Genomic DNA, 270,685 nt, shown 5'->3' with positions numbered 1-270,685 from the left:
AGTCCCCCAGCACCCAAGGTGGCTGATGGCTGTGGCTGGGCGGGTGGGAGCCTGGGCCGGGAGCCCCCACACCACTCACAGAGCCTCCTGCACAAGCAAAGGACCAGTCCGAGAGACAAGGGAAAGCAGAGAAATCGTATTTTTAAAGAAATCAATGATGGGAGCAGAGGAAGGAGAGGACCAAGCTTCTAAGGAGCGGAGCATATTTCATCTCTGCTCCCCGTCCCAGTCCCTGCAGGACCCACACCGGCTGCGGCTTCCGACAAACCGGCGGTTTCAATCGCAGCCGCGCCGCCTCTGCCGGCACCGCGTTTGAAGATGTCATGGGAGAATGGGGCTCTCTGTGAAGCCCGAGTTTCAAGAAAATAGGCTGTTCCCTGCCCCCGTTCAGAGACGAGCTCTTTAAAGCCTTCAGCAACTCCACCAACACGACATCGCTCCCCTCCCCGAGAGCGCCGCCGTCCCGCTGCACCATGGCTGCTCTCACCTGCCTGGTTCTGTGCTTCAGCAGAGGAAGAGGACGGTTGTAGGGAGGCTCAAGAGCCTGTAGGAGCACTTAAATAAACCTTTCCCTGCTTTCTTCCTATTTAAACGAATAAGAAGGAAACAAAATATAACTTCTTCCTTTCTCTCTGACAACCTATTTAAAGCAATCGCACTGTTTTCTGAAAAGCGGAAGCTCCAGCCTCCCCCAGGGTTCTTTCCTGCCCACTGAGGCAATCCCTGGGAAAGTCCACACTGGGCTGTACAGGGGTTTTCCCACATGGCGATCAGGGAGGTTGGGCAGGAGAAACCCTCGCAGGAGCTTCCCCAACTCACGGCCAGCTTCCCCAACTCACGGCCAGCGCTGGTGAGGGGCATCTCCCGCAGCCCCCGCTCCGCCCCGCACCGCAGGGGATTGGGCACCACTTCTCCAGTTTCATCCCTGTCTCCTACCAGCACTGAACCTCATTTGATTTTTTTATGTATCTTTTAAAAAGAACAGTAAAAGAAGTTATTTACGAAGCCCATTAGGATGAAATTTTAAGTAGGTGTTCGCTGTCGGAGTCGCCTTCAGGGAGATCACACGAGTCTCTGAGTGTCGGCGGCGCCTGGTGTGAAACCGCTCATCCACACACCCCACGTTTCGTGGTTTGTCTCCTTCCTAATGACTCTGAAATATCCAACGCTTTCCTATGCAGAAAGCTTTTGTCACGCTAAGGAACCTTTAATGAGAGGGAGGCAGCGGATGGGGAGGCAGTGGCAGCTCTGTCCCGCGGCTGTGGGCGCAGGCTGGGTGCCGGGAGCTGCCCCGGGAGATGCTCCAGTCTTACTTTGGCTCAATTATTTATAATGGGAAAAAGAGGGAGTTTTACTGAACCCAAACGAAGGAGACTTTTTGTCAAAATTGCTCAAGAAAGTGAATGCAAGTTTTGCTAGAAAATTTGCTATTCGTTAATATTTTTTTGCTATGCCTTGATTTTTGCGTGCATGCATGTATGACATCGGGAGTAAAGGGAGTTCAATATCATTTAATGAAGTTGTACAAGAGACAGTAATCACCCCGAGTTCTTGAGAAGATGACAGCGGTGCCAGGGTTCCCGGGCTCTGTTTTCCCATAAGGACAAGCAGAGCTGCCACCAACGGGGACAAGGGCAAAGGTGCCACATCCTTCAACCTCCTTTATTTTCCCCACTCCATGTCAGTCCCGTGCCCAGAGCCCTGAGTTTTTATGCAAATGTCTCAGCAGTGGAAAAAACTTTAGCAAAGGGCGATGGTTAAATGCTGCTGAAGCTTGACAGAAATAATCCCCTGTCCTCGGCAGCCCAGGGAGGCTCTGCGGTGATGGAATGAAGAAAGAGAGCAGGGAAGCTCCTTCCCGAATACCGGGGATGTCCCATAACTGAAGTGGGGTCTGTATTCACTGTATATCCACAGACAATATTCACCATGGGTTCAATATTCACTAGTATTGAACCTCGCTCCACTGCGGCTGCACTGTGGAGATTTGAAACAGGGTAAGAAAACAGTGTGAAAAATACCTGGTAGTGTGAGAGACTGATCAGCATTGCTGGGCAGAGAAAAAAAAAACCACTAAAAAACTGATCCAAAACATAGGGGGTTGGCAGAACTGACGGTTTTGTTCTGTTGGCACAGACTGGTTTCGGGAGTTTATGCTTTTCTTTTTATTTTCTTTGCTTTTAATCAAGTCGTCGTAACTTGTGGTTTTCCCCTCCAGGCTGGCAGCTCTTGCTGGGGATTGCAGCATCCCCTGCCTCCCGCGGCTGGTGTCACCCCAAACTCACAGGTTTAGGACGCTGGAGCCGGGCTCGGAGCCGGTATTTGGAGCTGCTTAGTATTCAGTGGCACGGCTTACCTAATGCAAGTGGATTTAACTCATTTCTGATTGATCCTATAATTACAAAATTTGTTTAAAGCTGTTATATTATCTCCTTATTTGACACAATATGGCACAGTTTTGTTATAGTATTGAAAACCAAATAAGACAACTGCAGTTGGTAGCATTTCAAAGAAATATTCCCTTTAAGATGAAATCAATCCTGTTTCAAGTTTATTCCCTTGCTTTATGATTGAGGCTCTAGGGGTGTATTTTGCTGAAAAATGTCTTTTTGATTTTTCAGAAATTCTTTAGATTAATATGCAGCTGTCATTGCAAGGCAAATCCAGACCCGCTTTCATGTGCCTCCTCTCTCCCCAGGCTGCGGCGAGTGCCTATCCCTGCCGGGCAAGCGGCCGCCACGCTGGCGGCAGCACTGGGCACGGCTGCCCCGGCCCCTGCTGGCCCCTCGCCCTCCATGCCCGCCTCTCCCCCGGTTCACCCTCGCCACCCGTTTTTAAAGCAAGCTTAAAGTACGACCCCCATGACAATATAAAGAGAGTTTTGGTCCTTTGTGTTTCCCTTGGTGCGCCTTTTGAAAAGTTGTTTGACTTGCAGATCATGTTGAATAAACTTTCTAAGGGGATATTTTCGAGTAAATAGATGCTGAAGGCCGTAAGTGAAGTTTAAATATTTATATCAATATTTAACCACTTATTCTTTCGGCGGCATCAATCAGTGTGGCTGGTTGGACACGTCCGCCTCCCCATTTATTTAGGCTTGATCCACGCACGGAGCAGCAGTGACGGCAGGGATGACGAGCAAGCGTAGCTCTGAGGTGGGGCTGGGGGCTCTGCTCCAGCCGCTTCCCCCAGCACCAGCAGCTCTTCTCCAGCTGCCTGTTAGCAGGATGTCCACCAGCGCCCACAGGCAGGACATGTTGCAGCATCTATTGCCTGTCACCGGTGAGCGGGGAAGGGTTCGTGCAGCCAAACTAGGTTTTGGCTGCTGGAAATGGGAATGCCGATCCAACACGGCGGCGTGGTGATGGCACTTGTTTGCTCAGGGTGCTACTACTCTTGTTAGTAAGGTCAAAGGATGAAGATTGCCCAGAGAAATTGTGGAAGTCCCATCCCTGGAGGGGTTCAAGGCCAGGCTGGATGATGCTTTGAGCAACCTGGTCTGGTGGAAGGCGTCCCTTCCCATGGCAGGGGGTTGGAACTGGATGATCTTTAAGATCCCTTCCAACCCAAATCATTCTATCATTCTATGATTACTTTATGGTTAAAGGATGGATTTGTAGTCCTTTAGTCATGTTAAATGGAAAGTCACTTCCCGGATAGCTCCATTAAAGCAAATTATCAACCAAAACCCAACAGGGAGGGCAAACCCAGCTGGGAGGCAGGACAGTTGCAGCAAGCAGGAGCAATTTCACCAGAGATTCATAAAAACTATTATTTGGAAGGGCTTTTGCATATTTTATTTTCTTATGTAAACTGGAGCATTCCAAATCAGGCGTTCCTACTATTTCAAAGAATGAGAAACACTGTGAGGGAGTAATACATTAATAGCTGAAATGCTACACACGCTTGCTTTACTAAGGCTTTTTCTGCACTAGTTGAATAATTCGGTTGATTCCTCCACTTTAACATAAAATTTGTATTTGAACTGCTTTCTCGGAAGCCTTCTGCCACAGCTGGAGTTATAGGATGAGTCAAATTGAGAATATATGAACGGCGAGAGCACAGGAGTGGGAGCGTTGTGTGCAGAAGTGCTCATCTCGCCCTAAAATTTAACTCTTCTTTTCTTTGTACTCTGTTTGGTTTTCCTTTTTCCATATATCCTTGATATTTCCATTTTCCTTCAGGGCAACTGCAAAGAGCTTGGCTGGGACTGGGTTTGTACCAAGTACCAGGAGCCCAAGTTTAGCACAGCTGGAAAAAACACAGCAACCGTTTTCTCTTTCTGAGGGCAAACATCAGCAGTCTGCGTAACCGAGGGCTGAGAAATTTTGCAAAAAGCCTTATCAACAAAATTCCTTGACACGTCTGAAACCCAGATGCTCAAAAACATTTATCTCGTGGCTGCTTCTAATCTGACAGAGATGGGGTGAAAGGACAGACGCCATCTCGGACTGACCTTCCCCACAGCTCCGCATTTGGGCAGATTTCTGGGTTGATATTACCCTCAACAGCCCGACAGAGCAGGGATTATGCACCAGCGCAAGCGCTGCAACCCTGGCCATGGGTACTTTACCCCTTTGTCTCCTGTATGAAGACACTATATTATATCCCAGATGGATTTACAGCGGCGCCCAGAGCCCACAGCACTGCATTCCTAAGGAGTGGCGAAAATAAAGGTAAATCCTCCCCTAAATGCACTTTTAAGAGGGGTCTTTGGAAGCCAAATAAATGAATTTGCTTATTCCTTGAGTAAGTGGCTTATTGGAGCTACTGCAGTCGCAGCGGGATGGTCATGGCCAGCCAATGTGCGGTTTTGCTGTCCCACTCCATTGCCAGTGTTTTACAGCTTTTGCTCATCAAATCAAAGAACAATGAAAGGTCTCGGGCAATCAATTGCTAAAAATTGAAGGTACTGTACAGCAAGAACTGTGCCTGCATCCCGAGCAAAACCTGAACCCCAAGCTCCAGTTGCAGATGTGGAGGGTCCGAGGGAGCGCCGTACCCCAACAGCACGATAAGAAGCAATGATTCTCAGAGGTGCTGGAAATGTAACGTATTCCAGACTCCAAAATTTCCATATTTTTTTTTTTAAAAAGCAATGTATAATAATAAGAAACTTTCTTAGTGGCAGATACTGCCCGCCACACGCACAAGGAGTATGTGCGTACATTCACGCAGCCTATAATTTTTCCTGCCTGGTCTGAGGTGTTTTACATAAGCAAACATTCAGAAGGGGAAAGAGTGAGAGGAGCTTTGGGATGCCCACTGGTGGTAACTGAGCACCGATTAACTGAAATTGAATACAAAGACATGAAAATGGCTGTTTTCCCTGCTGGTACGGCATGTTGCACGTCAGACCCAGAGGAGCCCTGGTCCGTGCCCCGGGGGCCGCATCCTGTGTGGGGCTGGGCAGCGGGGTCCCGGGCACACGGCTGGGCACTGTCCCCCCCCTCGCCCCCGGAGCCCCTCTGAACAGTGCTCTAAACATCTTGGAGGATGTTTCTGAGAGGCAGCGGAGCTTACCCGCCAGCGAGGAAGCCTTAGCGAACCAGACTGGGTTTACACTGAACTAATTTGGGGTATGGGTATCGATGGCGACCTGATTGCGTAATTGTTTAAGGCAGATTGAAAACACAAGCAGCGTTTTCAGCATCCATGTGCTGATCGTCTGACTTTCCACCGGCACGGGCACAGCTTTTGTTTGCTGCTGGGGGCGCGGGAATGCTGGTGATTTACACATGTTTCGGATGAAGGATAGTCACGTGCATCTGGTGCTTACAACGTTTTACATTACTCTAGATTATACATCTGTCATGTTAGTTATTAAGTCGCTGCGGATTACATTGCATTACCGCTTAACAAGGAGATGTATTGCAGAGCCGGGGAATGCCGTGCCTCTTCCAGCAAAGGACATTGTTTTCCCATATTTCTCTAGAAAGATCACACATTATAATCACGGCATACAGTATACCATGTAAAACGATCCCCATTTATTTCATACAATAGATACTGTGTCATTTAATTAATTTAGACTAAAGAGGAATGCTCAGCATTCACTAACAACTTTTCCTTTGGGACTGTAAATGAAAAACCCTCATTCTGCACAGCAACCAGAGCCAGGAGAGCGCTCCTGGAGAGAAGGTTTGCATAGAGAGGAAAACTGCCCCCGTACCCTGTTTTTCCCCCCAGGTACATATTGAATTCATAAAATTGATCTAAAGCATCTAGTGGCCGTGAAAGCTACAGCACCGGGCAGTACGTAAGACTGACCCATGTAAGAAACGCCAACAATTTAAGGAAACCACACACAACCACAGCCACGGACTCGAGGAAACCAGCCTAACCGATGGCAGAACCGGCACCAGCGGTACTGCTTTCTTTTCCTGGTACTTGTATTTTTTAGCGCTTTTTTTTGTTCTTAAGCGAAGCGTAGTAGGGAAGTATAATGGTACACCTCTAATGATGATGTTTATGGTGCATGGAGCACCACAGCAGTGATCGCCTGAAGTGGTGGCGCTGCCTTTTAGCATTCCTGTCCCTGCAGAATCCATTTCTGTATTATGGAGATTTCTGCAGACCTTAGGCCATGCGTATTGAACAGTCCTCACCTCTCTCAGCTTCTCATTGACCCAGAGTACAATACAGGCTTTTTTGAACATAAAAGCATCATTGACAACCCTTATATTACTCCAAGAGATTGTTTACCCATGTGCTAGAGGGGACTTTTAAACTTGCTGCTAATTAGAGGTACGTTACTGAGGCCAAGCCTTCAGTTAGAGCTATCACAGGTCCTGGCGCGTCGCTTCCTTTGTAGACGATCTCTTAATCGTGATTTCAGTGGGTCTGATGAGCGCTGAGGTAGCACCCTGTGTTTTGCTTGCTGTTTATTTGCCCGGGGCGCATCCCCTGCCCCGCGCGAAGGGGTTGTCACCCACCACCCACGGACCCTGACTGCAAACCTTCAGCGCATCTTATACCTCGCTCTTAGTTTTTCCTCTCACATTTATAGCCCCATGCGCTTACTACAATCACTATTTTCAGCATACATAAAGCAAACCATTTTAATCACGGGGAGCAGAACTCCTCACTCCAAAACATTTTTAATTCTTGGGAGAGACGATGTGTGCTGGAGGCGCGGGTTAGCCTCCGCGGTGCTCCTCGGTAAATTAGCTGTGGAAAAAGTCTTTCATTGCAGCCTTTAGCAGTCGGAGTATTTAAATATAACCACACAGCTTTCATTGGACGCAATAAAAGATTCTCGTCTGTATTACTGGGTTCGATATAAGTGGTTTGCCTCTCAAATGTATTAGAGTTCATTTCATGTTTAGTGATACAGTAATAGCTTAAATTGTGCATTGAGGTCAAGGACAGACATTGATCTGTTTAAGCAAATACTGCTATTAATTAGAGGTGGGCTTGCACTGAAATAGCTGGCCTGCGTGGGACACTTCAGGCACCCCTGAAGAACTGGCATTGGCAGTGACTGTCCTGATGACCGTGTTGATCACTGGAAGGTAAAATTGGGTACCTTGATTGCAGGATGAGGAAGGATGGGGGGTACCTCCCTGCTGGTCTCCCCCCAGATGAGTTCCGGCCTGCCACGGTCACCACTGCCTTTCTTACCCTGATGGAGGGCACCAGGTAGCAGCAGTTACCCGGAAATTAATTTTTTTTTTTTAAATTTGCTACCATTTTGTTATTAATGCTAAGTTCTGCTAAGGGAAGCCCTGTTGTCTCCGCAGGTGACAAGTAAGAATGTGTCACCCTGCAAGTGCGGGCAGCAGGAGACAGCTCATGGTAATGAGCCACAACAACATTAATTACCGCATCTGTATCAGAGGATGCTCAAACTCTTTGGTCTGAACCACAGCTCATGCGTGTCCTTGCTGGCATTGTCCAACCACACTGCCATTGCCCATAGGGATGGGGCTGGGGCTGTCCTGTGCTGGGGGCGAGGGATGGCTCCTGCCCCAGACCCCCAAATGGACCAACGTTAACAACCTCAAGGACAACCTCAGGGACAACACCTTCTGTCTCAGCACCTTCACTCTACTCCCCATCAGTCCTCTTCCCACATCTTTTTCTTCTTCCCTTTCTAAAGCTGTTGCCTAGCCAATTCCTTGTAAGCGAAGAAGATTTCACAAAGTCTCATGGGCCATTTCTCATGTCTATAAACATTTTATTACTTCAGCAATATGGCCAACGCACTCACTTGTCTCCTCTCCAAGACCTCAAACACAACAAAACAACTCCCCTAAATCCTCGCTCCCGAGTGAACACTCAGTTCCTTGCTACTACCAGATCACCTTAATGAAGCCAATGAGTTTGTGCGAGTACAACTAAGCTGTCAAGAAAAGTCTTTCTATATTAGAGCACTCATTTTATTGAGACATTTCAAGCAAAAACAAACAAAGAGCTTAAACAGATTTGAGGAAAAAAAAGTTATGGAGAGGAGATGGCCCCATGCCTGGAGGTGTTCAAGGCCAGGCTGGATGGGGCTTGGAGCAACCTGAGCTGGTGGGAGGTGTCCCTGCCCAGGGCAGGGGGGTTGGAACTGGATGGTCTTTAAGTTCCCTTCCAACCCACACCATTCTGTGATTCTATGGTGGAAAGCCCTGCAGTATCAGAGACAGCCACTCCAAAGACCAGGGGTGCAAGGGACACCTTGGTGAGGTCTGCTCTTCCCCTAAAGGTGTGTACCTATGAGCAATGGGCTCCTGACAGGTTTTGCTCCTCCCGGCACCATTTGCAGACAGTTTGCTCTGACGCGCACATGGAGTTTTTGAGGAATAACTCCTACGCCGCCAGCTCCCAGCCTTCTTTTACCTTAATACACCTGCGAGAGCAAAACCTTGTCTAGCTGGGGTGTCTTGGTGCTTTCCCGTGCGGTTACAGAGGTGATGCCTGGGGGCTTTGGGGCTGGGAGGAAATAATTTGGAAAGCTCACACAGCAGGCGCTGCCCACCCTGCCCACCCTGCCTGCGCTGCCTACCCTGCCCCCGGCGGGGAGGAGGGAGGCAGGCAGCGAGTGTACAAAGGCTGAGCGTAGCCCCAAGTGAAAAACCTGCCACAAACACAAAGCAGAAGCAGGATAAACCAAACCCGCTGCTGAGAAGTTGCAGAGGTTATCCATCATTGTCAAGGCTCCCTTTGCAGTATAAGCCATCAGAGCAATTCAGAATACAGGCAGCTATAGCTGTTCCTATATCTTAAGGATATCCTTTTCAGAAGACATCAGTAACAAAAACAACGACAAAAAAAAAAAATCCGTCTTTTTAAGGGTCTCATCACACTGAAAACTTGCTTGGGTTTGTGGCAGCACTTTTGCATAAAGATGAAAGAATTCAGAGTTTCCCCGTGATGTGGTACCAAAAATCACATTAGCAGAGAGTTGAGCAAAAAGATCAACATTTAATATGAACCCATCATATTCCCATTTTTAAGAATAAAATGAAATACTGAATAAAGAGGGATTAAAATAAAACCTGTCTCCAGCTCTGTGCTTGGGGCATCTTCACGCAGTGGTGGTAGCCTCCAGGATTGCGTTATATTTGTTTTCGGGCTCCAAAGCACAACTAAAACAATTTATCTATTGTAGTTTGGGAGATTGAACTGATACATGTTGGCACGGGGAAGATTACGAGAAAAGGCATGCTCTACAGCTTAATGCATCTGGAATACATATTATAATCTATTCTAAACTAAACGCTGTGTGTGCAGCAATTGGAATTGGCACCATAGACCTGGAGACCTTGGTGCGGTGCAGACCCCCTTCCTGGCCCCGTTAGCTCGGACCATTTTTAAATTGAGCCAGACATGGTGTCCCATATGGAGCAGGGGCGCACATCAGCGATCTGGGCTCAATGCGGTGCGACTTGCATCAAAAAAAAAAATCTCACTTTCTTTCGGTAGGATGTGAGTTTTACCCAGGGCACGGATGAGCTGCACCATCCTTGGGCACCGGCAGAGCAGGGTCTCGGCTCGCCCCAAGATGCTCTGCCAAATGGAAAGCCGGCCGGCCGGGAGGGCGGCAGATGAAAGCACTCTTGCTGCAGGTTGTTGGTGTCCTGAGCAGCAAGATTTGTATTTTAGCAGCACCTTGATCTGTATTTTGGTGCCTGTGCAGCATGGTAGGAACCTGAGAGTGCCTGTGCCTGCCCGCCCTGCCTGCTGGGTCGCTCCCACGGCAGCACCAGGAAAAGGCAGGCAATAGGCATGGGAGAGTTACACCCACAAGAAACGAGTGGGTTTCGAGGCCAATGGCATCCTTTGTGGGGGTCTTTTGTGGCAGTAGCAGCAGCAGCTCGATGTCCAAGCATTTAATTGCAAGTGTTTTGCTGAGACACGTCTCCCAGGACATGCCATGGCTCCTGTCCCACTGCCGGCCAGCCCGGCTGCTCCGAGACCATGCTTTGCAGAAGTTACAGCAGTTTTATAGGCACAAATAGGTGAAAGATGTTGATTTCCTTCGGAGAGACTTTGCCACAACCCATCCTTACAGCCCCCGGGCAGGAGCGCTGCCACCATCCTGCCGCAGGTCCCCAAAGCCCCACCAGGAAAAGCACAAAGGACGTTATCCACCAGGAGAGAGGGTGAAGCATCCGCATCTGTGCAGGGAGAGAATGCAATAAATAACAAATGAGATTTGATTATACAACATAATATTACTTTCAATGTAAAAATGAATCATGCTGCATACAATAATAAATCATAACTACATTTCACCAGCACAGAGCCAGTTCTGAACTGCAACATCTGGAGCTCAGACTGAGCCTTCCAGCTTTTGGGGATACTTTGACCCCAAGCTTCATCTCCCGCAGATGAGATGAAAAACTTGAGCCCGATTATCATGAAAGTACCTGTACGCAGGGAGAAGGCATCGCCAGTCCATGGCAATATGCAACCCTTGCAAGAAGGCCAGGTGGGTTGGGAAGAATTTTTTTAAAGCAATAGCAAAGCAAAGTCAAGAAGCCCTAAGCTTGGTAATTTGAACAGGTTTCCTACTCCCATTGCGGCGGCAGCACATGAAGGTACCGGTCAGTGATATGTGTGGGGCCAATGCCATGGGTTGTCCTCCTAGGGAGCAGCATCTCTCTGCAGCCAGGGCTGGGGGAAAACTCCCTGCTTTCCTTCACAGGGCAGGTGTCAGATCCACGGGGAGCAAGGGTGTGGGTCGGGATTCAGGGCAAAGTGAAGATTAGATGGGAAAACTCAGCTCTGGTTTTTTTCCAGGCTCTCGCACAGCCCCAGTGCATGACCAGGCTCTGGCTGAGCACACCGGAGCAGAGGAGTGTGGCACAGCACCGTGGGCATCCCACTGCGGGGGGTACCGCTCGCCCCGGCAGCTCCCCTCTCCCGTACGGAGGCTGTCTCCTCGGGAAAATTTAGGTAAGGAGGGCTTAAAAACCCTGCTGCAGTTTGGCATCATTCCTTGCATGCGCTTAGCAAAACAGCAGTCATTTTGCAAATGTACCGTCACCACAGGCCCTCCGAGGCAGTGGCCGGTTACTCGGCCCATCGCCAGGCTGCCTCTCTGTACCGTGTGCTGCGGCACCGGGCTACACACCCACCGGGTCACGTATGGCCCCACGCGGGTGCATTTTCCCCACGCCAGATCTGTGCACCTTGGTCAGGAGGGTGACTGCTGCACGGGCAGCACGCCACCGGCTCCCACCTGGGACAGGCACACTCGGATCCACAGCTAGGTCATATTTAATTTAATGTGTTGCATGGTTTTTAAGCACCTGTTTGGCATTTTGGCCAAACCAGGTGAAAAGAGGCAGTTTGTTAAAACGCACCGGTCGCCTGTACCTGGCGCGCCCTGCAACGTTAGAAAAAACACGGACAGAGGCTTAGAAACATTTGAAAAGTGAGAAGCTGCCAAAAAGCAAAGCAAAGGATCAAATCAGAGGCAGTGCTTTGGCTCGGCTCTCAAGGCTCTGTGGCTTTTATTCCAGATTTACATCCTGAGAGCAAAGTCGAGATGAGTTGGGGCACTTGCAGGGTAATGTGTGGGGGTCCCTCCTCAGGGCCGGGACATGCAGCCCTTCGCGGCTCAGCAGCACTGGAACGGCAACTGCTCCATCTGGTGGGAACGGCTCCGTCTGGGTTGGGACGTGGGCTTGCAGCTCCATCCTACGGGGCAAGTGGTGATGCCCTGGCCAGCCCAGCATGCCGCGGGGCTCCCAGCCCTCTGCCACCTCACAGCTCCCAGCCCCCGCTGGAGGCACCAGGTCCCCTGGCGTGATGCAGCAAGGGTGGACAAGGGATGTGGACTTGTTGATAAAGGACACGTAAAAAAGCACTGAGGATCGACCGAAGATGAAGCATTCGCCCTGCAGTTGTGCTCACACACTACAAAGGGGAAATGAAAGGGGACGTGCTGGAGCGCAGTGTCCCTTCTGCTGACGGCCCCGGTGTTGGAGGGGGTTTGAAGAACGAGGCCAGCATGCAACCAGCATACAACCAGCACACAACAAGCACAACCAGCACAAGCAGCACCAGCAGCACACAACCAGCACACAACCAGCACAACCAGCACACAACCAGCACGACCAGCACGACCAGCACAACCAGCACACAACCAGCACAACCAGCACAAGCACACAACCAGCACACAACCAGCACAACCAGCACAACCAGCACACAACCAGCACAAACACGCAACCAGCACACAACCAGCACAACCAGCACAACCAGCACACAACCAGCACACAACCACACAGCCAGCACAACCAGCACACAACCAGCACACAACCAGCACAACCAGCACAACCAGCACACAACCAGCACACAACCAGCACAACCAGCACACAACCAGCACACAACCAGCACACAACCAGCACAACCAGCACCGCCCCGGCAGCCAGCCAGGCCAGCCCCGTGAAACGCGCGTGCGGCTTCAGCGACCAAACCTCCACCACGAGGGAGAGTCACTGTGGACATGTATCCTTAAAAATACACCCGGGGACGGCTTCTTTCTGGTTTTAAGCATATGACATCACAACGGTTTAAAAGGAGGCGTCACGGGAGCGCGGCTCGGCCCGGCATCGCAGCACCAGGCAGGGACGGGAAGGCACAGCCCATGCCGGCTGCATTTGCAGGCAGGTGGGATGCTGGGTAGTTGACCAATCTTCGTATGTAGGAAAAAAAACGAGTATAGATAAAAGTGGAAGGAACTGCTGTCCTGGCTTGAGCGACACAGGATTAATTTCTCTTTCAGTAATTTCGCTTTTCAGTAAGTTCTCCTACAATGCTTGTGAAAACAGCACTTTTAGAAGACTCTGGTGTCTGAATTTGTGAAAATATTCACTTTACAGCCAGCTATGGTGTGCGGGTTTCAAGGTTTCAGTGTTTTTGAGCTTGCCAGGCACAGGGATGAGGAGGAGCGAGATCCGGGCGCTTGATCCAAGCTGCCAACAGGATTGTTTCATACCATGAACGTCACATTCGATGTAAATGCGAAAGCTTGCTGATGGGTGTGATGCTGGGAACTCCTTGCCCCGGTGCTGGAGCCCTGAGCCCTTCCCTTCCTCCCAAAGCCACAGCGCTGACAGTGTCCCACGTTTGCTGTCCCTGCTGGGAGCACACAGCTTCTGATGATGGAACGGGCTGAGTATGATCCTTGTGTATTTTATATTGGTATTGGGATCAATACTGGTTCTTTAGTATTATTAATTTTAATTATTTAGTCTTATTCTATTAAATCTGTCTATATTTCAACCCTTGGGTTTCCTTGTCTTTTCCCGATTCCCCTTCCCGGGTGGGCAGGGGTCATCGGGTGATAGAAGAATTGTCTAAATGACAATAAATTGTTGTGGGTTCCTCAAACCATAACAACTGCTTTCACTACAGCTTGGGTTCAACCAAACAAACCCGTTGTGAAGCGGTGGTGTGGTCGGGCTGAGCGGGGCGAGGTCCTTCCCACAGCTCTGCCCCTGCAGCGGCAGGGATTCAACAGCCCGTTACCATTTCATCCGACATCAAACATCTCTTGCTTCTTCACTACAAACAGATGAACAAGAGAGGACTGCAGCACCCTAGGACTTGTAGAAAGCTTCCAGCTTTTGTACTTAAAAAAACCCAGACACAGAACTGCAGGAAAAGAAAATAAATCTATGTTCAGCACTTAAACTTCCCTTCCACGTGAGTTTTCACTCGCAACCCAGGGAGAGCACTAAGAGACGAGGCTGTGCTGCAGGACTCATCTCCAAATTAATGATCACAGACGTGCTTAGACATCGTGGACTCTGTACATTTGTCCGGGGCCAACTCAAGTGACCTCATGCTACAAAAGGGATCAAAACGCCCAGGTGTAAGTCCTTAGATGTGCGACAGGAGAGGTGCCCCAAGCCCAGCCCTGCTGGCCCCGTGGCGAGGGGCTCGCAGCCGGTTTCTGTGCTATCCAACACGCCTGATGTGCTGCGTGGAGCCACGCAAACAGGCAGAGATGCTGGAAGACAAGGGGAAGAAATACTTGCTTGCTTTCTAAGCGTGGCACTTCCGTATCTCAGCGAATTGGCGTAGCTACAGACGGCAGTCCTTATTTTAAAATATGGGCATTTCTCTGCTGGAAATGCTGTCCTCCACTATTTCCTTGATCTGAAAGCTGCAAGTGTCAATACATCAGCACTGATGTCTGCTGAGTTCCTAGAAATAAGGCGATATCGTTTCCAAAAGTAAGTGACCACCAGGCTGCCGTTAGCTCTGCCAGCGCAGAGGGAGAGATGGCTTTTTGCAACTTTGATTTACTGGCAATTGTTGGAAAAGAAGCAAGCAAGAAATGAAAACCCAATATTTCCATTACGGTTTACTTAATAAAAAAATATTGTAGGAAAGTCAGACATCATAAAATGCCCATCTTCTCTCTATATTTACAGGATCATACAATAACTTGAGCCAGGCCCGTAATCAATTTAAAAAAGCCCTTTGCAATTGAAGGCACAGAGAACTGAGTGTTCAATATCCCCACAGCAAACCAGCAGCCACACTTCACCCGGGCGCCCCGAATACGGCCAGACTGCATTATAGCAATGGGCGGAGGGTAAAGTACCGACTAAAAGGCTGCTCGCAGAGAGTTCTGGAGCAGGACTCTGTATTTCCAAGAAGCCGTTTTGAACACTGAGCAATTTCTCCTCCAACCTGCCCAAGAACTCTTCTGCGTCATCCATTCTCCCCACCTGCAAAACAACCTTCTCTTGTTGATAAGGAGGATATTTTTAACATCAAGCTCCCACGTTATGGCCAATCCATCAGGCAGCAAGTGTTGCTTATGGTAAAAAAAGATCAATTCTGACTAGGTGGTTTCTCCTCCCCTTCACACACACCTCCCTCTCCTCTCCCCCAGCATTACACCCCCTTCCTTGCTTTCTTCTCCTCCTTCCCATTATCTTCATTTACCACTGGTCCTGGAGAAGTCTGGTTTTGCTGTAGATACCATGACCTCAGTGCTAGGGGACAGTCCCGGAGGAGGGGGGCTGTGGAGGACCATGTCACCCTGCCCAACCACCCTGCTCCACCGTTCCCCTCCATACCATCCACACCGGGTGCTCTGCCCCATGGGCTGTGGTGCCTGGGGGAGTCCCCAGCCCGAACCAGCACCAGTTTCAGCTCGGTGTCCTACCTCCTGCTGAGCCAATGTCCCCTAAGGAGACAGTGTTAGTTTGTGTGAGACACCTGGCTCATGGGCTGTGAGTTTAAGGCAACCTCAGGTCCATCTCCCCTCCACCTCAGACGCTAAAGCTTTGCTCCTGCTGTGGTTCCAGTAAATATCTTACGCAGCTCCATCTGTCCAGCCTCATCAGAAGAACTGGGTCATTTCATGTACAAGTCACTCTGGGCTGTATCGACAAGAGCTTCTTTTAAGAGGAGAAAGTTCAGGCTGCTGCTGAAGGCAATGCAAAGTGAGTCGTTGAGGTTGTGCTGAGAAATAAAGGCTCGTTTCCAAGTGAGGGCCATTCCCTCTGGGTGTGTTAAGACCCTGGAAGATGTCCTTCAGCAATGGCTTGGGCTCCAAGCAGGAGCGGGTACAAGCCTGTGGCCCACTAGCAAGCCAGACAAAATGATGCAATGCTGCTTTCTTCCTGAAGTCTGCAATGTGTCCTCCAAGGACATTTAAAGATAAAACGTGCTGTTAGAATAGGTGCTAATTTTGAGGCACGCGGTGCTCATGAAGAACAGTAACCGGTACCCGCCTGAACCTCCACGTAGCAGCGGGAAGTTCCAGGGAGCAGGAGGGGCACTGCTGTAAAGTCAAACCAGCACTTGTGCTAGAGTCAACCAGCATTTCTTATTTCTCAGTCGATAGTTTAATCTATTTTAATGATTATCAATACTGATGTTGAGCATAATCACCTTGTCTGATACAATTGCTAGAATCTAAAAGTCAACTTGATTTTAATGGTTTATCACTAGGAGTATTATTTAGTCAGATTAAACTGGTCTTAATTCCTCCTCAGTCATTATTTAAAAGCTGTTTGGAGCACATTACGGTGGCCCCCCTCATCATGATATGAATCAATGCTCTGTCTCCACACCATACATTTTCAGCAGCATCTAGCAAAGCATCCACATGGATGGACACCAAAGTACTACAAGCTATGAATGTTCATGAATCATCCCTACCACCATTAAAAATTCCTTAAAATGCACCACAGCAGTGGTTGGATTTACCTCTCCTGGTGGTGATGGGGCCCATTGACCCCCAACTGTTGGGAGAATGGCTAGGAAATGCTCAACGAGCCGGGATTTGGAGGAGAAGCTGGAGCAGCCCTTGCTGCAGTACTGAGCTTTCAGGGGACGGATCCGGACCTGCGGGAGGAAGCGCTGTGCTGCCAAGGCACCTCTGGGTGCATCCCCATGGCTTGCCATTGTGCCCATGGTGGCACTGCCCCGTGGCAGCCATCGTTCATCCAAGCACGGGGCGCGGGAGCTGGGCTCCGCTTCTGGCTAGATGAACCAACTCTCTTTCCTCTAGACCATTAACACGTGTTTTGTCAGTGAGAATATAAGCACAAATTTAGAAAAAACTTAAATCCAAAGAGACAGTCAGAAGTAGCGAACCACGTACATATTTTTCTTATTGAAACAAGTGATCACACCCGACGTGTAATGGCCAGGAGTAACTCCATTCCTGGAAGAATCTCCTGTGGAAGACGGAGAACTATGTTACCTAAATTATTTGATTAATTTGTTTAAAAATAAAGCCCTGAAGACGTTAGATGTTTCCTTTAGTTAATGAGATTTCCATGATAGTTAAAAAAATAAAATTGGAAAACAATGCTGTTAATCTTGGATTACATGCAGCACGAGGGAAGAATTAGCATAAAGCGAGAAGATTAAGACACTTTTTGCTTCTCAAAAAGCTGTGATAGAAGCTACATGCCCTGTTTTCCTGTCTGAGATTAACAAGGAGGTGATCAGGATCTGCCCTTTAGTCTCTAACCAGGTACATCTGGGCACGGCTCTACCTTCTTCTGACACGGCAGGGTCTGGTTCTGAGGAAATAATTATGGGCTGAGCAAAGGGGCAGCAGAGACCTTACATCCTAATAGGCAATAGGGAACAGCAAGGACAACAATCTATTTGATCAGCTCTTGCAGTCAAATAGCTCACTGGAAATAACATTTCCTCAAGTGTAAGTATTCATTTAACCCATATACTAAATATTACACGTATGTGAACTCTCAATAAATAACTACCATTGCTTCACATTAAAAAGCTAAATTATTTTCCATGAAAAGCCTCAAATTAAATCACAGTAACTTTATCCACCCCATATTTGGCTATTCTAATAAACAGCGGTATGAAACAGGGATAAAAAGATATCCCAAAATAGGATTACATATAGCAATAAAAGGGGAAATAATCTTAGAAGAAATGAGGCAAGAACAAATTCTAACTGCATTAAAAAGTAACAAGTCATGGTTTCAATCACCAGCCAAGCAAGAGTTTGATAATCTCGCGTGTACAGCATATAAATCTGCAAGTACGACAAATTGCATTTTAATTTATGTACTCAAAAGGTTAACTTCTAGTACCCTCTACTCGCTACAGAAATCAGGGAAAACATGCTTGCCCTAAGTACACACCGAGACTAATAAAGTAACCGTCTTGCACGAACCCTCAGCCTCTCGCAGAGCTGTGAAACGTTTCGGAAGTTCTTGGCTGTTCAAAACACGACTTCGCAAATCCCTTTTCCTCAGCTGTTGTGGCACTGCCTAAACCACCACCACCGAGGCGGGGATTGCCACGCCGTATTCCCGAGCCGCCGGGATGGGTTTATCCTGCCAGGGCACATCGTGCCATTGACAAGGAATCCACCGTCGCGCAGTCATCGCTTGATGGGAACCAGCTCATTTCTAGCAAGAACACAAAATTCGGTTATTCGTGTAAGTTACTGCTGCAAGAGAAGCTGAAACTCAATTTCCACATAGAGCAGCAGGGACGAGGCTGCCCCCCCCGCTCCAAAACCACCCCTCTGGGCTTTTGTCAGTGGTGCGTGAAGGCCTATAAAAGCCCGTAGAGAAAAATGCTTCATTTGTAGCGTGCGCTTTTGGCAGCAACTTAGATGCGATCAATTGCACTCCTTAGTTTCTTTTATTGTTTAAAAATAAATTTATTTTTTATTAGTTTTTATTATTTAAAAACCACATCTAAATCGTGTCCCTTTAATAGTCTGAAACCAAAGGGAAGGAGCTCCATGATGAGCTCACCAATGTATAAAATCCTCATAATGACCTTTTTTAAAAACCAACTCTTTTGTTCACAAACTTATTTATTGACGAGTGAATCATTATACACATATTCAATGAAATATTAACAAGAAGTTTATTCTTTGAGCTAATTTCATGGAAGTTTTCTTCAAACACAACAGAGTTTTGCAAAAAATCCACAACTGCAAGGTACGGTCTCCTTAGCTTCTAATTTTTTTTCTCTGTGGTACTTATCTAAACCAGAAGCTCGCTAAGAAAATGCACGTTGTACAAAAATATTATATGGGGTATATGATGACATACAGTAATTACACAGGTATTGATGTATAAATGCTTTAACTCTTAAGAATAAAATGCATAGTAGCACTCTGCAATGAGCTGTACATGAGGCTCCCACCAACATACACCAGGATTCTGCTTTTGTATCAATAACGGGTCCTCTGCGCTGAATTTGCTTAATTAGAGGATGCTTTTTCCTTCTGATTGAGTATGAATAAAAAGGCCAAATCTTACCATACAACGCACCTGGACGGAGCAGCCCATAACTCCAGGCTGGGTTCAGGCACGGGGATAATCTCATCCATTGTTTTTAAACCAGCCACGCTACTGTTAACTAGAGGTACACGCTCATCTAAAAATAAATAGTCATCCCACGATACGCATTGCATCATGATGTCAAATAAATATTTCTACAGCAGCTGTTGCTGTGACTCCATATCACGCTTTGGGGAGAAACAGCTACAATCGGCTGGGGGGCGGGGGGGCAGAAATCAAGAAAAAAAAATTGTATCTATCCTGAAACAACACAGTAAATATTAAATATCTTATTATTGACATGTCATTTGCAAGTAAGTAATGACAAATGAATGACAAAATAAATACTAAAAAAGAAGTAATAAATTTGGTCCCTAAGCAGCTGTTTGTCAAAGTCATCCAAGAGCAAAATCCAACGAAGCCAGGAGCCGAATCCAGCCCGACGCTACGCGGTCTCCTCGTTCACCAGCAATGGTTCCACCTCCAGCGCTACCACACCAGATTGTCTTGCCTCGTGCTGACGATACAGGATGAATTGCGCAGTCACCTGTTATTTTTGGGTAAGGAAGTAATTAACTAGGATACAGAGGCAGCATTTGCAGTACTTGCTTTCAATTAAAACCAAAATAAGCTGTACAGAATAAAAGCAGCCATCCATTTAGTTCTGGCACAGACTCTGAATACCACAGTCCGCAGAGGAAAGCTTAAAACTTGCTGTGTCTAATTCATGCACTGTAGTGTAAGTATTATCCATTTATTTAATCCCGACTGTGGAATTTTCTACATTAGCATATAACCTTTTCCAAATCCTACTTAACGCTCATTTTCAGTACTTGTTTATGGCAAAAAGTTTAATCATATTTTACTTGGAACACTAGAAAAGGGAACATACAGAAATTCTAACTCAAAACTTCAGATCCCCTTGGTTATATGGCTCAAATACACATGAAAATATCGTTTACTACTTCATCTTCATGCTTGCAAGGGTCCCAAGGGTGAAATTCATCAGAAGCAGAATAAGAACAAGGCTCATCTAGGAACAACGTGGAATCAAACATATTGCCCTGTACTACTCCAGCCTCAGCGGTCTAACTACCGCGGGCTGGGCTGAGGGTGGATGCTGGTAAGGAGGGGAAGTCATTAAAAACCTTCCTTTGCAATAGATCAGCTGGGCCCAAACAGAAAACAAAATTCTCATTTCCTGCAAAATTCTAGGCGGTTTGATATTTACAGGCACTGACATGCAGACAACACTATGACTCAATATTTAATGTTGTCTTCAACACAGAATTGTGCAACTAGACATAACTATTTATTTCTATTGTAAAACACACCATTGGAAATACTGCTAATTAAAAATAATTAACAAGTATGTACTTGTCCTTTTTCTTGATGGTTCCAGTTCTCAAACAAAATTATTGACTTTAAGCATAGATAGCCTTTAAATAAAAAAATCAGGGGTGGGCATCTAGAACGGACGAGAGAGATTTCTTACTCTAGAATTTTTGCTAGAGTAGTTTTATGGTAGAGGAGTTTTATGCTTGAATACTGAACTTGATAAAAACCACTCGGTTTTCTGACAGAGATACCATTGTAAGATATAAAGGTATCATACAAACCTATCCAGCTATGCCCTTCCTGTATGTATTCCATTCTATTCTAAGAAATATGCATCGCATCTTACACAATAAAGACTTCTGAGTCGCAGTAAATCGATCTGGAAATGAGGTGAAACACAAAGCAGCAGGTACCAGAAGACTCCCATTTACCAAGGCAAACCACCACCAGCCACCAAACTGGCAACACCCTCTGTATGGCAGGGTTTAGGGCTCTGACTTTTTTTGCTCACTTTGGACACTTTTTTTTTTTCCTTTTTCTAAAAGACTGAGCGATTTGAGCAGCAGATTATGGTAAACCCAGCATGGCTTGCTATCCAACTCTGATGAAGAAAGTTTTGAGAAGGACACGAGATGGGTGGAAGCAGGTATAGTAGATGAGGTCAAGTAGGAAGCCTCCAACATAAGGATCTGCATGAAAGCACGTTTAAAGGTAGGTGGTGTAGAAACAAGTGGCCACCCGTATACCCACGTACCTTCTACAAAGTCCAACGTATGCTCATATATGTTCAGCTTTCCCAGACCCTGGATCACCACTACTGTTATATGTAAAATCCCATTTAAAAAATGAAAGTTTCTCTGGGAGGAAATTTGATATATAGACTTCTACGAGAAACAATTTAGATCAGTTGAAATAACTTGGCTGGTAGACAAGGGTTCTGAGAAGTTTGAGGCTAATGTATGTAATTATTTAGAAAAATAAGGAGAGAAAAAAATAAGCTTTCTGGGAGGCCTGGATGAATGGAGAGGAAATTCTCTGCTTCCTAGGCGGAGCCCCAAGAATTATCCCACCTTCCCAAACTTTCCAGCATCCCACCTCTGAGGCCCCCCAACTAAAGCCTAGACAGGATTTCCTTCAGAGACAGCAGGTCAGCACTCCTTTTTCAGCCTTTCTGTAGTATTATGTGGGGAATGCTTTCTTCTTAGAGCTTAGCAAATTAGTTTTATAGCATATAAAGCTACCACTTAAATTTCCTGCCTTTTTCTTTTTTTTTTTTATAGGCCTTACTGTACTAGCAGCTGAGCAGCTTCCCCAATCTTAATAGTTGCACTGGTGGAAAAAGACACTGTGAATTTGGAATCAAATTTGCTGAAATCATACTGTGGGCTTGGGACAAGCCTGGGCTGCAGCACTGTGCGTTATCTGTTAGCCACCAAGCTGGCAACAGCAACACAGCTTTTCAGGAGAAATAAATTATAAACACAAGTTCCGTGGAGCTTATCAAACAGTCTTTCCAGAAGATGTTTTTGTAGCATATGTACTCAGCTGCTCATGTTTTTTAAATAAATACTGAACTGCCAAGACTACTTTATATAGAAACTAACTTGCTGCTCGAGTCTGACTTTCTGGGGGAAACTTTAAGACCTAAGGATGGAGACAGCCCAAAGTGGAGAAGACAACCAAACGAACTTCTTAGAGTAAAGTTAATGACAGCCACTTAGCTAGTGTATCAAATTTGTTTCATTAAATTAAACAATTTAATGACAATTCAAAAAACAAACCAGTTTTAAGACAAAAATGGCTATTTACAGGAGTGCAGAGAAGTTGGATGTTTGGCTGGGAAACTCTCCTGTCCGAATTGTCAGGCCAGACTTATATTCTTTGCAGAATGTAATTAAATTACAAAGTGTGATGTTTTGTAGGAGCATATAATGGATTCCAAGTGGTTGCCCTGCAAATCACAAAAGGTGCAAGAGAAGAGTCTGCGTACAACAGCTTGGCTCTTGCTGAATATACTTTTGGCTATCTAGTAACAACCTGGCTACCCTTAATGAAAAGAAGTACACGCAGAGGATCTGAACACAGTTCTCTGACAATAGGGTGATGTCAAATAAAAAAAGAAGGCAAAAATCTTGGTAAAGGGCTTTGTCTGAACTAAATACAAAGCAGAGTTGTTTGGTTTTGGTGGGAGCAGGGGAGGAAGGACGCAGGGTGAAAGCGGGTAGCAGACTTACAAAAAAGGACAAAGTTTTCTGGAAGAACTTGCACTAGATTCAGTCTCTTAGAAACTTAGCGATGGCTGCTGCTAAAAGTCTAAGGCCAGAACTGGCCATCAACTGATTTTAAAATATGTAGTATTGCATCCTTGTGTTCAAGTGAAACATTAAGTAATCATGCACATAAAATGAAGCTCTAAAAAGGTTCACCATGGATCCCTACAGTAGGCAAATCCAGACTTAGCATCTCTGACGGACAAGGCACCCTATCAGGCCCATTCAAAGCCTGGGCTTTGTGGTTTCTTGAGAAACTCCAACCACCTGCAAAGCAGCAGTTGGAAGGAAACATTTACTGTAAAAGAAAATCATGCCCAATTTATAATTCAGATGTGTAACGCCATGAAAGTCCTCTTAAAATGAAAAGGAGGACAATTCATACTTTACAAACAATTGGACACTTCTATTATTTATCAAAAATAAAAGGCTTATTGCGCAATCAAATAACTTTAACTGTAGACACCAAGGAAACGGGATGACCACGTTATACTGTTAAACTGAGCTGAAACAACTCCAGTGTAATCCTGCACTAAGTAATGCTGGAGCTGCTGTTCCAGCTATGATCAGGAGTCCATTTGTTTCTAAAAATAGTCAATGCCAGCCATGTCAGATGGAAGCAAAAGAGTACTGCAGCAGACACAGAGTAAGTGAACTCTTAATCCTTGCTTGGACCTTGAGAAATGAGAGTTTATTTTCCGCCTAATGAAACGCTGGACCCTATCAGGAATAAGGTCTACTAGAATTAGGAAATTTCTGCAACTACTCCTCAAAACAGAGACTGTTACACAAACGATCAATTATGAAACATCTCTGTCTGAAATTATGACTTTTTGGTTTCTGTTTTCCAAAACCCAGGTGATCCTGCTCTTCATTTTCTGGTCTAACATAACATATCAGTTTGTTAGATATTTTACTTTCTTGCTTGGCAAGAGACAGTAATGAAGCTCTCTAAAAGCATTGACTTCCATACCTTCAGGGCTTCTCAAAGCAGGAGGTCTGCTTTTGTTTTCTCTTGATTACAAATACTTCATACATTTTCAGCTAATGCTATATACTTGACTAGATTCCTATAAGCTCCTCAACCTGATTTGGAAGCATCTGTTTTCAATATAATTTGAACTGGAGGACTATTAGCAAGATTGGATTCAGGCTCCAATCAAGACAGAACCCAGAAATGAATGTCATGTGCACACTGGCACCGCGATCCTGGGGCAGGGCTCAGAGAGGGGGGGAGGTTTGTGGCCAATATAAAAGTTCCTTTTCAGAGTACATCATAGAAAGGCAACTGCAAATACGCACAGAATGTACTGTAAGGGTCATCAAGATCAAATTCGGGGGGGGGGGCGGGGGTTGGGTAAATAAATACTGGGTGGTTTATATTTCCAGCTGGGGGTGGAAGAAAGAGTCACTACTTCATTCACGGAACAAAAAGCCCAAGCGCTCAAACCAGCCATATGGGCTAGCAACCCTGAACCCTACAGTCTGCTCGTGCACAGGAAACTGCATTGTCTCATAAAAGATAGAACTACAACGTATTTCGAAACGGGCCACGAACCACAGTTCAGTCTCACCACTGCAGTGGTGTATTGTGTTCCCAGGATGCAGAATGTTTTACTAAACTGCCCACTTAAATCGCCATGGCTGGAGATGCAAAAAACACAGATGGCTATTCTGAATGAGAGTATAATTTAACTGTCCATCCAAAGGCCAGGGTCAGCTGTGCCATCGCCAGTCTAATTGGAGTGGATTATGAAATTACTTTAATCAGAAAGACAAGACTGATGCCTGGGAATCATAACTTCTGGAACTGTTCCAGGTAAATCTGGTAAAGAACTTCCTTTTAATATGGAACGGATTAACACAATATGCTTCAGCATGGTCCTGATATCACTCTTCATTTTATCCTGTTTTACAGTTTGAGTTCATGGGGCTAAGTAGCAAGATGTTTTGAGACACAAACCTAAAATTCTTACTTCAGCGAAAATCAGAAAGTCTCCTCTTTTATACTCTTATAAATGAAAATATATAATGAATAAATAAATAAATAAATAAATAGCTATAGTAACAAGACAGGTGACTGTAAACCTATAGCAAACAGTAAGACCAAGTACCACCATGTCACTGTTCACTAGGCTTCTAAAGCAAAAGTATGTTACTCCAAACATTTTGCTTTTAATTTCTCAATCACAAAATGCTAATGCTCAGTCTAGAAAGAACACGACTAACAATAACCAATACACTGCGGGCATCTTATGTATGTCCCCTGAATATAAGAATAAAAAAATTATAGTGGTACAAGTTTGCTCAGGACTTCCAAGAAACTGGCATACTAATCTAGATAACTGTGTAGTTGGTTAGCCCTTCGCATGACTCAACGAGCACAGCTGCTGGTTTTCAGAAGGCACTCAGGGTCTGATTTTTGCCCCGAATGATGTAGTTAAGGGTAGCTGCAGCATTTCTTTGTTAAACACTATTTTCTGAAACTAAATTTGCCAAAACCTCATGGTTTGTCTCTGACGTTAATGCAATCTTGCAATAACACTTACAATTTAACCAAATTCTCAAAGCTATAATTCTATATTTGCATTTAAAAACAAGCAGGTTTGGGGTTTGTTTTGGTTTGTTTGTTTGTTTGGGATTTTTGGAGGTTTCTTACATTTATCAGACAGCAAATGTAAGAAAAACAGCACAATGTGCACACACATCCCCAGCTTTTAGTATACTACATATTGGCTACAAGATATAAATTAGCCTGTGCAATGTAGCTTTAATATAGATATTTTCTATAAACTTGTTATTCTTATGAAGAAATATTATTATAAAAAACATACAAGTTATTGTTCAGAAAGAAGATTTTACGATCAGGTTAGAATCACAGAAAAAAAATATCTGATTTTTTAAAAAAATCCACAATTTCTAATCTACTTATTAAAAAGCCTATCCTGAGAAACTGTAGCTAAAATAGGAAAAGGATACAAAAATGTCTAGAAACAAAACTCCAAAGCTCCCAATGAGCCATGGAAGATGGTGTAAAAAGTACAGGGTCCGGAAGGATGCGGTAGCTGGCATCTTTAAAACAAGGCTCAGTCCATATGTACAGTTTCCCATCATGGCTAATGCAAACAGCAGGTAAGAGGTGCCTTCTGTTGATCTTCTTCGGAACTAAACACAAAGAAGTTTTTACGAATACAAAGAAATGTGAAAACATGTATGACAGTAGCTAGTTATAGATAATTTTTGGCATTTTGTACTATAACATATCCATAGATTTTCAGTCATTCTTGTCCATCTCTTCCTGGGCTCTGAATCCTCCGAGCTTAGTGCTTTCAGCACTTATCACTGAAAACTGCAGAAATTGTAACAGTTCTTAGAAGCCGCTCTGGTTAATGTAATTTTTATGTAAGTGCAAAGCAGGAAGGATAATCTGCTTCTAAATGATATTTAGTTCTTAAGAAATCTGTTGCTCTACCAGCCTGTTTAGCAGACCTTTTTGGAAACACTGCGGTATTCCAGCTGTGAAGGAAAAGGTAGAGGGGGGATACGAATAGGCTTGGAAATGAACTAATCATTTCCATAATCAATTAAAATGCCTGTATACAATTGACAATGTAAAACCTTCAGGTCGTTTGTTGTGTTGACTTTCTATTTTAATATACTGATAGTGAAGAGGCGGGGAGGGGGAGTCAGTAATGGCATCTTTGTGAAAAGGGGATAAAATTCTAAACTAATTTTCCTCTAATTCTAACTTCTGATCCCATGGTTGGTTACTCAATGTAGAACAGTTTGGAGAAAGAAAAGGGGAGATACCACTTGCTCATGAAAACAATCACATAAGGCATGTCTCTGCTTACAGCTGATAAATCCAACTGTAAACACTTCCAATCAATCCTCTATCATCAGACCATTGTTTTCTAAAATTCTCACCATCCTCCTCTGAATGGGGAAAAAAAAGCCCGACGTTTTTTTTCTTTACACTTTAGAAAGTCACAAAAGCAAAGTAGGCTTTCAAGTTCAAGAGGGTTCACTGTTAGGGAGAATCCAACATTTTAAGCAACGGAGAGTATTTTATACAAGTATACTTAGCCAAAAACCTACTTACATTTTTATAAAGCTGAGGAAATCTACTTCCCAAGTAAAACACACAGGATATATAGCCACAAATGAAGCCTGACATTTCAATCATATCAAGAGAGTTCTGAAAAAGAAAGGTACATACATTTTGGCAAGAATGTTTTCAGGCATTTCAGGGGATTAAACTGAGAGTCCAGTGGCTGATTTTCTGGACAGAATTCTTTTCAAAGCAGTTCAGTGCTGCTTTTCAAATGACCAAAGAGGGCTAAAAAGGGTTTAATCTTTATCTCACAACAATGCACTCTGCTGCGTCATGGCCATGACTGAGATCAAAACTAGTGCTGGGCTTTAGGATACGACACTAAGCCAGTCCTCCTGCTAAAAAAGCCTGGGCACACTAATTCAAACCAAAACTAAGAAATGTAGCTAGGGCCACTAAAAAAATGAATCATCCTGTCTGGAGAAAGCAAAATACTCATTTTTCACAGTTTAAGAGTTGTTAGTTTTCTCACTCTAGCTGTGTTTTGAAAATAAGCTGCTTCCCTGCTGGGCAATGTTGCTGGATTACAATTATTTTACTGGCATTAGTATGAAGGCCATAAAATTGCTGGAATAGCCTGCGAATGTTCCCGCTGAAATGACAGCAGCAGCAGGTACAATTGTAATTTTCCACCTTTATTGATTTCACCTGTGACTGTGTAGTCTCTACATGGATGCCTACAGTACTTAACGCAAGCAGAAACACAACATGTACACATGTTATTTCACAGGGCAGCACATCCTAATGACCCAAGGGGCAGAATAAGCCCAAAACACAGGAAGCTGCTCAAAGAAGTAATTTTATAACTTCTTTATTTCAGGATGTATGGTCCATAGTTAAAATATCCACATAGTGCGACATTTCTGATTTCTAAATCATTGTTAAAAACGTCATCCAAATTTCTTTAAAGCTCAGAGTACACAAACTTTTCAAGACACTCTTGGGTGAGATTTTTTTGGAAAGGAAGCAGGTAAGAACTTACATTACTCCTTTCGATTACTGTACTCTGGTCTTGGTTTCTTAGTAACAGCTGACAGGGTAAAATAACACCCAGCGCTGTACACACAATGATCCAGGTTACACAGAAATTCTTCAGGCTTTTGCTGCCTAGAATGACACACAAACAAATTAGCTGAAAAATAACATCTGCTGTTGATTTAAGGTTACTTTTTGTTTGCAATATAGATATGTAAATTTGAAGGTACAATTTCATGTATCATTTTCTTGGCAGCAATGCAAGTCCACCTTTTTCTTCTGGGCTTCGTGCCCACCCCTGTTCACTATGACAGTGAGCAGGGGTGGGCATGGAGCCCACCTGGTGGTGTGTCAACAAGTGAGGGCAGCAGTGCAGGAACAGGAGGGGAACTCCTTAAATGGGCATTGCTACTAAGAAAAGAAAATTTTCATACTCAACTTATCTCTTATATTAACTCCTAATAGTTCACTATTAAATAACAGCTGATAAACAGGAAACTGCTCAGTAGAATAGAATGTAACAGCCTCTTTCAGCACATCTTGAGTAAAAGCTGCAAAAGCAAGGATATTTGACATTTAAATTAACAAAAATATCTTTAAGATAAATATGTTATCTAAGTGCTCTGCTGGACCAGTCTCCATGGCCATGGTTGGCTAAATATCGAGCCTTACTGAGACTGACATATTCAAAGACTCCATCTAGCAAGTCTCCATAGACACCTACAAGACAACTTGAAAATGGCAGACAGTCCTACAGAACCCTGGAGCTGCACTACCTTCTGTATCTAGAAGATGCTGGCAAAGTCCTGCAGTCTTTGTTACCAGTGGAACAAACTGCTCTACAGCATTAGCAAGCCTGTTCTAAAGACCTATAGTCTAAAGAAGACAGACTTAGTAGTGATGTTCCACAGGCCGCACTTTGAGATGTAACACTGACCAACTTGTCTATGGTAACTGCTCCAGACCTGGGTATTGAAAAGCCCTCTTTTAACAGCTTTATTCGCAGTGCCATGCCTCCCTCTGCAGCTATGCAAACCACTGAGCTGGAACAGGCACTGGCAGCTAAAATGTACAAAAGCCTGTGTTTGTTTTCAAGAGTAGGCTGCAGGAAGGAAGTATCTTCAGTATTGACCTATCTCCAGGTTTATTATCAGTTCCATATTGAATGAATCTGCTTTATCCCTATTTAGTTTGCTGGGCAGGCATCTGTTTTACTTCAGCTTTTTGCTACCTCTGCTGTACCATGGATTTTCTTTGATACTTTCTTTTTTTTTTTTTTTTTTTTTTTTTTTTTAAGATTGATGAGTTAATGTTTTTGATTTGATACGATGTGAACAGAGCTTTCTGTCTTCCATTTCAGTCAAAACAGTAGTCCCTTGGTAGGCTGAATACTACAACTACTGCCAGGATTTTATGAAGCACAACTCAAGTAATTTCATTCCCTTTTAATATGTTTTTTAACTATATGTATTGAAACGGAAGACATGAAGTTGTCAAGATATTTTATGCTATAAGCAAATAAAGTCCCGTTTCAATCAACATGGAGGAAACTTACTGAACCACACAAAGAAATAATGCTTGCTTTCAACTTATACATATATTTAGATAGCTGTAAGTAGACAGTAAAACCATGGAGTAAGTTAAAACATGGAACCAGTTTCCACAAAACTACTGTATTTTTTATGTCTATATAAACAGAAAGTACTGCTTGGAAAATATTTACAGATATTGTGTGGGTAAGAAAAGAGAAAAGCAGAAAGGGTGAGGAGAGAGGGGAAAGGAGGGGAGAGGATTTTCACAAAAGCCCGAGAAAAGAAAGTAATAGGCCTAACAACTTCAAACAGAATTTGTGCACTCTATTTTTTAATCCCTCTGAAAAAACTTTACTTAAACACTGTAGAAAACATCAAGGTAAAGTGTGTGCTACATTACGGAGAACATTTTAATTTTTGAAACACCTTACGTTTTGTCATCTGCTTCTTGAGCTTATAGTAGACAAATTGTGAAATCATAATTATATCCATGTTAACATAAAAAATGGCAGTGACAATCTGAAAGAGAAGATACATTTGCTTGTTCAGTATACACATAATTCAAAATACCTTAACTGCATGGAAATTTTCCTTCATAGTCATAATGTGAATGACAAATACCAAAGCACTGCCAAAAAAAAAAAAAAAAGGCATTTCCAGCACAAAACAAGTTCGGCTGCTGCAGATGAATGCAGTGTAAACCTTATGCAACAGGGACTTGCTGACACAATCGCAATAGCTGGTCATTTTCCAGGATGCACAGCAAAAATTCCTACCTGGGCAGACTGATAAGTCCTTCTTGCCCAGAAGCTTAAGTCTGCTCCATCCACCTAGTTTTCCAGCACTTCGGAAGCTACTGATCTAACTCAGTGCTTCTTCCTTCAATAAGACAAAAATGTCATTCTTTCTTCCCCTTTTCATAATGGGGAGATGAAATGGTTAGTGCCACACTTTAAGTTGTAAAAGAGAAGAGAACTCTGTCCACCCTTGGGGTCCATCTCCAGCTTGTGAAGACTTCTGCAGGTGGCTGTCACATACCTCTTTCTCTTTTAATTAAGAATAAAAAATAAACACAGCAGGTAAGAAAGTTTCAGACACAATTAATCGCTGACAGCTACTGTTTCTTTCAAAGAAACCCTTGCCTTAACAAAGAAAATACATTTTTCAAATTAGTCAGATTAACAACTTTGAACTAGTATTTCTTTGCTAATAAACAGTTTTCCTAAAAAAAAAAAAAAAAAAAGAAAAAGCAAGTTTCGAGAGTAGGAACCCCAAAACTTCTTGATTTATTACAAGCTAAACAACACAACTTCCTTCCAGCCCTATTTGTTCTGCAAGCTTACTTTGAAGCTGAAGCTTAACTGAAAATTCCTCACTTCATTCATCATTGAGTAACACCCAGTAAGTCTTTCCAAATGTTAATTACAAGTGTGAAATGGTTTCTATAACACATAACAGCATCAATGTATGTATTTGGGAAATTATGACTTACTTTATGGATTGTAGATCAGTGAACAGAATACAAAAACATTTCCTTTCCCAGTACATACTTGACTGTGCAATATTAAGTTATCCTACAGTTTAAAGAGACTGTTTGAAAAGAATAAATCAAGAAGTAGGAGTATTGACAGATTACCTGAATTGGCAGTTGATTTGTTAAATAGCAGCCTATGAAATTTGTAAGATCTCCAGCTATCCAACACAGCAGAAAGCCCAAAGACAGTGCTTGATCCACTCTTCCATTCTGACAGGCAATGTAAATTTGACTGGCACAAATTCCAGAAGTAATTGTAAAATAGTGTAAGCAAAAACATTTAATAAGTTCAAAAGTACATTTTTCAAAATCTGAATAAAGAAAGATTAAAACTCTAACCACAAGAGACCTATCGCAGCAATACTCCACTTACCTTTTGAAGAAGAACTCAGTATCACTATAGCTCGCCATGTCTTACTCTAGCATAACAAAAGGCTCAAATCACAACCTCATTACTGCTTGCATGTGCTCCTTTTTTGTGGCCTGCACTGAAATAACCATTTTCTGGACACCAGAACTATGCCATAAGCGTTTTATATTCATCTGCTGTAAATACCAGCTTTTAAAATACTGAAATAAGAAAAACACTGTTACTTAACATAGAAGGGCTAAGATGGAACAAAGCTTCTAAAAGAGTTGACAACTACACTTATGCCTCTAAATTGGAGAATTTTTATTCAGATTCACAATAGGGACTACGAAGCAATCCCAAACGTGAGTCCATTGGACATATCTTGATGAATTCCATGCTCACTAACATGACAGTTTTAATGTAAAGCCCCCTTTCAACTAATATTTCAACTAATATTTCTGAAGCTCAACAGCTTACTAAGGGTGGTTTTATTTTGCTTGATTTCCATAGCCCTTTTACTAGTTCAGTAAATTATATCCCCTTATGGGGACAGGCTTTGGAGTCAATCCCATTTTGTTTCAAGCATTTTCACCTGCTGGGAGCATTTCTACTTTTCCTTTGTCATCTCCTACCTACATATTTGAAACTTGAACCCAGTGCCAGCGACCAAACAGCAACTGATTTAGCACTAGCGAAGTGCTAACTCATGTGCTGCTTCTGACCTTTTCTCAATCCAAATTTCATTGGCAGGAGCCAGCACAACAGTACTGGCGACAAAGCATGTGGTTTAAATAAACACCGAGCCAGCTTCTGCTGCAAGTGTGCCTGCGCGTGCACACACATCTCAGGGTGGAGAAGATAAGAGAGAAGAGGTGATTTATTCTCATTTGCTCTAAGTGGCAGAGATTAGTGTCAAGTCAGTACAACAGAACAGTACATCAAGCTCATTTGTCAACCACTAAATATTGTTGCAAACATGAACAACATGCTTCTCTGGCATATTATATCTGTATTATGCAGATAGAGAAACATATCCAAGATAAAATAAAAAAAAAAGGCAGCTTTTGAAAAAGGCTTCAGGCAAGATTACTCATGTTTCAATCTGAGGACTGCTTAAGACTTTAAACTTACGGTAGTGCAGCAAACAGAAAACAGACAATGGAAATCAGTCCTATGACAACGCTCCAATACTCCCACGCATTCTCGACACATTCTTCTAGGAGATGCCAAATCCATGGTGTTCCATTTATGCACAATCTCCTATTCTCTATTGGGGAGATATTGAAAGCATGTGTATACAGCCGAGAAGTCATCATTCCTGGACCAAGATTCGATTTCAGAAGTTTATTTCTGCCTCCATTTTTACCCCATGCAAATCCACAAATCCGTTTACCAATGCTGAATATCCTCTGTGAAAAGACCTCTGCATCCAGACGGATGCTTGATATCACAGTTATTTCCAATCTCATAAACGAACCTGCCAAATTCAAAGAAAGAAATATAGCCAGTGTGAATAAGACATTAAATGTACAATGCTTGCTTATATTTATTGCTTGCAGAAGAGAAGTTGGACTTCCAAGAAAGAAAAATACTTTGTGCTCCACCGCATTCATTAGCTCTTGACAAATATACAACACTCTAGATTTATATCACTTTAGCATTTTAATCTGAGGTTGTGTTAGACACAGACTGCCAGTTACACTGAGGTGCCAGCAATCTGCCACAGGGTAAAGTAAACCAAATAATTTGCACTTAAGACCAAAACCCTGATTTTCATGTTCAACATTATGCCAATAAAGTCACAGTACTTTCTTTAATAGTACTAGCCTGGATGCTGAACACTCTACTCACACTGTCAAAACATAAACATTATGTTGCTTTCTATACAACTAATATCAGGACAATGTTATGAAAAAGAAGTCACTTATGACTCAGATCCCCAAACAGCTGTAAGGTCTACTTGATCTAGATAGCTCATCAGGCTAATGAGTGATTCAACGTAGTGTGAAACAGTTTGCGTTACTTAACACTCCAGAGCAAAGATGGACAGCATAAGAAACTTGCAGAAAGTTTCTTATGTAGGATACGCCTGCCCCCAAAATCCCCAGAATGAAACACAATAGTACAATATAGCTTAAATTTTGAAGCAAGGGAGAGTTATGTTTGAGCTTTAAAAATATTTTCTTGTAGCCAATTATTAAAATTCTGGATATTTTTTGTTTCTGCTGATATATCCATCCTATTTGAAATTTTAATATTTACTTAGAAGGGTAACCATTACAAAATTGAAGAAAAAACAAAAATGCAGAATTATCTATTTCTATTCCTTGAAACTTCCTGCTGACAAAAACGAGCTGATTTCCCACTCATTCGGATGATAACTTAAGTCCCCTGAAGACTAATAATTCCTTGTACAGAGTTTTAAATCAACAAGCTATTAAGGAAAAAAGCCAGAGCAAATACACTGTTTAAAAAAAAAAACAAACAACCAAAAAGTAAGTACTATACTTGTAGGTTCACCCGTTTAGTATTTAAAGCCAGAATGTAGAACCAGTAACAGAAAAGATGGTGAAAATTTCTAAGACCATTTGGAACATCTCAGATGCACAGCAAATTCAGAAAACTGGAAGAAGTGATAGTGAGGTGTAACAGCATCCCTCTAGAAGTGAATAAAGTTATTTACTATCTCACAGGCCCAAAGGCCTGATGTTTGTGGCTGGCATTTTTGATGTTCTTCAAGACACACACATGGGGACAGGGCTCGGAACGGCTGGCAGCATATCCTTCCAACTGGTTGGAGCAACCTTCATTATACATCAAACTACTTTTGAATCTTGATGAAGTTTGACAAGGTGGGTTTTCACAGAGCATCATTCACTATAAAGTTAGGACTCACTTTGCTAGTCATCGAGAAACCTGCTTTTTCTTTTCATGAGACTTCAGGTATCTGTGGTGTTAAATGATGGACCAAGTTTTCTGTAGAAACCGGCTGCCTCTGAAGAGAACTGTCATCATTGGACCTAAACCAATTAAACAATAAAAAAAGAACATGTATTCATACACTGTGAATTGACCTTAGCCTATTAGATCTATTCAGCTTATACTAGTGAAGTTATTAGAATTCATACCCATCTTTGAAAATAATTTTTAAAGTTAAAAAAAAAGTTGTGAGTAATGTTTCAAGTAAGCTTTCCCATTCTGGTACTCTGCAGCTGAATAGGGTTTTACCACCCACTAAAAAGGGAGAAACATCAAAGCACACATACTACTTAGGTAGCTTTTAGGCATTAACTTTCAGGCATTCGTAAACATTGTAACAAAAACCTTATACATTTTATTAAGCTTCATCCCAAAATAAGCAAAATATGTCAGCTGTAAAAAAAGAAAAAAAAAATTGAACATGGTATTTTAAAACCACGTCTGAAAAATTAAGTTTAACATGGTATTTAAAACCATGTATGAATATCATAACTGCAGTTGGACTCACACATGCAAAAGTTCTCTTATAAGATCAAGGACTATGTGGTAGCAAGTCTAAACAAGGCAAGTCAGCCTCAGCCACCTGATCTTATATTGTACCCTGCTCCAAAACCCTGCAGCTATTACAGAAAACCAAACAGCTTAAAAAGTGGTAGGAATTAGACAGGCCACTTACACTTCCCAGATGACTGAAGACTTGAGCTTTGGCCTCCTGCCACGCAACACGCTTAACACATTTAAAGCATGTGGATATTCTTGGGTTGTTATTACTTAACATTTATGCAGCAAAATAACGCTCGTGTTGCCAGTATTTGTGACCGTATTTTTAATCTTACAATAATTGCTATTTTTCTTGAATCCCCACCAAAATACTCCACCCCAGTAATAGCCCGATCACAAAAAACAGCAACCCCACCAGCAGCTAGAACAACTGGATGCCATGAACTAAATGTATCGGACACAAAACCCAAACTCCTCCTGCCATTGCTGGGAAAGCAAAAGGCAATGGTGTCAGTGATCTTCAGTTATTTTCACACCTGGACTGGCTGCACCATATTAACATATACCTTGCACCAAATAAGCTATGTCTTCTTACACCGAAGTATTTCATAACTACATTTTCAGCTCAAAAGTTTGAGCTAGATCAATACAGATGATTCCCTCACCCAATATATATAGTCTTGCAAAGAGAATTGAATTGTTCCTCAACATTTTAAAAAAACCTTTTCTTTTGTTGCATTAAATGCTTTGCACCTGAAAACAGGATAAGGAGACTGCCACGACGTTTCTTTTCTTCCTGCAGTATTTAAGTTGCCAATCAGGACAAAAGAAAATAATATTAAAAGGTGATTTATGTTCCTATAACAATTCCTTGCCTGTAACCTCATATTCTTTCTTAGATTACTGCCCAAACACTAGTTACTACCATTTGGGAAAGTTACAGTAAAGGTATTATTTTCACAGAACAGTTAACTTGGAACCTTGTCATTGTACCTTTCTGCAAAGGTTTAGTGTTGGACTAGTAAAACTATTATAGTGTAAGATATTTAGTAATAAGGAAGCAGTAGCTTGAGACTCCTGTTCGGAAACTCTTTTTTCTTATTTTAATCCCTTATTCTGGAGAAAAGACGTGCAAATAGAAATAGTCAATGGTTTGAAAGTGAAATCTACTCCATTAAGGATAGCTCCACAGCACAGACGAGGAAAAGCAAGCTTTCCCCGGAACTTGGGAGACTCATCACAGATTCTCTGCCTCCCCAAGTGCCACGCTGCTGTGCACTTCCATGTGTTCTGGCTGCTGCGTGTTCCTGGATGTCAAATAACGAGACACTGCTAGTAATGTGTAAAGATGTCAGATATGTGTGTTTGGCAGATTTGCAAGTTCTCTAAAGAGCAGCTAATAGCAGCTTGAAATCCAAAAGGATGTTCGGTTGTATGGTATTCATAATTTAATTACTCCTGGGGAAAAGGAAAAAAGGACCTAAACTAAGGAGCGATTCAGGGCTTCTTCAAACACTGACTGGGTTAATACTGGGAATTGTATTTTGTCTACAGCTATTCTGTAAACACATTTTTTACACGATCCTGATGGCGAATGCTGCCTCTTCAGAGCTGATGATAAAGCATGAAACCCCTAGAAACCAACCCCAGTTCTCACAGACCGCTTCCAACTCAGCTTATTTAAGAAACCCCATCAGGAAGCGCCTTTTCCTCAGGAGTCCCGCGGGCACCACAGCGCCGAAGCCGGGAATGGGGGGTCCGGGAGGCGGCAGCAGCTCACGGCCTTCAGCAGGCCCCGGCGGGGCTGTGCCCCCGCACCCCGGCTGGGTCACCGGAGGAGGAGGCAACATTAAAGGAATCATAATGAAGAACGGTTTTCAGAAAGGGCAGTGGCTGCGGTTCCGTGCTGGACACGGAGGGGGCTGGGGCTCGGCCCCGGCAGACCATGGCGGGCCTGTCCGGGGAGGCGCAGGCACCGACCTGGCGAGAGCTGCTGCTGCTCCGGGGGTCCGGCCGGGCCCGCCGCCGCACGCCGCTCCCCGCGCCGCCGCCGGAGGAAGACCCTGAGGAGAGGGAGGGGGTTACGCTCCAGCAGCTGACCGGCCGGCGGCGGGGAGATGGCAGGCAGAGGGCCGGGAAGCACCGCCGCTCCTCCCCTTCCCCCGGCGCCGCCATGAGCCGCTCCAGCGGCGGGGCCCGGGCGCCCTCTGCGGGCGCGCGGGCGGCGGTGCAGGCCCTCAGGCCGGGCGGGCCGCGTTGCGGAGCCGCCTCCCGCCGCCCCGCCGGGGAAGAGGGATCAGGGGTCGGGTTGGTGTGAGGAAGGTGAGTCTGGAGGAGGCAGCGGTGCTCCGAGTCCAAGGGAGCAAAGGCCCGCGGGCCGGCTGTGGCTGCAGAGCGCGGCGATGTTCGTTGTGCCTGGCGGGGGGGCGGCTAGCACAGCCCCCTGCAGGCAAGGGTGCTGGAGCGGCGCTTATGCTGACAGGGTGCAAACAAACATGTTTTTTTTGAGACCTAGGCAGTTATATCAGTGGTGCTACCTCTCTTTTATCATCGAATCACAGAACGGTTTGGGTTGGAAGGGACCTTAAAGAGCATCCAGTTCCACCCCCCTGCCCTGGGCAGGGACACCTCCCACCAGACCAGGTTGCTCCAAGCCCCATCCAGCCTGGCCTTGAACCCCTCCAGGGATGGGGCAGCCACAGCTTCTCTGGGCAACCTGGGCCAGGGGCTCACCACCCTCACAGTCAAGAATTTCTTCCAAATATCTAAATCTCCGCTCTTTCAGTTTGAAACCTTTCCCCCTTGTCCTATGGCTCCCCTCCCTGATCCAGAGTCCCTCCCCAGCTTTCCTGGAGCCCCTTTAGGGACTGGAAGGGGCTCTAAGGTCTCCCCGGAGCCTTCTCTTCTCCAGGCTGAACAACCCCAACTCTCTCAGCCTGTCCTCACAGCAGAGGGGCTCCAGCCTCAGACTGTTTTACACAAAAACATCGCTTTCAGGCCCGTGCAGTGCATGCACAGAGAGCAGCCATTTGGAGGCATAGAGAAGCAAGGTTTTGTGTGATAAGGCCCCTGGCTATTCGATTAGCACAGGGGTGAAGCCAATGGACCCTTTGCAAACCCAACCTTGGCTCCGGACACCCAATAAACACCATGTTTGTGCCCACTGGAGTTTCCGAGCCTTGGCAGCTCTTAAATGCTACCTTTTAATTTGATCAGTAGCGGCAGTGATACATGATACAAAGCAGTCTAATGAACAGTCCCAGGATCTTTGTAGGATGTGTTCTTTTGGACATGAATATTTTAAAATATTTTGATAGGAAAGAGTGTTGTATAATTTACTGAATTTTTAATACAATTTTACTTTTTATTCTCATACAGACTCATCATTTCTGCGGTTACTGCAGCCTAGCTAATTAACACAGGGTTGGGAGAATGATTAAAGGAAGGCTCGGGTATCTGCATTGTTCTAGTTTAATTGCTGCTCGAGGAATGATTCAGTGTTGGTTTTGGCAGTTGAGCAGCATTTGCCTGGCACTGTGAAATTCCCTGTTTATGTCCATGAGACTCATCTGTTGTTGATGGGCAAAAGCATGTGGATCGGTAAAATTTTTAGTATCATACAGACTTGTGGAAGAAATAGGTTTTGTTACCTGCCTGATGTTTTGGCCAAGATGCTCGTGTGGTGCCTGCTGTTACAGAGCCTGCTTGCTGGAGTCCCCTCGCCTGTGGAGGCAAAACTGGGTCTCATGGCTGGTGCAGGGTGGGAGAAGAGGGGAGCAGGCTGCAGCCAGTTTCTCCTGGAGAAACTGGCTGCCCATGGCTTGGATGGGAGTACTCTTTGCTGGGTAAAATCTGGCTGGCTGGCCGGGCCCAAAGAGTTGCAGTGAATGGAGTTAAATTCCGTTGGCGGCTGGTGACAAGTGGTGTTCCCCAGGGCTCAGTGTTGGTGATGGTTCTCTTTAATATCTTCATCAGTGATCTGGACAAGGGGATCGAGTGCACCCTCAGTAAGTTCACTGACAACACCAAGTTGGGTGGGAGTGTTGATCTGCTGGAGGACAGGATGGCTCCGCAGGGGGATCTGGACAGGCTGGACCGATGGGCCGAGGCCAATGGTGTGAAGTTCAATGAGGCCAAGCGCCGTGTCCGGCGCCCCCCCAGGCTTGGGGAGGAGTGTCTGGAGAGCTGCCTGGCAGAAAAGGACCTGGGGGGGTGTTGGTTGACAGCCAGCTGAATAGGAGCCAGCAGTGTGCCCAGGTGGCCAAGGCGGCCAACAGCATCCTGGCCTTTATCAGGAACAGTGTGGTCAGCAGGACTAGGGCAGTGATCATCCCCCTGTACTCAGCACCGGTGAGGCCCCACCTCGAGTGCTGTGTCCAGTTTTGGGTCTCTCACCACAGAAAAGACATTGAGGTGCTGGAGCGTGTCCAGAGAAGGGCAACGAAGCTGGTGAGGGGTCTGGAGCACAAGTCCTGTGAGGAGCAGCTGAGGGAGCTGGGGGTGTTCAGCCTGGAGAAAAGGAGGCTGAGGGGAGACCTTCTTGCTATCTACAACTACCCAAAAGGAGGGGGTAGAGCGGTGGTGGTCAGTCTCTTCTCCCAAGTACGAAGTGGTAGGACGAGAAGAAACGTCCTCAGGTTGTGCCAGGGGAGATTTTGGATGGATATTGGAAAAAATTTCTTCACTGAAAGGGTTGTCAGGCATTGGAACAGGCTGCCCAGGGAAGTGGTGGAGTTGCCAGCCCTGGAGGTATTTAAAAGACGTGTAGATGTGGTGTTTAGGGACATGGTTTAGTGGTGAACTCAGCCAAGTTAGGGTAATGGTTGGACTCAATGATCTTAAAGGTCCCTTCCAACCTAGATGATTCTAAACCAGAACTGGATGTGTACGTGAAGCATTGAAGAGATCGTGCAGGCAACTGGAGAGGATAAAATGCAAATGCTCCTTCTAATAATTTATGAAGGCAAACAAAATTTGAGCAAATGGGTGATGGGACCTCAAAAGTGTTTGTGCTCTGAGGGCACTGATAGGACTTGATGTCCTTGACCAGCCTCACCTGGGGCATGGGTCACCTGGGGCCCTCTTTGATGTATCTGGGACTTGTTTGACCAATTGACTCTCCTGGGACCGATAGTGGCCGGTGTTGCCTGCACCCAGCTCTGCTGGCCATGTTCAGACCCTGCGAGTCTAAGCCTTACTGGTGAGGGCACTGCCGGTGCCAAGACGTCTCTCTGCTCGTGGCTCGCCTTGCTTTAGGATACTGAGTAAGGAGGTTTGAATACTTTTTATTATTTAAGTCAAAACCCCACATATCATTACATACATGAACTGTATTTAAATATGGTGATGATTAGATACAACTTGTTGACCTCAAATGAGTTAATACATTTAAAAACACATAACACTAACTGTAAGGGAAAAAGAGTAAAGTGGCAATTTATATGTGGAAAAAAGCTGTAAAGATACCTCCAAAATCCTTCAAGAGACTAGAAAACATTTTCAGAAACAGAGGTTGAAATTTATAGGTTTATCCAGGCTAGTTGCTGTCTCTGTTCCTGGAATGAACAGAGTCCTTCTATGTCACGAACTGCGTTTTATGACATCCGCTCAAAAAAAAAGTGAATAAAAAGAGGACAATGTGGTGAAAGACAGCCAATTATTTCATAAATGTAAACTACATTAAAAAGTGGTGTACAACATTATATATTTATGGATACAATTTTGTTCTACTGTCACATAACAAAATGAATAATACATTAGTCCAAGAACTTGTCATTAAGTGAATCTCTTTGTTGCCTTGCCATTAAAATAAAAAAGTCCTTGGTCTGTATATATGCATGATATTAACCCTTTTCTGGGAGCATAATGTAGGGTGAGTGAAGGTACTATTAGACTGCAAATTTGAAGTAGATTTTGTAATTTTTAAGGTGAAATAATGCTAATGAAATTTGTCAGAGATTTAAAGACATTTAGGAAGGCTTTACAGGTTTTTTTTCTGTTAATGAGATGTGATAAATGGAAGTGATATTGGATGTTATTTAGACAAGAAAATACTGGTTTTTACCCTCTGTTGTCAGAATATTAGTGCGGTAACCGGGAGGAAAGGATTTCTTTGCAAGAATTAACGAGAACATGGAATTGGACAAGATTTTTTTAAGCATCAGAAAACTTCCAGGTAAGGCTGACAGTTCTGTTTGATCAGTTTTAACTCTAGAATACCAATCCATTTTTCTCTTGTAAATCTCTGTGTATTACAATACCAGTATCACACTTACGTCTTACTTGTAATGGGGTTGAGTCCGGTTTTGACAGCCATGCTTTTCCTCTGTAGTGCCTCCTTATGTTGTTCTAAAGCCTGATTCTCAAAAGTAGTGAATGAAAACATTTGAAAACAGCGTGTGGGAAGCTGAACCAGTGTCTACAGAAGTTTATGGATGCAGAGGACTTCGATGGCCTGTGAGCCGGCAATGTACCCTTGCAGCAGAGGCGGACAACAGCCCACTGGATTGCCTTAGGCAGAGCATTGCCTGTCGCTGGAGGTAGGTGATCCTTCCGCTCTGCTCAGCACTGGTGAGACACATCTGGAGTGCTGGGTCCAGCGCTGGGCTCCTCAGTGCAAGAAAGACGGGGGCATATTGAAGCGAATCCAGTGAAGAGCCATGAAGATGATTGGGGGTGGGAGCATCTGAGATAGAGGGAGAGGCTGAGGGAGCTGAGACTGCTTAGCCTGGGGACGAGAAGGCTCGGGGAGAACTTATCAATGTATATTAATACCTCATGGGGAGGAGTGAAGCAAGACTCCTCTCAGCAGCATCCAGTAACAGGACAGGAGGCAGTGGGCACAAGTACAAATACAGGCAAATCCAGTTAAATGTGAGGAAAAACTTTTTTACTGTGAGGCAGGTAAAACTCCGGAAGAGGTTGGCCAGAGGGGCTGTGCACTCCCCATCCTTGGAGGTTTTCAAAGTCCAACTGGAAGTGGCCCTGAGCAATCTCCTCTGTCTCACCTCGCTTTAAGCAGGGAGTTGGACTAGGTGATCACTAGAAGTGTCTTCCAATTTCAACCATGCTGTGATTCTCTGACTCTGAAATGGGGCAAGGAATAGCTAAAAAGAATCAGACTGTTACTCATATGGTTGAAGTTAAGTTCAAGAATCTGTTGACTTAAGATCTGGTACCTCCTAACGACATCTAAGTTCATGGTATCTACCTCTAGTCTGTATGGGTTTCAATCTTTTCCTGTGTCTTTTCTTTCTTTAATTCTTGTCCTCCCAAGAAGAGAGAGGAACATCTATTTACAGTCTGATGAGGAAGACTAAAGGAGCAATCTAACTTGACTATTAGGAGAAAATTACCTTTATGGTTATAGTCAGTTAGACTGGATATGGGAATTTCAGGCCCCAGCCTAAATTCTTGTCTCGTCTATGAGTCCTGCTGAGGAAAAACGAGAAGACCTTAATACAGTTAGATGATGGTGTAACTGTTTTGGTGTTGAGCCTTCTGGGTGTTCTGCAGAGTTCTCCATGTAGATGTGTGTGATGAGTTTGCAGCTTTCAAAAGTAAGATTAAAACTTACCTGAAATACCATTTATCTCAGAATGCACTAATCTAATTTTTTTCCTACTTTCTCCATTTTCTCCCTAACGTAATTGACAGCAAAATCGAATCGGTTTACTACTGAGTTGGACTTGAAAGGTGAACACTTAATTTTCTATTACTTGATTTTAATGTAATGTGTACACCTCACTATTTGATAAATTCAGACCTGCTAGGGGAAAACTGAGAATGACATTTTGGACACAAAGAATCAGATGTTGACATATGTTGCAGAGACTATTGTTTTAAATTTTTAGTTTATGAGAGAAAAAGGGTTTCTTTGCGATATGTTTTGAAAATTCAGGCAGTTGGTTTTGTACTGGAGTTCCTGCTTTGGTTGTTTGCCACGTCTGTGGAGCAGGAGGTTCTCAGGCTAGGGGCAATGCCTAAGAAAAAAGACAACAAGTATAGCGGTACCACCCCCAAAAAAAAACCCCCAACACCACAAACAAACCCAAACTAACAAAAAAAAAAACCCGCAAAAAAATTGAGGTCAAGGAAATTTTGGGAGTTAAATTTTGCTCGGGCCCTGCCCTGAGGTTAAGCCAAGCGGACAGGAGATGGAAAAGCACTGGGCACAACGTGTGAAATTGCCAGATGTGACAGATAATGGTGTGAGAGCTGACAAAAGTTACAGGCACAGGGGACGGTTGGATTGCACAGCTGGTTAAGAGGGGCCGTTAGGGAAATGATCAAACCTCACAGATAATTTAGGGGGAGTACTGGGGACCTTCTGGGGAGTGGACTCTTGCAAGGCCAGCTATAGCTAAAGAACTGTATCTGTAATACTAGATAAAACTCAGTTTACCTGGATAATGCTAATGGAAATACTAGTTTTGTGTATGGAGAGGCATACACAAGGCAGAGGAGGGGATGTGAAGAGGATGGCCAAGAAACAGGACAGGGGGCTGATAAAGTGTGCTGGCTGGGGCTACTGTGGGCAACCTTGTGCTTGATCGCTGCAGCTGGCACAGGATAATAAACCAAACTGGTTGTTCTGACCATGCCATAAGAGTCAAAGCTGCTTTTGTGGGCAGGAGCTGAGGCAGGTGTGCCACCTCCCTGGGCTGAGACACTGACGGTCAGAGCATCCTGGTACCCTGTTGGTGCCCTATCCAGGCCTGCAGGCATCAGCAGTTACCTGCTGCTCCCTGATGGCACAAGTGCCCTATGGAAACGGGCTGAGAAATTCCAGAAAAGAGAGTCCACAGGAGATTCAACAAGAAGGAAAAAAAAAAAGGCAAGAAAATATGACAGCAGTGAGAAGCTGCAAGAGATGTTTGCTCTGTGAGGGGATGGTTGAGAGAGCAAAGAATCACAGAGTCAAATACTGCAGCAAAACAGTGATCTGTTGTCCCCTGTTTCTAACGGAGTAGGAAGAAGTCTTTGGCTATTGGGTAAATTCCTAATTATGAAGTGCTGAAAAGCTTTGCTTAGGGAAGCAAGATCGGAACAAACATCAGGTGTGCCTAGACCTGACAGCTCTTGCCTCAACATAAGGAGGTAGGTTAGGAAATCTCTTGAGGATTTTCCAATACTGTATTTCCATGGTTTCATGCTCACTTATTTATATAGAGGCTTTCTTCTACAAATCTAGCAAACAAACATGTGTCCTGGAAAGGCATTTATGTAGCCATATTAGTGCTGGTATAAATTAATTTAAATGACTTGTCCCATGAGGTGCTGTCTCTCTTTTTTTCTTTTTTTTTTTTTTTTTCCTGCTGACTGGTTTCCTGAAGCCTCAAAATAACTGCCACTACTTAGCTCTGATGCCATTATTGAAATTAGAGTTGCCGGTGGAAGAACAATTCCTCTTGTTTGTCTTTCAAAGCATTGTGCTCATCTGTGAGGTATAGTGTTAATGATGGTAAGCTTATTAAGCATCTGAACAGATGTTTTAGTGTTTTTTAAACACTGGCTCTTACGGTGGCATCTATCCATAGCCAAGAGGAGAACTTGTGCACGAGCACATTGTATCGTGTGTACTGCTTCTCTTTCTTGTAAGTTAGCATAAATGCTTGTATTAATTTTAAATGTGGCTCTATGGTACGGATTATCTGGTTTCATTAGTAGCTTCAGAGGGTAGGTGTTTAATATTAATAATCACTGTTGCCTATAGACTTAATTAGGATGAGAAACAGCTGGATGCTGTGCGGAACCAGTCTTGGCTCCAGACGCTGTGTCTGATTGCTGAGCTCTTAACTCGTGGCAGCTGAGAACAGCATGTCCTCGTGGTTACTTATCAATACTGCTTTTCCTTCCTGCTTCTGGGACCCTTTTAAAGGCTTCTGGCCCTTAACCAGAAACCAGGAGCGTGAGCACCTATTGGAACAGTCCCTTGTGGTCAGGCAGTTTTTCTTCTCTGTGGGAGTAGCTGCCTTTGCTCTTCTAGGGTAAGTTTTCTTGACTTCTGCCCTCAAGACCAGAATACAAGGGTTACTTGGGCTGTCATCAACAGTTTAATTCATTTGTCCTGGCTATCCTTAAAAAAACTTTTGCTTAAGCCAAATGCAGATTTCAACCCACTCAGGTATTACAAAGTAGGAAAAACAGAAATCGAAGAAATGAAAAATAGAGCAGAACTGTTAAAGTGCTCCTTAACTTGCAGGGCTTGTAACTCCAGTGGCACAAATCCAGCACTCGATATGCTGCTTGGTACAGTATGTGAGAACTCAGCAGTGGAGTTATGCAGTCAATTAGCACAGTTCATAAACTATGCAGCTCAATTAAGAAAGCCCTGTACGTGGGAAACAAAGTGAATAGAAATAGATGCCTGAAGTAATAAAATATGCAGTTCAATAAGAAAATGATGCGAGTGGTAAAGGAAAATGTTATCTGATATGCAAAATGTGAGAGAGTGTGTGTATGTATGTGTATATGTAAAAAAGAGACTGGATGTGTCTGCAGTTTGCCCATCATAGCAAGGGAGGCTGCAGAGCATCTGAAGTACTGTCAGATGGACCCACAGTGACATTTGTTTGTTGCCTGTGAGTATTTTGGAACTGTCTCCAAACCAGCAGTGGCTATAAAGAAATGAGCGTGCAAACTTTTTCTATTTCTGTTATACTTTATCAACGAGATGGCACCTAGATGCACAGCAGATGTTGTCTTTTGTGATGCAGATGAGCCTTTTGGAGCAGTGCAGCTGATAATGAGCTCTGTGTATTGTTACAAGATAGGGCTGCCAGGCAATAGCCACCTACGAACCTGACTAACAAACAGCTACAGTGCTGAGGCAGGGTCTAAGCTCCTCTGAGACAATGGGTCAAATCCTATAGTTTTTAGACTTCATTCAGGGAAAACCTCTTTTAATTTCAACAGGAGCTTTGACTTTGTCTAGTACACAGGGTTTGGCCTTTAGAAATAAACAGCTATTCTAAAAGTATCTGACAAGATTGCTGGGCTTTGCCAGTAATTGGAGTATAAGAAATACCTAGTATGGAAAAAAAATTTAGAATAGTTACAAAATAGCTTTAGTAATTAGTGTGAAATTTGATAGAAATATTAGGTTGACATCTAACATCTTTTTATTTGGCAGGACAGTTTACAATCCTGAATAATCCATTTAGTGTATGAAACTATGCAAGTACACTAAATATTGAGCTACTGCTGCTCAAATGCATGGTCCAGAGACGATTCTTGTTACGTGGTCTGTATAGAAACCAAAGGTTACTTCACAAATGTCTATGTCATTGTCTGTTTCTTTGTTTGGGACAGAAAATGGGCATAAGGTAACTTCAGGAAATACCTACTGGGAGAATAAAAGACTGTAGATCCCTGTAATGACAATAAGAGTCTCTCCATTAACTTCAGTGGGCTTTTGAGAAGCCCTGTTATTTCTGGAGTGAAACATTTCGTTCTCACAGGAATGGAAACATCAGTGTATCTTATCCGGAGGGAAAGTGAAATCAAATTGGATATCTTCTGTTGTGGTAGAGGAAACATTGCATCAGTTCTACAATTCTTGGACAAAATTCCGAATACGTATGTAAAAGATGTAGCTGTGAATTAGGGAACTATGACATGTGATAGATAAACTTGCTTATGCAGGAAACATTTTCATGGTCCTCAAGGTATTTGTATCCTTGCTGATTCCATCAGAATCAGAGGAATGTTGCCAGATTTTAAAAATACAAGGGGATTAGGGGAACATTCATCCTGTGCTGAATCTGTCCTCTGACAATGCCACCACCCGTGACTGACCACCAGGTCCTACAACGCTGAACAGAATTTTGCTATGTGAACTTGTTTATCACCACACAGACTTCAACTTCAAAATCGGATAATTATTAGTCAAACACGTAAACCATTTGGAGGTATGATCTGTGATTTCTATACTATTCTCTCTGGTTTTCCATGGCTGACTCTTGGCATACAACAGATTTTTGGCATCGAGACAGGCTGCAGGGACGTAAACCTGTTTTTTCCATTAGCCTTTTATGTTAGTAGGTTGGGAGGGGGTTGGATTTTTATGAATACCCTAAATTAAAGAGACTCCAGCCTGACTGTGGAATTAATAGAGCTATCAAAAAACCCACTGTCATTATACAACAATTGTTAATTATTTACAAGCAAACTTCTGCAAGAACAGTATTGTAGCTGTCAGCATTGTCGTTATTAAAATTAAAATGCTTTGTCTGGGTAGAAGATAACATGACTCATTTAGGCTAAATGCGATGAATGTGGAATATTCTGTTTCTCTTCACCAATTAGTCGGAGAGAGAACAATAGGATGTCTCTTTCCTAACAAGATGTTTATTTTTTAAAAGTCTAACAAAATAAGTATTTTCAGTGCTTTGTTTAAAAAGGACATAAATTCATTGTAGCTATTATAATAAAAGTTAAAACGATTTTTTTTTCTAGGATGGGAAAAACTACTTTCATAAAATAAATTCTCCCTTTTCAGATAGTGATATGTAGGTGAAAATCTTTTTGCCTTATGATCACAGTATCTTGTTTTGCCTTATTATTACAACATATTGTTTACTATGCGCGTTATATGCTTTAGAGTTGTGAGTTGCTCAAGTGCTCTTTGCTGCCTCTGATTTCATTTGTCTTTCCGAGCATATCCTGGTCCAGTGGTAACTTCTTGGTTCTTGGTGAAGGTGATTACAATTTTTATAAAGAGCAAGAAGAAAGCCAGAGAACTTTTAAGACAACTGCACTGGGTGGCTTGAGTCAGTCTTCCTGCTATATTCTTTCACATGTCATCTTGCATTATCTAAGATTTCATTGTCTTAACGACAGTAATGGTTTACAGCAATGAATCCATCGATGAAAAAGCCGAAGCAAAAGAATTATGGTATGACTGTCAGGGTTGTAAAGGGTGATGCTAGCATGGCAAACCTCTGCAGGGAGTCTACAGAGGGGAAGGGATCGAAGCGCCTAGCTTGGAAAGGGCCACATCACTGTCTTTCTCCGTGGTGATGCCATCAGTCTTCTTTTCAAGGCTTGTTTGGGTCTTTCTCACTGATCCTTACTTTGCTGCCTTATATTCCCCAGCCTGCTGTCTGTCTTGGTTTTCTTACTTGTTGTATAGATGATTCTGGGAGCAGAGCACATTTGCCTCAGAGTGGGAGGCACCCCTTTCTGCTGTCCACCTTGTGATGTGAGGAGAGCAGGTTGTCTGAGAAGACAGTCAACACTGATCTTACCCTTTCAACATAGTTATCAGAAAAGTTTTTCCATGTAAATCTTCTGAGGACTATCATTAGCTACAATTGTAGTTCTGTTTGAGTAACTACAAAACCAGCTTGTGGTTCTACTTTTCCTTCCACGTGAAAAATTAAAGGATTGTGAGACACTGGGGGAAATGTTGCTTTGGTTGCTATTAGAAGTCAAAAGTAGGCTCACAGTGAGTGAAGGAATTGACCTCTTGATTCTGACTATACAATTACTTAAGTAGTTATCAGATGCAGAAGTAAAATCCAAGGCCCTCGTTTATGCTCTCACAGTTAGACCATGCTGCCTTTTGAAACTTTGTTTTTTAGTATCTTGTTTAGAAAATTATTTTTATAATGTGAATATTTATGTTCTGCTATCAGCTTGCAAGTTTTTTACAGTCTCATAGAGGTAGGAGAAAAGCAAGCTGTGTTCTTCATATACATACTAAGTTTAAAGGAAGATGTAGAAAACACAGAATTGTATTTTATTTAAAAAACAGCAACTTAACATCATTAAAAGTATGTGTTCACCCACCATTAATTTTGTATTTAGTTGTAGAGGCCATAGTGGAATGAATAGGAGCAAAAAAAAAAAGCTATTTGGGGGATTTGGCATCAAAATTGAGGACTTGTATGACTGAATGCATATTCTATGGAGCAGATTTTTTTAAACTACAGAATTTATAAATCCTTTCTGTATTACAAAAGGCCTAACAAGAATGGTACAAACGTGCCTTCTCATTATCTTTGGGCAAGCAGTCTTTTCTTCAATCAGCTGGCTAAAAGTGCTTGACCTTCCACTTTGCTGTTCCGAGAGTTGGTTCATTTGATATTACTTTGGCCATTATTTGAAAAACGTCAGTGCTGGGATACTCCTAGTGTGGGTTTGCCCCTGTGCTCTCCCGTGAGAGGAGGACATGGCCAGTATCAGTTCCATCAAGAACCTTGGGATCTGTGTGTCAGGTAGGCTTTATTTACGGTTCATTTGTTAGTAATCTGGAATTTATTTATCAAAGGAAAGTAAAGGGGAAAAGTATACAGACGAGCTTAATGTGGAAGGAAAGCATGTTCAGCTTGTGTGCAGAATGCCTCTGGAATGATTTTGAAATAATTTCTTTGCTATGGCTGCCAAGCTTTGGAGGTGTTCAGGTAGGTCCTGGGCACTGGTTCCACCTGGGTGGTTAAGCTTTCGAAGGGCTGGCTGAAGCTCTACGATTTGGTGAGATGCAACGGGTATCAACTGAAAAGATGTGTTTCCTCCAGGGTCCTACTCTTTCCTGATTTTTCTTTTGGCTAATGTTCCTCCAAAGACACTGAAAGGGTCCAGCCTCGCCAGCTTCTGAGAAGAGGCCCCATAAGTAATATTAACTTCTGCAATTTCCTCGTTACTCTTAAGCAAGTTATTAATTAACTGAATGTAACCACTGGCTGTTGATAAATCCTTTTAACTAATTCAAATTCCATATCAAGCTCGGAGCATTTTCACTCAAGCAGCTGCTGAAGTTAAGCTTTGTGAAGAATTAGTTCTGATCTGTTTTTGAGTGCCGGAGTTGAGGAAAATGGAGAGAAGATATTTGTTTGCTTGATTCCACATGACAACTCCAGGGTAACTGAATAGACTGTACGGTTGGTTTGACAAGGCTGTGCACCGAGCCAGCAGCCGCGCATACCAGAGTCAGGGGGATGGAAGGGGGACTGACAACTGTAATGGATTTTATCAGAATTTCTCTAAAGAGCGACAATTTGCCTTCAATTATTAATGTTTTTCAGAGCTTTCTCTTCTGAGAGGTATGAATAACTAACTTAAATATGCATTCATGTAACATTTTCAATAATGAATAAATTACTGCATGGAAAGAAGTTGAGTAGCAGATCCAAATATTAAATAATGGAAGAGGTTTTTGAGAGTGTAGGAAATGTAGTCTTTAATAGTGCAACAGTTACTGTTTTTTCTCTGAATGCAGGAACTGTAGTTATTATATGTATAAATGTATTATAATGATTATGAAAAATGCTGTACATTAGCTTGAAGTGCCACAGAAAAGAAAAAGCAGTGCCTGCGTATTGTGGTGTGTGACAGCGTGTACGTTAATCCTGCAGTGCTCTTAACGCATCCTGAGGCTCAGATGGGTTTCACTTTCCTCCCCGTGCTCAGGAGGCGATCTGTGCCCTGTGCTGCAGAATGATTGCCTTACCTTAGGGGAACTTTGAAAATGCAGGCTAGGGAAGCTGTTGGCCCTATTAAAACATGGGCTAAAGAGAAACTGGAGTGGATTGCCAGGTACCTGGGAGGAACCTCAGGATGTTCAATGATTGTTTGGTGAGCTGCTATTTCAGGAGACTCTGAGAGACAGTGACTTTGAATTTATTTATTGCTCTTGTCCAATTTTCACTTCCAGAGTGGCATTCTTAGACACCCTGTCCTGTAGTCCCTCATGCTCTGTTCCATTTAGTCTTTCATTCTCTTTAGACAGAAATACGTACTTGTACTTCTTGCAAAATTTTATAATGAGTCCTTTTTCTGTAACATCGCTATAGTCTTGAAAATTCATCACAGATATGAAAGCTCGTTAAGCAACACTTGAAAATGATCGGCTTTTGACAGCATCACCATGACAATGAGTGTATTGGTATTTGTTATATGAAGCAATTTATTTCATATTAGCAGTGTGTTGTTTATTTTAGCATAACATTTTAGTATCATGAAGATATTTAGAAACGGAATTCTTACAAATCTGTCTTACTGACCTTAAAAAATGCTAAGTCTTAGGAATTGTTATATATAGCATTGGTGTGTTCTGAAACAGCCGTCAAATATAAACCTTTGTGATCCCTTATATACTGAAAATTGTAGAAAACTGCCTGGATGGCACGTAGGTTATCAAGTAGATATATATTTTTAAAAAAACCCCAACCAAACACAAAAACTTGTTCACACTATAAATGGTTTGCAAAAGTAGCACTTAGCAAGTTTATAGGTATAGTCTTACCACTCTGCATCAGTTGAGTTCTGCATGCGTTGTGCAGCCAAAATTGCCTCGGAGATCTGTGAAATCTGGTTCACTTAAAGCAGCATCTGACCTATAAAACCTACTGATTAAGCCAGTTTATCGCAGGGGAGACTATTTGCACACTGGCTTACATTTCTAGGAAGAACACTGAACTTACTTCAAACTGAGGAAGTAGTATAGCCCTGTGATTCTGGTCAAGAGATGTATCTAAAAGAGGCTGTATAATTCTTCTGATGATTGCGCAGTTGCCTCCAATAAGAATATTGCTTCCTTGTGTATAAGAACTGGATGTTGAAAACAAGTCAGTTCACAGCTCCCAGGACTGCAGCAAGGTGTTTCATTAGCAAAAAAAAAAAAAAAAACCAACAAAAAAAAACCCCACACCAAAAAAACCCCACAACCGAAATAATTTAACCCTAGCCTAATTAGTAGACCTCATAATTTATTGTTTCATCATCTGGTCCAGCTCAGCATCCATGGGATTTCTAGGCGACATGAAGTGTGGAAACCTGTCATGACAGAAAAAAAAAAAACCAGAGAGGCTTGTAGGAAACAATGGTTGTCTTGTGGGAAGAGTTTAAATATATGCAGCTGATCCCATGGGAACTGCTGTAGTCTATTCACCCTCTGTGAAAATGATGCTCTTTCAATATAATCTTTAATCCTTTTCTTTCACTGAAAAATGTGGGAACTTTATTTAAAAGTTTTGAAAGACTGCTCTGTTTTAGTGAGTAAATGCTTTTCAAACATAAAAATAAATCAAATTATTAGTATAACACAGAGGGGAAAAGTTATTTGACATATCTTCCAATATTCTGTCCATAAATTGCGTACGTGAATGTTCTTGTGAAACTTTCAGGCTGAAAATAACCAGGAAATGTATCCGGGCTTTTTTTTTTTTCCTGGCTGGGTGCATGTGGGGAAGGAAGTATCCAGCAGTCTTGGAGATATTACAAACTTCTGTAACTGTTGGAGACATGCTTTTTCTAATTCCACAAAACAGATTTTTCCTGTGAGATGGGGGGAGAAGGATTTCAAGAGAAGTGAATCCTATCATATGCACAGAAAAAAAGTTTGCTTTGAAGATGATTCTAATCTTCCTATTCACAGAAAGTAAAATAAAACTAAATACACAGTTGTTGAAAACATTTGTCCCCACCCCCAGAGAGAATGGCAATCTAAACCTCGCTGTGTTCCATCCATGCATGTGTGAATAACATCACAAACTCCCACAGGGTTTAGTAGAGCTGCTGTCCTGTTTGGGTTTTATGGGACCATGTCCTAAATATTAAACCCTGTTTGGTGAAATATACGGTTGTATTCCTGGAGGTATCATGCGGCGTGTATTTTATAGTCTGCACACAGAGTGCTGAAAAGGCAGAGAGTTACTAATACTATTTTGCTTTTGCTTTCCTATAGCGTCTTTCATCAAAGGCATCCAAAGCACTTCATACAATCCAGTGTATTACGTATGGCAACATGTCTGCGAGGTAAGGAAATTGATTTTTTTTTCTTCTGTTTTCTTTATAGATAGAGTAGTCAAAGCATTGAGCTGTGATTTTCCCAAGATTGCCATGGTAAAGCAAGACCTCTGGCCTCCCAGTCCTTTAGCAGAAGTCTCTCCGTTTAAGGGGAATTCTCAGATCACCTTCCTCTCCTGTGTGATTTACCTGACATTTAAATATACGTTACTTTTTTGAACTGGGTGCTCAGTTTATACCTCTTAGATTTCTTTCTTTAATATTTCAGAAAATGAATGTTACCTTTTGTTTATCAAAGAGCTTTGGTGCCTGTGGTAACTTGGTCCTTCGGTACAGAACAAGAAACACCAGCTGGAAGTGCTCCAGCTGGGAGCTGTGCTGCAGCATTTGAGGAGAACCACGCATGGCGCTGGCGGCAAACGGAGTGTTACAGAGGAAAATGGGGTTTGGGAAGTGCTGAATGAATCTGGATTCTGTGCAGTGGGTTTGAAGTATCATCTGTCCTCAGTGTGGCTCCAGCAAGGGGATGGTTTGTACTCGCAGCCTGTTGTCTCTTGATGGGTTCAACTGCAACTGGCCAGTGGCTTTGAGAGCCTTTAGGGACTATCCCCAATGGCGGTGCATTATGAATTTTGCTGCGGGGGTGAGTTAGCTCAGGACTTAGTACTGTGGATGCTTAACCTCCTCCTGAAATGCAATATTATGTAAGCTCACATACAGGAGTGGTTCAACAGTATAGTAAGGTTTTGATTGCTTCTTGCTTTGCAGTGAGCAAACTAGAAGATACTATAAGGTTCGCTTAACACGGTGAACTAGGTGGCCTGCGTTTCCTAAAATTCCTTAAATATAGTGAGGGTTTTCTTGATTTATGTTGCTTAGTGTGGAACTAGATTAAGAATATCATTGCACAGTTCTTTTGAAGGTTACACTTTTGTTTTCAGTGGGATAGCACCATCTGGTAAAATCAAGCAGCCATACTTACATTTCAAATCTTTTGGAAGTTAAGGAAATTATTTTAATTTCTTGTAGAACTTCCTTCACTGTAAACTTAAAAATTTTTATCCTCTCACCTTCCTCTTTGATTGAAGAGATTTTTTTCTTTTTTTTTTTCTTCTTTTTTTTGTCCTTCTAACGTCATTCTGCAGAATCTGAGTTCCTGGTAAAACTGTAAGACTCAATCTTTTAGCTCAAAGTTCAATTGGCTTTTGGATGCCCTTAGGTCCAACTGCCCTTTTACATGGAATTTTTATTGTTAATCTTCTATTATTGGGGGAATTATTTTGCAAACAGGCCAATTCAATTGCTTCAAGCTCTGAAACCTGTCAGGCTAGCTTTTATTCTGATTGCTTCTGATAAGGAGCTTTGGTAAGAATGCTGTGCTTCCAGCAAGTTGAGAGACTCACCTTGGAGGGGAACAGCTTCAAGGTCCCAGGGAAAGTATGGCGCTCTCAGCCGTCATGAAAAGGGAAACTAGGTGTTGAATATCAGAATCAAAACTTTGAATTAGATGTGGGACTGCACCGCAAACCAGTGGAAATGTCCTGTGTTATAAGCTGAGTTTCTTTTTCCCTGCATAATGGTGACTTGAAGTTTGTTACAAGAGATGGAGTCACTGCTTTGTTCCCCACGTTTTGACCATAGGAAGGTATGGATCCCTGCTGCAAACCCCCACGGACACTGTGCCCATGGGGACGCATGAGGGTGTACCAACTTTGGCAAGACTTTGCCTCTTTTCCATTGCTTGTGTACATGGGACGCAAATACACGTCTGATCTGTCTCAGACGCTGATCTGGCAGGTAGAGTAATCTCTGTCCTGTCTGAATGAGAAGAAACTGATAGGTGATGTGGAGTCAAGGTGATGAGACATCTCAGGAACCATACTCTGAAGCAATTTCATTATCCAACCTGACCTTTTTTTAAAAAAAAATTTTAAAAAGATGACATTTTAGAAGACACATATACTATGTTTTCCCTTTTCCTCAGTGCCAGCTGCCTATTATTAGGAAACGGTACAATCTTGTAGTGGGCAGGGAGATGCTCAAGTGACAATTCTCTCCTTTTAAAACCTGTGCAAGAAAAGTATTTTCATCACTGTTACGTAATGTAAGTATTAAGAAGATTTGCTATAATTCCATTTCAAAGAGCTTATAGTAAGTAAATGTTTTTCTGTATTGTCCTTAGTGTTGTCTATCAACTTATATAAAAAGTGTCAGTTCATCAGGTAGAAAACAGGGCCTTTCTGAGAAACTCTGCTTCTGCAGAAGCACATCGAGTAGAATATCATTCGCAAAAGGCCAAGAAGGGGCTGCTGTGTTTCAGTGCAGCTGATCAAAGGGAGGGTTCACATGGATCTTCCTTCCTAGAGCATTTTTCTAAATGCTGCGTGCAGATTTTGTTGTGTTACTTACGAGAGTAATGTTAAAAGCCAAGCAAACTTCAGACCCTCTTTTGTGTTCATGTAAAGTGTTACAGAATGATAGCATTTATTCCTTTGGACAGAAAATCTCTTCTGTAGCAAGTTTGTTCACTTGTTCTTTTTCTTTCAAACACTGTGAGCTTACTGAGGGGTTTTTTTACCTCCTTCCCAGGGAAGGATAGCTTTCCACTAACACAGAGAGTTCTGTTTTCTCTATTAAAAACAACTGCCCTCAAGTGGAGTGGGCTTTGTATTTTGTCCCAGAAACAGAGTGGTTCATTCAGAGATAAGGCCTCTCTGCATTTAGGTTCCTTTAGTCACCTGACGGAGCCATTGGTAACTTTTAGGCTGCTTTAGTCTGCATTCCTGAGATGCCTTCCTCCTGGCACTGCAATTAACAGCTTCAGGTTCACTGCTTGCCACCCACTTCCCCAGCTTTCCACTTGCTGTGCCCTCGGCTGCTGCCTGGGGTGGCAGGAGGGCAAAGCAAATGGTCAGGCTTTGTTTCCAAGAACACGAGCTTTGCACCTGTAACCGCCGTTGAGGACGATGTTGTGGAATCGTGAACAGGTAAAAAAAAAAAAAAAAAAAAAATCAGTTTGTGTCTGCACCTTTTTGCACTTTTCTTTTAGAATTTGAGAGTTGCTGAGTATGAGTACGATGAGCCCAATCTGCTCTGTACTTACACCATCCCCTTCAGTTCAGTGACTGGTGATTTATGCCATAGTGATTGTCAGGAGGATCTAGCCTGTTCTTCGGGGTTTGCAATTTTACCAGCTCTTTTCTACTCTTGTCTTGTTGCAAATAATCAAACTAAAAGTCCTATGTAATGATATTGATAGGTTTGGGAAAATTAAAAAATACTTACAATTGGGCTTATGGCAGGTCAGGTGCAAGGTGCTGTCTATGCTATTAAAATAGGGATTGTTTAATTGAGTTATTTTCAGAAGGTTCTCAGTGTTTTGCATTGGTTTTGCCCCTTATTTAACATTTTAGTTTTGGTTTTTTTCCTGAAAAATAGCATAGAATAGAGCAACAGTGATTAAGGATACACTGTATCTCAAATAATTATTGTAAGCAATCTAGTTTTCAACAACGTAGAACTTTGTTCATCAACTCAAGAAAAGAACCTGAAGGAGTTGGCTGTGAATCCACGTGGGCCATCTGGAAGATGTGCTTGGTAGATCTCTTCCTAGCCTCAAAATCAGTAAATATTCTGTATTAGATGAAAAAGTGAAGACAGAAGGAAAGTTTTTGTTTGTGACGTAATGTTTGTATTTTAATACATCTTCTCTTGTCAAGCTATGCCTGAGCTAGATACAGATCTGCACAGAGCTTCCTGCAGGCCACCATGTGCTCCAGCGTGCAGGAGCCCTGCCTGCCACACTTGGCACAGGCCATTGGGGTGAGTGTGGCCTTACACTGCTATACCAGGTTCATCTAATGCAAGCCTGCATGGAAAATGTGGTGATGTTTGAGTCTTTAATTTGTCACACTTATCCAGCCTCTTTGTCATTCTCTCCAGATTATGAATAGCCTATTTTTTCCTAAGATTCCCTTTTTTCCTTCTTTCTACTTCAGTTAATATATGTCAAATCTCAGACGTTTCTCTTTCCTCTATATAAAGCTACAGAGCAGCTTTGGAACCAGACTAGGTCAATTAAGCGATGTGCACAACCAAAGGCAGACTAATCCAATTCTAGCAACTGTATAACTTTTGAAGCTAACTCAAACTCTTGAATTAATGAGTATCATATTTAGTGTATGGCTACTTTAATGTCATCATTTTGTCAGCTAGATAGTCATGAACCTGTTGTATTCCTGCAAAGACAGCCACTAGTGGCTAAGACGAAACTTTGTTTAGATGGTTGCATACCTAAACATAAAGGACGTACATACATACAGGTATAATATATGTACATCCATTACACTTAGATATGTTTACTTCAATTCAGCAAGACATTTTGATTCACAAAACAGCAGCTAACAATAGGTTACTTCACAGTTTATCTCCGCTCACTTCATTATGGAGAAAATATTGATGATGTGGAAGATGTTGGTGTTGAAGGAGTGAGAATCATCACTTGTGTACCAAAAGATGGCCAACACAGATGCAGTTGAAGCTAAAGGGAGCTTAAAGTGACTGTCGAGCAGAGCTCGTTTGGGATGAGCTTGTTGAGCTGTGCAGCAGCTTCCCCAGGGAACAGAGGCATTCATTCCCATTTGTAACCTCTCCTTTCATGTTTATCTGAGCTTACTGAGGGCCATGGCGCTATGTGTCTTTGTGTCCCTCTTGGCTGGCAGAAGCTCAGTGTGCTTCTGGCCAGTGTGGCTCCTGTGAGTGCCAGCGAATGTCCCCTGTGTGGTCCCTTTCACAATAGGGTCTCAAACAGAAGGTGCTTCCACCACCCCCCTTCCTGCACAGCTCTGCCTGAAGTGCTGGCAGCCTGTTGGAGGGCTCTACACATAGAGGTGCTCTTTGGGGCTGAGAAATGGTGGCTTGCTGGCTTTCTTTGTCATCGTGAATAGTGTTGGTGGAAAAGGATGGAAGAAGTGCAGTACAACTGGGAGCCGAGGGAAGAGGGACTGGTTTTGTCCTGTTCCTGCTGGTAAGGCCATCATGGAGGCCCTCGGAAGATTCAACAACAGGCCTTTTCTGCCTGCGTGGACTTGTACCTGCCTTGGTGAGATCCAAGGAGGGTGCCCAAGCCCCATGGGATGTTCTGGGTTTGAAGGACCCTGCTGTTGGTACCTTTCTCATATTCACTGAGGTTGGCCATGAAGATCCTTGCTTCAAAGGTGTATGAACAGAGGGGACCCATCAGCACAAGGCAAGTCCTGGCAGGCTTGGAATAACAAATAGCACTTCTGAAATGTGGAAAAACCAAACTTCTGCTATAATTAAGGCAAATGTCTCCTCTGCAGATGTTTTAAATGCAAGAGTTTTGGGGCACAAGTGCAGGACTGTCCTCTTTCATGAGCACATGGTGCCGAGCCCGGCCCCACTTGGCTCGGCTTCTGTTAAATTCCCCAGCCAAGGAGAAGTGCATAGTTTCAGCTCAGCCAAGTGTTTGTTTTACATGAGTTGAAAAGACTGCAGGGATCATTTTGGCAACAAAACTGACTGTTTTTCTAAACAAAAATCATTATCTTCTCAATCTTGCTAATAGTGTATCTCTGGAGTCAAGACACAACAACCCGGAAAACAAACGAAGCGGCTTCACCCACCCCCTCTAGCTCGGTTCCGCTACTGACTACAGAAGGTGGTTTGTAATCCTTATCAGTTGGTCCAGTCACCATCCTGCTCAGGTGATATGCATTGAAATGGAAAAAAAACCTTGGTTTTATTTATTGAAAGCTGTATATTGGTTAGCTAATTTTAAGCTATGTAATGTTTGAGGGCAAAAGGGCCTACAACATGCGGTTCGTGTTATGTGCTTTACGGACATCCCTGGATCGGGGCATCCTCTACGCTGCTTGCATACACCATTTAAAAACCTTTGCTAAACATTTGCTAATTTTTCCCTTTTTTTTTTCCTTTTTTTCTTTTTTTTTTTTTTTTTTTTTTCCTTTAGACTGGGGCCAAGAAAGTTTTGAAATGTGCCCCAGATTTATTCTTCATGTTAAGTTGAGCACAGTTCCCCAGGATTGTTTGCGTTCCGTCCTCATCTGAGTCGTTCATGCCCATGGTGCATGCGGAGGTCTGGCTGAGTGGCAGCGAATGCAGCCATGCATCATCTCTTTGGGCTGGTTTTGGCACAGAAGGACCTTTCACGCGCAGGGGATCTCTTCTCCTTAGAGGATGCTGAAATTGAAGGAAGCCTCTCAGAAGCTCTTGAACAAATAAGAATAATTAGTTCATCTGCGGTAAGTGAAACACTGTCCTTAATAATTTTTCAAGAGATTAAACGTATAAATAAAATATTAAAGACAGGGACATAGAAAATTTAAGTTTCTAAAAAAACCTCAAGACTGCCGAGCAAAATTTAAGATTTAAAAAGGTGGTAACCAAATCCAGTTCCCACTAGCTGGATTTCCTTTAAGATACTTCAAGTTCACCTTTATCATAATTTTTATTAAATAGTTATTTAAGGCATATTAAAGATAAACAGGAGGTTAAAGGTACACTGTATGTATAGTGTATATTCTGTTTGCAGCAGAAAGTGTTCTGAATGATGGTAGGCTCATGTATTTCGGTAAAGTCTGTAAAAGTGCTGTCCAAAAAAAAAATAAAAGCTTCCAGTCTGCTGAAGGGAAGGGAAAATCTTTTCTGAGCCTTAAGATATGCAATTAGCAACACGTACGTGTTCACACAACTGCACTTTTCTGGCTCTTCATATAGCATGTGATTTTAGGGATCAGTTTTGGCAACGTGCAAACCTCTGACTCTCAGAACATTGATCACAGCGTTGCCAGTTGTAACAAGAACTGACTCATGCATCAGGACAGCCACTGTGCACTGGCTCTTCTCCTTGGTCATTTCTTTGACAGCAATTACATCTGCGCAGTCTTTCAGATCATTAATCAAGTTATTTTGGCCATTGCCTCCGTTGTTTGTGATGTACTTCGACTCCTCTAACTGGAGATTATCAGGAATTTTACACAAATTCCTCCTAATATACTTTTTGAGAGAACATGCCTGAATTTGCTACAAAATGATTTTACAAACGCACCAGTCTGCGTTAAGCAGTTAAAGCATCTGCAGAGCTTCACCATCCCCTTCCTCCGAGCTGCTGAGAGGCGATTCCCACCAGAGGGCTCCGGAGATCGGGGAGCTGCTCCAGCGCTCCCTGAGCAGGCTGGATTTGGCAGAGGGGTGCAAATGTTTTTTTTTTTCCCCCAAACGTGAGGAGTTTCACAGCAATGCGGACAGAACTGCTCTGCTCTCCGTGTCCACACACAGCCAGCGACCGTGACGCTCACCAGGGCTTTACTTTGTGCCGTCCCAGCCAGTGGCTGTTAACTTGTTCACCTCTTTATCAATAGGTAATCTTAGACAAAAGAAAAAGGCTGTTTTCTTTTTTTAATAAATGCATGGATTTCTCTGTCACACCAGGCAAAGCTTGTAGAGGGCAGAGAACTGCTATGAGTCTGACCCAGCGTCATGCCACGCTGTAGCGCAGAGCCCCCAGAGCTGACCCCAGCGCTGCACTTCTGCAAGCTAGCGCTGAACTTGTCCCCAGCCTTTTAAAAATGACAGTCCTTTATCTAGCAAAAACAATTACTTTGATTAATACTTCATCCTGTCTTTTATCTTCGTTACTTTTTAGGGTGTAATAACGTAAGTTAGACCAAGGGACAGTGATTGTATGTTCTGGGTCTTTTAAGTTGTGGCGAAGCGCTGGCGTTTCATATCCACACGGCATCTGTGTCAGTGGTTACGGGGGATTACAGGATTTTGTGATAAGGCCTATTTAATTAACTTTTATGCATGTTACACTGTTACTAATTGAAATCAGGGACCTGACATGACGTGAAATATTTGGACCGCTGCATTTGGCTCTATATATTGTGGATATAACAATTCCAGTTTCGGTTTTAGGACATTTATAGGAGAAGAGACCTGTGCGAGTGGTTCTAAGGTGTGCAGCTGCAATCCCTGGTCAAAAAGGCCATGCTTCAGAACAGACTACTAAACATCATTTGATAACAGAACCCGTACCTTTACAATAACAAGAATTAAGACCTAAAACAGTGAATTGTATATGGCATCACTAATTTCTGTGATTAATCACACTACGTGTTCATTGTAATGGTTGAAATGAGAAAATGGACACTGAACAGTTACAAGAACTTCATGTCTTCAGGCTAATTTTGTGGGGTCCTTCAAAAGGATGGGCATTCATTGGGAAATGTCTTTTCGTTTGAACCAGGACTATCAGACCAATGACAATGACCAGGCTGTGGTGGAAATCTGCGTCACTCGCATCACCACTGCCATCAGGGAGACGGCATCCATAGAGAAGCACGGGAAAGCCCTGGTGGCACTCTGGGAGTCGTGTCTAGAGCACAACCTGAAGCCATCCGGAAAAGACGAGGACACACCACATGCAAAAATTGCATCGGATATCATGAGCTGTATCTTGCAGGTAAGACTCAGCTGAAAGGAAGGGAGTGTAATGCATTCATTGGCTATTTGGTTTTATCTTTTAAAATGCAGTTGTTCTTCATGTTTTCTGAAGGTGTGTGGGAGTGGTTGCTTTTGTTTGAAACCAAGAATATGACCCCAAATGTTAATGTGTATTATTACATGTATATGGCATGTATTGCAGTGAATCAAAAGTTTTGGCAGCTTCCTTGTCTTTAGAAGTGTCTTGACTGTTTAGTGCCAGATTTCATTAGTTCTCCATCAATTCTAAGTATTTGTCTTTTATGTAAGGATTTAAGTGGGAGACATAGGACTATAATTTTCTGTGCTTAGAGAAAGATTTGAAACCAAGATCGAAAAGGTATTCGGTCCCAAAAAACATTTTCTAGAAGAACACCTGAAATTGGGTCCTATTTGAACTCAGTAGTTTATGGACTATCGCTACCTGTGAATGCAAGACTAAAAAGAAGACATCTTGGTACACAGCAGCCTTTTGGGGATAGGAATGGGCTATTCCAAGGCTTTCTAAGTAAGCGAGCTGAGGGTGAAAAGCCAGTTAAAGGGGGGAGGAGGGGGAATCTGGTATTAAATCAGGGTGAGTTTGTGTGTGTTTTCGGGTTTGTTTGGTTGGGTTTTTTTAGTCAGGACTGCAGGCTATATCATTCCTTGTTGGAAAAGCAGTGTAATACACTGGAGAGACCCATAGAGAAATCTATGTGCACAGTTATCTAACTGGAAGCAGAAATCAAGGGTTTTTCCAGAGGTTCAGCCATGGGTACCATACATAGGGACCATACATAGGACTGACACATAGGTCTGTGTCAGATGGAGAAACAGTTGCTATGCAGTGCCTTTCTAGACAGCCTACCCTGGAGTGATGTTTGCAGTGCATCTGCTGTTTCATAGTTGCTTTCTTTACCTCTGCTTCTTAAATCAGATGAGGAGGTGTCTTTTTTGGTTCTTTCATTATAAAAATTCAAGTGATGGTGGCACAAGTATGTCACTGTCCCATGAAAGGTACTGTTTAGCCCCTTGTACAATATATTGTTCCATAGACTTGTTGAGATTCCTATCTAGTTTGGCTGAAAGTGTTCAAAGTCCAAAAGAAACAGAGTTTCAAAACAAAAAAAACCCAAAACCCACCACAAAACCAAAATACATCAATGCTAATTTGCTTCAATTAAATTTTACTTTACAGTGGTCAGTTCTGTTTACCCCTGGTCTGTCTGTGCGTCTGAAGATGCACAAAAAAGGGAAAAATCTCCTTTTCTGAAGCTCAGGTTCTTGTTGATTTTTGGTTTGGGTAGCATAGAAGTTCAGTCTAACCAGACATTTGGTCAAGACTGTGAATGAGGCTTAGGAAGATGACTTCTGCACTGCGCTGGCATCCCTGAGCCGTGATCCATAAGCTGCACCCCAACGCAGGGCACAGCAATGCATCTGATGAAGGTCAGTGGTGTATCAGGGGGTTGTGTCCCCTCTGCCCTTCTCTGTGAATGACTGGCTTTGGCAGGCACCACGGTCTCTGATGGGCAATGCGTTCCTGGAGGTGTTGCCTAATCTCCCTTTCTGTCTTGTGTCCCTGGAGGTGACACAGTAACTGGATTTGGATACCAGTAGGAGCACAGCTTAAACTTTCCAGATGAGATACTGTACGTTGTAAAATCATATTTTGTCTTTACAGTACTTTAGAAATCGTATTTCATGAGAATACTAAAGAATGCAATGGCTTGCCTGAACTTTCAGTTTGTGCTGTTGGCAACTGTGTGCCTATATCAAGCTAATCCATATCCAAATGTTTTAGGGATTGCACTGTGTTGTAGACTCCTTCAAGACAGGAGTTCATTGAAATGAAATGAGAAAGTTATAAAAGTACATTTACTGCTCCCTGAAACAGCACTATTATCACCAAGTTCCTTTGCATAAAAAAAAAAAAAAAAAAAGCATAAAATGAGGTTTTGTACAATACGTGAGGGATAGTTGAGTAGTAATGAATATCTGACAGCTGGGTTGAATCTCACAGCATGTTTCTGTTGATATTAGCAGCAGGGAGGTCCCCTAGGTTTGCAAACATCACTCTATCATATAATTGAAATCTGTTTTTCATTGTCACCTTCACATTTTCATAAGTGTGCGTTCATGCCCTGATATTTATAATGGAACAAATGAAAACTTTCTCCTTCCATCTGAATTCAAACCTTTTCTTAACTAAGTATTTTATCTTTATTGTAGGAAAAAAAATAAAGTCGTTCTTTGGAATTTTCTTAGATCTTTTAAAGCACGGTCAGAGGGCCAAACCTTATCTTCCTGTTCTTTCTGCGGGGAGTTCTCAGAGTATAACTTGGAGGCAGAATTTGGCTCCTACTCAGTAGTGCCTCTCGGCCAAATATAATGAGGCATTATGATGATTTAAACGTGCTGCTGCATAAAACTCTCTTCATTTTAAGGGCTTTTCTCATTAAAGACGCAGTTTTTGGTCATATGGCAGTTGCCGTGATGAGAGCTATCTTGACACCTTCTTCCTTAAGGGCTGGCAGAAAGGCACTGTCCCAGAGCGGCTGCAGAACTCCACTGCTTGGCAGGTCTCTGTTGCAAGGAAAAGTCCTCATAGACGGTCAAACTTGGCTCCTGTGCATTGGTTGAGTAGCACAATGCAGCCGTAATTAGGGTCAGTCCTGCTCTCTGTGAGGCTAATGGCAAAGGCAGTTACTGCTGACGGAGGCAGAGCTGGCCTAGGAGGCAACCTAGCAGGGTATATGGAACAACAGATTTGAGTTTTTTTCAGGTCTCAATTTATTTTTTTTTTTTTCCAGTGCTGCTCCAGAATGACCATGTGTTAAGTCTGGTCTGCCTTTCTTTGCACAGTTTTGTTGCTTTCCGAAACATCTGGGTTCCAGTGGTTGCCTGTGATTTCAGATGCTAATTAAATATAGTCATATTGCAGGATGATTTTCAAAAACAGTGATGTACTCTAGTTTCAGAGATGTTCAAAACTGAGTGAAGATGAGAGAAAAGAACTGATTAAGGAGGCTTCAGCAAGAATGTAGTTCTTCAGTTACACATAAACATATCCTACTAGTTTCAAGCGCAGTTATGTATGGGAACTTAACGGACAATATATGTGTGTAGTCTGTCCACACAATTCCAGGTATACAAATAGTTGCAGAAAACCTTTTCTGACCTTAATGTCAAAACTTAACTGTATGTGCAGATACCCCTGGGATCACTGAAGCTTGGTGCCATTTTGAGGACAGAAGTTAGCTGTCTTGACAAATTTCAGTTGACCCCCAATGTTCAGAGAAATTGACTGGAGTCTAAGAATCCTAAAATAGTTTGGATTGTAAGGGACCTTTAAAGGTCATCTAGTCCAACCTCCCTGCAACGAGCAGGGGCATAAGGAAAGGAAATCTAAATTCCTATTAGAGGAAAACTGATGTTCAATACTAAAGCTGTTACCCTGTAAGCAAGTCTCCCAGAACTCGTGCGTACTCTTTTCCTCGTTTGACCAGTTTGCCTTTGATTTAGTCCCAATGGCTTAGCATGAGATCCTGTTCTGGGAACAGAGGAGTTCTTTCTTCACGTGGTCTCTGCCAGCATAAAGATAGGCCAAAACACTTCGGTTTAGATGAGGGAAGCTGTAATTTGTGCTGGGGAAGACTTACTCATGCTTGAAATTCAGCTTCCCTGAGCCTTGACTCTGCACCTGCACGTTGGGCTGCCTGCCTGGGGCTGGACATTGGAGTGGGGCAGGTCGCTGGGATGCAGGACCGAGCAGCAGCAACGTGTGTCTGACTGCAGGGAGCAATACTTACCAGTCAACAGCATGAGCCGCTGCTCTGAGGTGTTTCCTACACTTTGGGATGAAAATTACCTATTCTGTGTGGATGATGGATACAGCTTCTTCTCTGAGAGCACCAAACACAAAATGTCTTGTTAGAGATGTTACAGCAATTAACATTTAACTAGTCCACTTAATATGTTTTTTTTTCCTCTTGCATTAGACAAAAATAGGTGTGTTATCAGCATGTCCTCGTGCAGTACTTTTAAATTTCCTTACTTGCTCTTTCTTTGAAGTCTGCCTTCAGTGGTGTTACCAAAACATAACCTTTCTTGATGTGTGTTTTGCTTTTTTCCCCTGTTGTTTTGATTTTTGTTTTTCTACTCTGATCAGCATGAGACTTTATTTTAATCATTTTTTTCAGCTGCTTATTTTTCAGTGGTTTTTAATGTTTTTACAGAATTACAATCGACCTCCAGTAATGGCCTTAGCTGTCCCAGTGGCGGTGAAATTTCTTCAGAGGGGCAATAAGGAACTGTGCAGAAATATGTCAAGTTATCTGTCCTTGGCTGCAATCGCTAAAGCGGATCTGCTGGCTGATCACACAGACACCATTGTCAAAAGTGTCCTTCAAGGTACGAACCCACTGAGGTTTTGGATTTAGTCCTGCATTGTGCCCACCGTTAGATTAGTTGGGCTGTATTAGACATATATACAAACAATCACATTATATGTAAAAACAAGTATGATGCATCTATGTATAAAGCATACATGTGGACGTATCTATAAACATGTGATTAAAACATGTTTAACACAATCTAGTAACAGACTACATCAAGACAGACCTTTCAAGAGTATGCGAATTTACTGAACTTTGACTATGGAAGTTTCATTATAGATTGGGTGACCCATAGGGCAGGAAATACGTCTGTACTAGTTAGTATACCATACTGATGGACTTCAAATTCTAAGCCATGACATGAGACACTAGTTACTGGGCTCTTATCCATTCTATTAGTGTCATTGGCAACACCCCAAGATACAAATGGGGATGAAATTAATCCCATTCTGTGTCAAAATAGTCAGATGTAAAATATAAAAGCTTTGTAGTGGTTCTTTAATTTTGCCTGTATTATTAGCTTTACATAGAATATTGTTGCTAAACTGTGTTCGTTTTGCTTTTGTGGTTTAAAAAAGCCAAAATTATTCATATCTCTACAAAAGGAAGTCCAACTTAGTTGAAGTAGTAAAGCTCACAGTACTTGTTGCAATACAGTGCTACTGCAGTAGTACAACCACTATTTTGGTTTTTGGTTTTTTGTTTTTCGTTTTGTTTTTTTTTTTCAAGTACGAGTAATAGCAATAAGTAGCAATAGCTGTATAATTATTCCAAGAACATTGTTATGAAGATGTTAAGGCCACAAATTATACGTGTGCATTCTGTATTTATTAAAAAATATAAGTGGAATGTATTTATTTTTAGGGGGAAGAAGAGCTAAGCTAGAAACTAATTTTGTTGTTAAGATGTTATGGTAAGAGTTTGCATATTACTGTCTGCTTTGTTTAAAGACAAATGTGTGATAAATATCATAAATGATAAATATTTATGAGCTATGTGGTAATACTAATTGAGTAGAGTCCAAGAACAGAACATTGCTAACAACTTACACAGCCACATGGATAATTCTTTTAAGACTTGTGACATTAGTATTTATGAGTTACGGTTGCGCTTTACCACTTGTAATGCGGTGCTATTAATAGAAATAAATGAAGTGAAACAGGTTTTTTGGTATAGTCATAGGGTTAGGAAAAATGGTTAACTCCCACAATTGAAGGTTTCATTGTGACTGTTCCTGCTCGTTTTTGTGTATTTATGTTATTCTACCAGCAGATGTTGCTGTGGACATCAGGTTTGGAAATTCCAGAGTGGAAGAGGGCACTCTGAATAGGCAAAGTGCTTTGTTTTGAGTAGTGGCTTAATTGCACTGTATATAATTTGTATTTCAGGCATGAAAAGGTTGGTTTGCAGCAGGCTAAGAACTGCGCTTAAAGACTGAGTGTTTGCTGAAGGGAGAAGGGAAGCAAGAGGATAAGCTGCTAAGGATGGATTTACAAAGCAGTGCGGAGACAAAGGGCCTTGTTCTGGTGCTGCACAGACAGGGCTCAGCCTCATGGCACCACTGAGACTGATAGTAGACTTTGGCCCGTTGCCTGCCAGTGTTTGAGAGCTAACTGGGTTTTTTGATTACTTGGGGCAACTGTTTGGCTGCATGATCAGTTCCTTATCTTATTAGCTAAAAAAGAGCTCTTTAGAAGGAGTGTTTAACTACTTTGTTCCAGTTAGTATGAACTCAGCTTCTAAACATGCAAATGTCAGCCTGCGTTGCTGACAGGCCCTGTGCTGACACCTTCCATCAGCATAAGGGATCAGGCAGATTTATTCCCATTTCCAGGGGAAAGCAGCAAAACTATCCTGCAGTCGTTGATGGCTGCTCCACCTTCCAGAGATGCTCAGGCAAGGGATGTGTGTCTTCCATTCAGCAAAGACTTGTCAGAGAGCAGAACTGGGCTTGGCAACATACTCCAGGTATGCATGTCTTGCACTTGCTCCTTCATTTCTACATTTGCAGTGCAAGAGCAGTGGCTTTTCCATATTTGGAGGCCAAACTCCCCCAAAATACTATTTACTTGGTGTTTTCCAAACAGGAGAAGTAGCTGTTGACAAAGAAAAATATAGTTATGCTAGGAAGGGAAGAGAGAAGCATGCTGATGGAAGTGACTTGTGATGTTGGGCAGGAGGGGACTAGACTGTGGGAAAGCTTTGCTAGGCCACAGAGGTGATAAAAGAAGAGCAAACCAATTGGAAAGAGTAGAGTTTTCCAGCTGAGTCAGTGAGAATGAAAGGACTGGCTTTGCATTTGGTTATCTGCCAAACCAGAACAGAGATAGGAAAAGGCTATTTCCAAGACAAAGTATTTCAGGTATGAGGTACAGTAAGAACAGCAGCCAGAAAGGACTTGTGGTAATCTTTTTGAGGATTTTTCTTTTTCTGCTGCATTTCACAGACATTTGTTTTCGTTTAATGGAGGGCACTGTATGGAAAGAGGATTTGAGAATGTTTTTGCCCTTGCACAATGTTGGGGCCTCAAGTGTTTTTCTTAACTGAAGGTCTGCTGTTTGGCTGACAGCAGATGAGCAGAGGTAATCTTTCATTGTTCCGTAGTTACGGTTACTTGCACCTATTATTTAGTAAGGGATTTTTGTCATACTTACTACTAAGCATTTATAATTTAGATGCATTTTTATGGCAGGGTAATAGGAAAAATTCTAGCAATTGGAGCAGTTATTTTTACCTTAAATGAACCATGTTGCCTAAACTTTGGAGCAGATCGTATAACTTTAGGTATGAAGCACAACCCCCTTGAATGGCGCAGTAAAGTGGAAATTACCTTGTCATAGCTTTTTCTTACTACTTTGGTATCATGGAAGGAAGGATCTGGTAACTGCATTGTATTCAGGAATACGTATAGCAGCAACATGTCAAGAAACTTTTTGAAGTGCAGTCTTAGGACATCTGTAGAGAATGAGAAAGAGAAGCACGTGAATAGAGCAGAAGGGTGGGCTGCTTCCAGTGGAAATAAGAATTGTTTTAAGTAAGACATTCTCCATGATAACTTGTTCAGAGGCTTCAACAAGTAGTGAATAATCATTCTTGTCATAAATGGTTACATATCCAGAGAATAACTATTCATCATTGTCTACTTCTGCTCTGTTTTCTACACACAAATCACCACCTGTGTCTTGGCTCTCTGCATCTGCTTCTTATGCACTGTGTCCAGCCCTATGAGTTTTTTTGGATTTTGGATAAGCTTGCGAATGTGAGAGAACAAAGCCGCTGCCATCAGTTTTGCCTTGTACGAACCTCCTGTTAGCATCAAACAGTTGGTTACTTTGGATATCTAAATGTATCTTAAAACCAAGTACATCCTTCTCAGGTGGACAGGATTATGCGTGGGGTACTGATTAATTTTTATTTGAGGATATCTCAAAACCAATCCTTCTTTCAGCCTCCATGCTAGCACAGCCTCAGGTCACAACATGTGTGTCAGCACGTCAAAGCATCTCTTCTCTACAGTCAACCATGTTCGTGTGGCAAAACTCCTACATTGGCAGATCCTTGCACATGGCACCAGTCACAAGAGGGATTGGTATCATGACGGGCCTCTAAAGCCATCTCTGGCTAATGCTTGGATTTCAGTCCTCTGAGGGTCTCTGTATGAGATGTTGATATTTATGTTCTTTTCCTATGAGCAGCTAAAATTATGCGGTTTAAAACATGGAAAAATTCCCAATTGGTACGTACTTTCAGAGTTTCATGAGAAGTGTGGAAAGTTTCAGTTTAGTAAAGTATCTTTATTTACAGAACAACTTTACAAAAATAATTTCAATAAAATTAATACAAAGTCAATTTACAATATAATACAGCTGCATCTTCTCCAAATGTAACATCAGATTATGATGGGGAATATTACTTTTATATGTTAGGTCAATCCGTGGCATAAATAAAGTTTAAACAAGGAGCTAGTTTTGTTATAGTCTACAAATTACTAACAATGATTAATAAACAACACATTTCTTGGCTTATGTGGTTCCTCTGTAAAATTCACATCAGCGCTATAAAAACCAATGACTGGAGGAACCGGAAAGATGCGCAGCCTCGTGTCTGTTCTGCAGAGACTGGTCAGCTGGATACCCAATGTGTTTGTTTCAGCAGGGATGCCAGGAGCACCGTTCAGCTCAAAAATGTCCACAGTGGCACTCATACATCAAAAAACACTACGCTAGAGAGACAGCAGTCGCCTGACCTCAGGAACAGCTTTTTCAATGTCATGCCTTGATGTGTGTTTTTTTTCAGTGTTTTGCCAAAACAGCAGGCAGAGATCAAATCCCATTTCCACAGTACCTCATTTTGTAAACTTGCAATGCTAATCTTCCTTGGGATTTCAAGAGACACAGGCTCCTACGGCTCCGTTTACTTGTACGTATTGTCATTCAGCTTTTCATGAAATACGTTCGCTGCTTCAGAAACTGCCTTGCCAGAATTTAAGAAACGTACTGGGCTCCTCCGTATGGCAAAACTTCTGTGACTCCCCACCCAATGATGTTGCCCCTGATGCTGCACGCATCTTCTCCGCTTTGCGCTGCAATCTCTTTGGCGCTGAGCACTCTGTCCCACATGTTAAAGCCAGTTAATTTTCCGGAGAAGGCTAAAGCTTCATCAAATCCACCTCCAATGCAGCAGCCATTCTTTTCTTGACCGATCTGCAAAATCCCTCCGTCTGGAATGGTATGAGCGTTGGCGATGTCCAAGGCAGTGGCTGTGAGCTCTCCCTTCACCCACAGAGATGCGGATCCATTCTCTGAGCTCCAGGCACCGCAGAGATGTATCCACTTCCCAGGAACAACTACATTTTTAGCAGCTAACTTGCGCTGGTCACCGCCAACAACAAGTACTACAGACTCCCGGCTGAGATAAAGCTGGATTTCATATGGATTGAACTTGGTTCCATAGGAGAAGACAATAGTTTTGTCCAAAGCCTCAGTCACCTTGATCCAGATACAAGCAGTAAAGGAGTGAAGGGTCATTCCAGCAGTTGGGTGAACGCTCCCAAATATCTTTTTTGAACGCATAGGGAATAGAATTGCTGTTTCACACCCTGAAAAAGTTAGAAAGATTGTTAGGTAAATAAAAACTGGTCTATTTGTACATTAGGACCAGGTAGGTCCCCTGACATAAGCTCACTACTGGGCTCCTCAACGGGATCTGAGAGCTCAGCTCATCCTGTGGGATGTAGGATGCTTTGAAGAAGCTGTCAAATCTGATGGATGAATTTGCCTAACACTATGGCAATGGGTTTAGGGGCTAATCAGGCTGCAGGCACAAGGTTTGTCTCTTCCCTCGCTGCAAAAGTAGCGTATTGTATAGTCCTGTGCTGTGCAAAGTGACGTTGAGGCTTAATGCTGCCCATCTGCCCTGGTGCTTGCCTTGGGAAGTTGGGCTTCCCCAAGGGTCTATGCGGGGCAGGTGCCTTCTGCTCTGATGTGCCTCCCAGGAGAGCTTTTCTTTTGCTGGGTCACCTAGAGAAATTAGCACTTTACATTAGGTAATTGTGTGGGGTTAGTCCTCTCTGTGTTTCATTGAGGTCTTGTTTTAGCCTCCATGGTTTTTTTTTCAGTATGGGGTGATGCAAACAGCAATGTTATGGTGAGGGGATGGGTTCAGTGATCTATCAAATGGCAGCTTTAGATTCTGTGCCATTCCGGGGGTAGTAGTGTCAGGCTGCCGCTGGGGAAACAGAGCCGCAGGGTAGCTGTGTCATCAGCAGTTACGCAGTGTCCTGCAGTTGTCCCATGGGTAACTGGGCAGTGGAGGAGAAGGGGACAGGGGCTACTGAAAAGCAGGGGCAGGGAGCATTGGCAGAAGCTTGCTGAGATGTGTTTGTTTATTTTAATGACTCCTTTTCCTGACCCTGCCTTTAGGGGTCTTGGTCAGTAACTTCCGTGTGCACTGGTTAAACATGGGAAATGTGTAAGATGAGTGACATTTTAAAAACAGTTCATCTCTCATCTCCAATTAATCAACATGTTGATAATAGAAATCAGTTTAGTTAAAAGCACTAGCAGCAATTTATGAAACTCAGAAAAGTAACTGATGATCACTAAACCCAAGCCATTTTTGGTATTCTATGTGCTGTTCCCTAGGCATATATAACTTAATATTCTAAGCAACATAGAGGAAAAAGCAGCCCCCTTCTACAATTAAGCTGGTTCATTTCCTGTTTAAACAAGCTAGAGGATCTAAAATGTCTAAAACGTGTGCGGAAATTTCTGCTTCAGTGAATGAAGGACTCTTTGTGTCCTCCAGGACTGTGGTGCTGTGTTATTTCACAGGCTGCTTCCTTTCAACTTTGAGCAGATTTTACATTTCTTCATTGGCCCTTTTGAGGAGGGGCAGGAGCAGTGAGCAACTGCTGGGGGTACTCCTTAAAATGCTACTTAGGAACGCTATATTGTGAAAAAGCTTTTAATTAGCAAGCTTTCAGGCTTTATTATCAAGGCCTAAGCAAAATTAAAAACAGCCTCACTGAAGAACAAAAAGTGTGATTAGAAAATCCCTCAAGAGTATGGCTGGCAGTAACTCAAGATGTGAGAAATTAAAGTCTGTTGCTAAAAATTCCCTTGAAAAAAGATTTCCAGAGAGAGACTCTGGAAGTACTTAAAATGTATCTTTTAAATTAAAAAATAAGAACACTTTATATAAAACCATGTGGGAACCTGTGGAAATAATCCGGATTTCCACTGATGAGACTGAGATCATTAATGTTGATCAAGTTTTTTACTCTCACCTAGTGCAGAGGAATGGGCTGAGAGGCTGGCCATGTTACACGAGCAAGATAAAGTATGAGATCATGCTTTCTGGAAGGCAAGGTTCACACGTTCAGGGAAAAAAGGAATATACTGTAAGATCTACTCCCAGTACACAAAGATTACTAAAGTGTTGTGATAAATGAAGGAGTAAAAGCAATTTATTTATAAAGCTGAATCCATGCCCTACGTGAAAGGATAGGGTCATTTTAGATTGTGAAACGCTTTGGTGTAAACTGTTGTTATGCTGTGTTTGTGTCTTAATAGGCTTCGGTAAGTTGTAGCCTTTGCTTTGGCAGTTACAAGAAGCGCTCCCCTTGCTCACTGGTGCAAGGGCTCATGCCAGTGGTGCTGCTAAGGGTCACAGACAAGGCTGGTCTAACCACTTATTTGCGCGCAGCCATGGGATTCTGTGCGTGTAGATTTCTGTTGGGTTTTTAAGCTGCAGTAACTTATATTTGTGGAAAATATGGTCATTAAAGACATGTCAATATTTATAAGACACTCAGTGATAGCTATCTGGTAGGCAGCGTTATGTTCCACATAGCTACGTTGTGCATGTATCAATTTTGCACCCACATTTTAAATAGATGGTGGTCTGTTCTGCAACACCCAAGTTGCTGTAGCTGCTTTTTGGGTGTCACATTATAGTGCACAGAAGAACTGTCATGAAATTTAGAATCATAGAATCGTTTTGGTTGGAAGAGACCTTCAAGATCATCCAGTCCAACCATTAACCTAACACTGCCAAGTCCACCACTAAAGCGTGTCCTGCAGCACCACATCCACACATCTTTTAAATACTTCCAGGGATGACGACTCCACCACTTCCCTGGGCAGCCTGTTCCAATGTTTGATAACCCTTTCGGTAAAGAAATTTTTCCTCATATCCAATCTAAACCCCCCTTGGCAAAACTTGAGGCCATTTCCTCTTATCCTGAAATTTGTTCCTTCTTGCCCTTAAATTTGAGTTATGAGCTCATCTTTCTATGGCCACCTTGCTTGCTGACCAATGCAAACATTTTGGAAAGGAAAATAAAAACCCCAACAATAACACAGAGTTACAAATTTTTCCATGCTTCAGGAAATACTCTGTCCTGACAGTTACACGCAGTGGATGTGCCCTCCCTGCTGCAGGAAGCGTGCTTAGCCCATTGACATCAACGGCGTGTCCTCAGATCTAGCTCTGCTCTTGGGCAGTTGGAGTTGGTGAGAAGACGACAGCACTTGGTTTAGGAAGAGGGAGGAGTGGGTACATGCATGAAGAGAATAGGAGAGCTCAGTGAGTAGTGCATATGTGTAGGAGTAACCAGCTGGGAAGGTAAAAGGTAAGAGAACATAAATTGTATTTTTAAAATATGTTTGCTGCTCTCTGACCGTTTTGATCTGGGAGAGCCTGCAGGAGGTGGGATCCTAGCTGGGTGGCTGCTTTACCCTGTGTAAGGACTTTGATTAAACCCTTCTTTGATCCCACGCTTGAAAAGCTCAGCGCCTATTTTTTTGAGAAGAGTTAATGGGTTTCCTCCCTGTACGTACAGACTGCTCAAAGCTGTTGTGCTGTTCATAAGACTGCTTTGGAGTCATATGCGGAGGAAGGTGCTTAAAAGGATTGTTTTTAGGAAGTCTGTTTGGACAGGCCCTCCAAAGAGAGCTCTCTGATAAAGTATAGCGCATGTGGACTTACCTGCTGGCAGTAGGTGCTGAGCTGCCCATTTCTGTGATGCCTTCAGTTCAGCTCTGGTTTGCTGTAGCTCTTTCCACAGAGAGTTCAAAATGAGATTGTCTCCTCTGGTGGGACTGAATTTATCCTGCTGAAAAGCTGTCTCCTGAGCCTCCGCCTCAGACCTCCTCAGCCAAGCGCTCTCCAGTTGCCCGAGCCTGCTGGACACATTGTGGCTTAGCAGCAGAACGTGCTCAAGAACCTTCCCTTGCTCAGACTCTTGAAGCCTCTTGGCTTCTTCAGCTTGGTCACTGTTCCTCACGAGTGCCTGCTCTACCCGTGACACAATGTGGGAGGTGACTTTCTCAACCATGGTGGTGAAGGTGCCTGCAAGGTTGGTGGTGAGCTGGCTCAGCTCTGCTTTCAGGGTCTGCAGGTCCACCTTCAGCATCTCATCCATCGCCTGCAGCATCATGTTCTCTTTCATCTGCGAGTTCTCAAGCATGATGAAGAGCTTGTCCCACTCAGTGTGCTCTCGCTGGCAGTCGCACGAAATAGCTGGAATGGAAGATACAGATGTTGCTTTGCTATTCCTTTGTACTTACAGTTTCAAACAGAAGGACAAAATCTGGCTCTGTGCAAGGCTTATGTGCTTTAGAATGTTAGTGTGTTTCCCTCTATATGAAAACAGAAAAGTAAAATAGTGTGTATTATAGCAATTCTAAAACTAAGTGTCATCAGCAGTCTTTTGCAGGAAAACTGAAAAATAAAAGAGTATAAAGCAAATTTTGAGGCATGCCATCCAAGTGCTTTAGCATTTGCTGTCCATAATAATCTACTGGTTCAAGCACATGCTTCTTCCTCTGAAAAAAAATAAATTATGTTTGTAATAATAACTGCTACAAGAGCTAGGCAACAGAGAATGCAATTCTGCACTTAACACAAATTTAGTTTAAATCTACTTACTTTCCTCAGTGCCAAGAACTGGACCTTCAATTTCATTATCCAGATTCACATACATGAGATCATAGTCATCATCTTCATCCAGAACAGAAACAGAAGCCCTGAAAACACAGAACAGCGTAAGCAGAGAAAGTATTTCTTGGGGCCGCATTCTCTAGCTGCTTCCTGCAAATAGCTGGGCTGTCTGGAGCTAGAGTCTAAGTCAGACGTCAGCAGAGACAAGACTGCGAGTGAGACGCAGCGAGCCCCTAATAAATGCTCCGAGCGCCTCGGCTTGAATGAATGAGCAATGCTCGTGCCAGTGTTGTAATAAGAGCACTTCTGACTGTTGGTTTTGGCCGGGAGGAGAAGGGGGCGTGCAGCTTGCTCAATTCCAGCCTTCCAGGTTTGCGCTGGGGGGAAGATGTACTGACTCGTGGAGGGGAAGAAACGGGGGAAGCTGCTCTTGCGAGCGGCCGATTCCCCTTCTGAGAGCAGATTGCTGCAACGTGCAGCGATGCGAGGGTGAGAGCGGGGGATGAAATCGCTTGGAGTTTGCTGCCTACAAGCACTGGCTGCGTTGGTTATATTGTTCTGTGCTCTTTGTGGAAAGGAAAGTGTTCTTTGCAAACTCATTTTGTAGTTGGTATGTGCCAGTACTCTGGAGGGGGTTGGTAGAAAAATAAACGTACCTGGAGTTGGTTTGGATACACGTGTATGGTTTAACCTAAATATTGCGACTTTTTTGGTAGTTATGTACAAAAACTTCTATTATATACTAGCAGTTTACTGCTTTAAGCGATGAAGGAGAGCTCATAAAGACAGCTTGTTAGAGTTTTGCTTTTCTAGCCCTAATTATCAATAACAACATCATAATTATATGTGGATAATACGTTATTGCTAGTGTCTTGTTTCGGGAACGTGTAGATTAGTAGCTGCGTGATTAGAGTTGTTTCTGTTAACTTCGAAAAAACAAAGCAAGGCACTCTTGGATTAGACATTAATCTAGTTCTAAGTATTGTTGTTGTTCTTAATCTGTTTTAAATTCTGGGAGGCTCATCAGTTCAATGGGCCATTAATTATTTCAGAGATGCATTGCTTAGGTGAGATTTGGGGTAATATGGTACAAATTATATATCGGCTATGAAATATTCAGAGAATAGCAAAAAACCCCTATATAATTGCACCTAACTTGCAATCTGTGTTCCCTTTCTATTTGAGTCTCTGGTTTAGCCCCTTATTGCTGGGCACTTGGGTCACAACAGCCCCAGGCAGTGCTACAGGCTTGGGGGAGGAGTGTCTGGAGAGCTGCCTGGCAGAAAAGGACCTGGGGGCGTGTTGTTTGACAGCCAGCTGAATAGGAGCCAGCAGTGTGCCCAGGTGGCCAAGGCGGCCAACAGCATCCTGGCCTGTATCAGGAACAGTGTGGCCAGCAGGACTAGGGCAGTGATCATCCCCCTGTACTCAGCACCGGAGAGGCCCCACCTCGAGTGCTGTGTCCAGTTTTGGGTCTCTCACCACAGAAAAGACATTGAGGTGCTGGAGCGTGTCCAGAGAAGGGCAACGAAGCTGGTGAGGGGTCTGGAGCACAAGTCCTGTGAGGAGCAGCTGAGGGAGCTGGGGTTGTTCAGCCTGGAGAAAAGGAGGCTGAGGGGAGACCTTCTTGCTATCTACAACTACCCAAAAGGAGGGGGCAGTGGGGGGGATTCAGCCTCTTTACCCAAGTAACAAGCAATAGGACAAGAAGAAACGTCCTCAGGTTGTGCCAGGGGAGGTTTAGGACGGATATTGGAAAAAACTTCTTCACTGAAAGGGTTGTCAGGCATTGGAACAGGCTGCCCAGGGAAGTGGTGGAGTCGCCAGCCCTGGAGGTATTTAAAAGACGTGTAGATGTGGTGTCTGGGGACGTGGTTTAGTGGTAACTTGGCAGCGTTAGGTTAACAGTTGGACTTGGTAATTTTAAAGGTCTTTTCTAACCAAAAGGATTCTAGAATTCTATTCCTATGCTCCTTGTTTCGCCGTATGTATATATGGGTGTTCCTGCCATCATGGGGCTTCCAGCTGCTCTCCTGCAAACACAAATAATAGATAGTAACATTGAAGCAGTGTACTAGTAAACTCAAAAGTTTGGTAAATTAGAGGTGAACATTTTCAGAGAGGTATGTGCCTAACTCGAGTAATCCTGGGGAAAAAAATTAGTCTTGCTGTATGGGCTTTTATCTTTGAATACTCAATTTGGAGTGAATGTCAAAACACCGCTGTATAGCTTCGAGAGCTCCTTCTGTCCATCTTACATTTGCAGTGTGCCAACAGGGTCTTTTTTTTTTGTTTTTTTTTTCCTTCTTTTTTTCTTCCTCCCAAAGTCTCTGTGCTGCCGGGTTGGGCAGAGCAGAGATCGAGCACAAGGCAACTTTTGCAATTCGTGTGTGCAGGGAGCATGGCCGAAGCGTGCCCGGGGCATCTGGGGCGGGCTGGCACCATCACAGACCATGGCTGGGGTTGCTCCTGCCCTATGTGCCTCCTCCCTGCCTGACTCACAGCCCGCCGTGCAAAGCAAAGAGTGTCCCCAACTGTACGTTAGTCTCTGCCTGAATTGCATAATTCCCAGTGTGTGGTCTGCTTGGAAAGTCTGAGAAAATCTGATCTGGAAAGTACTGGGGGTAAGGTTGGTAGGGGAAGGAAGAGGGAAAGAAGGTAATTAAGGAGTTGTGTATAATGTTTTTCCATTCTCAGTCAACAAACATATTTTTCAGGCACTTTATTTAGACTGAGATAGATCAAGGGAGATTGAAAAAAGTTAATTACTTGGGAAGGGGCACAATATCGCCTCTGACTGCTTGAGCTCCGAGTATTGAAAGGTTAGTGAGCTGCATGTGCGTAAATCCCTTAGAAATTGAAAAGGTGTGGCAAACAAACGGCAAGAGGTACCTAGAGCTAACTCAAAACATGAAGATACAAGAAAATTGCTAATTGGCTTGTGCTTCATGACCTTTCTTGAGTTATATGAAGAACAGACACGACCTGTGGTATCTGCTTGGATTGTTTACAAGTTTGTATACGCAGGTTATTCAATTAAAGCAATTGCATGTCAGTGAGGTCTTTTAAGTATCGCTCGAAAGTGATGGGCTTCCAAATTGCCTTTGTTTTTCATTTATCTTGGTTAGTGACTATAAACCCTGCAATGTTTGCTGTAGGAAACTGCCCAAATTTACGTTTGTACAAAGTATTTTTGTTCAGAGTAGTTTCATGGCTGCAATCCATCATGTTGTGTCATGTCAAATTACATCACTCCTGTAATACAGCTGATACTTAAAATGGTTGTTTTCTCGGATTGAATAATTAGTCTTAGTTTCTGGATACCTTTCTATCTGTGATATCCCAGCTTAGGCAATAGAATGTCTCAGGTCCGTGGCTGTCTTTCCTCATTTAAAGCTGATAGTTTTCATTCGCCTCTGCTGAATTCCTTCCCTTGACACTTTTACAGACAATGAATGTTGCCCGTCCAGGAACATGGGAATTTCCTCTTTTGCGATTGTTACCGTTGCTGAAATTTAACTGGAGTTTCAGGGCTCTGCTCCATATAAGCAGAAAACTCCCAGTGGAAACTAAACGTGTGCAAGTGCAAAGAAAGGACTTATTTTTCTAAGCACTAAGTTATCCAGAGAAGGAAATAATTTTAGGGTATTCAGTTATAAAATTTTTCAATTTCAAACTCAGATGTGAGTCTAGAAAAAGTTCAAGTAAATGCATTCTCTCACCATTTTGGTTCTAATTTTGCGTGAATAAGTGCTTTGCATAAATCCCACGGTACATTAGTGACACTTGTAAAAGGGGTGACAGTTTTTATACAGATTCCCTTGTAACATCAGGAAGAGATTTGCACAAAGAATGTGGCTAGAAAATGGCCAGAACTGAACAGCTTGCTAATGTGTTTGGGGTAATTCATCAGCAAATATCTTTCCTTTGTAACTGGCCTTTGTGCTTTGTACATAGAACAGAACAAGACAGAAATTTGCCATGTCCATGGGACTAGGGGTGGGGTCTGAGCCTTGCCTTTACAGCAAGCGTCTGTATGGAGGAGGAGGAGGAGGATAGCTAATTGTTGGAAGCCAACTATTCTTCAAGCAGAAGAAATGTTTCAGGATAGGATGCAGAAGTGTGGCTGGCTGAACAGCGCGGAGGCACTCCTCCCAACCATAAGGACCGCTTAGGGATCATTACAAGCTGTTCGACTAAAAGTTGTCTGAACCTGCAATGAATTATATGTTAGTTACTTGGCTCAGAGGTGATGTTGCAAGACCTAACAGTGTCTTGGGGTGCATTTTCTGTATCTGGCGAGAGCACGATGTGGTCCAGTCTGACCCATATATCCTTTTTTTTCTACCATCCATGAAGTGACATGCTTATCTTCCAAAATTACAAAGTTCAGATTTAAATGGGAGAAAAAGCAGCAGGCCAGAAAGCTAGTTCCTATTGGAAACCAAATCCAAAGAGACCTTAAGGACTTTCAAGGGTTTACAAAAGGAGCCATACTACATTGCAATAGGCAGATGTTTTCCATATGTTGTTCAAGTGAAACTTAAATATATCGAGGCAGGCATGTACAGCAACGTGAAGTTATATATTTTGGTATGAGCCTGGGCTTCAAATTGAATTATGCACAGACATCTTAAGAAAATGTGTGAGAGAGGGTTTTGCATATCTTTGTCTGCAGTTGACTCTCTCTGTCTCCTTTCTATTCCTGGAAATGGCATCCTTAACTATTTATGTTCAAATTTACTGTCATGCATGTTTAGTTCTCTTAATAACCAGCTATTCTTTCCATATGCTGCTTATTTAATTTGAAAGTCTGAATCTCAACAAAGGAGAAATATAGCTTTTATGTGTTTTCTAGCTTTCTTTTTTTCTTTTTCCTTTTTTTTTTTTTAATTTAAATCACACTTAGTTTGGTCTAGGAGTCAACAGAGTACCATCCAAATCTGAAAGCTCATTAAGCAGCCTTCTCATGATATTGTACTTCAGGATGAAAATTCTAATTAATAGGATTTTCTTTTTTTTTTTTTTTTCTTTTTACACCTACGTTGCTATACCCGCAATGATTTGTTCTACTTAAGTTATTTATTTACCTTCTTGGCCTAGTATATATTTTTCTACAGTGTGTTTTATGCCTCCCTGTATTTGTACTGATGATTCTTGAAAACTGGTGTCTCCAGGGGTGTGCTGATTTTTCTAGAGTTATCTCTTGCTGTGGGATAGGGACATACGTTGAGTCACTGGCCTCTCATTTGCTCCGTTTTAGGGAACTCGATGCTGCTGCGTGTCCTGCCTGCTCTGTATGAGAAGCAACCGCAGCCAATAAACCCCCATCTGAGGGAGCTGGTGGCACTGATGGCTCAGCTGGATCAAGCCGAACAACACCACCTCCTCAGGCTCTTCCAGATTGTGGCTAGGAAGAAAGAACTGGGGGTAAAACCATCTTTGGAAGATCTTACTGCTAAATGCTGCACCTCCTTTTGGAGGAGTTTATTTGTTTCAGATGACTTGGCACAGTCTGTCTGCTAGCTGCTCTCCGAACAGTGAGGAGTCCCATAACATGCATGACAGTGCTTTCCTACGATAATTCCCCATGAATTCTTTAATTTCATTCCAAATTTTCCATCTAATCATAAAGAGAACATAACAATGACTCTGCTGGACCAAAATGTTTGTGTTAAACCAGTTTTCTACTTTTTTGGCTCTTTTTCTGTCAGCTGAGCATGAATTCGCTTAACTACGTTTCCGTCAGAATATATGAAATGTATTAAATTACATGTCAAGGAAAATAAAAATTAGTAAGGAATTGATTGGGAGTGAGATGTATGTTAATTAAGGCAAAATATATCATGATTTGCAAATAGCATGTCATCGACAGCACCCAGTGCACTAGAAAAAGGCACAAAACTACTACCTGCTTTGTGAATTTATGAAATTCATAAAGTCTTTGGAAAAGAAGAGTCAACAGTAGTTAGTATCTTTCCCCGGGTAGCCAAGGAAACTTTGTCATAATACGTAGTCCCAGATGAAATAGAGATCCTTTCAGAAGCAACGACTTGTCAGCTGGAGGAGGCTGGGGTGCACCACTGGCTGTTGTGGGGCTCCGTGCTGGCGTTGCTTTGTGGTATCATTATTACTATCATTATCATTTATTATTACTATAACATTATCATTTACTACTACTACAACAATTTATTCAGCCACCCACCTGCAGTGTTTTGCCAGAGCGATAGGTATCGTCTTGCTAAAACTGATGACCCTCAAAAAAAAAAAACCAAAAACAAACCAAAAAACCAAAAAAACAACCAGAAGAACGAGGCACTTTATACTCCATTTCTGTGTTGAAATGTCTTTTACACAGATGCAACAGTTTCTCTGAATCAGAGGTGTATTAGTGTACATGTGTGTTTATATAAAAAATAATCATGCAGTCAATAGTTGTACACACGGTATCCTGTTTGTAAGATGATTTTAAGGACTGTACCCCTTCAGCCTCTTGAAAATTGTGGTGTTACAAGACATGACAACTTCCCTAAAGCATTTTTTTGTGCAGTGAGGATCTTGCCTCTTATTTTTCCCTCTCTTCCAGCTATTAACATTGTCACATTATTTAGTTTCCGGTAGAACCCAAAAATTTCTACTAGTACTTTAATTTATTGTTGGGGAAGGCTAAGTCCTATGTTGTTTTAATTAAAAAAAAGTATAGGACTGGCCCAGAGCAAAGGAAATATTTTGGTGAGTGTTTTTTTTTTTTTTGTTCTTTTTTAACAATTGGGCATTTCCTTACTTACATATGCATAACTGCAATATTTCAAGGCTACAGCTTACCCTTATTCCATATGTTGAACTGAACTTTGATTGACCTCAGCAATAGCTCTGTGCAAAGGTCAGCAAGGGTGGAAGGCTATTTTACTAAATCAAATTCTAGTGTTTTATTTTTATCACCCCAATGTACAGTACCTCTTTTGGTTATACGTGTTCACAATTAAAAAATATATTCACAGTTTGCTTCTGTCTGATTTTTTTTTATAGGTGCTGAAAGAGTGTATTCCGTTTCTATTTGGACACTTGAGAGACCCTAACCATAGTGACATTATTCTAACCATACTTACAGAAATAGCAGGCTATGAACCAACAGCCTTAGCCACTTTTCTTCCGATGCTGAAAGAAATTGGTGAGAATTTTCCGAGTTTGATTGGGCAAACAGCAAAGATCTTTGGAGCTGTTGGACGTATTGATGAGGTAAGTTTAAAAACAAAAGTAGTTGGTTGGTTGGTTTTGGGGTTGGATTGTTTAGGGTTTTTTCCTAAATCTTGTATAAAGTAATACATCTAAGTATTCCTTTCTTCACAAGTAACAAAACTACCCTACCAAAACGTATTCCTAGTCAGAAGGCCATGGTAGGTCTAGACTGTAAAACCAGTATGGCTATAGGAGAGTAAGTACCACAAAACTCGGATGTGGTATTTTAGTGTCTGCGACTGCCCTTCAGTCTTCTAACCAAGGAACAGTCACGTAGTAACGGGTCTCTGTAGAAATGGCGTGGAGGTTAGCGGGAAAGAAAGAAACTTTCTAAAAGAGCTTAATGAGCATGAAAAAGATGAATATTTAAATTCTCATAACTGTAAAGATAAATATATAAATTATTATTATTTACTGTGTATCTAATCTCTGCACATATATGTTCTGTTTATATGATTTGTCTTTTTATGGAATTGCTAAAACTCCTGTTCGATAAAAACACATAATTGTCATTATTCCAGTGGCTTAGCTAAGTTAGGTTGCAGTGTTACCTATATGTGAAATGAAAGGCAGAGAAAAAGAAAGGCATATTTTGCACGCTCTTTGTATGATATCATATTTTAGATGCATATAGCCTTCAGGAATGTTGTAATCATGCCGTGAAATATGAACTTCCTCATATAGTGCAAGCCAGATATTTTGGCTTTGTAGCCGTAGTTAACTGGATACTTCAGACAAATGTCTTTATAATGAAAAGGGCCAGTGGTGATGCTGGGCTTAAGCCTCATCACAGGAACATCTTGGTCTGGGATCTGACCCAATGGGAACATTATGCCTAAAAGGGATTTACAGCAACAAACTCTTAAAAAAATTATGGGAGCTTCATGGCAGCCTAATGAATTTGCATGGAAGTTTTTGCTTTAGTCATAACTGTGTGGTCTGGATGTGGGAGTGATGTTCACATAACCCAGGTGCCATGACCACACTCAAACACACTGTACAGAGACCCTGAGCAGCTCTCAGGTCCCAGAGCCCCCTGCCCTCCCCAGAATACCAGCTCCAATGAGCAGCCCAAAGGTTCCTCTGTCCCCAGCCGCGAGGGATGCTGCTCATGAAGATCCAGTGTTAGCCCTGTCCCACTGGGACTGGGAAATGCCTTAGACCCCGACGAGACCCATCTTACTCTGCTGCTATCCACTGCTCCTAAAAATACAGCCTGGAGGAGATTACCACCATGAGCTTGTCAACTACCTGTTTGCTCAAGACCTTGGGTGTCGTGAGGACACCAAACTGGTTAAACTTACTTATCACATGTCATGATTTTTGATGAGATTTTATTTTCATTCCGAGGTATGAGCTTATGTGTCTTTCACCACTGTTAATAGGCATTTTCCTTCCACATCAAATCATTGTTCTGTAAAGGCAAAAATAATGTTCTGCTGAATTCAAAGAGTTTCTTGTAAATAATTCAAATTTTTATGTCTGTGGCAAAGCTCAATTATATAGCAGAAAATGAATGATATGTAATACCATTTGCTGAAGTGTGGCACTGTTGCCTGCTGTACAGTAACCTGGATAATTCATTTCAGCAAAGAACTGAATCCTGCAGTTTCTGTGTCCTTTCAGTGATCATTGAGGTAAAACTTGCACTAAGTCAACTGGAGTTTGTCTGTGTCAAGGGCGACAGGTGTCTGATCGCCGTGGGTACAGCATAGGAAGACACTATACTTGCAATTTCTACTGATCTTTAGCTTTATATTAATTTAAAATGCAATTCATCTTGTAAGAATCAAAACCAGATTTGGTTTGGCTTTGTAAATCTTATTTCTGTTGGGGGGAGAAGCCAAAAATCACATTTGAAGACTGTGAGCCAAATTAAGTTTGTTGTTCTCTCCTTGTTTACTTACATCACCCCAGCAAAATTTACCTTTGTAAGAACTGCAGCTGACCATGTTTAATTCTGCGTTTAGGACTTAAGAGTCAACATCTCCTAGAAGCTTTACAGCTTATAACTAGCTAATCCTCAAATGAGCATAGCTGGGATCACAGTTTAAGGATTTAATTTGGATTCTGTATTTTAGCATGTTGACCCAGCTCTTGCCATTTGAGTGTCTCTGAGGCTCCTTTTCTGCTGTGTTCTGCTATTTAGGAGGGACAGAATTTATTTTGCTTTATTTTGTTACTGTTTTATACCAAGAATAAGCAAGCAACCAGTTGGACATGTTGGATTTCATGTATTGTTGGAAATTATAGACTACAGCAAAGTTTACAAAGAAATGATTTACAGAATATTTTCTCCTTATATATTGTAATCCATTGGTTTGTGTGCATGCATGTAGCTACCAAGTGTTACACGCGCAGCTTGGGCAGGCCTGCATTGAAAATTAGTCTCCAGTCTCTCTCTTGTAAGTGTTGAGTAATTGGCATTACATCCCGTGTCGTATGCCTTATTTTTCTCAGGAGCTGTGAGCTGCTGATGGAGCAGCAGACTGCATTCCAGCCCGCTCTGCCTCCACGAATGCCACTTGTTTGCAGAGATGGCTTTTTTTTTTTTGCGTGTTTGCAATGGGCTCTGTTTTAGTGACATCCGGGAGACCTTTCACTAGATACTCAAAAATATTGATAAAAGCAATATGCAAAGGATGCCAGAGATGAACTTTCCCATGTGAGACAAATGGCTCCTCTCCTCTTGTGTTCTAAAAAATATCCAAATAATGGAAGAGCTGCCTTGATTGAAATGTCTAAGTAGTTACCAGTGCTCTGGTGACTTGATTTTGTTTCTGCGGTCACCTTTGAGCTGTAACAGTCGTGAGGCTGCTGAGGGGTCACGCTGGGCTTGATGGTGATTATCCCTGCACTGAGGCTACTAGAGGCTCCTGCCACCAGTGCCAGGCTTGCACAGCACTGTCACCCAAACACAGATTACACATGTTGAAACCTCACCACTGGATCTTCTCTGGAGGTTGTCCCCACTCTGTCCTGTCTCCTCTGTGCTAGGTAGAGGAGCCAGGGTGGCAGAAAGGGGCTCTTAACGCTGTGCCTCAAGCCAGGGAGAACATCTTGGTGAGAAAACAAAGGCAAGGTCTCCAGGTAAGGAGGTGTCCAAACACAATGTCCAGGAGCTTTAGGCTGGCCTGGGGACCAGGTAGATCTCGGGCACTGTCTGCAGAGCCCTGGTGCCCCAGCCCAGTCTGGCAGCTGCCTCTGCCAGCACTGCAGCTCTTTTCTGGGTGCCTCCTGCCTTTCCTTGGTGGGGTGCAGAGTCACTATTGCTCTCAAAGAGCTTGAATGTGTTTCTGGAGGCGCCACGCTGCCAGTTCAGTTATTCCCTCTGCTATGAATTGTGCAGAAAGAGCCTTAAAATGTGCTTGGGTGATGGCTGGGCGTTGCATGCTGGAGCCAAGGCAAGTCACTGTTTTGGGTGCAACTCCTATGGTAGAGTTGCTGAGGTGGGCTTAAAGTTTCCCATTTTCTCCTTGTGGAATATGTTTGTTTCATGATGTGGGATGAGGTCTGCTCCCCTCATCACCTGGACATTTTCACATAGTAAGTTCCCTCTTCCTTCATAGACATTGTAATCGATGGTCTTTCTCTCGCCTTCTACTTGTGAGATTTGTCTCTTTACCCTAAGGATTTTATATTTTATTTCAGGTACCTTGAGTGCTTTGTGGCCTGCAGTTCTGTGGGCGTATGAGGAGATAGTTTGGCGGGAACTTCGTTGGTCCATAATTGCCTGGGGTTGCAGCAGACCAGACATGGTGACTGAAGGGTCTTTGCAGCTCTTGTGTGTTTAGTAACACAGTGGGTCTCTCATGCTCCTCCTTTTCCTTGTAAAGGTTTTGTTTGATTTATTCTGGCAGTTTCTAGTGCAGATTTTGCTCCCACCCTATCATGAACCAAGAGACAGGTCGTGTCTCTGGATGTTCCCATGCAGATCAGGCTTCTTGAAAGGGCAAAAAAAATGCCTTTTTGAACACACCATGGATTTCACTGATGTATGGAGCATCACTCACTGCAATGCAGGCAATCAGCCTGCGATAAAATAACTAGAAACACATCTGGCATCATAAAAGCTGGACAGATCTTAAAGGCTCAGTGTATAACAATGAGTACACCCACAAGAAAGAATTGAAATAGTACTCCGATCTATAAGCATAACTACTAAATTACAAGCATTACTGCGGCCAGTTAATTTATTTAGATGAGGTCCAAATAGAAACATGCAAGCAGCAAAATAGTCCCTGCAGACATATGTGCTGCTGATGGTCTCGTCTTGCAGCCCGCCGTGGCAATGCCTTCCTGGAAACCTCTCTTGTCACTTCTCCCCCTCCTCCTTTTCCTGTAATGGCGCCGTGTTACAGATATGCCGCTGGCTCTTACTTATAGATGTGCATCAGCATCCCCTTCCCTGCCAAGCAAAACAAGTGGGAAACGAAATGACAGTGGTAGTGTTGGAATTTTATTCATTGACATTTTATTTCACTGGGAGGTTTAGTTGGGCAAAAGATGCAGCAAGGATTGAGGCCTGACCCTTTATGGTATAGATTGCAGATATGAACAGAAAATCCTTTCTGCTGGCTTCTAGAAGCAACCTCCTGTGCTTTCACTGAACTGCACTCTCCACCTTGGCAGTTCAGGCAGACCCCTGGAGAGATGAGAGGTTTGGCTGAAAATAGATCCCTTCATTTTAAATGTTGCCCTCTTGTTTATACACGCCACTTCTGCTGATGTCAGGGACAGTCTCATGGGTGAAGTTGAAATCAGAACTTGTGCCTCAACCATAAATTTGTGCAAAGCAAAACACCATCTTGGGGCATAGGTCATTCGAACATTTTAATAACTTTTTTTCCAATAACTGTATGTTTTGAACCAACTGGAAATCAGAGTTACTTCGGAAAGCCTTGTGATCTCTCTTTGTGGTCTCCTGAACCTGATTTTAAAATAAAGTAAAATACTTTGCCATGCCTCATTGCTCATATTTTAGATCTTCACCTACTGGCAGATGTAATGCCATAAAGCGCAAGGGATGCTTATGAAAAAATACATGAATACATAAAATAAGCATTGTTAAAATAACAATGGGTTATGTATATATAAATAGGCTTTCTGAAAATTTTTGGATAAAATTGTGGGAGGAATAATGACTGCTTTCATGTTGAGCTATTTTGCTGTAATTTTGTTTTGTATAACAGTTACATATTATATTACTCAGTAGAGTTTATTGTTCTTTTACCTCACTCCAGGCGAGTAGCAGCATTTCAGCATGGCTGGAGACACTCCAGCTGGACCAAAGTGACATGAAAATGGTCAAAACTTCTCCTCTAGTTACGTCTGCTGCACAGTTTGTTTAGGAAACAAAAATGTGTTTTAAATGTTAATTGAGCCTGTGTTTATCTCTTGGAGGGGGGATTGTCTTCCAAATAAACTAGTGAGTATGTACCAAAAAGTCAACCTCTTTCAAACCGTGGAGAAAAAAAAGCTCATTCTGTCACACCAGCCCAGCCCAGACGAGGATGTAGCTGTAGTTTTTCCCCATATGGCTGAAGGGAAGCAATTTGTCTGATACGCTTTTCTCATTTATCTCTGTCATGACACAGTGTAGCAGATCCTCTTTTGCTTAAAATAAGTTGACTTTGTCTTCAAAAAAATGTCTCGCTTGGGCCATGTTCTTCCGAAGTCCCCCATGTATTTTTATGGCCCAGCTGTACTTGGAATCAAACTTTCAGCAACTTTTTCTCTCCTGTTACACGGTCCCGGAAGAGCCCAGGTAATAATGCCAGTGCCCTGCAGCTTGAGGATGTGTGTGGCACACCACTTCCACTCCTTTTCTGCTAACCCTTGGGAAGAAGAGAATTTTTTATTTTCCTAAAGTGCCTTTGTTTGCATTTCAGCACAGGGTCTAAAAGCACAGTATTTCCTAATTTCTATAACAATCTGCTGAGCACCAAGAGGGTTTCACTGAGCAGAGCCATACCTGGTTACCCTGGTGGAGGATCTGATATGAGCTCCTGAGTTAATTGCTGCTTTCTCTGCTGCTTTTCCCACTTAGATATTTTTAGGACTGTGAGCCGGTAGCGCCGGATTGGGGAACCTAATACACTTAGGACAATTATCATAAAACAGGGGAACCCTAATGCATTTCTTTACCTTTGGGGTTTGTGTTTTAGTATGTGAATTTGTACATATACACACAGAAATAGTTGGAAGTGGAATTGTGTGCCCTTGCCAAGCAGAGATGATAAAGTATCTTTGCTAGAAAATATTCGCATGTTTAATATTATGATCTGAAACAGCCCCTTTAATCCTAATTTGTGGGGGATGTGATCTCGCTGATAAATTGGTGAGATCACATCCCCCTGATAAATTGGCTAGCAAAACTTTGGCTACAGAGGGCGTATCAGACTTCAGTGCGTTGGCAGTGATTGATACAGCTGCCAGGCAGTGCCTTATCGCCTGTGATGAGATCTTAAAATGAAATTTCATTTTAAACTTCTCCTTGTTGCAGCGTTAGTCACAGGTCTAATCTGAGTGTTGCTCCAAAATGAATTGCTATGAAAGGAGAGAACCTCCCCTGTGATTTACAAGGTACTTTAATCTCTCGCCATTAGCGAGAAGAGGTGCTGATATTCCCTCGCTCCTGCCTGCTGCACCTCGCTCCTCTGCCAACGCAGTGCCGGAAGAGTCACACTAAGTCTGGGTAGCACCAGTGACGACAGGCTCTTAGGTGACACTGCTCAATATAGCAAACCAGCAACACCCAATGGGTCCAGAAAGGAAGTCGTGACTGGGAAACATTCTATGGTCTGAAAAATAGATGTTTGCTCCTGGCTAAGTATTTGTAACAGCTAATGGCATACACAGAATTCACTGCAATTGCCTGGTGACACTTGATTATTTGCAGTTATGGAGAGTAACATGGACAAAGAAAAATCTGGAAATTAGCCCATTAATACAGTGAGATTGTAACAAAGACACAAAAACACAGTCAGTCATGGGTCATGCAGTGCCACAAACCACTGCAGACCTGAGCCATGGGGTCTGCTCCGGGCTGAGCTCAGGTCTTCCAGCAGGTTATAATGGGTTTGTGTCTGTGCTAATACCTCCGTGAGCTCCATGTGCAACAGGTCGTGTACAAACATGAGGAAAAAGACCCCGGGGTAGAAGACACTGTGAACTGGAGCAGCGTGTGTCAGCGCTTGGGCCCTTGCGAGAGAGTTTGCCTGCCACAAACAGCACAGAATAAAGCAAAAAACGGGCATGGAAACTGGGTATATGGAGGTGAAGTAGCTTGGCCAGGCTCATAAGGCTGATCAAAGATGAAAGGGGAGCTAGGTCTGCTGCTGGTGCTCTGAGCGATCAGCCAGGCTGATCTACCACCCTAGAGCAATGCAGAACCCTCCAAAGAGGCTTTATGGATTCTGACTCTAGTGTAATGTCGATAGTACACAAAAATAAATTCTGTGCTTGGTGCACTCGCCTTTTTATTAGTTATCGTGGGGTAGCCACTATTCCCCAATGCCAATGATTTAATCAATAGCATGCACACAAACCTCCCTTGCACAAGCAAACAATTAAATAATTTGTTTAAAATTGGTTTTGTCTCCTTGTGTTGTCTAGGAGCAAGCCAGAATATGCCTGATGTATCTGGTGAACCAGCTGGCCAACATGGAGCACTCCTTTCACCATATTCTTTTGCTGGAAATTAAGAGTCTCACTGACACCTTCTCGAGCATCTTGGGCACCCAGAGCAGAGATATCTACCGCATGAGCAACAGTTTCACTGCCATAGCCAAGCTCCTTGTCCGACAGCTAGAGAACGACAACATATCAGGAGCCAGGTAAAACTGGTTTTTGTATGATAAAGCCACAGCCATGTTCATGGCTGCGTGAGGCAGTATAAACTTATTTTAAATATATTCAAGTTGTGATGAATGAACAATCGGCTGAAAGTAAGACGTACTGTAGTTCCTCTAAGTTGCTATATTGACGTTTTCATATTGATCTTGGAAATCTCTCTTGTATCATTCCATATATGCTCATTCAGCTGTTGGATTGTGTTACTTATAGGGTCAGATAAGCGTATAAAATATTTTACAGGCACCTGATGGACAACATCCCTACTTGTGGAAGTATCTTGAGGTATGCATTTCAAATGCAAGCATAAGGATGAGTGACACTAAAGCAGGAATCTGTAATTAAAGGGTGACAGTAAGAGCTGTGGGTGCACTGCAGAGACCACCTCCATGCTATCAGGCAGAATCACCTCTGAACATCATACAACAGAAATTGCGTTATTTGGCACTGAAGAATAAAGAAGCTGTTCAAGTTTTAGCACTTAAAGAATAGGAAGAAAGCCATGTCTCAGATAAGTAGACTAAAGCAATCTAAAAAGCTTCAGCTAAAAATAAACCAGTGAAATCAGGTTACGCAATTATCAAGATAACCACTGAAGCTGATGAGAACAATGACTGGCATAGCTCTCTGATAAAGATTTGCTAAAAGAAAGTCTGAAAAATTTTTCTCAAGCTTGTACAAAAGGATGTTCTGCTCACTCATCTTCTTTTAAATGAGCATCCTAAGGTTAAAGCATTGGGAGTGTTGCTGTATTTGTCACAGTAAGAATGTATTGTTATTTAAATATATGGTAGTAGTCACTTTTAATAGGGGAGAGATTTATAATTAGCATTGTGTATACTGAAATAGGTCAAGAGAGCACAAAGGAATAGTAATTCTGTGATAAAATTTAACACAGCTGTCAGAAAACTCATAACCATGAAGGACAGCCTTGGAGACAGGCTTGCGGAGTTGGAGCCAAAACATTGAGGTCATTCAAGAAACAATTAATTGGTATCCTGGAGAGAGTTAAAACTGAAAAAGGAGAGGAACCTTGATATAGTCCCTCATTTTACAAGGCTGTAAGAAACGTCTGAACTTCACCTGGTGGCACAAACCTCTGCTGAAATCGAGCCCTTGGCATTCGTTTTATGAAAAGTTTCAATGAAGACAGTGAAAAAGCCTAAGTGAAGATAGCACAGTGAGCATGAAATGACATGCGTGTTTCCCAAACTAGTCAAGTTCAACCGTGAAGGAGAGTATGCCAGATGTCACTTAATGAAGGGGACCAGAAGGGTGTCATGTGTTCTGGGAACTGCAATGAAGCAGGACAGGAATGCAGGCTTCAGTAACACAGCATAATAATTATTTACACAGCCCAGTGTGGTGTCTTGATTTATGGTAGAAAAATTGCTTTATTTGCTAAAATGTTGATATTCCTATTCTTTATCATCTTTGCTTAACATTTATCTCTAGAGATGATAAAAACAGTAAAAAAAAAAAGACGTTTTCATTAAAATGTTGTTGCTGTGTTTCCCCATTTCTCTCTAAAATTCCCCTTTGTTAAGGACTTGCTTGCTGAGGAGTAGAAGCTGCTTCATCTCCCTGAGTGTAGTTACAGATGCAAATACTGTTTGGGTGGAGAGGCTAGGGGAAGAGAAGGGAGGAAATGATAATAATTTTTTGTGGATTTTTCAGAAAGCATCCTTATTTTCCTTCAGGAAAAAAACTCTACTGATTATACTGAGCATGAAAGGAAAAAGAGCTTCGGTTGTTTGCTTGTTTAAGTTGTATTTGCTTCCAGGTACCAACACAGCCATTCATGTAGGCAAATGAAAATGTAACTGCTGTCTTTGGAGCATGACCATTGCCATGGGTTCAGGGGACCAGACTCTGGAGGGCAATACGTGCGGGAGACCATGCAAATGCACCCAGCTCATTCCAGGGCTGCAATGGAGCTGCTCAGAGTTTATTCTGGTTTGAGGATGGGCAGAGTTTGGCCTTAAGTCTGCAGCAGAAGCAACTTAAAATAGACTTTTCTCCACACTATTTGTTTTGTTGTTATCAGTTTTTAACCTTTCTGTTGCATAAATTGCTTCTTTTATGAGATGGGATGGTCCCTGTGATACAGCTGTGCTCGCCATGAGGTGGGTGTGAGCATAGCCTGAAGCGATGGGAAGGAAAACCTGTTCCTGGTGCTCCTCAGGGTAAGGAACGGTGTCCTGGGACATGTCTGCCCCGCACGGAGCTGTCTCGGGCCAGTGGCAGGGCCTGGACCCTTTCAAACAAACTTTTCTGAAATTATTTCTTATTCTTCGTCTGCCTCTTGATTTTTTTTATTTATTTTTTTTTTAATTTTATGTGTTCCTGCTTCATCTGCCTAATCCTTTGTGACCCCGGTTCCCTGTACGCTTGCGGCTGCCATCATCTTGTTATCGCAATGTGGCTATCAGATCAGAGCAAGACACTGATTTTTCACAATTACAATTTATAGGTATTCTTTGGGTTTACAATTCAGGCCTGAATCAAACATAGTATCAGCTAAATCAGACAAGAAAAAGTATGGAGCAACACTTAGGGATAAAATGAGAGTTCTCCACTGTTTTAAGCGGTGTTTTTTCTGACTTGTGCATGGGGCTGGTTCAGACATCGATGTGGAAATTCCCTCCTAGCTCCAGAGCTGCTGCAGTTGCTGAACTGTAGGGCTTTTTAAAGAGTAGCAATCCAGAGTATTTATGCTGTGAAAGGAAAACAGGATTTAAAAATGTGTGGCTGGATTATAACCATTCCTTCCAGAATCATGTGTTTACATAAGAAGAAACTGGTTTCTTCAGAGCGATGGCTGGCTTGGAGTTGTTCGACACAGGGAATTTTACATGCAGTTAGTGGAGAGTGTAATTAAAACCATGCGATGCTCTGTTGCCCCTTACTGTCACAAAATTGCAAGTTATTCAGTCTCAGAGGTGCTTTTTAAGAACACATACAGAGATTTAATGGACTGATCCAACCTAGAAGCATAGCATGACCAACTAAAAGAAGGCAAGAAAGGAAAGGAAGGAAAGAAAGGAAGGAAATTTAATGACGCTTTCAAGCCATCATTCTGGGTAGGAACTGAGCATAACAGGCTCTACCAGTGCTACTCATTTTAGTGCAGTGGCTGGATGAAATTATCTCCTCTCCTTAAAGGAGCACATGGCATCATAGAGCATTCTTTTACTATTGTTTTACCTTTCATTTTCCAGAGTATTTGTCCTTCTTCAAATCAACATTTGTAGTGGTAAAGAGAGCTGTAATGGCATCTAAGACTTTCCAGTGTTGGTAAGGGACTATGGTGTGATTTAATTCAGTGTGGACTCCAAGAAGCCAGTCTGCATGAAGCATCTGCTCCCCTTGCCACTCCATGTCCCTTACCAGTGTCCGCCAGCGTCAGCTATGACAATGTTCTGGCCTCCCCCATTAGCACCCTGAGTGCAGAGGCTGCGGGTGAAGAGACAGAGGATGCAGCCTCCAGCTCCCTGTGGTACCTCAGCCTTGAACATTATCTGGCTGATGGTAGTTTCCATGATCATTCCTAGCAATATTTGGAAGCTCTTGATGGGCTTCCCAACTGTGAGCCAGAGGTTTTGAACTCACCATTGCTATCCACCACTTGCCTTCTTCTAACCCGCGCTTCCATCGTATTTGAGGAGGTGATTATGTCTGTACGTTAATGAACCACAAGGACCTGCACTTGATCCATTCGTGTTGCCTCCATCCACACACAGTCAAAGCCCTGGAAGCAATCCCATCTCGAGTGTATTTTTAGCAATTTCTATTTGTGTATGCTCTTTTTCCCATTTGAAGCACCTGACTGGTGGTGTTGATAATGGTGCTGGTGGTCTGGAGAAATGCTCTTCAAATTAATGCATCACTCTTGACTTGCTGACCTGTGTGTTTAGATCTCTTTCTACAGAGAATTTAAAAGCAGCGAAATGGTGATGAGCGTAGCATTATCTTCACAAGCCAGATCCTTATGATTTCTCAATAGGTTTGTGCATCCTTTTCCACTTGAAAACAGTCTGAGCATTGGTGTAAGCTGATCCTGCTCCAGCAACCTCAGCAATGTACCTAATGTCTCTTGCCAAGATTTCAAACAATAGTTTATTTTACTGTTGCTGGAAGGGGAGGCCAGCAGGATGGTCTGCCAGGCGTCCCGTTGGGTGTGGGGTGGAGGCTTCATTGAACATTTCGCTTGGGGTATGTGCTTTTGGCTTCCCAGGAATTGATGCGAGTGCAAAGCGGGTACACGTGAGAGCAAGTGGTCCCCTGGGGTTGAGCACTCTGCCTCTCTCCCGCAGCGATTGCAGTCACTCTGAAATCTTGGGAACACGCAGGGTTTGAGGAGCAGTGGCAGCAATGAGCCCTGTATTTACTGACTTGCTGCTGCTTTACGTATGGCTAATAGGATTCATTAATACATTTCTTTAGCAGAAGCGTTTTCTTCTATTTCCTTTACAAAACCGTCAGAGGAGAATGCTGGGCAAAAGGGTGCTGTTATAAAAGGCTATTTTTATTTCTAAATATCATCGAGGCTTGCTGGTTTGGGTCTGTCATTCATAAACCCCATCAGTCCATCAATCCCCTCTCTGTAGCCAGAGGGCTTTATATGTATATACGTATGTAACAGACATTTTCCTTAATGCTTAGTTCCCACAATGGGAGCAGTGTTGAGAATTATGTTGGAGTGGCAGCCTTCTAATAAATTAAATCTTGTCCCGCATCTCCAGAAAGATTTGGTGGTAAAGGTCATACCGAGGTTCTTTATTACAGAAGAATAATTTTTTTTTCAAAGTGTTCTGCAGTGTTAATGTATTATGAGATCTTGCCTAAATTAAAAACAAAACAAGACAAAACTTGCCAAATCCCCTGAGAAATATCCTGAACTGCCTTTATCAAAACAAATGAAAAAGTGCATTTTGTGATGCAGTATTTGTGGTTGGTTTCTTTAAAACATGCTTTTTTGTTTCCACAATTTGCAGTATTTTGGAGTTTTTAATAGGCTTCCCGACTGTGAGCGTGACTCTGCTGCTTTGGAAGTGCTGTGTTAAAACTCTCACTTGTGGCTTTCCATACCCATATTTTACAGATTTAGTTATTCAGATGTTTGCTCATCGAGGAGAAAAAAAACAAACAAACAAAAAAAAACAACAACAAAGAAATGGTCAGACACAAAACGCGCTTGTTTTAGAGCTATGGGTAGAGTTTAAAAAGTAAATACTATCAAATACCCCTTAATTCTCAAAGAGATTTCTCATTGTCTCTGTATTGCCTTCATGATTTTTTAGTCCAGTTACTCCATAGCTGCAGGAGTAAGATGGGGACATATAAATCCCTAGCAAAAGGCCGAAGAGCCTGAAGAAGAGGGGAAGGATCAACAGTGTTTTTGCCACAGTATGCTCTTGGTCCCCTGGGCAATTCAGTCCTGCTGCTGCATAAAGGCCAAGCAGCATCTTCAAGGGAGGGTGTGGATATCCGAGGTTTAGGTTTCTGGCAAATGGCCCACTGTTCGGAGGAGCTGAGTCTCGCCACAGGCCGCGAGTTGTGTAGGAACCCAGCAAACCGCGTTTCTGGGAGCCCTCTTTTGGGGAATCCAGTGCTCAGACTGAAAACCTTAATCTGAGAAACCTGGTTTTGGGCAGGGAAGCAGCTGCGCTTGGGGCAGGGTGTGACACGGGTCTGCCTCCCCTTGCCCTGGGTTGGGGTGGGGGGTGCTTTATCCCGGGACCCTTCTGTGGATGGTTGCCGCTGGGCCCTCTGGCTTTGGCTGGTAGCGATTACTGCCCCTGCGGCAGCCCTGCTGGGCCTCCGGTGAAGACAGTGTTTTTTCACTGGTCAGAAGATATTTTCATCACTAAAAAGCAAATTTTTACCCGCAGTTTATTGGACAGCAGATTTCTTTTTGTCCTTTAAGATTAAGGACAATTTATTTTAAAGTTATCTTTAAATTTTGCATAAGTTTACATATTCTAAGACTAACATAACAATCAAATTTAAAATAAAACAGCTTGTCCTGCAGTCCTACACGTTCATTTTAACTCTTCATTTTCTCTTTCCCTTTTGCTGAACTTCAGTCACATTGCTTAGAACTTTTCCTGAGCCTGTTTTTGTCCACGTGCTTGAGTTTTAAAAGATGTTTTTCTTACTCAAGAGTACAATAACTCGGTAGGAACTGCATGTACTTTTGTCAAATCCTTAAAACCGCAGACTTCTATAAACTGCAATTAGCTCTACTTTTGGTTTATGAAAATAATATAATAAGTCACTGTTTAGCAAGCTTGAGAAAATGGTTTAAGTTCCGGTGAAAAACTTTGCTATGGGGCTATGAGGGAAAGAGTCGGGGTTTGCTTCTGCAGACATAGCACGTGCAGTTTCTAATCCAGTGCTGTCAGAGATGTTCAGTGTTTCCGACCCATCTGACAGAGACATTGGTCTAGAAGATGTTTTTGAAAATGATTAATCAACCTCTAAGAGAATCTCTGCTGAAATGTAATTATTTTACCAGATATATAATACAGGTCACAGGCAGAAATGCAGCATCAGCATCACTATGAACACAGTGTGCCAGAGTTAAATCTCTGCTTTCTACTTCCTTAGGATGGAAAATGATACTGAAACAGAATCTCCTGTACCACTGGACGATTTAAAATCTGTGATGAATGGGAATGAAGAAGATGAAAAGCTTCAAGTTAAAATACAGGCTTTTGAAGAGAAAATAAATGTCGACAACAGTACTCCTGGCTCAGTGCGGAGATACAGTTTAGGCCAGGTTTCTAAAGAAGAAAGGAAGGATATGAGATTTAACAGGTATGGCTCTGTAAAATGTGTGAGTGGTTTTCATGAATATCAGTTTTGTAATAAAACTTTATCCAAACATTGAGAAATCGGCCCACTTGCATGATACCTATGGTCTAATTTTAACCAAGTCTCACATCCGTTAATTCAAAGGCTGGATAAAATCTTTCTAAATTATTTATTTAATCTCTTCTGTGCCCAAACACAGCACAAGGGATAGGAAAATATTTGCATACAGATATTACTAGAAAGGAAGATAGAGAGACATCTCCTGGGTGTTATTGCTAACAATGTATATCGAATGTTTGAATCCAATTTTGCCTGTGTGCTGTGCGAGATGAGTGTGACTCTCGCGGGACGCTGGGTGCGATAAGGGCTCAGGCAGCAACGTGTACCTGTGGTGGCCTTAGGCTGCCTGTGCACTGCAGCTCCACAGCAGGGGTTTTCTCTTCCTACTCCAGTATTTGCCCTTTCAGTCACTTCACTTCTACCTTTCTTACTCTTACGGAGGCTTAACTTCATCCTCAGCATATGGGTACGGGGCAACAAAGAACTGGAGGCTGAATCTTGGTTCAGTCAAATGGCTGCTGGATGGCATTTTTATGATGTGATCAATAAACATATACTCCAGTCCTGGGGTTATAAGTTTCTTGCACGTAGGTTGACTAGCTCCCTCCATGGCATGCAGATGTTGTGATATATGGATATTATTTAGTTTCATTTGCTTATTAAAGCCGTGGCTTTGAGTTTTGCTTTTGAAATGCATATTTACCAGAAGATACTTGCCGCAGGCTAAGCGAGCCCCATGTTCAGCCGTTCAGCTCTCTGAACCAGCTGCACAGAGGTAACTCAGAAGACCATGTGTTTGGGCGATTTTTGTGTCTTGCCTCTATTTCAAAACATTTTTCCTTTCCTTAATCGCCTTCCAGGTCCAAAAGCCTCGCTTTGCATGCAGTCCGCATGAAGGAGGTAAACTCAGAGAGTGGACAGGATGAGGAGAACGGGGAGATAACTGCTGGCATCTCCTTCACCGAGATCTACATTAGCCAAGAAAATGACAAATTGCCTTTTACTGTTGATAGTGAAGCAATGCAACTGGGAAATTCTTTGGTTTCTCACCAAAGTATCGATTACACAGAATCAGCAACTTTGCCAGAATCTGCTAAAGAAAAGGCCCTCGAGGGAAGCGCAGAGGCAGTGACGAGCCCCATGGAATACCAGGACAAGCTCTACTTGCACTTGAAGGAAAACCTGGGTAAAGTGAAAGCATATGTCATGGAGATGGGGAGGAAAATTCCTGTCCCCGATCAGTGTGTTATTGAAGGTAAGAGGTCTGAGCCTTTCCGATTATGAGAACTTTAACACTACACTGAAAGTCCTCTTGGGATTCAAACAAATGGGTCGCAAAGATCCTCTAGCACAGAGCTCATGGACGGAGAGGAACATTAGTTTTATAAAACAACGTCATTCACAAATTGCAGTGTTTTGAGATCTTCCAGGACTGTTCTTTTTTTCTTCAAGGACATAGTGCAGCCCTCGCCTACCCCAGGCTCCCATGAAGGTTAATGTGAGGGTTGCCTTTTGGCTGTCGTAGGGAACGAACCCTGAGACCTCTGGAAAAGAGCAGACCTGTCACACAGCTGAAGAGCTGTGGGTGCTAGCGAGGGCTGGCAATACCTCTGAGCATGTCTGCAGGGTGGGCAGGCAAGGAGAATGTCACCCAGCTCCAGGCTGTAAGTTGTGGAGCGGTGTTAAGTTGTGGGGAGTTGAGTGCAACAGAGCACACGTGCCATGGGTTGGACTCGGCCATGCAGGCATCTGGGTAGGCATGTGCTAATACTTAAGCCTCCTTCTTGGCCTGCCGGGTTGGGGTAGAGCAAATCTGTGTCTCCTTCCTTATTGTCATATTATTAAATCAGTTGACTCACAAGATACACCAGAAATGGAGCAGGTCAGGACCCTCAGGTCAGCACATTCCAGCCCAGAGGCAAAGCTCCTTGAAGGCGCAACAAAATGAGATCCCCAGTGCTTTGGGTTGGGTTGGATCCTATCTCACCGCTTCCCTGGGGTTGTTTAATGGTTTCTGCTTTCATCAAGGGTGGGTATTTGTTTTCAAGTGCAAGAAAGCTGGGATTGTGAGACTGCGGGGGAGGCAGGCAATACACTTTGAGATGGGTCTTTGATGCTCCTCTTTGAAGTAGGTAGGTTGGGTTGTGGGCCTCTCGCTTACACCGAGCAGCAGCCGCTCCCTTTACCGTGGTTTTGTGTGCACCTACCCACGTGCTGGTGGCCGTGAGCTATTTACAGCCCAACCCTTCAACGGGCCACCGTGATTCCAAAGTGTAGCTGACTTAATAAATTAAATTAATTTGCAGTCACTTAAAACATCATCTTCTAATACGATATAACCTCAGGTGTATTGAATATCAACTTTTGCTGATAAAATATTTGTTTGTTTACTTTTTCAGTGCTCAAGAAGTTGACAAGCAGTTTCCACTTGTAAAAGGGATATAACTATATATATTTTTAAAGCTTATGTTTCTGAAGAATTTCCTAAATATCTTAAATTCCAGGTTTACTATTTGAAATAGTTAGTTGGTAGAATTAATAATAAAACTTTTATTTCATAAAATTACAGTGGAAACATGAGAGTGAACAATCTGGCTTTTGAAGTGCTGAATGCTATGACCTTGCATTAATCAAATACAGTATGTTGAATACTTTTAAACATATTGCTCAGTTTCCTTTCTGAAGTACCTATTATGATATGTTCTAAGCATGTGACTATTTCTAAATTCATTCAACCTATTGTAATTTCCTGAAAATCCTCAACTAGCATTCTTAGGGAAATTCTTTGAGTAGGGACACATGTGCGGAACAGGAGATTTATGTGACTCATTCTAAATATGTTGAAGAAATGCAGTCTGGATCATTATGCAAGGGACAGCTTTGTTAATATTTCAGATATTACATAAACCACTCCATCAAAAACCACAGAAGTTGCGGACTTCTGTGATTCCCAGACACTATAAAGGCCCATTCGAATGTGTCTGTGTTACTTTTCAAATAAGATTTTTGTAAAATAGTAAGAAAATATTAGAAAATATTAATATATATAGTTGGCTAATTTTATGTTGGTTATGTAGGAGTTTGTTGAACTGGAAATGTAATACATAAATCAGGGAAAATATTAAAAGAAAGGCAATTTAGAGCAATTGCCTGTGAAACAGAGTACTTGATGGAAATAGTGGCAAAACATTGCAAGAAAATAGCACTGCAGTGTGCTAATACTGAAGAATGCAAATTTCCCCACATACCCGTTTTTTAGAGCCATGCCATTCCTGGGCTTTCAAGTGGCAGCTCACACACAGCTCAACAGAGGGTTAATGTCAGCTGTAAGAATTTTTAAGTAATAATGGGCCAAAATATGCTCACTTCACTGAAACAGAATTCAAAGCCCTGCTTGCATTTGTAATCAGGGAGATGTCTAACCTTCGGGTAGACTGTCTGTCAACGTGGGGAATTCCTTATTGCTTAAAACTGAGGCTGGGTGGCATCCCCGAAAGGATGCTGTGATGACATACCAGTGAGGACAGAAGCAGCTTGCATGCCTTTGGGGACATCCAGAATCAGCGTGCATGGCCCTTGCCAGGTCTGGGGCACGAATACCAAGAGCAGTAGGAACGAAAGCAGGAGGCTGCCAAGGTTTTCCCAATACAGAGTCACTGCCTTGTAGAATGGCAGAGGACATTCAGTTCAGTGTTCAACAGCTGAGAAAAAAGCAAATGGACAAGAGAAGAACTGGGAGTGGTGGCTCACTGTCTGTCCTGGTACAGGTGCTAGAGAACATGTAATGAAGTTGTCAGGAAGCAAATTCAAAATACACAAAATAGGGACCTCTTAACACATAATTAGATAAACATAATCAAATGCCTGAACTGTTTGCTACAGTACATTATGTATGCTGAAAGGGTACCTGGTCTCAAAAGTGATTGGGTAAATTCATGGATTAGAGCCGTTCAAGGGTTATCAAAATAATACCAGCCCTGACTCTGGAAATGCTGGAGCCACTGATGGAGGTACCAGGAGAGCAGGAGGGAAATTACTGCTGTGTACTTGTTCTGTTCTTGTGCTCCTTACTTACAGCTCTTATTCACCCTTTGTAAGCTAATACCTGGGTAAGGTACTGGTGGGACTTTCCAACTTGAATTAGAATTGCCATTCCAACATCCCTCGAAAGGACAAAAATAAGTAGGAGAAAACTGAAGGAGGACTTGATAACAGTTTTTAGCTACGTGCAAGACAGTTAAGGGAACAGCCCATGCTGGGCAAGGCAAGAAATAATGAGATTAAATAACACCAATGAAAATCATTCGGCTTGAAAGTAGAAAAAGCTCTGTAGCTCTTGCTGGCAGAGGAGGTTGTGGAGGTTAAAAGCAGGTTAAAGAAACCTGAAAGCTGGCTTAAGCAAGGCAGGGCTGTGAGGTTTGACAGATCTGAAGAAGTGTTGGTGGTCCCTAAAACATTTCTATTTTTTCTACGTACATCAGTTGGATTAATATAAGATTTTGTTTCTTCCGAAGCTTGCCTTACACCATCAGCCAGCTGTGCTGCTACAACTCCAACATCATAGGCACTCTTGACTCTGAGTGTGGGCAAGGGGGCAGATCTGGTGACCACTCCAGGTCCAGTGTCTCTGATTGCATCCCCTGCTCTATAACATTGTCCATGATTTGCAAATTTTCTTTTTTGCCATTGATTCAGGTATTTGCTGTGTAGGTATTAGCCCTCACAAAATATTTTTGCTTTACAGGGTGTGGTTTTTTCAGTCTCCTTGTTGAGTTATAACCTCATTTGATTTATACTGTATGTCAAAATTTACGTAATATTAACTCGAGTGACTTTACAGCTGTGAAAGGGATACTGGTTAAGAAATGTAAGGGTGGATCCATGGTCAGTCTGTGACAGTTAATTTGAAGCTGTCTCCTATAAATATTGAAAGCTTGACATGTCCTCAGCTCTGTTACCTCATTTAGTATTTGCTATTTTGGGTTTCATGTGCTTCAGGCAGAGAAGAGCTGTGAATTGGGTGATGATCCTACAGCAGAGGCAGGGTTAAGACTGGGCTGTTGGCCAGAATGTCTTAGTATAAGAAAATGGTCAAGTTGAGGGTGTTTTGAAGAACAGACAAGCTACAACAGCTACCAAATGCATGTGTGTATGTGCATAAGTGAATCTTTTGGAACTAACACTGCCATCAGATAGGGGATTTAAGGTGGGGCAGAAAGAAGGCATACAAAACCACAAAAAATCCATTTATTTTAGCTTGTTTCAGTTTGAGGCTGATGGTTTGGTTCAGTTCCTGATTAGTTTGGATGACTTTACCCAGATTCACATCTCTGCCATACCTTAAGCAATTTGAAGCATTCTTTTATGTCATGTTGATCACTTTAATCCTCTTAATCCTGTGGATCTTTTCCTAAACAAAAAATTAGAATGCTACCCTATTTGTCAGGCGCTTTAGCTTTCATGGAGCTAGGCAAAGTAGTTTCCATCAGCCCATATTTTTCCAGATGGTTTGTCATCTTATATCTTACAGATACATCCAGGATCTTGCAGATGGCAGTGGCCCATACTTGTGCATCTATAATTTCCTGAATGCTCCCGAGTTTCATTATTGCTTTTCAGCGTACACTGGGCAGAATATCTGCTACCTCGGTGTGGCCGCGGTCTCAGTGAGTAAGAAGATTGCCCCATCCCTGCAGGTGTTCAAGGACAGGATGGATGGGGCTTTGAGCAACCTGGTCTAGTGCGAGGTGTCCCTGCCCAGGGCGGGGGAGTGGAACTGGGTGGTCTTTAAGGTCCCTTCCAACCCAAACCATTCTGTGATTCTATGAACAACAAGAGCCTGTGTCTGAGATCCCCACATTGCATTTGCAGTTTCACCACTGGCTGCAGTAGGTGCTCTCTGAAAATTCCTTCAGCCTTTCTGTTTTCCTAGGTCTCGTGTACCCATCAGGGCAGGTAGGGCTGGCAATGGTTTGAGTAGGTTGCTTTGAAAGGCTTAAGTGAAAGGTGACATTCCTGTTTTACCTGGTTTAGCCCCGATTACCCCTGCATGCAGCAGAGGGCTCTTGAGCAGCTGGCAGGCTCCACCTGCTCTAGCCTCGCTGGGTCTCACCTTGAACTCTGCGTGTTGCACGATTATGGACTTACTTTTCTTGTTTCCCAGACTCGTTGGGATGGTGGATCAAATGCATGGCCATGTGCATCCTGCCTCTGAGAGTGGCTGGTGTCAGATGGTTCCCAGACACAAGCCTGTATGACTGCTGGATTTGCTTATAACTTGAGGGCAGGTCCTTGTTTTCCACTCTAGTTCTACTTGCTCTTTAGATAATTGGGATAAAAATGCCACTGTTAATGGCTACAGCTCGGAGCATTGAGTGTCAAGTGAGCTGTTGGAAAGAAGGCATTTGATAATATATGTGTGTAGAGGATACTGAAGGATTTGCACATCTCCAGCCTGCCTAGCCTCCTTTTTAAAAGGATAGAGCCCAGGGAGATCTAGTGCATTGTTCCATCCTTGGTCACTGAAGCCACATTCAAAGTGCAGAGCCATCCAATGAAAAATATTATAACCATTTTATATAGTAGTAAGTCACTCCTGGCTCCTCGGTGCCCTACAGGAGGAAATGCAAACAGCAAACATTCTAAGGGATTAATGACAGAATGCTGAAAAAGGAGGAGGCGGCAGGGGAAACAGGTTGCAGTACACTGGCCCTAAATCTGGTTGTTATTATGTTTTATGCTGTACTGAGAGATAATCGGTACCATATGACGGTGTAGATGGAAAAGCTCATTGCTCCCCTGCAGTGCTCGCCCCTGCACCAGTCTGATAAATTCCAGCATTCCATAAGCCAAACGTTGATTTGGAACAGATGGACCTCTGCTTCTTCGGTGGGACCACAAAGTTGCATAGGTTCAGGCCAGTGTTTCCAGAGATCAGCTCTGCTTCTGCTAGGCCAAAAAAAATATTAGTTGGCATTTTATTCTACAGGACTGGTATTTCAAATGCATCCCAAATGTGAGGGCTGGCAGTGAGAATGGAAGTGCTAACTCACAGGATAGCCATCGCGCTCACCATGATCTGCGTTGTCAGACCACGGAGAAACCCCTGGCCCAACGGGGAGCGTAATAGGAACATGAACACTCTCATAACTTGCTGCCCTCACATACGTGATAATAGCAAATCATGTGTGCTTTACACCTAATCTGGAAGCACCAGGTTAAACAGGCTGGTCTCCAGATGCGCTTTACCTAGTAGTTGGGAGATTCCTGTTGGGGTGGTGTTATCACTTTCCTGGGGGGAAAGCCAAACCAGAGGACTTGGAATGAGTCCAGAGGAGGCCACGAAGATGATCAGAGGGCTGGAGCACCTCTGCTATGAAGACAGTCTGAGAGAGCTGGGGTTGTTCAACCTGGAGAAGAGAAGGCTCCGGGGAGACCTTATAGCAGCTTTCCAGTATCTAAAGGGGGCCTACAAGAAAGCTGGAGAGGTACTTTTTACAAGGGCACGTAGTAATAGGACGAGGGGTAATGGCTTCAAACTGGAAGAGGGTAGATTCAGATTAGATATCAGGAAGAAATTTTTCACTATGGGGGTGGTGAGACCCTGTCCCAGGTTGCCCAGAGAAGCTGTGGCTGCCCCATCCCTGGAGGTGTTCAAGGCCAGGCTGGATGGGGCTTGGAGCAACCTGGTCTGGTGGGAGGTTGTCCCTGCCCAGGGCAGGGGTTGGAACTAGATGGTCTTTAAGGTCCCTTCCAACCTAAATCATTCTATGACTTTGACTTCTGAGCTTCTGTGTTGGGCCAGGACAGGCCTAATACAGGCAGTGGAAAGGTAAATGTGCTTTTGCTTATGAAGATGGGACAATGTGGCAAAAATATTTTGCTGTTTTACCTTCCCAAATGACATAAGCTTTTCCTTGCCCCAATGGTAAAGGGAAGGAAGATAGAGGGGTTTATAAAGCTAAGTTAATCTGTATGTTTTCAAATGTGGCTTTCGCCACTCAGATTTGGACTCCGTGTATTGAGTGCATTGTGGCGGCTGTTCAGACCCCATTGTGGTCATGCCCTCTTCATTAATTTTTGTGTAACTTAGTGGAGGTGAAATCTGTTGGATTGTGTTATGGCATGCATGCAAAGCTAGTAGTGTTAAAAAAAAAATATTTAAAGTGGCATTTCTTGAAGCTGGTTGCTTTAAAAATTACTCTTTTCTCCTATAAACGTATTTGTTGTTTGCATTCTTATTTGTAATCCAGACTGAAGAGATCAGGCAAAGGAAACTGAGGAAGCTGAAAAAGGCTTAAAACTGAAATTTAAAAAGTTGTATCCATTTCTTATTCCCTGGTTTCATGTTTATGGGTGGGTTTGATTCTATTTGGGAAATTTATGAACATACTTTTACTCCTGTTAACAGATTTTATTTAATAGTAAAGGATTACCAATGTAAACCAAATAATGTATTAATTGTTCCCAGAACCAATGACTCCGTACCTACTTGCCTATGGCCCTCCTGGTTTAGCCCAGCATATTAAGCTGGGATAAACAGCAATTAACAACTCTACTGACATTCTTCTGGTTATATTTTGTTCTTTTCCCCCAGGAACAACTACTTAGTAGTGAACTTCAAAATTGCAACATATATTCTCTTATTTCCTTTAGGAAAAACAAGTTGTTGCTTATTCTCTTGCTAGAAGTTTGAGACTTGCCAAGACATGATGAAAAATGTTTCTTGACTGGAGGAGTGTTTCCTTGGGATCTTGATCAGTCTCTGCCATCTGGGGCATTTGGTGATTATGTGGGGTTGTTTTGTGCCTTGCATTGCCTTTCACATACATGGTCTTCATGTTTTAAAATCCTTTCCTTGTGTTACTTGGACTCTCCTTCCAAGCCAAGACAAAGTCAGGCTGAGGAAGGAGAAGAATTCATCCTTCTTCATGGAGAAGATGTGCCCAAGCATTAGCAGCTGCTGCTGCCAGGGGTGCAGGAGAGCAGGATGCAGGCATAGCCGGGTACGATGCCCGGGGGAGGCTGAGATGAGGAGCCGCTTGAGTGGAGCAGTGGACAGAGCTCTAAAATATCTCAGCTTAGGTTTGCTATTAGGCCCTCGTCAATAGGGATAATTCATAGTAACTGGATAAAACAAGGAATTGTTCTGTCTGTTCAGTGTGTCGCCCCAGGTACTCAGCAGCAGTAGGGATATGCTGCTAATGAGATGAAGCAGATCTATGAAACTTTTTCCTTTGCTGAGTTAACCAAGCTGGTGTTTCGCCTAAACAAAACTTTCATCAACATACACACAGACTTCTCACCTAATAAACCTGCTTCGCACCAGAGCGGGCTGGCCTCTCCTGGAGCCGGGGGTAGATCCAGGCTGGCCACCTTTCCACCTGGATGTGGGGGCACAGGCTGACATCCCAAGTGCTGAGAAATTGGTTTCTCTGCCGTTACCAAAGGGTGTGCTGACAAGACGTACAAAATGTGCTGTAATGCTCTCTGAGAAAGTCGGAGCGTGGCTCAGCCGACAGCAGTTCACGTGTCCATGAGAAGCTAATTTTTCATGCAAATAATACAGCAGCAGCACGGCTATGGGGGTGACTGGTGTTCAGACCAGGGCGGTGTGTGCGTTTACCCGTGACTGCCCGTACTAAGCCAACACCACAGTGAAGACATACCTGGTGTCGTATTGTCTTGTCCCTGAACTGTCCCTTTCCTCCTCGTGCAGCGTCTTTTGACATGTTGACATGTACAAGGGATTTTCCTGGTCCAAGCAAAACAATCATATCCATCGTCCAGCTCCAAGAGCTAGCACTCTTAAATAGTTGTAAGCCAAGTCTGTCTCTGGGGTTTTGTTTCTTTTCTTTTAGTTTTTCCAGTCAAAGCCTCTATGAGCTCATGCACTGTAGAAGTGCTATTAGAGTCACAGTTCTAGTGGTTGAAATGGCGTTTCCATAAATCCTAATTTAGGTCAGGTGGGACAGGTTACTCAGTGAAATAGAAGTTGGCACGAACACCCTGCTTCAAATTTGCGTTCTGCATTTAGAAGCGACAGTAGTTTTTAAAGTACAAAACTGGTTCTAGAGTCTATAAATGTGTAGCTTAAATGTGACCAATGTAATAGGCTTAATGTCCTCAGGGAAATTAGTTAATTTTTTCCTTCCTCTCTCCCTTACGTACTTTCTACCAATTATTTTAAAGAGTTGCAGATCCATCTTTGCCATAATTTGGACTTCATTGCTTTAAATCACATTAAAAGGACCTTTAGTCAACACTGGATTACCGGCACTCACCAAGATGTGCCATGTGCTGGGGGAACTGTTGCAGAGCAAGTAGGTTTTGTTGAGAGGAATCTCCTGCGTGTTGTATCTTACTGATATCTGGAAAGTTTCTTGGGGCTAAATTAATCTTTCCTTACCAGGAAAAGTCAGGGTGAGTGGTTACATGTTTCCACACAGGGAATTACACAGAGATTCAGGGAACTAAGTTGTATCCACCTTCATAGGCTGAGACTGGTTTCTTTTCACCTTCAAAGCTTTTTTGTTAACTCAAGCCTGCAAGTGATTTATTTCTATTCTTTATAGCAAAAATGTTTATATGCTCCCCTTTCCCAGCTAAACCTACAGACCTGATCCCTGCTCGCTCATCAGATTCCCCTTTGTCAGCCGCTGTGCATTGCCAAGTGCAAAAGCAGTGACTTGTTTTCCCTAGAAATGACTGCCTTCAAGTCTTGCTGGTGTGAACAGGTCTTACTATGTCGTATTATCTCTGCTTTAACTCCTCTGAAATCTATTGGGATTGCACAAGGTTGATATTTGGTTCGTAGTGTTTTATATAACTTGCAATGATGGACTGGGAAAAGTATGCAACCGAGCTGACCTAAAACTCAGCCAACTGATGTGTTTTAGGAAAGCCAAAAATGTATCTTCATAAGCTACATAACATACTGAGTACTTAAGTATATGCAATTTGTAAATACTACAGTGATTTTTAAAAGCACCTTTTTCATACTCTGTTAGAGCGCGTCTGAGCACAAGTATGAGCACAGACGTGTTACACGCATGCTTTGCTCCTAAATGATCCTGGCACACTTTTAACTACCACAAGGTAGAGCAAAAATGACCTCCTGTGATGGACGTTTTGAGGTTTAAATAATAGTCCTTTGGGATCCTTGAATATAATATTATAGAAGTGCAATACTGTACTAGAAATATAAAAACCCATGGTGAATGATGTTGTTCTGCTACAGTGGGATACTGTGCATAGACCCTGAACCAAAATTGCTACGTGAGAGGGAAAATACTTGTAAAGAGTAATATTGTCACTTCTAGAAACTCTCAGTGCTTTGCTTTGCCTTGTTGAAAATGAAAACGTAGCATACAAAAGTTAGTGCCTAGCAACAGCTGGGTGTTAAGATAACACTTGCCATATAAAATACAGACATTTTTGGGGGATATTTTGAGCACAACAGGCTCTGATAACCTGTTGAATAAAATTTACATCATCTGCCATGTTTTTATATGGGAGGTAGTACAAGAGAACTCTACTGCCATGGTTACATTTGAATAAAAGTTTAAACCTATTTTATTATTCGCGATGCTAGAAAGGGAAAGCTGCAGCGGTTAAAAATCTCTGACAACTTTGGCCAGACACTTGAGCGCTTGGTTGCTTGTGAGCAGAAGGGTACGTTCCTGGGTGGGAAGTGCTGCCGTGGGCAGGGCCGCAGGAAGGCAGGGCTTTCAGTTCTGCTCCTTCACCTTTGGTGGACGCTGTCAAAATTTGGAAAACTAGGACTCAACCTATGTGACTGTTACAATTCAGTTTTTTAGCTAGAGGTCTGTCTCTGTGCGGCAGTTAGTGACACAACGGGCCACTGGTTGTTCTGCAGCGTGTGGTACGTCCAGTGTGCCAATCTCACGTGCTGTGGGTCAGTCTCTGATGCTATTAATTAAAATGAGCAGGATTTTGTTTTTGTTTTTTTTCCATTTTATGAAATGCACAATGTAGATATTTTGCTGGCATGTCATTTTTTTGAAAATCTGCCCAGCTTCATGCACCCAAATGACAAGAAACTCATTTTGCCTTGCCTATCTATTTACAGGTCTCCTGTGACCATAAAAATGAATTCCCGTGGTATTGGCATGATGGTTTGCGCTTGAGCAAAATGCAATGTAACAGTGCTAGAAATGGATCAGGGTCATCTTAGTCCTCATCAGAATAGGTTTATTATTTAAATACCACTTTCCACTGACTTTGGAATAACTGAGATTAGCTGTTACATGTTAAAACTGGTAGTTCGTTGCAAACCATTGAAAAACACATGTAGTAAACGGCCTTGTCAGATATTGCCAAATTCAGAATATCAAATGTAGCAGAAATAGCTATGAGTAATCACTCCTCTCATACCAAAGGTTTGAAGGTTGTCTGAGTAGGAGGCTTTTATCGGTTGATATTAACAAATGAATGCTGCTTTTTTCCAGGAACTAACTTTTTGCTCAGCCAGCATGGACTCCAGCGCTTCAGCTGACATTTATTTTGGCATGTATTATCAGCCTCAGAATTTTTCTCTGTGTCATCCACAATGTCTTGCTAAGCAATTTGTTAGGGTCTTGTGTCTCTCCGTATATCCTATGCAATTTTTTGGTCCGCAGCAACAAACCTCCTTCACAATCCCATCAAACACAATCCCACCTAGCACTGAGCACCCTTTCTTAATTGCTAACCAGGAGCTGGTGTCCTGGAGCTCTGCCACCCCCTGCTCGCAGCCACAATCACTTCTGTGGGAAGCCCAGGTGGGGTTCGATCGGCTTGATGTGGACCTACTGTGGGTGACATGAAAGCTAGCTCTGGACTCTGTTGCCTTGGTTGTTTAATGCACTCCAGTGTTTGCCTGCAGCCTTTAAATGCCTCCCAAGTTTCTTGTCAATTCATACATTTGTAACTGAAAAAATTAACCGCCGTACTCACTGGAGAGGAAGGCATTGACTGCCAGCTCCTTTTTGCAATGGCAGTACATGGTTTATGGTCACTTTTAGCTCAGAGTGATTTCCTATAATGAGGCATTAAACTTTTCACATACATGGACCAAGGCCAAACCTCTACTTCTGGTTGAGTATTTTGTTAGCATCTGTGATGCATGAACCAGGGGTCTTTAGTTTGGACCATGCTGTTGGAAGAGCATTCTGTTCAACAGTCTCCTTGGAGACATCATTTAGTTTTGTGCTGTAATATGTCCCAGTATTTAAGGTCGCTCTAATTAACCCCTTCAGTTTCTCAAGCTCCTCTTTATATTGGATGTGAATACTGGCAGGTTACTGGTTTGGGTAATTAGATTAAACTCAAATTTGCCCCACAGCTACAAATCCAAGAGTAGGGGATTTTATGCCCCATCTTTTTCACACTAAGGTGAGTGTGTTGCTTATGGGCATGATGTACCTGTGATCTGCAGCTAAGTTAGTTTTCTTTTCAGAACTGTTATCTCAGTTTAGCAGCACTTGCATCTTTGTTGGTTTAACTTTAAGCCCTGGCTTTCTCCTGCTGAAAGCTTATGGTCATACATTTCTAATATCGTCCCACTGTAGATCTTAGAGTATGTTCATGCTCAGGCAATAGACATGACCCAAGCAACACTTCCACATTCCACAGGATTTAGTCAGTGTGCACAAATCAGTATTGTCTTCTTCAAAGAGCAGCCTACAAATGCCCAATGCTTGGAACCAAGCCACCACTTCATATGGATTCTTCCCTTCTTCGAGGTAACATTCTCCTGAAATATATATATTTTTTTTCCAGGCCTACACAAGAGGAAAGAGTGCCATATTTCCTAACACCAACAAGTGTGCCTCTTTTTTTGGTATGCTCAGTAAGTCCAAGAGCATTGCCCCCACTTTAGCTTCTCTTTCCATTGCTGTCTCAGAGCAAAGGAAATATCTTCAGAATTGTCCTCTGCTAAATGCACTCCTCGGAGACAAATAGAGACAGGTTTTCTTGTTGGCTCACCCATGGATTAGGAGAGCCAGGGCTGGTCTAGGTCCTTCCTCCTGTCTCTTTGGAGGGGAGTGATCCACATGGGGTCCTGTGCAGCTCAACATCATTTTGGCTTGGTTCATGAACTCCCTGTCTAGGAGGAAAGCTCACTGGCTGGTCTGATCCTCTGACCTCCTGGTGCTTGTGGCTTTTCTTCTGCTTTCAATATTGCTCCTTCTGGCCCCATATTGGTTTATGCACCTGCCTATGATTAAAGATTAATGAACACCCCATTGGTTTCCCGATAATCCAAGCTTCATCTGCTGTAATGTTGCTGATTATACCATGCAAGTGTTCCTGTGAGGAAGGAGTGCTGTTGTCATCCCTTTCTCTACAGTCAGTACAATCTGGTTTGGTTCTTGTGCTCCCTTCCAAACATTATACATTGCCTTGTGTGTGTTTCCCCACAGTATGTGTTGTGACTCTACTGGGTTTTGTGGAGCCTAACTTTAATCTTCCCATGCCTTTACATCTCAGATCTCTTCTCCTGTGCTACAGTGGAGTCTCAGTGAGCTCTGCAGTCCCGACTTGACACTGGTGACTTCCTTTTCTTGGCAAATTCAAGCAGCTTTGTCAAAGAATAATAAAGTGGTTTCCACTTGCCAGCTTCTGAAGTTTTTTCTCCCAGCCTAACAGCCATCTGGCCTCTCTGTAGCATCTTAGGCAGGTTCCAACATCCCAGTTTTGAATTTTCTGCATCTTTAGTGACAACCTGATCCATTGATACTTTTGCTCAAGGGACCCATCCTTTTGTACCTCTGGTAAACTCATTCCTCATATGTGGTGTTTTTATGTGAAATACAGAATTTGTTACATTTCTCTTCTATGCTTTCACATCTTGATTAAACGAAAATTGTTAAAACCAAGTATTTCAAGATGGTCTGTTGTTGGACAGATAGGCTGCCTTCTGAGATCAGTTGTCCGTGTGGCTGGTGCTCATTGGCAGTAGATCTAGATGGCTGTGCTGTTTAAACTGTCTCCCATTAGCCACATTTTCTAGAAAGTTAGGACTCATTTTTCCAGTTAGGGTATTTTCTTACAGCATTTTATTCCTGCACCTTCACTGTTCGGTGACTCACAAGGATAGCATGTGACTCTGAGTAACACTCCCGGCGCAGCTGGGCCGTGTCAGCCCCCTCAACTGCCTGACTCATCTGTGGACGCTGCAGGCGAGACCTGGCTGGCTGACACCGCGGGAGCCTGCGCTGCTCTCTCTTCTCCTCGAAACCACTTTGGCTCTGCCCCTGCAGGTGCTGGCAGGACAGGGCGACAGGAGAGGTGAGCAGCAGTGGCTTTGTGCATGGATCAGTCTACCGGGCTCATCAGCCATGGCCTGCCTGTCTGTCTGTCTGTTATTTCTGCCTTTAGCTCAGAAACAAGTTCGTCAGCGGCAGCTGCTGGTGGGACCGTTTGCTCCCCTCCCCTTCCAAGTTCAAGTCTCCAGCTGGGTGAAGAAGGTGCAGCTCTCTCCTGTTTTTCCATTAAGGTCATTGTTTAAGGATCTTTGTCTCTTGTTTTCCATGCCTTTTTACCTTGGATAGCCGCTTGTCCCTGTTCAAAGGGGCTATAAAATGATATCGCTATTTTAAGTTAATAAAGAAGGCTCGTTAGGTTATGCCTACCATGCTGTTATCATTATGAGTAGTCATCCAGAGACAGAAAATAAGGGTCCAAGGTCAATATTTTGCAAAAGCAGAATCATGCATCTCAAGGGCTTCATTTCCAGTTAAAACCAGCAGAGAGGTTCAGAGTCAGGTAACATTACATAGCATATAGCTTTTGCTCTGAGCGGTTCATCCCAAAGGACACCTTCAGGTTGCATGTAACCATTTTTTTATCAACAGATGACATGATTACAGATGGCATAAATGGTCAGTATTTGACAGAGCAGTGAGAACTGGAGATGCTTTCTCTGTCTGTAGTGCCCCGGAGCTGAGGCTGTGAGTCAAACTGCACTTTTGGAGAAAACCTGTGTGTTAGCGGGTGTCGCTGAGTCACAGCTCTGGACAGACATATCATACCTTTCCCAGCATATAACTGTTCCTTGTCCTTGTTGGACCTGGAGCTCCATTCCTTTTCCTCTCCGTATGGGTTTTTTGCTGCAAGGTCTGCTGCTGGGCTGGCAGTGTGGCCCACGAGCTCTGCCAGCGGCTGCCCTTATGCTGATTTGAGCAAGTCACTGTGTCACATTGTCCCTTGCAGCGTGGCAGCAGCAACGATTCCTGTCCCTTGTGTGTTGTGCCTCTTGGAGAACGGCTGCAAAAGCTGCAGCTCCCTGGCTTGGTGTGTAAAAATCGGGTATGACCAGCAGATTTATGCTTGATAAGAAGCGGGTTTTGTAGGACCTGGAACCCCTAGAAGCCAGGCTGTAGCCAGAGCGCCTCTGCAGGGGCAGGTTCAGGTGGACCTGAGCTTGGACTGGGGCTCCAGGGTGGATGGGGAGAGGGGCTGCTGCTGGGAGCCCCCACAGCCTGGGTCACCCCTGTCCCTGCGGCGACACAGGGCTCAGTGAATGCTCAGTTAATGCTCTTTGAAACTGTGGTATTTCTGGTGATGAATTAATAAGATGGCCCATACAGCAAACATGCTACATGCACAATAGTGTTGTAAATCGATTTATGCATCTTTTGGCTCTGTGAGGATCCACTGCAAAGGGGAAGTACCCCAGGTTTTACCAGGGGCTGAATGAGCCCGATCCTGGCTGGGAGCCGTGCGCTGCGTTCCTCCATCCCTATAGACACCGGCTTTCAGCTGCGCAAAGACTCGGCAGGGATCCCACAGACACCAGGCCCCCATATGGCTGTTTCCTAATATGGGATGGGTTTTTTTTCCAACAAACACTTTAAATAATAAGTGATGCACAGTTTTGACAGGTCTGTCTGGTTTGATAAGCTAAACCACTGAACTGAATGCGTGAGAAAGAACGGAGAGGAGAAACAGCCCAACTGTGCACTGTCTTGCACCTTTTGCATTTGGGAGTAAATGATTACTGCATAAGATTTAAAGCACTGGAGACTAAATTTCTCTGGTACTGTCAGATGGCTAGTGTTTAATTTAAGGGCGTAGGCACAGCAATGCCCTTCTGGACGTTGCAGGAGTTGACCCAGACTGAGATACCCCCACAGTGGAAATGCATGCCCAGGCACTGCTTGATTGCTGATAATGGACAGTGAGGTTTCTGTCTTTTATGTAGTTGATTTTAATATCCTGTATATTTATTTCTAGATACTGTTAGAAGTTGTGTAGCAAAGCTCTTCTTCAGCTGTCCCCTGAAGGGCCATTACTGCTTGTACAGTAAATCCAGCTTTACCCTCATCAGCCAGCAGCCTCCGCTGTGGATCCATATCATGTTCCTCTTTCAGCAGGTGTGTGCAATACAAATTAGTGGCACCTCTTTATTGTTAATGTTGTTTTAATGGTTAATCTCTTTAAATATGTTTCTAATCCACTGTGCTTTGTGACCCCTGTGATTTCTCAGAAAGTCTTTATAGTGGGTTGAAGTGATTTTGCAGTTTGTGTTTCTATTTCTATTAAATACAACAAGTTCAAACTGTCTGGAGAGATTACAAGGTCTGGGGATAAAAAAGTGGGACCAAGCCTTATTGTCCTCGTGCAGGCAAAACTTCCAGTAAGTCCCAGGTGCATTGCAGTGGATTTGCAGGGGAGCAGAATCAACCCCGAGGCTGCAGGTTGGAGGTCAGAGGCACAGCACACACCGGCAGTTTTTACTGCAGGAGTTTTGACTGAACAGGATTTGCAAATCTGAGCAGTGTTGTTCTCCTACCAACCCCAAAGCTATTTTCTCACATTTAATACTGTTTCCAAATACAGCCCAGTATTTGGACATGGGTGGGATTTCCTAATACGTTACAAATAGCATGAAATTGTAAGAGAAGACCCTACATTCACACTTCAAGATGAAACAGATGGTTTTTGTGTTAAAACAGTAAGGTTCAGTTTCTTAACCTATACAGAACTATTCACGCAGTTCATCCCACCCTAACGTTAGATATATAGAGGATTTATCTGAAATTTAAAACATGCGCAGCAAGTCATGCTGTGAATTTAACAGCTCTCAAATCACTCTTCCCTGTGTTTGCTTCTAGAAATAAATACAAAAAATGTTTTTCAAAGCCACAGGTCAGTTGGAGGTGGTCAGGGAAGGAGAGGACAGTAGCAGAGCAAAGGAAGCAAAGAAGTGCAGAGGCAGAAGCAGGAATGAGAAGACACGGTGAAAGGGGAAAATAAAGGAGATTAATTACTCTGTAAATGAAAATCTGAAGAAAGAAGTTGAATTTTAACAGGGCCTAGAGAGAATAAATGAATTATCTTACAAAGGTACCACTTTATTCCTGATGAGAGGAAAACAGATGTTGAAAAATATGGACAAAGGTACTAAAATGCACAAGAATGAGAAAGGAGGAGCAGAAGCAGAGGAGATGGGTGGCAGAGCTGGCACACCTCACTTGCTGCTGCGCAGCCGCCACCGGATTTTAATACACTGACCTCTGCTCTGCCTGTGGTTCATGGTTTGAATCAGTTGCAGTAACATTGCAATCCCCGATCCCACCTTTAATCCCTGGTGCCTCACCTTTTCCCGATACATTTTTCATTGAAAAAACCTCCCCCTTTAACCCCTTCCCAGATTACACTGAATTTGGCCCTGCCAGTTCCATCTTTTGTCGGGAGTATTGAGATCCACACAGTTCCCAGCTCGCAGGGGCAATATTGTTTTCCTTCCCCATCCCTCTGCACACCGGTCCCCATGGCTTTCCCTGCCCTGGGCTGGGTAATTGCATTTATCCCACTGAAGTTACTCTTTCCAAAGCTTTGGTTTTATTCCCTACGGTCTTGCTAGTTCGCTCCGGCTGTGCTAATGCTACCCCTGGCCCCAGCATAATTCCCCCATGCTGCCAGGGCCAGGCTTGAAGCAATGCAGTTTAGTTTGTGTCTTTGCAAATATGCTGTAAACACTGCACTTAATATGCTTTTTTTTATGGGGGGAAAAAAAAAATAAAATTCCTCTTGTGTTGCACCAAGTGTTTGAGCCTGCTGTGCATCACAATGGTGTTTAATGTCAGATAATTTATGTTTTTCTTTTGTTCAAAATCCTAAAGCTTTTAAATACTGGATATATAACTAGCATTAAATTAAATACAGGGTACTAAATTCAGCCCCTGGATAATGTTATTTAAGCCTATGAAATTGTACAAGAGATAAATTTGACATAGAATGTATTTATAGCGTGTTAATAATGAGTTAAATGAAAGGCTAGTGATAAAAACATAGTTTTCAGCAGATCCGTCATAGATTCACAGACAGACAAATAATATATGGCTTCTGAAGATTTCAGTATCAGTTATCGTATTTTTACGCCTTTTTTGCCAATCGCTCCATATTGTGCTTGACATTGCATTCTGCAAAAGTAAAAGCAAGAAGAGAGACTGATCCTTAACTTCATGACCCCGCTTTCCATTTAATTTTAAAAATATTAGGGAGTAGTTATATCATGTTTCTAAACCCTTGGATAGAAGTTGTGAAATGGCAAATTATTAGTGCAGGGCAGTAGGAAGAGAAGCGTATGTCTGTCAGCGGAGATCTGAGAAATTGTCTTACAGTTCAGCAGCTATTAACATAAGGAAAAAAATTAGAATAAAGGGTGAGGTTAGAGAGGTTATTTGATAGACAGGATGCTTCATTTCACAGATTCATGCATTAAAATCATCCTCTAATGGTATATGATTTATGGTTTAATTTCCTTAATCAGGTGGGACAGTGTCACACCGCTGTGGTGGCACCAGGGAGCACGGGGCTTCCTGACAAGTTCCTTTCTAACACCTTCCATAGAGTCGCTCATAAATTTGCCAAACATGAACTAATTGGGCTGCCATTTTCTCATGCCAGTGACTGCCTGGAGCTGACTGGTTCTCCCTTTTAATTTGGACAAAATGATTTGTCTGTTTCTGGCAGCTTAGCTGGAAAAAAGGCATTGCCTCAGCCACGATAAAATTCCTGGTTGAGTCTGACAGAAGCGTGTCTGTGTCAGTTGGATGCCAGACAGTGTGATTAGGATTGTTGGGTTGCCGTTTAGAAAGCGAAGAAGGAACATCCATCCAGGAAACCTACGTTAAAAGGACATTGTTCATATTGCGAAATCAAATACTTGAAATACGGAAAATCAGATTTGCTTGTGCACTCTTAATTTGGCTCCTGCATGCAAATGCATTTTTTAATGTCAAGATCATTTAGCAGATATAGTAGAGGCAGAAATGCTAAGCTCTCTCAGCCGCAGTAGTGATCTTGTAACGTTGACTTTTTGTGCAGTTTAAACAATGAAGAACTTGGTGCTGTTGAAAGACTAGAATAATTCAAGGCAGGGTAAGGTTGTGTCCTTGCTGTCCTTTGAAATAGGGAGCTTTGGAGGTGGGAGCACCTAACACAGGTTTCATCTTGTTTCGTGAATGTTCAGGGGCTGAAAAATTCCTGTACTCTGCCAGCAAAATCTGGGTTGAACTTGTTCTGTGGAGGGTTGGTTTTTTTTCCTGCGTTTCATCCCGCTGTCCATTCAGTGCAGTCACAGACTTTACACTGTTACTGCTCCCCGCACAAAGGCCGGGAGCTGCAGCCAGGTCCAAATAACCGTACACAAACCTGGAGCGGCGCTAAGCATCTCTTCACATTAACTGTACATGACCTGTCTTTTCCGAAAAGATGTGTGTCACCCAGATCCACACCTGGTTCACAGAGACCAGTGCTGCTCACATTGTGATAAACTAGCATTTCAATACAAAAATGACGGGCAAGTTGGTATGCCTGGTGGTAGTTGATAGATAATCTTTGGTGAGCCACAGACCTTTAGGCATGTAATGTACAATAAAAGAAAAAGCCCCAAAGTAAATTAAATATATGAGGATTTCTCTAATTGTGTGCATATTGATCCAACGTAGCTCCTTACAGAGAAATGAACTAATCCCTGGTCATTCGCACGGCTGTCCCACTGTAAAAACAAAATGCTCTTTTTTAATGGCCAAGTAAAAAATTCTTGAAATCCTGTTTTCAACGTTTTCTCCAGAGCTTGTTTGCAGAACCTTTGTCCATACAGAGTAATTCTGTGCAAGTCCTTAAGGCCCTGTGGGAGAAGACACAGCTCAAAGGGACGCACAGTTTTGAAACTGCCATGATCCAGTCTACATTTCCACACCAAAAGGTAAGCTTGGGTTTTTTCACTCAGAAAAAAAAAAAAAGTAGAAGAACTTTGCCCTGACTTTTAGAACAGCTGTACATAGACCTTTACAATAGCTACAGCAAGTCTTTTCCGTGCTCAAATTGTGAAAGACAGAACCCCTTTCCCTGCCCCTTCCCCTTCTTTCCCTTAGCTCTGGTGTCTTCCGAGCATTTGCACTTACTGGCATGCCAAGTCCTCTTCTCCTGGATGGCCATACAGCGATCCATAGTGTGTGCCTGACCTCCCTTTTATATGAAGTCCTCAGCTTGTGAGGTGGCTGGAAAACCTTCACCAGCCGTTATATTTTCAGCCTCCACAGTGGGTCCACAGTGTTGTTTTGTCCTGTGCTTTGAAAGGTCTCCAGGCTTGTTCACCACCCCCTCCTACATGCTTCATATGGATCGTTCCCAACGTGATGAAAACTAGTGATGCTACATATGGATTTTTTCCTGCTCACAGTTTCAAACTCTAGATTCAGATTAGCTGCCACTGTGGACTGCTTGGCAGCCACTTGGAAATTCACCTAGTTAAACACAGACTTGGATTTTATGGAAACGATCATTTGCACATGCACCATTAGTTACCCCCATCAGTTTAAAAGATTACTCTTTCAAAGCTGTTTACTGTCTCTGGGATTTCAGCGAATGCTATTTCAAAGCTATTAATCAGGCTTCTTGGAAAAGGACGCTGTAGGATTGTAAAACAAATATCTGTTTATTCCTGAACATCTCCATCCAGCTCAATTGGATGAAATGAATTGTCAAACATGATTTTAAAATACTCTCTCTCAGAACATTGTACGCATGGAGATGTCTGACTGAACAAGATTAATTTACTGGGGCTGATTTAAAAACAGGAGTTTTGTCAGAAACACCTCCTGAACCCTCAAGATAATGTTGCATTGAAGTGGGAACTCCTGCTGCAGCTTGTAAAAGGAGTAGGGGATCCCCACATCTGAGACTCACCTTATGGGCCAGTTTTACTTAGACACAGCGGAGCTCGCACTAAGTATTTTAGCTGCTATTGAAATCCCAGCCTGACTCATCCGAAGGCATTAGAACTGCTTTTCTGTTCAATACTGGCTTAACTTGAGTCCATGCCAAGATTTACTAGTCAAAAGTCGGAGCTGGTGGAGTGCAAAGGAGTTTGGGGTGAATAAAGAGCTTAGGGAAGAGCATGCCTTCGTGGGTAGGATTAGATGCAGTGCATCGTGCACACACAGTCTACAAAAGATGTCCCGCACCCTAGAAACGTGATTAGTCTCCAGCACATCAGTTGCATAATCCTACTACCGCTCAGATACTAGCGTTTGGCCTATTTTGGGAACTTTCATCACACCGTGACAGTAAGAGTATCTTTGAGTTCCCAAAATAGCAGAGCTGGAAAATGAGATACTGATCTTTGCTGATTTCATGAATTAAGCAGTGAATTGAAGTTTGGAAACTCCAGGAGCTGCAGATTGCCTAACAGCCTTCGGAGGCTGGAGACAGTCGGGCAGATGGAATACATCTGAAATGGTAAGAGACTGTAACGTTCAGTCTTGGTCTCCACAGTATGCTGCTGGATGTACTTTCTCCATTTTGGCTTTTCTTATTAATCCAGAACCTGAGGTTGTTTCTAGTGCAATTTCCGTTCAGTTTACTGAGAAAAGTCCCGTTGAATTTTCTGGGAGCGAGACCTAGGCCTACCATAAGGAAGGTTTCCTTTAGCTTTTACATTCCCAAAAAAATCTCGCCAGAGCATGCCTGGCATGACCTAATCCTTACTTTGCGTGACAGACTAAGCTTCTGCGGTCATCTGAAATTTTCATTTCAGTTCTTCCCATTGCTACTAGAAACTGATATATTGTGAATGATTTGACAAAATTATTGTAGTTGTTAATATTATTCCTGTATATTCCTGTACCAGTAGTGCAGGAAGCGAAATTATTTTGGGGGGTGGTTGTTTCAGTAAGCATAGCACTTTTGATTTAAAATATTTTGAAATCTGTTGATACAAATGCAGTGTGAGCATCTGTATTATATTTTATATTAAGTTTCATGCGTCGTGTGGCAGCAGTGTCTGAATGCTTTATCAGAACTGAGGAATTTCTATTCTGTGAGCATGTGGGGAAGGTCCGACCCCCAGCAGCCAGCAGGAACCACAGCGGAGTCCGTGCTGCAACGCGGCTCTGCAATCGCTCCACTTTTGCCCCGTGACCCTGTGGCTGATCCAGAGTTAAATTGATTTAGATTTTTTTTTTTTCAATATGTATTCTAAAGCATTTTGCAAACCTGGAGAAAAATCTGTTACATCAATGATTTATTCCAGTGTAAATTCTGAGAAATAGTTTGAGATTTACCTCACTGTAAGCGGTTTCTGAATTTGGCCCAGGATGCATGTGCAAGGAATTGCAGCGAATACCTGGCTTACAGAAAGCATGTCGTGTTTCACTGGGCAGCCTGTTCGTGCCACAAAAAATATTTATACAACACGGCTTAAGATGTGCCAGAAATAAAGCATTTCCAGATGTACATCCTTACAGATTTCCGTTTGGTTGCTTCATAGTTCTTTATCGAAGTACACGCAGGCCACATTACAAAAACTAAGCCGGTTTTGAGCTCGTTGCTGAATTCTTTGTGTTGACTCATGCTGTGTCAGAAGAGCGAGATGGTGACTACTTTACGAGCCCCATGTGATGCCTTAAGAGAGTCTTTTGTTGAGCAGCCTTGCAACAGAATAATTAACATTTTTAAGCCATTGTTAGTTCTGTTCTTCCCGTCCCTTTGTTTGCTATCTCAGTTTACGCAGCAGAAAGAAGTGCCACATTTTCACAATAGAGTCACTGAAGTTTTCAAGATGATGGGGCATGAAGATGAGATAAATCTCTCCTCTCCCATTAGGTTTTTTCCCCGTGCTTCCCGTCCTGAAATAAGTGGCTTATTGCAGATTATTTCAAGCGAACTAGAGTACAGAGTGGAAAAGAAAGATTGCTGCATTGATATTTCAGTGATATTTGTTCTCTTTCAGTCTAGAGTTGGCTCGTTGCAGCCACTAAAAGATTTTTCCCAGGAAGGAGAAGCTCCTAGGCTTTTTGTTCAGCGGGATCCACGTGCCCTTATGTCCTGCACAGACCCACTGAGAGCAGTACCATCATTATTTTGCCCTTTTTGTGTCCTCCCAGATGCCACAGCAGCAGGAGGACCAGGACACGTCAGGGCAGGGCACATCGCCGAACGTGCTCTGCTCTGCCATCCCTTGCTCGCAGGGACATCTGCCCCTCCATTGGGAGCCTGCAGCTGGGAGGACACCCCAGGAGGCTGTGGTCTGTCCCTCCTGAGGACTTGGCTCCCCTGCCCAGGGGAGATCTGCTCAGGATTCCACACAGTGCACAAAGTGTCTGAAGGGAGGCAGAGAGCCTCAGACCATCAGATCCACTAGCCACGGGCCGGTGGGAGAAACATGGAGAGAAGCTGCGCAGCGCTTCTGCTACACAGCACAGCAGCCAGCTGAATTCCTCAAATGCATAGAATTCCTCTTTGGAGGAAAATGAGAACTTCAGCAATGTATAAAGAGCTGTTACAGAGCAAAATAACCAAGTTTTACTCATGATCCCCAGTATAAACCAGTTTGAGCGTGCTGCGGCAGGGCAGCCCAGTCGTCAACTGCGCAGAGGTATGGACACGGCCCTGACCCCGGGGAACGGGCACAGGAGGCGTAAGGAATTGCACAGCCAAGCGTTACGAGGGAGCCCACTGAGGCAGGCAGGGGGAGCAGGGACCTCCCAGCTGCAGCCTGGCCGTGTGTCTCCCACGTGAGGAAGGAGGGAAGAGCCGGGCTGTGGGGCTGCTGCCTGCAGCACCCTCTTGCAAGCAAAGCCAATGCGTGTCCAAGAACTTCAGCATTGTCTTCCTGTGTCTCTGTGTGTTCCTGCTGGAAAGGGAAGAAAACCTTTGCTGTTTGGAGCTCCTCAGGTCATGAGTCATGCTCCCCGTTCTGCCTTGCCGTCCTTCTTTCAGACAGCCTAAAATCCATCAGGAGGTGGCCTCCGGCATGGAGAGGGTGGGGGTACCGAGAGCTAGGTTCATAGAATCACAGGATGGTTTGGGTTGGAAGGGACCTTAAAGACCACCCTGTTCCACCCCCCTGCCCTGGGCAGGGACACCTCCCACCAGACCAGGTTGCTCAAAGCCCCATCCAGCCTGGCCTTTAAAACTCTATGTTTGGCTCAGCTGAGCTTGTTATCCAGGGCGATGGCTGGAGGTCTGAAGTGGTCTCAGGTGTTTTCATTCTTGTGAAAACAGCATTTTCCTGGCCTTTTTCTGGGTTGAAAGAGGCTGGGGAGGAGGAATGCTGTGCTGCCGGGTCTCCCTGAGCCAGCCAGCCTCCTGCTCCCTCTCCTTTGCTAAAGCTTGTCTGAAACAGCCTGAATCAGACAACTCCATCCTTTGCATCAGCCCTGTTCAGTGCATTGAACTAATGTCCCTGGCAACGGATGGTATTTTCCCCACTGACTGCATAAATCCGTGTTTTCTTTGGGCTGCTGCACGCAACATTGTAGATCCGTGGAGACCCCACGCAAATAAATAGGAGTGTTTTCTGAGCAGTCCTGGCAATTCCCTTTGTGTTTGCACCAAGTAACTTGGTTGCTGTTATTTTACACCAGTATTTGTTTAATTAGGAGATCACTATTCGTTTTAAAATTAAATAGCAGGGTTTAAAACACGCTGAATTATACAGTATTATTAATTGCCTAAAAAATAGTACCCTCTGGCTTTTCTTGTACTTGAAGCTGCAAGTATACTTTCTGTAGGTTTCTTTGATCGAGTCAGACATTCAGTTTACTTTGCAGGTGCCTAATCCTTACTTCCCTGGCTTGTCACTGGCAGAATAATGTCATGTTTACCTGGGTGTGTTTTGTGTGAGATAAATTATCCCTGTTGTCACTAAGTTTTTGGAAATGTTCATGTTAACTTTCACATTAAACATTTGTGTTTGTTCTTCACGCAGGCAGCTGGGTTCAGAGCCTCTATTCTTTTAAAAAAAAAAAGTAATAAATAAAGTGGTCGCCAGCTACTAGCCCTTGCTCTGATGGGCGGATCTGGGTAGACAGGAGGAAGTCCCCAGCCCTGTTAGCAGAGCCCACTACCTTCTGGATCATTAAAAAAAATTCTGAGAGAGGACTGGAGGTAGTCAAGGTGGTTCAGCTGGTGGGAGAGGTGCTGGGCAGGACTGCTGAGCGCACTGCTGCGGCTGGCAGCAGTGTTGAAGAGGCAAAAAAAAACCCCAAACCAACCCAGACCAATCTTCTGCCTCCTACAGACTTGTTATTTATTTTTTTATATATATATTTATAAAAGCTGCTATCGATGATAGAGGGAGAGATACATCCTGCTTAGCACATTTGCCCTGGTAGGTAGTTTGCCCCCAGGAGACAAATGGAAGAGGACGCTTGTTGGCGCCCATTGCGTATCTCTCTGTGATTTCGGGTTACGAGCTGTTAACCATGCAATGGTTCACCTCGTGAGTGAGTTTGTTTTTTCTCGTTATTGGCCTAGGACCTGGACCATGTGCAGATGCACCTGGAAGAAGTGAGGTTCTTTGATTTATTCGGCTACAGCGAGGAAGCTGGAACTTGGCAGTGCTTCATGTGCAATAACCCTGAAAAGGCAACAGGTAAGTGGCCTGCCTTCATCGCTGGGGCTGTGTGTGCTGGGTGGAGGATGGAGCCAAGCTCACTGTGTCTCTGGTGGTGGTGGCAGAGGTTGAGGAAAAGGGAAAGCAAACCATCCAGCATAGCACAGGCAGTGTCTATTTTAACTGGAATTCTCCATTAAGCTCCTCTCGTCTCAGCATCTCTGGTGAGATGTAGTATCAAGCACAAACCTTATTTGGTGTATGCTTAGATGGATGCAATCCAAAATTAATGCAGACACATAAATCTGCATGACTGCTAAGCCCTGGGGAGTGGGAGGGATCTGCACCCATCCTGCAGTGTCCAGATAAAGGAGTTTCATCTGCTGGACCATGTCCCAGGTCCTCTGGAGACTGCACAGGTGCCACATGTCAGGCAACATTGGCATAGATCCTACACCCGATTAATGTCGTCTTCGTTCTCAGAATTATTTACTTTAATATAATTGAATCCATAGTATGCAACTTCTTAGGAACAAGGCAATGCCTAACAACAGCCATAATACTTCAACTATATTAGAAAATAGGGTGAGTGAAAAATACCCTTTTTCCCATGTAAAAGATCCTGGTGACCATTTTTTTGAAGCTTTCTGATAGTCATGTGTTTTAGATCAGTGCACTGAAATTTAGAGGAATGGCCTTTTTCTTAGATGTTTTTTGCCACTCTGTAAAAGTCTGCACAATTTTGGACAAGAATTTTGAATATTTTGGCCAAGCCTTTGAATAATTGGCTGTTTCTGCTATTTATTTTAACAGCTAGCATCTCTTTATATTTCATCAACCCTGAATTTAGTAAGTTTTGCAAGAGTGGCACAGCCTCTGCTGCAGGCCGTGCTGCCCGTGCTCATTTCATGGGTGTTTAACCATATTTCTCCTCCCCCAACCCTCATGGGACTCAACGACTACAAAAGAAATCACACTTAGACGTGAAATTTCATCTCAGTACCATGAACAACCAGTACCATGGACAAACCATGCTGTGGTTTGTCCATCACATCAGTGATAGACATACGTCAGGCTACAAGGAAAAGGAGTCTGTTTTGCTTAAAATTTCAAAGCTTGATGAAATAGCTTTGTTTTGAATTTTCAAACACATTTAACTAGTCCAAAAAGTGGAGTGATTGTAGCAAGCTATTGATGATGATGTTGTCTTAGAGCCAACAGACCAGATGAAGGTGGAAAGGGCAATCCTTGGGGGTGACATGGGGCACCATTTCCTTGGTGATGCCATGGGTTTTGCTGATGGCACTAGTCTGGAGACATCAAAAGACAGCTGACACCTTGCTTCCCTGTTGCTCTCCTGCCAGAGTGCCATGTCCTCTAAGGAGAGGTCTAGGAAGGGCTGGAAAGCAGGACGTGGTGTGGGGAGGTCCATGTGGCACAGCACCATGGGCTCTGCCGCCAGGTGCGCGGTGTTGGGTCTGGGACCCAGACCCCGCCAGGACTATCACTATAGAGCTGGTGTTTTCAAATGGGTCTGAAAGGAAGGTAAAAGGCAATAAAAGACTGCGACAGCAGGCAGCAGTTCCCCGTGAGCACTTCAGTGCTCTCGGGTTAGTACAGCAAGGGCTTGTGAAAGTGGGGACTGTCTCGGTACCACTGACAAGGGGCTCTTGAGTCTGTTTGCAGAGCACTTGAGCCGACATCTCAAGTAGGGTAAACTGTGTACCCTGCCTGACGCCAACGGTCCTCGGGAAGTGGGAGCAAAACGCCTGCGGGAAGGCCTGCGGTGGGGGCTGGCACACTGCCTCTCGCTCATTCATTGTCGTTTCAGCCTGGTGAAAAATCCTATCGCAGCGTTGTAGGTTGTAGATTTGGTGTCGCAATATCCCACAGAGACGAGGGGGAAGGTCACATCTCTTCTAAGGGTTCACCATTTCCCCCAGCTGCTGTGAAAAGGCTGCAGTGAAATGCACGTGCTGATCCCACTTCCCTGGGTGTCTAAGTGCGGTTCTCCATTTACACACTGGGGTCAGCAGGAGGGATTAATGCATTTGAAGCTCTGCCCTCCAGACTGAAGGGTTTCCACCCGTCAGTGCAGCAGTTCTGTCCTTCCCAAGTAGTGCCAAAATCCGCTCTGCATGGAGCACTTAGCCAGCCGGGTAAGGGGGCGCTGCCCTCATCACCCTTGAACTGCAGAGGGGGGACAGGAGCTTCCCCAGCAGCCCCAGGCACAAATTGGACTTTCATTCCTATATGCTGTTACTTATGAATTATACTGCCTCTTCTAGGGGTGGAAAAACAAAGAATTTGTTTTTAGTTACCTTTTATATAGCTTGTATCTGTATGATGTCAACTAAAGCCCAATGGAAAAAAAATGCAAATATAGCATGAAGGCGCTAAGTGAAATGCTACCTTCTCGGCAGATGCAATAACTAGAGAGCTTGCTTTCTTTTTCTCGAGTACCATGAGTACTTGAGAGCACGGAGGGTGCCTGGATATGACAAGAGGAAATGGCCTCAAGTTGCTTAAGTTTAGATTGGATATAAGGAAAAATTTCTTCACCGAAAGGGTTGTCAAGCATTGGAACAGGCTGCCCAGGGAAGTGGTAGAGTCGCCATCCCTGGAGGTGTTTAAAAGAGGGGTAGATGTGGTGCTGAGGGACATGGTTTAGTGATAACTTAGCAGTGTTAGGTTAATGGTTGGACTTTATGATCTTGAAGGTCTCTTCCAACCAAAATGATTCTATGATCCTACGACATTTGGAAGGAGCACTGCAGGCACTGAGGGTGGTGCCTGGCGTTTGCAGGGTTATCACTGCCCACAGGTCCACCTCCCTCTCCCCCATCCAGCCTGTCCTCCTCCCTGCCCAGCCACCGGGCTGTCTCTGCGGCCATAGCCCAGGAGAGGTGGGAGAAGACTTGATTAAATGTTAGCATCTATGAAATCCCCATTTCCCCTTTGTTTTAGAGCCAGGGCTGAGAGTTCAGGGGTACCTTTGAGGATAGTCAGGAAAAGGAGGAGCAGGGCAAAGAATTTTTTTGTCCTTTCTATGAGCAATTACTCTCTTTGTCTCAGTTTAAAGAAATTTTTGTAAGAAAGGCACATTGTGAATATCATGATTTGCTTCTCAGCTCTAAAAGCCTTTAGAAGATCAAGAAAATAAAGTATTGAATGGGTCATATGAGAACTCAGATGTAGGAAAGGAACGTGGAAGACAGTGCTCAAGGGAACAAAAATCTGCAGGTGAATGACAAATTCACCTTAGTATTGGTGATGTAGAGCTGCGGCAGCTGGGAAAAGTCATACCAGAGTGGGAGACACTCCAAGGTCTTTTGGGTTTATAAGATCTGACACAAGAAAGAGGATTCAGAGGTCTCCTTGAATTGGTAAGAAATGTAAAGGCTGTAAAACGTCTTTTATTTTCATTCCACAGTGGGACAGACCCGTTGGAATCTCAAATACTTTTGAAAGACAAGAAAGTAATTTCTTCCTCTCAGCGATGCTGTTTAGCAACCAAATTCTTCCTAAAGAAGGAATTCAGAGGCAAATTCTTTTTCTATTATTGTCTTTTGGTTTTTGTTAATGTTGGGTTTTGTTGCATTTTTTGGATGTCGTGTTGCAAGATGCCATTTATCCAGACTTAGGAAAGCATTATGCCTTAAAGCCTCGATCTTGCCTTAGGATGCCAAATCAATTATGGGGTTTTTTTCGGATGTAGCTGGGAGGATATTTGGAGCTGGACTGCACTTGAAGGCTGAGTTTGTGAGGAAAGAAGCAATTATGCTTAAGCAATGAGGTGGATCTACCCAAAGTGGCAATTAACCCAGCGAAAGTTTGAATATTTCTCATGCATTCTTCTCATTGCAAAGCACTTCTTATACGACCACACTTTTCCAGAAGCGCTGTTAAATCATCACAAATTGTTTTTTCCTGCCACCCCTGAGCCAAGGGGGAAGAGCATTCCCGCAAATCCTGCTCATCTCCTCAGATACACGTGTGTGCCCTGACTGCGCACCTGGTCTCAGAGCTAGGAAAACCAGGTTACACTGTTATTTTTTCTTAGATGAAAAAGCATTCAAGCACAGACACAAGGCATTTGAAATTTGGGTAAATGCAGTGTGAGCCTCTTGTTAGGAAAAGCTGGCTTTAAAAGGCTCATTTCAACATAACCTCCTGTATTGACAGTTGGCTTCACAAGCTCTTGCACAAAAAAATTCAGTAAAACCACTTGATAGCCGGAGAGGGAATTGCAGTACATTCCCTACTCTGGAAGCTTACAAAGAAATTGCAGTAATCCCTGTGGGCTGCAGAGGAGACATTGTGCCCGTGGGCAATGATTCGGGTAAAACTGAGGGGTTTTTTATGAATTCCTCTTTAAAAAAGCAATTCACTCAGAATAGCCTACACCATATTAACTCCTGAATACATTTATCTTTAGCTAGCAGTGGTGATTATCTAGTGAACTGAAATATCCCAGCTATAATACTTGCTTGAAAATTATAAAAAGTGGCATTCAGTAATGTGTCCTTTCCAGGTTTTCAACAAAACCAAATATGATGATTAATGAGAGAGAGTGAATCCATATCCCCTAAATTGCGTTTATCTTTGTCTGCTTGCCACCCACACATTCCATTCTTTCAAGTTAAGAGGAGTTTATTATCATTGAGATCATTCATGATTGGACTGAATTTTTGTGGATGATTTTATGTTTCATCAAATGCAAGATTTAATGCTTTGGTTTTTATCCGTCTTGAGTTCATCTTGGAAGAGTTTGGAAGATTTTTTTACTTTTTATTCAGTACCCAAGCTACTTAAAGCTTGATGCATTGTAGGTCTGCAAAGAAAGCAAGATACAATTAATAGAAAATAATTCCAAAGGACACTCACATCAACGGGTACTGTTCAGCGTTAAATTGACTTTGGAGTTAGGATCTCTATATTGAGATGGTTTAAGAAGCAATGGGTATTATAGTAAATATTTTTTCATTTTGAGTTTGGACAATATTTGTAGCTTTATTGGTGTTCTGCAGGAAAAAAAAGGAATGACAAATATATAGCAAATATACACTTTTTAATCCCTTAACTCCATTTTTCCGAGTTTAAGATCTTGTCATACATGCCAGCATACCACCACAGTGTGATTTCAAACCCAGAGATTATGTGATCATCTAGTTTCACCTTCTATAAAACAATACTCAAAGAATCTAATCCAGTAATGCTTATATCAAAGAAATGTTTTCTCTTTGATCTGTGTTACTTTTGCATATTTTTCTAAAGATGTCTAAACCTGATTTTTAAAAGGCAAGCGAAGGAGAACCCATGACATGCCTAAATTGTTGCTTAGATAATGTAACTACACTGGTAAAATGGGAGGTTATCTCTAAACACCACATCACATTATGCCCTTCCCTGCTATCCAGAAAATCTCTATTTGTAGACTTTGTAATGTCACATCTTGATTTTTGGTTGGGTGAATTAAAGAGAATGCACTTCATTAGTTTCTTGTCATATGAATAATCATATGAAAGATCAATCTTAACTCATTCTTGTATCACTTTTCTGAGGTTTTTTGATTTGTCCTCATTCATGCAATGTGAAGAAATCAAAATTAGACACAATTTTCCAATAATTAAGATGCATATAAGGAATGTGCACACTCCAGTTGGCAGTTGAATGCATCTTTAAACAACCTAACTGTAGTGCAGATGCTTCTTTCGTTGTTTCCATTGCTCTGCCATGGAAAGAAGCGGGATCACCAGCTACTGCATTTGGTTTTGGGAGGAGTTCAGACAGAAGAGTAAAGCTCTGCGTTTCTGAGGCAGTACGGATTTACTCATGATGTCCCTTGCTAACAGAGCTCCATGCACTTACTCCTGCTCTGCAAGCAGCAGGTATTGAATGGCTACAGTGGTGATCACGTAAAATCCCAATAGGAGTTGGGAGAGGCTCCACCAAGACATCTGGGGGCTGAAGCTCTTGCCCTGTGAGGAGGGATAGGGACAAGGGCTGGTGCAGGCAGAGCTGGAGGGGGACTTCATTGTAGTCTGTCCATTACTACAAGGAGGTCATCAAGAAGATAGAGCCAGGCTCTTTTCTGTGTTGTGTGGTGGGGAGACCAAGAGACAACAGGCATAAATTGCAACAGGAGAGGTTCAGATTGCCTACGAGGGAAAACTTCCCCACCATGAGGACATCAAACATTGGAACAGCTTGTCTAGAGATGTTGTTGAGATTTGCAAGTCCCAGATGGATAAATCTATGAGCAACCTAGTGTGACCCCATAGGTGACCTTGCTTTGAGTGGGAGGTTGGATAAGAGACCCCTTGAGCTCTCTTCCAGCTGAATTATTCTGTGAAGTTAACCGCAATGAAAATAAGCAAAAGGACTTAGAAAAATATTGGAAAAGAGCTTCATTCTTATCTTTCATGGATCTTTTTCTTCTAAGCAGACCCTCAGACATACTGGCATCAGATTCATTACGACAACTTTGGAAGCTGACATCAGAATTCCCCATGGGATTCTTTGTGGACGTACACGAGAAGTGCTCTGTTAGCTTTGCTTCTAGCCACTGGGTAATTAAAGAGATATCAGCATTTCTCTAGTAAATCCAGTTTTTGAAAAATTTTGGCCATAAAAATCCACTTTACGCCAAAATTGCACATTCTTTTCCTATGATGCATTCCTGTCCACCAACCATCTCGGTATCTTCTGGTCTCCGAACGTTTTACACCTCTTTAGTTTGGGTGAAAGCATGTTCCTACTGCGCTGGAATCAGTATCGAAGCCATTCCCATGGGACCAGGAGCCAGGTAGATGCACAAGATCCAACCACTGAGCAATTGTCTTTTCATATCAAGTCCTTCATTTGCTGTATCTAGATGTTTATACAGTTGCCATCGTGCTCTGAAAGTTACTGTGCACATTATTAATTCTTTACAGTTAACACATAGGAGTAAAAAATCTCTTCCTGTCCTATCTTTGTCATTTTTTTATTAAAGTGAAGTTCTCTCCTCTTTTTTTCATGCATGCTCCAGGAAAGCTTGCTACTTGGTGCTGCTGGTTTGTTTCTCAGGCTCACAGCTTTTTGCTGTCTGTCTCTCACTGGGTAGACTTTGTCATAGCAGTTCTGACGTTTTGTCCTGGGAGATGATACAGAGCCAGCCCTGTCATTACCACCCACAGGCTACCAAGATGGTAATTTCCTGACACCAAACTGCATATTCTCACGGTGACAAAACATCCTCCACCAAGAGAGTGCACATGTGAATGGTAAAGGATGAGAATGACAGGGATATTACCCCATACATCATTAAGTTAGAAATTTGGTGAGGCATTTGCACAATAAGCAAAATATCAGCTTAAATGCTGTTTAAAACTAATTATAAAAATTTAAAACTATTTATCTGTATTCACAAATCATACAAATTATAATGCTGATTGTATAAAAGGGGAGCAAAGTCAACAGAAGATGAAGTGGCTGATAGGAGAGCATGAGGACTCATACTCAGCCCTGCTAGACAGCTGCTGGCCTGATGGGTCTGTCCTTTTGCTCAGCTCCCGGAGAGGAATGACCCTTAAGGATGACCATTGTGGGTATCCCAGCAAATCTCAGCTGCAGAAATGCCAGATAGTACCCGATGCAGTCTCAGAAAGCTGTTTAGAAAGAAATACAGCCCTTCTGTTTCCGCTATGTGTTTCCCTCGCAAAGCCACTGTCAGCAGATGGTGTCCCTTCTAAAGGACACCGGTGCAGCTGCAGGCAGAAATGACCACATGGTCCTGCTTGGGTGCAAACGCTATGGCTCACCTCGAGTGTGATGGTCCATGGACCCAGTTTGTTTGCAGAAACAAATTTATCTAAAAAAAAACACAACAACAAACCACCCCAGCTTTTTCCCTGCTCAAAACAGATTATTTTCTCTGGTATTTTTTTGTTCAGTGGCATTTGGTGATACCTTGTCTGCACCTTGTTGCCTGTGTGAGCTGGATGTCGGATGCTTTCTGCTCTGTTTGACCAGGGTTAGTTGTTATTAGGGAGCTTTGCCACAGGATGCTCTTTCTCTTGTTTAGAAAATGGGTAGTGTGCCTATGCAGGACTTTTTTGCCATCGATTCATCAGCAGGTGATGATCAGTAGGTGTTTTATATGAGTGTAAATTCAGCATAGACTGCAAGGCACAGGGCTTCTTCCTAAAGACATCAGTGCTTCAGAAACCCACATCAGGGAGGCAGAGGGATGTGTGGAGTGTGGGCTGTCCCATTTTGGTTTTCCCTGCCATAGAGTTGGGAGATTGCCCAGGGCCTCTTCCATCCCCCTCTGCCCAGCCTGTTCAGCAGAGGGTTTAAAAAGCTCCACCCCAGATGTAACATCCAGCCCCAGATCCCATTCCTGTGCACGTCCCTGACAGCCAGCCGGGCTGTGGAGGCAGGACAGAGCTATCGCGGAAGCACCACGTCACTGCACATCACAACGTCCTCATGGCCAAGGAAAACTTTAAATCCTCTCAGCTTTGCCTTTTCTTGGTCCCATCTCTGGGATTTTCACATAAACTGAATATTTATTTGAAAACAGCCCCCGCCCTGGCCACGCTTCTCTGAAGGGCTGGGGAGAAGAGATTGACAGTTGAGCAAATCTCTAAAACAATGAAAATGTCTATCTGTAGTAGTTCTGGAAACAATATTTAATGCAATTGCAAAGTTTTTATTAAGGGGCATATTGTAAAGTGATGCTCTGTCCTGCTAAAGAGCCTGTTGAGAAATGGGTGCAGGCCCAAACCAGCTTCTCCGTAAATTTGTGCCAATTTGCAGTGACAAAAATTACACAGGGAGAAAGCAAGCCTCTGTTTTACTTTGTGCCGTGTCAGGTTGGGTGGTGTAACGCATCGGTGCTGGCATGCAGACATACAAGGAAGAGCTGCTGCGTGGAGCGAGGGATGCAGCGGGCTGCGAGGAGCAGAGCGCGACCTTGGTTTTACCATGGAAATCACAGCTGCAGCTCGGAGCTGAAACTTGGCCACCCCCCTTTTCATTCAGTCCATCTCCTTCCAAAAACTCCCTATCTACAGAGACAGAAATATTTATCGCCTTTCTTGAGGAAATTGAAATAGTACACATTGAAGACCCCCAAAGCCTGCCTCTCTGCCAATATAAACAACGCTGGGGAAAAAATACATTCTTTGTCTAAATCTGATGCACTGTATTTGCATTGTTTATTTTTCCCCTACCAGACAGGAGGTAGTGAAGAGAGGCATGTGCCCAAAAAGCTATAAAGCCTTTGAAACCCCAGGTGCTACCTTTGGTGGTTGCACTTGGCCGCCCCGCTCACCTCGCATCCTCAGCATCTCACCAACTACTGCGTTTGGGGCTCTGAAAGGCTCAGGCATAGACGACAGCAAACGCTTTCAAGCAAAAGCATTACTGGATAAACTTTCATGCTAAGGTATGCAAGTCTGGCCAGCCAGAGGATAACTGACCATCCGACAGATGCTGGGAAGGGCTCCAAATCAAACATCACATCAACAAACATCCATTCTCAGGCTGCTTACGCCTTGGACTGCTCTTCAGCCTATCTAATCTGTCACGTCCTGTCTATCAGTGTGAAAATAGAAGAGAAAGGAAAAAGAAACCCAGCTGTGGTACTAGAGAATTTTTAAACTGTTTGCTCCTTATGTGAAGGGTAGTGGCTTGGGTTGCTCTGCAGTCATGGGCTAAAGCCCCTGGTGATCCCCTTGGTTGGCGGGCTTTTCTTGTGCTGGAAAATTCCTTTCTGCATGTAAGGTTTGGGAACGCTCTTTCAGCTCCCAAAACCTTGCACCCTTCCAGTGAAAATAAATGCCAGGGAATACTGACCACAGGTGAGCATCAAGGTCACAGGGCTGGCAGTAGAGATGGCCACAACCTTATAACCACGCTGTAAATGGAAGTGCGAGGCTACCCAATATTCATGCGGTGCTTGGAATTCTGCAAGTAATTTTAAATATAGCAATAATTTTGCAATAAGAGACAAAAAGGGTTTATTTCCCTTTCCTAGAGATTTTATTTGGTTTTTATTTTTAAGGGAATTGATTGAGGGAAAATCTATAGTGACAAACATAAGTTATTTTTCTAAGGCAACTTGAAGCCACTTATCAGACCACTGTAGAAGATGAACGGACTGGAAAGTGGCTGAGCTGAAGGTAAAGTAGCTGAGTGCGCCTGTATTTCTGCTTCCGTGCTGATTACGGTCATTACAGTTATTGGACTCGATACTGTACACTATGTATTTTTAATTACATTTTAGATTATTCTTGGGCAACGCACGGTAGTGCAGGTCACTGGGGGGGCAGGCAGAAGCTTTTGTGTCTCTCCTTCTCCTCCTTCCTCATCTTCGGCTTGGGCAGAGTTGCCCATCCTGTATTTAAAGTAGGCTCCATAAGGACAGCGTTTACACACACGCGTGGCAGAAATGCTGTTTTACCTCTTGCCACCCAGGGTACAGGCGAGGCAGTGTTATTGCCCGATGACGCACTAATAGTTTGTAAGTTAATTGTGCCACAAGATGGTAAAAAGAGCAACGTCCCCAATGGGTAACACGGTGAAAATACCCTGACTGTTCCTGAGGGAGCAGGACAGACACTGGGTCCCTGGGGGCTGAGCTGTGAGTTGCTCTGGCCTTTGTCAGTCCAGATGTCAAAATAAGTTGCATTATTTTAGAAATGCAAAACTGATAGAAAACATCACATTCCTAACCGGTCAGTGCTGTGATATTTACAGGACACAAATAACTCTGGGTTTGCTTTAAGGATTATTTTTTATGAAATGGATTGCTGATGTTAAATGACTTTTGAAATATTCCTAAAGAGGGAACTAGAAAAGATAATAAAGATGTAACAGGGAGTGACCTCTACAAAGTGCAGGGCTAGCTTATTTCTGGAGCGCTGGGTAAGGGAGGGCTGATAATAAACACATCCCTTTCCCAAGGGAAGAAGGAGTTGTGCCTTGGGAGGGTGAGGAAAGAAATGGTCATGCCTGGGAGACAAAGCCCTGGGACTCTCCAACCCCTTTCTTAGCAAAAAATCACATTTCTGGGCTGGATTTACCCATGAGAGGTTGGCCATCGTTCCAGTGGGATGGCACATGGTCTCGCAGCCCCACATGGACATCCCACTTCTGGCTCTTGATTCCTTCTCTATAGGGCTGCTGCTGCAATAAAGCAAGCTGTTGCAGTTAGTGGGGAGTGATATCCTCAAAATATGCCTATCCAAAATACAGCACAGCAGGAATATAACTGTACTGAACTCGGTAGTGTGGATTAAAGCCTCAGAGACAACATAAATGCCTGCCTTCAATTGCATGAAATTCTAAGTTGTTATTGCAGGGCTGAGGAACAATTAGGAGGCGTAATGGTGGGGAGAAGTACGTGATGGCTAAGGGAATAGCAAAAGTGATGGACAGGGGAGTCCGAGCTGTCAGCTCCGTCTGCACGGCCTCCCAAGCAAAACACGACTAAGGCCTGAAATGTCTTTCTGAAGCGACAGCTGAATGCCTGAGGTCAGGAGGAATGTGGTCTTGGGGCTGACCCAGCTAAACTGCAAAAAACCTTTTCTGCATCGCAGCAAAAGCCTGGCTTTCGTCTGGGGCAAAGGGAGGACAGAAATAACCCCCTTGTTGTGTGTTCACCTCCCCAGTTGTAAATCAGGACGGCCAACCGCTGATTGAAGGCAAGCTTAAAGAGAAGCAAGTCCGCTGGAAGTTTATCAAAAGGTGGAAAACTCGCTACTTCACTCTGGCTGGCAACCAGCTGCTTTTTCGGAAAGGAAAATCCGTAAGTCAGAAAACCGTCAGTTTGATTTCTCTCTCTCCCTCCTCCCCAACACCATTTCCCAGAGGTTTTTAGAACTCAGCTTTGCCCGTGGTCTCTGTACGCCGCATGGCCAACTTCAGCCATGGGGTTGCTCACTGGCTTTAGTTACATTTTTCTCTCTGGATCAAGAACGTGAGACTTTCGAGAGCATTAGATTGACACTGCTCTTGTTCTGGCAACAAATGCCCAGGGCTCAGCTCTGCGACACCCACGTCTCAGTCATTTATCCCCTACTAGCTGGTGACCTGTGCCCGAGCATCGTCCCCTCTGCCTTGAGGTCACTTCTCCGATATTGCTAAAGCTTCTGGTCCTGAAGGAACTACAGTGGGTTAAAAAACAGTTTCCAGTCTTGATCAGTGATTCTTTATTTCCTTGAATAAATGCAAATTCAATAAGTTCTGCTCAGGTAAATATATTTTTTCCACTTGCAAGGTAAGCAAGGGAAGTAGTCACAGCCAACACGCTACACGTGAGCTGTGGTTTCTGGGTTCCCAATTTTCATGGGACCAGCAGTGTGCGGGGGGGAGATGGTGATGTTCAGCATGTTGGGAAAGTCAGGCCCTCCTGAACACCTCAGGGCAGTCGTCTCCAAAATCAAGCAACTGTTCACCAGTTTTGAAAGTCTTGCCTGCTCTTGTATACTAATAAGTGTTGAGATGACGGCATTATAATTAGTGTTATTTGTGCAGGAAATACAAGTGTGTTTAAAGCAAGGTGATGCTAAAATGCTTTTCTCCCAAAGGAATGGAATTTTTTTGCTTTCACTTCTAAATTCAGAGAAATTCTGCTGAAATCTCTGTGAAATTCTTCGAAATTTGTACCGATAGGCCACAGAGAAAAGTGTGTCCCAGGCACAGCAGGGCAGGTAATTGAATCCAGTCCTCCTTAGTTATTACTTCTCAGGAGAAACTAATTTTCTTCAGCTTTTTGCAATGAGAATTATCAAACATTGTGCAAAATGGCCTATTTATTTTTGTTACAAGAGCTCTCTCTTAGATAATCCAAAAATAGCAGCATCTTCCAACTATAGCCAAACCTTAATATCTCTGGTAAATAATCTTTATTTTTATAGAAACCTAGTAAAGCTCTTTAAGCTTCTTAAATGGCTTCCTGAGCCCCTTCCTATAGGAAATACAACAGGGTGTCCTGCCGAGGAGGAACATGTGCGTTTCATGGGACAATAAAATCCTTCTGAAATGAAAGAGCCTTTTCCTTACTTTCTAGTGACTTTTCCTGGTGTTTTGGTTGAGATTCTGAAGACAGTTGAATCCACAGGTGTACCACAGCTGCAGCTCAGTTCTGGCTGATGTTGCCTTTTGAAAGAGTGTCAGAATAATCGTCATTTTTTAGCAAGTCAATTGGTTTATAGAAATGTATTTAACAGAATGGCTTTAATTAGTTCTCCAAACAAGCCAGGCATAAGGCACATCGGAATACCTTGATTACTCCTGGGATGCGATTAGCGTGCAGAAATCACCTCCATGGATTTGCATTCTCAGTGCTCCCCCTGTTCACGTGGAGAATGTGCAACGCGGGGCAGGCGGGCGACGCTGGCAGATTAGATTGTTGAACCACAGATTTTGTTCAACAGTGTAATTCATCTCGATTAACTTTCCCTTTTTAACTGGCAAACTCAAGGTTTGTTTGCTTTTTTTTTTTTTAAGTTGAACACAAATACCTGGACTGGTTCATCAGTGGAGCAGGCTGGCATCCAGCAGTGGGGTTATTGCACCGGGGTAATCAGTCTTTCAAGCTGGTGCATTATATCCTGTTACTTCTACATTTTTGGCCTGAATTCAAGAGTCAAGTCCTGCCATTAACCGTTGCTTGGAGGCTGGAGCAACCCTGAGCCCACCGGTTTTGGTTGCACACATGCCATGGGTTGACTATTGCAGACACCAAACAGAAAATTTTAAGCCCTTTAGCAAGGCTGGAGATATGAAGCCTCACAGAAGTGGTTTGGGCAATAAAAGAGTGACTTTCAGATCCCACAGGAGGTCCACTTCTGTGTACCTCCAGCATCTGGCAGGAGGACCAACCCCACATCTTGCTGGCCGGGGACCAGTACCAAAAGCATCGTAAGATGCGGGGCCACAGGCTGTGGCCGGCAAAAGCGGTGGTATAGGCTCCTGCCCAGCCACATCTGGTGCTTGTTGCAATCTTCAAGGACAGATGGTGCTCGCCTGGCTGATCATGACAGCTCTGCCCGTCATCTCTGGCGTTGTGGAGCAGGGCTGGGTGCTGCGTGGGTGTTTGGACTTTACACGCTGTTCATTTAAAAATACAAACCTAACACAGAAGAAGTATTGTGAGATGGCCAGCTGGCTGTGCCTGCTTATACTTGGAATCCCACCATGAACCTTCCCTTTGTACGAGTAACCATGTGGACAATATTTGTTCTGTGTAAGCAACTGTATGGCCAGGAGAAAGCCAAAATATAAGAGGTCTGAAAGCGAGCCACATCCTAAACTCATGGAAAATTGTGGTAAACTCCTTCACAGAAATGTGCCTAGGGTACAATCAACTCTCTTTAGCAACTTGAGGGCAAACACTATGTGGTAATGAAGGAAATATATCATTTTTGCTAGATAGGCTTCTAAGTCTAAACGTCTGGCTCATGGGGTGCAAAGTTTTGGTTCTGGAGTCTATCGCTGCTTTGCATTTTCTGGGATAAATCCCAGGTGAGATTTCAGTGCAGAGCCAGCTTAGTGCTGTTGATAAAGTCTCAATCGGTGTTGTGGAAGCAGGGGAGGGGGGCCATTGCTGTGGTGCCATGGTCACGCACGAGGAATCGGTGATGAATCTTTTGTTCCCGTGTGAAGTTGGAGACAAACCTCATTGTTCATGGCAAGTCGTTTGGTCAGAACTGAACATTTTAGTGGGAAATTATCCATTTAAAGAAAACTTCTCAGGTCTGGAATGGGGTCCCTGATAAAAAATGAATGACAGAGACAAATAAATGCCCCATCCCAGAATGCACAGCAGCAATGCCAGGGGATGGAGATGTGCTGGGAAGGAAGATGATGGCTCTGCGCTGTCGCTGACATTTGCAGCCCAAGGACCTCCCATGTTTCGGAGGGGGTCTGTCTGCTCACCCAGCCACTGCCCCTGCCGAGGGGTTCAGGCCAGCCTCTCTTGCTGGAGAGCTGCTCTGCTTCGGGTATGGATTATATTCTGACTTGAGTAAGAAAGGAGGGGATTGCCCAGGGATTATAGCACTTCAGGAATGCAGGAGACCTTGACTGCAAATAGTACGTATGTATGCAACACAGAAGATCTCCAAAAGTTGGAGATCTGGGTATTCATTATGGATGTGAAAAAACAGCAGATCAGTGGTAATGGACTATCAGATCCCATAGAGGAATCACAGCCATTGGGCTTGGCACTTCTTTTGGATGGTCTTTTCAGATGAACTTTTCCTTAGTACAGTAAAATGTTCTTTCCCAGAAGGACTGAGCCATTTTTGCAGGAGAAGTCTCCCTGCCCCATTCTGGTCCTGCGTTTCAGACCTGGCCAGCTGGGAGAGCAGCTCTGGAGACAGCAGTTCCCACACCGAAGCCTCTCCCGAGTCCTGCTCAGCTCCTGCAAGATAATTAACCCCTAATTCTCACTCAGATCAGTCCAGACCTTTCCTGTATGATAGGAACAGAAAGCTTTTGGAAAGTCTGCCTTACTGCTCTTGGTGAAAAGTATAAGCAGCTCAACAGGAGAAACATATTCTTGAGGAATCAGGGCCTTGAGCTTAAACTTCTCACCTGGAGACACAATTTGTACATTTTTTATGATCTCACAAATCTCTTCTCCTGCAGGAAACTTCCATGATTTTGTACAACTCTCTCTTATGCTCCCTGCATCATATTTCTTGCAGTGACACTAAGATTTCCTAGATGTACATACTTTATACATTTTCAAACAAAATTGCAACTGAACTGTCCCGTATTTTCCATTCCCCACTGAGAAATGCCATGATTTTGCTCATATTCCCAGGTCAGACTGAAAGTATCTGTTCTGTTTTCAAAAGGAGTTGCTGCGTCCAATTTTGGGTGGAGACTCTGAGAAGGGGAACAACTTATCACTGCTTAAGCAGAGACAGCTTTCTTCACTCCCCAAGGACTGACTGAGTTTTGTACCTACGAAGCATTTGCCATCGGCACGAGTTGTGCCTGGCACCGTTAACAGACATCACTATTATTAAAGGCCAGAGAAAGAAAACGCCCATGTTAATAGCTGAAGATGGAACTAAAAACTGCAACTACTGAGAGGGAAATGCTCATGATCGTTGGTCTGGACCCTTGGCCGTTGGGTGCAGTAGGCCATGACAGCCCATGAAACCCGATGGTGTTCAGCAGGGGAGCGTGGCACTGCGTGGGAGGGGGGTTTCTAGCTCCCCTAAGGCTCTTTTGGGAAGTCCCCATCAATCTGTTTCCCTGTATGGCCAATGTTTACTAGCCCAGCTCTAGAGACATCGACTGTTTATTAAGACGGTGGAAGCTCTACTGCATGAACATGGTTGTGTCTGTCCTCCCTGTGTTTCAGAAAGATGACCCCGACGACTGCCCCATTGAGCTCAGCAAGGTGCAGAGCGTTAAAGTGGTGGCAAAGAAGCGCAGGGACCGCAGCCTGCCCCGGGCCTTTGAGATCTTCACCGACAGCAAGACCTATGTTTTCAAGGCCAAAGACGAGAAGAACGCTGAGGAGTGGCTTCAATGCATCAACGTCGCTGTTGCGCAGGCTAAAGAGCGGGAGAGCCGCGAGGCCACCACGTACTTGTAGAGCTGCTGACACCTCCGTGGCCATGCCAGCAAACCAAATGTGTCTGGGATCGTTCCGACGCAGAGGTCCATACCGTGGACCTCTTACCTCCAAAATCGGGCCATGGAAAACTGTGGGGGAGACCACCTGTTGGCAGGGGCCAGGGAGAGCTTTGTGCAGCATGAGAGGTCTAAGGCATCAATGACCTACCAGGTGATGGAGCGCCACCATGCAGGGGCGCTCCCTGCACCGGGACGTTTGCTGGTGTAGAAGCAGCTTCCACGTCCACGTGTGAAATGCAGTTTTTTTTCTTCAGCCTAATGGCCTGTAAGCCAGGAGAGGTGCTTAGAAACAAGCCTGGACCCCAGCCCCTCAGCCTTTGCTTCTGGGATGCAGGGGGTCGCGGTGGCTTTAGACACTGCTGAGATCATTTGAGCACATAAGGGCTTTCTGCTTTTCTCAATCACTCTTTGTCTGTAAAAAGATAATTTTCCTACTTATTTAATCTCGGTGTACTTTATCCTTTTACTGTTTATATATGTCTGTGGAAAAAATCAAATTTGGGGTTTAAAATTGAGCAATTGTAAAGATTTAATACTGCTGAAAAATAATTTTAAATATTTAATTGATTTGACTTTCACTCTTTTTTCTGCTTTTTCTCTCCTTCATAACGGAATGTAATTTTAAAAATTTATTTTCCTTTCTTTTTTAAAGTGTCTTCTCTGTTCTTCAACTTTTCAAAATTTCTCCAAAACTCTGAAATTCCCAGTTTGTTTGATTTTCTTTGTCACTCAAAAGATTCCAAAGTGGAGGAAGTACTGTAGAAAAGACTGAAAGCAAAAAAGGAAAAGAGCGGGGGGGGAAATGAATGAGAGAAGTCTGTGGGTGATCTCAGAGATCATTCAAGGCTGAGTAGAAATAAAATTTGACATTTTCCAGCCTAGAAAAATGTATCTTTTGCAAAAAAAACCAAAAAAAAGTTATTGTGAAAAAGGGAGAGTTAAGATGGGGGGGGGGGATTAATTGTAATGCTTTTTACTGTAATATGTGTCTTCCACTCAGTAGCAGAAGGAGCCCACAGCTTTTCTGGAAGTTCCTCACAGAGCATGGCAATACAATCTGCTGTCTGAAGTAGTCTCTTGCCCACTTTCGGTTGTGTTTGCTGGGTGAGTTTGGGCTTTGGCTTTGCGGCCAGGAGGGCAGCAGGGGCTGGTGAGGGCCCCTGTGACGGCGGGGACCTGCCAGGGGTCATCAAAAGCACTGGGGGAACAGGGAGCAAGAGGAATGACCTGGGAAATAAATTCGGGTTCAAGCCTATTGAGTGAAGCTCGTGCTGGTGCTGCCGAATGAAGCCTGTTCTCAGCGGTCACCACGAGCCTTGTGTCCCATACCACTGGGGTGCAGCTTGAATGACGGCATCCCTCTGAATTTACAGCCTGGTTCTTCCACCATCCTAAATGTTCCCAACTCTCTTGATTTCACTGGGGCTGCTGGTCAGCCGCTCTGAAAATGGGTACCAGGCCAGCTCAGAAAGGTTCATCTGCCTGCGTTGAACTTCTCTCGCTTTAGGAAAACCACAACAGCGGCTGGAGCAGGGATGCTCGGCCACCGCCAGGGAGCCCAGCCGTGGGCAGGTGAGCTCCCTTCCCGTGCAGCGTGCACGGGGAGGAGAAGACAGGCATGCAGCTGAGCAAGGGCTGGAAGAGGTATGGAGAGGAGAGGGATATGAGAGATTGAACTCGATGGTTTGGTGCTTGATGGGGGCGTTCAGCCGGGTTTATGGCTCGAAGCTTGGAGTCTTGTAGCATGCCGTGTAAATATTTAGCTTTGGAGTTTGATAAGTTGCGAGCACTGAGTGCTGCTGGTATTTGTCTCTCCAGCCTGCCAGAGCTCTGTAATTTGTTACATTGACAGGTAAGATGCTAACATTTGGTAGTGAGCATTTACTCAAATTAGAACAAGAGAAAATTAGTTTCTGGTACCATAGGAGTGCCTGAGTTCTGCTGCCAGGTCAGCGCTAAGGGCTGCCTGGTCCCTCGCATCTGGTGGCCCCAGAGAGGTATTTCTCAACCTTATCCATCAAAGCACTATCAAACCTTTTGGGAAGAAACGCCACAGACCTCATAGTGATACCAGTGCTATGAATTTACATTTACAGTGAAATGACAATTAGGCTGAACTTTAAAAGGCTGTTTGCTATTTCTGTGTCCCCCTTTTTAGTTACCTGCATTCGTGGGGATGTCTGTGTTTCTTTGCTTGTTTTTCTTCCCTCATTATTTTTAATGCCCTCTGCTCTGCTCTGGTGAGACCCCCCTGCAGTGCTGCGTCCAACTCTGGGGCCCCCAACATAAGGACACGAACCTGTTGGAGCGAGTCCAGAGGAGGCCATGAAGATGGTCAGAGGCTGGAGCCCCTCTGCTGTGAGGACAGGCTGAGAGAGTTGGGAGGGTTCAGCCTGGAAAAGAGAAGGCTCCGGGGAGACCTTAGAGCCCCTTCCGGTATTTAAAGGGGGCTTATAAGAAAGATGGGGACAAACTTTTCGGCAGGGCCTGTTGCAATAGGACAAGGAGTAATAGTTTTAAACTAAAAGAGGGACAACTTAGGCTAGATATAAGGAAGAAATTTTTTACAATCAGTGTGATGAAACCATGGCCCAGGTTGCCCAGAGAGGTGGTAGATGTCCCGTCCCTGGAAACGTTCAAGGTCAGGTTGGATGGGGCTCTGAGCAACCTGATCTAGTTAAAGATGTCCCTGTCCATGGCAGGGGGGTTGGACTAGATGGCCTTTAAAGGTCCCTTCCAACCCAAATGATTCTATGATTCTATGAATCATTTCCCAGACCCGATGATGATGTTTATGGAGGCCCTGGGGGACAGCGGTGCACCAGGGAACTGGCAGAACAACGCTAAGACCTTGTGCGCTGTGGCTCTGCTGTAGCCACGCGTGGGCAGGGTGCAAAGATTGCAGGGTGGGAAACAAAAGCAAAGCTCAACACTGCTTGGGGGCAGGATTAATCTGAGGTGACCAGGCTCTGATGGTGAACTTCTGGTGGAAGGAATGATGTCACCAAGGCAGTGTGCCACCATGCTTCGCACCTGTAGCCCTGATATCACCTTTCCAAACCATCCCTCCAGCCTGGAGACGTCCTTGTCCCTGACCTATGCCGCCCCACTGTCCTCCTCTTCCTCCTCAGCCATTGAGCACCAGCTGGGCTAATCCCAAATCATGTCTTTTCCAAGTCTCCGTGTTTTCCCCAAATCCTCTTTGAGATAGTGAAACAAAACTGGTAATTCCTTCCTTATGCTCTGGCGCTCCTTCCCTGACTCCTGTGGGAGTTCGTGTATGTTTGTTTTGCTTTGCTTTGAGGGTCTCCAGTATTTCCTGAGACCTGGTTCCTCCCAGCGCTGATGGGCTGGAGCCCTCCTCCAGCCCCGGGGACATCCTGCCCTGGGGGCCTCTGCAGCGTGTCTCCGCCAGCGCTCCAGCCAGGGCTCCTAACGCATGTTGAACAACTGACCTGGCACCCGTGCCCTGGGAGGTCAGGAAGCCCTGGTCTGAAAAGACAATATTTTATTTCCAACATTCCCATGCTGACTGGAGAAGGAAGTGCCAATAGATCACACCAATCGGCCAGCAGCTGAGAACAAAGCGGTTGCTGAAGCATTCCTGGATGATGGAAAATCAGGGAGAGCTTTAAAGCTGGCTATAGGTTTGTAGATCTAAAAGATAAATTTGCATTGACGCTAACGATGTCAGAGGGGAAAGAGAAGACCTCTGTCAATGGCCCGTGCAATGCCTTAACCAGCTCCAGACTTCCCAATGCTCTCGGCACTCCAGAGAGGACGCTGAAATGTTAAAATTCCTGAAAATTCTTGTAACAACTAAAATGTGGAGACGAGTGTTGGATCAGAGAATGTAGCAAAGTGATCAGGACAACTTTGTTAAAGCTAAATTTAGATACAGAAAATATGGAAAGGCCATCTGGGACCAGTCTATCCAAGGAAGTCTATGGACACCTGTGTAGGTCACCTGGCTGGGCAGAGTCTGGCTCCCCGGTACCGATCTCTGTCCCGCTCCCTGTCATTTACATGGAATCAGGCAAAGCATGCTTTGTGCCAATAATACAATATTGTAATACTTAGAACGCCTGTTACCCTTCATGCCTCTAAAGCACGTGAAGTCAAATCCAAGCCTGATGCTGAAGACCAAAAGGGTTTTTTTGGGGGGAACATGCACCCTTTTCACCTCTAACTCTTTATTTACTGTTATCTCAGTGATACGGGACAGTTTGTTTGGGGTTGCTGACGCACAGAGTACGAAGCAGGCTTGATGCAGACAGCCCGCTCTCCAGGACATCGTACAGCACGTAGGGAGTGGGGAAGAAGTCTACGGTAAATTGCGTATCATGTCCATACAAATAGTGCAGGTCTGCAGATGGACGGCCGCCACCTCTGCTGCTGCTGGATGGAAGTGAAGCCGTGGAGCCAAACCTCGATTTAAAGGCAGCAGCGCAAGGGTAAGAAAAGATATATGATGGGAAATTTCCACAGCTTCTCTGGCAGACAAGGAAAGGAGATTTCAGTCATTTAATTTTCAATACCTGGACCAATAAATCCTTACTTTACCCACAGGACACACCATTGAGTCTAATGGGAATGAAATTAATTCATAGGTGTGGACTCGTGGATTTATGGTCTTAAGTTCCAGAATTACATCCTTTACTAAACACTGAATTCACCCACCGAGGCACGCTGCTGGAGTTCAGTGATGCAGTAAGTTGGCCATTAAAAACATTTTTTACAGACAAAATAGTCTGTGTTTCTTAACTTGATGCCAAGTCTCAGTCTGCCACCTCTGCATTACACCCTCAATTTACTGCACCTGCTTATCCGTGTCTGCGTTATGTACACACACATTGTCACCTACCTGACAGGGTACGGGGATGTGCAAACCGGGGCTGAGCATCCACTTCGCCGTCAAGTGATTTCCAGGTCTGAGTGGGAAACTCATGTATGGGGCAAACACGGCTCTGCTTCACCTGCTCTCTCAAGGCTTTGTCATCAGCACTTGGCTGTCACCAGGCACTTACGTCCTTCCTTTCAATCTTGGCGTGATTGAAACAATATGGAATGCATAGCTATGTAGTTAGAGAGACCCTGGGTTCTATGCCAAAATATAATTGCATAAAATAAGAAGCTTAGCCACACTTTTCCTGTCTTAAATTAAAACTTGGAATAAAATAAAAGAGAAATTCAGCTGGCAACTTATTCTAGCCATCCTTCTAAAAGGAGAAACACAGAAATCATCAATCTAGTTATGATGAGAGCAGGGAGATTGAAAAAAAAAATTAAAAATCCCACTGTTGCAGATTTTCTTCTTGAGCAAATATATAAGTAGTTTTTATTGATTCTTTTTAAAATAATGTGTATCAAAACACTCTAGATTTAAATGGCTGCTGCACTCTGAACAGGGAACAGGTTGGTAGTTCCTGCTGCGCTGCATTTTCTTGCTTTGGTTGTTGTCCCTTGCAGGAACCACCCCAGCCCCTCGCAAAGGCACTGCGGGAGCTCCCCACGGCCCCGGCGGAGGGTCCCGGGGCAACCGAGTGTGTGTGACGGCGCTTGCGGAAAAGGGGATGCAAACATCCTCCTCGGCTGCAGCGCGGGACTCTGCCGAGCGTCCCCTCCTCTCTGCCAGGGAACAGCCTGCCTCTGTCCTGCACAGCTTTCGGTACGGAAGATGTCGTTGTCCCTCTGTTGGGGGGGTGAGCTCACCTTTGCTGAAGAACCCTGTTATTCGGCCAGTGTTTGGGAGAGGAAAGGAGCCTCACTCCTATGGAGAGGGGGACAAGTCCCAACCCCGGCCGTGTGGGACACTACACCCAGCTGCTGCATCAGGTACTGCGCTCCCTCCTGCTCCCCAGGGGCAGCGAAAGTGCCATTTCCACCCGGTCTGTGAGACCAGGCAAGCTCTGGGGGCGTCCTGGCTGCGATGCTGGGGCTCAGCCAGCCGGTCCCCCCGTTATGGTGAGGCATCGCCTCCCAGAGCCATGGCACAAGGTGGCCCGGAGACAAGGCTGCCAACGGGGAGAGCTCCCAGCCCAAACCAACACCCTCCAGCCCTCTCTGCATCCTGGGGGGACAGACCGAGGTTTAGGACCTAAACTTGAGGCCACAGCTAGAAAACCAGACCAAAATCTGGACCTGAACACTCCTGAATGAGAGCAATTTCCAAATCTAACACAAGTTTTACAGATCAGCATAACTTCTCTAGGAAACATATTTCTTCAAAATATTGGCTCCGGCTTACATGAAGACTTTCAAGTAAGGACAATAATCCCCGTTTTTCCTGGAAGAGTTGATGTCCACCATAATTTCGATGCCACATCACATGTATCTTCCAGGAATCCAAGTCATGGCGAGTGTGTGGCCTCACATTACACTCAAGAACAACTGGTACTTCAGCATCACCACTTCGCCCGTCTGACGACATGACAACAAAGGGGAGCAAGCTGAGGGCTTTGGCAGAGCAGAGCTGGCTCGCACCTCACGGGCCATAGACCAGCCTCGTCACGTAGCACTTCTGCGGAGAGGACGGGACGTGGGCCCCGTCCGGAGGCTAAGGCAAGGTGGGGTGGGGGCTGGCAAAGTTGGAGCCGAGTGGGGTGTCCAGCGGTGGGATGAGCCGCCTTCCAGCTGTGTGCGATGGCAACGGTCTGCAGTTGCTTAAAGCACCAACCGGTGCGACCCATGGGGGACCTACTGGACCGAAGCCCTGATGTAAAGGGAGTTGGAGGGGATGACCTCCCGAGGTCCCTCCCAGCATAAATTATTCTGTGATCTATAGCGGGGCAAGAGGATTGCCAAAAATGTATCAGCAGCTACCATCGCTTCGCCTAAAACAAATTGCAAAGCGCTGCTGCAGCTCTGCGTAGCCCCCGGAGCTGTGCTACGCTGTATGGGTACAGCTGCGTGTGTTTTTCCTCCGGTGATGACTGCTAAGAGAAGAGCAAACAAAGAATAGCCCTCTCTGTAAGCAGCGTGGCCAGCGATGAGCTGCTGTGGAAAACTTCCTCATGGGGAAAATCTCTTCCCCTGTTCTCTCATGACCATCTTTCTTCCTGTGCTTGTTTTGTTTATCATAGAGTCACAGAATGGTTAGAGTTGGAAGGGACCTTAAAGACCATCTGGTTCCAACCCCCCTGCCCTGGGCAGGGACACCTCCCACCAGACCAGGTTGCTCCAAGCCCCGTCCAGCCTGGCCTTGAACACCTCCAGGGATGGGGCAGCCACAGCTTCTCTGGGCAACCTGGGCCAGGGGCTCACCACTCTCACAGTCAGGAATTTCTTCCTAATATCTCATCTAAATCTCCCCTCTTCCAGTTTAAAACCATTCCCCCTCATCCTATCACTCCCCTCCCTGATCCAGAGTCCCTCCCCAGCTCTCCTGTAGCCCCTTTAGGGACTGGAAGGGGCTCTAAGGTCTCACCGGAGCCTTCTGTTCTCCAGGCTGAACAACCCCAACTCTCTCAGCCTGTCCTCACAGCAGAGGGGCTCCAGCCTCTGATCATCTTTGTGGCCTCCTCTGGACCCACTCCAACAGGTCCATGTCCTGCATGGCTGTTTGCATCTCTGTAAGCCTGAGATGAGTTTCTCCTGTGCAGACCCATGCCCCTGTGAGGACTCCGGTCATTGAGAGATCCATTTGATTGCGAGGATTGATCCGAGCCCTGCCTGGGTCGGAGCAGGGACCCACAAGTGTCTGTTTGCCGGCTGCGCACCTGAGATGTGCAAAGTGCGGGATCCCTTCTGCTGCTGGCTCCCTTCTTCTTCTCCTCCTCTCATCTCCAGAATATAGATATTATAGATTCCTTACCTTCTGATTTCCCACTCGTGTCTCGCGTGGTCGGACTGCCTGTGGCTGTAGGGAGAGGCGCAGGGAGGACTGGTTTCTCCATCCAGCCCCGGACAGGGGGAGCGGGCGGCACAGCGGGTAAAGCAAGAGCAGCTGATGCTGGCGCTTACGGCCGCTGCCCAGCCTGGGTTGCATCACGAGTCACACCACCGGTTCCAACAGCTTCAGAACATGAAGAATGAGGTTGTTCCATGGTAAAAGGTTTGTAGGATAAATATGAAGATTAATGATATTTAGCCAGGCAAGTGGTACGTAATCATTGGTTTCTCTAACAAATTTAACTACTTCATCTCCTTCTCCCTTGCTCACAAGCAAATCATTCTTTGTTTCAAATATATTTGTTTTATTATTCCCTCAAAAATTATTGTATTCTTTCTTGTGAAGTTTTTGCAAATGGCTGTTTCTGATCACTTGACACCTATGCCGTGCTGCTCAGTTTTTACTGCCCAAGCGTCTATTCCTGTGCCCAGAGGGCAGGATCGTACCTTCTGGAGTCGGATGACAAACAGCAGCGCTGTCCCACAAACCTCCTTATTAGATTGTTGTTTCCTCCCCAGTGCTAAACTGCCCGTGCTTGAAAATTCAAATTAAAATTTTGAACATTTTTGCTGTGTTTACTAAGTCTCAAATGGATCACATTCGCAAAACCAACTGAGCAACGATTTCCAAGGAAGCGCTGCAGGAGTGTGGCGGTGAGGCTGGCCGGGCCGTAAGCTCTCCCAGCCCTGTGCGCTTCCACGGGGCCATTAGTAGCTCCTCTTGACGGTATTTCCTAGAAACAAGAACCATAGGTTGTACACTGAAACTGCCTTCCCAGGGCTTGTTTATGAGAGCTGAGCCCAGTTCTGGGAAGTTTTCCAAGGAAATTTTACCCTACAATTCCCTCCCGCCTCCCCGAACAAAGCATTCCCCAGCGTGTTTGACAGGAACAGAATAAAACAGGCGATGAATGCTTAGGTATTGCATACAAGCATCACATGCAGCGTGGGTATAAATGGAATAAGCTGGACATCATTTTTCCAGCTTTTCCGATTCCAAGCTCAGCAGCCCACGGGAATAACCTTGCCTGCTTCTTGTTGACAAGTCGTCTAATTCATCTCGATGCTGGTGACTAATACTCCTCGGGTAAAATCCTTGGCCCCACCGAGGTCAACCGCGAAGCTCCTATTAACTCCAATAGGGCCAGGACTTTACTCGGATCATTGCCGGCCGTGGTGGTACCTTTACAGCTTCCTGCAGCCACTGGGCTCGTCCAGCTGCAGAAACACAGACCCTTCCCTCCCCACCCCCATGGACAAACCTCAGCCACCAGGTTTGTGAGCGAGGAGCGTCTTGGTGAGAAAAGCTGCTTCTCTCCCTCCTACCGGCACCGAGCATCACCCACAGCTTCAGCAATGTGCAGCCACCCCGTGGGATGCGGTCACCCCGCGACGTCGCTTCTCGTGCTGCGGGGCAGTGATGGTGCTCCCGACGGCTCTTCCTGCTGAAATGGCAAGGGGAAGCAGGAAATAAACAAATCTTAGGGGTTTCGCTTGGTTTCTTTTCAGAGAAACACGCCTGCACCAGTTAGGAAGTATTTGTATTGCACCTGTGAAGGAACTGGACATTGATTAATTAGATGTCAAATTACAGCAACGTTGAGTTGGCTCAATTATACCATAAATCTCACTGTTGTCTAATTAGGTGAAGAAAGAAGAAAAATCAGACTTGATTCATTTGACTGCTTCACTGAAATGACCTGGCGCTTTCTAAATTTTCCGTGTGGGGGTTGGTGGTGTCAGGACCTGGATGTCCCCGGCCAGCCCCACCTGGGACCCCCACCCGGGACCCCCACCCCTGCCCCTGACCTGTACCCCAGCCCGGGCCGGGGCCTCCGTCCTGCCCCAGCGATGCTGTAGGAGCCCATCCCGGCACCGCCGGGGGATGCCCTGGCCCCAGGGAACCCTGACAGGTTTCACACAACCTCAGGAGACCAAAAGATTTTGATTTATTTGCTTCTATAAATGCGGATACTCTAATATAACTGCCCTGCCCGTCTTCTGTGGATATAAGGCATTTGAAAGGTAATCCTGGCATTTAATTTACTGCAACTTTTAGTACACGCTGAAATCACTTGGCTTTTTTGGGACAGAAGTACCGATTTAACAGACGTTTAAGCAATAGCTGTTGTCTAAGAGCCAAGTTTTGTCCACTGATCTCTGCCCTCCACTCCTGCCCTTCACTTCTTCTGGCTCCTCCTCAACAGGGAAATCAACCTGGACATGTGATTTCTGTCTGTCTTGCGGATAAAAGCACGGGGGAACTGGAATCTGAGGGGTCCTTACAAACCAGGCAATGCTTTTGCTGGCAGTCACCTCAGAGAAGATTGCTCTTTGAGGTCGGTGGCGTCGCAGCCCACCGCGTCCCCCGCCAGGTGCTGCTGAGCGCCTGCCTCTTCCCTCATTCAGCTGTGCAGTGCATGGTTAAACATCATCAAAATAACGTAATCACAGAAGGGGCAGCAACGCCCCCAGGTTAGGAGCAAAAAGTCCTGTTTTCTATTTACTGGCAGTTATTCATGGAAAATATGTGTGTCTGTAACAGGGTCCTTTGTTTTTACTCATTTTTTGTAAAAGATAACTTTGTGTTACCACCTAACACTCTTGTCAATGGCTACAGATCTGCATTCAGTGGGATGACTCTTTATTTAAGAGTAAACAACAGTAGAAGGCCATGTGTCACAAGGTGCAAAACAGATCTGCAACCAGAGGTCCCTGCCTGGTTGTGGTTTGGGGCTTCCAACCCAAGGGAAAACATTCGTGGCCAGTGGTGGTGTTTTTCCTTTGAAGAACGCAAGTGTGAAGGTCCTTTGCTTCAGCGCAGGTGGTGTTTAGGCAACAGCAGAGCATGTTTTTCCAGCTGTCCACGGCTGCGCCTCAGTTCTGACATGCAGAAGCCACTGCCGGGTTTCGGATGGCCCAGCACCACGCCGAGGGCGGCGCTGAATCCCGGCCACGCACTCGCACAGCTGCCGGGCTCCACTCAGTTTCCCCTCTACGTGGTCTCGATTCTGCTCTCTTAGTTAGACCTTAGTGATGTCTCATCCCTGTTGCTGAAACATTCTCAGTTCAGCATTGGGTTGAATGTGTTAAGAGTCCTCCCGGTTTATTTTCCCCGACTCGTTAAGTTTCGTTAAGACCCGCCGTGCTCTCCGAACGTTGGTGCCACTGACGGTCAGTCACTGGGGCAGTGGGGACGGGTGGCGCTGTGTGTGTGCCCCGCTCTCACGCTGCGCCCCAGCAGCCCACCACAGCCGCTCTTCTCTTTTGAAGGGAAGAAGTGAATCTGAAATAGATCAGGAATTCAGAAGGAAACAAAAAAACAGGGTCCCTTTCATTCCGGCCATGCTTTAGCTAGCCTGTCGTTGGCCGCTGGTTCAATGAAGTCCCTCTGCATCCCACTGCCCAGCCAGCGAGGGATCAGGACCAACATCACCGTCAGAGAAATGGGGGAAGCACATTTTCCACCGACACCTACAAGGTACGTCTTTAAAATGTCGACGACAACCCAAACTCCAAAGAATCAAAGGCGCTTGCTAAACGCATGCCATGTGTGTACGGGACTGTGACTGCGACACTGGCTCCCCGCCGGAGGTCGTGCAGTATCGGGTTCACTGTGTTTTTGTCATATGCCTTGCAGATCTGGATCCAGCACGATATGTCTCCAGGATAATTGGGCCCAGCCAGTTTGAGATTTCCATCAGCAGGACAAACAGGACTTCAGAGGAGCTCCACGGTACTCCTGCTCCACGGCTGGGGGGACCAGAGACTAATCCTGGTGGCACTGCACCAGGCAGATGCCGTATGTTAATAAAAGAGGTAAATTACCTGTCTAAAATACCCCAAGACCTCTGACAAACCTAAATTCTATCCCCAGTGAGGATTGCTACGTGGGAGCGGCAAGAAGGGGCCACAGGAGCCGCCTTCATTTCATTGCGTCGGCCAAAGTCACTCGGATGCTACCAGCATCGGTGGGCGGCAGAATTGCTGAGAGCCCAGTGCAGGGCACCTGCAACTACCTTCAGCATGTCTTATAATTTATGGGGACAAATTACATGACACTCTTCACTTTGCCAAATGTACTACCAGCCACTTGCCGTTGCTTCTGCTTCCTGACAGAATGGCTGATGCTGCCGGACAGGGAAATAAAAAAAAAAAAGATAGTACATGTTGGACAGCGAGAAACATTTGTCCTGTGCAAAGTTATTCCAGCCAGAATTCATCACTAGCTTGGTAAATACCTTGCAGCCCTCCAGATACTTGTGCGGATAAACAAAAAGCAGCAAATTGAATAGAAGACAAGTATTCAAAACTCTTTTTTCAAACCGTTTCAGCTCTGTTGAGTGCTTCACATCTGGCTGTATCCCGGTCCATTTAATCACCAAGGGGAAGGCATGTGAAAAGCAGTCGCCCTCTTCAAAAAGCGTATTTCTGCTTTTGGGCTTCCCTCTCTGCTATCTATTAGCTCCCCGTACTTGCAGCAGCTCACTTTCTCACTCGCGGCCTCCTGCTGCTCCGATTGCCTTTGACAAGGGCAATGCAATGGGGGTGGGGAAGGATGATGGAAAACATGACGGTTTTATCAGCAGCCTGTTGTACATACTATTATGAGACGAGAAATAAAACCCATGTGTAAAATACCAGTATTGGTACTAAACTCCAAAGCCCATAAGCCTGTTAACCATAGGGAAGGCTGTGACGGGGTGGATCAATGGTCTCAGACAAAAGCCAGCTGCCCGGCATCTTGCCTCTGACAGCAACCAGTAGCAGATGCTTAAGGAGAACGTAGGAGACAAATATCGAGTGACCCCCTCTCGGCACCATCCTCTTTGCTATCACCAGTAGATGCTTTAAGGACCTCTAAATGCCACATGCTTCTTCCTGGTCACCCCATGTAATAACGGGGTTTTGCCCGATCCTTTTTAAAGCCATCCATACTCTTGGCCTCCACAACATCCCATGGCTGCGGGTCCCACTCTTTAATTATGTGTTACTTGATCGTTTCAACGTCCCCATCTGTAAATCTTCTAATGGCAGCCTGAAGGCACCAGAGAGCACCTAAGTAGTTCAGTTGCCCAGCACTGAGGTTTCCTGCCTCCTTTTCCTTCCACGCGAGCCCGGCGAGCACTGTGAGAGATTTTTGAGCAGTCACAGCAAGCATGGCAGGCAAACGGGAGCTGGTACCTGAGCTCCTAGGCTCACAGCAAGAAGAGTCAAAGGGAAGATGACGCAAGATCATTAGGCTTATCTGAAATCTAAGCATCTAAGCACTTAAATGCAACAGGATCTTCAGGATTTTTCTATTGTTTATTTCTTCTGACCCTCCCAGACAGAAGGAGCAGCACAGTCTCATACCATCCAGTGTAACAGCAAACTAGACCACAAAACCCATTGAAATATGAGCAAAATAGGTCTTTTTTTTCCCCCCAAAGCAGCTAATGGGCCTTCTAAACTTTCACAGCTCCTGAAGAATTCACCATGTACCTCAGTTAAAATATTGTCAGCTGCCAGTTCTGTAAACCTGGCCTTACCCAAAGAGCCTCCACCAGATGGACGGCTGTGAGCAGCGTTTGAGGGCTTTCTGTATTCTATGTTTTGCCTCTTCCTTTCAATCTTCCTTTCTTTAAATCTATGGCTCTAATATCAGTATAGGAAGACCTTTCTTTCCACTTCTGCATCTCTATCAGTCACTTTCTCCAGTCCACTCCTCTCTTCATTTTTCTTTGAAAAAGTTCTTTCCATCTAAAAGATAGGATTGTGATTGATGGAGGCAATGGGAAAGTGAGAACCTGAAGATCTGGGATTAAAGTGCAACGTAGCGGTCACCTATTTGTTTCAGGAAAGATGAGGCTTGCCAGAGCAAAGCTGTTGGCAAAGACGCCTATTTATATGCAGACGTTGTCTGTTTTTTTGGAAGGGAGGACATTTTAGGACAGATGTCAAATAAGGCGCTGCAATGTAGCTTTTCAGAAGGTACCACCAAGCAGGTAGATGACTTGCAAGGGCACAAGCAATAGGTGAAGATCACACTTGTCTGCAGCGTGGCATCTTTGTCAGAAGGTCTCACACGTCGATGGCACTTTGTGTGATCCACCAGCCGGGGAGGAGTTCACGCTACAACAGCGGTTTGAATTCCCCAACTCCTTTCTACCAACTTTACAGTGTCCCCATGGTAAAGGTTCTCTGCTTCTAGGACGTGCCTTATCTCAGCTGTCCCCCAGGACGGCACTGTGACAGGTACGAAGCAGTAGGAGGCAAGCGAGATAAAAGAGAGAGAAAAGAGGGAAGGAAGAAGTTTCATGGACCTTCATGTAATTCTGAATAAGAGAATGATAAGCAAAGCCTCAGCGGGATGTGACTAGATGGAGTGTGTCTCTGTGTACATCATAAATCATCGAGGAGGCACACGCACCACTAAGTTATTTACTGCACACCCAAGGTGCTGGTGTAACAAGATGCCTCCTGCAGAGAGTGTCAACAAACGTTATGGATTCACGGTGTTTCCCACCAGGCATGGTAATTTTAGGAAACGTCTAGATATATGCATATTTTTTCAATAACTACATTTTGGGTTAAAAAATACAGCTTGAGGTGAAGTCCAAAAATGCCAGAAATGCCTTTTGTCCACCAGTGGATTTCAGCAGCTTGTTAAATGTTCACAGATTGTTTGTTCAGGCTAAAATCTGACAGGCCCCGGGATGGCCCATCGGAGACATCCTTCATCCATTTGGCCTGATGCGTGAGCTCACGCAGCACGCTCTCCCTTGATCATAGCTCCATCCCAAAATGCAACTTGGGAAAAAGAGCACTGCAAAGCGGTCAGCTGGATTTTACCAAAACTGTCCGGAAAGTTCCCATTAATGATTAAGCAAAGCAGGTTTTCTCACCTCCTCGGGAGCAACTGAACTTGAGGTGGGGATGTAGAGGTGAGTGCCTGAGCTTACAGAGCTAATAGAGAACCAGCTGCTGGGGTTTAGGTAATAACCTGCAGGTTGCAGAGAGCCATAAAATGTGTGGCTGTGGCAGCTGGGGACATTGAGTTAGTGGGTGCTGGTGCAGGCATGATGTGGGTGATGTGCTGGAGGGTGAAACTTCATGAAGGCTCACAGTCCAGAAAAAGTCCACCCAAAAGTACAAAGTTATGAGCTGTGGTTCACGAAGCTCCTGAATTTGCTGGAAGCAGTGTGATCACCTGAAGAAAGCCACTGTGCATCCTGCTTTGGTCTTGGGCTCTTCAGAAAGAGCCTCTCTGCTGCTGGGAGCAGGATGCTGAGCCGCGGGGATGCTTGGCCTGATCCGGTACAGCCGTTCTGGAGTTAGAGGTGACACCCCAGCTGACCCCACCTCCTCGCAGGGATGCCTTTGCAGATGCTCTAAGCCATGGTAGGTGTTGCTCTGGCTGCACAAGGGAAGCAGGAGAGTGTGCGGCAGCTGGTTTTTAGTCATGCTACGCATTGAGCTTTGAACACGCGGTGGGTTATTTCAAAGCAGCAGAGACATTTAGGGGAGGCCACGTTCCGCTCCAGGGGCGCGAGAGGGAAGGAGCAAATATCTGGGGGAGCACAGCCTGCAGAATACATCTCGTCTGAAATCACGTATTGGTTATCTTGATGTGGTGTGTACTGTCTGGATAAGTGGTTGAGATTCTGATGCTTTTGGCTGATTCAATTATTTAGGTCTTCCATTGAACTCCAGTGCAGTGAAAACTATAATTACTGTAAACTGAATTTTCTTTTGATAATGATGTATGCAAATAGGCTTAAAAGGGCACAGCTGAGTTACGCTGGTCACTTCTATGGGTTACACTGCAACGCCAAAGGAGACGTCTGGCACTTTTCAAGAGAGTGGAGAGTCAGCATGAGCCTTGCTCTGTTGCAAAATAAAGTCAAAATGTCTTTCTTCCAACTCTGATGGTAATACCTGCAGGTGCAAAAGGACCACAAAATCAAAATGAACGCACTTTGAATCTGACATAATCCATTATCAGTACAGTCCTATTTGCAACTAATGCAGGATAACTGTGGAATTTCCCTTCTAAAGATCCCTGAGCTTCTCACCCTCTCCACGTAGCTGGCTCAGCACCTTCTGCCGCCTCCCCTGCTTAGGTGGGGGATTAGGACTGCGGGATCCACTTGTACCTTCTGTATGAACCTCTACCAAAGCTATGGGAGACAGGCATAAGATGATGGGTGCTATTTTGATTTTTTTTTCGGTTCAATTCACTTCAAAAATCTAGTTTTACCTAAGGTCAAACACAAATGTTCCTAAATTTTGGTTGGTTTTGTAGTAAAGTGCTGCCTCCTGCTGGGTAAAAGGCCCTATAATGAAGCCTTTCTTCAGTAATTTACTGTGAAGAATGTCTTTTATCTGAAGCCTAGGAAAGGGTTTTGCAGAGATTGCTCCGTTGGCAAGGGAACAGCATATCCATTTTGCAAACTCTTTAGCACAGAAGGAACAGAACTGCCTGTGGACTCAGGGGCCGCACAAGAAATAGCGTGATATTCGAAGGCAGCGTGTCTATACGGCGGGATGCTGTCAGTGGGACACCTGCACAGGGGCAGAGAGCCAGGCTGCTGCGTTTCTGCCTGACCCTCGTTGTAACAGGCATGGTTCAAGCCAAACCTTTCTGCTCGTGCCCAGTTTGGTGCATGCGGAAAGATGAATTCCTTAGGGAAGGAACGGGGAGTACTCGTTTCTCCTGCTGGAGCTCTCTATGTCAAGCTGCTTCTGAGGTGGCCACTGAAGACCATACGAGATGTGTTTAGGAGCAAATATAGGGTTCTCCCTGCTCCCCCACCCTTCTCTAGCCTTTCTGACCCGGTGGTCCCATATATCTCTGCCCATGTCTGCATTACCAAGCACGTAATGCTCATAATGGGGAGCAGGTGCTGAGAACTGGTGTTCTCAGTACACCTGCTGAAGGGGGTTCTCTGGACCTACTCTAGGGTAGTCCAGTGGGCTGGAAGCCCCCAACATGAGTGGGTTCCTGGAGCACTGCCTCTGGTGCAGCTCCATCTGCGAGGAGCGAAGGTGAAAACGGAGCCTGTCCCGAGCACCTTCTCTAGCGGTGGATCCCGGAGGGGTACCCAAACCTTCTCAGGAGCAGATGAGACCTCTCTTCTTGGATGGAGATGAGACCCTGCTCACTACGGGGAAAGAGGGGACGTGCAGGGCTGTCGGTGGGGCGGGGGGGTCAGGGCTGCGAGATGCAGCTGTGAATGAGTTCCAAAGAGGAAGGGGGGCCTAGGACTTGCCTGTGTGCCATGGGCTTCTTGCTGGGGGTGCCCGATTGTCCCCATCCCCTGCTCTGCACAGGGTGCTCTGGGGGCCGGCGCTGGGCTGCAGTCCCCTTGGGATGAGCCCGTCTCCCCGACCAGCCCCGAGGCCTCTCCGGGCTCTCTCGCACAGCGATCCCTGCGACGCACGCAGGATTCTTGCTGCTGCGTGAAAACATGCCTACATTTTAAAAAGAAGTTTTTAAAAAGGAGGGAGGGATGAAGGCGTTTTACTTGCCTGTATCTGATACCCAAGCATCAAATTACATATACTTGCCAAAACCTGGTTTTTATTAATTTAGGGAAATACTAGCAAATGATATTGTCAGTCTTTTCAGAAACTAGATAAAGCTTAGAGCGTCTTTAAGGATCTCCTAGTTCAGACTGTGATCTGCTCTAAAAATAAGTGACAGAATTATTCAGTTATGTTGACTAAAAGGAGAATTATATTAAACAAAAGCCTTACTCTAACATACGGTACTATACAGTATGGGGGAACTTTGCTTATAATGGTAGAAATGCTGATTTCTGATGTCAACTGTTGAACAAGATGTGCCTACACTCACAAATGACCTGCTAACATGAATTTTCAAGCCTTCCCTTGTTCCTAATTAACTGGTACTGAAAATCTTCTGTATACTCTGTCTACACTCACATGCCAGGTTTCTCTCAGCACTATGGGGCCAGAGCTCATTGATGACAGCTATAACTAATTATTTCAGACTACCAGTTTCTTTTATTTGAAAATGACTTTTAGTCCATTGGTGGCAATATCTGTGTGTGTTTAATATTGCTGTTGGTTCTATCAGTAAGGAAAATCTCGCCCACACATTAGCAGTTTAATTTCCTCTCCATTTGCTAGCAAGGTGCTTGGTATCTCAGCATCCCTCCTCTGCGAGTGAGCAGGGATGATACAAAAATCACCTCCTTAACGCTTTTCTGCAAAATCGCATCAACCCACTAGATGGCAAACAACCACCTACAAAACCCCATAGATGCAGTTGTCATATATAAACAAAGCCACATCAAATTCACTACTGGCAAAGAGCTAAAGGAATTAAATTTCTGCTTATAGTTAACCTCGCAGAGTATAGCGAAGCTTGTCCAATAACGGCTAGCAAGATACATTATTAAAACCTCTTTCACATTCTTGGATCGTGAGCTACGACATGAGCTTTCGTGTAGCTCTGACGTGAGCTCCAATGAACAGGGGCAATATTTAGCATCACCTCCACCTGCCAGGACTCCTAAAGGTGTCTTTCCAATAAGTTTCCACTTTACCAGTGAGTTACTTTCGGCAACGTGATATATAAACTCTAAGAGGCTGTGCTATTTTTCTAAGCTGCCCCACTACGCCCACAAGGACAGAATTTCACGCTTTACTGCAACCAGTGGGAAATTTGCCACTGACTTGGATCTCAGCAGAGATTTCACTTAAATGCTGTAGGAGAAATAATGTCCCTGACAGAGGAGCAGAAGTGAAGAGGCAAGGACCCGATGGACCTGATCTTTCTGCTTTGAATCGTTCTCTGGAGAGGAAAAAACAGAATAAAAGGCCTCTTGAGGTTAATAAGACCCTTGAAAAAGCTCTAAAAGCAGAAAAAGCTTGCAAAACCATGAAGAAATGCTTGAACAGCTCGCAGGCCATTACAGCGATTCCTACAGTGAAAGAAGGCGGCCAGCTGACGTGTTCAACTCGCCCCCAGCACTGCCGCCTCTCTGCTCCATGCCCTCCTCTGTGGCCATAATGACGATTTGTTCAATATTAAAAGCAGCTTTTTATATTATATACATCAAAGGGTGCCTCTTCAAGCTAACGAGCTGTGGAATTCTTGCTGTAAAAAAAAAACAAAAAACCACAAAAAACCACAAACAAAATAAAACAAAACAAGCCCAGCTGGAGAGGGTGCACAGCCCTTTGGGTGACCCTCGCACCCCTTTCAGAGAGGTTTTGAACAGCCCGAGAGCCCTTTCTGGTAACTGCTGCGTGCACCTGAGGCACGGCGTGCGGATAGTACTATCACGACCCGGCCTTACACTCATTCTGCGCTGATCCACAGTTCAGCAAACACAAATACGCAAATGGATGAAGCGGTGAAAGATGTGCTTGCTATTTACGTGAGATGAAGCACTTCTGTACTGCCTGTATCTTTGTCTGTAGGGGAAACACCTGGTGAAACCGCTGGCTGGCTGCAGCTCGATGTTTTCTAGCCTGTGCAGCTGCTCCTGCAGTCTATCAGATAATGTTTTGGGAGACGGTCACCCCCCCCAGCACCGTCACCCACAGCAGGATGTGGTCCTGCGGCCTCGGCACGCTCGCTGCCGTAGCACGGAGCCTCTCTCGGGCTCGCAAACATGCTCCACAACCTCACCGTGCCCCGAGGAGCCCGTCCGGGCTGATGGCAACGCTGCAGTCGGGCTGGGAAAGTCACCTGGGCTTCCTGGGGCAGAGCAAGGTGGCTGTCAGACCGAAGCGTCTCGCTGCGGCTGGACCAGGGCTGCGAATGCAACCTGGATGGGCAGAAAACAAGACAAGGCTCCTGATGCTCTGAGCCTACACAGCACGCCTCCGTTAGGCAGTTCCTGGGTAAAACCATTCAATCTTAACCAGTTTTTACTAGGAAATGCTCGCTTGGGCTCAGTCTGAGAGTCACACTGCTGCTTGCGTGGTCCCGGATGAGGAGAGCACGTGTGATGCTGGGGTTTGCAGGCTACGAGTGTCACTGCCTGTAATGATAAAACCAGACATTGCACTTGCAGCAGCACTGGGTGGCTCGTACGCACGCCTTGGCTTCCCAGGGCTGTGTGTGCATCGCTCTGCTCCACCGCAGCAGGGTCAGCCCTCGCCAGACAAGCCTCCCCTTTCCTTTTCCGTCCTGTAAAGCTGCAGACTCATGATGCAACCCCTAAAAATAATTCAGGCCTCCCCCCACCGTGACAAATATCCTCCTGCACGAACCAGAGCTAAATCCATCTCTGATGTGTGCCTTTCAGGTTACAACCTGTTCTTTTCCATCCCATCGGTGCTGGCTTCTGTTCACGCTGTGTGCCGGTGGCTCTGCTGTGACTTATTCCCGGTTAACACCGTGACCCTGCGCCTCCGTGCTCCACCGCCCGCAGCTACTGGCCCGCTCGGCTGTGGAGTGTCTGTGAGAACCACACCTGCACGCGAAGGACAAACCGGAGCACGTTCCCAGTTCAGACCTGTCACCGTCACGACAACGCAGGGTGCAAGAGCCTCTCGCTGAAGCAAGGGGCTCTGCTGTGAGTCTGGGGAACCCGTCCCGTGCTCAACGTCGTACTTTCCCATTTGCTATTTTCCCTGTTTTCTTGCCTCCAGATGGAAATACTGTCAGACCCACGGTAACTTCCCCGGGATGGATCTGAGGCAGATGTTTGTATAGGCATGCCTGCAGAGCATCTCTTTAAAGTGCTGACCACCTGGTGGGGACAACATCGAGCCTAGTCCTGCATTTTCCCCATTCCCAAAGCTCGGTGGCACTGCTGACCCTCCAGGGACAGGCTGCCCCGAGGGACGGGGACAGTAGAGCTCACTGCCCGCTCCTGCGGCATCACCTCGGCCTGGAGCGGTGGCCTGGTAGCTGCCGTGTACCTCAGGGACATGAAATTGCTTGTTTGTGTAATACCCCTCCATGTTTTTGGGCGTTAGTGATGAGTCAAACGGTGTAGCAGAAACTGCCCGCTTCTCAGAGCCACTTGGCAGAAGAGACGTCATCTTACTGTGGTCACACATTTTGGGTAATTAGCTACACTAGCGCAAAGTAATTGTTATACCCTCCCAGATCTGCCTGCCTGCATTTTACACACAACTCCAGCTGCTCCTGACTGCACGAGGTCCATGCCATAGACAAACACAACCTGTGGAAGACCCAAGCCTACTAAGCTTCTCGCATCCAGCCTCCCGAGATGCTGAAGCACAGGGGTCTAGCCTTAATGGTAGTTATCTTCACGTTTTGGCCAATGGGGCATTTAGAGACACAGACGGGCATGCGTTAAGGCACCACTGTCCAGTCCATCCCCCTGCCAGGGTTTGGCACTCCCGGAGTTGGAGCAGCTGTACCAGCAGTGCATCGCCTCTCCCACCTCGAGGTGCTGCTGAACCGGTGAGGGTTCATCTGCCTCCTGCTTATGGGAACAGCGACCTTGACCCGGAGGAGGAAGGTCTGGGCTGTCCCTGCCATGACAGTATTGCTGGCACCAGCCCTGCCCCTTCTCAGAAGCTGCCGACGACAGTCCAAAGGCCAGTGCGTTAACCTCAAGTGTCGGTTGTAGCTGGACACATTTATCATTTTCTATTTCTCAAACATGTTTATTTAAGACACATAACCTGTGTGCAGATGAAATGGGCTCTCACCGATCTTCTGCATCTGAATATGACTTCTGCTGCCATATCATTGTCTGGCCATGATAAGGTCTGATAAATCAAATTCCACGTGTTTTTTCTTGAATACCGATGTCTCTCGAGGAGGCTTGAATTTTAAACGTGCTGGAAAACAGGTCTGAACTAAAATTACTTTAAACATGTTGTTCAATTTGCAAATGCATCAAACTACTGTTTGCAAATAGGTGAGCTGGTAAGTACCAGTCCATAGGAAAAGCTTACCGATTTTGAAGTACAGTGAGCATTCTTTATTTAGACTTATTTTCCAAATGCCTTGTACTTCTTTTGATGGAACGCTAAGCAATTAGCATGTATTGTGATGCGAAACCTCAAGCCCCGAGTCCATAAACTCAAAGAATGAGTAAAGGACACAGGCTTCAACTATCCAGCATCCAAATGCTTCAGAGCCTGCACTGGAGTCTCCTGAAAAATCTATAAAACACTCTTACAGAAACGCAGATTTACTGAGAAAGCAAAAGGCAACAGATACTGGATCTTGAGTACGAGGTTTGAAGAACACAAATATTCCAGTTCAGCAGCATATTTTTACATTCTAGATGACAGCATCCTTGGAAAAAAAAAAAAAAAAGAAAAAAGGTTTGTTTTCACACAGGAACAATGTTTTAATCTTTTCTTATTAAAGAATTAAAGCCAGCCACCAACTGTAGCTTCAGCAGAGTAAGTGAGAAATGAGTCACGCCAGGAGGAATGCAGAGGAATGGCACTGAAACCAGCCGAGTGAGAGATTTAGGGAGGGGAAGGTAAAGAATCAGTTAACACGAAACAGAGAAACACTTGTATAAAAGGCTGTATTTATAATTACACTTCTGGTTTCATACCAAGTTATTCATGGTAAAAACTACAGGATATAACTCACGCTACTGAATTCCTCTTCTCTTTCAAAACCAGTGAGTAAGAGTTTAAAGAAATCACCCTCTGGGAACGATTTCAAATTATCTTCATTGTTCCTCTGAGCTGTTAATTTAGAGTCCAAAACTGGAGTCTCCATAAATCTTTTATAGAAGTGCCTAACTAATTCCTCTTCAAGTCATAATTTGACAGAGTAAAACACCGTTTCTCCAGCCTGAGTAGATTTCGCTGCCAAGTCTTCTGGTGCCAAACTCGTTTATGTCAATGCAAACTCAGTATTCGCCCTGTACTGGAAGCGTACTTGCAATCAGAAGTCCTATTAGAGCTGATAAAGCATGTTTTTATCACTGACATGGCAGATAATTCTAGATTCTCGGTTAATTTATCAGATTCCGCATGAAGAATTTAAGTGAATCTCCTAAATGATTTGGTATTAAAAAAAAAAAAAAAATCAACTTTCTAAAATCTCCAAAGTGAAAAATTAGTTGAATGCAATGATTGAGTTGCTCTAACAACAGTCTCTCTTCTCTCAGTCTGGTCTACTTGATGTGACAGCAGAAACTTTCAGATACTAGCTCATGTCAAAATACTTTACTGCCTAATTTCCCATCATTTTGTTTTCTTACACACTGACATCTATCCTTGTTTAGGGAAATTAGATTTTTCTGTCATGGCAGCTTCTTATTTTTCCAAACAAATCCTTTCTATTCTGTTAAGGTTATTGCACGTTGCAATTTGCAGTTCTTTGCTAAGAGCCTGTTCTTGTATTATCTTTTGCGAAATATTTGCTGACAAACCTGTAAAATCCTCGGGGGTGGTCTAACTACCCGCTAGGAAAGAGCTGTTAGGATATCCTAAAACTCCCTTCCCACGAGGCTCTCTCGGAAGCTGGCCCTACCTTCTTTTCAGCTCAGCTCTGGAGTCCGTAACTGCAATCGGAAGCCTGGAAGAATGAAGCAGCATTGCCAGGTGGTGTAGAAATGCGCGTATGATTCTGTGATTCTATGAAAAGTACGGACACAGGACACAGGACACAGGACACAGGACAGACACCACAGACTGGGAAGGCGTGATATGCTGCTATATCCCAGTCCCGGGTGCATTCGTCTGCTTGGGAGTCGTTCCTTCCCAAAGGGCCAGCGGTGGGGCTCGTGCTCCGACGGTGCCTCCTGGCAGCCCGGTGTGGGAGCCTCCGCAGCTGCAGGCTGAGGAAGAACAAATATAAAAGGCTGGTGGCAACACAGCACTGACGCCAAATCTACCTGGACACCAACACTGCAAATCTGGTAGGTGATTGTAGGCTGTTATGCGTGTACATACGACACCAAACACACGTATTTTAGTGTCCAGTTTAATGCCAGTAGCTATCTGCGTACAGAGCTTCCATGAACTCTACAGTCCCAGGCCAAAGGGCACAAGAGAATTAGGCTCATTAACGCAATCACATTCATGACTCAACCAGCAATTACTGATTGCCATTGTCTTCCAGCAGTGTACTGTCCTGGCAACAAAGCATGAACTTACCGTGCTGCTTCGTTAACAGGTTTACATTGTCTGCTGTGCACATCTGGGCATGCTTCTACAGCCAGGGGGCCACCCAGGTGGGCACAGCCTGCTGTGGACTGTGTTGCAAAATAAAACATTAATGTAACTCCCTGTTTACCAGTTTGGAGACATCAGGTACCAGATCACCGGCTACCACAGGCTGTTTGCACTCTTTTATTTTTAAACACGCTACAGCAAACCTTTCTGGCATAGCAAAGACTTCCAATTGTGAAACAGCTGAGGGGACAACCCATTGCTCAACTTTATTGAATTAAAAAACATACATACAAAAACATCAAGAACTGGGAAGAATGGTTCAGGCAGGTTGAGCCACCTAAGGAAAGCAAATACACTTCAGGTTTTTAAAACATCAAAGTGTTACCTGCCAAACCGGAGCAAATTAAAACTAATACATGATGGGTGTGTGCATGGAAGGGGAAAAAAAAAAAAAGGAGGGCAAATTCCACTGCAACGAGTGACACCTGCTGCTCGCATGACTTGTTTTTCCTTCTTTTCAGCCCTTTTGGCACACATTGCTAACTGCTATGAAAACGGAAAGAGCCATTTGCCTTCTGCAAATACCAAGGAACCTGGTATTTTCACCTTCAGAATAATTTGAGGGTTAGAGAACCGAGCCAACCATGGAAATTTTTTTCCCAGCTCCCCTTTTTATTACTATTTCTTTAACCTTCAGGGCATTCGATGGACTGTAAATTGCTTTTGCATCGCAGAGATGCTTAGTGCTAGCATTATGGGTTCACTGGACTTTTTTTGGCTGTGTTAATGCAACACAGGAGACTGTTGGAGGTTTTTTAAAGGCCAGTGATGTTCCGGGTTGGTGCTGTGATTTTTTTTAATCTATGTAAAAATTGCTTTTAAAATCTCGGTGACTGTTCAGTACACGGCTAAAGGGAGGGAGCTTGCAAAAGGACCAGGAAAATAGGGTGAGCACACCAACCCTTCCAACTAACTAGAATCCCTGCCGAGTCATGAACCTACAAGTACAGCACCTCCCAATTAAACGCTCTATTTCTATAAAAAGCACTATTTCAGTGATAGTTACAGACTGTCTCTCAAACCCCAAATTATAAACGGAAAGGAAGGGTAAAAAGCAAACATTGTGTACTGCGGACTTGGTGATCTTTCTAAAAGACTTTCCTGTAGAACGAGGAAAGTTTGACTGATCCTTGTAACCGTGACACAGAATCAGGTGCTGCACCCAGCTATTCCGCACCCCAGGCGGGTGGCTCAGATGAAGGGCAGCCCAGGCCGCCTGCACCTCAGCCTCCTTCAGCAAGGCCATTCCTGGGAAAGCTTGGCAGACCAGGCTTCTGCACCAATTTTTCTTCTCCCTGACTACAGATCTTGGCTTTGTATCTCTCTACAAATGCTTTTATCTCAGGCTTTCTTAGCACAGCAAACCCTGGCAGCACTGAACTACTCTGACCCTTTGCTCAATTAATTATTATACTGCAACCTGTCCCCATTCCATGGGGGTTAGGGCAACCTTGCTCTCTGAGCCCTCTGCTCTGACCAGGTTTGCTCATCCTTGACAACCAATGGAAAAAAATAGTACATCTTTCCTGTGCCCTCCCCACAGAGCTCTCAGCTTGTCACACAAGGTCAAAACTGCACTGATGAGCCTGTCTGGCTGACAGGTGTCCTACAGGCATGCACGAAGTTATCACGGGTAGCTAATAGCAAGCACGTCCTCTCTAGCAGATCCTGTGGGCCCTAGACTTTCCTCTTTGATCCATTCCCAGCTGCAGTAGTCATGGTCTCTTTTTTTGGTTTGCAGTCCCATAGCTGTTTGTTGAATTGCTGCTGGATTACGGATCAGCGTGCTGGTTCATGAGAGAGGGGTTGCAACACACGACTGCGAATGTGCAGGGCACTGGGCCCTTCTAGGCTAGGAGAGGACAAGCAGAGACCAGCAGACTGTGCCCAGGCAGAGGAACAGAGATGGTCCCTGCTCCAGGCAAGGCCTGACCCAGCCGGCCGGCCCAGCCTTATCTCCTTCTCCAGACAGGGGCCTTATGGAGGCGGCGACAGCGTCGCGCTACCGGCAGGAAGAGGCGCCGGATCTCCTCAGGAACACCCCCCCTTCCCGCCGGGGCGATACCGGCCGGCTTCACCAGCCCACAGCGCCAGCTCAAACCCGCAGCCGAGGGGAGTGGCTGCCGCCAGGGCCCCGGGCGTGCCAGGCAGCGCTGGGCCCGCCGGGGACACCCGAGGACACGACCGGCTGTGGGGACGGCACCCCCCTCCCCGCTCAACATGGCGGCGGGGGGCAGGGGGGCTCTGCCAATCAGGCCGAGCGAGCCAATCAGATCCCGAAGCTGTCCGCCGGGGCGGGCCTTGCCTTTCCGTTCGCGTGCCGCGGGGGCGTTAGTCCCGGCCTGGGCGCGCGGCCGCGGAGGGATATGGCTGGCGGGGCGCGGTGCGGCCGTTACGAGAAGTGATGCGAGCGGCGGGAATTTCCCGATCGCCGCGTGCCGGGAGGGTCGCGACGGGCCTGGCGACGATCGCGGTGGGGCCTCCGCCGCTGTGGCGGCGTTCGGTTGTGGGAGGCAGCAGCGGGTGTCGCGTCAGCGGCCCTTGCCACCCTGCTCTCCCGGCCTGCACTGAGGTGATGGCGGCCGCCCCACCGGCGACGGGCCGTTGTTCTCCTCAGTGGGGGACGGGTCGGGCACCCTCGGGCTGTGCCTTTCGGCCCGCAGAGGGACCGTCTCCCTCAGGAACAGGGACAGCCAGGGCCCGAGAGGGCGGACAGCCAAGCTGCCCCCGCCACAACAGGGTGCCGGTGGCTTTTCTTCCAAAGAGGAAACGGGGGGTCGGGGAGGGCAGTTGGCCGCCATGAAATCCTGGGGCCGTGTGTATGGACTTTGCAGGATCGTCATTAGACGATCTAGGTTTTGTCAGAATAATCTTTTTTTCAGGCAGCACATAAGATTGTAATGGGAATGTTTATGACAGTAACAAGGTCCTTGCCCACTGAAAGGTGGCCGTTTCCAGCTCTCAAACACTGACTGGAAATAAACGCATCACTTGTGACATGCCTGTTATCAGAAGTTATTGGAGCGACCCTACTGCCTCGCGTGGGGTAACCGAGAAGTGCTGGCTTGTGAAAATAAATTTCTAGGAAGTAAAACCCAGAATAGTGAGTGTAGGTAGTGGCTTGTGTACCCCCAGCTTCTGTGCTTGTGGGGGCGGTTACGCCCCGAGCAGCTAAATTGAGGGAAAAGCCTCCAGAATTGGGTCTGTGACCGGTTTCTGCGGGGCCAAGGACCCAAACCTGGGGTACTGTGGGGTGATGCGATGGGCGGTGGGCAGCTATGGAGTGTGGGAGTCTTTCCCCGACACTTCATGAACATTTATATCTGTACAATGTCTTCCCCTGCAGTAGCCGCTTTAACCTTTTTTTTTTTTTAATCTTCATTAATAAAACCATTTCCGCTTGGTGGAAGGTGAACTTTTTTGCTTCCAGTGTGGCCACGCACAGCCCACCTCCGGCCAGTATTGCACCACAGCCATACTCTTTTATTTTCTTATTCAGTTTTATAGGGTTTTTTCCCTCGGCGTGACGCATTTCAAGCGCCAGGGGCCCCACCGCTGCTCCGTGGAAAAAAAAAAAAAAAAGTGAATAACGCCAGCCGCACCCCACTTCTCCTCCACGCACCGGGGCGGCGTCGCCTGTTCCTCCCCACGGGAGGGCCCACGCGTGTCCCCGTTCCCCTCAGGCGGGGAACAGCTCACCTCAGGCGGACACCCGGCACCGCTCCCGCCTCATCCCCCCGCGGGGGCCCGCAGCGATCGGGACGGGGTGGGTTCGGCCGCCGTTTGAGGGGAGGGAGGTGGCGCCGGCCGCCGCTCCCCGCCGGGCCGGCGGCCATCGTTGGCGGCGGGGCGGGGCGGGGCCGGGCCGGGGGACTATTTTTTTTCCCGGCGTGCCGCGCGCAAGGTCCGCTGTGTGCTGCGTCACAGCTCCGGGCCGCGCTAGTCTGTGCGTGGCCGGCTACGGGTGCGGACAAGCTCCGCCATCATGGCTTCCTCTGCCACACACCCGGCCCCCGCCGTCGCCACCACTGTTGCCGCCCCGCCGGCTCCAGCCGCCCCGGGCATCCTCATCGGCGACCGGCTTTACTCGGAGGTGTCGCTCACCATCGACCACTCGCTGATCCCCGAGGAGCGCCTTTCGCCTACTCCCTCCATGCAGGACGGCCTGGACCTGCAGTGCGAGACCGACCTGCGCATCCTGGGCTGCGAGCTCATCCAGGCGGCCGGCATCCTCCTCCGCTTGCCGCAGGTGGGTCCGCGTCCCGGAGCCTTCCCGGGGCGGCCGGGGTCGGAGGGTGTAAGGAGGAGGCCGGGCGGGCGCCGCCATTGTGGTGCGTCGGGAAGGGCGTGTGAGGCGGCCGCGCGGGGCGGGGGGGGAGGGGGGGCGGCGGCGCCAGCTGGTGCCTGACACAAAATGGCGGCGGCTGGGCCCCGTAACTGATTCCTCGCTCCTTGTCCTTCCTCCTCCCCTCTTTCCGTTCATAGGTGGCGATGGCGACGGGGCAGGTGCTGTTTCATCGGTTCTTCTATTCGAAGTCCTTCGTCAAGCACAGCTTCGAGGTAAGGCCTGGCGGGGAAGCGGGTGGGGGGGGACGGGGAGGGGGAGCACGCCTGACGATATTCTGGGCGACCAGTGAATTTGGCCAGCCACACGCCTAACAGCCTGCTCTCTACGAGCCTTTTGGGCGCGGGATGTTTTTTAGTTGTGTGATTCTAGTCTTACCGGGATTAAAAGTAATTTTCTTATGGAAACGGGGCTTCCTTTCAGATTGTTGCTATGGCCTGCATCAATCTCGCATCCAAAATTGAAGAGGCGCCTCGTCGTATAAGGGATGTGATCAACGTGTTTCATCATTTGCGTCAGTTACGAGCAAAAAGGTAAGATTAGCTTCGTTATGAACATAAGCATCTACTGTCACTAATGTACACTGCAGTTTTCAATTCACAGTATTTTTCCAGGCTAAGTTCAACGACCTAAAATTGAGAAGGGAGTGCTCATTGGCTGCTATGTAGGCAGTACAGTTCAATGCTGACTTCTTCTGCCGTTACTTTTGATGACTTGGTAGATCTTTTCTTATTATTTATATAGCTACAAGTCATGAGTATTTGGTTCTAGTTTTAGGTCCGTGGTTGTAGTTTTAGGTCTGTTGCTAATTGATTTTTGATGTCTCGTGGTTCTTGAAAGGTAGTCTTAGGTATGAGTAGCCAATTAGTGGGTTGCTGTATATTCTCCAGATTTTAAACTATGTTCAGTAGTCTTAATGCTTCTCTCTTGTTAGCACGTAGCCGTCCCAATGTGGTTTTGGTGCCAATAAAGTATCAGTTAACAAAAGATGGAAACTGAACTTTTCACAGTGGCTGGTAGTACTACCTTTTAGAAAAAGCAATTTTAGAAAGCATCTGCAAAAAAGTATGGTTTGGTCTACAGTGTTTGCAGCTTTAATGACACCGCTTCAACAAGGAGTGTGTCTTGGAAGCTGAAGGCATCTTTGATTGCAAAAAGTGAGACTTGTGTTTTTCATGGTACGGTGTGCTTGTGTCGGTGAAGTTGGAGTGCGATCTGTGTGCAGATCTGGATAATTGTCCGCTAAGTTGTAGAGCTGTTCTCAGTTGTGAGTGCCTAATACTGCTTTTTTTTGTGTGTAAAGCAATGTATGTTTCCGTGTGTAAAGCAAATTAACTTGATGTATTGGAAGGAACAAGGAGTGGTTGAAAAGAAGGAGCTTTCTAAGTTGCTATTAAACGCAATTTTTTTTTAAATCTGTCATGCAGCAGTATTGTAGTCTGTGAGATTGGAGACATCAGCTGTGATGAAGTAGCTTTACTTTTAGTGGCCTATTGCTTACAGTGTAAGGTAATCCATAGTTACAAAAGGATTTTCTTTTCGTCTAGATGCTTAAATTCGCACTTTCATTGCTCTGCTTTGTATCACCAGGTTACAGCAGGAGTTTAAACTTGAGTGTTGTGAGGAGTAGAAATGCCTTAGGGAAGCCAGCTGTTTCTTGGTGGCTTTATTCTGGTTATGCTTCTGTTGCATCTAAAACTTGCTTTTACTGCCTTGTGCTTGTGTTTTCATAGTTAGCTTTCCATAAGAATGGTTCAGTGTTCTACTTGGAAACTTAGCTTTGTTCTCTTTTTTCTTTTAACGTTGTTATCCCTCATGGCCCTGAGAGAGTTTTGTGAAGTTATGCCGAATGTGAATTCGGTGGTATTGTTTCTTATCATAGTTGTGATAAGGGAGTTCAGTTACTGGAATTATTGAAGCTGGTTCAGCTGTTCTTAATGTTTTGGCCTTGATCCAGGCAGTGAAGGTTAATTAATCACATGCAGTGCTTTTCTTTGCAGTGAGAATATGAATTAGGTGTTTCTTTGTGTTGTGCAAAGGATCAGAGAAACTGAACTTAACCTGTGAACTTAAATCTTTCCAGCTAGCCTGTTCCAAATCAGAATGTCACTTGTGCATGTTACATGGTGTCTAAAATGCATCATGTCGAGAAATCATGCACTTCTGCCCATTTTTTTTCTGGAGAGATGGGTATTGTTGCTCTGAGATTCTGAGTGAATCTGCATGAAATTAATCTTAAAAATGCTGAAGTCTGACATTCAGGCTTGCTTTTTTTTTTTAACAAGCAGGATGTAAACGTTTTTCTGTACTTTTTACAAGATTACAATTACATAATAATAATCTGTACATGTTATTAACTTCAACTCTTTTTTCCCTTGCAACCGACTATACAGCGACCAGCTACATTTACCAAAGCCTGGGTGATGTGGAGTGGTACATAAAGATGAAGCTGTCGTCATGGCAACAGTGAGTGAAGTATCGAAAATCCCCACGGAGAAGCCAGTGCTCTGAGAATAGGTCACTGGAATCGGGGGACTAACAGGTTGGCCGCTGGTGAACCATTTGGAAGAACTCCTGTATCTTGTTATAAGCTTTTTTCTTTGCTGTCCAGGTTTTTAGAATACTAGCTTAATCTTTTCTTTTTTTTTTTTTAATCTGAAGCTAACACTTAGGCTGTAGTTAGTTTCTCACACACAACCCAGAACTGAAACAATCAGTTAGGCTGCTGTACTTTCTTCTGCCTCTAGTCTAGTATTTCTGTTAACTGAAGCTCTTAACCTGCACATGAAGTTTGAGTAGTTTGAGTAGTCTGTCTGTCTTTCTTAAACAGTTTTGGGTTCTTAGTTCCACTTTCTGGTTCTGTATAATTGCAGTTTGAATTCATAGTAAAATATGCCTTCACAAGGATACAGAAGTCTTGAATTTGTAAAGCTATTTATATAAATCATTATGTAAGCAGTCCCTTATGTGTATGTGTTCGCAGAACTGGGAATTGCATTGGAATTGTCTTTTTGTAAGACTATAGTGCCAGGTGGTATTTCTAATACTGAGAAGTAAGAAGAAGCTAAAGTGTTTTGGGCAAGCATATTTTCTTTTGAATCCTTCACAAGCATATGTCATGTAGTACTGCATGTAAAAATGTTTGTGTGCATGGAGAAAAGCTCGTATTATGAAAATACTGCTTTTTAAAAAATTGTCTGCCGAAACATCTGTGTTCTGAGCAAAGTGCAACTATTGTTTAACATGTAGAATGTAGTTTGAAGTTGATTTTATTTATCTTAAATGTGCCTGAAGGCTGCAGAAGGTCCTCATGGGATTGGAACCAAATGTGACTCCTGTCGTGTAATCTCACAAATGTTGGCTTGAGATGCTCAGTGAGCTGTTCTTCACTTCTGTTGCAGCAAACAGGTTCATGCAGTTGTGTTGGAAGTGGCCTGTGTTATAATACACACTATTTAGTATTCTTCTAACTGTTCTATAAATCTATGATGCTTGTATTTACAATGTTGGAGACAAATATAGAACTTGCTTTCTTCTCTCGTATTGCCTGGCATAAGAGAGATCTGCTCTTTGAAATGAGATGCTGATGTTATGCTGTACTTGTCAGAAGTACTTTTTGCATTATGAACAAAACTACATGCAGGGCACTTTTCCTCCAAAGAATTAGATATGCCAAAGACATCAAATTTTAATATTACATCAAATGAAGCTGTAGTTGTGTCGAGAACTTAGGCTTCCTTTTTGTCAGAGGGATTTTAAAAAAGGATATGTGCAATTTGTTTATTGTTACAAACACATTACAGTGTGTGTTAATCTTTTGGGTTGTTATGCAGTCTCTAAATCCCAATGAAGTTTTGCAACTGTGGGGTTGAATGGGCTCAGAATGGGCACTGTGTGCTCTCTGTTCTTAAGTGTAAAGTCTTGCCTGGAGCTCTAGTGCTGGTCTCTAAGAACAGATTCAAAGTAAGAATTTGTAATACTACTTGGCTATATAGGGCTTGAAGCTTATATTTCATATATAAGCTTATAAACTATTTTTCTCTGGCTTGTTACTTGGACCAAAAATGATTACTTCTTGGACTGAAAACTTAAGTGCAGCACTTGCAGTGGCAATGTTCCTCTTCTTTCTTTTCTCAGTAAGCAAGCTAAGAAGTGTTCCAAAGGGAAACCTCTGAAGTTTCCAACTTCTAAATAATTATGCATACCAACGCTTTGGAGCTTATGGCAAAAATACTAAATTGGTAAACGTAAATACAGTGGGGAACCTGACTTTTGGCAGTAAGAAGGTGCTCTAAAGTCTTCTGCAGATCCTTGTTTTTGCATAAGTGGATAAAAGGCTGCATTTGTCTTTCTATTTCTGGAAATGCTGTCTGGATAAACTGATGGTTTTCATGGCTTCCTTAGATTTGTAGGTTTCTAGAACTTCTGTGTCATAAGTGATTGGAGTAATGTGGGACAACAGAGTAAAGCAGACTTTTGAGTGTCTTAATTTTGAGTTTCCTGTCGCTTTGCTGTTGAACACGTACAACCACAGTGTGAACTGTTTGTGCTGATCCTATGGCCCCGTAGAAGGACAGTGAAAACTTAAAATGCAGTAAGGCTCACAGTCTTTCCTGTTGTACTTCTAGCTACCTTACTGTGTTTTTGCAATACTGACTTTCTAACATAGCTTTCAGAGAACACAAAGACATCTGGAAGATAGTAATCCTGACAGGTTGTTGGATGATCCCATGCAGTCATATTTTCCTGCTGCTGATTTTTCTTTTTTTAGACTGTAAGTCATAGCTGCCCTAACTGTTTCATCCCAGATTTGTCACCTCTGAGAAGTGTTGTGCGAGCAAGATAAGCTGAACTTGGGGGCACCTGAACTCTGACAATGCCTTGCAGATCCTGTCAATGCCAGTGATCTCTAGATAAAACTGTATAAAGCAATATTGGAAGAAATGTTTTTTTTTAAAAAAAAAAAAAAACAACAGTATGGTTAGTTGAAATTGATGGGAAGTGAGTCAGTTTCGCTGGCTGGAAGAACTTCAGCTTGGTTCTTTCAGTCTCCTGCTCCAGAGCAGTGTGTTCAGACAGCCTTTGTAGTGTTTGAGCGTTCAGACAAAATCATACTCTCTCTACTGAAGTAGTTACCTTAAGCTTTAAAAGCTTTTCATTTCTAGTTAAGTTATTAAAAAAAAATAAAAATATTCTGACTGCATTACATTTACAGTAGCTGAAATCACAAACTTTGTAAACTTGCCCTGATGAGTGAGAGTAACCCTTAACTAAAGAAGTTACTTCCACATAACATGGAAAACATGGTATTTTTTTAGGAGACAGAGTAGTAAGGCTTGCACTTGAATTCTGGGTCCTTCCTGGCAACAAGAAGCTGCAGTAGTTCATTTCAAACCACCTCGGAGCTGTTTCTCAGCCCCTTGGGAAGAGCCGGGGGAGCTTACTCTTCTAGTGCATGGTTATACAACTTGATGCTTTTATTAGTGAAGTGTATAGCTTGTTGTATCCTTTGACCAATGGTAATAAGCATCCTTCCAGGTGACTGCAGAAGTCTTAGCATAAATTGTGGATTATTGAAGTTGGGAAGCGCTTCAGCTAGCCTTGTAATTAAACTGACCCTTTCTTCCTGGGGTGGGAACCTGGAGTCTTTGAGTGTTTTTTCTACTCTGTGGATCACTTCTCTTCCCTGATAGGCCACTTGTTGAACTTGCATGGAATCAAAAAAGACAAGTTAGTAGTGAAATACTTTGATAAAATAGAAGCTGTGTTTTGAATCAGCTTTACATTACTTTTTTTTTGAAGGTAACGTAGAATAAATTTGTCACCAGTGCTTGGGGTGTACTAGGTTTATCATGTAAACAGACTGTGGTTTATTAGAGTGTAAGTAGTTGGAAAAAATTCTTCTGCGTTGGAAGGCATGTAGAATATGTGAGGTGTATTACAAACAGGGAAAAAGCTGGTCTGTCTTTAGGAGGAAGTGGATTAAAATACACAAATGTGTAATGTTGAAAGGTCAAGTCTAAGCACAGACGAAGAAAAGAATACCAAATGGAGTGTGACACTTGTGCATAAGGTCTACAGCGAGTTATTTTAGTTAAAACTGAAAAAAATGGTTTGGAGAATTCAGGTGTTGGATTTGTAAGGAATTGGGACTTCATAGTGCTAGGCTTAAGAATCTCTCTTCGTGAAATGAAATCTTATTCTGCAAATAGAAGTGACATGATATCCACTGATTAGTGGGTGTAGCGTTCAGCATCACAGGCAGATCTGTCACAATTTCAGAGGTTAAATTCTTTGCTTTACTAGGCTTTTTGTATATCACAGTAGCAGGGCTGTCTTGTCCTCTGAAGATTGAATAATCGTGTCTTCCACTACATTAGGAACTACAGTTTATAAAGCACCAGCTTGCTACTGTAATATCAGTAAAAAAAAAAAAAAACAACACACAAAACTGTTCTATCTTACTTTTGCTTCATTGTCCTAGCTAGCAAAGGTAGTTGTATCCCACTCCTTTCTCCACCTCTGTTGTGAAGCATAAAGGGTCTTTGAGATCTTCACTGTGAAGTTGTATTTTGTTTCAGCAGCTAGGCTGGTGTTGTTTGCATACACAGAAATAAAAGATTTTTTTTTTTATCTTGGCCATCTAATCTGTAGCTAGTCAAAAGCAGAAACTAAACTAGTTTATCTAAACTTGGACAGCACAAGATTAATGCTTAAACTTGCTTGCAGGAGTTGAAAACAGGTTTCTGTTGCCATTAGTTGGTTGGAAGGGAAAACAGAGATGAAGCTATTTTTGGATATGCAAAACAGTTTTGATTTTATTTCTTGCAAACTATAGGACTCCAAGCCCCCTGATACTTGATCAGAACTACATAAACACCAAAAATCAAGTAATCAAAGCAGAAAGGAGGGTACTGAAGGAGTTGGGATTTTGTGTTCATGTCAAGCATCCACATAAGGTGAGTTATCAAAAATAATGTAACTGCAAATATTATCCTACCTTGATGGCATCTTTGTGAGCTGTGGGATGAGAAACACAGGTGTAAAAGTGACCTGATTTCTTTTCTTTATTCCTTAGTAGTTATCATGAATGCATTTGCCAGAGTGCTTGGGCAAATAGTCATGTTGACTTTGGTACAAATTGCTTCCTTGGGGAATGTTGAAGGTGGCTGTTTTTGAAAATCGTAGAAAAGTAGTAAATAAAGAATTGTCTGAATGTGGTCGGATGACATGTGAGCTTACAGTGTATGATTAGAAAAGGAGGAGACACCATTGTGTTGGAACACTGTTTGATTATGTGTAGTTACTTCATTACTGTTGCTTTATATGTTAAAACTGAGAGTTGTTTTCTTTTCCCCCCCACTTACTCCTCAGATCATTGTTATGTATTTACAAGTCTTAGAATGTGAACGTAATCAGACCCTGGTACAGACAGCCTGGTAAGTTGTTATTTTCCATTCTTTTCCTAGCCAGGAAAATAGTAGCAGAAATAACAAGCCTGATGATCCATATACAAAGCAATGAGATGTAAGTTATTACACAAACACATGCTTCTAAAATATTTTAGTGCTTGTTTCTGCTTACTATTTTCATGGCTTGATTCCAATATAGTAATGGAGAACTCAATTTAACTTTGTTCTTTTTTCTACTCTTTAATTAAAGGGTAGTCCATGATGGTAAGTCATAGAGCTCTGCCCTCTGCACCTCAGCCCATGACCTGGGGATGGCCTGTTTGGCTGCCCTTCTCTCCAGCCAACCCAGTGCAAGCTCATCCGAGATTCACTGAAGTGGTCCATATCCATCGGGCAGCATCTTCTAGTTCTGTCTGGGTGTCAAAAGGATTTGTATATTTGCTTTCAGAAGTAACTGTTAAAAATGTTTCTAAATGTTTTTGTTGCCTAGCTACTGTATACTGTAGTGTATTTAAAGGACACATGGGTAGACTTTCTGCCAACATTTATTTAGTTGATTTAGCATTTGGCTAAATGTGAGTTTTTAAGGGAAAAAAAAAAATGGCAGTGCATGCAGCATGTTCACTTAGAAGCCATATTGGGCACGGTTTCCTGTAGAGTCAATACTTACTGACTGCTGTTCATTTCTTTCCTATAGCTCAGTAACTTAGAAATTGATGGAAGTCTCTGCCGTTTAAATGTATCTATTGGCATGTGTTTCTTGGCAGTGCCACGGTGGTGGAGCTTAATGAAGTGCGAGACCAATTACTAACTTCCAGGTCTTTTTCCAACACTCAGTGAGCAAATTGGATGGTTCTGTCTCTGGATGAAGTTAATGTGACTCGAGGCACACCTAGGATTTAAATACAATGTTTTATGAACTTTGTAGGTTGCATCTGGCCTCTGGAAAATGGTAGGTTAAAAACATGCCATGCTTTCATGCTTGCATTTGAGTTTTAAGCATATTGATTTTTAAATACAGGAGCATTGGTGTTCAAAGCAAACAACTGGACAGATGAAAAGTACTTTTTAGATTAACTCAATGGACACTTCATGGCATAACTTAACGTGCCTACCTAGGAAGTAGCCATTACGTATTACTTGCATTGGGGTTTCAAAACAATGGCAATGGTGCAAACTTTGTTACAAAAGTAACAAATGTAAACATTAAATGCAATAATTTGAAAGAAACAGTTTTTAATATAATAACAGAAAAAATAATAAAGTCAATTGAGTCTCCAGTATTGTTATCCTCTAAATAAAAAGTTGTAAACCTGAGATCCAACCTTTCATAATTATTTTTTTTTAGGAATTACATGAATGACAGCCTTCGAACAAATGTGTTTGTTCGCTTTCAACCAGAGACTATAGCATGTGCTTGCATTTATCTCGCTGCTAGAGCTCTGCAGGTGAGTATTTGTCTGTCTTTAGTTAGCATTCCCTTTTATTGCTAGTAATTTCGGCTTAAGAAAATGAATAAAAAATATTTAAAACAAAAACCTGGTCTGTCATCTGTTATTAAGCTTTTGGTTGTTTTACTTTCAGATTCCACTGCCTACCCGTCCCCACTGGTTCTTGCTCTTTGGCACCACCGAGGAGGAGATTCAGGAGATATGTTTAACAACTCTTAAACTCTATACCAGAAAGAAGGTAACTTTGAGATGTCTGTTTTTCCTATTCCATGTTCAGTGCAGCTTGAGCTTTGTCATGGTTGTCCAAGTGCGTTTGGGAATGCCTGTGTACAGATCTAATTGGAAAGGCTCCACTGTGTGGCTTCTCCTTAAAAGGGAGTGTAAGAACAAATTGCAGCAGTTAGTCACATTATTGGAGAGATGATTAAAAGATAATTGAGTGTTTTTCAGAAACGAGATGAAAATAGGAATTGCATTAGCTCACCTTCTTACTGTATTGTTACTTTAACAGCCCAATTATGAATTCCTGGATAAAGAAGTAGAGAAGAGGAAAATGGCACTACAGGAAGCTAAGCTGAAGGCAAAAGGCTTAAATCCGGATGGAACTCCAGCACTGTCAACACTGGGCGGCTTTTCTCCTGCATCCAAACCATGTAAGCTTGTTTTCTGAATGGAAACTTGCATAATACTACTTGATAAGTCATCTTACTCTGTGTCCCAGGCTGTTAAAAAAAAAAAAAGTTAAATGCAGGTTTGCTTCTTGAGATGTTAGACAATTTAGGCTTTCTCACAGAGCTAAGAAGCAAGCCAAATTTTTTTTTTTAAACACAAATTTTAAGAACAGTTTCAATACCTTGAAATAGTGGATTAGAGACGAACAGGATGCCTTACTCCATACTGCCATAGATGTGAGAGTGATACACTAGTAATACGCACCCTTGAGATAATGTTACAAAAATGCCTAGCCCCAAGAATTTGTACATTACTGGGTTGTGAAGAGAGATCCTGGTTTTTATCTGTTTGGGGGGGGGGGGGGGTCACTAATAGCCTTTGTGGTTCCTTTTGCAACAGATATCTCTGAAAATTGCCTTTTCTGCCTTTTTTTTTTGTTTTTAATGTAGTTGTCAGCTGTTCAAGTGCAGTGAAAGAAGACAGCTTGTGGTCAGGAAATGGAGAAGGGAAGGTCACAGTGCTGTCTTGGCATTAGAGTGAAAAAATTGTTGCAGTGCATGTCCTGAACCAGCCAATAAATCTGTCTGAACTCTAATGATACAAAGAACAGTCAGTTTTGTCTTGGTGCTTTTACCTCTTAATGCTGTTATTGATCTGAAACTATCAACAAAATTTAAGGGCTATCACGAGCATTGGTCCAGTGATGGTGGATAGAGCACAGGCCCTTCTGCCTTTCTGTATTTTTACATTAAACCTCTGATCTCTGAGTGAGGAAGCTGCGGTGTAAGTCGTAGTGCAGGATCTCTGCCGTACTTTCAGCAGGCCAGGTAGAAATGCATCGTTCTTGCATAGTAGCCCTTCTGTGAAAAGCTGAATCCATCCCTGGGCTTTATCAGCTGTCTGTAGAGACAGACTGACTTCTAAACAAAAGCGATGGGGTTTTAGTCATTACATTTGTACTGTTAATATAAAAAACTAAATTGATAATTTTGCTGGTCAGTCTTAGTTCTTTCGGTAGTATTGGAAATTAACTGTTGGGTAACAACTCGAGTCTTTGTGGGCCATAAGGGCAGCTTTTATTTTGTACCACTTGGACCCCAGTGGGTGAAATCTCACAGGAGCCTGGTTGCTTTGCTTGAAGGTCACAGTGTTCATCTCTGCTCCCGCCGGCAGCTGGCCTTTATTTAAACTATGTGTCTCCTCATGAGTATCTCACTCCAGTGCTCTCTTCTAGGAGTGTACTATAAATGGAAAGGTGGAATGAAATTAAGTTCACAATTATATTTTGTGCAAATGCTGGTAAATGTGTGTAAAGGATACAAATGTTTATTACAAAGCCTATGAATAAAATACGTAATTTTAAATTTAAATTTAATTCTTAGCTTCCCCGAGAGAAGTAAAAACTGAAGAGAAGACTCCAGTATCTCTGAATACCAAAACCATTAAGAAAGAGCCAGAAGAGAGGCAGCAAGCTTCAAAGAGCCCTTACAATGGGTAGGTAAAAATCTCTTCCTGATGAAGAGAAGACTTCTGTAAAAGCGGTTTCTTCAGCTGAAGTAGAGTGAACTACTTTTGTGCTACTTCATTGAAGTAATGAGTACCTCAGAAGCGTAACCCTGTTTTATTCCCCACCCCAGCATGAGAAAAGAAAGCAAGAGAAGTAGAAGCAGCAGAAGTGCTAGTCGATCTAGGTCAAGAACAAAGTCAAGGTCTCGATCTCACACGCCTAGAAGGCAGTAAGTAGCAAGTTTTTGTTTGATTGGTGGGGGTTGTGGGGAGGGGGCAGGGGTTTGGGGGGGCGTTGTCTTTTTTTGTTGTCAATAGCTCTCTGGGGTAGTTCAGCGGGGCTTTTAACTTCTAAGAAGTAGGGCCACTTCAAGGAGCTTGTAGGTGCTCAGCACAAGTGTCTAACTGCTGCCCAGCAGAGGTGTGAGACTTGGATCTGGCTTTGGGCTCTCTGCTCTTGATGTGAAGCAGTTCTGTTGGTAACTGCCGTTGATAGTTCAAACTGGAAAAGCTGTGGTGTTATGTGAAAGCTTAACAGTATCCGAACTGTACATAGTGAGTGAGTGCAACGTAGTCTTACCTTGTTTGATGATCTCCGCAAGGAATCCGTTATAAAAGAGCAGTCTTTTGGAACTCGGTCCACTTTGATGTTGTGACAAGTGCCATAGGTGCCAGTTTCATATGTTGCAGCTTTCTTCCAAATGCATGAGAGAATGGTTCTTTTGCCAGTGTTGCATGATGCACTGTCTGGCTCTTGAATACTCTGCCGCTCTTCTGTGACTGGGAAGAGGGGGAGTTGTGCAGGGTGATGTGGTGATAGCTGCTGGCTATTAATATATGTTTTTAAAGAATCTTCAGACTGACGTCTAAGTTGGAAAATGCCAACTTGGATCTCAATGCGCTGTTCCCCTAAGTATTGTTGGCTGTCAGACCATTGAAGGAAAAAAGGCAATAACCAATTTGCAATCTGCTGTTGAGGGGAAGATTCTTGACAAGGTCAAAGAGCTACAACAGGCGCTGCATTCTGGGTGTGGGTTTGTTTTGGGCTTTCTGATTTCAAAGGAACATCACTCAAAGGCACGTTCTGGGACAGTCACTGTCATTCATCAGTTATCCCTGTGGGAGAAATAGTCCCTGGTTTCCGCCAGTAAGGCAGTTCCTAAGCATTGATTTTTCTTTTTTATTATTTTTTTTTCTTCCATGTGGAAGAAATGTTTTAACTTGTAACACTTCTCTGTAAGCTACAACAATAGGCGGAGCCTGTCCGGGACATACAGCTCAAGGTCGAGAAGCCGGTCCCGCAGCCACAGCGGCAGCCCTCGCCGGCACCACAACCACGGCTCCCCGCACCTGAAGACCAAGCATGGCAGGGAAGAGTTGAAGAGTGCAAATAGACATGGGCACAAAAGGAAAAAATCTCGTTCACGTTCGCAGAGCAAATCAAGGGATCATGCTGACGCTGCCAAGAAGCACAGGCACGAGCGGGGACACCACAGGGACAGGCGGGAGAGGTCGCGCTCCTTCGAGCGGTCTCACAAAGGCAAGCACCATGGCAGCGGCCGGTCGGGACACAGCAGGCACAGGCGCTGAGGTTTGCCCCTGCGCCGGGTTCTGGTTAAGCCTGTATATACTACAGTAAATGGACTCTTTATTTGAGAACAATGGAACCGATTAGGATTTGATTAATTTAAACCTGATATCTAATTTTCTAAAATATTGTAGAAGATTTTTTTTTTTCTTTTGGGAAATAAACTGTTACCAACTTTTGCACATAATACCTTAGCAGTATCAAATTGGTGGAAAACAACGATCAGGTTAAATTGTATGTATTAGAGTTGTGTATTGTTTATCGATATGAGAACTGGAGAATGGGTTTCTGTAAAAAAAAAAAAAACAAACAAAATGTACCTTATTTTTATACAAGTCAATTGCAGACACTTATATTTAAGTATAGTTATTTGTTTAAACAATGGTGGATACTTTCTTACACTGGTTTTAGTCTGCATGTGTTAAAAGATTTTTACAAGAAATAAAATATAAAGCTTTTTTTTCTTACTGCCTGTTGGATGTCAAATATATTGAAACTAAAGTTACTCTTCATAAATACTGTCACTTTGACTGTTGAAGATTAATGGGACATGTGGGATATTGATGTGTTTCCATGGCAAATGAAAGGCTGGGAAAGCTTTCGAAGCTGTGTGCTTCCTAGGGGAGGCAGCCGGGAGGCCGGGGCCACCCCAGGCACATGCTACAGTGGGGAGAAACGGGCAGGGACCTCTGATGTTCGGTGGGATGAGCAGCTGATGGGGGGAAGCTGGGACGGAGCGGTGTGTCACAAGCCAGGGAAGGGCTGCTCGTGTCCCAGCTCTCCTGTCGCTGCCCCTGGAGGTGGTGGTCTCTCTTGCTTGTCTCCTGCTGCTGCTTCTGGCAGGAGCCAGCGAGTCGCTGTTGTCTGCTGTTCTCTGGGCTGCTTGTGCTAGGAGTACAGGGCAGGACGAATCATGTGCCTGGAGTGATCAAGTTTGGGGATTTTTATTTCCCTTCTTTCATTGCTGATGGCAGTAGAAGGAAGGATCCTATTGCCAGTTTGAAGCTTGTGAGCTTTTAGCTGAGCTCCCTGGGGGGAGTCTGCCAGCAGAGCCCTTGGGGTGCCTCCTGCGGTGCTGCAGCTGCCTGCAGGGTCGCACTGATGTGGCTCGGGGAAGTTTGCTCAGGTCAGTTTGCTGCTGGCAGCTCACCCCTGTGCTGGTGGGAATTTGTTAGCATCCATCTGCTGGAGCCTGTGCCACAGTACAACCTAAAGCAGAAACTGGCACGGGGCAGCTGTGGGTGGAGTTGCAGGTAGAGGAGAGATGAAACGGGACGAGGAGGAATTGGATTTGATTCTTTCAGTCGCGGCTCAGGTAGTAACCAAATCGTAATCCTAAAAGTGCGAGGTGTTTGCTGTCCTTGCAAGCTCCAGATGCTGCACCTGGAGTCCCCTTGGTTGCAAAGGCTGCTAATGGCAGTGTGAAAAGACCTTGGCTCTCCTAAAATGCTTCTTAGAATTTAACTGCTGTGGCTGAAGGTGACCTGGGTGGGTTTGTTCACTCGCAGCGCGGCAGGGGGCTAAACAAGCTGGTAACGGACTGAAACGGGTCTGGTGACCTGTGCTACTGCAGGAGCGAGTGCCGATCTCTGGCCACAAATTCTGCAGACCTCAAAAGGGAAAGAAAAAAAAAATAAATGTGGTTGAGCAAAAGCTTCACTGGAACTGGTACGTTGTCGTAAGCAGCTACCCAGCATCCTGCCAGGCCCCACCTGCCGCTGTTCTCTAGAAATACAAAGAGTGAATATGTTTTTTTTTTGAAAAGAGGGAAAAGCTACGTGTCTTCCTCTGTTTCTTGGTTACCTCTGTGTTTTTTGCAATCTGCTGTATTTCATGTGTTTGTTGCTTTCAGGAAAAATTACTTGTTGCTATGGAAATTAAAGTAGCTTTTTTCCCTAGATACAAGTATTTAGGTGGGCCAGGGCAGTCATGAAAACCCAGTTTTGAAGAAACGGCACAATTGGCTCAAGCTCTGTTGAACGTCAGCATTTGTGTATCGGAGTGAAACACGAAGAGGGCTCAGCCCCTGTATTTGTGTTTATGCATAAGCGCTAATTACTCTTCTGTGCTTCCAGCGCCCCTCGCTCCAGCGCTGAAGAGAAGTTAACTTCCATGCAAAGCTGGAACATCTGGTGATGTTGAGCGTCTAGACACCATCTGCCGCCGATTGCTCGGGCAGGCAGCTTGCAGTCAGCCAGTGAGAAGGTCAGTGTTTGTTCTTCCATGGGGAAAAAAGATGGCTTCAGCCAGCTTCAGGGGTGGTGGCCTTAACCATGCAATGCCCTGGCCAACGGCAGACTATAGAATAAAGCAGCAGATCTCTCTGGAAGCCCGAGTGTGTCGGGTCAGTGCTGTGAAGAGGAGAAGATGTGCTGGGGGGTCTGAGTGACGAGAAGGACAAACTGGGTGTTGGTATGGTCCGTGGAGCAGTCTGAAAGCAGGTAAAGGTCCTGAATGGCTGCAGCCCCATTAATGTCCCACTGCCTGGAGGACTTGCTTGCCCAGAAGCCACCTTTGTGGCAGCAGTTGAATGCTGAAATACATGGCAGCGCGGTTACAGCTGGCGGCCGGGCTGTACTCAGGGGCCAGCAGGGGCTGCTGAGCCGCCCCAGCTGCGGGGCACAGCTGGAGCATCCAGGGTCTGTCCTGGCTGTGGCTGGGCCACACCTGAGCGAGAGCTGCCCCTCCTTTGCCTTCCCCTACGGCCACGCCATGAATTCCTCTGTCTCTTCGGCTCAGTTAGGCGGGAGGAAAGCAGCTCCCCCAAACTTACCGTGTTGTTGGTTTGGGGGCGGGAGGGGGAGGCAAAAGCAGTGACAAAGTCATGGCAGGTTGCTCGCAGCAGTCACGCGTAGGCGACGCGGGTCGTGCTGGCAGGCGATGTGAGCGGCTGAGGAACCGAGTGACATCCCGGGAGCAGTTTGGCATCGGGGCCTTGCTCTACTGTGTCACACACCAGCGCCAGGTCCTGCGCAGTAACCGCCGACGATACCGTGAAGCATCAGCCAAAGCCTGTTTTAAGCGAGGGGCTGCATTATTTTTACAACTAGATCTCATGTGTCTCTCCCAAGACTTTAAAGTGTCACATAAGGACACAAAGGACATGTTCATTAAACACTAAATGGCAAAAATAAATCATTTGAGAGTACTGTTTGATCTTTAAGCATCTGTACCAACCTCCAGGAGTCACTTGAGGCCATACTGACAAATCTCAGTAGCTGAGAAGTATTTTTCTTTAATGCTTGTTATTTTTAAATTCTTCAGTGTCTTCTGTGTGCCCGAGTCACTTATGGAAACCCTTCATCAGCTGAAACTTATCTCTGAAGGATGTGGTGGCTTTGGTGACCCACCATTGACATCCGAGTGCAGAAGCGCCCAAGGCAGCAGTGCCTCAGCCGGTGGAAAGAGCAAGAGGGAAGGTTTCAGAAGCACCTCGGGGTTGTGAGCGCCCTGCTCTGAAATTTTGTTTCCAACCGAGCCCAGTGTCATCTGTACGGGCTTCATTTTCACAGCGGTACGGGACACGCTTTCGCGCAGTGAGGCCACGTTCAACCATTGACCCTGGGAATGCGTTTATGGTGAAAGGAGACTCCAAGGCCCCACTGCAGCGCTGTTTCCCGCTGACCCCCGTGTGTTGGTGGGGACGCAGTGGCTTTCCCGGCTGGGGCTGTACCCCGGCACAGCACCCCTTGCCCTTTGCCCCATCCCTTTGTGCGTCATTTACCGTGCTTGTTCCCTCACCAGCCCAGGGATGCCAAAGAAGCCAGTGCTGGAGCATGCAGATGGAGGGCAAAAAGAAAGGTATTTCGGTCCTTCCTCTCCATCTTTCCAGTGTTTTCAGCAGGGCGCAGCCTGCTGCCGGCGCGCCGGGCGGGAAGGCTGCTCGGGCTGCGCCGCCCAACCCAGATGGCCACAGGCAAATGTTTGCTTAAGGCCGGCGGAGCGGATGCCGTCCCGGCGAAGTGGCAGATGGCGGCCGGAGCAAAGCGGGGACAGGAGCCACGCACCACCCCGAGCCGCAGCCCCGCCACTTGGACGTGGCCGGGAAAAAACCTGCTATAACAGCAAGCAGCTGTGGAAGGCTCGAGCGGCGGGGTCTGAACTGGCGCGCGAACTGAAGGGAGACCGCGGGAGGCCTGTGGGCAAACAAAGCAGGGTGGTGGGAGGAGGTTGGCAGGTCGGAGCTCGGGGACGGTGACACCTGCCAGTGTCCGGGGCCAGGCACAGCACCTACAGCGCTGCTCCTGCTGCCGCGTGCTGCGGTTTCCTGGGAAATAAGGAGTATTCCCGCATCGCTGGGTGCTGCAGCCGCTGTTAGAAATAACTGCGATGGAAATAAAGTGCTGCCACTGAACTCTGAAGACTTGAGACACCCCAGAGAGACCCACAGGAACCAGCGGGAAATGTTCCAGCCGACCCGTCCTCCTCGGGCGCGGGGGTTTGGCTGGGTTGGTCTTGCCCTCCGAACTGCTTTTCCTCAGGAAAAGGGGATTTTGTTAAAATGTATTTGACTAATTTTTGCAACAAAATGGTGCAAATACTTCGAGTGAGTCAATTCAGACTGTTGTGGCTGTCCTTCACTTTCGGCTTTGTTGCAGATGTTAGAAGGCTGTACATGGACAAAAGGCTTTGGATGGCTCGGGGAGAAAAAAAAATTGGGGAAAATCCAAGAATATTCTGGATAGAAAGTCTCCCAACACGTACTCGTGGCTTTAGCTGCCCCCAAACCCATAGGCTAGTGGCGGCGGGCGCAGCAGAGCGTGCTGCTGTTAATGGCAGCGATAAGGGTCCCTTTTCCAGGAAATCTTTCCCCCATCACTGCTCCTGCCAGGAAATGTCCATGAAATCCGTCATGTCACATCAGCCCCGTCCGTGAGCTGCCAAAGTCTGTGGCTCCTCTGTCCGTGCTCCTTGTTTCTTCCCCCCGCTCCAAAGCACAAGCTCATTGCTTGCAGGCGCTTTAGGGCAGGAACCGACCCCACTGCGGCCGCCCCGTGCCCTGTGCTCCCCTCTGCCCCGGCGCCCGGCTGTTGTGGCAGCGGAGCACCCTCAACTACACCCTGCTTAGGGAAAAAACACTTCTGCAGAGGAAACAGCTTTCCAGCCCCGTCTCCTGCCTGGCCACAGACCAGCAGGGCATTTTGAGGGGAAAAAAAAATAAATTAAAATTAGACAAGCTGTCCAGAAAAAAATAGATCCTTCCAGTAGAAGGAAAAAAAACTGCAGAAATTACCATTTTTGCCCCAGGAAATAGAATCCCTCTTCGCAGTTCTGCTGGAGAGGACAAGGGGCTCACAAGCCCCTCTGCAGAAGTCCTCTGGTTTGCCTCGGTGCCCCAGAGTAGCCCCCCCTGCCCCGGCTGGACCCCCCCCCCACCCCAGGATGCTGAGCACCCATCGGCTCCCAGGGCTGCTGCCGGCTGCGCCCGCTGCCGTTCTGGGTTTTATTCTGTAGGTGGAAGTGTTGCAAAGCGGACACCGGGATCTCCCTGCGTGCACACACTCACACACCCGCACAGCTGGGATGCTGCTGACCCCACCAAAACGAAGCAGAAGAAAAGGAGGGGACGGTGACCCGCCCCAGGGACCCGGGCGTCAGAGCCCTGCGGGCGACGCGGGCAGAGCAGCCCCATCAGTCAGGGGTCGAACGCTGAGAGGAGCACCCAACTCCAGGCTGCCCGGAGCAGCGGAGCTGCTGGTGGGTGGCAGCCTGGAGGGACGCCGTCTACGAGCAGATGTGTGAGACACCCCAGTGTCCACCAGCCTAAAAGCAATGTGACAGCATCCACACACAGCCCTGCAACAGCTTAGGTGGACCGGCTTGAATCAGAATCATAGAATTATAGAATCATAGGGTTGGAAGGGACCCCTGGAGATCATCTAGTCCAACCCCCTGCCAGAGCAGGGTCACCTAGAGCAGGTTGCACAGGAACACATCCAGGCGGGTTTGGAATGTCTCCAGAGCCGGAGACTCCACACCTCTCTGGGCAGCCTGTGCCAGGGCTCTGCCACCCTCAGGGTAAAGAAGTTCCTTCTCATGTTTAGGTGGAACTTCCTATGCTCAGGTTTGTGCCCGTTACCTCTTGTCCTGTTGCCAGGCACCACTGAAAAGAGCCTGGCCCCATCCTCCTGACACCCACCCTTAAAGTATTTATAAGCGTTGATAAGATCCGCCCTCAGCCGTCTTTTTTCCAGACAGAAGAGACCCAAATCCCTCAGCCTTTCTTCATAAGAGAGGTGTTCCAGTCCCCTAGTCATCTTCGTAGCCCTTTGCTGCACCCCCTCCAGCAGTTCCCAATTACCCCTATAAAGCCAATTGTGACCACAGCCACGGAGAGTCAATAGGTCAAAAATGCACTAAAATGAGGCATTACAGACTTTTAAGCCATGACTTCTTAATTTATGTTCCTAAATATTCCCTTATTCCTGGTGAGCAGGCTGCATCTGTAGGAGGAATCAACAGATTTGTTTCTTTAATGCAACTTTTGAAGTTCCCACTTTTTCCTTTTTTTTTTCTTTTCTTAATGGGAGATTTTTCAACGAAAAACTTAACTCCACAGACTACCCCTGATGTCTTTAACAGGCTGAAAATTATGACAATCCACACGTATCCCTTATACGCAAAGTGGAGGCTTTCTCAGAACGGAGAGAGGCAGAGTGAGATGCGGAGCTCCCAAGCTCGTGTCTGTTTGCCTTTCCGCGCCGGTGACCCGTCTGTCTGCAGCAAGCAGCTGGGTTTCCTCTGCTGCACATGGCAGAGTTCACCTTGGAGGCAGCCGATGAAGTCTGATGGGAATTCCAGGTGGGCCATGACGGGAGCATGCACATCCCCCCCGCCTCCAAGGGAAGGGATTTCAGGTTGGCTTTACCAAATCGCACCTTTAGTTTTTCTCCTTCTGGCAAGAAGAGGGCCGAGGCCAAGCGCCCGCTCCCACTCTTCCAGCCACCGCGTGGAGCCTCCCGGAGCCCTCAGAGGGCCCGTGTGTGGCTGCGCTCGCCACGCTCCTGCTGTTCCAACGATAATCAATTTGTCATCGAGTTTCCATTTGAAATCACACCGCAACCATCGCCGCCTCATCCGGGCATCCGCCAAAAATCACATCACAAACGCCGGCACCTTCGCAGCCATCCCTGAGGCTGGTGGCGTCGCTGCAGTCAGGATTAATTTCTGTACAAAGTCAGAGAGAGCGATCCAAGGAGAGGCTGTGCGTGAGATCTGATTAACGTATTAGTACCCAAAATTGGAGGAAAAGATGGGCTGTTGAAGCCAAGACGCCTCCCATCACCGCACTAAGCTCGCCCGCGCCGTGGTGCGGTTGCCCATGCCGGTGCCCGTGGGAGAGACAGGGCTCCAGCCTTCCCCCAGCCCGAGGGTCTGTGCACACAACTCCTGCTCAGGCCAGACAAGACTTTGCCCCACAGACACCCAGGTGAGACCGGAGATCTGCGGCATGGATGGGGACAACACAAGGGCGTGAGCTGAAGGCAATGGAGCACAGAGAGTGATGGCAGAGCACAAGGAGCGAGTCCCTTCACCTTGATGTTAAAAAAAAAAAAAAAAAATTCATATGTACACCCTTTGCTAGGTACTTGCGAAAGCAAAATACATCTGCAGGAGCACAGATAATTGGTGAGCAAGGCAAACGGTCTGAACTTGTCAGCTCATTGGAAGGCCAAATTCATAGACTAGAATCATAGACCCATAGAATGTGTTGGGTTGGAAGGGACATTTAAAGGCCATCTACTCCAACCCCCCTGCAGTAAGCAGGGAAGTCTTCAACTAGATCACATCGCTCAGAGCCTCGTCAAGCCTGGCCTTGAATGTCTCCATTGATACCCACCGTAACTGCGTGCAACCTGTGGGGGCTCTGCCTACTCTGGAGACTGTGCTACTTCAGCTATGCCTGGCTTTAAGCCTACCTTTTTTTAATTTGGCAGGAAAAAAACCATACACAACTGCAATTTCAGCCTTTTTCCCCCAAGGTCAAAATTATTCACTTGGCCGAGTAAGCGCTCTGGCTCGGAGGCAGCCAAACAGCCCCTCCGCTTGCCCGGCAGGAGCGGAGGGTACGGGGCCAGCGGCGCGGCGGGGACGCCGACCTGCGCATCCTTCCTCACACAGCGGCCTGAAACAGCTCCCGACGTGCCGTAAGTGAGCATCGATCCAAGAAATCATATTTACCCACCAACTGTTGCACAGCCACTGTGTAAATATCATAAGGGATTGACTGAGGCAGAATTATTAGACTGGTACCCCTGTTCCCTTCAGAGAGCAGTGAAAAACAATCATGTAAAGAATAATTAAGTTCTCCCGTCTCCTGTGCATTTTTGTGGTCTTACAAACCCTGTTGTTAAAGAGTTTCTCTGCTGCAGCAAAAGGCCACCAAACCGGAGAGCTGGCCCAGCCGAGGCAGGGCAGGTCCTGGGCAGCCGAGTGGCACGTGCCCTGTGCTGATAAGGAATCAAGGGAGGAATTTAATAGCAGAATGATCTTCAACCAAGTGGATCTACTTCAAACATATCCAGTCCATGAAGCGGTGCAGCTTTCTAAAACACCTACGTGCCCTAGGACCCTCAGGTTTGTACTGGTTTGGGTGAGGGGGCTGGACTAGATGATCTCTGAAGGACCCTTCCAACCCCTACAGTTCTGTGGTTCTGTGAGTTAGGTACCTTTTGCCGCCAGTTTTAAGGCTCATTTTAAAGTGGTATAGAGGTTGAGGAGCTGAAGTTCTGTTCAAAGCCTGTAGGCTTTTCTCTGCCACAACACCTCCGAATAAACCCCCCAAAAGCCTGAAGCGTCTTGCTCCAGCTGGCGATGCTTCAGACGTCACCCCCTGCGCTGGGCAGACACCTGGCCTGACAGCACCCGTAAGGCTGGCAGCTGACCGAAGGGCTGGAGGGGAGAGGACTGGAGCTATCGCAGGCTTCCCTTTTAAGAGAATAAAATAGATGTTCTCCGGGCGCAGAGCGTCCTCCTGCCTCCCCCCGCTCCCCGCCTCCCCGGGGGCTCGCAGCCCTGGGCGAGCCCGGCCCCAAGCAAGCACTCTCGGGATTTCATGTTTTCATCCACAGCAATTTTTCTAGAGGAGTCAGACGCTGAAGGATTATAGCACAGTAGTTTGCCATCAAGGAAACCGCAAGCAACAAACAAAGATGTTGTCTCAAACATACGGATCTTATTTGAGGAAATATGTCTGGGTACATGAATTGACACCATGCGGCTTGGGGCTGTTTTTTTGTTTTATAACTACTCGTGGGTTCCCCTAGCAACAGCAAAGCTAATGAGAGGGATGTCAGAGCTGAGAGCACACAGGCAGGGCCGAACACCCTCCCCTCCGCCCCGCGCACGTCCCCCACAGCCAAGTACAAGCGCTGGCCGCGGATGCCGGCAGGCAGTGACCTCGCGGCCGCGCTTTGCCGGCACTCCTCAGGCCAGCGAGCCGTGCCGGGGAACATGAGCCCCAGCCACTCTTTTCAAAAAAACCAAACCACCCCATATGGGAGAGCTTTCATGAAGCTGTTCCCTGGGATTCCTGGGATAACAGCCACCAACATTGTAAGCCCTGCCTGCAGGATGTTGCGCGTCCCCTGGGAGCGGCGCTGGGCATGGGTACAAACTGAGAGCAAGCTCTCGGAGACCGTGTTTCACCCCGGCACACTCCTGTGCAGGCGGCACAGACACATGAGGTCCCATGTTCAAGAGAGTTTAGGAAGCTGCTGGGTTTTTTGAAAGACTGGCAAAAAAAGGGTTGGGTACCAAAAAGCAGAGAGGTGACTGGGGGGAAAGCCAACCGCATCCTGGGCTGCATCCCCAGCAGCGTGGCCAGCAGGGTGAGGGGGGGATTCTGCCCCTCTGCTCCGCTCTGGTGAGACCCCCCTGCAGTGCTGCCTCCAGCTCTGGGGCACCCAACATAAAAAGGACATGGACCTGTTGGAGTGGGTCCAGAGGAGGCCACAGAGATGATCAGAGGCTGGAGCCCCTCTGCTGTGAGGACAGGCTGAGAGAGTTGGGGGTGTTCAGCCTGGAGAAGAGAAGGCTCCGGGGAGACCTTAGAGCCCCTTCCAGTCCCTAAAGGGGCTACAGGAGAGATGGGGAGGGACTCTGGATCAGGGAAGGGAGTGGTGGGACGAGGGGGAATGGTTTTAAGCTGGGAGAGGGGACACTTAGATTAGATATTAGGAAGAAATTCCTGACTGTGAGGGTGGTGAGCCCCTGGCCCAGGTTGCCCAGAGAAGCTGTGGCTGCCCCATCCCTGGAGGTGTTCAAGGCCAGGCTGGACGGGGCTTGGAGCAACCTGGTCTGGTCGGAGGTGTCCCTGCCCATGGCAGGGGGGTTGGAACCAGATGGTCTTTAAGGTCCCTTCCAACCCAAACCGTTCTGTGATTCCATGATTCTATAATTCCAGCTGCCTGGGAGCTGCTCCCAGCCGGACACGAGCTACTCGAGTCCTCCCTGAAGCCAGGCCCTTTCAGCAGCCTCAGCGTGTGTCAGGCTGCAGCTTTAGGTACTTCGTGAGCTTTACAAAATCTGCGGAGCCTCGATAGAGTTGTTTATGGGGCAAAGGGAGAGGGTGTGGAAAAGGAGACATGTCCATTACTAACTGCATTGGTTTAAACCTTGCTTAATTAAGCTTTTGCTGATTACCACAAGGCCAGAAATGAATTTTTACCACCAGGTGTGTTACTTTAAATGAAGTCCCCAAACCAGACACTGAGGTTGTGCCCAGCTAAAGCCAGAGCTTAGGGCGAGATGTGCCCGCCCGCGGTCACTGTGTCCTGCTCACGCTCCCAGGGTTGCGGTGATCACGAGGTGTGAGAATCCAGGAATCTTTTTCCCTGGGTCAGGCTACAAGGGATCACTGGGGACTTTTGCCTTTTGGGATTTGGGCTGTAGTCCGGTTTCTGTTCTCTGCGCATCCCCTTAACGCAGCCTCTTCTGGTTGAGGAGCCTGCCAGGGCTTTTGCTCTCCCCTGTTCTTTATGGCACTGGCTTTGCAGTAGTTTCTGTAGATTTAATGCTTATTACGTAAATGTGAACTGGGGTGTGATCGTGGTGACAGGATGTTCTGCGGACCTTCTGCGTGACCCTACCCACCCGCGGGTTCCCCTGTCTCCATTACTGCAGCTCAGGCACACCCTGGGAGTCGGGCCATGGACCTATGGCTCATCTCCTCCCGTGGAGTCCTTGGGCAAAGGACCTTTCCCTGGAAAGATGGATGCACAGCAGGTTTGCAACATCCTTGCCCAAAGGTAGCCAGAGGAAAGTATTTCTATGAATTTCTGTGCATACCAATTCATAGAAAAGCCTTGTCATTGGAAACAACTTTTTATCCTTTTGTTTTATAGCACAGGAATTAAAAATAAAAATGCTCCCTGTGCATAGTTTTAGCCCATGAATTACTCTCATTCCAGCTCCCGTAACTGCCTCCATCACCCTCGAAGGAGGTGCCATTGTTATTTTTAGAAGGCATGTACAAAACCAAAACCCCCCAAAAGACATCAGCAAATATAATGAAGTTGGCAAGCGCTGCGCTATGAAAGCACTGCGGCACTCTTGCTACTTGGTTACACCCACAGCACCCATAAATCATTCCCCACATCTGACCTCTTTCGGGACACTTTTCAGCTGTTGCTGATGATCCTTTTTCGGGTACTTTTCCCAAAACGCACATGTGGTTCTTTGTTCAGAACTTTACGATGATTAAAATGACCGCTCAGTCCTGGTAACTTAAAACAAATATTGCAGCTAGCACAGTGCTTCCCATAGACAGGAAACAGCTGGATAAGTGGATGCTGAAACGGATTTCCATAAAAGCCAATGATTCATGAAAACTGGTGTTTGGCAAGCAGGGTCAGCTCCGGGTTCCTAGGAGCTTCCTCTGCCAGAGACAGACTCCACCGCCCCGTCCACCTCTCCACGGATCAGTACCCTCCCGCCCACCCCCAGCGTCCCGTGCGATTTTAGCAGAATAGCAGGAATTTGCAAAATACGGCCATGGGGGTATGTTTCAGCTAAGTTTCCCGCTGCCAATTAAACGCTTCTCAGCTGACCTGTCCATGGGAAAAAAAAAGTGCTCTTATAAGTCAAGAGAGGGCAACCCGCGTGTTATTAATGCTTTCGGTTCTTTTATTTCTCAGGGACCTGTAAGCAGTTTCATTGACAAGGGCATCTGGGCAGGACAGAGAGCATGGCCCTCCAACCAACTCCATCAGCAAAGGAAAACCTGCTGCACTTGCGGTGGGTCTTCAGGCTCCTCTCGTCGTGCCTCTGTGACCACCAGATTTCTCCAAGGGCTCAGAGTTCAAAGCAGGTACTCGCCAGCTGGGCATTATTCATTGTAGTAAAGTGGTGGCAAGCCAAAATAAATCACTTTCCATGTCACATAAACTGGGAGACGGAAAATACCATTGAGGTCATACGGTTCATCAGCTCCGGCCAGTGCAGGGCTGCTCCTGACAGAACATTTTCCATAGCTTTTTTCCCTGTCCGCTTTGAATGACTCAAGCACACGGGCAGCTCCGCTCCCCCCGGAGACCTTCCGTGGCTAACCCAACTCCACGTGAGGACATTTTTCCCTCTATATAGCACTGAAACTTTCCTTTGCTAAATGTCATCCTGTCACTGCCATTGTGGACCACCCTGAATTATTCCGCTGATGTTCACCGCCCTCAGTTTTTATTCTGTGCCTGTCACCTTTGTGCCTGGGTACTTCTGATCTGCAGAGACATCCCGCCGTAGATAAAAGGTGGCCGTGGGTGCTTGGTACTGGGAGAGGTGGCCACAAAGACACCTTGGGTGAACCATCTTCAGTCTGTGCCTCAGGCAGACAAATCCAAACAACCTCTAAATTAACAAACTAAAGCGACCAGAGTAGTATGGCCATTGTAGAAGAGTTCAAAAGCTCGATATCCACCTAAATTAAGCAAAAAGAAAATCAGTAGCCTGAACTGCTATAACGGATGAGGAAGCCAAGGGAAAGGTCTTCATCGCACTTAAGAAGCCTGGTGGCACCCGTGGGACATATTTTCTGGTTGTATGTAAATTAAGTGAAGGTGTCACCACACATAAGCTACTCCCAGCTACCTGTCCTAATTAAACTGCGGATACGTGGGCTCCCTATGAAAATCTTAATCTTTGTGAAACAAAGGTGTGGGTTGGGATGCTGTGAAAAGCAGCGGACGCTCACGGAACAGCTGGACGCTCGGCCTGAGTGAACCATTATTTTTACGGGAAAACCATCAGAAACTTGGCCTCACATTCTTTCCTCTGGCATGACGCTGTGCTCTTCTCACAGGAACGGAGCCCTCACGAAAATGCCCGCAGGAGGCCTGGTCCGAAGCACGCTGTGGTTACGGGGTCGAGTGGGGTCCCTACCATGTCTGAAAGCGTGCTGAGAGCAGAACCGCTGGCCTGCGCCATGGGGGGACGATCAGCAGTTGTTCATCTGCACCGTGGGATGAGAGGCAGTTACGGCTCGATGCCGCCTTCCCTGGAGCACAGACAGGCGAGAAGACACAGCTGCAAAAAGCCCCATCACACCCTCTGAACACCTTCCCGCCACCGCCTAAAAGTTAATGAAAGTAATTCCTCTGCAGCCTGCTTAAAAAAAAAAGTTAACAATTCTCTGTAATTTTTTTTGGCAAGAAACACCACCGGTGTTTTTCTGCAACACCGCGACTCCTTGACCGCAGTCAGGGAAAAGCTGTGGGGCTGCACCGTGGCAGGCGGTGTGAGGCCGAGCGAGGATTGCAGAGCCTGAAGGAGCCCGAAAGAGCCACTGGCCTCGCGTATCCCTATAAATTCAGTTTCCCATTAGCCCTCACCAAGCAGTCCCGCAGGACAGAGTGACTCCAGCATTACAAACCTGCCCTGGAGGTCTTGGCAGAAGGGCAGCATGGGGCCAGGGGATGGCCAGCAGCACGGGAATGGCTACCGGATCCTCCGCCCATGAGCCACGTCTCCTGATACTGTGTTGAAATAGTAACTGACTTTTGCGTGAATCTGTGCATCACTCAGTACCCCCAGCCCCGTCCCGGCACTGCCTGCATCCCCCCCAGAGCCCACAGCTCACCCTACGGAGACCCATCCGTGTGTGTGAGCACATCCATGTGGGACGGGACAAACCTGCAGGGAGAGACGGATGACGGGAGGCAGGAGGTGGTGACTCACGGCAGATCGATGGGGAGAGGAGAAGGAAATATCTCCTGTCTGGGCGGCAAAGGGTGGAGAGGTGACCTGTTCGCGTTAATCCTCTACAGCTGCACTGTCTGTGATGCGCTGGAAGAAAAAGGAAAAAAGAGACAATGCTAGCAAAGGACACAAGCTTCCCAATTTCACTCCTTGGCCACAGATAACCTGGAGTCCTTCACCTCGTAGATCTCCTTATCTCACTCTGGGTACACACCCACACGGCCGACTGACCTGTTATGGCAATTTAACCCCTCGGGATTCGTTCTGCTTCACCAGCACCAGAGGTGCCCACGTACACAATATTTACCCGTAGCCATAGCTGCAGAAAGCAACGCAGCCACAACAACCTTTCAGTGTCAGCAGCAGAGCGCTGGTGGAGCCTCCACCCCACCTCACCCCCCGCTCGCTGTCCCCAGGGCTGGGGCGAGGGAACTGGGGAGCAAAGGGGGTGACGGGAGAGCTCAGACCTCCCCAGCTGCCAGTGAAGCCTGACACGAGATGGCAGAGCGAGGTGCCAGCCTCGGCAAACGGCACTCTCCAGCCTAACGGCTCCCTCGCCGAGGGCACACGGGAATGGTGACGTGCATCCAAAGCCTGTCCGTTCACGGCGCCGACCAAGGCGATGGGCAAAACGCAGGGGAGAAGGTTCCTCTCCTTCTGCGAGCTGAGGACACGGCCACCAAGACTGGAGTCGATCAGTGACGCTCGCATTTTTCTTTGTTGCAGGGCCTCTTCAACGCACAGCAGTTGTCGTATGCAGCCCTTCCTTCCCAATTTGCAAGTTTACTTTTTTTGGAAAAAAAACCCCAACAAAGAACAAGCAGGCAGCTGCCGATGTTTTGACAAGGTCCAATGGCAAGGCACACTTGGTTATTTACTGCGTGGAGGACAGGGTCAGACAGAACTGCCAGGGAGACCTTCCCGTTGAGTTGAGGTTCAGAAAGGACCCCCTTGCTTTCTAAATGCTTTCTCAGAGTCTGGGTGTAGCTGGATCCAATCCTAGTCCCGGATTTGGTCAACGGTTTATGCCTAAAGGATTATACATGCACAATCAATCCTTTATATCACTTAGCTAAGAATTTCAAAGTTCACCATGGTATTAGTCACTTACCGAGGACCTGTTGCAGTAAGGAATCTCTCAACCTCGAGGAGTGGCCTTGAGAGGCGTTCCTACCCAAGGGGACATCCTGCCATGCGAGAGAACTCCAAAGGCTCTTGGGCTGTTCACTGTTTATGCGGGTAAGGCGTTTGACTTATAGCCGTATTTGCATATTGACCACGGTACGAGTATTGTGGTTAGATGGGCGAACTGCTCTAATTAGCCCTTGGCTAACATGTTGTTGTCTGTCTCCCCAAAACAAGTTTTAAGCCAGATGCAGCCCTCACGACTAGATGCACCATTATGACCACCACAGGGGGTTATTCCTTGGGTTACGGGAGATAAAGGTCAGTTTGGGAGGAGGGAACACACCGTCACACTCACACCTGGACCAGCCAGGGGCCACCACGAGACTGTGCCCAGTACGGAGCCCCTCTGAGCTTTCATACCCACAGCTGCTGATGAAACCTGACTCACCGCTGAACACGTCCTGCCATAACAATGCGTACAGCCAGGCTTTCCTTACCATGCACACCTGCCAAACCAAACTAAATCTAGCTTTCCCCACCCCCCCACACACACTATTTTTTCTTTATTTTTAACTTCCGTATATCACATGGTGTTAAGACAAAAAGGAAAGGACATTATGGACCCACCTCTTTAGGAGCACGTACACCTGCCAGCCTGGCCCTCCCTTCACCAGCAGCGATCCAGGATGCCCAGAGACGGGGCACTTGCAGTGACCAGGACCGTTAATGTGATGCTGCAGCACACCCAGCTACCAGTAATCACCCAGGAGATGTCCCAGCCGAGGAGAAAACCTGAGAAAGCGCTGGCTAGGGAGAGCCACGCTGGGTATCGAGGTGGGCCAGGCCAGCACGGACTCAGCACCTGGCTGGCATTGCCAAATCAGCAGGATCTCCCTGTTGGCAGCCGAGTCCAGGCAGTTCTGGCACCGGCACCTTCCGTGTTACATACATTTCCCATTGAAACAAGACTTGGTTGCATTTTGTAAGAGCTAACAACTTTTACACGTGTCAAAATATTTCTACTATTGCCCCTTGCTGGCTCTATCTCCCAGACTCTTCTGGGATGACTAATGATGGAGCAAAGAGGTTCTTGGCGTATTCCTCTTTAGTTATAAAAAGCATATCTAAGGTCCTGCTTTCTGCAGTGAGAATCAAAAGTGGTAGGAGCAATTTCTTTGATTCTATTTCCAATCCTTTTCCAGCAACACTCTACCCCAACGGCTCCAACTTTTCCATAAATGACTTCATTATTTCCTAAACTGACCATGAACAAGCAATGCCAGGACTGCTGGAAGCAGGAGAAGGGGCCACCGTGTCCCCATGGTTCTGTTTTCTCTCATCCCTGCCAAGTGCATCTTTCAGAGAGCGGGTGGCCTGGGTCAGCTTATGAAGGAGAAGGACAAATTTAGACATTTTTGTGTGCAAAAATGCAGAACCGAGACTCTGCAGTTTCAGCGCACGCTGCTTGACTGTACAGGCAGCAAATGTGGCAGGTACAGGACAGACACCCAGCTTTTAAAAATCAGGCTCTGAGAAATAATATTTTGCACCTGAAATTCATTGCTAAGGATAATAATTACATAATAATTAATTAAGGCCAATTGCATTGACTTTAGAAATGACTGCTAAGCAAACCACCTAAATCAGGGGTAAGGTCAAACACTACAGTGAACCACAGAAGACAAAGTGAAGAGCACAGGCACCCCCAGCTCACTCGTCTGCTCTATTACAGCCAAAACCACTCACTCAGACACTTCCGTTTATGGAGCAGTGAAGGACTGATGCATTTTTTCTCCCTGCTGAGACTTGCAGAGGATTAATTTCAACAGCAGCCTGCTAATGACTACTCAGGGATGCTGGGATGAAGTGAGCAGGGCTGAAGCCCTTAGAGAAATGCCTTTGAGGTACCAACTGCTGAGCTGGTGGAGCGCAAGGGGCTCATCCCAGTGTTTTGGTGTCCCTGACCCCACACTGGTTCCCGCGGTGGGCTGATGCGGATTCCCACCCAGGCAGGGAAGACTGCATCCCGTCAGCAACCAGACCAGCCTCAGGGTGCTCAGACCCACGGCTCAAGAAGGAAACCTAGAATAAAGTGGCTTCCACAGGCTTTCCTGCTGAGCAAGGTCACCCTGAGCTCTTGGCTGGTTCACCTCTTCAGACTCTTAAAATCCTTGGGCTGAGTTGACAAAATACCGTACCGTTATAATGGAGACGTCATTTCTTGTCAGGCCTCCTCACCCCTGCAGATGTAAGGGGTAAATATGCAGCCTCATAAGCTGCAATTCTGCAGAGCAAAGCTTCATGCTCTGATGAGACCCCACCTGGGGTACTGCGTCCAGCTCTGTAGTCCTCAACACAAGAATGACACGGACCTGTTGCAGCAGGTCCAGCGGAGGGCCACGAAGATGATAGGAGGCTGGAGCCCCTCTGCTGTGAGGACAGGCTGAGAGAGTTGGGGTTGTTCAGCCTGGAGAAGAGAAGGCTCCGGGGAGACCTTAGAGCCCCTTCCAGTCCCTAAAGGGGCTACAGGAGAGATGGGGAGGGACTCTGGATCAGGGAGTGGTATGATGGGACATGGGGTAACGGCCTCAAACCGAAAGAGGGTAGATTTAGATCGGATATCAGGAAGAAATTCTTGACTGTGAGGGTGGTGAGCCCCTGGCCCAGGTTGCCCAGAGCAGCTGTGGCTGCCCCATCCCTGGAGGTGTTCAAGGCCAGGCTGGATGGGGCTTGGAACAACCTGGTCTGGTGGGAGGTGTCCCTGCCCATGGCAGGGGGGTTGGAACTGGATGATCTTTAAGGCCCCTTCCAACCCGAACCATTCTGTGTGCTGAGGTGTCACTTGAAGAGACTGACCTGTTTCTGGGCTAGGATTGCACTTTAAATGATGTTTAAGAACAGCCCTGTCCACGCTGGTCACTAACCTCGAAGTTTGCCGTGAAACCCACAACTCCGGGGAGCACACCTCGCATCACCTGGGCTTTTCACCACACGTACATTTAGACTTGCCAGGGGTGTTAGCATGGCAGCCTGGCTAACTTACAGCCCAAGCAATAATAAGTGCACTAATACCCCATTCATTGCCATTTTTGGTTTGGTTTTGGTTTTATAATGGGTATGAAAAAGGGCTGGACCTCAGGTTGTCTACATGTTTGTGCCTAGAGCAAACTGCTTCCACAACAGACCACGGAGGGACTCTCACAATCGTAATCCTGCCACGCTCTCTGACCTAGCGGCTTAATTATCTTCTTTTGTACTTTGTCCAAAAGTTGTTTGCATCATTAAAGACCTTTTACACGCCGCTGACTGCAGCTGGCTTTCTTCGTGTGCACAGCAACCAACTTCTTATTTATACCAAATTGTTCTTTTAAACTCTTACATCAGGGAATTCAGAAGCTTTGAAGCACTTCCAGCCTCCTCCGATGCACGTGCCCGAAGCCGGCTCCATCTGCCGCTGCCGTCCTCCCCGCGCCGTGCCCTGCGCCTGACGTGACGGCCAGCACGGGGTCCAGCACCGAGTCACGCCAGAGAGCGTTTTCCTGCCCTGGGAGAGTTTCAGATTTCCACAAGTAAGAAAACAAAAAGTGAAACTTTCCAGGGTTGCTGAAATGCAATCCCATATGTTTCAACTTTCGGTTTGAATTCCAGCCTCTTTCATTTTTACCACAATTAAGTCGCTAATTGAATCCTGTATTTTATCCAAAAGGAATCAAATATAAATTTAAAATAAAAAATTAACACTCAGTAGTGTCAAAACAGGGTATTCCATCAACCTGAAAAACATCAAATGTCTTTTTGGAAATAGGCGGCTCCCCAAAATAAACCATTTCCTATAAATTTGTGGGTTTGAGGAACCAGGAAAACCAGGTTTTATAGATTAAAACAGCTCTGTGTCATCTCTCGGGTGCTCCTGACATTTAGAAAGCGATTGATTTTTAGGAGATATAAAAATCCACCCAGCTTTCAGAGCAGCCAGCATCACTCTACATCCTATTAAAAGAACAAGCACGGGTAACAGGAGAGTAAGGGATAGATGGCACCCACAGCGTGATTCAGGACTGCTCTTTTATCCTCTGGTATGTTAGGTTATGACTCACGCAAAAAGATAATAGTTAAATGTGATTTTTGAAGAGGCTGGTGCGGCGCTCAGACCTGAGACAGTGACATTTTCTGGTGCAATCAGACAAGTGTCACGACGAAAAACTGCTGCTGGTTTATTCGCACATCCATTTTGTTCCTAATTTTGTTGAGCGCGTGACAGCAAACAGAGGATAAATTAAAAAAAAAAACCCCGAGTAGAACACCTGTTTATTCATGACCCATGGACACGGGGATGTGCTGGTGTCTCACAAGCAGCCAAACCGCCGCGTAGGGAGGAGACGGAACCGCTCTCGTTCCTCTCCCTGTGCCCAAGTTTGGGGCTGCCCTGCTCACAGCTCAGCACCTCAGTGTCACTTCCAGCCCGCAGCGCAAGGAGCCAGGCGAATACACAGCTGTTCCACCGTGTGACGGGCCAACAGCGTAAAACCTGCAATGTATGGACTAGGCAGAAGGTGGCCATGTACAGTAAAAGGGTAAAGAAGGAAGGCAACGTGCACAGCGCAGTTAGCCCCCTAATAACAGCCAAGCCTGATAATGACATAATTTTGCCAGCCTGCCGGTCTTCTCAGTTTTAATGAGTTCGCATGGAGCGATGTACCCCCAGCCCCGCACGTGGCCGGGGTGGGACGGCGGGCAGGGCTGGTTCCACTGCAGCACGATGCTCCTGCCAAGCTCTGCTCCACCTCTCATGGACACCTGGGCCTTTACTGCAGCTCAGCCTCCACTCCCTGCCTTAGCTCCCACCTGACCCCCCAATTCTGCTTTGATTCTTCAAACCCTTGTTGTGTCAAGCCCCAAGAGGTTTGTTGCTCCAGAGCAACCCCTCACTTCCCTGTAGAGGGATCAAAGGCAACTCACGCTCCCCTGCCACGGAGCCCAGCAGCCAGAAGTCAATTCTTTGAGACAGCAATTTGTACTGAGAAGCTCTTTAAAGCATTCTTCAGAGAGACACGAAACTGCCTTTGTGTCAAATGAATTGCTGAAGTCTACTTCAGCAAAGAACAGGAATCATGGAATCATTGAATGATTGGAGTTGGAAGGGACCTTAAAGAGCATCCAGTTCCATCCCCCTGCCATGGGCAGGGACACCTCCCACCAGACCAGGTTGCTCCAAGCCCCATCCAGCCTGGCCTTGAACCCCTCCAGGGATGGGGCAGCCACAGCTTCTCCGGACAACCTGGGCCAGGGGCTCACCACCCTCACAGTCAAGAATTTCTTCCTGATATCTCATCTAAATGCAGCGATGGAGCACACAAAAAGGGCTTTCTGTCTCATGAAATGTATGGGGATAAGGTATAATATGCATTGTAGGTGCTTTTTGTCTTAATACTTTTTAAAAGCAGAATTTTCAAAAAGTTCTAAATATTCTTTTATGGACTTTTCCAGGGGAAGCACACTGTGAAGGACTGTCCATTTAAACCGGAGTAAAGCAAAACATAACAGGCTGCTGTGATCGACATTCCCCAGTTAACTTCAAGGTAACATGTACTTGCTCTTTCCAGTGAAGCTCGGGTGGAACTGAACTCGTTTTTGCTGCACAGTTATGGGATCCACTCAGCTATAACAGAGGGTGTCACTTTGGTAGGCTGCTCAGTGACCATCCTTTGCTTACTGGGAAGAAATACAGTCACATCCTGGCATTGACCTTAATTCACCACTCATTCAAGGCTCCAGATGGAAAACTGCAAGGAGGGACCGCGTGTCGCGCGGTTGTTTCAGCGGACAGAGGGTATCTCTGGAGAGACAAGCAAAAATAATCTGCAGGAACTGGCCATGCTTGCTTGGAAGAGTGGTTTTTTTTTTCATTATCTGGGAACAGCTCACAGTGCAATGCCAGATGCTCATATTTTCCACCACACAAATTATATTTCCGGTGTTAAAATCTCTTCAACATTAATCTTTTGCAGTGCCCTTTTTATTATCCTATCAAAATTAATTTTGTACTATGCTTTGAGGATGAAGAAAAACCCACATAAGTGCTACGCATATTTGGTTATATTGTTTCACACCATTACAGTTGCATATGGAGTTTATTCTTCCTCCAGTAGAATACACTTAATCACCTATAACAATTAAAGACAGAATCAAACACCAAGTCCCCATTTAAAATAACTAAGAATAAAAGATGCGTGGGTTTTCTCTGAGAAAGGAAATTTCCCCAGACTCATTCTTCTGCTCTTTCTTTTGTATTAAAAATGCACAGTGCTTCTGCAGCACACTGCAGGCTTTAAAGGAAACGAGTCATAAAACACTGGGAGCGAAATCAAGAATTTAAAGCAAAGAATATCTCGCAGCACAACCGTTTCTTTAAATGAAAAGAAAGGCAGTCCATCTTTTTTTTTTTCTGATTAATACATTTTAATGACCTACGGCATTGGGTCTGGCTCCAGTTTCTATTTTCATACACTTCCAATGCTGCTAAGATACTACGATGCTTTTTTCTGAAGTTTAATTTCTTCCTTCATGGAAAAACTCCATATGCAAGCCACAGGCTGGGATCCCAGATCATACACACCAACTCAGTTAAAGATCTATTTATCATTTTTAATACATGAGGCACATCGCTGCTTTATTTTGTAATATCCTATTAGGAATAAAAGTTTGATACATATGGCAAGCACTTATATCTATGACACATGTGGCAAGCACTTTGACACATATGGAAAGCAATAATTTCGTCACCTGTCAAAGGAGCAGCAAGACAGCTCCATGTCACCAGAGATGGATTTGACTCTTTCTGTACTATTGTCTGTGGAGAACACAGAAATTTTGGGGCACCTTTCAGTGAAAAGTGATGACCCATAACAAGGCATAGACTGACTGCTCCAGTGAGTGACCTGGGATAGGGAGTGTGTCTGGGGAAAGCCCAGGCTCTCCTGCCCCAGCTTCCCACGGGCTGGATCCGAGCCATTTCTTGTCCAACAGCCGTCAGTTTGCATTTACAACATGTGCTTGAAATAACGCGCCTGGCTCTTATTGTACATACTGTGGGCTCTGATGCTCATCAACACTTGAGTTAAGTTTGCTTTTTCCAAGGCAGCCCATGGAGCCTACATGGTGGGTGCTTCCAATGCTGCCCAAGAACTCAGCTCCCTGATCTCCCGGGAGTCCAGGCTACATGTAGGTACTTGATCACTCTTTCCTGTTCTTTTCTGCCCCTCTTCCAGAGTGAACAAGCAAGTTCCTTCTGAGATGAAGCCAAGGCACAGCTCTGAGCACAGCTAGCGTCAAGGACTGTCCCCAGAAGAGGCCCTGTCCTACTGTCCTGCAGGACGTCCCCTGTTCAAAGCTTTCCCCCTCCAGACTACATTGGCCATGTCCATCTGCTTTTTACATCCTGGGATGCCAGTCTTTAGCCAGAAGAGGACAACCCCTATACTGCAGTTGTCTAAATATTGCTCACTCGTTCTTCTGCGGCAGCCAAGCATCAGTGCGGATCCACACTGCTTGTGTAAGCCCTGCAAGCCAGAAACTCCAGCTTATCTCATTTGCACCTTCTACAGAGACACTGGCAGAGCAAAGGCCTGGCCTGAGGCTGGGGAGCTCTCCCCACTGAACACAGGATGAGGCAGCAGCTTAAAAGGAGCGTTCAGAAAGCACATGCAGAAGTTTGAGGCATCTTAAAAGGACGTTGCTGTTGCTTTCTATGCCAGAAACACTGTGATGGCTCCACTTGCTCTGTCCCACCTTGGCTTTGGATAGTGCCCTGCATTTCCCCTTCCATCACACAGATACACCTGCTTTCTCCATCCATAATGATGGTTTTGCACTCAAGAGACAGTTAGCCAAACCACAAACGATGCCTCATGCTCACACGAAACCTCCTCTAAAGCATCAGACCAATATTAGTGACTCTTACTTTCATGCCCAGAGGAATAGGGGTAGGCATGGTGGGCAGGCTGGAGAGGGCAAGCGTGGGGCAGTGCTGGCCAGCACAGCCCACAGCGCCCAGTTCAGCCACCCTGGGGGCTGCCAGGGGACGCAACCTCACCACAGGCTCCTTTTCCCATCCACAAACCCACGAGTGTGACAGCAGTCCACTCGCAGCCTGCACCCAGACTCTTCTGCTTCCTCCTAACGATGCTGTGCTCAGCTATCGCGTGTAGACTCTCTCCAGTTAATAGTAACACACTAAATATTTGAAACTTCCCTGGAAGTGAAGGCTACCGGATAAAAATAAATGGATAAATTTGGTAATAACACAGTATGTTAGCGCATTGGATGCAAACTGACAGCCTGCTAGTGGGATTAATAATTTATGGAAAGATTTAGGACTGTACGAGCTACTATTCTTGATCAGGCAACAATATCAGCTCTGTCAAGGAAGAAACAGAAGCCTTTGCATTAGGCAAGAACAAGACAACCCGTTGCCATGGGACGTTTTCTTGTAACCTTGAGAAGTGAAAGGATGGCTTACTGCCTACAGCCAGCGGGTCAGGATCCCACAGAGGCAGATTTGTTTCAAGCTTGGAGGTTTTTTTTTTAGTATTCCCTTGTGCCATGAGTCCTAGAGTGCAAGGTCCAGCATACGAAAAACCTATTCATAAATGACACCGCTTCTACAAGACGCATTGCCTCCAGGAAGTTTTACTTCCTGAAAATGTGGTGATATAATTAGGTGTCTACATTCTCTTTCTGCTGGTGTGTTTCATCCCATTACGAGAAATACTCTGTAAACTTTCCTTGACTACGTGAAATTAATTTAATTGTTTTTAAAAGCTGGTAAAAAAGGTTTCCTGACATTTATATATTTTGCTTATTGCTTAGCAGCAGGAGTTCTGGGTTTCTGGGAGGGAGGGGAAATAAGGGAAATATTCGTTCTTGACTTGGTTTGCAGCCATGATTTATACACTCCCTCATGCTAGAAACATTATTTCTGTGATTGCTCTCATTATTTTACGTGCTATTCCTCCTCTCTTTACAATTTATGACCACGCAGTCATTCTTTACTCCTGCTGCTGCTAGAGGACATAAACACCAAAGCAGTGGACAAGAGCCCAGATTTTGAATCTGACCTGTTTGCACAACCCGAGCCGCACAAGGGGAGGAACGGCTGCTACCACACGGAGTGGGGGAAACACTCTCTTACCGAAGACACAAACTGAAACAGAAGAGGTTGCTTTCCACATCTGTGCTCTGGCTTTGCTTTAAGCACAGAGCCGTTACTGCGCAGCGGTGATCTCCAGCCAGCAGAACCGTCCACAGGTGAAGTCCCACCTGTTCTTCAATATAAACATTCCAGCGTTAAACTCCAGATTACGACATCAGCTACCGCAGGGTTCACCGTGACACCTGTTCCACAGCTACACAAGGGTGTAAAATTATGTAATAGCATTTACTGGATTTACATTCTTTAAAAGTTCTCATAAGACTGTAAATACAACCAAAGTTCATCTAAAAATTTTATGAAAAATCTACCTAATAGAGCTCTGGAGCTCATAATTTTAAGCTCATAATTTTAAGAACTGCCTCAATGAAAACCTATTACTTCAGCACAGAAAGACTGCGGGTGGACAGTGGAATAGCAATTTTCAAGCTTGAAGGAGTCAGGATCTTTTCTAAACACAAGATCAGCATCACCACCGACCAGAGAAGGGGACCATCCCACCATCCTCTAAACAGGCCTTTGGGAGTGCTCCCCATCCCTTCTTTCTACATTCGTGGAATTGCTAAAAAATTAATTTCCCGAGGCTTACATTTCACAGTGGAATTGCCTTCACATCTTTGATATTTCCAATTTTTAACATCCTTAAGAAAAATACAAATATCTGAGCAAAGTCAGCAGGTCCTGTAGACAGTTCCCACTGTTTCCCAGTTATCTTGGTTGCGCTTAAGACTCACTGTCACCATTGCCTAATTAATTTGTCAATTGGTATTGAGCACAATCCCAGTTGAGTAAAACTAGAGGAGAGGCGGATGCAGCCTATCAGCACATGCTTGGGCTGGAAGCTACAGCCGGGGCCTTCTGCATCAGGGAAGGCAAGGTGGCCACCAGGCCTCCTGTTGAGACAAAACTGAGGAAAGCTGAAAGGTGAATCGTCAGACTCAGATCTCCACCAAGCTGAGTCCACACTCTCCTAGGGACAGTATTCGTGTTTGATTCTAACACTCCCCCAATTAGCAAATTTTTGGCAACAGTTTCTTTGGGGTCAGTGCATAAGACGGTCAAGTTCGGGTCCTTTCAATCTGCCAGGCGACTGCAGAGCACCTACACCACCTCTATGCAGCAGCAGCTACCAGAGTAACTTCTGCAATACTGATTTTTTTGTTGCTTTTGGAATTTGTGAATAGAGGATTTTTCAGCTTTTGGATACACTCTGCTACCACTGAAATCAGGTAAGGCTTACTGATGGTTTCAGTGGGAACAAAAGCTAAGACAAAGTGTCCTTTCAAATCTAGACCCAGAGGCTCTATCTACAATGGCCGTTTCTTTCACTGATTGTATTGAATAAAATGCATTCCCTGCCATGACATTGGATTCAACGAAACTTTTCTGATTTTCTCCATCACTGAAGAGAGACTCTCTCATCACTCAGAAATAACAGGAAGGTCAAGGTTCATGGTGCAATTATAAATGTATTTGGGTTTACAAGTAAAGCGTCCTGTGAAGAAGCAACTCCATGACTCCAAGCGAAGAGCAAGCCCAGTCCCAAAACTTAAACAGAAGCAAGCAATTTCAGTCATCATCATCTACCTGTTCGTATCCACCCTCTGAGAGTCTCCAAAATGTTCCCCTCTAACTTACCTCCCACAAAGTTCCAGTCCAAGTCACAGCTGATGGTCTCAGAAGAAGATGAACAGCGATCTTTCAAGAGAAGCGACTCTTGGGGCACTGGGGGCACTGACAGGGCTGAACTGCCCCCATACCTGGGGCTCCCACCTCTGCACTGCTGCCACCAGCCCGGGAGCTCAGCCCCAAGCTCCTGCCCCAGCCCAAGCCCTTGCCCAAGCTGGGTCTACATGGTAGGTCTACCTCTGCCCAGAGGACTTGCCAGGATGACTTGGGCCTGCTTCATCACTTCTCCTTGCCTGATGAGCACTAGACTGTCACCAGTAGTGGTTACTATCACCAAATCGGCCCTGTTTGCGCTTATCTGACCAAAAAAATTGAGTATCTGGTCTCACATTAAGTAAAATCTCAGACTACGTCTGTGCTGCCTGTCGCTGTTGCACGTAGCCCACCCGGTGCTCCGCACTGACAATCTGTCCCAACCGTAGAGCTGCCTTGTTCGAAAAGCAGCTACTTCTGCAGCATCCACACTCTAACAAAGACAACCGAGACTCGTCTGGGCTTTTCATGCTCTGAAACAAACCATGGCTCCGTGTATCAAGCAGTAAAATAAAAATATTGCTCCTCCTGCGTAACAATTTTATAGAGAACTCCAGCCCGTCTCCTTTGAAGCCAAAAATCATGCTTAACATAAAGACACTTTTCTGATGAAATTCAAGAGGCAACCATCTTTTGGACAAAATGTATTAAGTCTTCAACTCCTTGTTAATTAGCACAGCTTGAAGACTTGCACACAGAGGAGGCTATGTCCCTGCTGACGGCTAGTCTACCGAGCACACGGATTTGCCACGTTTTCATGCTGAGCGACGGATACTCCACAACTAGCGAGTCTCACTGACCTAAGCATATTTGCAAGTATAACACTACTCAATTAAATAATGGCAAAAATCTGATTCTAACCTAACAAATCACATTTTTACACAGAAATGAGCAATTAAGTTACACAGGAGAACACACAAAATAGGAAAATTCCAACAAAGTGGTTTGGGAAAACAGTATCTGAAATTGGCAATGATTTTAATTACACCTACTGAAGATGTGCTATTCTTGGAGAGATGATATTTTTTCTTTTTTACTTTTCTCACCTTGAAATGTAGATAGCATGTAATTACATTGTTATGCAATGCATAAAGAAACATTATTGCATAAAAAAATATACGAAACTCTAACTTAAAGTTGCAGAATGCACGAATTGCATTGGCTAAGATTTGACCCCAGGGGTGCACGAGTAAATGGTCATTGGATGCACTGGAATGGTGTCCCATATGCTGTATAGGTAGCTGTCAGAGCTGACTCAGTTGTCTTCTCATAACCGCAGCAATCCTGCTCCTGGGCTCGTTCAGCGAAGCCGCCCTTCCCCTTGGAGGATGCAGTGGGGTTAGGGTGGGCAAGCCCACACTGCTGGTACGCTTACTGGAGGTGGATGCCTTAGCAGCTCTTGAAATACCAAACTGTCCGGAGAGATTGATTTCTTTCCCAGCACCGGGGCTTGTGCGGCTTTTCTGTCCATAATCAGCGAGCAGGGCAGCAGAGGAGGTTAGGCTGCCCTGAGTCAGGGAACACGGCGATAACGGGAAGTTTCCACTCAGCTTTTTTAGTTCCAGTACTTGTTCCCTGGCTTGAGTCAAAGCTGCAGTCAGCTCATAGCGTTCCTCACACTCTCTGCGCACCGTTTCCTGGAGAAGAGTGTTCTGCAAACAGAAACAAACACTGGCTTTACAAAATGCCATCAGTCAAAACCTGCGCCTATTCAGCTCCTCAGGCTTAGGGCAGGGGTGGCTGGAGGGCACTGATGCACACAAACCCTTCAATATTTCTCCATATTTTGGTTTCTCTGAAAGTCGTTCAAAGGACATACATCAGCATTTACACACCCTTCATTCCCTCAGGAGACAGTGGAAAATACGAGGTAAGTTATCAGAAGTTTCTTCTGATCTCCTGCCCATCCTCCAACTAGGAGGGAAACTGGGAATGCTGTTCTCGGAAAGGAAAAAACGACGTACGCAGCTGGAGTATTACCGTACCACTTCATTATGATAAGACATTCAAGAAGTTATCCTCCTCTGCAGTTTAAATAATTATGCACTGATTTTTTGTGCCGGCATTCTTTATTGATTATTATTTCCCAATTAATTGAGATAAATGATTTTCAGTCCAGTGGTTTGCACAAACTTTGCACTGTGATTCCTGATTTTTAAGTGGTCGGTGACTGGTACCGGGCCTTGAGCAGACAACTGAAACTGTCTCAGTATTACAGAAGTCCCCAAGTTGGTATATTATGTGGAACTTATTTATGATGTTAACTTTCCTGGTTTTCAGCTGAAACAAAAAGTAAATAAAACGCAACAGAAGATCACTAAATTGAGTCATAAAAGTCAGAACTACTGAAAGTACTAATACAAGCAGGAAATACCCACTTTTTTTGTTCTTCTGAGCAAGCAATAGTTGCTAACGCCAGGAGGTCCGTGAGAATGGAAGGGGAGCAACCACGAGGGCAGTCTCCAACACAGAGAGCGAGGATCGACTCAAACAGAGAACACTCTCAGTCACGCACAGCCTCATCGCCCGGATGCAAACTTTTCTACGTAAACCTCCTTAGTGCTAAAAGTATGAGCTGTATGCTGGGTCAGACCACTCATCGCCTTCAAGTGAGGGCGAACATTTGTATGTGAAATTCTCCGCGTGATTATGACAGTGGGCGTATACAGGGAAGACAATGTGTAAAAAAGATCCTCTCAATAGCGCTTTTTTGATGTTTTGAAGGGCGAATACTGGTGTCAGTAAAGTCAGAGCACAGAACTGTGTTCCCACTAAAGTGGAAGGTGGCAAGCTCTGCTTAGCCAAGAAGAGGTTACTAAAACTACTAGAGTTTTGCATGCGTGTTCCCATCAAAACTTGAAAAATGATGGAGAAATTAAAAGTCCTTTGTTGATCAATTTTTTTTTTTTTAATTTTAAAATTTTACTTTGGTCAAAGCATCTGTAGCGGATGTAGAGTGGAAACACAGAAGTTCTGCTCAGGCTGTCTAACCTCTGTGCCAACTGCAAGCGAAGCTGTTGGAGAAGGAACATATCTACATGCAGAAGCAGAAGTGGGAGAGATGTAAATATCAAAATAACTTACTCTCTGAATACCTAACTCTGCAGACAACTTTATGAAAGAAAGCTAGATGTTACTTTCCCCGCCACTCATATGGTCACTGACAGTCCATGAAATTATTTGGGAAGTGTTACCTGCAAATATGAGCAATTATCCTGGTGCAAAGTTTATCTTAAAGCCAGTTTGAATTTTCAACCACTCTTATCTGCCCATTTCCTAATACAATTATATCAGAGGAGGAACTCTGTTTCAGAGAGGGGAAAACTAAGAACATAAGCAGAGCTGGTGGAATCTCACGATTGAGGATAACAGTGTGTTGTGTTCCTTACTCTGCTGAAGCTCCTGACCAGCACTTGAGGAAGGTACATCTTTCCAAAGAGCCTTTTCCATAGGCACAGGCCAGAATCACTGCCAGCATCATTCTAATTTCACTAACGCAGTGTTTCTGAACCTTTTTCAAGGAAGAAATGAATATCAACCCAAGCCCTAATTAATTTTGAAGGGTTTATTTTCACTGTTTACCAATTTTTTTCTGCCACTTAATTACTTTGGACATTCCAGTCTGATCTTATCTACAGTCCCTGACTTCACTGTTTTCACATTTCTCATAGAGCAGTACACCTCTTTCTCCTCCCTTCCCATTATATTCCAAACATTCAGCAAATGCCTGTGGTAAGAATGTCCATCAGTCAAATTTCTTTTCACATTTGATTAATTTTTATGCGTTCCTGAGTTACAGAAAGTGGATTTACTGGTGGGAGGTGGGATACATCCCCGTTAGCGTGGCAGGATGTACACACATACCCCCACATTAAAAGATGCAATCTCTGCTCCTGAAGCCATTCAGAAGAGGACTGTGTCTACTCTCATTCCTATTGACAGTATCAAGTTTTTTCTTACAAATTACTTCGAAAATAAGTAAGATTACTGGAAGGATTGTTGCTGTCCCGTTCAAAAAATGAGAAATGTCCATGTCTTCTACTTTAAAAACACAAAGAATGCTTTATTGTTTACTCATGTTTATGTAGTATGATGTGAGACTAGGAAACAAATGCTCTGCAGGACCTGAAAAATATGTATTTTTTAAAAATAAAATACTAGTTTAAGTACTTGCTGAATTAAAAATGTCACATATTTCGTGATACATTTTATTTGTGAAATTATGATGGACTCTTTCAATTTCAATGGGTTTTAAAGCAGTACATAACAGGTTCTGAAATATAGATGCTTTGAATGATTTTAGAAATCACATGTCTCTACGTAAAAATAGCAAGGCATTTCCTCGGTCATGTTCCTACCTCCTCTTGAACTTGACTCAAATTGTGAATCAGTTGTGTCCTCTCCTGGGTTAATTTTTCCAGTTCATCTGACTTGTGTTTAATTTCTTTCCTCATATTATCCAGAAATGATTCATTATTGTTCTTTTCCACCGTCAGTTGAAATTCAAGTTCAGTAATCAGTCTTTTAAGGCTCTGAATTTCTTTTTCCTTATCTTCATCTTTCTCTGCAAGTTTGGTTTGGGCATCTTGTAGCTTCTTTTCAAGAATTTCTGTCTCCATCCTTAAGCTACTAGTAGCACTGGATATTAATCCTGGTATCTGCATTAGATTAGACAAAAATTGCATTAGTCTACATTCAGTGGATATCATTAGATACGTAGAATCAAGCATCAAACAAATGTTGACTTCAGAAAAAAAAAAAATACAAATGCAACCATACATGTCTCAGGGACAAAAAAATAAATGCTTAGAATTTACATAATACCCTCAAAGAATACCAGAGAGCTGTAAATTAATCAAAATTCACTCAGAATGGAGAGGTTAATTTGTATGTCAAGATCAAACAGAAAAATAGAGGTAAAAATGGGAAAATTTAACTTCTTTATTGCAAGCCAGCATTTCTTCAGGGTTTTAAAATCATAGACAATATTTGTAAAGTTAACTAAGCCAAACTGTTATTTTCAGCTTTCAAAACACTGTGTAATGTAATGAATTTTAAATAACAACATAATTTCATCAAATGTATTTTATTTTTCCAGTATTCAAGAAATGTGTCAAATCTTTTGAAAACTAAAGTTATAGGTACCATTTTCAATTTCTAGAGAAAACTTCAAAAACTGTAGGTCTGCGTGGCTGGCCACTGGACCTTACCCCATTGGTGCTGAACTAATTTGAGAAGGAAGAAAACAGTGCAGATGGGTTTTGTGACAACTTGTCATAGCCTGGAACAGTCCAAGGCCTTTAAAAAATTATGTTGTCAGTTTAAAAATAATTAACAACTGCAGTCTGTGGACATAGATGAACTCTGGGTAGAGAAAATGCGAGCAAAGGAAGAACTTCCATACCATTTAACTAACTGGAATAATTACTTATTAACCTGTTCCTTTAAAAAAATATGAATTGAAACATATGTAATCACAGAATCCTTTAGGTTGGAAAAGACCTTTAAGACTGGGAAAAAAATATTGTATCATCTAGATAGAGTACTACACATAAAGAAGGTTTTACTCCTTCACATACTATTTCTGAGAAGTTTATATTATCTGCTGGCACAAAACGTTTCACTTGAGTGTTACACACCTTCTTCTGGAGCTCTTCATGGTCTCTCTGATATTTTGTGATTAGTTCTTGCTGCTTTTGTCTCTCAATGTCTAGTTCCACTCTCGCTTCCTCCTTGACTTTAAGAATTGCTTCTTTGTGTCGTGCTTCACCTCTAGCCAGATCAATCTCCATCTAGGCAACAAGTGCTTTTTAATGACACCTAGCAACTCACCTTAAAATATTTTTTACATTCCACACCGCCACACATGAAGGGACGTGAAATTTGGCAGACTGAGATTTTGGGTGCTGAACAAACACATCCAAATGATTGCAACTGCTGGAGCCTGGAGAGGGAAAGCTCCCGCTTCCCGCTGGCACGGACGGCTCCTGCTGCACAGAGTATCGGCACTGAGTCACAGCCGGCAGCCCCGGGAAGATGTCTCACAAGCCCCATGGTGTCTCTAGTGGTGCTAGATGCCTAAATTTAGCTAGTTGAGCTTCATGCTAAATCACTATGAAAACACTAAACTATAAAGTCCTTAGTTGGTTCTTAAAATAGACGACAACTTTGCTGGAAGGATTTGCTCTGGAGGTAAAACTCAACTCATTATTATTTTCAAATGCAGCAAATTTATACATTTCACAGTAATGACATATACTGTGCTAAGATTAGGCCATAAGCTCAATATTAAAATATAAAGATTTTAACTCCTTCTTATAAAATCACGTTTTATTCCTGCTCTGTCACTCAGCCTTGTCAGGGAATAGCAACTTACCATATGAAATGTTTGTCTGTCTGCTTCCAGGGACCACACTCAGATGACACATACTCCACACGTGCTGTCTTGCAATTTAGAAGCGCAGTGCACGTTAATACCGCCTACTGATTTTATCGAACATCCCCCTTCCCCTAAATCTATTCTAAACCCCAGCAACCCAGGGGAAGGAGTGTATAGAGGAACCTCCACGGAACCTCTCAGCAAGGCATCAGTGGGATGCCTGCCTCTCTAAGCATCCCCCGGTCACGATGGCACGTGGCCACCGCTCTGGCCCCAGTGCCAGCCCAGGTTCCAGGGAGCAGCGAGGAGCAGCTCCAGCTCATTTTGGGGTCCCGACAACACGGCACTGATGGTATGTATGTGGGACAAGCTCTGGACAAAAAAGTGGAGAAATATAAGTGAAAGAGTTGCTAACTCTGAGTAAAATATCCCAGTGCTTAAGGCATCTCACGTATTTAATACTATAAACTCAAATTTTAAAATTCAGCCATAATTTCCTGAAAACCAAAGCCTGGATTCTGGAGGAAATACTGAAGGCTGTATTTTGAAAAATATGTTTCCCAAACCAGTATGCTAATATTATATTTCTGCAGGCTGAATTCTAATGGACTTAACTGTAGCACGCTGAAAGAATATGAAAGGCACATTACACATGCACAACACTAGCCTAATTACTTAAAATCATTAAAAGCAGAAAAGCCCAGAATGAGCTTAATTACAATTATCTAATTTCACACACTAATTGTAAGCAAAAGTATAACAAATGCCCCTAACTCTTTTTGGGGAAAAGATAAACTGGAAATATTTTCATTATTTTGTAAATCATGAATATACCAAATCCTGGGCATGGAACAGGCACAAATCCCCCACTGAGGTTTAGCTTAAAACTGGTATATTTGTAAGATCCTCAAAGTAGATTCTTCTTATTATTATTGTTATAATAGACTTATCTTCTACTTTATTAGATATGGGAGTTAGGATTCTAATTGTAGAAACCCAAGTGTATGAACTCTACATATTATTAGAGAAGCAGATCATATGTTGGAGGCTACTTGATTACAAAGACTAAAAAAAATAAAAGCAGTAAAAAAACCTGAGCTCATTTTGAAGCTTATACAAGCATTTTTCACATTTAACACTTGAAGCTAATACAGCTGATAACCACAAAAGGAAATAAAATGGCAGTTGATCTTCAAATAAAGTGTAATGGCTCCTAATTGCTTTAAAACCACTTACATGCCCCTCATTAATTAGTATTTTAAAAAACCATAAAACAAATGTTTACATCAATCTTAAAATCTTTTGAAAGAGATATTTTTTTTCCTCCATTAAAACTATTTAAGGTTGATCTGTATTTTAAATAGAAAACTGGAACACTTTATACTTATGCGATGGCACACTGACCCAAGAGAAAGACAACTCTGTCACTTTGTCACATTTCTGATTCTTTTGTCTGATGAGAACATTTTTAGAGCACTTGACATTCACTGCATTTTAATGGCTGTGATACCAAAGCTGTAATTGCTCTCTCTTACTAGTAGCAGCCTTTATCTCGTTTTAATGTCAGCTTGAACAATACGTTGTGATTATGCAGACAGTGTGACCTCATTCTAAAATTATATCCTGCAACAGAGAGGTTAAGAAGTTTTAAAAGAAATGTAACCGATCTTAATGGCTAGTAGTCAAAAAATTTTCCTGAGACTAAATAAAGCTTTCAGACACTTATCACATACTCAACCAAAAAAGAAAAAGACAGTAATTTTAGTCATCAATTATGTAGGACTTAAATCAGAACAGCCAGAGTAATCGTTCAACACTGTTTTCAATTTTTTCCTTCACAGATTTTTTTTTTTCCTTCTTATATTCAGTTTGGGGTTTATTTTGTGCTCATGTAAAAAGTGTTGCAGATTAAAAGAGAGTTTACATGCTCAGGGTTGTTTACAGTAAACAGCTTTCCAAATCCCACTGCAAGAGACTGGCAGCTGGACTCTCCAATTCCAGTTAGAGTCTCCAGCTCAGAACTTTACAGCATGACCCAAAACCAGAAGAAAAAGCGATCTGTCCTGCAGAGCCGAGCCAAAGGTCCCGATTCCTGAGATTGCTGTTACGCACAGAGCCTGCTCAAAGCCTGGTAGAAACGAGGAGCTGTAGCATTGCCCCATTCCAACCAGCTGTGCAATTAGCTAAGGAACCTGTTCAATCAGCACACGCAGTGGACGTACACATTTATTTTTTGAATCAGCTGAAAATATTTTTCCAGGGAAGACCCCAAACCCAAGTACCTACTAAAAGATGACTAACAAGTTATAACTTAACTTTGTAGAATGCAATGATACCCATCAATGATGCGGCTAGCGGTGGGAAACCCTTCTAACAAGAAACCCATGTTAACAGGAGTTTAAGCTTGTGGAACAGACCTGTGCAACACGTTCAGCCCCGGCATGGCCGCGGTGAGATGCTTGGAGGGTGTGCTGCCCTGCCTTCAGCTGTCTTCATAACATTGCATCCTACATCCGTGGACCAGGACTAGACCTAATGTCTTTCCCACTCTGCCCCCCAACCAAGCCAGTTACCCCCTGAATTCGGGGTGTACCCCTGGATGTATTTCAACCATCCTTCCCATCTGTAGCCTGTACTTAATTTTATTTTTTTTCTTCTCTCCATTAAATAAAGGAAAAATGCCCACGTATAAAGGAGCATGCATGTATGGAAGGTGTATCTTTCTCCTCCCACCTTCCCCTTCCTCCTCACCATGAAAGGAACCATCATCCAATTACCAAAAGAGCCTAGGTGGGAAGGTGTATAAAAGTGGTTTTGCAGGCTTTTGTAAGAGTCGATGAATAAAATAACAAAGGATGGGTCATTTCACGGAGAAGCCAAGTCGTAGGAGTGTGAAGTCTTTTCAAATAAAATACAGAGGTATTTTCACAGTAAATTTCACTGAAGTCTCTATTTTCATAGTGCTCTGATTTGAAGGGAAAGCAAGTAAAGAAAGAGCAGAGTCATTAGCAGGAGCCTGTTTGTCAGAGATGCAGCTGCCTGAAAGGAACTGGTGATGGCAGAGGTCAGCAGAAGGAGCAGAAGCCTTTCTCACGCTAGAGGTCCGCTCTAGCTCCGGGACTTTCACTGTGCAACTCCTTTAGCTCTTTTTAATTGTGAAGATCCTCAGCTCAAGTGAATGGATGAGCCACATGCCTTATTTCCGCTGCCACGTCTCCCTTCCCAGTTCCCCAGTCTAACCATGCTCCTCCACCTAACTGCCGTGCTCTTTAGAGCCCCACCGCAGCCAACAGCCAGCACTACCTACCTGCTGCCGAGGCTCCCATGCTGTAATCAGCTGTGTGTGTGCTCACTAAGCGATACCCATCTCCCGCTGAGCTGTTTGCTCAGCCTGTGGGCACGCAGAGCCTGCCAAGTGAGGCAGAATGAGGTGCCTCTCTGCTTGGAGGGGTACACATACCCTGAACCCCAGGTTGCACAAGCTCCTCTGCACTTCCAGGCTGAAAGCAACGCTTGTTCCGAGTACTTCAGATCTGAGCTAGATGACACTGCTAATTTGGAGTGTCATTTTCCTCTCCGGACATGTGGGGGACTTGTCCTGACACCAGCAGGAACTATGGGTTCATATCAAAACAACAACAAATTTCGTGTTCACAGAGGACTTGGAAAGGATAAAACTGTCACGTTACTTCTTCATTTGTCTCTTGCCATGAGTGACAAAATCGTCCCAGGGATGACATGAACACATATCCTGTATCCAGAGCTGCCCTGAGTACCAGGCAGGATATCCACATCCCTCTCGCCCTCCTCGTCAGCTGAACAGCTAACATCTCCGCTGCCTTTTGCTATTCGGCAACTCCCGATGGCTCCAGAATCGCTATGCTACAACAGCTTGTTTGTTTAGCTCTGCTTTGGTTTGCAAATACCCGTCTTCTAAGGAAAGGACATTTTTGCTCATCTGCTTATTATTTATTTTCTAGATTTGTTTTACAAATAGCCATCTTCAGTTTCAGTTCACCTGACCTGCACGTAGGAAGGCTTTGTGTTCTCTGCATCTTGTCAACAATGCCCAACCTTGTTTTTACTGGGAAACTACTTCAATATTAAATATATGCTTTCCTATGCTTCTCTGCCAGATCTGTCAGGAAACAAATCCAGGCACCGATGCACTCCCCCATGCAGAATTGTGGTTCGGGGTTCATAACCCGGACTGTTGCACACAGAACAGGGTGGGCTCTGTATGTTCACCTCCTTGGAGCTTGTGTAGAACAATGGCCCGTGAGACTGGGCTTTTCCCGATGCACCCCCTCCCGCAGCACACACGAGGAAAGCATGGAGCTCGCAAGATCAGAGGTCCAGGGGGCTCAGTTCTGCTCCTCACACCTGGGCTTGCAGGGGGCTGCACTCCTAACACAGTCACTTTGCAAATACCCTGAAACCTGGGAAGTCCGGATCAGATCTGAACATCTGCCAAGTCTGTAAACGCTCATACTAAATACCTTCTGCATTCAGTTCCAACCTATGTAGAGAGATCACCCATTAAAACCTCCTGTACAAAGAATACTATTGACATGTTTGCACTTGAGGAGATAAACATCTGGCTCACTGTACTCATTCGTGACAGCTGACTACAACTGAAAAAATAAATAGAGAAATCGAAAGGATGCCAACTGCACATCCACTATTACCTTCTCCCTCCAGTTATCTTCATTCCGCATCTTCTGTCTTAATGTTTCCTGCAGCTGCTCTGTTCTGTTCTGATGAGAAATCAGCATTAACTCCCTAGAAACCACAAAAACTCATATGTAAATAAGTGCTCTGCCCAGATTGGTGGTATGCCATTTTCTTGCAATTAAGTCCTTTGTGGCAAAGGTTCGTCTTTTCCTCTTTGTTTAGTATTCCGTGCAATAAGCCCAGCAATCCTGCCTGGAGCCCAGAGGCACAGAAGTAATCACTACTTAGCATTTGCATAATGCCATCACATGCTTTACGAATTTTATATTTTAAAGACAATACTATAGTTGATCTTTCTTACACACACACACATATTTAAACCTCATATATTTTTAATATTTCTCAAGTGAAATGTTGAGGAACACTGAATAAATCTTACATCGTTCAAACCCGAAATTTTTGTATTTAATGAGCTTGGAATGTTACTATCATTAATTAAAAAATTGTAATAGGTTTTCAATTAAAACAACCAAGTGCTTTCCATTGTTAGAGTTACTTTTTGTTACGTGAGGCTTGTAGAGCAAAAGCCCTGGAGAGTTTCAATTCTTGTAACTTAGATTATTAGCACCTACCACCTGGAACAACTCATGTATCTGGGGTTTAAGTAGAAGGGAAATATTCTTAAATTAAGATGTAATATCTTACTAAAATACAGGGAATATTCAAACCCATTAAATATGAAAATAGCTTAATGCCTCTTGGTGTACATCACTCTTGAAAATGCTTATCTTCTCCAAAAGCCACTTTTCTGAATACATTTTTCATTGTACACAAATCAAACAAATAATGTACTGACATGTCTTAAGTAGGGGACAGCACTTTCCTTTTTGCCAATAAAAGAAAACCTATTTTATCAGTAACTGAAAATTTACTAGTAGGACACTTAAATAGTAAAAACAAGCCTGTGTCTGTTAGGAATAAAAATAGATATGTAGATTACACTCAAAGCAATTTGAAAAATGTGAATTTAGGTTGGTAATTGCAGAATTCTAAAAAATAAAGGCTCTCAAACTAGGTATCATTCCAGAAAATACAATCCTCAGAAGCTCAGTGCTTTATTTTCCACATCTGAAAAGTAAATACAGGGAAAATGGCAGCTTCGTTGATATTTGATAACCTTCAAAATAAGACTAGACTGGTGGGAAGTTGTCCATACCCTTCACCGAATACTACACCACATCCAATAACCTGCCATGCTGTAATATTTATGGCGTTGTTACGGTTTGCAAGTTGCTAATAACGTAAGTTACAAGAATTTAAATTCTCGAGGGCTTTTGCTCTACAAGCCTCACATAACAAATAGCAGCTATAACAATGGCAATAAATGGGAATGGGTGTTTTTATTAAGCTTGAACTGAAGCCCTGGACTGCAAAGTAAGGAATTTTTCCTCCCCCACCTTTTTTTTTAATAGGCCTTTTTCTTTTTTTTTATTATTTTTCATTCAAGTTTTGTCTATACTGTAATAATTTAAAAAATCCATCCAATGAGTTCCGAAATTTCAGGATATGAGCTGAGGGCTGCCAGAGCTTTTAGAGTTTTGCCCTAAAACCCAGAGATGAGAGGGGGCAGCGGCAGGGAAGGACTGTCCTGAGCACACAAGCACTTCAGAACACCCAGCTGGGACCAGCAGGTCTCTCCCAGTCTGCCCAGTGCCATAGCCACACTCCTCATTCTGCTGCCTCTCCTCCCACATCCCGATCGGCACAAACCACCTCTGGTGCTTTACAGAATCTAATCCTTTCGGTAACAGTGAGTGAGGCTGAGGATCTGGCAAAGGAGGAATGTTTTATTTTTAATAGGTTTCCCAGAACGCACAGTCACAGGAGATTACCCATGGTGTCTCAGCTCCCATTACCTTTCTTGTTTCAACATCACCACCTCCTCCTCTGTTTGTCTAAGAAGAGTTTTAAGTGCTTCCAGTTCACTTTCCGATCGACTGGTTCTTCTTTTTAGATCTTCTTCTTTCCTCTCCTTCTCAGCCACCTCTTCCTGTAAATGTTTGCATACTTGCTGGCAAATTAGAAGAGATTCCTCCTTTTCCTTGAGCTCCTTCATAAGTCTACAGAAGAAATTAAAAAGTATCAGCATTGTAGTTACCATATTCATATTTACAGATGTATACTAAATAGACAGAAATCATTTGTACCTGGAAAATAAAATATTAGACTAAAAGCTATATATTCTTTATGAAGTTAAATCTAGTGATGTGAACACAAAAATAGAACTGAAAAACAGAAAAAAAATTACAAAAAAGCTGCATTAAAATAGTAAAGTTTTTGCTCCCACTGCTCAGAAATCTATATGCTATGTTATGACATATAATTTCAGCATTTACCTTGACTCAGAAATTCCATTTTCATATTTCATTTTTTTCAGTTCATTTTGACAGACATCAAGTTCCGTTGATTTCACCCTAAAAAAACATTAAAAAAACACATATCTGTGTATTTGTCTGAGGAAATAACAGCCTTTACTCACGCAGTACATCAAGTTTATTGACATATTATCTAATTTGCATTTTCTATTTCAGTTAAAAGGCAAACAACAGACAGTTCTGTTTATCCGAGCTAACGTTTTAAAGTAACGTGAAATTACACTTCCAATGTCATCTCAGCCTAACCTGGGATCACAACACGCTTAATGTTGGGAGCAGAAAGTGAGATCTTGCAACACGTGAAAGTTTCAAGTGAGATATGAACAAATAACAATTTTGTAGGTAAGAGGGCTGGAAAGTTTGCAGATTTCTTGTCATTATGTCATCATTTCACCGATTAATAGCCATGGTTAAACTTCGTATTTACATTTAAACAGATATAGAATATGTTATTTTATTAAATTGTACCCCAATTACACTCAAATTTTAATATTACATTTGGAAAGCCTTTACTGTTTATTTAACTGTGTTCATGAAACCTTTTTTTCATACTCAATACTTGTATTATTATTAAAATACTTTGTTGCTAAGCATTCCAAATATTTGCAACTTTGTTATGATCAGACCCTCTGAATATAGGAACTGAAAGCAGAAAGTACACATCATAAAAGACTGAATCCTTGTTTAAATTTCAGGAAAACACACAAAAAGACTGATGACAGCTGGTCTTGAGATTGGCAGTACTAGTTCATAACTCTGGAGCTTCATTTTTGAAACAGAAATGTTTATTTTCGTCAGTGAATTATAAAGGTTGATGCCGTTTCTGAATGATTTTCCATGCTCTGTTCATTTAGGTTTTGCATACTCTCACTTGAGAGTATAGGCACAACACAGTAAAATTACAAACCACAATATCACACTGGTGCATGGGGAAAAGTCACAGCAAATTTACATTTGGGGGGGGGGGAGCGGTTAAAAAAAAAAAAATCACAGTCACTGATAACATACTAAAGTTTCTGTTTAGTTTTATTGCACCCTTCCCTCCATCCCAAACCTACAATGCAAAACACCACTTTCCACATACATTTCTGGTCCAGAAGTTATGTGGATTTCACAAAACATATCCTACACCTTGACATGAAGGGTGGGATGGAGCTGACCTAACCCTCCTCTTTGCTGTGTCATTAAACACAGCTGGAGGAAGAAAGCCCTGCTCCCACAGACAGACATGCTCAGTCAGTGGGTAGAAATACAGGCCGTTTAATTTGAAGATAAAATATTTTCTCTGTTGTTCATAACCTCCTCAAATCACCCTGACGAGCAGCACTCTGAGAAAAACAGTGTTCTGTTACAGCTTTATGCAGAGTGGCAAAACAATCACGCAAACAGAAATCTTACATTAACAGCTTTTTGTAGTGGTCCATCTCAGCTGTTACTTTCTGCAGCTTCAGTCCAATTGTCTCTACTTGATTTGTTAAATCTGAAAACAAAAACATGGGTTTCATGTCTGCACTTCTACCAAAATAATTCACTTTTACACATATTGTGTTTTATTTGCATCTCAGACACGTAGCTCCTCACTCCCACCTCAAACAGGCAGCACGTCCCAGCACCGCCTAGCTCTGGACAATGCAAAACTGCCAGCTGGGAAAAGCAGAGTTTTACAATTTGTAATATTTGAATAGATTTCTCACTGCTTACAAACTGTATAAGCCATTCGTTTATATTTTCTTAATAATAAATTACTTTTCTTGAAAAGGTTGGAATGCTGTTGCACTGCTGTACACTTCAGTTTCCAACAACCTTCCAATTTGGGGCCAGGCTCTTTTCAGTGGTGCCCAGCAACAGGACAAGAGGTAACGGGCACAAACCTGAGCATAGGAAGTTCCACCTAAACATGAGAAGGAACTTCTTTACTTTGAGGGTGGCAGAGCCCTGGCACAGGCTGCCCACAGAGGTGTGGAGTCTCCAGCTCTGGAGATATTCCAAACCCGCCTGGATGTGTTCCTGTGCAACCTGCTCTGGGTGACCCTGCTCTGGCAGGGGGTTGGACTGGATTATCTCCAGAGGTCCCTTCCAGCCCTGACCATTCTGTGATTCTCTGATTCTATTTGTACATTAGCAATGACTGGCTTTATATAGCAAGAAACTTTTTTTTTTTTTTAGTCCTACCAGGAAACATCAAATTCAACAAACATAAGTACGAAATGCTTTAAATCATACAATTTGTACATAATGCTGAGAGCAAAAGCATGCAGGAAGGCACACCTGAAAACAACCTGCTAATGCTACTTCATATAAAACAGTCACGCTGACTTAATGGTACTATATATTTTGTCTTAGATCCTCTTAGCTAAATGTTATCTTTCAGAACACATCACCTATCAGTTTCAAGCAGCCATTGCCTTTTTTCCAGTTTATATCCCAGTTCTTTTCATCTGTACAATTAGTTTAATTATCTTTTTTTTTCGCCTGGAAAAAAACCTTCCAAACAAAATACTGAACAAAGATAAAAGAACTGTTAAATATCACTCCTTCCGCACAGCCTCATATAAATGAAAAAGTGACAAATTTAATCCCAGCAGACAATGTAACACTTCTGATGTATTAGCTTTCAATCCCTGAGAAAGCCAGGTCTCTGCAAGCCCGGCTCTGCAGGACAGAGGGCCGTCAGTTTGCCCTTGCAGCACAGGAACCAGGCATTTACAGGCACGTGGTACCCAAAAATACGGGGTGGTGAGAACAGAACAAAACATTCTTACAATTTGCAACTAAATCTGATTGCTTACGCGTGCAAACTGATTTTATTAGACCGTTTTGCCTTAAGTAAAATAATAACCATTCAAACTTCGCAACCTTCTTAAACAGTTATATATCAAAGAAATATCCTCTAGTTTTGTGCGGCATAATATTTTATTTTTTTTTTTTTAAATCCCAAGCATAGTCATAACTTCAAGATTTGAAGCCCTATAAACTGATGTAACAGCATGTACCTTAATCTGATCCTCATCCTAATGAACATATCTAAATATGCTTACGAACAGGGAGAGCTGGCTTTCAAGAAAACCTAAGAATAACCTGAAATCAAAGTTGTCTCTACAAAAAAGCTATCATCATAAACTACATGGAAAAAAAAAATGTACGATAGAACATTGCAACCAATCTAGAAGCAGAACAAAACCCAAGATTTTCCCCTCAAAATGCAACAGCGAACTGGATGAGCTGACTTCCTCTCTGAAGGTGAACAGCTACAAATAGAGCTCAACCTCTCCATCTTCAAACCTCTCTGATATATCCTCCAAGAAGCTGAATCTGTGATTCCTGTTCTTAAACTTATCATTTACGACATCAGAACTCACTGAACTTTTGTAACTTTTCCTACGTGCCTATTTCAGCCATTTCCAGCAACTACCACGATGATGGATAATCCCAGTGTGGGATTTCCTGCTGGTGATCCCCCACGTCACATCTTATCTTGCTAAATCCTACTACATAACAGGTTCCCATTTTTCAATGAAGGGAAAAGGAAAGCTGTTCATTATCTCAGACTACAAAAAAAAAAAAAATTCAGGCAGAGAATTATGAAGGGTGAAGTACACACTTTGTCAGCTACATTCCCAAACTATCAGCACCTATAAAGAGCTTCTTAAAGAGAAAGTTAAAATTTCTTTGGGTTTGACCAAGGCCCTGCAAAAGTCAGTAGAAGTTAATTATAGAAGCACCTTGTTTACCTCTTGCCACTGAGAAGAAAACAGAAGAAAAATATTTTTGTGTAAGATACCATTGCCATTGTCTCTGTACATTTCAGACACAAAAATATTAATGCAGTATGTAGCAGTCCTGCTACATTCATTTTTGCAGTTGTTTAGAGACATTGCCACGTCACTAACCTTTTAACATTGAAACGGCTTCTACTCTGATTCACATCAGTCAGAGTCCACGTAATTAAAAGAGCAATCAGAGGAGTGTGAGTAGATATGCAAGAAAAAAAAGCCTTTTAATAAATGAGAATGGCTTCACACAAAGCGTTGCTCATTAGAAGCCCTGACCAACGAAGTGAACAGACCTGGACACTCCTCCCGGAGTTAATCTGTTCATTTTTTTTAGCACACAGGGGATGCCGAGAGCTGCCTCAGACTGGGGTCATCCACGTTTATTTTTTTGTCTCCTTGAAACAGCTCAACCTACTCCATGGAACAAGAGACATCACAGAAAGCGCAATTTTTGAACAGGTTGAAGAGAACAGTATCGCTGGGAAAATGTAAAAAGCGTGCTTATTCACCATGTATAGTTTGTATCGGTATCACACTGAAAAATAGTCTGTATGCAAGTAATTTACTCATCTGGAAATACAGGTGAAAGCTCTGAGATAAAAACTCTGACTGAAACACTTTCCAATGGGAAAAGCAGCCCCTCTCAGCAGGGCCAGGGTGGTGGTGGGAAGCAGAGCAAACCCTCCCCAGCCTGGGGAGCAGATTTTTTTCTCCCCGCCCCCAGCCCTGGCTCTGCTTCGTCATTTGCATTCTGTACTTTTTTTCCATTTCAGCAACTATTATATCTGAAATAACTATTTTCTCATGTTGCTTTCCAGGTCTCAAATAATACCAACTTTTCATCAACTGAATTATCTGTCTCTTTTACCCCAAACTATAGCAGGTGGTGCTTTATAAATAAGTCACTACTATGGTGAAGGAACACAGCAGTGAATGGAGTAGCCCGATGTACTTGTAAAACCACTTCATTTTGAAAATGTAAACTATAGCAGGTTTTGATCAGTTTATTTGCTTCAGTTGCTTTATTTGCTTCTTCCCCTAATGAAACGGGGACTAAAATCCCATACTAAGAACTTTGCCTATCATTGGGTGACTGATTGTCCTAAAAAAAGTCAGAATCAGGAAGGTACACTATTTAAATAAAAATACATCTTTAATCACTGGCCAGGCAAAACCACAAGCTTACATTTATTTTTGCCAATTTTATGGATGCACCAGTACTCCTGCATTAACTTTCTGCATAAATCACAAGGAGTGAATATAGAAATGACACTAGGATCATTTCTCAGAAGACTCTCTAAAAAAAAGACACTTAGAAAACAAAACTTCCTGTCATAGGAGCACAGTGGTATCATCTCTAAAATGATTTTACAATTCTGTAATTGTACCCATATTTACTGTTACCTATTACTAATAATTGACTGCTATCTATCTTCAGTTAGAGAATACTAACCATTTACATCAGACTTTCAGAAACTTAAAGAATCAAAAGGAGTAATTAGATACAGTTCTACCTGAGAGCACGATATGTTGGCATTTAGACAAAAGAATTCTCAGAAATCCATAAAGACTGCCCCTCTTCATCATAGAGGAAGAAGATACTTCTAGCGTTATGGTGAGGGCTGTTTTCCCATGACTGTATTGAAAAGAAATGGAAGGTGAAAAGGTCTGGCAACAGTTAAATTAAGCCTCAAACATAAATCAAGCTACGGTCTGGCAAAAGTTAAGTTAAACTTCCTTCACACTCCATTCCAAGCGGCATTTATTACCTCCGCACACCAGTCCCTGCCCCATTTCCCCAGAGGCGAAGAGTAGGTTCTGTACAGAGACAGGAGAACAGCAAGGATCTGTGCGGTTCCACTTGTTCGGGCGCACAGTCGGCTGGGGGAGAGCCAAGACCTCTCAAGAAGACTATATCGATGCTGTCAAAACCACTGGTCTTCGCAGCAGCAGACACAGAATATGTTCCCACCATAAAATGCAGCGCAGTGCAGCAGTAGCAGAGCTAGGAGAGGCTTGAGGCAAAGACGAAATGCCTCTAAAGAGGCATTGGCTCCAGACTTCACCTCCCTAACCACGGTGCTCAGCAGCAGTAATCCTGTTTGACAGTACACACAACTTTGCTGTAAACTAGTCAGCTAAAACTTCGTTCGATATTCTTTCATCTGCTCTCTCCATTCCTCCTTAACCCACAATGACTGTATGTTTTCCTGGGCGACAAGTTAAGCAATTAGCAGCTTAGCAGGCATTAGAAAGGAATTATCTTGAAAAAAAAAAATCTAACTGTCAAATTCTACAGTTTCTCAGTATTCCTCATAGTGCCCCTTCTAAGCTGGGTATGACCAAGGACTAGCATTCAGCAGTAAAAAAGGACTGAGGACTGCTGACTTTGACTCCTGGAGGAAAAAAAGAAATGGAAACTGATACCTCCTCTTTTCCTGCTTTGATTAGGGGACATTCCCAGATGATGCATGGCTGCACCCCCATTCTGATGCACTGGATACTGACTACACCTGGAATAATATTTACTAAATAACTGTTAGCTTGCATTTACCCCTATTTGTCCCTGCCGTTCCTGTGATACAAAGTCCTCAGGTGCTTCGGTTTGACTGTGCTCCTCAAATTGACAGAAGGTGCTGTGAAGCTCTTCCACAGAGCTATTTTCAACTGTGCCCAAACTTTGATGGTAGGGCGCATGACCTCAATAAATGGTCAGGCTAGCTTAATTGCTTGTCAATACCACTGGGAACCAGCGGTTTATAACCTTTCAGTACCCTCTTGCTGTTTCAGTTTTGTGCCTGGAAAGCCAACCACGTTTTCCCTCAGTTCCCTGGGAAAGAGCATCCATGCTTGCTGTTGGACAGAACCCATAGAGATAAATCACTGAAACTTACGACTATTTAAAAACCGTGTTTGTGTGACAGTGTTCTTGCCAAAACTTCCTCTCAGTCGCTTTAAAAACTTCTCTGACAAACTCCCATTGTAATCAAAGCCACGCAGTCACTATGTTATCTGTTATCTGCATCAAAAAATTCCACAATAGACACCGGACCAAGCTGCAATGTTTGCTGCTCAGAGTTGGCATCTTCGCCTTCTCTACAAATGGGAAATTGTGGCCAAGTACATGGAGGACAGATTAGGCCACCTGCAGTTACTTTCATTTACTTTAGTTTCTTCAACTGGGCATTCTTCAATAATGTATTGTTCTGTTCACTTTTCCAAAGCTAAATAATTCAACTTTAATTTCCTGTCATTCATCCTGACATTGCCGTATGAAGTAAATGGCTCTGAATGCCTACAGAAAAAGGAGAAACTTTGGCTTCACACACCAAGCAGATGTTAGGCAGAGCACATGGGAACAATCTAACATTGACAACAGCAAGTTCTAGTGCAATACGACTCCTTTGTTAAAATAGATTAAGACCAAATTGCTGTAGATCAACACCACAAAAAGGAGAGCCCTTTGCCTTTCTTGACATGGGGACGGCTGCTACAGAGCAGCTTTTCACAAGCATGCCTTTTTGATAATTTTTAAAGAATTGTTATTTTAGAAGATCTCTGTCAATAGTGTGGTCTTTTTTCCTCTTCCTAGATGTGGGAGTATGGACAGAAGTTCTGGAACAAAGGAAAAGGAGAGGGATAATGCTGATTTTGGTTCTAGTAATTTGGGTGGTCTCTTTCAGCTCTGTTTCTTCTTTTACCCAATTTGTTGTCAGAAGTTTTTGTAATGACTGAGCATTGGACAGGAGTTTTTCATGAGGAAGTAGATGGATTTAATTATGCAGCTGGTTTCTGCAAGTCTTCTCTAGAGAGTGTTCCCACCAAATTCAACAGGAGCTGGTTAGCAGAAAGTCTGAGGGATCAAACCCACGGCCGCAGAGACTAAATAACACAGATTTCAATCAAGTTTGAAAAACATAGTAAAAATGAGGAAACTAATAAGGAGAATGGTAATACAAATCGAAACTTATGCTGAAAACTCGCTGAATAAAGAAAAATATATTCAAATGCTTATGAAAAGTGATCTCCAGTAATGAAAATAAAGCTTATTGCAAAATATGCAAAACCAACAAAAAGCATTCTTGCTTTGCAATACTGATACTCATTTTAAAGCTTTAAGTACCACCACATTTTAAAGAATCTCCAGTCCAAATCCATCTCAATATCGTTCGTGTTTCATTTTACTTATCTTTATGATTCACAATGGATCTTACCATAGTCCTAAGCAGTCAACAGTAACCTTTCAGGCAGCACGTGCGATCAGCCCTGCCTTCAAACAAGGAGAAACGGGGGGCTAAGACAGAGACTGCCTCCCCTACGCCTCTGTTTTAGCAGTAACGTATTCTCCATAAAGTGAGACTCTTGTGATAAGGACAGAGACTGAGGGGGCAGAGCATGGAATATGCGCTAAGAAAAGGCCTGAAGAACCAAAGTTGGCAACTGTTTCTTCTTGTCTGGGCAAATTCCTATAGACGCAGCCCATAGTGTCTGCAAAACACCAAGCATAGAGTCTGCCCAGAAATGGGTTTCGGGAATTTAGCCACCCAGTTTGCATCCTCTCCAGCTGCCTGGCCAACGGCACGGCGCTGAATGAAGCCTCTAGTTCCTGCTTTGTAAATAGCAACAACTGGTAATGCTTTCAGTGAAGGGAAAATAAAAAAAAAAAAAAAAAAAAAAAAAAAAGTACTGTGAACTACATTCACACTGAGTAGGCAGCCACTCTGGAAGCCATCACTTCTGCAGATGATTTGTAACAGATTCACAGTGCTATCAGTTCAGAAGCACGTGTGATAGAACTGTGTAATTTTCTACTTTTCCTGCAAAGCCTACAAAAATCCAAGATACTTTCTGAAAATGTTGGTTTCATCTAAACCAAAGCTCAGTGTTTTATTCAAGTGTAAGAAAAGGAAGACTATTTGCCAGTAGTTAAGAATTTCTAAAGAGGTTAAGATGCACATCTCAAATAGCTATCGCCGCTGAAGACGTGCAGACCCCAGTCATTACTTGAGACCCTTTTGCCTTTGCAGCACCAGCTCAGCTGCTGGCGGACAGAAACTCAACAGCATGGCTCTATTTAGGTCAATGCCAGTCACGGTACGAATCTGTTCCGTATCACTAAGTCTCTGGTCTAAAATGACTGTGCCTACCTAAGAATAAATGCATGTCTACAAAGTTCATCTGCTTCCAATTTCAGAAACACAGTCCACTTCTCACTTACCCGGCTGGGGATTGCGAACAAGTGGATTTGCTACTTCTAACTACATCACTCATAGAAAACAGCACGAGGAGAAAGTAGTTTCATTTTCCCTTTATTTAAGCATGGTTTGGGGAACAACTGGCAGATAGTTTGGTTTAAACAAGCCAAGCTCTGACTCATCATACAGGTCACTGCTGAGAAGGAGCTGCTGGGGCAGTCCCGTTCACGCTCTCACCGAGAAGCAGCAGGGCTGCGTAAGCTGCACGTGCTGCCCTCCAGTCCTGCTGACTCAAAATACCTAGTTATCAGTGCACGTGGGCCAGCAGTAGACAATTACTTGCAGAAGAATCACAGATTAAGATATTTTTTCCTCTTATCAAGCTTTATGAAATTCTCATCATGATTCAGCCAGGTACACATTCGCAGAGAAGGTGGCTGGAAGGGATGTCCGGGGGTTGCATAGTTCAACCTTCTGCCCAGAGCAGCGCTGCCAACCAAAACCAGACTGGGTTATCTGTGGTTTTATTCGGCTGAGTCTTGCAGAGCCCCACGGCTGGAGACTCCCCCAGCCCTCCGGGCAGCCTCTGCCTACACTACACCACCCTCTGCTGAAAAAGATCTTCCTAAGGTCCAGCTTGAACCTCCAAAGCTGTGGCCGGTGTCTCCTGCCTGACCTCCTGCCATCCCTCGGGAGGGTTTGGATCCACCACCTTCCTCCCTCTCCTCCAGTCCCTCCCAGAACACTGCCGGGTCCCCAACATGATACAGTTGCCATGATGGTGTGTCCAATTAATCTCACTTTAGGATCAATGTTTTTCAGACACTTAGTCCATACATACGTGAACACAAGTACCCTATGAGACACTCCCTGGATTACCTCAGATCAAGATAACATTTGTCACGCTGGCGGACTGAACGAAACCTCCCTGAGGCTGGTGGGTGTGAGAAGTGTCCTTCAGTCGGGAAACAGCGAGCAGCAGTTAAGCTCTTTCGGGCACAGGAGGGACTGGCTGGAACAGAAACTCAGATGTAGGAGCTGCAATATTGCTGTAAGGGAACTGAGGCAGAGGGGGAGCGGGGTAAATGCAGCCCAGCAACGTTACAGGGACGGGCAAGAAGAAACAGAGAATCCAAGGGGTCAGGAAAATACTGGGAGACGGGCAGGAGACTGAAGTGGAGAGAGCTGCGCAGATTCCCAGCCAAGACAGACTGGAATCCAGCTCCTGCTGCTTAATTTCTCCAGTATTCTGGGAAACAGGAGGTTGTAGGTATTCTTTAAAACTTACCGAAGAACTACTCCCTGTAGGGTGCAACCTATGAGGCCCTGAATATTGGCTGATGAGCTGGGTCAAAAAGGGTAAAAATATTTACATTTTCTTAGAACCTTAATTCTAGACCGAATTCGGATGTACACTTAACATAGATACTTTTAAGCACATTTATTTAAAAAGCATAGTAGAGAAGCTGTGAGAAATATGAAATACATACATGAAAAATTACTGTCACATTAGAAATACTTTGCCTCATTGTATGTTTCTAAGGAAACCAAAGAAGTGAACTAAATACTCAACGTCTTTGTACACACAGAACTATTTATTTTTATTTATAATATTTCATGTACTATGTTCTGTAAGATAAATTACTTTTTGTATACAAAAGAAAGTATTTCTTTTCATTTGTGACTCACAAGCACAAGCCTGCCTGGAAAGAGCCCAGGGACTGACTCCAGCCCTATAGATTTACATCCTTTCTGGAGACCTGACCAGTGCCACCAGGAAGCCTCTAAATCACTACACGCTGCCAGGAACAGGGAGGATGTGCCAGAAAAAGGAGTGCCTGTTTCTTATCTCCCCCAGCATATGTTGCTGACCACTGCCAGGACTGAGCTTTCTGGACCTCAGGTCTGAACTACTATTTTAGTTCTATCATGTTCGCATATAAAAAAAAAAAAAGCATAGAAAAAGCAAGAGAAGGGACCAGATTCTAAATTTTTTTGAGTGGGACAAATCTAGAACACCCACCTTCAGTGCCCTCAAAGGAATAAGTCAGCAACTGCATACACCGTGCAAACGTGACAGCAATCTTTTCCAAGATCTTACAAAATGCTTAATTAGAGAAGCAACACTATCTCAGCAAACCCTGCTCCCCTCTCTCTCCCCCTACTCCCTGAGTGCACACGTGACATGTTACAAGCACTTCTGCAGTCAGAGAGATTGCTTACATGGTATTTGCTCTGCCATGGCCAGGATTCACACTTCGGCCTCAAAGGATTTGGTCTTTAAGCCTGAATTTTCTGCATATATTCCTGCCTTTTGAATCCAAGTTAATTGGGATGTGTCAGAATCATTCCTACAGGCCTGCTTCCCCTGTGTATTAAAAATGAGTTGAAATACCATCACTTACCTATCGGCTGGGAAAATTGAAGGTGAGAAATATGGAGCTTTTGACCTTAATTTTCCTTGGAGACAGATTTTCTTTTTCCTCAGTGTTTAGGCCAAGCAGATGAAACAAAATACAATAAATATATTTCCTTTAACATGGATTCCTGCTTTTTCTCAAGCAGCAAAGTGGGGCCCTTCTGTAACTAAATCATACTCAAACACAGCATTAGCCCGATACCTAGTTGAAGAAAACTAGGACGCTGTTTTTTCCATCATATTCATCTGTTTCCTCTTCCACTGTAAGAGACTGCTGAAAAGTGCTAATGAGCCATTGCTTCGTCTAACCCATTTGACACATTCTGTTCAAACACCAACACAACGTTCCCCAGCTCTCACCCTTCAAATTCTTAGTACCGCAGCTGGAATTAATAATAAAAAAAAAAATTTCAACAGTACTTGTAGTATGAATAGTGGATATTTGAACTGCAGCCTACCTAAAACTACAGGAAACTATTCTCCCTTTGGATTTGCAAAGCTCTTCAAAGTGGTCTTTAAAGTGTCATTAAAGACACTTCACATAGATGAAAATACTGCTACTTCCCTCCATGAAGAGTGCTAACATTCCCCACTCAAACTACCCAGCTACTCCTACAGCTGCCTGCATTTTTCAATCATCTCTCATTAGTCTTATTATGTCAGCAGACCACTGCTACGTTTATATTTAGTAACTTAAGTAGCCTATGAAGCAGTAGCATCAAAAGATTTAGAAGACGGATTTCATGCGCATAGCCAGCAATTTAAACCCATACAGAAGTAAACCTGTAACTATAAATGGGCTGAAGAAAAACTGCAATGACTTTGTGAAGAAAAATTATTCTATACCTGTGATTAAGTGGAGGAAAGGATTTGGCTGGTAATAAAAATGAAAGCACAGATACCAGCTCCTCTCTTTTAGGTGTACGTGCTATTGGAGCTCTTCACAAGGCATTATCGATTTTTTTTAAATTTTTTTTTTTTTGCAAGTCTATTTGATTAGACAATTATTCACCAGACCTTACCCTGCATTGAGCATTTTTTCAAGACCTGTCATCTCTAGCTAACTGGATGATGAGTCTGAAAAGTGGTATGAAACCAGCAATCAAATTCACCTCTTTGGCAAAACATAACTCACAAAGATAATTTGGGGAAAATCATGAGAAGAAACAACAGTAGAAACCAATGCTTAGTTTCAACACTTGTAAATGACTGATATCTTATGAAATATTCAATAATTTGCAATTCTATGATAAATACACAAAACCAGACTCTTCAAAATAATGAATGCAGAAAGGAAAATCCTTCCAAAACACATAAATCACAAATCCTGGTAGGGTTTTTTTTCTGGACCGTTGAACTATTTCAATACCAAAGAGGGATATTAGCCTCAAAGTAGTTAGTGGAGGGGAAAAAAAAACCAACGCAAACTAAAACAAAAAACCAAATCCCCCCCCAGACCATGGACACTCTAGATCTGGCTGATTTCTTACCCACTGGCTTTATATGGTAAAAATCCACTAATTGGAATTTATTTTTCACTACGATCAAGTGAGGCAATAAAAAAAAAAAAGTGCATTGTTTGTTCCCACTGATTTATTTTAATACAATGGCAACTCATAAAATATTTTATGCTTATTTCACAAAGAAAATAATGTTTTGTATTTCAAAGAGAACATTTTTATCACCGTTGTATTAGCCAGCTTTATTACCGCAATTGAGCAACAAGTTCCATATAAATAGACGTCTTGAAATGCATATGGATTTGTGTTTTACTCATCTATTCAGGAAGGGTAGAATAAAAATTCTTGAGCTAGCAGTCTTTCTGCCTTGAAATCTCCTTCTGGATATCCACATCAAACATTTTATTGCTTCTTAATAACTGATTTATTATTAACTGCTGCTTTTTTATTAGTAAAAATAAATCTTGAAATGCTTCACAAAAGGACCTGCTTAGCTGATATTTTAAACTGTTCATTAAGATTTTGCAGAGTCCTAATATTCTGTATGAATTCCGTATATGTTTTCTTTGTGTTTTCTCCACAAAATGTCTGCTATTTCAAGTTTTTATTATACGCAGTTTAAAAAAGAAACCTGACATGTACAAAATAAGTAAATAGCGAGTCAAACAGCAGAGCACGATGAGCGGCGGTCACAGTGACCCTTCTGCTCAAGTATTACGCCGCTGAGATGCCTGAGAATCCACACAGTCACACTAACCACCAAGATAACTTTCAGTGAACCCATTACATACGCTTTTCTTTTTTTTTTTTTTTTTTTAATGCCTCTTTGGAAACATTTTAAAAGGCCAAGTGAGCAAGAGAGATAATGTGGCAGCGCACTTCATAGACTTCTTGAGAGGAGGAGTGGCTCTGTACAGCACTGTAAATTTTCAAATCTCTTTATATACATAAACAAGCACCTTCCAAAATATTCCTTTGAAATGGATAGAAATAAGGCAAAAACATAGATGGTGGCTCATGCTTAGGTCACCTATCAATGCTAGCAGTGGAAAAAAATTAATAAAGCTGTAAGCATGAAGAAAACTTTTTCAGGATATTCTAACATTTTAGGCTTCTTTCAAGAGCCATGCCTTCACTTTCAGTTATGTCACATCAAAGTGAAAAATGATAATTCAGTTCAATAGATCCCAAGTTTTTTCGCTCATCAAAACCCAAACTCTGTAGTTGCCCATATTAACAGTGAATTCCACGAGCAGCATAACTGGTGAGATCTGACTCACAAACATCCTCCCCAAATTAACTCAGAGAAGGATTCTGGATGAAAGGAGTACTTTTGGAGAGAGCTCACGGACAGCTAATGATAAGTTTACATTCCATCCTTAAGACATGACACTCACCACCTGGGTTGCTGATTAATAGGTCTTTGCAATTTCCTACAGAGGCCAACAAGCTTACTAAGTGATCTGCAAGTCTTGTTAATACCCTTTGGAAGAAGAGTCAGTGAGCACTCTTCACTGCTGGAGGAACCCAGAGGCAGGAGAGGAGAAATACAGGCAAAAGGAGACATATCCACAAATGGGGCACATGGTACCAGTTACAGCCTTGAATGCCCAGCCATCAGAGGGGGATTCAATCCCATCGCTGCTGAAACTCCAATGTACAGCTTTTAAATCATAAATATAGAACAGAAAACATGAAAATGCAGAAACAAAATCCACCACCAGTGACGATACAGCTACAAAACCATGGGATTTATGGGCATGGGGTAGAATTTTCATCAGAAGCAGGTGAAAGGGACATTTTCATCAACTTTTCTCTTCCTAAAAACATCATTATCTCCTGGTGATGGCACAGAGGTGAAAGTGAGCGGCAGTGTGTGCAAAACTGAGATGCCAGGACAGCAGGAAGAGAGGACAGTTTGCAGTCCCACTCCTGTTGACACCTTTGATCTGCTCCAGTGACACACTAGATAACATCGAAAGCACACGCTGTACGCTCCACTCCCTCGATCTACTGGCAACAGCAGAATAGAAACTAGAACTGAAGTGCCCAAGAAGGACATGGGAGTTGTTGCTCAGCTGAGGACACACAACACAGCAAACCATTGCTAATCTTAAGATTCATCTGGAACCAGGCCAGAGGGGAAAAAGGAAAAGCTCTTTTCTTTTTCTTTCTGTACCTGCTGTGCTTAACCATACGTCATTTTGTAGTCATCTTCTCCTTGCACACCGCGAAGTCTGGAGAAACCTGCACTTCCCTGGCTGCAGGAAAGATGAGGACGCTGACTCCAGCCACCCGCTCGTTAGCTTTTCCTCAACACGCGCTGCTGAGAGCACCCTCTTCTCAGCCACCACACAGCACAGCTATCTTACCCAAACTGAGTTATTTCTTTGTAGCATATTGCTCCGCGTTCCTTCTGGGAACGCTATTGCAGAATACTCTGCAATGACCATGGATTTTGGGGATGATTCTACAAGAATGGGAGAGTAGACTTCGGGTCTCAAACCAAAAAGGAAATGGTTCTAGTCGTGCTTCTCACTGAAGAACGATGGTGTGCAGGCTAGGCTGCAGGAGAAGATGCATACAGTGCAACACTCAAAAACTGCACTAGTGATTGTGGTAAGCGCTGCAGTCGAACATATAAAAATATCAGCTGCTTTTTCATGCTGTATTAACTATGCATTACAAAATATTCATTCAGGATATAATCGCACACTGTTTTTGTTCCCCACAGGATTCCTGTGTCTGTCGCCACACGGGAGGAAAGAACTCCAGCTATTCAGGACTGGCATTTCCCTGCTCAGTGCGTGCTTCCCAGCTCATTTACAGAGCAGCCGGCGAGCCAAGTTCCCCGATGTCCCTGTCACGACATCCTAACCTCTGCCCTCCCAGGCTGGACATGGCCCCATCCGTCCAGGCTGCTCCCTTCCCCGTCCATTCCACCTCCTTGTTTGCTGTCCTGTTGCCCAGCGGCACACAACAAGCAAGGCCTGGGAACATGCTGCGCAGCCCTTGAATTCTGGAGCCTCACAAGCCAAAACCACAGAGAACTTAGCCACCACACCAACAAATACCTATTCCGGCTTCAAACGCTTAGAAGTCAGTTTAACTTGGTTCTCTATGTCAAGAACACTGTCAAGCCTCCCATTTCAAAGTACTTTTTCAGAGAACAGAAGGTTCATGGGGTTTTCAACAAACTTTTTGCAGAGTAAGACTTAAACATAAAATCCAATGACTTTGAGCCATCCCACCCTTGTGAAAGCTATGACCATTTTTACTATAATTAATATTCAAAAATCATTGATTAGTTAAGTTCGGTAATATTTTAAGCCACTGGAAACAGTGAGCATCTTAAGCAATCTTAGTTTTCTTATACAGCAATACTTAAAAAAAAAAAAAGGGCAAAATAATCCACAGATTGGAATAGGATTTATAGAATAGGCACTTCTTTGTAAGCTCAGATTTTTTCAGCACAAAAACTAGAGATGCTCTATGTGAGCTAGCGTGAACCTGCTCATGCGGTGGTACTCGTATATATACACTACAGTTATTGCTCTAGGTTATGCATATCAATTAAAGGCAAGAAATTAGAACCTAAGTATAACTAACTGCTTGATTAGATGGACTGATGCAACATGCCAATTTAGGGAAGTAAATTCAGATTTTGAGAAGATGAGCCAGAAAGCCATGCAAGCATCACAGAAATAACACCGAATGATCTTTAAAATAAAAGTTACAGACCACGAGCATCTTTCTCTGGTCTTCTAAAATAAGAACAAGACAATTCTCCATGGAGTTAAAGGTGGGAAAAACTGAAGAAGAAAGTGTATAAGTGTATTTTTACACTGCATGTGAACAAACTATGAACTCATTGTTTATAGGAACCTCTGAAATTAAACAGCTTTACAAAACTGAAAAGGGAAATCTAACTAAGGGTAGATTTCATATCAGCATAAATGCAATGATACAAATACCTTATGTAACAATATTAAACCACACATTTCAAAGCTTAAAAGATTGTCTTATTAGGCTCAATGACCTCTTAGATCAAGACAAGACACGTAAGGAAGACAGATTATCCTCTAATTGCTGTTCTAGAGTTCCTGCTCCTTCCTTTGAACCACACCGTGTTTTTCAGCGGTGAGGACAGGATGCTGAATTAAATGGACTTTAGCCTTTCTGCTGCAGCAGCGAGTGCCAACATTCCAGCTCCCAAGAATGCATGTGAACTACCGCTGAATTCACAGACAGTTTCACATGCCCACATACAGCCACTTCACCAGAAAAATTTAACTCAGTAGTGTGCCAAATTATCCGAGTTATATTGAACATGGCACCTTATAAAAAGTAAAATCTACAGTTGTGGAAATGGTACAAAGGACTGTTCCTGAGGAACTCCAACAGTCTGCACACCAGCACTGAAAACTTAAGTTGTGTCATCCACAAGTTTTTTATTTCATATAAAAAAAAAAAATTAAAACACTTTTCAACACAAATAAAACGTCAAAGTATACTTGAGAAGGAGCTATTTTTGCACTGAGATTATTTTATTTTGACTAATTTTTCCACCTAAAAAAATGCGTGTCAAATTTCATTATATTTTTCTCAAGGCAGGCAGGTGGTAGACCTATTTTGAATATTGCAGAAACTCAGATTTCTAGAGAAAGGTAAATAATAAATGATCTAACCGCTTATGACTTATAAGTACTTGTGTCTATTTATACAGAGATAAGATATTCCTAAAAAGAACGTGGAAACAAGCTTTCCAGTTATATTGAACACAGAAGACAGACAAGTATTAAGGCAAAATGAGTGTTTTATCACCGCTGCCTCTTAAAGAATGTAACAGTGTGACCAAAACATGACACTGCATAAGCATGTGCAAAACATTGGTGAACAGTCACAGTATCTGTGACAGTCACCCTCAAAGTGACATACAAATCATTGCAATTATCAGCATTTCTAGTAGAATATCCAGCCTGCTGTAGGAATTAACTTTTCGACAGTTTGTGTGGCGCAAGACCAAACTAAAGACCAGACAAACTTTCCTTCCCTAAAGTGCTACCCCACTAGCAGAGAAAACAAAGCTTCATCAACACCGATAAATCTCTGCTGTGGGCTTCATCACGGGATCTGTGACACTCATGCTGGTTTTGAGCCAGTCACCTCGGCTATCGTCTTTTGAGAGACACTGTCCGCTTGAGCGATTTCTAGCACAGTAAGAGCCTCTCAGCGCCATCTCTAACGTTACTTCAGCGTAAGTAAAGACAGAAAGTGAACGTTAAGAAACAAAACATACACAATATTCTAAAGTATTTAATTCCAGTTTTTGGACCGTGGCATTGTAATAGTCAAACCTGGCAGTTAGACATATACACACAGTATTTTGATATGAGTCTTTTAATGGAGGAGAAACACATTTGTCTTTTCAGCAAAAATGAATGCATTTTTAGCATCTTTTCTAAACAAGTTTCCAGTAAAACATGAGGAGTCACACGTGACCTCCTGCTCTTGGGACAAGCAACATAATTTAGTCACCCAGTGCAATTAGTTAATTTCTTCAATTTTATCTTCTCTAGTGGTGTTATCTTGAGCTTATTTGGAATTTTGCCTTTTTAATTATTATTTTTTACCCAGGCTCTTTTCTCAAATATATAAGACATATTTAAAAAAAAATAAAAATAATAATAAAAAAATATATAATGTACATGTAATGTTGAGCTTGTTTACTTTTTTGCAAAAAAATAACACAGCAGATACTATTTCTATACTAACAGCATTTTATTTCATGTTTCCTAAAAAAACCTCCTAGTGATTTTACATAGAAGCCAAACAAAAAGGTACAATTTTTCCACACTGTCCAACAGTGTGTTCAAGATTGTCTTGAAAAAGGAAATTTAAATAGAATGGATGCATTTCTTTCTATTTCCTCAGGTCTTCAGAATGAGATACTGTGGCTAATGACTGACAGCTAAACACTCTTAAGGTAACCCTCTCCCCAAATCCTGCCTGCCAGAGTTTACTCTGAACAGAGGACGAAGTTACAAGAGGTAGCTACAATCAAACAATGAGCCTACCAAAAATATCATGGGCAAGGTTTTGAGATACTGGAACACTTAGCAACTCCCCAAGGAAAAAACAAACAAACGGGAAAAAAAAAAAAAAAAAAAAAAAGAGGCAAAAGTGGATGAAGTGGATGCTGTGAATAGCCCACAGAAGAATCTTGTCAGAGCAAAATCTACCTGATTTTGCATTCATTTGAAGTTAGTTTTTTGAATAAATACCACAAAAAGGAAGACATATTGTCTACTTCTTATACTGACACTGACTGGAAAATTCTGTAGAGTTATCTGCTCATGTCTGCCATTCAAACACGTCACTGCTAAAGCTTTCCTAACAGTATTGTTATACAGTGACAAAAATAAAGACTGTCCTCAGCAACACGGGTCGATAACTCATTGGATGGCATCTGGGGCCTTCTACTTTGCAGACTCACATTTGATATTATCACTGGTATTGAAGGATCAGGGAAATTCCTTCATCATGACTAGTACCAAGTGCTACTGCTTTAAATTTGACATTACATACCGTGCATAAGGCAGCATGGTAATTACTGTGCCAATTTGATGACTCAAAACCATGCCTGGAACAGCACCACCTCTATACATTCTGAAGGTCTTAAAACGTCTCTGAGCCAGCACTATGAATGCGATACTGCTTTAAAAAGAAAAAAGATTCAGGAGCTGCTAATATAAATAATCTTTCCGCAGTGCAGCATTGTCTCAACAAAGTTCACGAGATATTATAATTTCAAGTGCTATCACTGCTCTTACAGTTTTCAAAAGGACTCTCTAGACTCTTGAGACAAACTATCAAGGGCAAATCATTAGACAGACTCAAGTTTAATGAATCTAGGAGAAAAGAGACCAGCTTAGCCTGACCTACTTTTTAGTTCTGTTGCTGATAGCCAAAAATCCTGCCTGGCCTTCCACTCAAAATGAGAGCATTTCTTTTAATTTTAATCTCAGAGCCCTCTCCCTGACGTTTTACATAAGATTGACGAGTAACAGCATAATTGTATTACCATCACTTTCATTGTTTTCCTCCCTTCCTTCATTTTTTCTCCCCCTACGCAGCTGACTCATGTTCCCAGCAGGGTTACCAACTCTTCAGAATGACATACGGTCTTTGTGACTGCACAACATCCACATTTTATTTGGGCCTGAGTTGAGCTGTTGAGTGCTTTCACAGTAACAGCCACAACTTAGGCACTTTAGAAAATTTTTTTTTGCATTTCATTTTACTTGGAAGTTTGCTTGAAATGTCAAAATTCTCTTACCTAATGTTTCCTTTTGTAGTTCACGGCACCTACTTTGTAGCTCATTCCCTTGCTGAAGTGAAGTTTGAAGCTGTTGAGTTTTCAGCTCAACTGTGTCGGCCACCAACGTCAGATGTTTTACCTTTTCTTGGAGGCATTCATTCTCTCTCTGGGATTTTGCTAATCTTTGGTTCAATTTGGGTATTTCTGAGGAGGGAAAAAAAATAAAATCATACAGACTGCTGTCAAATTTACCTTCTCCACTAAAAAGTACTACACCTGATTTACAACCTCAGACTTCAGTATTCTGTAACCCTAGTTTGGCTATGGATCGGTGGAAACCACGGGAATTAGCAATACTTCTGCTGAGAATGGAGATGGCCAAAGGAAGTGCTTTGTGCAATACCTCTCTACTCAGATAATTTGTACTTAGCCAAACACATATTATTGACAAATAATACAAATTTTATTCTAAGCAATAATATGTATCTCCTCTAAGATCTCAAAATCCAATTAAAATACACATATATATTCCACATGAAATAACAATAGGTGACAGAAATATTTGAATCCAAGCTTTTTATCTTAAGACACGTACATACAAAAACAATTGCAGACTCATTTTAAAATTAATTTGAGAAGATGTCAAGGGGGTTAACCTCTGCTAAAGCTCAGTTTTGGTCAGAAGATATTTGGGCACGTGTGTTACGTTTTATTTTCTCTCTCCTTAGGTGACTACTGTCGTTAAACTAATCACAAAGTGCATCTTCACTGTATTAAGGACAGACTTTGTCACTCTATCTCTCATCAGCTCTTCAACATGGAAGAGCAGCTGTCTCCAGGAAGCTTTCCAGGTAGCTTTTACTGCAAGGTAAATAAGTAAATCGTGGGTGGGGCATAGGGGGTCTCCTACATTTTCATATTTTTTCCTGAGTTTAGTTAACCTTGATGAGTGCATTTGAACATTTCCAAAAGTGGTTGCAATTCTTTTCTATTCCTTCTCCAACTACAGCCTTAAATGTTCCTTTGTCCAAAGAACTTATATCACTTTTATTTACATTAATAATGACAATGTTCAAGTTAGATGAAGTCTAATTCTTTCGTCAAGTCAGCTATTACATATGTTTTATATGCTGCCCACGTGCAAATTTTAAATTCTTTCTGTGGTGCAAATATTTCCATTATTTACAGTCTTTCCTAACTAATTCACACTTAAATCCATTTATTGTTAGACTAATGATGTAAAAACTGAAAGATTTTAAGTTCTTACACATCTTTCTACTTGCCATTAATTAACCAAGGCAAAATAATGTACATATACAAGGGCTTTTACAAGCTGTTTTCAAACTAACCAAGTGAACTGGTCTAGGCATGAAGAGCTGCACATCACGTAACATTTTTCTTCTCAAACTCTTAATAGAAAAGAAGTTCTTAAAAGCTTGTTGCAAAAACAGTAAGGTAAAATAAACAAAAAAAAATACTAGATGTTAATATGTTACCATATGTTAATAATGAACAACTCATAAAACAGAACATAAAAGCTTTTGAATGGCATTCACAGGGGAAAAAAAAAAAGTGGGGCTAAATTGTTTTGATCAAGAAAGCTAGATTTAAGGATGTATATAATATTCACAGTGTGGCACTATTCTCAGTGGGATACGCTGAATGCAGTCAGGGATACATAGTATGTATCATGGTACATATAATTATTAAAGGAACCTGAAAGGCTGCACTTCTGCTTCCATACAGATATTCTATATATTTGCAGTATTATAACACATAAAACAAGGAATACTCCAGAAAAGAAGCCTCAAAGTGTTATGAATCTCTTTGAACCTCAAGATGTCTGCAGAAACGCGTGTTCATACTCCCTTTATTAGCTAGAAGTAGGCAGAGAATGAGCACAGGAAGAGAGGAATCCTTAGGGGCACACAATACTTTCTCTGCTCAGTCTAATCAGGAGATGAAGTCATGAATCAAAATGCATGATATTGACACTGACATTTAAATTAACTGTTCTTACAAAAACTGAATACTAAAGAGTGATTTTTCCGGTCACGCTCATCTTCAGCAGGCAAGAGCCCTCCTCCCTTCTGGGCTTGCGACACCCCAAACTCTCTGCTCGGACCCAGGCGCTGTCTCAGTGGGATGTGTGCCTACTCGCTCCTGCGGCACAGCTGCCCCACTTATTTCTTCCCAGTCTGAACAAAGCAATCATTGAAAACATTAAAGATTACTTCTAATTCCACAGGAAGCATAGGCTACTGGGGAGCTATTATTTGAAAGGAAGCTACGTATTTTTTCTGAGATACTCCGGGGACACAGGTTTCACTCAAGCTGTGAATCTGCACTGGAGTTCACACGGTTTCACCAGCAGAGTGATTTAGGAGATGTACATCGCCCACCATGCCCTTATGTTCCTTCTCACAAGGACAGAAAGCATGACACCAGCTCACCTACTTCACTGCTACCTTAGAACCCTGTTAAAACTAACCTCCAGAGCAAATAGCAGCTCACTAACTCATACATGCAGACCAAACTGAAAAACTATAAGGAAAAGAATACAAAATCTGAAAAGTATGTCCAGAGACAGTTAAAGGTGCAAAAGTCAACTTGGATGCTCTGGATGGTACAGTCTGTAGTTACACTACTGCACGCTTTTTTCAGCAAAACTAATCTCTTAACTGAGGCAAAGCAAAAATGGTATGCAAGGATAATTCCAAGTTTTCAAGTCTGACCACCAGCCTGAGGGCTGGGCACGACCTTCACGAACAAGCCATCAGTTGTGACTTGCTCCCAGCTTCTCTTTTCCTGAAGGCTACCCTTGTTTGAGCAGGAAGCAGGCTGTGGGCCAAGCGAATTATTCTCAGCCCATGGGCTGCTCCACGCCCCTTTCAATCCCGAAGACCCCTCAGATAAAGACAGCTGTATTTGGGTATGACTTGTTCTTATTCAGGAACGGAAGGAGGAAGTAGTTGCTACATGTTGAGCGCAGGTCTGTCTGTAGGCAGTGGCTTGTACATTCAAGGCAACCCGATGTGCGTACTCAGTGGGTTGCTCAAGGGACAAGGTGCAGCCTGCCCACGCAATGAGGGGGTGGCACTGCAGGACCCCCAGGCAGCTCCACAAAAGGACATTATACCATTGCCGTATAGTATTGTGTGTATATGTGAGCATGTGGGGAAAAACAGACAATAGGTGACACAAGGCAAATGAAAATATCTCCAAGCCTTTGTGTTGCAATCATATCCGTATACTCCTAGTAAGTATATTATTTATGTTTCAATCATGGTAAGCATTTATATTACTTCCATTTCAGTCTGACGGGGCTAACTGAACAGCTAGTCCAGCACACTAATCCAGTAGGAACTGGACTGAGATCAACTTTGTTCACACAGTGCCACAGCAGTAGATAGTGTCTTCTACTACTTTGCATATAGATAAGTTAATGTCAGAGTTAGAAATTATCTGATTAATTTTACCTTCCAGTTTACTGTGTTACACTCAACTACCAAAAAATAGTTTATCTTGCCCAAAATTATTGCAAGATGGTGACTTACCTGTCAAAGCTTCTTTGCTAACAGTTTTTATTTGTAGAAAAATTTCTTCTTTCAGGGCAGCCCAGTTCTCTAGATTACTGGAGATTACTTCTTTAATACTGTCTAGTTCACTTCTAATAAAAGGAAACAGTGAGACAGCCTTGTTCAGAGCTGAGCAATGGTGTTCCAATGTACTTCTGCAAGACACAAAAATAATACCAGACATAGGACAAAATACTATTTGTAAACTTAGTAACTAAACTTGACAACTACTTTTCTGTCCTATAATAATATATAGTATATTGGGTTACAATAATTCAGTGTGTGAAATATGTTGTACTTTCCATATATTTATAAGAAATTTCTCCCCTCCAAATGTTGATTTAGAGCTTATATGTACAAATTAAGAAAACTGTATTGACAACTGTACAACCGCTTTTTACTGAGAAATTGGAGCAATAGTGTTTCAATGACTATGTCCAAGCTTATGCTGACTCTTTATAAACAATGTAAGACATTGTTTATAATGTTTCTTATGGGTTTCTTATGCATTAAAAGTGGCACACACTTACTTTTAAGTGTTAATTAATGTTTTTAAATTTGTAAAGAACTTATCCTGTTGCTAGTAACATCAGCAATGATATTTTCCTGTTACATCTGCTAACACTAAAACATCTCGCTATATTCTGGAAGAAGTAAGAAACACTAGACTGGTTACAAACGCCCTTTTCACTCACAGTATTCCCCCTGCCTGTGCCTGCATCTCCCCTGAATCCTCTCAACTAATTGTACATGTCCACAGGAGGCACGGTATCAGCATTTCTTTCTGGGTTCTTACCTGAGCACTTGTGATTGCTTATAGGCAGCTTCCTTTTCTTCTTGGAAATACTGCAAATCTTCTTTCACATTTTTTAATTCATCTTGTTTGTTTTTAAGTTCCATTGTTAGGTTTTTTATTCTATAGATGTAAATAAAATAATCAGGAAGTATTATTTGCACTACCAACCAACCTCTAACTTCTGTTTCAGCTTTTAATTAAAAACATGCTGAAAGTCTTTTCAAAGATGATAATCACATTTTTCAGATTGCGGTATCAGATCTTCAAACGGAGAGAAAATAATCTTCTGGGCACTGTATGAGCCACTTTAGCAACTCTTTCAAAATAATACTCACAATACATTTGTAAAATAATGCAGAAAGGTACATGTCCAATACCAGTTCATATGCAACGCTATATAAGTATCTTAAGAATCCAGTATTCATTCACAGATGCAACACAGAACTCATTTGTCCTCCAAAAAAACATACGCTGTTATGAAAAATCTCAGTTTAAAGTTCAACTTGGGTACCCAGCGTAGGGGCTGCAATACCTAAAAGGTGGGTTTCTTGTCCCAGCAGGGTGATGCAAGGTACCACAGTGAGCTGCGCAGGTTCGACACACAACTACAAGGATGTGCAGGGAAGGGTAATGGAGAGCTCATCGTAGCTGAAGGGGAAATTGTCTAAAGCCACCCAATAGCAAATACTAAATATTTGGTTACTGTTATTGTAATTTTTTTTTTACATTCAGATTGTTTGTCTATTTCTTATTTTCAGACATTTGCAAAAGGTGAATCCCAATTAGTCACTCTCATTTCCCTTTCCCCTGAATTTCACACTCATGATCACGGAACTGTACTTCTGCGCTGCTGAATTAATTAATGGTGCTTAGCAAATAATAATGAAAAATACACTTGTAAAATGTATTTCTGTCTGCTATTTTTACGCCAACTGGAATTTAAGCCTCTGTTGCTTGACAATGGCATTTTAAAGAGCTGAAGAGAAACTTTTCACAAAAAATGTTTCCACCAGATGTTACTTCTACGTACTCAGGCAATGACATTAGCACCAAAATGATCAAAAATGTCAAGTTATTAAGATTATTTTCCTACGTTTTTCTTAAGGAAGACTTAAGGATAGAGCAGGAAATTCTGGACTAGAGCTAGGTTTCCATATTCCCAGCTTGACCCACAACATGCCAGAAAAAACACACATTTATTTTCCATACTTCCCCCCTTCCTTTCAGCAAAAAAACCACACAACAGATTTTGGGCTCGGAACACTGTTGACCACAAGACAGAATAGGAAGGCCATGGATCTACCTGACAAACTTTGGCTGGGTGTCAGGCTCCTGCCAAAGCCTCAGCTCTCCTTGGGTTCCTATCCCTCTCCTAACGCCCCTCAGGATACCTGCAAGCAATCATCTTACAGAAGAGGATCGAAGGAGACGCTCTCACAACTCCCCTCTGTAAGTATTTGCTTTGAACAGATTGCAAAGTTTTTTCATGCTTTCTCCTCCTTGGTCTTTCAGGGTGCTTCATCACAACATGTAATGCATTTTTAAATTACAGTGTAGGTGAAGACTTTCTGCATTTTACATGAAATCCAACACCAAAAAAAGATCCTACATCTGGGATTGGAGGAAAAAAAAGGAAAAAAAGCTTCCTGTTATCAGGACTCACAAATATACTATGTACCCTCCCTCCCATTAAAAATGCAAATTAGTGTTTGTCACATCTGTGCTTACTTAAATGAGATTATGACCCTGCAGAAGTAGAATATCTGCGCTGGGAGAAAAGTGAACAGAAAGATGTGATACACGCTCATAATTACATACAAGAATATTCAATTCAACACATGTAATAAGTATAAAGTGGGGGAAAAAACCCACCATTCTTTCACCACCACTGTGGACTAACAGCTTGTTTCACAGCTAGCAGGCAACGCTGGTTACCCAGCCCCTGCCTCGGCCACCCACCCGGAGAGAAGGGGCACCCTTTGCTCGGTCTCCACAGCATTGCCCACCCCGAAAAAGGGGGAACAAAACCAGATGCCTCATCAGATGAGGCTGATCTGGCGGGGACTTTTCCTAGTGATGGGATTTCCCACTCACACAGCCAGACTGCCTGCTCCGCAGCCGGCTCAGCCCATTCCCACACCGGGACACGATTCCTGCAGTCACCTGGAAGCATGCAGAGATGCTGCCTGCTCAGAGTGGCTGTTCAGTGCATTTGCTAGCATTTGAACAACCTTGTCATTTTAATTGCTTCAAGTTTCGTACATGTATTTCAGGAAAAAACAAACAAACAAAAAACCAGCCCCATGATAAGACACAGGAGAACTGACCCAGCATTTCCTTTACCACCATCACCTGCGCACAGGGGAGGAAGAGAAGGAGGGTGGCCCCTGGGATTCACAGGGAGCTTTCCATCACCGCACAGCTGCGTACAGCAGCACACATTGGTCTCCTGCCCACTTACGATATGTCACACCTTCGTGCTGGACTCTAAGCCACAGCAAACACAGCCGCCCAGCTCAACAGAGCAGACAGCTGACCAAGTTTTTCATTGCCTCTAAAATTTACCTTTTGAACTTTTTCATTACAGCAGCGGTTCTGACCTGTTTTTTTTTTTTTTGAAGCATAGCTATCACAGTGTAAATAAACATATTCTAAACGCTGTTCTTTCAGCAACTCAAGACTTATTCCCACAACTGTAATGAAATGAATGGAATCGTACGGGAATAACAGACAGTTGAATCCAGTTCCCTTCCTGTTACATGCGCAGAAAGAATACCACACAGTACATCACTACCAGTTTAGAGTACATCTTTTTCTTTTCCAATAGCTGTAGATAACCATTCTAATCCAGTCTTCTATCCCCAAGAGCACAACTACAATAATAAGCAACTGTTAAATACCAGTCCCTTTGTAAGCTTTCAACACTTACTGTTAACCTACCACAAGCAGAGTAAATGATCGATTTGTCTACTGGTGACTCATTGTCACAAGTAAATAAATAATATTTTAATCGACAAATAGTTCGCAAAACCAAAGGATGGGCAGAAGCATTACTTCAGCCTCTGCTTCCATTTTAAAAAGCAAAAGAAAGTGTGAATGATTTATAGTAAAGAAAATACATAAAAAAAATTAAGCCATGATGTTATTGTGCGTTATTTACTGTTATCAGATAGATCATATATAACATTTGCACCAAAATGCAGATTTAAAAAAATATTGGTCCTGATAAAGAAACCTGGATTTGTGGAAACCAAAACTGAACATCTGGTAGTTACAAAGCAAGCTGTTTGGGCCCAACTATGATCACCGCGGGGAAAAAGAAAAAAAAGAAAAAGATAAAATGTATTAAAAAATTGAAGAAGTTTCTGGCATTACCTTGCTAGGAAAATGTACCCATACCTACCTGTAAATTTCTTTAGGGTGAAGGGCAGGAGGGGAGAGAATAAAATCTGTTTGATTGCATTTGAGAACAGAATCAGATTGGTGTCACCGAGTAATGACGAAATCGCCATCCCCTTAACACTTACATAAATTCAAATCTGCCTATGTAGATGATATATTGTGTTAACTATTCCTTGAGGGGAAAAAAAAAAAGAAGCAGTGATTATTGCTGAACAATAGCAAATCAAAACTTTGGGATCCATGGAAAACTGGATGCTCATTTTCTACTCTTACTCATTCCAGAAGGGGCAGTATTTGAAGATGCTTTGGTTTAAAAAAAAAGAAACTTGCAAATAAGTACAGACACATTTTCTTACTCTTTCCAGTCCAGAGATGTGATCTAATGAGGTTAGCACAGAACCACAGCCTCAGAGTGCAAAGGGACATTATCAGTATGTTCTGGTCATTTGCACACAAAAGAACAGGTGGAGAAGGCGAGACAGTTGCACTCTGTCTACTATCATCACCATGAGAAGGAAGAAAAATAAACATGTCATTTTGGTGATATTTAGCACAAAGGGAAAAGTTCAATGAATCATTAAATACTGGCATTACGAGAGAATTGTGAGAACATACTGATCTCGTCCTCTGTCCCATAGTTCACATGGACTGTGAAAATTAACATCCTATCTTTGCAGCCAGCATACTTTCTTGGTGAATACAGCAGGAAGCCTGCCCAGAGTGGGAGTTGAATTATAACATGTTAACTACTGGTGCTGACAATGAAAAGAATAGCAGGAGAAAAATAAAGAAGTAGTTGCAAGGGATTCTTGCCAGCAAACAAATATACTCATTGTCCGAAAAGTAATGACAAGAGCAATTACTGTGATTGTATGAATTTAAGACGTTGTGTTTCACAGAAGTTAGGATCAGAGGAAATAATCCTGTTTTTGCAGACTCCACGGTGCACAGCCCCTGTACGAGCCCCAGCAGGACCCATTCAAACCCGAGCGAGCAATTGCATCCCTAGTTGCCTGGAGTCAGCAGGGACAGTATGCACAGGGGAGGCTGGAACATACTGTCAACGAAAAAAAGCTTCACTACAGTATTTTCAGCTCCATGAAACTCTAGGACCTGCTCAGAGCCAACAGTTGCTCACTTTCATTTCAGCATGTTGCATTCCTTCCAACAGACAAGTCAGTGTGCATCTAACCCTGTGAAGAAGCTGAGTATTCATTCATAAATTTGGCACAGAATATATATAAAATTGCAGAGTCTGAAACTCACTGCACATAACATCATCCACAAGCTTCTTCATAATTGTCTTTTTTTATATTCTGTTCAGCACAGACTATTCAAGTTAAGACAAGACTATTCAATAGCTTTCATGTGCCACTACAGATTCATTCACCTCTTGATTGCAGGTTAGCATATGGCCCAACTTGACAGCAAATGAAAATTATCTCTGACAACCAATCAAGAGACTTTTTGTGAAGGTCTCTATCAAGTCTCATGTAGGCTGACAGTCATTTCAAATTTTGCATTAATTGTTACCTATCTTTATTATCTCAGCAGAAATATAAAACGTATTACAAAGACAGCCTGGGTAATTTTTGCTCTGCAAAGGTAAATCTCTGGAACAGGTCTAAAAAGCAATGATAGAAAGATGACTGCCTTGTCACAAACACTTCAAAATTTATCATTGAAGAAACACAAGATTTCATGTCCCAGAGCTACCAATCCAGCTGCCAATTTCATCTACAGTAATTACAGTTTACATAATCTCAGTCACAGCAGTCACACTCAGTACTGTCAGAGGAGTGTTAACTCAGGAATAACTTCTTAGATGTCAGTGGAGTTATACTGATTCAGTTTTTTAAAAAAATAAAAAAATATTAGTTCTGAGTAATTAGATAAAAAAGAAATGGTGCCAAGGCAAATTTACATATATTTTCACTTATAATACAAATTTGCACAAGCAAATTCAAACAGAAGTTCCACAAGCGTATGTTTGAGTATACTCCCCAAGCAGAAGTTTTCTTAGTTTCTAGACTTTGCAGGTACAGTAGATACCATATAATTATATGAAGTAGGACAATACAGTGCATTTCCCTAACATAATACAAATATGTTTTGGTTTATGCATTTGGATCTTTTTCAAACTAGACAAGTGTCTTGCTGCTGAAGCCAACTCAGTTACATTATTACATCTGTAAATGGAAACTAATTTTTTTCCTCTGAATTCTGAACCAGTCATAATCTGAGTAAACCCACCTTTTCACTGCTTCTTTCTTGCCAAACATGAAATCTCTTTTTCTGTATCTTCCCCCTGACGAGAGGCTCCCTGACCTCCAAATCCACAGAGCCCAGTGATCTAGAGCAGCAAGCAACCTTCATCCATCCCACACTCACCTCCTCCCTTTACTAGAGAATCCTTCAGAATCCAGCCATGGTCAAAAGAGCTTACCCCGTATTTTTCTCTAGGTAGCCACCTTCCCGTTTTGCAGTCTTAAAAGCAAAGTCAAGTGCAAGAGGCAGTCAAAAACAGAAGAGAAAATAGGTGTCTCACTGTTCAAGGATTAGCCTGAGTTCACCCTCTAATCCCATCCAAATTTCATTGCTAGCTGGCCACAGAGAACTCCAGAACATAACACCTTGTCCTGTATGCACATGCACTCAATATAGTAACCTTCTTCGGTAAATAACCACAAAGCTTTCAAATTTCACTTTGAAAGATAACAAAAGCAGAACCCCTGTGGATTTCAGCAAGACATTCTGTCTGAGTACAGACTGAATGAAATTGTTTAAGGCTTTGCAGTTATGCCCAGAATCATTTTACAACTACAGATCAAGCTTAGAAGTCTCATTCAATTATAAGTAGAGGTAAATGGGGGCACAAAAAAGTATTTTATTAAAAGCTTCTTGATGAGTCATTCTTGCTTTTAACCTGCGGTCACAAACTGGATAGTAACTCACTATGCCCAGTCAATTGAAAGTTTTAACTTGAGCTTATAGTGTAAACAAATAAATGACCACCTATTAGAGGAAATGAAAAAACTAAACAAACGTGCATCACACTATTTTCTTACCTCTAACATGCAATACAGGATATTAAACACAAATTCAGTTCTCTGACACTTTATGAATATCATAACCAGGTTACAATAAAATAATATCTAAGCATTACTTTAAGCTCTCATATGCAATTGTGCTGTCCACAATGGGTTAAGTGACACAATGACCTAGTAAATGGGTAAATATGGCCTTTGCTGTTGTACGTGATGCTGTGCAGGGACTCAGTGCTGGAACCATGCGAAGGTGTGAGAGGAACTAGTCCCCATAATTGCAGATGGTAGTTCGCACTGAAATTGGAAAACCTCCAGAACTGCAGCATATGAACTGTTCAAACAATAAGCAAAGAACTGAAAATAAATGCCTAACCCAAAAGCCTGCACTGAGGGAGATGAACCACTTCTACTTTCCTGAGAAAAGTTAGCCGTTCACAGAGGCACGCACAGACTGATGCGGAATTTTTGCTGGAGCTTTCTTGTCAGTAAACACCTCTCAAGGCCATTTTTGCATTATGTGGCCCCACTCTCAGATACTAAAAACTGTGATAACTTTTAAAATGTAACTTTAAATTTTAATTTTACCTATTAAATATGAAAATATTTTTAATGAAATATACATGAAAAGTATGCATGGAAGCAAAAATGCAGATTTCATGTTGCCTTTTGCATTTTCCACTGACTGCTGTTTCAGCCTCTTCCAGATATGGAATTTTGTTTCACCAGAAGGAAGTTCACTTTATCAGGAATTTGGGAGAAGGCTGAGCATTACTGCAGAGTTTTGCACCTCATGAATCACTTTTATGAACTATTGTTGTGAAAAAGTTTGTCTTGCTTATTAATAATCAATCTTGGCACTTAATATTGTTAATAGAAAAAAAACCAACCACCTTGTCAAAGCTAGAATAACCACAATTTTAACACATCAAGAGTGGGACTCTGCTATTATTCATCAGTAGCAAGAAGCATGTATCCTATTGGGAAGACACTGGCTTCAATATACTTCATAAGAATCTAATAGTGAGAGATTCCTTACCCAAGGCACGGTGCTGATTGGCTTTCTGAGACTGTGACAAGATTTGTCAGTGGTTTTATTCATTTATTTATTTTTAAAGTATAAAAGTGAAGTTCACTGCTGTACAGAGGATGAACACAGGATCTGGGTCCCACAAACCCTGTGAGACCTTTTGCTGGCCTTCTACACAAGCCTGAGCCATCGTAATGACACCATCAGGGCAAAATACACAGATCAGTTTGCAGCTATTAAAAACAACATATTAAAAACACTCTGGCATTATACAAAATTCTGCCTTTTCCGGGTCAATAAGTACACCCTAAAATTATCATGTAGCTAGTTAAAGAAGTACGTACAGTTATGTTATTTACAAAACAGATTTAATACAAAAGTTGAAAGCACTATTTCTTAGTAAACTTCATATCCTCTCTTCAGAAAACTCACACACACGACACTTCCAAGTACAAACCAGCTCTTGTGCTGGTTTCTAAACACTGCAGCTTCAGCTACCTAAAAGTAGAATTAAATGCATGAAGAGCCAGAAGAAATCCAGCACTTATTATTTCAACCCAGCACTTATATCCAATGAAAAAACATTACATTATTTCCTTTCACTGGGAAACAATGAGTGTGAAACCTGGGGACTCACTGAATCCCATGCCCAGCTGATACCTCTTGGCAGCTTGTTGTATTTATTTGTCTCTTCCAAGCAGCCGCTGAAGGAGCACACACCTGAGACTCGCACAGAACATCTGTAGCATGATGAACAACACTCATTTACTAGTTTATGAACTGATTTCTTCTTATTTATTAGATGATACACCAACATAATTCTGAAAATACATTACAGTGCTGCAGTGGTTATAATGTTTTGTTCATTAGTCATGCTTTCAAAAGATGTGCAATGTCCCAATTTACCCACGTATGATGGCATGTAATAAGAATAACCAGCTGCATGCCCTAAAGCATATTCAGAAAAGGAAAGGTTATTTTGTTACCTCTTTGTTTATTTTCATCCAGATTTGGCTCTCAGCAATTTTTTTTTTTTACACCAGCTCAACTCCACTTTATCACTAAATATTCAGAAACAGACATAGTAAAAAAACCCTATTAAAGTGACCTTTTTGCTTTATGTTCTTTCCCTTCAAAGCCTATTTTTAACATGGTGACAGAGTTCTTAAAGCATGTACCTCTCCCCATTTCCAGTATTTTCAGTCTCCTAGGAGGAGAAACATGTCATTTCAACCAAACTGCTGCGTAGGTTGGTAGCTAAGGGCAGAGCAACGTGCTGTTATCACTGCCCAATCACTTCAGTGTTTTATTACAAGTTTAGACTTTACCAAGCCAGGTAGTTGCTGTTGCTTTCCTAAGCAATCCTGTTGCAAAAAGGAAGATTTATTTTAGGCAAAGTCAACAACAAAGCGTTTTCCGTGATATTAAGTTTTGCCATTGGGGTAGGAACTAGTGAACTCAAGAAAACACACACAAGGACAACCATGGAAAAAAATAACGTTTCCACAAGTTAAAATGTGAGGCTTACAGGATCTTTAAGATGATGTTATTTATGGATAAAATTTTCAACATCTACATGCATGACTCAGGAGCGTAAGTTTCATGGTAGTAACCAACAACTCCTCCTGCTAGATTTGTAAAAAAGTTTTCAGGAATCTATTTACAAAGGGATTTTTGACAAAGGACTCACTAAAAGATATCTATACACCTCTTCACATGTCTAAACATCAAAAAATTTTTGCTTCTTGTCACGCTTACAATATTCAGCACTACTATACCTTTAAAAAGCATTTTTAGTATTTAAATCTATTTTATATTTCTTATATTGGATGCTGTGAGAATTATCAAAATTCAGACCAAAAGCACAGTGTACCTACCCCTCATGCAGGGTTACAAATGTCAAATGCCACTGCCAGGGAAAACCTGTTAATAAACTCAGCTCTAGGGACTCCAGGAATCTGGGGGGGGGGGGAGGGGGGGGCGCCACACAGAGACACGGCTAAATCCAATCATACATATAATTCCAATGAATTAGAGAAGTAAACTCCCAATATTACTAATATGTTTAAATAAGTAACAGACCAAAACGAGTTAGTTAAATGATATACCAGCATTTCAGCTTAACTACGCACGAAACACTGCTCTTGCAGACAGTAGCCCATATCTCGTAGAAGAGGAGGCAGCAGCGCCAAGCACAAGGCAGTACCAGCTGCACAGCCGACCTCGAGTGGGCACGTGTATTGACTGGAATTGCTATTTCAAGCTGGCCACAGCCCTTCAGGAATAGCCCTCATGGACGTATTCTGGAATTATAGTGATTTTAACACGGAATAAGAATATGACTTGAATAGCTAAATCAAATCAGTGTAGTTAACTGCATGATGGTTAGTTCCCCTTCTGACAAAATCTCAAAGGGTAGGTAACTAATTTCTGCAAAAGCTCAGATTCCCAGGTGGTTTTCACGGTTAACCACAGGCATAAACAATAGCAATACTTTAACCTAAAAGGAATATAAAAACGAAACAGTCTGCAACTAACAAGAAAGATTAAATCTCTTGGTCTACCAGAGATTATTTAAAAAAAAAAAAAAAAAAGCATATTTGGCTTCTGATAAACATTTGCCATTTGGGAGGAATGATTTGTCAACCTCGTAAGAAGCAGAAGATAGTATGTTGAATAGTTAGTTTATGCCAACAGCACACAGTAACAAGAGAGGCCTAGGACAGTAAAGAGGAGATAAGGAATATTTAGACAAGTTACTTAACAAGGCACAATAGTTGATTTATGGCCTGAACGAACGCCTACTGAAAGTATTCCACTTGATTTCAGTAGGTTTTAAATCAAGTTGAGCCTTAGGGGAGAAAATGCAGAGATAAAATTTTTATTAACTGTTCCAGCTTTATGGCAAAAAGTCAGCTAAATGAAAATTTTAAGTTTACCTCTGGCAAGTGATCCTCAGCAAAAAGAATGTGCTGTCACTGCATTTGCTAACACACTGAATACTGCCACTGTAACTGCCACCCAGAGCCATTAAAGGAACAAGGAACAAATGTACTCTTCAAAAATATGATGTTAAACAAAAGAAAACATTGAATATTGGGGGTGTGGAAGATGTTCAGTTCAAATGAAAAAAAAAATATTGCAGGAAACATATGAGTAGAGTGATCTACAAGACGTGCATTTTGTTCAACTTTGTGTGAGCTTGTGTTTTAAAATGAATCTTTTATTAGTAATATTACCAAACATAAGCCTTACTAAATCCATTAATAGTAATGCTAAATTCTTAACAGTATTTGAGTGATCTGCAACAAAAAAAAAAAAAAAAAAAAAAAAAAAAAAAAGGATTTGAATGCTTTACCTATAGACAAGCTGTCATTGTGTCTTCTGTAGTGTTTCTGAAACATTCCAGTCCAATCTCTTGAGAGCACCTTAATACTCAAAATGCCTCATGTTACCGGTTCTAGATCACTTGCTACTAGGTAGGAGTCAGTCATGGAAGAAACACCCCTTTTGGGAGTCTTCAGAATCAGAATAACCGAGCTGATAATTAAAATCATAATCTCATTCTTACAAAAAGCTTCCGACAAACAGTTTGATTCAGATGAGCAAGACATTATCGTGAAGTTTCTGATGCTCTTGCTTGTACCACGTTATTCTATCAGTAGTCAACTTTAGCAACTGCATTTTTATAAAGTATCTTTTATTAGCCAGCTAGAAATATCAATGTTTATAGTCCTACTGTAACCAATCAGTGGAATATAACAATAGATTCTAAAATATGAGGACAGAAAAATTAGAAAACCAGCACCATAATATCCATGTTACATCTGACGATGAAGAATAGAAGACAAGAGGAAAAGAAGAAAGGGCAGTTCTTCAGAGCTTCAGGTCTGGAAGAGGCCAAAACGCTTGTTTTTCTTCCACAGAACAGTACAGAAAAGATACAAGTTGTTATTATGAAATTTGTTATATTGTCATGGTGTTGTAAAACAGCGTAAAAGCAACAGAAGGTTAGTTAGGAACCAGAAATAGCAGTCCAGAAATCCTACAGCAAAAATAAGACTAAAACAACCACTACTCATAATGCTAATTATATCACAAAATATTCATATTGACTACAAAAATTTCCCTCTCAGTCCAAGCTCTTTATACATTATAAATAACTGCTGAGGATGGACAAATCAAAGCTAACAAGCTAGCCTGAAGTTCATGGTTGAGAATCTGATGGCACTCTAATTATGGTGGCACAAACCCTGACACAGGTGGACACCAGGTCCTGCAGTCACTGCTGCTGTCTGGACTGCCTCAGTAACACCACTCACAGGACGTGAATCAGCCATGGATTTTAAAGTTAGTTTGGCTATAGCTACCTTTGCACCCTTTTCTGCAAACCCAAAGAATAAGAAAAACATTAGAAATTATGAACAAAGGAAGGGCGGAGGGGAGAAAAAGTCTTTGAAACTTTCTTTTTATGCTTTGTTTTCTCATGTCTACCCCGAAATGGACTTTCATATTTGGTGTACCAATCTGAGGGTTTAGGAACCAAAGCTGTCCTGTAGGCTCATCAAAAGGACAAGTCTTTTTGAAGTATGACTTCTTGTTTGAAGTTAAAGTTATCACGATGTGATGAAGAAGCAGAACACAACAAAAGTGTGCAAGTATGAACGGAAAGAGAACACACTTAAAGGTTCACTGTGCCCTAAAAATACAAATGTGTCTGTGAGATCTATTGTTAACTACTGGAGCTCCTAAGAGTACAAAACTCCTCCTTTAATTGGGACCTTCACATACCTGCCAGGAAGTATTTGCAAACTCCTGTTTCTGAGGAACAACGCTACAAGCAGTACCCAAGATTTTCATAACTGCTTTAGAATTCCGTATCATCCCTTCGAGGAGTGAACCACAAGCTTCTCAGTGTAAGAACGCTGGTAATTCTTTACCACGTTACTACGAGATAAGTAAAAATTTCAGAACTGTGGAACTCCCAATACCGTGCAACTTCATTTAAAATATTACAATTTTATTCCAAAATGATAAGATGAAATATTTGATCATTTCCTTTTGGGAGTGCGTGCAGGGGAAATACCTCTGAAACGCCTCTGGCCTTTCTTTCACTTCAAATATATTGACTGTTTCTAAACTATTAAGGAATCTAAAACTTGCTTCCAGGGAATACTATGAAAGATGATTTAAATTCAGTATTACAGTATATATGTTACATCTGATAAAAGACAGACAAATCTTATTTGTATTTTAAGCTTCTTAGGAATTAAATTACCTAATACACATTCACAAGAATAACATCAGACTAGATAATATGCTCTGACCTTTCTGTTTTTGATTCGCTGTCAGCTCGATAGTGTTCAAGGTCTTGGTAAAGAGACTGCAATTCTGCTTGAAGTCCTTTTTCCCGTTCTATGCTTCCTTCATAAAATTTAATCGCCTTTTCCATTGCTTTTACTTTTTCTTCCATCGCCTTAAATTCATGAAGTATCAAATAGCTGACTCCACAGTATTTACACACTGTCTCATCCTGGGGCATCTAGAAAAAGATAAAATTGTAAGATTGTTTGTAAGAAACAAATTGAACAAAAAAATCTGAATGACACTAAATAAAAATAATAAATCTGAATAGTTTAAACCATTTACTGCTCTGGAGCATTGATAATCCAGTTATGTTATTGCTCTAACAAATAATAAAGACAAAATTCTACATTAGCAAAATGAAATCAAGCTATAGCAGTACTTTCACTTACTGGAAACTTCACAAGATACATCACCTATGCAATTTACGATGTGGGAACTCCCATTGGAATTCTAAACTGAAGTACTTCTGAATTATATTTGATGTATTAATTTAAAATAAAATGCTGTGTTTTACAAACTTATCTCCTTAATGAATTTGTGATCGCCTGAGCCAGAAAAATGTTATTTTACTGTGGTTTTTTGACAACTCATATCCAATTGAAGTAGGCAAGATGAAAAGTAAATAGAATGATGTAATCCAGCAGTCTTTACAAAAATAATTGAAATGACTAAGGGACTAATTATTATGATGTAGTGTCCATGGCACTTGAGTGTTGTGGAAAATGTAGCCCACTTACTAAGTATGAAGTATTCATCACTGATTAAAAAAAAATACAGAGTATGTAATACACATCTAATTGAAAGACCATTTCTTAAATTGAGAAACATACTTTTGTAAGTGATCAAATTATTAAGCTTTGCGGTAAGCAAGGCTTCGTAAATATGGACAGATGTGCTCTGACTTTGATACGTACCTATCACTCAGTATATCGGTTATTTCTGTGCATTTTAATCATTTTCACTTCCATAAAAAAATGCTCAGTTTACGAGTGATGCAGAATTGAACCTGCACAAGTGGATATTGAGTAAATAAACCTGCCAGACCAACTCAAGCAGGTCTGACACTTCAGTAGGGGACACGTAAGCATCTGCTTACCGGCACTGATCCCCTACCCCTGAACATGACAGGTTTGACCCTGATCTTGGGTCACAGCATAAATGCATTTGAGAGGAGATGGTTAGAATTATGACTAGATCAGAGAACACTCATAATACAGCTAAAGAGACAACCTCAGAGCAACCAATATAAAAAGGTATCAGTAAGCTTGAAGACGGGAAAGATGGAAAGTGGGCTGCAGCTGGAAGAGCAGCGTGTGTTTGTGTACTGAGAGTTTAAAACACACTTTAACCTTTCTTGCAATTATCAACTGTTACAAGGGATTTAACACGACAACTGATGAAAAATCAGAAAGCTGGAAAACTGCTAACAGTTCAAATAATGTTGAATCCCTTGTGTTACAGAAAAAGAAAAAAAAAAGACATTTTGAGATATGGGGATAAATTGAAATAAATAATACTTAGATGAAAGAAAACAGCTTTCAAAAATTATAAACTAAAGACTCATTATCCCATGATTTAAAAATCTTTAGCACTTTAAATATAGCTTCATAAAAATGATACTTCAGGATGCCCTGGAAATACCGGGCCAGGCTTTATTTTCCAATTTCTTAGTTTTCCCCCAGTATGAAATACCCCTAGTTACAGTTACTCTGAATGAGCTGAAAATGCAAGTTTATTTTTCCTGGCAGCTTCAAACTGTGCTTGGAAATATGAAACTGTTATTCAGGATAACTACCATAAAGTTCCAAAGCACTAAAATTACTATATTGAAAAAGGACAAAATGAGCTGTTATAAGGAGCACAGGAGGGGGGCTCTTATCCCCAGAAGAACATCGTGCTCTCTTGCAGCACCGCCACTGCTGTCTTTCAAATAAACAGTTACAGAAATTTCACTGGGTACTAGGATTGAAAACAAAATAAAACAATTGGAGTCCTGAACTGAAAATGTTTTATGCAAGTACTAAAACGTTTTCATTTTCAAATTCAATTTTGTTACTGAACTTAAAAATAAAGTCATAGAACAATAAATATCATCCGCCTGGACATAGTGGGAAATAGTTCTATCCCAGAAGGAAATTCTTCTTCATGTTCATTCCTCAGGTGAAGTAAAAACTTGAAAGGACTTCAGATCAGGTTGGATTTTTAAAGTATTTTCTACATAGTCAAAAATCACAGGAAAGCCTGACGGCTTCATATTACTGCAGTAAGGAAAGAAACTTCTGTCTTTTAATCGGGACCTTGCTTCTGTACATGCACAATTATCCTGTAATCACTGCAATATGCTGTATATAGACACAAACTAGTGTCGAGGTTTGGGATGGACTAGCCACCGAAACCTCAAAGCAGGACAACTAGTTTTAAAATATCTGTGTGTAGGGTAAGTAGCAGTTTCTTAATACCAGTAATGAATTTGGCATGGCTTGAGTAATGCTCAACAGGCAAGCTAGCCTAAACTAAAGTCTATGCTGCAGTAGAATAACACCAATAAGCAAGCTAACGAATTTAAATCCAGCACATGTATGCCCAATATGCCTAGAAAATTAACAGGAACCAGTTGAAAGTGAATAGCTTAAAAGAGCAAGGCCTGAACTGGGCAAAGCAAGGGGCGTACTAACCTGAATTCTCATCCTAAATCCAGTTCCTCTCTCATCCCCATAGCGGTCAAATAGCAAGCAGGACTTTCCCCCCCCCCCCTTTTTTTTTTCCTTTCCCCCCTCACTGTTATATTGGCAACATCACAACCCGAGTTCTCCTCACTGATACTTAAAATATCTCCTGAAATTCCTGGGCTGCTTGGACATTTTTCAGAAGCTACTGAAGCTTCGCACAGACGGGTACAGAGAAATACTGTGAAGCTGTACATGCTGATTTCATTCAGCCAAAATAATGACAAAGCTACCTTAGGGCTACACCAATTTAAAGGACAGAGCCAGAAGGGATTTTATAGCTTTGAAGACTACTTAACAAACAAAATAGTTTTGGGTTTCGCACAGTTTCCAAGAGAAATAAAACTACTTCATCTATGTGTGTATTTCTCTCTTGTCACCCTTCAATAATTTGTGAACCAGAATATTTCCTCATTTATAACTAATTCTGACACTGAAGACAGAAATATTTAAGTTTCTAAAAGTTTTAGACAACCAGGTAGGCAATAAAGACTTCGTAAGTTCCCTGCTGAAGAAAACTCTGGCGTGTGAGCGCAGTCCTTATCAGATAATCCATATAGGAGAGAGCCTTATAAATGGTCTGTCCAGGAAAAGAGATTCCATTACACTTGGTATCTTAGACACCAAAGTTGGTCAACCATTACACAAAAGTCTGTAGGAAACAAATTTTCATTAGTTCTTATGCTTCCAAAGCTACCTTTTCTGGAATAATATTATCACTGAGTAACCTCTAAGAATGTGTATTACATACACAATGACTTATGCTTTCAGATTCCCTATTTCACTATTTATATTTGATCAAAAGACTCGTCATCGTCTCAAGTGCAAAGCAGAAAAAAAAATATCAGAGGGAAATCAGAGTTTGGAAGGAATAGAAACTGAAACTATCAGAGCTCTAACTAGAAAAGAGACTCTGTATGTCCTTAGCAGTGAATAGAAAAAATCAATTAGGAATAAAAAAACCAAACAGCAGGTAATTTTAGTACTGTGGTTTTGGTCAGCCTGGAGAAGGAAACTCAGGGCAAACAGAACTTGAAAGGGTAACCGAGGGGTACTAAAAAAAAAACCAACCAAACCAAAAAACAACTGTTATGTGAGTTAGCACAACAATACTGCATGCACAATAACAACATAAGAAAAACAAACTCACTAGGACAAAGTGCTTGAACTAGGAAGGTATTTGATCCATAAGATTTTGAGATACAGCTGTGATACACATTACACCAGGTGCTATAAAGGACGGACACAAGCTATGTCCAGGATGAACCATATCACAAGGTAGCATTTCTAGCTGTGATATTCCAGCAGCTGTTCCACTACAGCGTCTGTTCCACTACAGCATCTGTGGGAGTAGTTTCTACTCAGATCTGCGTTCGGTTTTGGAAGAACTAATATTATTCCATGGTTACATAGATTTCTTTAGCTACGAAGGGCAAGTGGAGAACTGAGCCAAGATGGATAGTCACTCAAATTACATTTGTCTGACTCATGCTCTATGGATGCTTACGGTACTGAGTTATAAAGAAAAAAAGAGAAAAGAAAGAAAAAAATACTTTGGTGGTCTGGACCATTTTTAGCCTTTTGAATGACAAGGCAGGAATTTATATCATTTCTACTTGACCAAATAACTACCGGGAGCATCAGCTTGTGCACTGCTATTCTTCTCCTCTGATATTTCAGATTCCACCCACAAAAATTACCACGAGAGAGAGCTAAATTCTAGTTAAAAGAAAAATAGTCTGCTTTCTCACTTAGCAGCGCCTTGGTATTACAACATCCAGCATATGGATCACTTATGCTAGAAACAGTCCATTACAAGCAGCTAATAAATAGCCATGACTCTTAAAAGCCAGGACCTAAGTCCTCAATTAATGAGATTCTTTTAAAAAGCTATGAATATGTTTCTGTGCATTGCTGAAATAAAAAGATAGAGCCATGAGCACAGATGCATTCCTTGTACATTAATTTTACAGTGCAGGGGAAGGAGAGCCTAAGGGAACTGCAGCACTCGCCATCCTCCTGCATCACCCGCTGCTCCTGAGGCACATAACGCAGTTGTAACAGCTCTTGCTCCCTCCCCAGTTTTATGTCAGGACTGAGACTCCTTTAGCAAGGACTGGCCCAGTAACAGAAAAAAAACCTCAAACAACTGTGTTTGTCCGAATTACACTTGTAGCAGAACAATACAGAAAACTCAAGAAAATAATTTAAAAAATCATTATGCTGCAGCTGGGTGCTCTTACATTTTTTCTGTATATCGATTTGTTTATTCTGCCTCTACCTTATCTACTTTCCTTGCCATACTACTTTCATTTCTCTCATGCCATTTGCCCCTCTCCTGACAAAGTAGCTAATCCCTCCTACGCAAAAAGAAGTCATTACTCAAACTACACAATTGATTTGCTAGGAAGAAAGTGGAGTCTTCTGCTGTATATGCAAAACTGAAGAGTTATTTGATTGAAATTGATCTTTTTTTATTATTCAAAGAATGATTTTTAAGAGTGTCAGTAGAAACTTCACTTTAAAAAAGTTTATTGCGAGTCAAGATTTCAGTCAGTATCTACTCAGAAAGTAATACAAATTGTAATGCTAAACCATGCTGCACACATAATTATTTGCTCAACTTCCATAAAATAACTGTGGCAACATAAAAATCACAGTACTTGCTTTGAATACATATGAATAGTGTAGAAATAGGCATGTAGTAAAAACATAATGTCCTGCTCTCAAAAGCTTCATTCAAAACATACCCTGAAATAATCAGTTTGTCACGACAGGAAATAATACTCAGATTTCAGGTAGCTTTAATTTTTTCCTGCCTGTGAGTAAAGCAGACTAATGAATCATAAAAGACTATGCAGCACTGCTAGTAACTGCACACCCTCACACAAGCCCCACAAATATCTAACACATGTCCAACAGGCCACGCAGACCATCCTGCTACTCCTGAGCTCTGTCAGGACGTGTTACGGCACTCTCCAGAACAATGTGGAGCAGAGAGTTCTTCCAAACTGATCCACAGTACATTGCAACAAAACGATGCCTGCGCAGACAAAAGATAATTTAGCCCATTGTTAACCGTATCTTTGCCTGACAACCCTGACTTTTTGCATCTGTAGTCGCAACTGTTGGGAAGCCCCTCCCAACTACAACCCAACTGCTTCTGATGCAAGAGAGACTGCAATCCCTCCAATTCCTAGCAACATACTTGGATGCTGGTTGCCAAAAGGGTACAAAACCTTGAATATAGTGAATACAGCCCTAGCCTTGTGAGTATAGCAAGAGAGAAAAATGCTTTACTGCCCTAGGTGGTGACCAGTGACTCCAGAATTCTCACATTAGGAAAAGATCATTATTCAAGTTCAGAAAATCTGCTCTCACAAATCCTCTGATACCACAATACCAGTAGTAACACAAAGCAGGTTGCATTTGCTATCTGCAAGCTGGTTTTGCCAAATCAACTATGGGTCCGTGGCTAACCAGTTCACTGTTGAGAGCTTTCCACCTCTTTAGGCTGTAACGTGTGGGCTCTATACCAAAAATAAGCAGATATTTTCTAACATTTCCAATGCTCATTACAGCCATCAGAACATTCACATAGATGGAGCTTGTCATCCCAATAAAATCTAAAAGTTAAAAATTCTATAATTTAAAAATTCTATAGCCAAATACTGAAAATCTCAGTGGGCATAAGGGCAACTCATGAACATCATCTTAAGAAGCATTCCTAAGGTACATGACAACAGGACTCTAAAAAGACCTCCTGCCGTTCTGCATGTAAATGTTACCATGTTCATCTGAAGGGCACTGACGGAATTGCTCCTGCTTCTGAATCCATATCGATATTGCCAAGTACTAATACATAGCTATATTGTTCACTTCTACGATGCTAGTCTTGGTGGACGGGACAGACATTCTGTAGCTAACTGGAACTATGTAAGAATCTATTAAAAAAAAAAATAACCCAAGGTTCAAAGATGCAAGAAAAATTAAAGATAACATAATGTGCTCATAAAGATACCATAATATGCCAAATCTATAGCACACATGACAAATCTAATAAGTAACCATGTGCTACTAGTAACGTACATGATGTTTTGTGGGTAGTCGGATACCATGGAACGTTCTGTACTGATGTATAACACAGCTTCAAAGTTCCTGCCCTGATCGTTTCTTAAGCTCCTAGGGTGAGAGAACTACTAATCTGTAAGGGCATCTTGTGCTCAATTAATTTTATTATTTATGTTAAGCAAAGGTTATTTATTTGCCAAATAAAATATAAAATTAAATATAACTTTTTGCTTGGTACTTTGATGGCTCAAGGTCATTTCACTGCTGTTTTGTTTCCTACTGCACTAAGATCTTTAGGGCAAGACTGCATCTCCCCATCTACTTACATTGAACAGACAACAGCAATGCTGAAACAAACAGCACTTTAAGAAGTTCACAAGCATGTAAAAGATTTGTCCAGCACTAGAAACAGACAACTGTCTAGGTGCAATATAATAGTCGTCTTCTCTCTTGAGGAAAAAGGCCAACAAAACTAACTGACCCCAAACAACAAAGAGAACTCCCTAAAAATACACATCCATAACAGTGGAGTAAAGGAAACACAACTCCTTTTTTACCATCCAGTGCTCTATGATGCCGCTCAGACTGAGCTTGATGGCATAAGTGTTAAGACATATAAATACATTAAAAAATAGGCATTATAAGACAACAATCTCTGCAAGGTTCTTCCTACAGTCCTGTGACAATACAGTTAAAGAAAATGTAGTGTTCTACTGAGGTAGATGAACCAACTTATTCAATTACCTAAAACACCTGCTATCTGGCACACCAAATCTGCAAGCATGACCTCCCAGAAGTAAACAAGTGTCCCTAAAATAAAGCTAAGAGGTAGAGAATACGGTCCCCAAAAACTGTCACAGAAGAGCATACGATGTAGCTTGGACTTTGCCATTGACTGACCTCGTTATTTCCCTCCTGGGAAGTTACCGATTCTCCTGTGTCTGCTGCCAAAACAGCAGCAGCTGTTCTCCACATTTGCCATCCCCACCACACCACATGGCATAGCTTCCTTCAAAACTTCGAAACCTACTCCTGCTGACTTCTTACATTGTCAGATGTTGCTCAGTGTGGTAAGCAAACTGCTAACAGGCAAAGTCATAACTCTGGGGCTCTTAAATCCTTTTTAGAAACAAACCATGATTTAGATCTTTCCTAATAATTAGTTTCTAAGAGGTATGCAATGTAAATACAAAAGAATACTATAAGCTTTAATAACTGATGTAGATATTTATTTACCTGTTGATTTATTTTTTTTCATTTAGCATCCATTTTGCAATGCATATTGTGTGAAAGAAGCATGAGGGCAGTAGAAGGAACGAGAGACAAAAAGAAACAGGGCCATGTAAAATTCTTCCATGACTTTTCTAAATTGATCACCACCTGAAGAATCTAAGTCTCTTCCTATCTATCATTTCATTAACAAAATGCCAAGAAATTTCTTTCCCCTCTAGATTAAATTTTAAAGGAAGTTTTAATAAACATAGTGGGCAACACCTACTGGACCCAGTCTGCAAATGGTCAATTTATATCAACTTCTGCCCTGACATCCATGGCTTTACTCTAACAGGTCTTACTCTCTGGCAGACTTTGGCAGTAGAACCGGCTGCAGAACAGGCTGTTCCAAGGTGCTTCTTTCCCTTTCCGTACCATCCTCTAGAAGAGTGCAATTTTGGAAGCTGCGATGTCGCTGCTCCAAGTATTGATAAACAGCTTGTGAAGCTTCATCTGCTAGGAGCACAGAGAAGAGGAATGACAACAGCTCTGATCTGCATCCTTTCGAGACGGCTGCTAGATAGTTTGTTAGCAGTACAACCCAACCTCCAGCAAGCCAACTCAAAACAGCACCTAGCAGTGAATATTCGTCATTCTGCAGCTGAAATCACAATGCTTAACATACTCCCTCCAGATACACATGTTCCTCCTGCCTGCAAGCTGCATGTTGGGAGCATGTGCTCAGTTTGGCTGTGTGATCTACAGCTGGCACAAGTTCTGCTTATGTTAGGAGCAATCTAAAAGAAAGACTCCAAAAGAGATGCTATAAAATCCAAGAAGTAGGGAACGTGAAGGGAATAGCAACATGTGTACATAAAAGGTAGAAAATACAAGGACAGGAAATTGTGAGCATGACTTGTAATCAAGTTCTGTATCTTGTAACTATACTGCAACTACAACGCAAGCCAGCTGAGTGAAGAGACGAGCAGCAGCAATGGATATGTCAAACTCCGACTCTTAACTGATCCCAAAATCTTGGGCTGTCGTTGCCTTATAGCTCACATATCTCACATTGAGGTGACAGGGTAGGATGGGACAGGAATATATGCCTATTCATGCACATATCTAGAAATACTGTGCCTTCTGCATACAGATCTTTTGGTTAAATGCATACCACAGAAGTGAAAGGGATCTGAAGAGACTGCCTGCCCAGTCCTCCACTCCAAAGAAAAAGTTTGCCTTACTTATCCCCCACAGTATCACGGGAGGAATTCCATAACTCCCCTGGGTGAGCCATTCCAGTGCTCAACTACCCCTAACTCTAGATGTTAGGGTTCCATAACATTCAACTCCAGAAAGATGAGGATAAGATTAATTTGCAGCTGGAGATGAAGGACAACCACCATCTTCCTACACATGTGAATTCTTTTACTGTGCCCTCACATACTTTCTAGAATAAGTAAACCCAGTTCTATTACCCTTACCCAGAACAACAGAATTTTTAAGATCTTTATTTTCGCTCTTTTCTAGATTCCCATCAGTTGTGTTATTTTTCTTAAAGCCTGCAGCTCAGAGCTGATACCTCAATGGTCGTGAACAGAGGAATAATGACGGCCCAAGTTTTACGTACATTTCCTATACTAATACATAATACCTGCATTCTTTGTAACATCACTTTGTTAATATTATTCTGCTTATGATCTGATTATAGTCCTCAGTGTTAGGTCTGGCAAGAAACAAGGAAGCTTCATTGGTTACTATGTATTCTGTATTGATGCACTGGACTCACCCTTTTAAATATGCCTTATTCTTTCTAAAAATATGAAGTTCAATGCTATTGCCAGAGTGCTCACAACCCCTCCCAGACTGGTATCAGTGTATTCCTTATTATAATCCAAGATCCTCACTCAGTGAAAAAACAGCAAATAGTGACACCCCTACTGAAAGAAAAAAACATCACCCCCTTTCTGTTCCATGTGTGCCTGCACTCGCACCTGCTTCCTCCTCGTGCTATCATACGCGTAGCACACACATCAGGAACTAGATCAGAAACTGATCCAAATGAAAGACAGGCAGCTGAAGTGCCACCAACCTACAGCCTTAAGTCATTAATGGAAATATTGAGCAGTCCAAGATCCAGAACAATTCCCTGATTGTACTTCATCCAACAAATTGGCCCAACTGTTCTTTCTGAGAAACTTGCACTGATTTTTGCTAACCACCTTATCCTGTTGATGCTTGCAAACTAATTTATAAATAAGCAAACATATCTGGTATCTTTCCTGCTACCAAAACAGCTGCTAATGAGTCTGTAAATTTCCAAGGTTTTTCCTCTCCTCTTCTTTAAGGGCAAGTATTCCTTATCCCTTCTTTTGGCTATCTTACCCACCCTCTCAGAAATCATTGTTGATGGCTCAGAAATTGCATCAACAGCTTCCTGGACTATTCCAGGGAGAATTTCTGCAGGCTGTACTAGCCTGAGTACATAAAACTTTTAAATTACTTGTTGATTATTAGATGCATACCAAAAAATGAGGACAGCAAGCTGTTTTATTGCCGAAGTAAAAACTTCATGGTGTTACAAAAAGTGATTCGTGTTCCACTTGTGTTCACCACTGCATATAAAGAGCGTCCTCATAAGTTACCCCATATAAATAGCAGCATTGTTACATTGGTAATAATCTGTCTCCCAAACAAAAGAATGGCCTCACACACAAACAGAAGATACAAGAAAAGATGAAGAGGAATGTTCTGTTCCTATTTGTATTGACACTCCTTTGGAACAATTACATGTTATGTTCTGCAGTCATTCCAAACTTGTGGCAACAAAGCATGCCATACAGGGTAAAATTTGAAACTCACCTGGCAGTGACAACACCGTTACAGAATGACTATGTTCTTCTACAGTGTTCCTATAGCACTAGCATGTAATTACACTTCATATATAATGGCAAAATCTAGAACACACCCAATCTAAAACCAGGACCAAAATGTGCCAGATAATGTACCAGTTTTCAATGTATTAGGAAAACACCCCTAAATTGCTGTAGTACCTGTTCTCCAAATGGTTTGTGTTTTTGTACTTCCACAGTTCCATACCTTCTGAATCTCCTCGGGCAGCGCATGAATGGGGATGTGCCGCTCCATGGCCTCCCAAAACTCCACGGTGGGGTCAGGGAAGCTGCCAGAAGTCACAGGGAGGGTCAGAACCTGTCGTCAGCAACGGGGCCGCACGATTTCTCTGGCCCACGCGTGGAAATGAAACCACATGCAACACGCTACAGGCAGCCCAGGCCTTCCCACGCCCGTGCCGCCTGCTCAGGGACCGGGGAGCGATGGCGCCGCGCAGGCCGCGGCGGGGGCGAGGGTAAGGGTAGGGGAATGAAAGGACGACCCGCCCCGGGAGGCGACGTAGCGGAACCCCCGGGCCGGGGCAGCCGGAGGGAAGCGGGGTGAGGGAAAGCAGCCGGGGCGGCCATTTTCTTACCGCGGCTTCCTTCGTAACCACGGCAACGGCGCGCAGCCCTGCGCCTGCGCCTCACGTGGCCGGCGGCGCGCGGACGCCCTGGGCCCGGGCCCGCGCAAAGGCGGCGGAGCCTGAGGGGGCCGAGGGCGTGCGGTGACCCAGAGCCCCCAGTCCCGGCGTGGCCAGCCGGCCCGGGCTGACATGGATAACCAGGAAACGGAGGGGCTGCATTGTCTGCTCCGCAGGGGGAGGGAAACAGCAAAAGCGCCACAAATGCCAACCTGATGCACTGCAGGGCCTTTGTTTCATTGGAGCTGTTGGGCCAAAGGAGCCTCCCACCGGGGCCAATCCTGTGTCAAAGCCGAGGCCTGTTTAGAGCACAAGTATTATGAGGAGCGGCTGAGGGAGCTGAGGGGAGACCTTCTTGCTCTCTATAACCACCTGAAAGGAGGGTGTAGTGGGAGGGGGGTTGGTCTCTTCTCCCGAGTAACAAGCAATACGATAAGAGGAAACGGGCTCAAGTTGCGGCAGGGGAGGGTTAGGGTGGATATTGGAAAAAGTCGCTTCACTGAAAGGTTTAGCAAACATTGGAACAGGCTACCCAGGGAAGTGGTGGAATCGCCATCCCCAGAGGTATTTAAAAGACATGTGGATG

General features: G+C 43.6%; 5 protein-coding genes and 1 long non-coding RNA gene across 20 annotated transcripts; 2 read left to right on the top strand and 4 right to left on the bottom strand.

Annotated features, from left to right (window-relative positions):
- Positions 1–18,809: 18,809 nt before the first annotated feature.
- On the bottom strand, positions 18,810–37,038 carry LOC134517408 (lysosomal amino acid transporter 1 homolog). 3 transcript variants are annotated; one of them, XM_063338853.1, is made up of 9 exons: positions 36,823–37,038; positions 34,259–34,382; positions 32,494–32,839; positions 31,113–31,242; positions 29,908–29,995; positions 27,952–28,076; positions 26,958–27,053; positions 25,835–26,020; positions 18,810–19,794 (listed from the first exon to the last, which is right to left on the bottom strand). In XM_063338853.1, exons 3-9 carry the CDS (start codon positions 32,829–32,831, stop codon positions 19,693–19,695), a joined length of 1,065 nt encoding a protein of 354 aa, XP_063194923.1. In that variant the 5' UTR covers positions 32,832–32,839; positions 34,259–34,382; positions 36,823–37,038; the 3' UTR covers positions 18,810–19,692. The 3 variants fall into 3 exon arrangements, with proteins under 3 accessions (XP_063194923.1, XP_063194924.1, XP_063194925.1); XM_063338854.1 differs by lacking the exon at positions 25,835–26,020; XM_063338855.1 differs by lacking the exons at positions 34,259–34,382; positions 36,823–37,038 and having other exon boundaries at positions 30,253–32,626.
- A 12,538-nt stretch (positions 37,039–49,576) lies between these two features.
- On the top strand, positions 49,577–152,859 carry VEPH1 (ventricular zone expressed PH domain containing 1). Of its 8 annotated transcripts, none has more exons than XM_063338949.1 (18): positions 49,577–49,889; positions 52,532–52,602; positions 58,586–58,877; positions 60,884–61,099; positions 65,337–65,511; positions 80,203–80,369; positions 81,969–82,178; positions 89,796–90,016; positions 96,645–96,854; positions 97,772–98,166; positions 114,153–114,292; positions 118,000–118,134; positions 123,690–123,807; positions 135,432–135,568; positions 140,144–144,875; positions 144,991–145,131; positions 145,293–145,350; positions 145,891–152,859. In XM_063338949.1, the coding sequence occupies exons 3-15, from the start codon at positions 58,740–58,742 to the stop codon at positions 140,378–140,380; spliced, it is 2,499 nt and encodes an 832-aa protein (XP_063195019.1). In that variant the 5' UTR covers positions 49,577–49,889; positions 52,532–52,602; positions 58,586–58,739; the 3' UTR covers positions 140,381–144,875; positions 144,991–145,131; positions 145,293–145,350; positions 145,891–152,859. The 8 variants fall into 8 exon arrangements, with proteins under 8 accessions (XP_063195019.1, XP_063195021.1, XP_063195020.1 ...); XM_063338951.1 differs by lacking the exon at positions 145,293–145,350 and having other exon boundaries at positions 145,891–146,089; positions 146,763–152,858; XM_063338950.1 differs by lacking the exon at positions 145,293–145,350 and having other exon boundaries at positions 145,891–146,089; positions 146,633–152,858.
- On the bottom strand, positions 69,414–75,183 carry PTX3 (pentraxin 3). The gene is made up of 3 exons (XM_063338877.1): positions 74,928–75,183; positions 73,986–74,519; positions 69,414–70,593 (listed from the first exon to the last, which is right to left on the bottom strand). The coding sequence occupies exons 1-3, from the start codon at positions 75,073–75,075 to the stop codon at positions 69,980–69,982; spliced, it is 1,296 nt and encodes a 431-aa protein (XP_063194947.1). The 5' UTR covers positions 75,076–75,183; the 3' UTR covers positions 69,414–69,979.
- Positions 152,860–161,956: 9,097 nt separating the features above from the next.
- On the bottom strand, positions 161,957–164,546 carry LOC134517523 (uncharacterized). Its single transcript, XR_010071659.1, has 3 exons — positions 164,383–164,546; positions 163,757–164,063; positions 161,957–162,556 (listed from the first exon to the last, which is right to left on the bottom strand). It is a non-coding gene; the product is annotated as an uncharacterized LOC134517523 (long non-coding RNA).
- A 3,700-nt stretch (positions 164,547–168,246) lies between these two features.
- On the top strand, positions 168,247–181,953 carry CCNL1 (cyclin L1). Its single transcript, XM_063337582.1, has 11 exons — positions 168,247–168,709; positions 168,946–169,020; positions 169,229–169,338; positions 175,644–175,764; positions 176,180–176,244; positions 177,566–177,665; positions 177,802–177,906; positions 178,180–178,321; positions 179,723–179,834; positions 179,978–180,076; positions 181,088–181,953. Exons 1-11 carry the CDS (start codon positions 168,446–168,448, stop codon positions 181,434–181,436), a joined length of 1,542 nt encoding a protein of 513 aa, XP_063193652.1. The 5' UTR covers positions 168,247–168,445; the 3' UTR covers positions 181,437–181,953.
- An 11,649-nt stretch (positions 181,954–193,602) lies between these two features.
- Positions 193,603–270,057, bottom strand: LEKR1 (leucine, glutamate and lysine rich 1). 6 transcript variants are annotated; one of them, XR_010071552.1, is made up of 14 exons: positions 269,618–270,055; positions 258,516–258,730; positions 245,713–245,832; positions 244,896–245,071; positions 241,357–241,542; positions 222,569–222,650; positions 221,132–221,209; positions 220,652–220,855; positions 218,750–218,843; positions 213,322–213,474; positions 212,041–212,340; positions 205,943–209,334; positions 195,559–195,711; positions 193,603–194,923 (listed from the first exon to the last, which is right to left on the bottom strand). XR_010071552.1 is itself a non-coding variant. In XM_063338249.1 (13 exons), the coding sequence occupies exons 2-13, from the start codon at positions 269,709–269,711 to the stop codon at positions 208,927–208,929; spliced, it is 2,064 nt and encodes a 687-aa protein (XP_063194319.1). In that variant the 5' UTR covers positions 269,712–269,745; positions 270,052–270,057; the 3' UTR covers positions 202,860–208,926. The 6 variants fall into 6 exon arrangements, 4 of the variants coding, with proteins under 4 accessions (XP_063194319.1, XP_063194318.1, XP_063194320.1 ...); XR_010071553.1 differs by lacking the exons at positions 193,603–194,923; positions 195,559–195,711 and having other exon boundaries at positions 202,860–206,156; positions 207,599–209,334; XM_063338249.1 differs by lacking the exons at positions 193,603–194,923; positions 195,559–195,711 and having other exon boundaries at positions 202,860–209,334; positions 269,664–269,745; positions 270,052–270,057.
- Positions 270,058–270,685: the final 628 nt, after the last annotated feature.

Source organism: Chroicocephalus ridibundus, chromosome 6, assembly GCF_963924245.1.
Source record: "Chroicocephalus ridibundus chromosome 6, bChrRid1.1, whole genome shotgun sequence".
In the NCBI taxonomy this organism is placed as follows: domain Eukaryota; kingdom Metazoa; phylum Chordata; class Aves; order Charadriiformes; family Laridae; genus Chroicocephalus; species Chroicocephalus ridibundus.
This window is presented reverse-complemented; position numbering and strand designations above follow the sequence as displayed.

Bases quoted from the DNA above. Each gene is read 5' to 3' on its own strand.
- LOC134517408 (XM_063338853.1), bottom strand. From the start codon at position 32,831: ATGAGATTGGAAATAACTGTGATATCAAGCATCCGTCTGGATGCAGAG. The intron at 31,243-32,493 runs GTAAGTTTAAAG...AATTTGTGCCAG, and splicing joins TTTCTGTTTGCTGCACTACC to TCAAATTTACATTGCCTGTC. The intron at 28,077-29,907 runs GTAAGGTGTTTC...GTGTCATTCTAG, and splicing joins CAAGAAGCAGATGACAAAAC to GCAGCAAAAGCCTGAAGAAT.
- VEPH1 (XM_063338952.1), top strand. From the start codon at position 58,740: ATGCATCATCTCTTTGGGCTGGTTTTGGCACAGAAGGACCTTTCACGC. The intron at 90,017-96,644 runs GTAAAACTGGTT...CTACTTCCTTAG, and splicing joins GACAACATATCAGGAGCCAG to GATGGAAAATGATACTGAAA. The intron at 135,569-140,143 runs GTAAGTCAGAAA...CCTGTGTTTCAG, and splicing joins TTTTTCGGAAAGGAAAATCC to AAAGATGACCCCGACGACTG.
- PTX3 (XM_063338877.1), bottom strand. From the start codon at position 75,075: ATGCGGCCCCAAGAAATACTTTCTCTGCTTACGCTGTTCTGTGTTTTC. The intron at 74,520-74,927 runs GTAAGTAGATTT...CTTCCATTCCAG, and splicing joins AGTTCTTGGCACTGAGGAAA to CTATTTCGTGCGACTGCCAG. The intron at 70,594-73,985 runs GTAAGTCCACAT...TAACTTTTTCAG, and splicing joins TCAGCACCTACTGCCAGCAG to GGTGTGAAACAGCAATTCTA.
- CCNL1 (XM_063337582.1), top strand. From the start codon at position 168,446: ATGGCTTCCTCTGCCACACACCCGGCCCCCGCCGTCGCCACCACTGTT. The intron at 176,245-177,565 runs GTAAGTTGTTAT...ATTTTTTTTTAG, and splicing joins ACCCTGGTACAGACAGCCTG to GAATTACATGAATGACAGCC. The intron at 180,077-181,087 runs GTAAGTAGCAAG...CTTCTCTGTAAG, and splicing joins TCTCACACGCCTAGAAGGCA to CTACAACAATAGGCGGAGCC.
- LEKR1 (XM_063338248.1), bottom strand. From the start codon at position 269,689: ATGCGCTGCCCGAGGAGATTCAGAAGGTATGGAACTGTGGAAGTACAA. The intron at 222,651-241,356 runs GTAAGAGAATTT...TTTTGTTTTCAG, and splicing joins ACTACAAAAGGAAACATTAG to ATTTAACAAATCAAGTAGAG. The intron at 212,341-213,321 runs GTGTGTAACACT...AATCTAATGCAG, and splicing joins ATGAAGAGCTCCAGAAGAAG to ATACCAGGATTAATATCCAG.